Source organism: Biomphalaria glabrata, chromosome 3, assembly GCF_947242115.1.
Source record: "Biomphalaria glabrata chromosome 3, xgBioGlab47.1, whole genome shotgun sequence".
Taxonomy (NCBI): domain Eukaryota; kingdom Metazoa; phylum Mollusca; class Gastropoda; family Planorbidae; genus Biomphalaria; species Biomphalaria glabrata.
Window position 1 is genome coordinate 50,725,275 of NC_074713.1, and position 228,825 is coordinate 50,954,099.

Here is a 228,825-nt window from a genome sequence, read left to right on the forward strand (position 1 = left end):
ATCTAAGAAAAAGAAATAAAATGTATGAAATTAAAACTACTTGATAGTGGCAAGATTTGAATAACAAATTGTATGATCACATCTTTGTAAACAAAAACATCCTGGAAAATATGTGATATGGGGTGCATTGTAGAGTAATGGATTCTATACTTTATAGTAGACATGTCTAGAGAGTCAAAGTATTTTACATGTGGGGACTGGCCTGTCTGAATATCCTGATATTATTTGCTTGGAAATATTTGTTCCTAAATAAAGTAAATCAGTCATAAAAATTATAATATAGTTCAATGTCAGAAGATATCAACATCATATTTTATTGATTCTTGTAGATTTACAGCCCTTAGAGCTGGGTGGAGATCAGTCAAGAAAGCTGCTCCTGCCTAGAGGTGACACCCTCATAAATCATAGGCCACAGAAACAGATGACATTTACATCATTTGCCCTATAGTTAAAAAGGTCTGAAAGGGGAACTTTACTTTTACTACGAGAATAAAAAAAAAAGCATGCTGCTCTGTAAATTATATTCTTAGCTACAATATATAATGAATGTTACTATGTGGTATTTTTCCATGAAAAAGTCTTCTTAAAAGTTTTACTTAACCAATAACACAGTGCACAATGTATGATCGTTTTTTAATCGAGTTAAAATAATTTGACCTGATTCATTTGTACCAGCAAACATAGTACAAAATTAGCTTGTCCTACTTCATTGATTCACTCAGATAAAAAAATAATTGATTCACTCACACCAGAGTCAAGTATATAAATATGTTAGACTCAATAAATTATGTGAATTTTGAGCTCCTAATTATTGCAGTTTTGATACAAATATATATATAAATAAATGGTTGTGAGCAGGGTTCAAACCTGGGACCATTGAAATGACAGCCCAGAGCACTTGCTACACAATAAAGTAGCCCATCAGAAGGCTTAAAATGCTTTTACAATGAAGCTCTTTCTTTCTGCAGATTGCTATTAAAAAAAAACAAAATAATGCATATGATATTGTAAAATAAGTCTGAAAGGTAAAGCTGATATTTTTTGTTTAGCTTGCTTATATAAAAAGTAAATTTGAATTACAATTTGCCTATCATTTGAAACATTTTGGTCAATTAGTTTAAGAAATGATGATTCTAAAGAGGTAATCTATATATATAATTCTCTTCGTGGCTCAAGGCTTTGGACACCCAGTAATGGAAAGATCACTCTTATATTTCTGCAAGTCGGACGGACTAGAGTTATCCCACATAATTTTAGAGGCGAAAAAAAAAAGAGGGGGGGGGGACAAGTAGTATTCACCCGTCACTAAATAGCAGGGCCGGACTTAACCATTGTGTGCCCAATGCGAAACGGAATTCGCAGGGCCTAGTTTGGGTAGGGATACGGATAATAAGTGAAAAGTAAGAGTTTGTATTAGAAAATATATTCGTCTTTGAATTTTATTCATTTTATTCATTCTTTATTACGCACAGAATTACTACACGAGCCTTGTGTGTAGTGAATTCATACAGTATATCATAAGAATTTATTTAAATTATTTTTGGGATATATAGATCTAAATCCAGAAGTAGATCTAAAATATATTTAATATATATATATATTTTTAAATAACTAGATCCAATTAGCTACATTTCCGTAAAAAAAATATTTTGGCTTCTACATTTAAAAAAACTGCATTTTCTTGACTACACTTCCGGTTTTTATAAACCTGGATATAAACGCAGAATTCGTCTATTAGTGTAGTGTGTAGATCTATAGAATCTAGATCGCTTAGACTCTAATACAAGTTTATTTTGTTTAATATTAGTTTATAATTATATCAAGCTGTGATCTATATCTAGAGTCTAATTAGAATCTAGATCTAGTGAAAATGGCACCCAATATTATTATCTGCTCATCTCATAAAAATGATAAACTTCGATTTACTTCAACTTCTGTGGATATTCTGGATTTACGTTGTGTGGATGATTTGATGCTCTGTGTAGTTACAGAGTTGATCCAACGATCAAGATCTGAAACCGTTACCCAACAAGAAATTGTAAGTTTATTTATTATTTATTAAGTAAGTTTGAAATGACTTTAAATCTAGAATTTATCTTGAGCCCACTATAAACTGTAATAAATAGAATCACTTGATTTGACTTGATTGACACTGTGAGTGACTGTGACTATCATGACTACCACTTGTCACTAGACTTGACTAGACGTAGGACTTGGATTGTCATTGATCTAGATCTTCTTACTTCTTAAGAATTAACTTTAGTTATTATAATTTTTTAGATCCATCATTCTATGTCTTATTACAGCTAAATCATAAAATAATTTAATAAATTAGAAATCCTAGTCTTTAGAATCTAGAAGAGTTGACTAGATTCCTAGATCTTGATCTTATTAAATAAGTATAGATGTAATATATTATATATATTTTAGATCTAGATATCATTTATCTATAGATAAGGATAAGGTAAAATGAAATTTACAAAATTCGTTTTTCTTTATATTAGCCTAAATTCCTAAATTTCTAGTATAGAAATCTATAACTATAATAATATATAAACCTAAAATCTAAACTTAGAATCTACTAGATCTAGAATCATATAATGTAAGCAGAATGAACACTTCAACCGCACAGCCAGTTCTCAGTATTATTATCCAAAACTACTTTAAATATATTTGTTTTTATTTTTAGGGGGGAAAAAAATCTTTTTTCCCATGGTCCTAGGTGACCCCTGGAGAATCGTCAGTCGAACTGTTTATTTCTAACAGTCGCATATGTCATCAATGAAACTGTTCTTGCACTTCCCAATTTGTCTGTAAGCTTTGTTTGCGAACATTAGGATAACCATAGCGATGCCCTTTCCATTGTTCTTACTCACGGAAGCAAAGTCATACACTCTGTTTGAAAATACATTACCTACATAAAAACTTTCAGCATTTATGGTGGCGAGACTGATATTGTGGCGATGTCTTTAATACTTTCTGCTACTATCACTATTCACTTCTGAGAACATCTGCATTTCCCTCCTTGAGTTTACAATCTAAGTCAATGTCCCTACATATACCTGCTATTTAGTGGTTGCATTCACTGCAATACAAAGGAGTGTAAAACTATCACAGCTGCTACCTCACAAACTATCCTTATTCCCTGGATTTCCCTGATTCCATCAGATTCAAATGTGCTTTTAACCTTTACACACAGTCAATTTTCTGTTAGATTAGCCTTTGACATGACAGTGCACAGGCACAAAGTCAAAACATTCAAAAGAAATGCCTGTATCTTACAAAACCTGTTTTCATTCATGGACAGAAGTATTGCTCTCTCCAGAATTTCTTCTTTTCATTCACTCACAGTCGTTTCCCAAACCCACCCCATTTGGACAACTGCGTCTTTCAGCAACAGTGTTTACCCATCACTAAATAGCGGTGTTTGCTATGACGTGGGTCGACTAGTTATAAATATAGAAAAAAATAAATATATTCACTCAAACACTTATATGTTTGTTGGCTCTTTGTGTTTTCACTTACATACCAGGCCATGATAAGAAATAAGACTTTTGCAAAGATATGGTTTTGTGGCACATTTTATCCAAATTTAGTTGAAGAATGTCCTTTTATCTCCCACATTTCATTTATAATATAATATGTTCCTAATTTGATTTACATATAATAAAGATATTAACACTCAATTTGTGTTCGTTTCTTCTCCTAAGGACTATGTGAAATCATGTTTTTATGTTTTAAATAATGGACATATAATGACAAAGACAGATCCTGTGAAGGATGGGAACACATACCACATTGTACCACGTCTGCTGGGTGGTAAAGGAGGTAGGTGCCAAATGTTTAGACTATGATCAATAAACTTGATTATTGATTTTTAGCTTCATTATTTAACTACTTAACAATAATCATAAATCATTCACTATGCTATTGAGCTTAAGATTTTATTTAATCACTTTTTTTTCTTTGAACAAATCTAAAAAAAAAACAAAAAAACTTTTATATAGCGCTACTTTCATTGAATAGCATGCTTAAAGCGTTATGGTCCAATATTATTTATGGGCAAGTGTGTGTGTGGGGGGGGGGGGGGAATCTAGGAAATGGTTTTCTGTGCTGCTTTTAGGCACCCAGTAAACACAACTCGAGTCGGGTGTCAAACCTCGAGCCCCCTTCATGGGCAGCCAAGTGTACTTACCTAAGAAATTGTTTGATAATTTATTTATTATTACGTACACTTTTGTATTCTATGTGTAAAAGAAAATTACAAGTGCATATTTCATCCAGGTTTTGGATCCATGTTGCGAGCTATTGGGGCTCAGATTGAGAAAACAACTAGCAGAGAAGCCTGTCGAGATTTAAGTGGTCGGAGAATGAGAGATATCAATAATGAGAAGAAGTAAGTTTCTTGTTTTGTAAAACTATTAGTGCATTATTCTTAGCAGCTCTTAACCTACCTATCTTGTTTTGAGCACAAAAGATGACAGCATAGCTGAAGTGTGCCCCCTGAAAACAATTTAGAGACCACTGTCATTCTTTGACTGACATTATGTAAGCAATGGCCATTTATGTTACTACATTGCCAACCAAAAAGAAAAATCTTTAATCACTTATTTCTGTTTTCCTGGAAGTGCATTCAACAATGAAATTTTTTTTGTTGTTAGTTCTCATCTCACCCTTGTTCTGGTTATGAGGCTTGGGTTTGGGTCATTGAATGGATGGTTGAAGTAGAGATATAACACGAAAGCACCTGAAACTTTTAAAGCTAAGCAACTTAACTAGGGCTTCTCAAAAGTTATTATAAGCTTCATTGTTTATAAAAAGTGTTCAAGTGTTCCTGTGAATTTCAATTCATAATGAGTTTAGGCTTACATAATTCAATTGGTCACTGGTGGGTGCTAAGCACACAAAAAATGGTTGTGCTAAATTCTCTTATTAGCTTATCTCATATAATCTAATGGATGTCTTCTCTTTCTAGGTTAAAGGAATGGCTGGCCAAAGAAGCAGAAAGAGAACAAGAGAGAGAAGCTCGCAGACAAGAGCGTTTGGCAAAGCGTTTAGCTCCACATCGTCACAAGTTTGATGATAAAGAATACCAGGAGCAGAAGCAGAAAATTCAGGAAGACCTGGAGGAAGCTCTCAGCACAGGTAGGCTGTGTTTGAGTTAATACTATATACAGGGAAATAAGTCCAACTCATATGGTGCTCACGTCTAATCACAGTGGCGGCCTCCTCCTCCCCCCCCCCCTCCCAAATTAAGTTCAATAAAATTATTACCAGTATTAAGGTTTCTGCATTTATTGAATTTCCTTGGAATTCAATTTTGTTAACTTAATATTTTACAATAGTAACAAGCAAATTCATTTCAGGATTAAAAAGAAAACTGAAAGAAACTGCAGGAGGTGCCAGTTGTTCAAAGAAATCAAAGGAGACTGTCTCCTGTAAAGCTGAATGGTAAGAAACCCTAGGGGTGTTGTTGTTTTTTTCTTCTTCTTAAACAAGATTTTGAGTGTTTTTACTTCATTTCTTTTTTTTTTTTATTTCATTTTTTCTTTTTTTATGTTCAAGTTTTTTTTTTTATGTTCAAGTTTACTTTTTTTTTATGTTCAAAATTTTTTTTTAATAGTGCTAATAGAGAATACTTATTCGAAATTAATGTTAAGCAAATATTGTTCATTTTGTAACATTGAAACAATTGTTCCCACAGGCTTGGTGCTGACTTGGACTCTGATATAGACAGCACTGATGGTGAGGCTCATCCAGGAAATGATGAAGAAGATGAACGACACACATCTCACAGTTCTAGCAACAGAGACTCAGAGGAAAGCAAAACACTCATACTGTCTGTTTTAAACTAAATTTACTAATAAATTAATGTATATACATTTAACAAGCATTGATTGCTTCTGCTATTAGTTTTTCTGTTTTAATTAGCTGATAGTGGAATTTTAGACATAAAATTTAAAGGAACATAATTTTAGACACATTAGAGAGAAAAAAAACACAGCATACACTTAAGAACAAAACATTGCTTTTATTCATCAAAAGAAAAAAAAAATGTATGAAATTAAAACTACTTGATAGTGGCAAGATTTGAATAACAAATTGTATGATCACAGCTTTGTAAACAAAAACATCCTGGAAAATATGTGATTAGGGGTACATTGTAGAGTAATGGATTCTATACATATTTACATGTCTAGACAGTCAAGCATTTAACATGTGGGGGGTGGGCCTGTCTGAATATCTTGATATTATTTGCTTGGAAATATTTGTTTCTAAATAAAGTAAATCAGGCATAAAAATTATAATATAGTTCAATGTCAGAAGATTTCAACATCATATTTTATTGATTCTTGTAGATTTACAGCCCTTAGAGCTGGGTGGGGAGATCAGTCAAGAAAGCTGATCTCCTGCCTAGAGGTGACACCCTCATAAATCATAGGCCACAGAAACAGATGACCTTTACATCATTTGCTCTATTGACCACAAGGTCTGAAAGGGGAACTTTACTTTTACTTTGAGAAATAAAAAAAAAAGCATGCTGCTCTGTAAATGATATTCTTAGCTACTATATATAATGAATGTTACTATGTGGTATTTTTCCATGAAAAAGTCTTCTTAAAAGTTTTACTTAACCAATAAAACTGCAAAATATATGATTCGTTTTTTAATAAAGAATCAAAATTTTTTGTACCAGCAAACATAGTACAAAATTAGCTTGGCCTACTTCATTGATTCACTCACAACAGAGTCAAGTATAGAAATATGTTAGACTCGATAAATAATAAAATAAATAATGTGAATTTTGAGCTCCTAATTATTGCACTTCAGTTTCGATACAAATATATATAAATACATTTACATCCTAGTAAATGGTTGCGAGCAGGGTTCAAACCTGGGAACATTGAAATGACAGTCCAGTAAATTTTTTTTTACTGTGAAGCTCTTTCTTTTTACAGATTGCTATTTTAAAAAACAAAATAATGCATATGATATTGTAAAATAAGTCTGAAAGGTAAAGCTGATATTTTTTTGTTTAGCTTGCTTATATAAAAAGTAAATTGGAATTACAATTTGCCTATCATTTGAAAAATTTTGGTCAATTAGTTTCAGAGGTGATGATTCGGTCGAGGTAACAGTATATATTATACCAGATATACCAGAGATTCATTATTGATTAAACCCAGAATTTGTTCAGTTTGTTGAGAATCCGAGCTACTGTTGGTCTAACTGCTCAATAGAAAAGCCATTTGAATATTATAGGACATATTTCAAAGTCACTTCTGCATGAAACAGTTCAATGAGAAACAAAGAATCAACAAAGTAAAAATATACTGCATCTTGCTATCTTTTTTAACAATTACACAAACACAAAATCACTGGTCTATATACAAAATGAATGTTGTTTTTTTTTACCCAGGTTTACACTAACAGGCATTAGAACAACAAAGAAACCAATAATGCATAACAACCTTAACTCAAGGTTTATAAATGCTTGTCTTTCCAAGGGACACAAAATGTTCACACTCACACACAACCAGTGTGACAGATAATTCGATGACAAGTGATATATAAAAAATTTTTTTTTAATCCATTCCTACTTAAGGTTCAACTGGACATTCATATTTTGTCATTTGAAAAAAAAATTGGTCGTTTGGGATCAAACCCAACACATTCCCCCATAGTGATGCTAAATCAACTAGCTGACTAATAACTAAACCTATTGCATGACAAGGTTTATATATGGGCAGGCTACGAAACTGGAACTATCAAGATGACAAACCAGGGAGCACAAAACATGACTGACAGCCATCCACAGGCTTTTTTTTTTAAGCTAAGGTAAATAAATGAACTTAACTACATTTGGACAAAATGTTTATTATACATAGAAGAGAATCTCCTAAGGGTTGCTCAAGCATTTAATTGAAAGCACTCTCTGAAGAAGGATAAAAGAGTTGCTGGTAACACTAGCTTGTTAATTTAGTCTTTTGTTATTTATAAACTAGTGACAACTAATTATTGTAACAATTGAAACAAGCTATTCAAACTGTAAGAACTTAGAAGAAGCAAAACTTCCTGCTCAACTCTGTTGTTTACCTTGACTCCATGTTTCAACCATTCAACACTGCATTATACTGAATGCTTGGCAAATGAATGAAGGTATTCCATGTTAGGAAAGATTTCTAGACTTCATACCACTGTCTCTCACAAATGATATGATTTTAGAGTATATATATTAATCACAGCACAATCCATAATTGTCAATATTTATTGGATGAATGTCTTGGGAAATGAGTGTAAGATTTCTTTTTCTGACTTTTCTCTGGAAGAGCTACAACGCTCGGAATCTTCAAGTCATCCAATGAAAAACGTTCCCTTTGTCCAGTTTTGTCACTATCATTATCACAACCAATTATTGGATTTCTTACATCATTGTTCAGTTCCGCTGAGAGTCTGATTCCATTTTTTTCTAAGGGTGGCTCTTCAGTCTCAAACTGCAAGAGAGATTCTGAAGCGGCAGCGTCACTAAAAGGCTGGTAACTAGAACCGGTCTTATAGAATACTCTCGGAGTCCGTGTTTTTATCATTGCTTTGTTCTGCTCTGCTCGACCCCCTCCAGAGTCTCGAGTCAAAGTAGGAGTCTTTTTTTGCGCACTTTTGGCTTGAGTGTTTTCAGAAGTTTGATAGAGCCCCTCGTTAAAAACACTTCTGGTGTTGAAGGATAAAAGGGGTTCGAGGTAGCCATCACTTGCTATGTGAGGACCAATGTTGGTTTCACTCGGGTGAATGACACCCCTGGAAGTGACGCTCCTGGGATGAGGTGAGCTCGGTGGACGCTCTTGCAGCCTGGGGCTTCGTGTGTTGACAATGGGAGCCACATAAAAGACCGGAAGACCTCTGGTGGCCAAATCATCATCCTGGGGTGTTAAAAAAAAAAGATTGTTTGAAAATGTTAACAAAGCCACTGAACCCAGCAACATTAACACATAAAAAGGGAAGTCAACACAACTTGTATATAAAAGTAAGCACTCATTATCTACATGCATACATAAACAACATATGCTCATACATTCAATACAAGCATACATAAACAACATATGCTCATACATTCAATACATGCATACATACATAGATGCTTTACAATAAAAATTATATAGGAAAACATTTTCTAATTGCCTTTTTGTAGGTTTACAAATGAATTGTTCAATCTCACCTGAAGCCGTCGCTCCAAACTGGCAATAATAAGAGAAAAATTTGGTCTGTCTTCTGGTAGAACATTCCAGCAGGATACCATAATGTCAAAGCTGCAATTTTAAAAAAGAAACAATTTATGGAACATTGAAATAAAAAAAAAGATTTAAACAAAAAAAAACAACATATTTCAACCTTCTTTCAGTCAGTAGTCAGAAATATAAAAAAATGAAAAAAAAAAGACAAAAAAAGTGAACTGTTCCAAATACTATAGGAATAAATTCCTTAACACTAAAGGAATAAATTTCTTGACACTATAGGAATAAACTTGTTTTAGTTGCACTAGTCTACAGTTATACTCACACAGCTGATGGACATCCTCCTGGTGATTCAAGACGACCACCTTGGGCAACCAGGTTCATGACCTCTTCGTTGGAGCAGCCAGGGTAGGGCATGTGACCAAGGGAGAAAACCTCCCACATCAAAATACCAAATGACCTACAAGAATGAAGTAGTTTAAGAGAAGTCACTATAGTGTTTAAAATAAAATATGGACAAAATGAAAATCTATGAATTTTTAAGTTCACCATTGAAAAACTCTAAATTTACCAAACGTCAGTCTTGACGGAAAACACACCATCAAGAAAGGCTTCAGGAGGCATCCATTTTACTGGAAGTAAAGCTTTGCCAGATTTCTTGTAATAGTCCGACCTATGTCAGTATAAATATAGTATATTTTACTAAAGTATCGTAACAGTGTTTGTTTTATTACAGAAACATCATTGACTTATAACTTTGAGCGTTTTGATATTTGAATCTTAACATGGAACTGAAAAGGACAATCACTGTAGCAAAGCAAAATGTGTGACCAGTCCAAGACATTTCATTTAAATTGAATGTAAAAAAAAGCAAACAATTTATAAGATAGCACACAAAATATACATTTAAACATAACTTGTGAAATTTACATCAGAAAATTGAGATTTATTCGAAGAAGAGAGTTCTTGTATTTGTTTTTCTGGTCAGTGTCTTGTGAGAGTAAATTGTTAAACCCTAAATTTTTATGCTTAAAGTATTTTTTTATAAATATTTTTCTTGAATAGGAGTTGCGGCATGCATGCTGAACTGTCATTTGGACTTCTCAATGGTCCTGGGTTCATACCCTGCCCAATACCAACCCCTACATATTCAGGAGATTTGGACTAGGAAGTAAATTATCTTCAACTTGAAGGAACATCTGAAACATGTAAAACATTTTACAAACAAACAAGTGAGATTGGTTTCTTGCTAATGATCTTACTAGAAGAATTAGGATTTATTCATACCTGTAAATATCTCTAGCCATACCAAAGTCAGCAATTTTGGCTATTCTGTGAGGTCCTTTAGTCGACAGTAGACAGTTCCTGGCTGCAATATCTCTATAAAAAAGACAAAAATAAAGGCAATTTGTAAAATGACTGTTAGGTGGACTCAAACTTTGAAGAGGAATAAAAAAAAAATCATTGGTGCTGCAGAGTTCAGAGTTCATTGGATATTTTCCACTGTTAAAAGCATTTTGTAAGTTTGTACTGAATGTCTGAGACTCTGACTTCACAGTCTCTGTTCAGATTGTGACTTCTGAAAGTAGCTTGATCAAATTTAGTGATGTCATTCAGATTTAAAATTCTTCTTTTTGATATCCTGTGAGAATGGAGAGTGATGATAAGCAAATTACATTAGCATCAATAAGGAGCAACAACAACAAAACAAAAAAAAAACCTGAGAGATGTTGCATTGCAAAATGAGAAAGGTGAGGAAAAGACACAAAAAAAAAAGAGACATGGGGGGGGGGGGGTTGTACTAGTCTTAACATTAAGAATTCTCTCTTATATTTTTTTAAATTAGTGTATTCGCTTTTTGTGTGACCAACTATTATACACACCACATACCTGTGAATAAAATGTTTTTCCTCTAAATGTTGACACCCTCTGGCTATATCCAGAGATAACCGAAGTAGGTCAAGGACTGTCAGCTGTGAAGGTTGTTCCTGGAATAAATTTTATTTATTCTATTGAAATTTTTCCTTTTTAATGATGTATTATTATTTGTATTTAAGATTTTTACAATCACCATCTAGATTAAAATATGAGATAGTTCAAAGATGCTTTTAGATTCATTGGTTAAGATTATCCTCCAATGTACATTGCAAAGAATATGAAAATGGTCACAAGAAAAAAAAAAGATTGGATTACATGTGAGAAAATGGACCTGTTTATATAATGATACTCTGAAATCTATGGTGTCTGGAAAATAGGTTATAGGCATCTTCAAGATATGAGCCCTACAAAAAGTACTTACCCATTTTGGTCTGGCTTGTAACAGAAAACTTTTGAGGTCTCCCCCTTCTAACAGTTCCAGTACCAAATAATGTGGTCTCTCATTAAAGCATACTCCAATAAACTTTACAATATTTGGATGATTGAATTTACTGCAGAAGACAGAAATTGAAAACTTAAAACTTGTAGATGAAAAACAATTACTTAAATATATTTCTTTTTTGTTATGTATATGTATACAATCTTTGACATATTATTTTTTTCAAAGTATATAAAACTGAAATGTCAGGGCGATGTATATAATAACATCAATCAATAATTATATTTTACTGAATGTTTAACCATATATCTAGTATTGACTGTTCAACCACATCTTGTACTAAATGTTTAACAAGGCTTGTACTGAATGTTCAACCACGTCTTGTATTGAATGTTTAACTACATGTCTGATGGTAACTATACAAATGCTAAATTAGTTTCAAATTTTCACCTGACAATCACAGCTTCCATTAAGAAATCCATCTCCATTTGTTCAGTACATACTTGAGGCAAGGTCTTCACCGCAACGGGAAGGTCGCCATCTACCATGGGCACGTTAGACAAAAGGCCATAATAGACTTCACCAAAGGCACCCTGGCCTAGTTCACTGTGGACAGACAAACACTGTCTACATTAAACCAAATGACAGAAAGACCTCACATTTCAACGCAATCGCAGATACATGTGTAGGCTATGTTTTCCTTGGGTCGAATCTATCAGGATTTATACTGGTTTCCATGCCAACTGCTCTAGCTGCTCTAGCTGCAGCATTCAGTTTTGAAGTAAGATCTTGTACCTGGTCTGCATTTTCTCCATTGAGGTCTATATCATCTGCAAACATGAGATTGGATTTAGGCCGTCCATTTTTGATAAAGCTAGGCGTACAAATAATATGCTCTGGAAATAAGTTAAAAAGAGCTGGAGAGAGAATGCTACACTTCTATGGATGTCCTAAAACTTTTTCTCATTTGGTTGTTCAGAAGTACTGAGCTATTCTCATTTTAATACAGGGCTTTGAGAACATCAATAGTGTTTTTATCTATGTTGAACTCCCTCATCATTTGCCACATTTCAGCAAGTCAAACCTGGTCATAAGTTTTTACTTCCATAGGTTCCAATAGATTTGAAGTTGTTGATTTGTTTGCAGTTTTGGATAAAGAAAAAAATAAGTCAAAACTGGTAAAAAAAAATAAATAAATCGATTGCAGTTAATTCAAATAAAACAAAGCAAGCATAAAAAAAAGCCAATGTGACACACAAACTAAATTTCATATCTCTTGTGTGATCAACTTTTGCCAGGACTTTGGAAATCCTAAAATATTGTATTTATTTATTGGGAATCCTAATTAGTAAATAAAGAATTTAAAAAATTTCCCCTTGGATATCACACTCTTACCCCACCCCAACCACCACTGGACAATGGACAAAGCTGTAATTTGACCACCAAAAGCAGCCTGACCTAGTTCACTGTAAAAAACTCCTGTATCCACATTTCAAAACTATGTTTGTGTTTACTTGTAAGCTGTACACATCAATCAAGTAAGTAAATAGCCATTTCAGACGTTGGAATCAGCAGCTTTCCCTTTTCAAATCAGATTAAAGTAATCATTAGTAATGGTAACATATTCACACCTTTTAAGTTTTTATTTCAACTGGAGAAAAAGACTTATTTTATCAACATCAAATATAGTAAATGGAAATAACTTCATTTTAATAATAATAATCTTTATTATCCATAACGAAATTTGTCTTACAATTTGTGCATTACACCAAACAAAACATTATAACTATAGAAGACCAAAATATACATTCACACCAGACTCAATCATAATTTCCAAGTTTATATTAGATAGTTGAATTTTATTAAATGATTTGATTGCCAGGGGAACAAAAGAGTTTTTGTGTCTGTCTTTGTTATCAGTGTCTTGTATCTCTTTTGTGATGGTAACATCACAAAATCTTGACCCAAAGGGTGATTTCTTTATTTCTAAAATCTTTTAAGTTTTCTTATGATGATGCTTTGAAGAGCACACACTGAATGGATTAGTTTGATCTTTAAACCACAAATAATGATTTTGTAAGTACAACTAAATGGTGCAAATACTTTTTATTGTTTTATTTATTAAAAACATTTTGCGTCATTCTAACTTTAGCTTACATGTGTTTTATCATGCGTACAAGAATCCTGCTGGCAACCTACCTCATTAGTTTCAAGTGTTTTCTGGGAATCTCCTTCAGTGCTTGCTCAGAATTATTCAAATCGATTCTGTCATAGTTAGGGTTGGCATGCATGACTGTGGGTGGACGCTGGATCTGGGGCAAGGTATGCCCTCCGATGCTGACCGGAGGATTGTAAAAGTGAACACAAGGACAGAAGAAAGAGGCAATCTTTTTTATGCTAGTTGGGTGCCTCGCTTTGACTGCTTGCCGCCTTAAGTCTAATGTAAAGATAAATAAAAACATTTCTTTTATTTTAATCATATTTTTATCTGTTCATGGAAATAATTTAAAAGGAAAAAAATTCATCAGAAATGTGTATGCATGCTTAACAGTTTATGTCTATGTCTCTGTGATTCATTAGTAAATGAGTGATTCATTAGTAGACCTAAATGAGTAATTTATAGGTAAATGAGACTGTAATATGGCTGGTCTATAATAAAGCAATATGAAGTAATGATGGGATGTAAGCACACACAATAAAATTGGTGAATGCTTATTTCAATATACCGGTATTGTGAATAACTGTTAGAACAATAACAAGGCAACAATAAAAATAAGTTATTAAATACTCTATCTTTCAATACGAACATAATTAATTAGAACACATACTGAATATAATATTTATCTTTAGCAATGATCAATGTAAATCTACTCTTAGTGTTGTATAATTTTAATAAATTCTTAAACATTTGTACAATTGTAGGACTATATAAAATAGCATGTTACATTGGTCATCAAAATAGAAGCTGCACTTGTTAATGTCTGACCTAATACTTACAGAGCCCAACACAACACAGGCTGAAAACCACACTGACCAATCCACTGATGAGAATCATAAGAACAAAGTTACTGGTCAAATCTAAGCCCTCCCTGCTAGTTTCCAAAACATCTGCAATAAATAAGAAAGAAGTTTTGCTGGTCACAGTGAGATCCATTAGAAACTTTTATTTACAATATAGATATTTTCTTAAAGATTCCACAAATAATACAAATAGAAGTTATGAAATGTGTTATTTAAAAATATATAATGGAAGTAAACAATGGATTTGTCAGAAATTTTTCATTGCATTTACAAATTTCTTTGAATAACATTTTGATCTGGTCTATTCTAATTAAACATTTTAAAAGTGTTGGTTATAGAGATCAAATACATGTTGGATTTAATTCAACCAACACTATCATGCTTACTTTCCTTTATATTTTTGTTACAGAAACATGTTTTCAGATTTTACTTTAGAAATACTGATTATTTAGAATTAGCCAGAATCTCCTGCAAGATGACAGGGGATGAAGGTGGCCTGGCTCAAATTCCGAACTATGAGATAAAAATCTGAACCACATACCAAAAAAAAACAACCAGCTATCATCTTATCTTATCTTATCTTATATAATACAGACGTTACTTAAAAAAAGAAGATGATTACATCCTACGCGTCATGCATTCAGTCATGCATATTAACTAATGACTTAAATTCTGCCAAGTCACTGGTTTTCCTGGCTAGCTCAGGCAACCCATTCCATGCTCTAATAGCACTAGGGAAGAAGGAGCATTTGTACAAATTTGTCCTAGCATATCTTTATGTCTTTCTGAGTATTTTATTAAATTTTGTTTTTGTATTTGAAGATTATGGTTCAGTGTTTTATGTATATCGTGAAAGCTTTCTAAATTTAGTGATTTTACTAAAGGTGTTACTCTAGTCAAATGTGAATATTCGTTTGTTTTGAATCTCATTACTCTATTTTGTGTCTGTGTTTGTATCTTACCTCTGATCTACATGTTAAATTAAAAAACAACAACCTGAAACTAACTTGTTGGTAGAGATATTAAAAAAAGTAAAAAAAAAGTTAAAAACTATAACCAAAGTCTCTCACCCTTACACTGCTGCCGGGACGTCTTGTTGCTAGGACACAGACAGGTAGGTTTGTAAACATCATCATTGTCCAGCCACATACAATGATACGGACAGGAGCAGGTGTCCACAAATATTTCTAGGAGACCTTCACCATTGTGAAAGCCTGGCAACAAGCAAGTGAAACCTTGGTTTTAATAGACCTATATTGCAATGTCTTGTTACATGCATTTATAACAACAATAAGCCCTTTTAAAAGGTAATGTCATATAAAAACTGCTATTTAACAGTTTTTTTTTTACGAAGCTTATATTAACTCACTCTGTCTGTCTGGTCAAAAGCTTGTAAACATTATTTGTCCAACACCCAATCTCATATCAAGCTGAAATTTTGCACAATTATTTCTTTTACCTGACAAAACAAGAATCAATTAAAAAAAAAATGAATTAACCAATTATTTTTTTGGGGTATCTCAAACAAAGGAATGAAATAGAACTTGATTGAAGTGGTGGTATAAGCTGAATTAGTCCCCTTTTATGCTACCGTCTCAGGCTTAGTGAACCCAAACATGAAATAGAAACAATAGAAACAATCTTCCATGTTCATAGACTCTACACCAGTAGAGTGGTTACCACGTTGGCTTGAGAAGCCTGAAAAGACTTTAGCTCACAAGTTCAAATTCAGATCATTCCCTTTTTAAAAAAAATATTTTTATAAATGTTTTTTTTATTTGTAAGTCTAGATCTATAACAAATTTAATTGCATGAATGATCCAAACTAATTGATACACGTACACTTAATAGGCCTATAAGCTTAAGTAATTAATTTTTTTTTAATACCATTTCCACCAATTCATTCAAACTAAAACATTCAGCCTTTGTTTCTTTTTCTCCTTCTATCTGCATATGTAGCATCTATATGACTACCCATTAGTATCTAAATGTTATGCCAACTCAAAATTACCTGAATGCATATCACTGAACAAAGATGAGGGATGAATGTAGGATTTGCCAGATGTAGCCAAACCAGCTAGTTTGTGGGAAAGAGTAAAAAGAAATATTACAACCCCTGGAAAACATTATGCTAAAAAGTAAAATAGTAAGCAATATCATATTATAGATCTATACCCATGTAGCTCTATGGTAAATTTTTAACCTAAAAAATTATGAAACTTTTAGCATGTTTTTTAGATCGAAAGAAAATAAATTGAATAAATTCTGTAGATTATAAAAATCATTCTACCTATCAATGGGCCTCCAAGTCCTCTATCTCCACATGAGCCACCCCCAAGTCCATAGCCTCCACTAGCCATCCAATACTTGTGACCGTTGGTCATCTGACTGCAAGGAGGCAGACCATTCAAAGATCTGCTCAACAGTATATCTGTCTCTAAACCAGACATCAGCAAATCTTTATCTATAACAGATAGAGTAAAACATAATTTAAAGAAACAAAGATCTGCACTGTTAATTAAAAAGAACAGGGACCTAAAAATAACATTAGAAGCTTAGTAATAGATTGCTATTTCACTAAAGGCGCAAATTTAGAGTCATTTTTTAAAAAATCTGTTTTAATAAACATTTACATTTTTTATCTTAAAGTTTATTTATTTTATTCTACAATTCAATTAAAAGTATGCTTGAAGCTTCTTCTTCAATGGAATCAGCTGGACATGCTTACATTATTCAAAAGTTTGTTACTTGTATTTGAAGGTGGCTGACAATGCCAATTTTAGCATTGAAAATGTATTAAGATTTTAGACACTGTAGCAATAATAGGAAACTTCTCAAAGCTTCATTGCCTGCCTTTTTCTGCAATCATAGCTACATATTGCAAATCAGACATTTCTACATGGACAATTAAATGCCAAATGTCAGTCTGTAGCATGTTGAGATTTACATGACACTTTATGTCATCTTGTTATAACGACAAAGAATATGAGTTGCTAAACACTACATTTTTTGATGATGCTTCCCCCCAAAAAAATGTCTTACATAGGTAAAACTTAGTTTCTCTGGGAGACTTAATGCTTATAGGGCAGCAATATGTTAAGCTTGTCTGTCTCTTCAACCTACACTATAAAACAAGTGAGATGATCAAAACACCTATACAACAGCACATCAACTACCTATTAGAACAAAGTCAACTAAAAGTTGCATTCTTATCGCAAGTAAACCACGGGATCAGAATCACTCACCTAGTATACTAAGCCCCTGATGAATACAAATAGGCCTACAATTTCACTAACTTTAATTAAAATGAGATTCAAACATTTTATAAATAAATCCCAGCTCACAGTCTGCTGTTATAAAATGTAATATGTGTGTGTGTGTGTGTACACTACAACCTTATTTTTAAACATTCTATGCTTTTAAGAGAGACACCAATTTGTGACACACATTACCTGTTTGTTCTAGGACTGTGTCTGACACATTTCTAAATTTCTGACCACTTCCTCCTCCAGCTATTAAAAGTGCAACAGGTTTAGTGTCATTTACAATCTGCCAGAGGAAACATACAAATTCCATTAATATTTTAATTAGGAGCACAGGTTAATATTCATATGGAAGGCTGTTGACAAAGTGTACCATTTTTGGAATCCATGGTTTGGTCATTAGAATTTATTTATTTTTAAAACTGAAAGTACCTTGTATTTTTTTTTTAACAAAAAAAAAATATAGATGATCCTTATTGAGTGGGATAAAAATACATTTTAATAAAAGTAAAGTTCCCCTTTTAGACCTTGTGATCTATTAAGCTCATCTGTTTCTTTGGCCTACAGTTAACAAGCAGAGTGTTATGTGGCCAGCACAATGACCAACCTCCTTTACTATCCCCAACTAAAGTTAGGTACCCATTAGAGCTGGGTGGACTCGGGGGCGCCCTAAAAATCTCAAAATTCAAAACTCAGTCGTGACAGAGAGTCGAACCAGGTTTGGAAGCCAAGCACTTAACCATTCAGCCACCACGCCCCCATTTAAATATTCAAGACTAAATGAAATTCTTGATCCACAAGCTTTTCATCTGATAAAGTTTAACAAATTGCGAATAAAACAAAAACAAAACAAATATAAATCAACAGTGAAAACCTGAAATTTTGACATGCATATAGAATTTACCTTAAACACAATAGTGGCGCCACCTCCTCCAGGACCTCCCTTGCGCCAGTTGTCAGAGGCATCGGAACTGATGGTGCAGTAAGGTGGAAACATGAGTCCATCATCATTATTGTCAGTCTAAAAAAAACAAGAAACAATTCAGCATAAAACAAAAACAAAAACAAAAAACAACAGAAAAACTATAAACATGACATACATTATCGACTGGAACAAATAAAAACTAGATCTTGAAAGGTTGTCCATATTTAGCGTTTTTTCTGCTACTTCATCATGGTATCTGTTAGGACGTGGCTACTTCATTATGGTATCAGTTAGGATGTGGTTACTTCATCATGGTATCAGTTAGTATGTGGTTACTTCATCATGGTATCAGTTAGGATGTGGCTACTTTATCATTTTATCAGTTAGGATGTGGTTACTTCATCATGGTATCAGTTAGTATGTGGTTACTTCATTATGGTATCTGTTAGGATGTGGCTACTTTATCATGGTATCAGGATGTGGCTACTTCATCATGGTATCAGTTAGGATGTGGCTACTTCATCATGGTATCAGTTAGGATGTAGCTACTTCATCATGGTATCAGTTAGGATGTGACAACTTCATCATGGTATCAGTTAGCACGTGGCTACTTCATCATGGTATCAGGATGTGGCTACTTCATCAAGGTATCAGTTAGGACGTGGCTACTTCATCAAGGTATCAGTTAGGACGTGGCTACTTCATCATGGCATTAGTTGCCATGTGGATACTTCATCATGGTATCAGTTACCAAGTGGCTACTTCATCATAGTATTAGTTATGATTTGGCTACTTTAACTATCAGTTAGCATGTGGCAACTTTATAACAATATCCTGTTTACGACTATACTGTACTGGGAAAATGTCATCTGAATCATATATAATGTAAGTAATTAAGTCAAAGGTATATCTATAGGCTATAGTTCTTACCTAAATACATTACATTATTAGATTATGATCCTATCAGTAAGTCATGCATTAGGACTATATGCACCTACCGGACACTCGTCTTCTCCTGCTTGACCAATGACAAAATAAATGGCCTCTCCTTTTTCAAAGTAAAACTTTGTTTCCACCCGAGCACCAAGGGATTCTCTCTGTAGCCCGTGGTCATCATTCAGACGCCCACCTCTTGAGCCGAACGCTTCAATTCTGAAACATATCAAACAAAAGCTTCACAGACTCCCATCTGCTCGAATGAAATGGGTTAAAAAAAATAGTTAAGGCCTAAGAAACAGCGTTTACAATGGCTTGAAGTGATTGGAAATAGTTTGAGTTGTCTGAAACTAAGGAGCCGTCCTTTGTGCTGTCTGAAGATTGTAGATCTGGAATCTAGAGTCTAGTAGGGATCTGGAGCAAAACGAAGACTGTTGTTGGTCTGTATTTTCTGTATTGACTCTATATTAAGATTTAATGGGGAAATGACTAGATCTAGGATCTAGTAGAACTAAAACTATAGGCAAGTCTCTTTGTGTATTGAAGTAACTGTCTGTACATATAGAGAGAAGTAAAGTTCCCTTTCAGACCTTGTGGTCTATAGGGCAAATGATGTAAAGGTCATCTGATTCTGTGGCCTACGGTTAACGAGGGTGTCATGTGGCCAGCACAACGACCAACCTTTACTTTTCCCCAACTAATGTCAGAGGCGCCGCCCAAAATATCCCGAAATTAAAAATCCCAGTCTTCACCAGGATTTGAACCCGGGACCGCCGGTTCAGAAGCCAAGCGCTTTACCGCTTAGCTTCAGCGCCTCATTGTTAAATCATTTAATGAACACATATTGTCTTCTACGAGATGCCTTCCTTATATCTATTATCTATTACATTGAAGGTCGCTCTCTTGTTTAGGCTGAAAAACAACAACAAACAAACTAGATAAAAGCCCTATTGAAAATCCAATGTTATCACAACGATGTGATTTAAATAGTTGCAACCGATACTTTTGGTCTTCTGAAATCTATTGACTCAAAATTCGAAACTCTTTTATTGGAGATTTTCACTCAGAACCAAACAATGTCAATAATAACATTAAATGGTTAAAACAAAATAGCTTCAATGTTACTAACTAAAGAGAACCTAAAAACGGCAGAACTTGGATAATTTGATTCTCCAGTGCTAAATAGTACACAAAACTGTCTTTTAACTTTTATAAAAAATACTGGAAGAACTCCACATTTAAAGCGCTATTATCTCGATGCTGCAAAATTTATTTCCCTTTTCCATTTCAAACAAAATTCATTAATTACCACTAATTAATTAATTAATTGATTAAATTTTTTATTAATTCATGCTTCGTTAGGGACAATTAAATGAATTAATAATTGTGTAAAGTTTCAACTTGATCCAAGAATGGGAAGTGAGAGATATAACATGTTCAAAATTTGTACCAGACAGACAGAGAGAGTTGATTATTTGTCAACACATTTTCCAAACTCACAATTCAACTCTGCACTCTATCCAGAAGAAATGAAGAAACTAATAGTAAATAAAATAAATGAGAAATGGACAAGCTCTCATCCGAATCACAAGAAAGATGATGCTTTTTATAAGCTATCCCGACAAGATCAACGTCTAATCTTTCGACTCAGGACCGGACACAACAGAATGTGACAACACATGTACCGGAAGCTCAAAATTGGAACCAGTGAAATCTACCTTTGTGGAGTGTCACCAGAGAATGCCGACCACGTCCTCCAAAACTGCTCTCTCTACCAAGAGGCCTGTACAAGACACTGGTCCCAAAACATCCCAAATAGAAACAAAACTATATGGAGAGCTCCCTGATTTGGAAACCACTGCGCAGTTCATCTCATATATTGGTCTAGTCATCTGAACACTCTAACATAATGAATGAGAACAAAGAAGAAGAAAAACACATCTTCTATTCTGTACACCAGATACACCCTAAAGCTTGCTATTTATAAACTGGCCTCCATGTGTGAACACCTCCAATAATGTAAGCCGGCTGTTGTATACACATTACACTCTTGAAACAAAATGTATTAGGCAGTTTGTATCTCTACTAGAATAGTAGTTCTATGGGAGAATTTGTTCGTAGACATACTGCATGATCTGTTTGGACAAGCCAAGCTATTGGACTAGAGAGAGAAAATCCACCTACTTAACACAGTCGTCAATTCGTCATCCCAATAGCAACGCATGAATGTGAGACATGGAAGTCATCTGCCAAAATTGAGAAAAGACTAAATGTGTCTCAACAAAAATGCAAGACGGATTTAAGCAGTCAGTTACAAAGATGGGGTCTCAAACAAAGAAATCTTATGCCAAACTGGGACTCCACCACTTAATCAGGTTGTGAACATACGTCGCATGAGGCTTGCGGGTTTGCGGGGAATGTCGTCTGACAGAGTGAAGTACGCAAAAAACGCAAACAGTGCTGTCACATATACCTTGGCGCCACTTATATTTAACTTGAGAACCCCAGAGCAGTGGTCACCAGGTGGGAGGAGGCTTCAGACATTGCCAGTTACAGACTTTTATGGAAACAGCTTTCCGACCAATGCGTCGAACGGCGTGGGAGGATCTAAGTAATTAGGTTCTAATGTGTGAGTGTGAGCACGACTGTCCATCAGCGGCTGCCTACAGCCTTATTTGTGATGCAAACTTTCTTTATTATCTAGCTGCATACCTGTAAAACATGGATTCCGGAACGGTCCACATTTGAGCTCCACTGAAGTGACCATCTTCCACTACACGTACAAGATCTTCATGATCATACTCACGGTCACACATGTCTTGTGTTGGTCCTGTACTTCCAGTTTGACCACATGAACTTAGAGACAGCACTGACCAGTGGCAGAAAAAAATAAAACAAGCAAGACATAAGCAAGCAAAAAAAAAAACAACAACTTAATTACCACTAATTAATTAACTAATGGGTTAATTTTTTTTGGATTGATTCATATTTTACTAGAAACAATAAACAATTGTGCAAAGTTTCAACTTGATACGAGAATTGGAAGTGGGAGAAATGACAGACAGACAAATAACTGTATACAAATACTTAAAACAAATAAACCTTTTAAGGGAGAGGACTGCATATTTACAGTCATATATCTCATATACTTTAAGATTAATCTCCATTTTCTACATAAAAAATTTAATAATTACCACTAATTAATTAATTGATTAATGTTTTGATTGATTCCTGTTTTGTTAGGGACAATTACACATTCTGCAAAGTTTCATTTTGATACGAGAATGGGAAGTGGGAGAAAGAACGAGTACAGAATTAATACCAGACAGACAGACAGACAGACAGACAGACGGAGTGAGTTGATGTAAGATTTTAAAAGGATGATACACCAAAAGATAAGATGATTTATGAATAAGATGATAAAATCACGTAACCATTTCTAGGCTAAATTTTGTACTACAATGCCAATTAAATATTATTTTAAATATATGCCTTTCTATACGAATAAAACTATTAAAATTGTGACTTATCTTCGTATCTTATCTTATATAATACAGACGTTACTTCAAAAAAGAAGATGATTACGTCCTACGCGTGATGCATTTATTCCGGCTGGCGTGTGTGTGTGCGTGTGTGTGTATGTATGTGGGTGGGTGGGTGAGGCTTGGAAAGGGGGTGAGAAACAAGGATTAACACATTCCAGGCATAGAGTCTTATCTTATCTTATCTTATCTTACATAATACAGACGTTACTTCAAAAAAAGAAGATGATTTCGTACTAAGCGTATCCCTAGGTCAATCTAGCTATGCATGTTAATCAACGACTGAAACTCTGCCAAGTCATTGGTTTTCCTGGCTGACTCAGGCAACCCATTCCATGCTCTAATAGCACTAGGGAAGAAGGAGTACTTGTACAGATTTTTACTGCAAATACTGATTACATCAGCAAAAAAGGGCAGCAAAGATTACGATTACTAAGAAAACTGTCCTCGTTTAATGTTAGCGCAAAGGCCTTGGCTATGTTTTATCACGCTCATATCTGCAATATTTTAAGTTTCAATATCACTGCCTGGTATGGCAATTTGAGCATTAAAAATAAAAATAAACTTTATAGAATCCTAAATGCTGCTGGTAAAATCATTGGCAAAAAACAAACCCCATTTGGGCAGTTGTTTGATACAAACATCTATAAAAAAGCTAACAAGATCCTCGAAATAAAGAATCACCCTTTGTGTCAGGATTTTGTGATTTTGCCATCACAAAAGAGATACAAGACACCGATAGCAAAGACAAACAAACACAAACACTCTTTTGTTCCGCTGGCAATCAAATCATTAAATAAGAACAATCTGGTATAAACTTTGTCACATGTAAATTATGAGTGAGTCTGGTGTGAATGTACACTTTGGTTTCTTATACTTATGATGTTTTTTTGTTTGGTGTAATGCACAAATTGTAAGACAAATTTCCATACGGACAATAAAGATTTTTATTATTATTATTATTATTTGAATGGAAGGTAAGAGATGTGTTTAGTTAATACAAGAAAAAATTTAGGAGGAAAACGTAAAATGTAATGAAATAAAAACGCTGTTATGAAAATCTCAAAGCGATGAAAGGGACAGCACCCACCGTGTGAGACCTCCTTAAAGAGGAAACAGATCAGAGAGAAGTGGATTATAAGAAAACTTATGGAACACAAGAAGACGAGAGAAGTTAATTTACGTAGGTATATTTGGTCCCAGCGTAAAAAGTAGAAGGCCAATCTCTTTTAGAATAAATCAAACAAAGGGAAATGTTGCCCATGTCTTAAAGAGGCTATGTTATGCTCACTACAATGAATATGCTCTTATTTTTCTAAATGTTGACAAGTGCCAATTTTGATTTTCTGACCAAGTAAGCAGAAAACCTGATCACTTATCAGATTCGAACCCAAGTAGTTACTTGATCACTTCGATACATAAAATTAAAGCTAATCTATCTTGTTCTAAATTACAGATGTTCATTCAAAACAGAAGAGAGCTATGTCCACCAAGTGCACCAAGTATTCATGCATTAATCTAGTAGTGAATGTTAATTAGAGACTTAACCTCAACTAAGACATTGCTATTCCTGGCTGATTCAGGCAACTCGTTCAGGCAATCCTCTAATGGCTCTAGGGAAGAATGAGCCTTTGTACTGTTCACATTCTCCCTAACTTATGGAAAAGGAAATGTGCCTTTATTATTGTGTATTTCTGAGTATTTTATTAGGTTAGTTCAGTGTTTTATTTACTATTGCAAGGTGCTATTTCATGTCTTTTCTAGTTTATTTATGTTTTCTAGAGTTCATGGGACCCAAAAAGAGGACGCATATCCTATTATTGGCCTAACCAAAGTGAAATAGTATTTTAGTTTTATGTTCTTGTTTGATTTGTAAATAATTATTTTCAGATGAATGTATAGATATAGATTATTACTTGATTGTGAATGTAGGACATTTTATAGTTCACATATGATTCAATTTGGACGGGATTTATATCCTAGTAAATTAAACTAAAATCATATAGCATATAAGATCCCGTGGTTCCCACTTTTGAGTTAATCCCAGACTGGTAGATGTAGAGACCTACCTGTATGAAAACAATCTGGACTCATCGCTACCTGGTAGAGAGCAACCTGACCGTAGTCATTAGCGTTTGTGAAGTAGGTCTTAAACTGGAGCATAAAACTGTCATCCCAGAATTAAAATAAATATTTAAAATTAAATTCAAGAAAACAATTAGAAAAAAAAACAAACACATTTTTAAAAGTAAAAAAAAAATAAATCACAAAGTAAATTTTCAAAATCAAACACAGACAAATATAACACACGTTCTGTCACGCTTGACTTCTAATTGTGTCTTTAAGCAAAGGCCTAAATAGACAACACTAACTATTTGGTTAATTTTTGATTGATTCGTGTGTTGTATTCGATAATAAAAACTTGTTCAAGTTTCAACCATATCCGAGACTAGAAAGTGTGAGAAGTAACGTGTTCAAAATTTGAATGAGACAGACAGACAGACAGACGGACAGACAGACAGAATAGAGAGTTTAATTACACCACTAAACAAAATAAACACACACGTAAAGACGAACCTGATATTGGTCAACTTTAAAGGTAGGCTGACCACTACTTTTTGAAAGATGTTTCCAGAAGCAGCCAATGGATTATCAGGACTCTTCCACAAGAGAACAGGTTTAGTTTTGACTCCGTTCTTTAATTGAATTAGTTCCAGTTTGAGAACCGCGCTTTTGAGATCATCATCGATAAGGTACCAGAACCCGATCTGAGGGTATTTAGAAGTATGTTTACCAAAAGTGAAACTAAAAATTTATGATAACAGTACTCTAAAAAACAGTAGTCGGGCATTTGCGCAATGTGTAATACATAAGAAAGCTATACATTACTGTACTATAAACATTAAGTGTCCCAAAGAAACTAAGTTATAGGCCTACAAGTATAAGACATTTTTTTGGAAGCGTCATAAAAAATTGTCGTGTTTTGCCACTCTTATTCTTTGTCGTAATGACAAGATGACATAAAGCTTCATGTAAATCTCAACATACTAAAGATAGACATTTGGCATTTAATTGTCCGAGTAGAAATGTCTGATTTGCGATCAAACAGAAGTGTAGCTATAATTGCGTAAAAAGGCAGACAATGAGACTTTGAGAAGTTTCCCATTATGTTAACTTAGGAACACAGTGTCTAGAATGTAGATACATTTTCAATTCTAAAATTGCCATTATCAGCCACTTTTAGATAGATAACAAAGACGTTTCAAATATTTTAAATGTTAAGAGAAAAAACTTTTTTTAAATTTTATATTTTTATATTACTTCTTTCAATTTGTTAGATTTAAAAAATAAAGAAGTAAACACCATAGTTAACATTTATTTTTGGTTTCTTTTTATTTTTTTTTTAATGTAAAGTCAATTGTTTTAAATCTCCCTAATAAGTAACATCTGTATTATATAAGATAAGATAAGATATAAATTGGAGAAGATGAAATCTAAACAATAAACACTTTTACCGCCTTTACTTTCAAAGGCTAAATTTGAAAGAGACAATTAATTATCCGAAATATTAATCTCACTACACATTCGTAAACAGAAGAAGATTAATTATAAGTAACTAATTATTTTAACAATTAAGGCGTGAATAAACAACAATATTTATCGAAAAAAAAGAGTTGAATGTTGTTCCTCTTTGACCCCTATCCGTATGTGGGGCGTAGATGATCTTAAAGAAAAGTTCATAAAACCACTTCATAGTTCATTGGTTTGGGATACGACTAAACAATCTTCATTTCGGTACGAAAACTGACACTCATACTCTTTATTGACTTTTTTCACGATTACCAACCTGGCAATGTCGACTTATGTAATTTGGCTCAAAACTGACACTCCTTAATATGGCTTCACTTAGCCGCCATTTTCGGCGCAGTTGTACTTGGAGATAACTTTTGCTGTCCCAAGTTTCTGTTTTAAAGAAAGAGACAGTTGATAGTGTGAACTTTATTGTGGAATACACACGAAAGCACACGAAATATACACCGAAACAACAACGAATATCTCAAGTATAAAATAAGCATAAGCACATATTTTTTTAAATTTTGATTACAAGGAAGAATAAGACTAGACTGCACTGACTGAGACGTCTAGAGGTTAAAACATCAATTGTCGAAATTCACAAAAGTATCAAAGGCAGTATTTTAGACAAATTACTATGGTCAGTTTTCTAGCTAGGTTGCCTCCCTTGTTAGCTGTGATATTGACTTACAAAATGCACTTCAGCGCATAGTTTTGACCACCCAGTATTACATGATGGAATGCTTATTTAAGAAACTTAGAGCATGGAATGTGTTGTCTGAGCTAGCCAGGAAAACCAATGACTTGGCAGAATTAAAGTCATTGGTCATCATGCATGACTAGATGCATGACGCGTAGGACGTAATCATCTTCTTTTTTGAAGTAACGTCTGTATTTTATATATTTTATAAAATAAGAATCCTTAAGAAATTTTGTGACTTTTCGGGCTATCGTTTTAATTTCTTCGGATATCCTTGGACGTCTTTCGATGTGTTTAGAGTATAGACTTCTTGGGGTGTTCCTGGACTCATTGGAGTTTCTTTAATTTTTATTCGGATTTCTCCTCCGTATATTTTTGACTCCTACGGATGTCTTTTGATTATTATTATTATAGCTTTTACATAGCGCTACTTTCATGCATATAGCATGCTCAGAGCGCTTTTGGTCCAATCTCATTTGTGGACCAGTGGGGGGGGGGGGGGGGGGAGGCGTATCTAGGAGTTGGTTTTCCGTGCCGCCTTTAGGCGCTCAGTAAACACAACTCTGCCCGAGTCGGGTGTCGAACTTCGAGCCCCCTTCTAGGGCGCACTTGGCCTCTCGACCACGCTTCCCAAAGATTACTTGGAATACCATTAGACTTTACTTAAAGTTAGTCTGCCAAGTACTTACCAATAGTTGTCAAGGACTTATTACTCTGAATGACGTGCAACCTGTTGAAGACCTCCATTTGGATATCGCCCTTGGTCTTTTCCCACAGAAAGTCACTGTCTTGCTTTGATTGGACGTTATACCACAGGCAGCGGCCCGACGGGAAGTCGCACTCATCCAGATCTTTCATCGCGCCCTCTGGCGGGACGTTGTCTATAGAGACAAAGAAGCAGACGTCTTAATGTCAAACACACAGAAATCAAAAATAATGTTCTAATGCAACACGATAAGAACTCAGAATATTCCAAGGGCCAGCAATTATTTTAAACAATAACCAAAGTAAGTACGTAAGATGGCTGCGGCGTTCTTAGCAAATATAAGTTTTTGGAAGCCGGGACATTGTATTACACTTAGGCTACTCCGGCTGCGGCGTTCTTAGCAAATAGAAAGGTGGAGTTTTTGGAATCTGGGACATTGAATTCAACTTTAGGCTACTCCGGCTGCGGCGTTCTTAGCAAATAGAAAGGTGGAGTTTTTGGAAGCCGGGACATTGTAATACACTTAGGCTACTCCGGCTGCGGCGTTCTTAGCAAATAGAAAGGTGGAGCTTTTGGAAGCCGGGACATTGTATTACACTTAGGCTACTCCGGCTGCGGCGTTCTTAGCAAATAGAAAGGTGGAGTTTTTGGAAGCCGGGACATTGTATTACACTTAGGCAACTCCATAAGGTATGAATCCCATTTGACGCCCCTGCATGTGTCCCCCCCCCCCCCCCACTAGCACAAGTTATATACTAAATAAAACAATCATTAAATGATTTTCGAATTATTGTGAAATTTCTTTTACTCTTTGAGGTGTCGTGTGAGGTGTCGTGTGAGGTGTCGTGTGAGGTGTCGTGTGAGGTGTCGTGTGAGGTGTCGTGTGAGGTGTCGTGTGAGGTGTCGTGTGAGGTGTCGTGTGAGGTGTCGTGTGAGGTGTCGTGTGAGGTGTCGTGTGAGGTGTCGTGTGAGGTGTCGTGTGACCAAGAGAAAGAAATGGAATAGCTCAATATTTCCCAGTTTGAAACAGAAATTACAGTTTGTTTCGTTATTTTATTCTGCAAGGCAAACTGCTAATAAAAGGAAGTGAGACTTTTTATAAAGTCACGTGCTATATGTGTGCTAGACATTTGAGACGAGTTAAAAAAAACATCCTGGTCAGTTTAGACTTAGTCTTACATTCACATTTAATCGTGGAACTAGAAAAGTGAAGAAAGAAATTCTCTTAGGACTTATATGTTGTTTTTTTTTAATCTTGTGGCGGTCGTAAGGGGAGAAAATTTAATTAACTGAGTTACATAAATTATACTAGTGGTTTACGTCCCCTGGTCGAAGACTACATTTTACCAACACATGAATGAAAGAAAAGACATTCAGAAAAAAGGGTTACTACAGCGACTGGACACCATGATGACTTGCTAACTAATGTAAAAACACTCTATGGCCATATTACAAGGTCTTCGGGGTTCGCAAAAACCTCCCTTCAGGGAACAGTACCAGGAAAAAAAAAAGGAGAGGAAGACAGAGAAAGCGATGGGAAGACAACATAAAAGAATGGATGGACCTATTCAACGTTCCATGATTCAACCATCAATTTCAGATGTGACCACATTTCAACAATTACAGAATCAACAATTAATGGTATTGATATCATAAGAAACAAGAGTCTGTTTTCTATTTGAGGCACACAATCAAATTCAAGCAAATTCAGGAGGCAGAGGGAGGGAAACTGTACTTTAAAAACGAAAGACAGCAGACGATAAATGGGGCTCATGGGATAGCGTCACGTGTCCTGGTGTTTGCTGGGATTTTGAATTTTGTGATTTTTGATTAGCAAATGCCAATCTAAGTTAGTAAGTTTTCTTGCTTTTGTAAAATGACTTTTAACCTCAAATAAACATTTGATGATTACCAATTTACAAGTGAATAGTGCAATTATGAATAAAAAGGTTTGCCAGCTTGTAAGCATGCCAGTGAACTGTATAGTTCTAACATCATAGCCAATTTCTAGAGATGCTTGGAAAACAAAACAAAAAGAAAATCTGGCCATAAACACTTTTAGAGAATCTCCAATAGACTAAGCGTAAATTTTATAGACTATGCTTAATGACATACAACATGAGACTCAGGGCCGGCCATAACCATAGCGAAGCCCTATTCACTTTAAAGAAAGAAAGAAAAGATTCGCAATAAAGATCAAACAGCGAACAACCGACTGAGCCCAGCATAGTTATCATATTTCTATTTGCTTCTAAGATCTTTAATTCAAGAGAGATAACCCTCTTACCCTTTCCACTTCATTTATTGTAGCGTTGATCAAGAGTCACGAGTTACATCCCCGTCTGCCAGAGCTCTTTCATTTTGTGACACTTAATTCGTTTACCAGACGTGAGCATTGAGTGTGACACTCGAGAGATCCACAAATTACAGATGGCCGAACAGATTGATCAAGACCAAATTGAGCGTAAATAATTGAAAAAAAAAGTATTTTTAAATGTGAATTTTTTTTTTTTTTTTTTTTTTTTTTTTTTTTGTAAATTGCGTTAAGCAGATTAAAATAACGCAACGTGATTGTGTACCGAAAGGAAATAAAATAAGAAATATCGATAATCGAATTTTGTTCCTTTCATCTGTTGCCTTGTCTTGAGGTCTGCAATAATGTGTAATGACGTGTTTTGTATTGTAAGTTGTAGATAAGAGGCTAAATCTGGACAATGCGATAAGCAGGGCAAATAACTCAATACATTTTAATACTGGTTACTTCCCCTGTGCTAAATGTTTGCCAGATTTTTAAAGATTATATTGGTATAGGCTTATTAATACAATTAATTATAAGTTTTGGATGTTCCATCAGAAATGGGGACTATTAAATCCAAGGCTCCTAGACAAGACTTTCAGCAGGACAGCAGGGGATGGTTGTGGTAGAAATTTGGGCATTTCGAAGCCCCAACTACACAACCAGGCAGCCATCTTTAAAAAAAATATATGTTGTTCTTTGTTATTGACAATTAACATTGAAAGTTTGTAAACGTTTTCAAAAACAATACCGAAAGAATTAAAACGTTTCAAATTTGATACATGTAGTAAGGAGTTATGATAAATCAGTTTATAGTAAAGAGATAAATGAAATCAAAGTTTTTAGTAAAGAGATAAATGGAATCAAAGTTTATAGTAAAGATATAAATGGAATCAAAGTTTATAGTAAAAAGATAAATGGAATCAAAGCTTACAATATAGAGATAAATGGAATCAAAGTTTATAGTTAAGAGATACATGGAATCAAAGTTTATAGTTAAGAGATAAATGGAATCAAAGTTAACAGTAAAGAGATAAATGGAATAAAAGTTTATAGTAAAGACATGGAATCAAAGTTTATAGTTAAGAGATAAATGGAATCAAAGTTAACAGTAAAGAGATAAATGGAATAAAAGTTTATAGTAAAGACATGGAATCAAAGTTTATAGTAAAGAGATAAACGGAATCAAAGTTTATAGTAATGACATAAATGGAATCAAAGTTTACAGTAATGAGATAAATGGAATCAAAGTTTATAGTAAAGAGATAAGGGGAATCCAAATTTACAGTAAAGAGATAAATTGATATAAAGTTTATAGTAAAGCTTTGGCTGTGTGTGTGCGTATATGTGTGCGTGAATGTTGTTCATGTTTGCATTTATATTGTTACGAATCTCACTATCCAGGCTCTCTGCAAACTGCACGATACACCACCAACTTAAAGAACTTGACAACTCAGGGCTCCAAAGTAACGTAACAGTTTAATAGTGGAATAAATAACAGCCAATACTGCACAATTGGCAGCACGTAACACAAGACTGTACAAATATCTCTCCGATAACACCTTTCCGCCGTATCAACTCTTGCACTGGCCTCTCCATCTCGTTCCGGGCTTGCACTGGATTCAACAGTTCAGGACTGACTTCACACACTAGGCTCGTTGTGTCGGACTCGATCACAGACCAAGATCAAGACGCCGTTCGTCTCAACTGTACTTGATAGTACTCCGCACTGAACCGTCGTAATGCTCCGTACAGAACCACACCGCTGAACTGTGCTGTAGTCGACCGGACTGTAGTGAACCGGGCTCTGAACCCCTGCCGTGAACCTCCTTTCTGAACCGTCTTGACTGCGACACCTCCGCTCTTATATAGGGTCCCTACTGGCCTTCTCGAACCGGACAGAACGCCGCTCGACGTTTCTAGGTGGTCAGATGACTACAACTCTCGTGACGCTCCTGAGCTCTGTTCACGACGGCGATCCTTCCCGAACTGTCCTGTTGACACTCGACTCGTCTGACCGTCGTAGCTCGTCACGGTTGACCGCTCGTCTAGCGCTGGCCTGGGGCGATTTGCGTCGGCTGACTACAATCACACCACTACCCCCATCTGTGCCACCACCAGGTTTATAACAATATTGTAATTGTTATATTTGTAACGCTGAGGTAAATAATTGTAGCTAAACTGAATGTCCATATGTTGGGACCAGTAAAATTATCTTATCTTATCTGATCTTATCTTATGATACAGAGATGAAGTAAATTAAAGTTTCTACTAAAGGGGAGGCGCGTTGGCTGAGTGGTAAAGCGCTTGGCTTCCGAACGATGGTTCAAATCCTGGTGAGGACTGGGATTTTTTTAATATCGGGATCTTTACGGCGCCTCTGAGTCCACCCAGCTCTAATGGGTACCTGACATTAGTTGAGGAAAAGTAAAATCGTGTTGGCCACATGACACCCTCGTTAGCTGTGGACCTTGAAAACATATGACCTTTACATCATTTGCCCTATAGATCTTAAGGCCTGAATGGAAACTTTCTAGTTTATGGTGAGGAGCTATGATAAATCAAATAGTTATTGTAAGGAGTTAAAAAATATGCAAACTAAACATTGACCCCCCCCTCCCATTTACCATTCTATTGAAGAAAAGAAAGAGTTAATTATTTCAGATTATATAGACCGAAACGTCCGGCAACTCCCTTATCTACTTCATTATTCCACTCTGCTCACCGATGAATTGATTGGGTTCCCTCCCTTGGTATTGGATTGTCTCCAGACCAAAAAAAAATGTTTTTCTCCTCTCCAAGTGACACTTCCGACCCCCACACACTTCCACACACTTTCACACACTCCCACACACATTCACATTAAGACACTTTTTGGCTAAAAAAAAAAGAACAAATTTCTCACCCCCCCCCCCCAACCAGAACAACAGAAGATTAAATTTTAGATTCGATTTTTAGAGGCCCACGAAAGGGGAAAATTTAGATTCTAGTTGTGTGGTCTGTCCGTCCGTCCCGTTTAAATCATAGAAACTAGAAAATGAGAATGAAAATTTGATTTCATGATATTTTAGATGCTGCAAAAAAATGTGATGCAATGGATATTTTGTGTTCATCCAATGCGAACAGTTTAATTTTTTTAATTAAATATGCAAGTAGATTTTATTTCATACAAATACCAACATGTTTATATATATATATATATATACAGGGCCGGTCTTAGGCCACTGCAACCTATGCGATCACAGTGCGCCCCGCGCTAATTCTGTGTGTAATTATTAATTGCAAATTATATACGAAAAATTTGCTGCACTAATTAAAATCTCCTGAAAAATCATCAAAATCTCATGAAAAATAGACAAAATTATCATTTGTGTGTGCCATTCATTATTGAAAACGCCATTCCTACGCGCGTTAAAAAAAAAAGGCAATGTCAGCTTTCATGTCATAAAATGTAATGATTGGACAAATTTTCCCCATAACCGTATTTGCTTTTATAGTCATTGGCATAAAAATTTGCCATAGGTAGCAAGATTCGTAAAGTAAAGTTAACTTGATCGCAATTTTGTACTTAGAAAAGAATGAATAAAATTCAAAGCCGAATTTATTTTCTAATACAAAATCTTAATTTTCACTTACTATCCTTATTCTCACCCAGACTAGACCCCGCGCAATCAGTTTCGCATAGGGCCCCGCAATTGCTAGGACCGGCCCTATATATATATATATATATATATATATATATATATATATATATATATATATATATTTATATATATATATATATATATATATATATATATATATATATATATATATATATATATATATATATATATATATAGATAGATAGATAGATAGATAGATAGTCAGTTTGGAGAATCAAAGAGACATGGGGAAAAGAAAGAGAGAAAGACAAGTGACCACTTGACACGTGACAACTAACAGGAAGTCATTCTAAGATGTGTGTATGTGTATCGAGGTCTGGTTCTAATTCCAACAGATATTTTTTTCCCTTCATCCCAAACACATGGAATTGAAAGGGACCGTGGCGCCTCGTCAAGGAAGCCTCTAGGGAGGTCGCGGCCAAGAGGGTCAGAAAAACAAAAGGGATGTCAAGATGTCAAGGCGAAGACATTTACTAATGGCTACCAAGTCAGAGCAGTGACGTAATGTGTTTGGGGAGGGGAAGAATGTGTGTGTGGGGGGGGGGGAGAGGGGCGGTGTCTTTTTGTGCAGTGACTTTATATGTTTGGGGGGGGGCGGTGTCGCCTTTTGCAGTGACTTTGTGTGGTGGGGGACAGTTTGGAGAGGTGGTGGTGTCTTGTTCAGCAGTGGGTTATGATAAACCGATTCCTCTATGTACAAGAACGGAGATTGAAACAACAATTGATGATTTTGTTTTCGAATTCCAAACAAATGGATGAATTAACTCTCTAAAACTCAAATACCGTTTTGATTGGCGGTGCTCGTACCTGAACAGTTCCGCCGGACTCAAAATCTGAGCCACACGTGAAGGTCAGGAGTTCGACTGATTATCAGAGGCTATTTGAGACGCATGCCATTAGGAAGCATTTTATAGGTAGTGGAGTGCTTACATCCATTACCACTTCCGGCAATGACAACCTCACTAACAGGAGAAGGGGCAAGTAACTGGGCCTTAACCAGCCATGGCTGGCTACCCGCCTAGGAGAAAGAAAACCTCTGTTGCCTCGCAGCTATACCCGATCATGGGAAAGGCTTCGGGAGTCAACCCTGGGGAAAAATCAGGATACTGGCGACCCTAAGGCATTTTGCAGCACCCAGTGCTACACCCTGGCAGAACCAGCGACGCCGTTGACCCCAAACTGTATCGGCACTGCAGTTCCTTTGGATACATCAGCTGCGTGGAGAGGGGGAACTGATGTGTGGGCGACATCGTTCCGACCACAGCTTATGCCCAGGCATTCATCTCATGTCTATGAGATGATCCATAGTCGCTTCGCAACCATAGATAGATAGATAGCTCGCACCTAGTTGTTGAGCTCGTGTGCTTTATTAAATTTTTCTAAATCTAATATCGTTTACAAAAAAACGAATCACGCAAAAGGCAGATTACATGTGAACATGAATAGACTTGAACAGTGATGTCCAACCTACAACCCTTGGGCCATATCTGGCCCGTGAAGCGGTGCTATCCAGTACCCACAAGCTTCTGCCTGCTGTATTTACCGAAGCGGCAGAGACACAGGTCTATCGAGACCAACAGTTATGGTAGGCCTCAACACTGATCTGTGACGTCGCAACCTGTAGTCAGTGGAGACCTATAGCTGGTTGCCACATCGTCTCCACTTGCCCACGTTACAGGTCAGTGTTCAGGCCTTCTTTGAAGATAGGTATTTGGTCCTATTAGACTGGTCTATTTTTAGCGTGGACTGGCTGCACTAGAAAACTTTCTTTTGTTATGCATGTGTATGTGTGAGTTGGTGTTTGATGGGAGGTGGAGGTGAGCTTGCATAAATTTTGCATCTGTTCAACAGATTCTTCTCAAAAACCTATTTACTTCCTTTCTCTGAACTTTCTTTTCTCCCAATTACTCACCCACCTCCCCCCCCCCGCCCTTCACTCACTCAGAGACGAGGAATCTATATCTTGCATCGTAGACCAGTCCGGCCACATGTTGGAAATTAAAAATCCTCGGACTCTATAATCTGGTTTGGGCTGGCATCAAGTGGGTGACGTCACAGAGTGGTCTCAGAAAGTAAACCTTTTTTTTTTCTTCTTTTAAGAATAATTTTGTTTCATGTTGATTGCGACAGCACAAAGGGAATCTGGAGGGCAGTGAGTGAGTGTGTGTGTGTGTGTGTGTGTGTGTGTGAGAGAGAGAGAACGAGTGATAAGAGAGTGAATGAAATAAAGAAAGAAAAAGTGTGAGTGTGATAGAGGAATTTTACAGATAGAAGAGTGAAAGAGTGAACAAGCAAGAAAGAGAGAGTAAAGAGAGGGAGGAAGCAAGAGAATGAATATAGATCTAGGATAAATATAAGAGAGAGAGAGAGAGAGAGAGAGCTAGTAAACAAGAGAAGGAGATAAGAGAGAGAGAGAGAGAGAGTGAAGGAGGAAGCATTAGAAAGAGGAAGCTAGACGGAGACAGTTTTTGTTTTGGGGGTTTTCTCCCACAAAACATGACTTCATTTTGCCAAAAACATTAAAAAAAACTACCTAAGAACTTGTCTCTGGCGGATTCAACGCCTCTGCCGAAATCGTCCAGACCAGCCAGCCCCCAAACGTCTGTCACGACTTTCATTTTCTTTCCCAAAATAACCTCACAGGCTTGACCGACTAGCATTCCCGGCCATAAGTTTTATCTAGAAGCAATTATCATGCCTGGCTTGCTAGGTCCATCTTCCATGTAACTTCATTTCCCGAAATGACTTCTCTCCCTTATCTCGGTCCCCGGGAAAACTTTTTTTTTATATCTCATTGCTGTATTTACCAGTCTACTGCGCATGCCCTGCTGCGCATACCCCGTTGCGCATGCTCATTTTATTGCCGGATGTTAACTCAGAAGTTACAGTTTTCACAAACACGCGATTGTACACACAGATGACGTAGAGCACACAAATCGTTTAAATCAACACATTTGTGACTTTTGTCATTACTGATGTTCAAACGTTTCCCGCCAAATAAGAAAAAAAAATACTCGTACCAACTTCCCTAGTTTAAACATTATTAGATTTGATATTTTTAAAAACCACGGAGTTCCGAAATTAGAATTCTGCCCAAATGAGGCAACAATACTGAATACTAAAGTAAATTATCACACAAGTGTTCTCAACCAAAGAAAACATTTCCAAAATATATAAAAATAATAATCTGTATTATCCATAATGATATTTGTCTTACAATTTGTGCATTATACCAAACAAAACATTACAATTATAGAAAACCAAAATATACATTGACACCAGACTCAGTCATAATTAACATGCGAAAAGTTCACATCAGATGGTTTCTATTTAATGATTTGATTGCCAGGGGAACAAAAGAGTGTTTGTGTCAATTGTCTTTGCTATCGGTGTCTTGTATCTCTTTTGTGATGGTAAAATCATAAGAGAAGAAGACGCAGAGATAAAGCCTAGTTCTCACACAATTAAGTTGTAAAGTTTCCCATTCAGACCTTGCGATCTATGTGGAAGATGATGTTAAGGTCATCTGTTTCTATGGCCAACGGTTAACGAGCAGGGTGTCATTTGACCAGTACAACGATCAACCGCCTTTACTTTCACCAACTAGAGTCAGGTACCCATTAGAGTTAGGTGGACTCAGGGGCGCCCTAAAAATCCCGAAATTTAAAATCCCAGTCTTCATCGAGATTCGAACCCAGGACCCCAGGTTCAGAAGCTGAGCGCTTAACCACTCAGCCACCGCGCCCCCAGTTGCGACACAAGCTCATTCTAAAGTTGGAAATGTTTTTGTTTGCGCAGTAACTGGAACAATCTCCCCACTATTCATGGTCCATTAACAATTCCGAATTTTTTATTTTTTTTGCACGATCTTTCATGGTTCTCAGCAATGTTTGTTAGCTGCGAACTTTACATTGAAGCAAATGTTAATGACAAATGGACGTGGCAGGAACGCACCTTTTTGTTATCTGAACTTGAACCAGAGATGCAAGAAAGAATAAGCCACTAAGGGGCTGCACAAAACCTTTGGCACTATCACTCTGACGTTCTGTGACTGTAACGACTTGTGTTGATTAACATGAACGAATAATAACAAAACTCTAGGAATAAGCCATAGACACCAAAATCAGCTGGTAAACCTTACGCCATCTTGGTTGACAACAACAGTTACAAGGGATGTTACTCGTGGTGCAACCTATATAAAACACACTTCCACGACCTGTACTAACATGGAGGACATCTCAGACGTAGAAGAGTGGACTCGATCGGACTCCCATTTAGGAAACATTGCTTTAAAAAAACAACTAGCATTTCATTGTCCTAAAAATTGAATGATTCAACTAAAAGAATGACAGAAATGGTACATACTTTTTTTTTCTCCAATTAGACATATAAATTGTGCTTATGTACAGGGGCGTAGCTAGGAATTTTGCATCGTTTGGGGGCTAGGGAGGTCTTTACCTCTTTGGGGGGCATCCTGCATTTTGCGTAATATTTAATTTTTAATGTAAAAAACTCTCATTAGGGTGTCCCACTCAAGTGGGGGCCGTGGGGATTCTCAAATTCTCATCCCTCCTCCCCCACCCAAGCTAAGGCACTGCTTATGTATTTACATACACAATGTGCGTATAAGCTTTACATATGAATTGTAGTCAGCAAAGTTTCAAACAAAACATTTCGAAACAAAAATATGAAAGATGCTGAGAGAAATTTAATGGAACAAATATTTATTAGAGAAAAAATGATCATGCTTTAGAATAATAGAACTATAACATGATAGAACTATGACATGATAGAACTATGACATGATAGAATTATGACATGATAGAATTATGACATGATAGAACTATAACATGATAGAACTATGACATGATAGAACTATAACATGATAGAAATATGACACATAATAGAACTATGACATGATAGAATTATGACATGATAGAATTATGACATGATAGAATTATAACATGATAGAATTATGACATGATAGAACTATAACATGATAGAACTATGGCATGATAGAACTATGACATGATAGAACTATGACATGATAGAACTATGACATGATAGAACTATGACATGATAGAACTATAACATGATAGAACTATAAATGATAGAACTATGACATGATAGAACTATGACATGATAGAACTATGACATGATAGAACTATGACACATAATAGAACTATGACATGATAGAACTATGACATGATAGAACTATGACATGATAGAACTATGGCATGATAGAACTATGGCATGATAGAACTATGACACATGATAGAACTATGACATGATAGAACTATGACATGATAGAACTATGAATTGATAGAACTATAACATGAGAGAACTATGGCATGATAGAACTATAACATGAGAGAACTATGACATGATAGAACTATGACACATGATAGAACTATGACATGATAGAACTATGACATGATAGAACTATAACATGATAGAACTATGACACGATAGAACTATGACATGATAGAACAATAACATGATAGAATTACGGCATGATAGAACTATGACACATGATAGAACTATGGCACATGATAGAACTATGACATGATAGAACTATGACATGATAGAACTATGACATGATAGAACTATGACATGATAGAACTATGACATGATAGAACTATGACATGATAGAACTATAACATGATAGAACTATAAATGATAGAACTATGACATGATAGAACTATGACATGATAGAACTATGACATGATAGAACTATGACATGATAGAACTATGACACATAATAGAACTATGACATGATAGAACTATGACATGATAGAACTATGACATGATAGAACTATGAATTGATAGAACTATAACATGAGAGAACTATGGCATGATAGAACTATAACATGAGAGAACTATGTCATGATAGAACTATGACACATGATAGAACTATGACATGATAGAACTATGACATGATAGAACTATAACATGATAGAACTATGACACGATAGAACTATGACATGATAGAACTATAACATGATAGAATTACGGCATGATAGAACTATGACACATGATAGAACTATGACACATGATAGAACTATGACATGATAGAACTATGACATGATAGAACTATGACATGATAGAACTATGACATGATAGAACTATGACATGATAGAACTATAACATGATAAACTATAAATGATAGAACTATGACATGATAGAACTATGACATGATAGAACTATGACATGATAGAACTATGACACATAATAGAACTATGACACATAATAGAACTATGACATGATAGAACTATGACATGATAGAACTATGACATGATAGAACTATGGCATGATAGAACTATGGCATGATAGAACTATGACACATGATAGAACTATGACATGATAGAACTATGACATGATAGAACTATGACATGATAGAACTATGAATTGATAGAACTATAACATGAGAGAACTATGGCATGATAGAACTATGACATGATAGAACTATGACATGATAGAACTATGACATGATAGAACTATGACATGATAGAACTATGACATGATAGAACTATAACATGATAAACTATAAATGATAGAACTATGACATGATAGAACTATGACATGATAGAACTATGACATGATAGAACTATGACATGATAGAACTATGACACATAATAGAACTATGACACATAATAGAACTATGACATGATAGAACTATGACATGATAGAACTATGACATGATAGAACTATGGCATGATAGAACTATGGCATGATAGAACTATGACACATGATAGAACTATGACATGATAGAACTATGACATGATAGAACTATGACATGATAGAACTATGAATTGATAGAACTATAACATGAGAGAACTATGGCATGATAGAACTATAACATGATAGAACTATGACATGATAGAACTATGACACATGATAGAACTATGACATGATAGAACTATGACATGATAGAACTATGACATGATAGAACTATAACATGATAGAACTATGACACGATAGAACTATGACATGATAGAACTATAACATGATAGAATTACGGCATGATAGAACTATGACACATGATAGAACTATGACACATGATAGAACTATGACATGATAGAACTATGACATGATAGAACTATGACATGATAAAACTATAACATGATAGAACTATGGCATGATAGAACTATGACATAATAGAACTATGAATTGATAGAACTATGACACGATAGAACTATGACATGATAGAACTATAACATGATAGAATTACGGCATGATAGAACTATGACACATGATAGAACTATGACACATGATAGAACTATGACATGATAGAACTATGACATGATAGAACTATGACATGATAGAACTATAACATGATAGAACTATGGCATGATAGAACTATGACATAATAGAACTATGAATTGATAGAACTATAACATGAGAGAACTATGACATGATAGAACTATAACATGAGAGAACTATGACATGATAGAACTATGACACATGATAGAACTATGACATGATAGAACTATGACATGACAGAACTATGGCATGATAGAACTATAACATAATAGAACTATGACACGATAGAACTATGACATGATAGAACTATAACATGATAGAATTACGGCATGATAGAACTATGACACATGATAGAACTATGACACATGATAGAACTATGACATGATAGAACTATGACATGATAGAACTATGACATGATAGAACTATGACATGATAGAACTATAACATGATAGAACTATAACATGATAGAACTATGACACGATAGAACTATGACATGATAGAACTATGACATGATAGAACTATGGCATGATAGAACTATGACACATGATAGAACTATGACACGTGATAGAACTATGACATGATAGAACTATGACACATGATCTATGACATGATAGAACTATGACACATGATAGAACTATAACATGATAGAACTATGACATGATAGAACTATGGCATGATAGAACTATGACACATGATAGAACTATGACACATGATAGAACTATGACATGATAGAACTATGACATGATAGAACTATGACATGATAGAACTATAACTTGATAAATAAATAAGTTATATAAATTCTAAAACAATAGAACTACAAATTCTTAGCTCTATAACAATGACAGAACAAATACCCGAGGACACTTTCAAACTATAGAATTATATCATATGAGAACTGCTGTTTATTGACATTGATTAATTTTCATATTAATTGGTCAAACATTTGGATCTGAACTAAATAGTTCAACCAGAGATGAATACGTCGTTGAAGATTAGTAAAGATTCATCTCTAGGCTTATCTAATGGCTATTACTACTAGCTGGACTAGGTCCATCAGGATCTAATGTTTTCTGCAGGATTAGAGCGCTAAATCTTCATCTCCGATTCCACACATACAATCAGACTTAGCCACCACCAATGGTCAAGCCTCGATGTCCGTGTTAAAACGTGCCATACAGCACGAGCGGTTCGATCAGCTGATCTCTGTTAAACTGGACAGACTTGTCCAAAATAAATCTCATATCCCCCCTCCCCCTCCACTACTTGGTCAGTTAAGTCTGATTCATGCGTGGGGGTGGGAGGTATTACATGCTGAGATAATTGACGTCAGTACTAACCTCCACGTGATGTACTAGGCACGACGTAGCCTCGTTCTAAACCCAGTGATAATATTCACTTAACAGCGTTTAGGGGAAGATGATCTTAATCTTACATAGCAGAGCACACAACGAATGAGACGATTCATTGTTCATTCCGAAAAGGCTTACATTAAAAAAAAAACGACAACTATACTTAGAGTAATATTGGGATTGGAGAAAGCTTTGTTGGAGGCATTTGTGGAGTCATTGATGGACACGTATATGGAGGCTTCGTTGGAGGCTTTGATGGAGGCATTGTGGAGTCATTGATGGACACATTTATGGAGGCTTTGATTTAAGCATTTGATGAAGTCATTAATGGACACATTTATGGAGGCTTTGATTAAAGCATTTGATGAAGTCATTAACGGACACATTTATGGAGGCTTTGATTTAAGCATTTGAAGTCATTAATGGACACATTTATGGAGGCTTTGATTTAAGCATTTGATGAAGTCATTAATGGACACATTTATGGAGGCTTTGATTTAAGCATTTGAAGTCATTAATGGACACATTTATGGAGGCTTTGATTTAAGCATTTGATGAAGTCATTAATGGACACATTTATGGAGGCTTTGATTTAAGCATTTGAAGTCATTAATGGACACATTTATGGAGGCTTTGATTTAAGCATTTGATGAAGTCATTAATTGACACATTTATGGAGGCTTTGCAGGAAGCTGTGATGAAGTCACTAATGGACACATTTATGGAAGCATTTCTGGAGACATTGTTAAATGTAGATGTTGGTGTGCTAAATCTGATTAAAACTCCTTTTATTTACTTTTTGCTCTCTATACTTTATTTCTGCATCACTTAAAAAACAAAGTCACAAAAGTTGAAGTAAAACCTTTTTATTTTGTTTATTTGCCCACCTACTGTGGTTCCAAGTGTATCATAACCAATCTCTTCACCAAATTTTCAAAATTGGTCAAACATTGCTGATTCCCTGATATTAATACAGACAGAAAGATAGACATACACCTTACAGTGTGATTTATATGTATAGATTGGCAATGACTAAGTCTGAACATTGTTGGAATATGCTCTATTTATGAACAGGACACATTCATAAAAAAAAACATCAACTTGTCTTTTTTTTCAACACTCTTATATAACTCATCATATGACAGCATACATATAAAAGGTATAAACATAGACCGATATATAGTATACCTAGACTGGACATGGAGAGCTCTAGCAATATACAAAAAATGTCGTGAAAAAACTTTTTTAAAAAAGCTAAGACAAGGCGTTGTTTTGTAAAGTAATTATAAGAAGTAAAGTTTTTTTTTCAGCCCTAACCTATGTAATTGAACATCGAAAATAAGAGGACTCTTGTCTCATCATTATTAATATGCAAATGTTTTAGATACATAATCTAAATCTAGAACGGTGTAGGTAATCAATTTATTTAAATGTACAATCTAAAATCATAAGATGATTAAAATTAACATACTTGAATTATTTCAATCTAAGATTTTCGAAACATTATTTCATTGGAAACTAACAGAAAATGGCGTAATATCATAGATTTGCGTAAATATATAGTTTTGTGATTAATATCAATAATAGCTCATTGTCAAAGCTTTCCTATTGTATTTATAATTATAACTCGATAGAATCTACCTTAGGTCTCGATACGTCTAGGTGTCCCTGGTTCAGTTCTAGTTAACGAAATAAAACAATGAAACCACTAGATCGAACACATAAACTTTAATCAGCTTTACTGCATATCATACACGCTGGTCTCTGTCTCTGATCAACCTCTGACAACAAAACACACTTCCGGTCATTCGCGCAGAATGTAAAAATAGATTATACATACATACACACATTTATCCGTGACACTCATTCTATTTAAAATACGCAAACTGGGATGGCATTATTTCTAAACTTTGAAAACTAAAGATCATTACTTTTCTAAGACAGGAAAGATCGGTTTACCTAGATTCGGGCCATTTCGGGGCGACATCCCTCACAGCTTGAAAAAGAGTTACGTACATAAAAATCTATACATATAGGTCTGTGATCTGATCATCATCAAATAAGAATTTGTTTCCGTTTTCCAGTATAAGTATAATATATATATATATATATATAGGTCTGTGGATATACCACATACTAAGCTGACAACAACAGTTGAAACAAGTTGCCAGTAAAAAAAATAATCTAAATTGTTCTATAAACTTAAGTTAGTGAATCCTCGAATCACGGATACTAGGGCCACTGGCCCCCATCAGCTTTTAGAAACGTAACGTAGTCAGCTCCAGTCCACTTTAAGTCCTACAGTCTGTCTGTCAAGGCGAATGTTATCTATTGCCAATCGGGGTCCCTCACACCTGTGGCGGGAAAGACAAGCATCACACATTGAAACAATCATGCAAACGAAAGTCCAGACCGGCCATTGGTTACAGTCTTCCTACAGCACCACCTGGCGGCAAATATCAACTGAAGTATCGTAAGTACACGGTAAGTGACTTCACACACAGCAGACACGATCTCAAGTACACACGTTTTTTTTTTTTTAAATGATGACACGTTGTGACATAGAGGCACTTCGTCTAAATTATATAGTTCAGGCACAACAACAAAAGACTGTGATGCCAACTTTATTTCGGTCTAGGAGCAATCTAAGTTTCCGACACAAGTTTAGAAGTCTTGCATCATCTCTAAAACCCTTCGAGCTCATATGGAACCAAGCCTCAGAGGCTTTAAAAAAGATGTTTCATGGGTCTGCATAGCACGGACTCACGAGCCGGATATGGCCCGCATGCCGTGGTTTGAACATCACATCACAATGTTATTAAAGTTTTATATTTTGTACGAAGGAGAGACGAAGAGTCTAAAAGTGCATACTTCTCTAATAACAAATTAAGAAGAAAAAGAGAAAGAGTGAAATGGAACAAGGAATACAGTAACATATAATAAATGAACACAATTGCTATCAAGTAGTATGAACATACAAATGTACACAGGTCAGCATGGAGGTGTTGCCAACTTTATTTGAAGGATTATTTGGGAACGAAAAAATATCATATATTAAAGTGAATGACAAATAAATGATTGATGACGAATAAAAGAATAATAGAGATAAGATAAGATAATTTTTATTGGTCCAATCAAATGGAAATTCAGTTTGACTACAATTGACCACCTCAGAGTAACTACTGTAACAATAACAATATAGATGCTAATAAGAACAGCTTTCACACACGAACACTCATACACACTCATGACCAGCGCTTTAAGAATTTGACTTCTATGTACTTCTCGATGACGACAGCTGATCTTGTAACACTCTGTCCGAAAGTGGGATAAAGGAGTTTTTAAATCTTTCTGTTTTAGTCCTAATGGAAAGGAAACGACCATTTTGTTCAGATCTTATGAAACAGTGGTTTAATGGGTACAGGTTGTCTTTAAGAATCGAGAGTGTTTTGGAAAGGCATCTTTCATGAAATAGCTCTTCAAGAGATGGTAATATTAAATGTGACTAGAGGCCAGACAGGAAAAGCAGAAAAAAATCTCTACGTCTTTAATTATACCCTCCCCCGCCATCTTACGCATTGAATATTGAAAAAAAAAATTCCACGTTACGTGGTAATGAGAGACTTGTGAAAATTGTATTTCTAGAAACAGGAAGCTGCTAGATCTCAAAACGCAATGAAGCATGTCTAGATAGAAGTTTCCTTTGAATTTTATTTATTGGGAGAGTTTTAACAAAGAGCACGTCACGAAGCATTTCATGTGCATCAACAGATGCTACAAAATTTAAAACAAAATGCAGAAAAACAAGGCTACAAAGATAGTTTGTGTGGAAACACAAAACTCAAAATCGACCCCTGAAGTGGTCCACTACGGCCGGTAAAAGGTTTGATTTAATCTCAGCACGAATATCAGAGGCTGTGAACTGCAAACTATAAACAATCACAACACTATCTCCGCCCTATCACCGCCCTATCTCCGCCGCCCTATCACCGCCCTATCTCCGCCATTCAGCCCTATCTCCGCCATTACAAAAAGAAGTGACGTGTCGGCAGTGAAAGTATTTGAAAGTGTTACCATTATTATTGTATTGTTAGGCTGGCCGAAAACATGATACCACAGGATACGGAGATTTATTGATGTTATTATTATTACATTGTGAATATTCATATGTATTTCATCCTTAGATTTGTATGAAACTATGGTTCAATGTGAACCTGGCCTGACAGATGTTATTGGGTGATTATCTAATTGATGGTTTTGTAAAAGGGTTAATCTCTCATTCAAGGTCTCAAGAAAAAAACTTTTCCTTTGGTGTCTATACGTACTGTCGTACAGATGTGTGAGGTTAAACATGGATCTACGTGTGGTACAGATGTGTGAGGTTAAACATGGATCTACATGTACAGCTGTGTGAGGTTAAACATGGGAATACATGTCGTACAGGTGTGTGAGGTTAAACATGGATCTACATGTCGTACAGATGTGTGAGGTTAAACATGGATCTACATGTCGTACAGATGTGTGAGGTTAAACATGGATCTACATGTACAGCTGTGTGAGGTTAAACATGGGAATACATGTCGTACAGGTGTGTGAGGTTAAACATGGATCTACATGTCGTACAGGTGTGTGAGGTTAAACATGGATCTACATGTGGTACAGATGTGTGAGGTTAAACATGGATCTACATGTCGTACAGATGTGTGAGGTTAAACATGGATCTACATGTACAGCTGTGTGAGGTTAAACATGGATCTACATGTCGTACAGATGTGTGAGGTTAAACATGGATCTACATGCCGTACAGATGTGTGAGGTTAAACATGGATCTACATGTGGTACAGATGTGTGAGGTTAAACATGGATCTACATGTACAGCTGTGTGAGGTTAAACATGGATCTACATGTCGTACAGATGTGTGAGGTTAAACATGGATCTACATGTCGTACAGATGTGTGAGGTTAAACATGGATCTACATGCCGTACAGATGTGTGAGGTTAAACATGGATCTACATGTCGTACAGATGTGTGAGGTTAAACATGGATCTACATGTGGTACAGATGTGTGAGGTTAAACATGGATCTACATGTCGTACAGATGTGTGAGGTTAAACATGGATCTACATGTACAGCTGTGTGAGGTTAAACATGGATCTACATGTCGTACAGATGTGTGAGGTTAAACATGGATCTACATGTACAGATGTGTGAGGTTAAACATGGATCTACATGTACAGATGTGTGAGGTTAAACATGGATCTACATGTCGTACAGGTGTGTGAGGTTAAACATGGATCTACATGTACAGATGTGTGAGGTTAAACATGGATCTACATGTACAGCTGTGTGAGGTTAAACATGGATCTACATGTCGTACAGATGTGTGAGGTTAAACATGGATCTACATGTCGTACAGATGTGTGAGGTTAAACATGGATCTACATGTCGTACAGATGTGTGAGGTTAAACATGGATCTACATGCCGTACAGATGTGTGAGGTTAAACATGGATCTACAAGTCGTACAGATGTGTGAGGTTAAACATGGATCTACATGCCGTACAGATGTGTGAGGTTAAACATGGATCTACATGTCGTACAGATGTGTGAGGTTAAACATGGATCTACATGTCGTACAGGTGTGTGAGGTTAAACATGGATCTACATGTGGTACAGATGTGTGAGAGTTAAACATGGATCTACATGTCGTACAGATGTGTGAGGTTAAACATGGATCTACATGCCGTACAGATGTGTGAGGTTAAACATGGATCTACATGTCGTACAGATGTGTGAGGTTAAACATGGATCTACATGTCGTACAGATGTGTGAGGTTAAACATGGATCTACATGCCGTACAGATGTGTGAGGTTAAACATGGATCTACATGTCGTACAGATGTGTGAGGTTAAACATGGATCTACATGCCGTACAGATGTGTGAGGTTAAACATTGATCTACATGTCGTACAGCTGTGTGAGGTTAAACATTGATCTACATGTCGTGCGCACAGCTGTGTGAGAGTTAAACATGGATCTACATGTCGTGCGCACAGCTGTGTGAGAGTTAAACACACAGTGAGTACATCTTTTAGACAAGTAAATCTACTCCTGAAATAACTAAGTGTTTGATCGACGCCAACAGGATTTAACAAACTCTTACAATCCTTCCAACACAAGCTCAGTGTTTAGTTCAAAGATGAGTTGAAGTCAAACATAGAGAGCAATATTAAGTTTGTGAACTCTGCAACGACTCTTCTAATTATCTGCTCTTGAAGTTGGAGAAAATAAGTTTCAGTGTTTTCGTTACGCTGTCGGGTGTTATGATTATTTTATGTCTGTCATCTCAGAACATTGCTTTAAGTAACATGCGTGTGTGTTTGTGTGTGGGTGTGTGTGTATTTTGAGTTCGAACTTGAGACGTCAGGCAGCTGTTTGTAAAGTCTGCCATCTGTTGTTAATTTTTTTTTTTAAAGTAGGCCTACTTACTTTACTCAATAACCGCTCTACCCCCCCCCCCTCTCTCTCTCTCTCACTCTCACATATCGCCCTCAATCTTACTCAAGTTTTCGCTCTCTTCCTACTTTTTTATCGCTCTTTCTCCTCCAGTCTCTCCTCCTGTCTCTCCGCCGGTCTCTCCTCCTGTCTCTCCTCCTGTCTCTCCTCCAGTCTCTCCTCCTGTCTCTCCGCCGGTCTCTCCTACATTCTCTCCTCCTGTCTCTCCTCCTGTCTCTCCTCCAGTCTCTCCTCCTGTCTCTCCGCCGGTCTCTCCTACATTCTCTCCTCCTGTTTCTCCGCCGGTCTCTCCTCTAGTCTCTCCTCCTGTCTCTCCGCCGGTCTCTCCTACATTCTCTCCTCTAGTCTCTCCTCCTGTCTCTCCGCCGGTCTCTCCTACATTCTCTCCTCTAGTCTCTCCTCCTGTCTCTCCGCCGGTCTCTCCTACATTCTCTCCTCCTGTCTCTCCTCCTGTTTCTCCGCCGGTCTCTCCTCTAGTCTCTCCTCCTGTCTCTCCGCCGGTCTCTCCTACATTCTCTCCTCCTGTCTCTCCTCCTGTTTCTCCGCCGGTCTCTCCTCTAGTCTCTCCTCCTGTCTCTCCGCCGGTCTCTCCTACATTCTCTCCTCCTGTTTCTCCGCCGGTCTCTCCTCTAGTCTCTCCTCCTGTCTCTCCGCCGGTCTCTCCTACATTCTCTCCTCCAGTCTCTCCTCCTGTCTCTCCGCCGGTCTCTCCTCCTGTCTCTCCCCTGTCTCTCCTCCTGTCTCAAAAAAGCTCCAAATAAAATAAAGTACAATAAAATAATAAATAATTGAAATGGCATTTAAGGGTCAGACTTTGGGAAGTTAAGTTTCAAACTATTCTGGCAAGTCAGAGGCTTCATTTATTATAAACTCGTAGGTTGCAGGTTTATCTGCTGAGAATTTCTCTCTCCTGTCCCTTCATCTAGTTGTTTTGCTGGGTTGGTATCTACCTGGTGTTCCAATATTGAGGAGTATAGGCCTGTGGTCACTACCTATGTCTTCAAGTACTGTTATTTTAGAAGAGTCGGTAATGTCTGTAGAGATAAAAGTTAGGTCAGGTCTGCTAGTTGTGTTGTGTACTCTGTGGAGAAATGTTGGAGGTGAGGTTTTGTTTTGCAGAAGTTGTAGGTTAGAGGCATTTGTTACATCCGCTTGTTGTAGTATGGGTAGCCTAGGGAGGGTGCGTGTGCATTAAAGTCACCAACTATTATTGTCCTTGTGTAGTGTGGTACTTGTAGTTCTATTTCTGCTGTTGATGATGGTGGGCAATAGTAGTTTTTGATGGTGTACTTAGTTCTATTCAAGCCAAAATTTTATGGAGTCTGGAACCAGTCAGGAACCTGCATGGACAGCTGATCTCAAAAATGGCTCTAACGATTTTCGAGAAATATAATAGTTAATGTATATCGCTCAGAAAAGAACTACTAGCTCGTTGTTTGCATGGGTAAAACTCTGGTTTTACCTTTATCATTTTTCAAGTAAAAAATTAAATAAATTTAAATTTGGCTAGCGATTTAGATATAGGTCTAGGTCCGACATCGGTTTTGAAAGGACTATCGCGTTCTTGAAAGGACTATTGCTTTTGGAAATTTCCGAATGTAAAACTTTATTGATTCAAGAGTTAAATAAATTAATATTAATGTTAGGAAAATTGTGCTCATCGTCTTCTAAGTCTAGAATTAGATCTATATCATAGAATAAAATTATATATATATATATATTATATAAGTCTTTGATCTATACATTCGTATAACCAGGAGAATTTATCGAAGAGAAGGAAGGATGGGCTTGGTAAAAAAAAATGTTAAATTGTTTTTTTAATCAAACATTCATTAATTTTTTTTTTTAGAGAAAAACGATCGCTCAATAAGTTGTATAAAGAAGGTATTATCTTTTTCAAAATGTATTTTTAACGTTTTTTTTTTTTGATCTATTAAACACAACAACATTCTACAAACGGAGAAGTTCGATGAGTGAGTCTTGAGTCTTGACCTTTCATGTTCCCTAGTGAACGAGTTGCTCTGATAGAGTACGACACAGTAAGGAAACGAGTTTTTGTACCGTTCGGTTCTTGCCTTAAATTGTAAAAAGAAGTCGCCCACTTCACGACGACTTGACGTTGTTAAGATGGAACAGGTGGAGGTTGTCTTTCACATTTTTTTCTTCTGATTTTGCTGAGAAATTTGTTGAAAAACTTCATTCAAATTTTAGGGGTTGTGAGTGTGGTTTTGACACACTATTTTCAAAGACTGTCCAAGCGGCATGACAGCCTGGATGACACGTTACCTTGCCAACAAGTTTATTGCACACGTCAGAACATTTTGTACCATCGCGCGGTAAACATTTGGCAAGATATTCTTGTAGTTCTGCATCGTCTCTAAGTTTGAATGTGGCTTAGGACGTGGGTTTGGAGACCCAGAAGTGACCTACATTGCATCCATATTACCTGAGTTGAATTCCAATTGGGAACAGAGCAGAAAGGACTAGTCCTCCCGTAGTGCTCTGACCAGAAACTGGGCCGTCCGGAGTAATGTCTCGTAGCCAGCATACAGATCGAGCGACTGTCCAGACACTGCTTCCAGGCTCTCTCCACAGTGAAGGCATCGTTGGTCATAGTTCTGACGGAACAGGGCAAAATGTGCCTCACTAGGACAATGTTCGGCCTGAACTGCGCAATGATTGACTATTCTAAACTTTTCTAGCCGCCATCATGGAATGTCGCGATGACGTATGTGTGCCATACGACACGGCCATGTCGGATTCTTCCCGGAAATGATCTCATATTACCAACTACTTCATATAGATGATTGTATTCATGCAACGATTCATCTTCTGACCATCTAGCAGCGCCCGGAGACAAAAAGCTCTATGCCAGACGTCACAAAGATTATGGGCCTTGCAACTTGTGGGAGTTGAGATTATGTGCTAGCCCCCCACATGAGACGCACTTTGTACCGCTGTTACCTAGATCTAAATTCTTAACGTAAACATCACGTGACCGTAGCATTGTGATCGTACCAAGTATTAGTTATCTGGTTGTTTAGTGCTTCAACTGATTCCTAGCAGCTGGTGGGGGGTGCGGTGGAAAACAGGAAAAAAAAATGTTGTCTGGGTGAGGTGAAAGAAGATTCAATGTGATCCAGCGGGGAGGGGGGGATATGGAGTTTACTATTGAAAAGAAAAAAAGGGGGTTGTTAGAAGTGAGCATACCCTTCCAGCCATGCTTTCGGTACAATACCAAACAAAGGGAGGTAATCAGGCTGTACTATAGACTAAAAGTTATATTATTGATACTTCGAATTGAGGCAAGAATTACGACTCACTAGGATCAAGACATTTATGATGTCCTATTTAGTTGTAAGTCCTATTTAGCTATAAGTCCTATTTAGCTGTAAGTCCTATTTAGCTGTAAGTCCTATACAACTATTTAGTTGTAAGTCCTATTTAGTTGTAAGTCCTATTTAGCTGTAAGTCCTATTTAGTTGTAAGTCCTATTTAGCTGTAAGTCCTATTTAGCTGTAAGTCCTATTTAGTTGTAAGTCCTATTTAGCTGTAAGTCCTATTTAGTTGTAAGTCCTATTTAGTTGTAAGTCCTATTTAGCTGTAAGTCCTATTTAGCTGTAAGTCCTATCTAGTTGTAGGTCCGAGGCAATGCTTTACAAGTACAAAGGAAAAATAAAATTACTCAGGACTCAGACTCCGAGGTACACAGACATGTTATAAGGCTGAGATAACCTGGTTTCAACACATTCCATGACGGCAACTGAGGTGGTCTCCCTTCCCCCTTCTCAGACTCAATGCAAATATAAAACACACACAAAAAAAGTTTATAGCTTGTTGCCTCCCCTTCAATCAGAGTTTAGCATCACCAGACGTCAGTCATAAACTTTGGCGACAACAAAAGATTTGAAGCTTCAGACTTGAGGCTACATCAAATGAAATGTTTTGTCGTCTGGTAAACTGAATAATCCAGGACGCACGTGTGTCCTTCACCTTGAGTTCAGTTTGAATAAATTAAGTCTCTCTCTCTTTCAACAGGTCTCTCTCTCTCTCATTGAAAGTCAGATAAGATCTACTTAAAAGAGACATTCTTATGCGCGCTGGCCGAGTGGTAACGCGATGATCTCGGGTTCGAATCTCTCTGAAGACTGGAATTTTGAATTTCAGGGAATTTCAGGGGCGTCCCTGAGTCCACCCAACTCTAGTTGGTGCCTGACATTTGTAGGGAAAAGTAAAGACGGTTGAACGTTGCGCTGGCCACATGACACCCTCGTTAACTGAGAGCCACAGAAACAGAGGACTTTCAGAACATCAACTGCCCTATAGATGGCAAGGTCTGAGAGGGTGTTATAGTACTTTTACTTTATACATGTAAGCCCTTAAAAAATTTGGTGGTATAACTAAAAAAAACAAACAACTTACTTCTTAACTGTCAATAATGATCTTATAATCAGTAATGCCATTCATTACTAGACGTGTCTTGTCAACAAAGTCTCTAGTGATGCCCCACTGTATAGTGTGAGAAACAGAGTTTCGGCCACCTTTACACCACAGAAGGGCCGAATTTACACTTGATAAGGCTTTAAGCTACTTGAGATCTGGGGCCCTATAATTCTTTTTAGAATAGCTCTTTGTGATAAATGAAAAACATCTAAGTATCCCCCCCCCCCCAAAAGAAAAAAAAAATTTGGCTCCATTTTAAAGATGAGATGGCAGGATGGCTCAACAATTATGTTCTGGTGACTACAGTGTCAGGACAGTTTAGTGGCAATGCTTAGTGTTTAAAAGCTGCTCTGAATGGGGCAACTATCCCAAACATAGGATGACCTTATGCAGTATGGGGCAACTATCCCAAACATAGGATGACCTTATGCTGAATGCATTCAATATTTTTTTCTATGAGCTTAATCGAAGCAAGCAGGACGTTTTGGCGCATTTCGGCGCCGGGACATTTAGGCGCTATATGTTTTAGATATATATACTACATACATATTTTTGTATTTTGCTTGTTGAAATATCGTAACAGGACTGTGAGACAAGATGCTAATACATTGTAGTTGAAACTAAATCCTTATAGTTTTAATCATTATGTGTTCGCCAAGTTATGAAATCGTATGCTTTTTAATGACATAAAAGCTGTTTTTTTTTTCTTTATCATTATCAGCCTTGTTTTATTGAAGACATACCGCAAGTCCTGGTTTTTCTTTGCCCTGATTTTAAAGCATATCTCATTGTATGGCGCCTAGATGTTTTGAGATTTTTTTTTTTACCGTGACATTGTGCTGTGAGCACACTACCCTGATAGACTTTGTCATCACATAATTTTGTTTATGCCGCAGCAAGACGAGCGTAATCAGGTTCTGTCAGTTCCATCTGGAAAACAGTGTTCCGGCAATCACGGGGCTGATGCTAGTAATTATCTCTAGAATATCTGTGTGTGGCACCCGGCTGTGAGGGTGTCTGTGTGGCGCCCGGCTGTGAAGTTGGTTTAGTATAGTCGCAAGCTGTTTTAGATGTTTTCTAAAAATGCAAACACTGGTGTACAAGATAGTGTCTTACTGACTGGAATCTCGAAAGTAATGGACTGTATATATATATATATATATATATATGTATATACATGTAATATAATGTAATGTGAGCCTCTAAATTAACAGCCTGTAGGTTTAGTGATGGGCTTTATCCTAATTTCTCAAACTATGTGGCTTCCCCCTCCCCTTACGAGGCTCGGCTTTCTTACGAAGTGGAGCGAAGGGAGTCTGTTAACAAAATATAATTTGTTGTCTTTGTTTTGTAGTTATATATCCAACTCTAAATCAAATCTAAATCGATCCCCTGTTATTATGCCTGCCCTGGATATGGCAAAATATGTACGTCACGGTGACCCGTCAAAATAGCGCCGACAAAATAGCTCGTACAAAATAGCGCCGACAAAATAGCGCGGACAAAATAGCGCAAGACAAAATAGCGCGGACTTACGTACAATGCTGTAGAACGAAGTCAAGCTGCAAGCAAGACAAAGTTTTTACCTTACCTTTACCTATCCCTTAGTCTGTTGGACCGTTGGGGCACCAGGCAAGATTTGTCGACCGTCTTTCTCCATTCCTCCCTTTTTTTTGCCTTGTTCAGAACCTCTCTCAATGGCAGGCCTGTCCATTCTTTAATGTTGTCCTCCCATCGCTTTTTCTGTCTGTCTCTTCTTCTTTTACCTGGCACTGTTCCCTGAAGAAAGGTCTTTGCGAGCCCCGTAGATCTTGTAGTGTGGCCAAAGGTTTTAAGCTTTCGTTTTTTCACAATAGTAAGCAGGTCGTCATGAGCTCCGATCGCTACAGTAACCCTGTCTCTGATTTCTTGGTTTGTGATGCGGTCTTTGAATGTGATGCCTAGGATCCTTCTGTAGCATCTCAATTCCATTGCTAGGATCCTCCTCTCAAGCTCTGCATTCAACGTCCACGACTCACAAGCATATAAAAATGTGGCCATGACCAGAGAGCGCATCAGTCTAATTTTGGTGCCGAGGGCTAAGCCCTTATCTTTCCATATTATTTTAAATTTTGAAAGGGCTGCTGTGGACTGTGCTATTCGGGCCAATAATTCGGGTTTTGTTCCCTCATCTGAGACAATAGCTCCGAGGTATTTGAAGCTGTTAACACTAGTTAGCTTTTCACCTCCAATACTGATGCATCTTTTAAAGCCCTGATGGCTATTGGTCATAATTTGAGTTTTTTCGGCATTTATTTGCATGCCATATGCTGCGGAAGTCTTGTCAATGCGCATCACCAGGTCAGCTAGTTCTTCTTCTGTCCCTGCTAGGCCGTCAATGTCATCTGCGAAGCGCAAGTTAGTAATTCTTCTTCCTCCAATGCTAACAGTACCTTCATAGCCCTCGAGGGCATCTTCCATTATCCTTTCAAGGAAGATATTGAAGAGTGTTGGTGACAGTAGGCAGCCTTGTCTTACTCCAACTGTGGTTTTGAACCAGTCCCCAATATTATTGTTGAAGTACACCGCACTGGTGGCCTCCTTGTAGAGGTTCTGGATAACTTTGATTATGTTTTATTAATGTTGTACTTTTCCATTGTCGCCCAGAGTGCTCCGTGCCATACTCGATCGAAAGCTTTCTTGAAATCAATAAAGACATGGAAAAGATTCTCTTGGTGTTGGAGATATTTCTCACAGAGTATTCTGAGGTTTAGGATTTTCTCTGTTGTGCTGCGACCTTGTCTAAAACCTGCTTGTTCTTCTGATATGATGTTGTCTGCTATCCGTTTTAGTCGATTTAATATAATTTTCAACAGTAGGCCTACTTTGCTGGGATGACTTATGAGGCTGATGGTGCGATAGTTTTGACAGAGTTGTAAGTTGCCTTTCTTTGGAAGGGTTATTATGAGTGATTGGGTCCAGGGTTTGGGCCAATCTCCTGATTGCCAGATCTTGTTGCAAATCATATAGAGTGTACCTCCAACTTAACAGACGTCTTGCAGCCATATTGCCAATGTACAGAAACAAGCCAGTGATGGAGTTTCTACGTGACATTTTCTACAATTTAACTTTGTGAAAGTTTGTGTGTGTGTATGTAAATTTGACAAGTACCTTTGCGTTTTTCGAAGTACACTTTTATAATGTAAATAAATGCTGTATTTTGAAATTATTCATTTTACCTTATTATGATTTTTGCTTATTTGTGTTTGAAGATATCTAAATTGTTTCCCGCAAAATGACTGAAAAATTATGATTACATCAAAACAAAAAAAAAATATTGGCTCTATTCATATTTCACGATATCTAAAGTATTTCTTTCAAAATGACTAAAATATATTTTTTCTGCGCTATTTTGTCGGCGCTATTTTGTCGGCGCTATTTTGTTCGCGCTATTTTGTTCGCGCTATTTTGTCCGCGCTATTTTGACGGGGTACCGTAGGTCACAGCTGGGACTGCGCAGCCACGGGAAATACTGCATTCCTCACTGAAATTCGGACTCGAAGCCTAGCCTTATTATTATTATTATTATATATCCAACTAAAAACGATATATGGCACGAATGTATTTAAAAAACAAGTCATTCAATTTAGTGTCTACGTGAAAACATCTTATTAGGATTGTAACATATTGTAGTAAATCTAAGGTGAGCTCTCAACGAAAGGAGTTAGTAATAGACGATGTATTTATTTACAGTTATAAAATACACAGTGAGACGCGGACTTCAGCTATCAAGTCACAGGGAGTCTCAAGTTCTACATGTCCTTTTCTACCTTAACATTAGTAGAGCCTACAGATCACCGACACACTTCCCAGTGTCGCTCCAGGTCCTCAATACAGTTCACTGGAAGCAGGAAGGACGGCTCTTAGTCCCAGACAGCTCAGACTTCCATAACCTGCAGATCACTTCAGCCGGATCTAATGCAGTCCTTCTAACCTGCAGATCACTTCAGCCGGATCTAATGCAGTCCTTCTTCTAACCTGCAGATCACTTGAGCCGGATCTAATGCAGTCCTTCTTCTAACCTGCAGATCACTTCAGCCGGATCTAATGCAGTCCTTCTCGAATCCATGTCATCTATTCCTCGAGTTGAACGGTGTGCTGTTGGACATTATCAGTGTCGGCGCTGGAGCAGGGTTAGAACTATATAGTTATTGTGTAGTTAATACAGGTTCCGTAAGATGAAAAAGGTAATGGACATAAGCATGTCACAACCTCTCAAATTGATTCCGATGGCATGCGTCTAAAATAGCCTCTGGCAACAGGTCCAAGTCCTGGCCTTCACGATATTGGGTCCGGCGAGTTACTGTCGCCTAAACCAGTAAGTTTCGGGCAGGAGGGTCTCGTTAGCATTGGCTGGCTGCTCACCTAGAAGAAGGAAAACTCTGAATTCAGACCTCCGCAGCCTTGCAACTATACCCAAATATGGGAAAGGCTTCGGGAATCAACCACTAGGAAAAATCAGAGGCCGCAATTCTTAGGCAGCTTGCAGCACAATGTGCTACACCCTGGCAGAGACTTCGATGACGCTGATCCCAAACTTCACAGGTACTTTCAGTTTCTTCGGATACATCAGCAGCGTGGAGATGGGCGCAGTGTGGTGTGGGAAAATCGTTCCCACCAAAGCTAATGCCAAGGCAATTATCTCGTTTCCATGAGATGACCCATAGAGGCCATCAATAGTTTATATATATGGTTATGACTTTTAGAAATAGATTTATAGGTCAAGGCCGAAATATATGTTAATTAGGATCAAAAGGATGTTACGAAAGGCATGATGGGAACAAGATATTTATAGTTATCGTCTGCTAATTAGTAGTAGGGAAGCGGAAGTTGTTTTGCTTTTGAAGAAGCTACGCTGTGTTAGGAAAACAAAGTGTTAATGTAGTGTAAATGTTAATGTCATGTGAATAAAACTATATTTGTAAACATATGTGATGATATTTCAAGGATTACTAGTTTACGGAAGAATTGATTACAGGTGTGCAGGACATATGTCTCGTCTTTGATATGAGAGCAGACGTGAATGTAAGCTGACCAATCAAAAGAATTAGATTTGAGCAGATCTACAACTGAAGTGTAGCAGCCGAAATAATAACTCAGGTTGTAACAAGGAACTTTCCTAATGCTATCGAGATCAAGGGAGGTGTCTCCTACAAGATGGAGTCAAAACTTGATTCTGAAGAAGACATTGTAATACGACTTCGCCGATGCGTTTCTATCTAGAATCAGAAATATAAGATAAGATAAGATAAGATAAGGTCTTCTCAATGACGTACTGTCATTCAGTTGGCGTCTTTTGTGTGAAGGAAATAGGCCCGCTAAGCTACAAGTCTACTTGCAACACATAAGGATGTTTTAAAGGCTTCATACTCTACTGCTTAAAGTGTCTCTCATACTTAAGTATCAGCTCGTCCGAGACCAATCGTCATATGAATACTGACCTGAGACGTGAGTACCTGTAGTCAGTGGAGACCAATCGTCATATGAATACTGACCTGAGACGTGAGTACCTGTAGTCAGTGGAGACCAATCTTCATATGAATACTGACCATAGACGTGAGTACCTGTAGTCAGTGGAGACCAATCGTCATATGAATACTGACCTGAGACGTGAGTACCTGTAGTCAGTGGAGACCATTAGCCCGACTCGTTATAACCCTCCCTACAGTGTGTTCTCCTAACCCTGAAAACGTGTGCCTTATGTTGGGGGGGGGATGACAAGTGACTTGCGCTGGAATTTGGATTAAAGTGAGGAGGATTCGCGCAACACGTCAACCTCACTCTCTCGCCCTAAAGCCCGTCCTTTTCCGGAAGCAAGATTTGGTCAAGACGTCCGGGGACAAGTTTGGGTGCAGTGGATGACCAGAGACTTTCTGTGTGTCTTGTCCTGCTCTTGAGTACTCCACAGCACTGTGCTGGTACTTGCCATTCTGTCCGATTAGTCTAGTTTTGTGACGTTACGCACAGGCCGCCAAGTCCAGACTTCACATGCTAGGTTTTGTAGACACCAGGAGAAAGCATTTCTGAAACTCTGAGTGGGGGCTTAAACTAGCACCTAGCTAAAATGGGGTTTGGCACGAACTCACTTTTTTTTTGGGATTGGGGTGTCAGAAGTAATAGTTTGAGAAACACTGGGCAAGAATAATCTTATTACAAAAAAACAAAACACTACTTTTTAATCCAGTGATGTAAGCCCCTAGTATAAGAAAAGTGTTAAGAACAGCGTAGCTTGTCAATCTAAACATTAACTTTATGAATTCTGTGACATCCACTGATTTGTTCTTTCAAGCCAACCGCATGTACTAAACATAATCCATAAAAAAGGGCGGGCTTTTGCAGACTCGTAGCGATATGGCTAGCAAAATTTGTGTATAGATTTAAAATAGCGCGAGATGTGCACGTGCTTCATATTTCACAGAGATGCAGATCTGAATTTATCATCCCCCCCAAAAAAATGTCTGGTATGTATATATAGTCCGTTCTTACTTCTTACAATAGGGCTTTATGGATAGTTCATTTTAATTGCTTTTAATGTTTATTTGTACAAATCATTAGTTGACAACTCTCCACCTTTAATTTTTTCTTCAATTCGCTTACCACTACAAAAGTACTTCTGCTGACGCAATGGAAAGATCCTCGCGCTACCAAAGTCCATTTCTACTTTACAACCCAGATGAAATGTACACCTACGCCGTAAGCAATAAGTTCCAGTAGCAGGAAGATTCGGCGGAGCAAGCAGGATGTGATTGGGCTGTAACATCTCTTTCCTCTTCCCTTTGCTGAGTTTCTCTCATACACGCGAACACACCCACCCACACAGTATCAGATACACCGGTGTACTTGTAATGTAACTCAAGCAGACGATATAGCACCCAATGAGTTACACATGAACAACATTGTCCCGCCATGCCCATGCCAGAGTTGTTTACATGTCCTCCGTTAGTGCAAGTCTTGTTTCGTTCATTTGTCCTAAATCGATTAAAGATTTTCATTTTTATCGTCGTAATTTGATTAAAATGTTTCATATTTTATTGTTGTAAATTGGTTAAAATTTTTCATATTTTATTGTCGTAAGTTGATTATAATATTTTCTATTTTATTGTTGTAAATTGGTTAAAATTTTTCATATTTTATTGTCGTAAGTTGATTATAATATTTTCTATTTTATTGTTGTAAATTGGTTAAAATTTTTCATATTTTATTGTCGTAAGTTGATTATAATATTTTCTATTTTATTGTTGTAAATTGGTTAAAATTTTTCATATTTTATTGTCGTAAGTTGATTATAATATTTTCTATTTTATTGTTGTAAATTGGTTAAAATTTTTCAGATTTTATTGTCGTAAGTTGATTATAATATTTTCTATTTTATTGTCGTAAGTTGATAACAATTGTTCCTATTGTTGTAAATCCAAGGCAGACAACTCAACGAAAGGTAGTAGGTAATACTAAAAGATGTATTTATTATAAGCTATCAACAAATAGTTCGACTTCCGCTATAAAGTCACAGGGAGTAATGTCTTAATTTCTAAGAGTCCTACTTAATACCAGAACAGCAGAACAGACCACCGACACACTTCCCAGTGTCGCTCCACGTCTTCCGAACAGTTCACTAGTATCACACAAGACAGAACTTAGCCCCAGACTGTTCAGACTCCCATAACTCCAGCCGGATCTACAACAGCCCTTCCCTGCTGTGGAATAAACGTCTTCTCCACTACTTGTGTTTAATAGTGCTCTGATGGGCACCATCAGTGTGGCGCGGGAGCAGAGTTACAACAGTATTTTATTGTCGTAAATTGATAAAAGATTTCTCTTTTGGCTTCAATCAAAAGTGGCCAATAGAATTTTTTAGCAGCATTTCAAAATTTGCTTCTTCGACATAGAAAAAAAATTGATTCAACAAATTAACAAATTTCGACTATGTTTTCACTTTATTTTTTAGACCAGACTTAAGAGAATAGCAGCAGCTGTATTTGTGTTATTTGTCAGTCTCGTCATGTCACAAAAATATAACAAAACTTGGTTTCAACGACGCTAATATATATATATATATATATTTATCATCGGAGGGACGGAAAGATAGAGGGACAGAAAGATAGAGGGACAGAAAGATAGACGGACGGAAAGATGGAGGGACAGAAAGATAGAGGGACAGAAAGATGGAGGGACAGAAAGATAGAGGGACAGAAAGATAGAGGGACGGAAAGATAGAGGGACGGAAAGATGGAGGGACAGAAAGATAGAGGGACGGAAAGATGGAGGGACAGAAAGATGGAGGGACAGAAAGATAGAGGGACAGAAAGATAGAGGGACAGAAAGATAGAGGGACAGAAAGGGAGAAAATGAGAAAAAGGGATATCGAAAGACGGAGAGATGGAGGGAATAAGAGAGAAGGATGGAGGGAGCGCGGGAGAAAAAGAGTGAAGGAGAAAGGGCAGAAGAACGTGCAAAACAAGAGAGAGAGAGAGAGAGAAAGAAAGAGCAAGTGAGGCAAGGAGAGGGAGAAAAAGAGAAAAAGAAAGGGAGGATGGATCGGAAAGATAGCAAGAGGGAGGGAAGAAGAGTGAGAGCGACTGTAGGGGGGGAATACAGAGGGAGGAACGCTGGAGTAAGGGAGGAAAGGAAGGAGAAATATAAAGGGAGAGGGGTGAGAGATGGAGGGAAAGAGAGAGAGAGAGAGGAGGAGAAGGAGAAAGAGAAGTGGGAGAAATAGAACGAGAGAGACGGAGGGAGGGAGAGATGGTTGAAAGAGAGAGACAGGGGCGGAGAGAAGAAGAGATGGAGGAGGGGGGGGGAGGCAAAATTTAATGTTCGACCTACTGTGTTACTTTATATTCAACTAATCTAACCACACAATCTACATCGATGTAAGAAACTCAAAACTTCTGATACTTCGACCCTCCAGGGACTCGATACAAGGAGACCCGTTCAATTGATCATTGATCCAACATTTCTGTATTCCATTTAGTTTTTATTAGCCATTTACTCAGATATATTTTTTTTTACATAGAATTAATGGATAGAGCACAAATCTATAACAATCTTCTCCTAAAAAAAAATCAACTTAATTCTTCCAAGTTTTTATGTCTAAACAAAACATTCCAACGAATGAAAACACAACATTTTCTTTCGGCCAAATCTCAAATGGCTGACAATTGGGGCATTCTGGGATGCTATTTCCAATTCCATTTCCTGCTTGCTTATTCTAAAACTCAAATCAGTCTAAAAATGATTGAAATCTATTGAACAAAACAAAATTGAGTTTATTTTTTCTCAGGTTTGTTTTGTTTGTCTTTTAATTCCCTTAAGGATGGAATATTTACCTTTCGATTGTCTTCTTCATAATATTATTGTTTCACCTTTTACATTTTTAATGAAGCGAATAAAACTGTCGTTTAAAAAGAAAGAGAGAGTAACAGAGAGAGAGAGAGAAAAAGAGAGAGAATGAAAGAGAGAAAAAAATAGTGAGAGGGAGAGAATGAGAGAGAGAGAAAAAATAGTGAGAGGGAGAGAATGAGAGAGAGAAAGAAAAAAAATAGAGAGAGGGAGAGAATGAGAGAAAGAGAATAAAAAATAGAGAGAGGGAGAGAATGAGAGAGAGAGAAAAAAAAATAGAGAGAGGGAGAAAGTGATAGAGAAAGAAAAAAATAGAGAGGGAGAGAATGAGAGAGAAAGAGAAAAAATAGAGAGAGGGAGAGAATGAGAGAGAAAGAAAAAAAAATAGAGACGGAGAGAATGAGAGAGAAAGAGAAAAAATAGAGAGAGAGAGGGAGAGAATGAGAGAGAGAGAGAAAAAAAATAGAGAGAGGGAGAGAATGTGAGAGAGAGAGAAACAGAGAGAGAGAATGAGAGTAAGAGAGAGAAAGAGAGAGAGTCTGTAAGCTGATTAAAATTATGTTGAACAGTATTGCGAACTACAAGAGGAAAAAAAGAGGTTCGAAGATCAGTTGTTTGAGGAACAGTACCTAGCTACGACTCTGACACATTAATCCAGTAACATACCATGGAATCCAAAAAATGTACACAAACAAGAATAAGATGTCACAGCACCCAGTCAATAAATGAACAAGTTAAAAGACGTAGCTATGGGTTTTATTGCGAGTCAAACTTCAAGGTTATTTTTCCTGAACAAAAAACTGAACATAGGCTTTTAGGATTACAAATGTCTATTTAATCTAGATGAGCTTATTGTTTAGGTCCGTAGAGTAGACCATATTATAGCCCTGATTGTAACTTTAAGTTCATCAGATAGACTGTTCCCAATAGCATGGACATTGCTTAGCATCTACCGTTTCGATGTGATCTGGGTGAATGTTCAGATGAATGCTGTGAGAGAGGGGGGCTGCAGGGGAGATGAACTCGTTACAATGACGCATGGCAGTTGTTTGTTTGGGTACCAAGTCAGTGGGGAGCCAGGTCCAAATGGAAGTCATTTGATACAAGTTCATAAAACGAATCAAACAAGTTCGTATCACAGTTTCTTGAGCCAGGGTCTGAGGTCTGTTAGCAGTGCTACCTTGTAGTCTGAGGTCTGTTAGCAGTGCTACCTTGTAGTCTGAGGTCTGTTAGCAGTGCTACCTTGTAGTCTGGGTGTCAAAGTATTAAACGACTTGCCATGGAGAAACCCAAATACCTTCACCTACACACACACATACCTTCAGACTTCTACATAAACACACCGGCGCGCGAGCGCGCACACACACACACACACACACACACACACACACACACACACACACACTTGTGTAGCAATTACTCCGGACGATATTTGAAAGATATAACAGATCTGTACATTATATACTAGCATTACTGACCGCCCCCGTGTTGCCAGGCTACATATTGTTTATTTAGCCACGAAACCCCTCTCTGTTTTCTTATTTATAATAATAATGGAAAGGAACACAAATAAACGCTCCCCCAAATATTCTTTTGACCCTCGAATTATAATAATTATAACGTTGAGCTCAAGTATTTAAAAAAAACAACATGGAATCTATCCTAGTTGTAACGGTCAAAAGAGATTGTTTTTAATACCATGTCTACAAAAGCAAGTTACGCACCAAGGAGTGCTATTGAAAGTTACACGCTAAAAGAGTTGAAATAGTGCTTAAAGTATAATCCTTTAGGCCTACTTTTTAATACGCCGGTTTCGAAAAACATATTGGGTTGAAATTACGAATAAAAAAATCGATTTTGGTAAATTAATTGCAGCGGTTTCGATTTTACCACGGAAAATTGCTTTGTTGTTACATGTTCACGGTAAATAAAACCAGGTCAAATTTTCCCATTTTTTTTTCGTCAATCTCCAGTGGGAGAATTAGTGATGAATGAATCAGCAAGTCATCCAGGGCTCTTAGAAATTTAGGATGTGACGTGGAGATTTTTACGCTAAACTAAACAATGTCTAGAATGATAAGTGAACTTCACTGGTCTATATAAACAACATTGAGCTACAGACGGAAAGACTAAAAGACTATTTCATTCAATACTGTTAAAAAGTACTAAAATATTGATATTGATATTAAGCAACTACGGAAGTTATCTAAAATAACAATATTCTACATTGTTAGGTCTTCGTAAGCCTCCATCCTCTACGGCTCTGAGATTATTCCCTATACCACGGTCCAGGGAGCCCGGGTATCTGGCAGAGTTCTGAAGAGTTTGCCTGTCTCCATAAAGGGCAAGACCCCCGCATGCACCATCGATTACCAGACCATCTTCGAAAATGCTTCTGAGAATCCTACAGTCATTGAGGATGTATTCTACTGTCTCGACTTCCGCGTGACATCTGGGATTGTGGTTCTCTTGAATCCTAGCGAAATGGTTTCGTATCGGGCAGTGTCCCATTGTTTTATCAACATTTAGAGTCGTATCGGGCAGTGTCCCATTGTTTTATCAACATTTAGAGTCGTATCGGGCAGTGTCCCATTGTTTTATCAACATTTAGAGTCGTATCGGGCAGTGTCCCATTGTTTTATCAACATTTAGATTCGTATCGGGCAGTGTCCCATTGTTTTATCAACATTTAGAGTCGTATCGGGCAGTGTCCCATTGTTTTATCAACATTTAGAATAGTATCGGGCAGTGTCCCATTGTTTTATCAACCTTTAGAGTTGTTTCGGGCAGTGTCTCATTGTTTTATCAATCTTTAGAGTAGTAAAAACTGACTTCGCAGACACCTTCGAGGTATTAAACATCCCTAATAAGATTCTCTCTGCCTGTCTTAGGGCGGTACTGTTGCAGACCTGCCACAGCACCAGAAAAATACTCAGTGGACACTAGAATGAAGTTTTTTTTCTCTCTTTTTAATGAATTTCAAGCCTGGCAATGTCAGAGAGTGAACATCAATAAATAAATAATACAACTAATAATAATAATAAAAGTATGCAACCAGGAGTTTTTAAAACAGTGTGTGTGTGTGTGTGTGTGTGCAGTGTTTGCTGTCACCATAATTATATTATAATAATATGGCAATGTCTTCGATTCTAAAGGTCAAGGATGTGTGGAGTATTTCACACGACCACGCGAACCCAGTGGCGACCGTCTTATTTAGCCACATCTGATGCAGACAAAGCCATTGACCACGTGGAGTCTGTTTAGAAAAAAAAAGTTGTCTTTTCGTTGTCTGCGGATGTATTCAGCAAGCGCCCGTCACCATGGTCAATATTGCTATGCGCGTGGTTACGTGTGGTTGTAATGTGGTTGAACTTACCACACAATTTATCCAACTCATCCTCGCCACACAAGCAGTCCTGGTGTAGGTCGCACCTCTGGTCAAGAGAAAGACACACGCTGGTACCGTAGCAGTGAAACGGACGATCCGCTGGACAGACCACTTCGTCTACAGCCTCTGAAATAGTTTCAAGAGCAGTGTTATTTCAAATGCCCTTTAACCCTTCCGCACCTAATCTAGACCATAATTAGAAACTTATATAGTATATCAATATGACTTGTGTAATTGCCAAATTACAAAAGGGTTAACCTTGTATTAATTCATTCCTAAAAGAATACTGTACTTCCCTCTGCCTCGGGGTATTTAAATTAATCCAAATTTTATTTTGAAATATTGCCCATTCAATAGTTAAACTACTACAGGATAAATTGCCCCTACTAAAGGCTAAGATGCCATTTTACAAATTAATTTAGCAATAACTGTAAACTAAAGTTGTTCCCCTTACAAGCAAAAGTTGCAAATCCCAAGTTACAAGTCTAAGTCGTTGTCACCACACGCTAAAATAGCAACAATTGTTATTTCTATTTGATACAACCTAATTACTTGTACAGTGTGAGAAAAAAAAAAGTTCCAAAAATATTTAACTTGAGTATTGACTGCATTGGTCTAAACAATTTGACTAACAGAGAACTTTTAAAGACAAATAAGATTTTATTTATGGTAACAGAGTCAGAGGTCATCTTACTTGTCTCACAGTCCACCAACTCCAGGTCGTCGATGGCCACAAAACTTCCCTCCTTCTGATTGATGGCGAATAAGTTCACTTCAAACGTCAAGACGTGTTCGCCAATGGGGATGTTATAGTTGACCCACCTGACAGGAAATAAGAGAGAAATGTAACTGCTAGCAAAAACCATATAGTAGAACGTAGATCAGGGGTTCTCAACCTGTGGGTCGCGACCCCCTTGAGGGTCGATTGACGATTTGCCAGGGGTCGCCTAAGACCATCAAAAATAAGGATTGTTATTGTCTATTCTTCTATTGCTGTGGGTGTCTGGGGGGGGGGGGGAGGTCGCGGCAGAGTGGGAGATTGTAAAAAGGGGCCGCCGAGCTTAAAAGGTTGAGAACCGCTGACGCAGATAATTGCCAGTCAACACTTAACGTAGTTACGCCGCTCTATGGTGTTATGACACGATTTGATAATTGGTTATTTGTTCTTTGAATGAGGAAAGCCTTGACCATTGACTTATATATACTATATCTAGACTGGACTTTTTAACACTACAAAAAATGTCGTAAAAATTTTGTAGAAAGTTGGATCAAGGCGTTGTTTTGTAAAGTAGTTTAAAGAGGTAAAGATATTTTTTTTCAGCCCTATCCTATGTAAGATATAATTTAATTTTTAGATCTAGATCTAGTAAATGAACATCAAAAGTAAGACTACTCTCGTCTCATAATTATTATTTTGCAATTTTTAGATACATAATCTTCTTTATCAGGAAACTGAATGCAAAACTAAATTGTGATTTTTGTGTGTGTATTTTTGATAATCAATAAATTTATATGTTACATAGGTTAGGATTGAAAAAAAAACTTTACTTCTTTTAACTACTTTACAAAACAACGCCTTGATCCAACTTTCTACAAAATTTTCAGTTCCATGGTTCATGATCGATTAGATGGATGTAAGAATTTATTTCCGGTTTCCAGTCTAGTAGTATATATTAGTTATGATATTAGTCTATGGTTTTGACTTTGAGACAATGATACGACTTGTAAAAATCTAGAACAGGTTTTGAGAAAGAAAAACGAAATATAAACAGATGTAAACAGACTACTTTTGAAGGCTTTAGAGAAAGAGGAGCTTTTTTTTAAACCTAAGTATTTAGCTGGAAGAGATTCGACTTTTCCTTTACTTATTATTAAACTCCTTGTTCGACATTCACTATCAGCGTTGGATAACATATATAGTTGCTTTTCGCCTGTGTTGAGTTTGTTATTTGAGGTTTACCTCCTTTGTACACGTAATCGCATAACACACGGCGCGGAAGCTCCTTAACAATGAAAATGAAACCAAGGTAGAGAAACACTTGAGCAATATGCAAATGATCAATAATAATAGATTGTTAAAAATGGATTTTTTAAAAAGGAGAGTAAAAAAAAACCAATCGTTTTAAAACAAAACAAAAAAAAAAAACAACTCAATAGTATTCTGAATTCTGATACTTCAGAAAAATACATATTATAATTAATAGATTTCTTTCAGATACGAAATTATCTCCCCTGTTCAAACTATTATGTATATTAGGTGTGTGTGTGTGTGTGTGTGTGGATGGATGGGGGTGGTGGAAGAGATTGTTAAACGTTAAAGAGGAAGAAGATTTATGGTTCAAAAGGTCTCGATTTCTTTTTTTCCTTAAAGTAAATGAAAACCTTTTTTCTTTCTCTCAATGCTTGATCCAGACTCAGTTGAAACTAAAAAGAATGGAAATAACGGAACAAATATAAAGTGAAAATGTCGTCTGAGTCGTCTTAATTTTTTTAAATTTTCACCCAGTTTATTCATGGATGAAAATTATAGGTTGGAAAATGGTTTTAAAAAAACCCCCAGAAAAAAACACGTCTACAATCTAAACACAAACAATAAATAAATTTAAAAAAATAATTTTAAAAAAGCTTTTTGAGGGGTATAACTCTACATTTACAGTCATATATCTAAAACTGTAAAATTTATTTCCCTTTATCGACATCGAAACGAAATTAACTGTTTATACTGAAACAGTGTTTTTCTTGAATCAGGAAGGTGGAAGCTAGAAATTGTTATATTTGACTTAAACCTTCAGTACAATTCCTGTGTTGAAAATACTAGCGGCACTCGAATACTAGCGGCGCTCGTAAGCCTTGTATTGAATACTAGCAGCATTGGTGTTGAATACTAGCGGCACTCGTATAGAGTACTGTCGGCGCTGGTATTGAATACTAGCGGCACTCGTATAGAGTACTGTCGGCGCTGGTATTGAATACTAGCGGCACTCGTATTGAGTACTGTCGGCACTAGTATTGAATACTAGCGGCACTCGTATTGAGTACTGTCGGCACTAGTATTGAATACTAGCGGCACTCGTATTGAGTATTGAATACTAACATCCTCTTCAGATACCCAGATGAGATCTCAATACAGAAGAAAAAAAAATCTTTCAAACTTTTTAAACCCGAACCTTAGAACGCACTTATTTTCATTTTCCAATTTAATTTATTAACACAGCGTGGACGAACTGGGAACTAATACTGTATAAAAGCCAGGAGAGGCCACGCCATTTTCCTCTTGGGCTATACTTAAACGCTAGTTCTGTTCTGACGGAGTAAAATGTAACAAAATATTTTAATATTCCACTTATATTTAGACACATCCATAAAAGGTCTAAAAATTTCTATTGGAACTCAATTCATGTCAGTGTTGGAACATTGTCTTTACCAAGTCTTCAAAATTATTTCCCTTGAATAAATAAGCCGTTAACCGCAACAATTGCCTCCCCCTTTCGTGCACCCATGACTACACTCTCTAATTGAAGTAATGTCAAGGCCCACAATCAAACAAACATTTCCATCCATGGGATAACTCTTTGTAGATTACAGGGAGTCTCGTGTTTTGTTTCCTTTGTATCTTAATCAGAAGTAAAGTAGCTAATACACAAAACACTAAACAATAACTTACAAATACAAAAAGAAAGCCTATTAAAATACTCAGAAAGACACAAAGATAGAGGCACATTTCTTATTCCATACGCTAGAACATAGTCGTGACATCATTGCTCCATAGTGCCATAAGAAAATTGAATGGGTTGCCTTAATCAGCCAGAAAAAGCAACAGTTAAGCAGGATTTAAGTCATTGGTTAACATGCATGACTAGATTGACACATGAAATGCGTAAGACGTAATTAGCTTCTATTTTGAAGTAGCGTCTGTGAAATATAAGATAAGAAAGGATAAGAACGTCCATACAATTCTATCGTATCCCATTTTATGTAGAATCATATTCACTTTCGTCGAATCATATTCACTTTCGTCGAATCATATTCACTTTCGTCGAATCATATTCACTTTCGTCGAATCATATTCACTTTCGTCGAATCATATTCACTGTCGTCGAATCGTATTCATTTTCGTCGAATCATATTCACTGTCGTCTGTCTCCAAAGATGTCAGACCACTGAGACAGCACAAGTGACCTACTGACCAAGTTTCTTTATTTCTTTTCTTTTATTTTTAGACAACATTTGACGGTCATTTGAGTCTCATCCTGATTGAGACCTGTCCATCTTTAGAAGCAGGTTTTTATAAAAAATAGTTTCTTGCTTCTTCTTGTCCCTTTGTTTGAACTGTACCTAGCAGGAATCTCCTGTAGCCTGCTCCTTTAATTGGTGTCGGAAGTGGATGCCTAGTTCCTTCTTAAAATGTTGGAGATGCTCACATAATGAGGCTAATCCGTGAAAATACCAAACATTTTTGGGTGTATCCGGTGTACAGAATACAGGAGGCGTTAATAAGCAATGTTATTTTTTTTAAAAGTTCTATGATAATATGTGTTCACTGCTTAGCATTGCAGAATGACATTGTCTACACGCTTCAGTTTGAAGCTTGTATTTAGTTGGCTGCATTGAACGTGCCTGTTGGCGTCCTGTGTAACCATTACAAAAGTGAGTATATCTATCCCCCAACCATATGCAGCTATGCAAACTCCTAATCATGAAAAATGCATTTGCAATATAATTCAGGTCTGAGAAGCTATTCTCGCATTGAAATTAGCAGTGTTTCTCAAACTTAATCCTTGACGCCCCCTCTCCCTTTTTAATATTACGGTTCTGGAAAAGCGCCGAAATCTCTCCCAGTGAGTTCCATTCTGAAACAGTAAAGAACAGTCTGAAACAATCTGAAACAGTAAAGAACAGTCTGAAACATTCTGAATCAGTAAAGAACAGTCTGAAACATTCTGAAACAGTATAGAACAGTCTGAAACATTCTGAAACAGTAAAGAACAGTCTGAAACATTCTGAAACAGTAAAGAACAGTCTGAAACATTCTGAAACAGTATAGAACAGTCTGAAACATTCTGAAACAGTATAGAACAGTCTGAAACATTCTGAAACAGTAAAGAACAGTCTGAAACATTCTGAAACAGTAAAGAACAGTCTGAAACAATCTGAAACAGTATAGAACAGTCTGAAACAATCTGAAACAGTGTAGAACAGTCTGAAACAATCTGAAACAGTGTAGAACAGTCTGAAACAATCTGAAACAGTATAGAACAGTCTGAAACAATCTGAAACAGTATAGAACAGTCTGAAACAATCTGAAACAGTATAGAACAGTCTGAAACATTCTGAAACAGTAAAGAACAGTCTGAAACATTCTGAAACAGTAAAGAACAGTCTGAAACATTCTGAAACAGTATAGAACAGTCTGAAACATTCTGAAACAGTATAGAACAGTCTGAAACATTCTGAAACAGTAAAGAACAGTCTGAAACATTCTGAAACAGTAAAGAACAGTCTGAAACAATCTGAAACAGTATAGAACAGTCTGAAACAATCTGAAACAGTGTAGAACAGTCTGAAACAATCTGAAACAGTGTAGAACAGTCTGAAACAATCTGAAACAGTATAGAACAGTCTGAAACAATCTGAAACAGTATAGAACAGTCTGAAACGGCATTCTACTTGGAGAAAGAAGACTTTTTAATACTTTGATTTTTTTTTTCAACATTTGTATTAATAGCGATTTTAATTGAGCAATACTCAAAATGGCTTATAACTATAATGCAATAGTGTGACTACAAATTGAATTCGGAAAATAAAAAGATAAACTTCTCTCTTATTCCCATTGAGACGCTTGTCACAGTTTTAGAAACACTGACTCATAGTACAGCTACCATTTCGACTTAAAGCCCTTCTTTTTGTTTCAGATATTTCAAACAGCACATATCTATTTTTAACTTAATGGCCATCCAACTTTTTCAATTCATTGAATCTATAGGCCCAGAGTCCTTGAAGGGTAAGCAGTTTTAAAGAAATAAAAGTAAACCAAAACATCTTGTGGCCAAATGGCAATACATTATTCTTTAGACATTTCCAAATTTATTTGGCTCTCCCGATGATAAAAGTCTGGCCAAGTAATGACTGGAGAGAGAGAAGAGATTAACGAAGAGAAAGGTACCAGGTAGGCTAAATACAGCTAGATCATTTGATCCTTAGCGTACATGTATACTGTTTGGTAAACATAGATCTGATTTATTTGTGAACTGAATCAACACAAGTGTAAAGTAGATGAAGAAATAAGGCTCATTACAGAATAATAATAATACTTAAGACAACAAATCTAATATCATACAAAACCAAATCATTTGTAAAAAATTATATCTACTTTTATCTATGCTGATTTAATAACAATAATCAGTACTACTGCAGACCTGCTACATCACCAGAAAATTCCTCAGAGGGCACTGTTAAGTGGACTGATATACATTGTGTTTTTAAGCGAATCTCGACCCTGGTAGTGCCATGGAATGAAATGTAATTTATTTATTTTTCTATGACCGACGGGTAACGAGGATGTAACGAGGATGTAACGAGGACGATATTTAGTAATAATAATAATAATAATAATAATCTTTATTGTCCGTATGGAAATTTGCCTTACAATTTGTGCATTACACCAAACAAAACATTATAACTATAAGAAACCAAAGTGTACATTCACACCAGACTCACTCATAATTTACATGTGACAAAGTTTATACCAGATTGTTCTTATTTAATGATTTGATTGCCAGGGGAACAAAAGAGTGTTTGTGGTTGTTTGTCTTTGCTATCGATGTCTTGTATCTCTTTTGTGATGGTAAAATCATAAAATCCTGACACAAAGGGTGATTCTTTATTTCGAGGATCTTGTTAGCTTTTTTTTATAGATGTTTGTCTCAAACAACTGCCCAAATGGGGTTTGTACCTTAGTAAACTGATCACTTCATATGGACTTAACGCTTCCAGTGGTGCCACCTTTCTTCTTCAAAAGTTACGGTCTGCGGGCTTTTTCAGCACACGGACCAACGATTTGGAACTCACTCCCCATTGATCTCATGCAGACAACATGCTTCACTACACTCAAGAAGAACATTAAGACCTATCTGTTCAAAACTTTTTTAGATCATTTTGTCACTTAAGCTGAAGTCTTAATGTGTGTAATGTTAGAGCCCTGAGCCTACATCATGTTTGTTAACAGCGCTTTATAAATTAAATTATTATTATTATTATGTCCTGTGGCCAGAACAGTTTAAGTCAGGTACCCATTGGAGTTAAGTAGACTCATGAGCGTCCTTAAAATCACGTGAATTCAAAATCCTAGTCTTCACACAGACTCGAACCCGAGACCTCTCGGTGCGGAAGCCACGCGCTTTACAACTCAGCAACCACGACTCTCCAATAACAGTACGGTACTTGTTAAAATGTCAGCATCATTATTCTGTCAAAATGTCAGTGACAGTATATTGTTAAAATGTCAGTGACTGCATTTTGTCAAAATATCAATGTCAATATTTTGTCGAATTTTGTCAGTCTAAGTATAATGTCAAATAACATTGACGGTTTGCCTATTTGATAAGTTATCAGTGTCTTTATTTTTTTGTCAAATTTTCAGCGAAAGTCCGTCTCCAAAAGTATAGGTCACATGACACAGAACACATTTTAGTTCATTCCTTAAAGAGAGGGGAGCGGGGAAGGTTGTCTTCCCACGTGTTGGTCCTCGTGACTAGACTTATTTTCTTACCAAAAAATGACCTAACTAATGACTTCTTTAATTGTAACACAAGAAATGTCCTCTACACAATCGAGTTCCTGGAGTCCCAGACCTCGTTACCATCTTGTCAATAAACTGTCTTAAGTCACGATAACCTTAAAAGAAACAACTTCTGGGACGGAAGTAAGAAAGACGTTACATTTAGTCAAACGGCGGGAGAATGTACAATGAATTCAATAGCGCTTTTTTTAAAACTCCGTTCAACGGAAGGAATGTACACTGATTTCAAAAGCTCCTTTTAAATATGTTTAAAACAAGTGTATTCACCATACAGGCAGATGGACCAGAGTGGACATCATTCACCAATCGTAAACAAACAACATTTAGCCACGTGATAATATTGATAACGCAGTGAAAAAAAAACGTATCACGTGACAGCCTCTATGGATTACGTACTTTGTATAGAAGAGACAGAGCATCACGTGGCTAAATGTTGTTTGTTTACGATGGGTGAATGAGGTCCATTCTCATGAACTTTTATTGTGACACGTGACTTAAACGGTGAGAGGTGTACCAAAAATGTGACTCAACTAAATACTCTTCTAAAATTCTACGGTACAAAAACAATGAATTCGGGCTAGTCATATAAAACATTTTTTTGTTTCATGATGGCTTGATATTTGGGATACTGCACGAGAAGAGGCCTCACAACGAGGCTACAATGACAGTGGCTACACTGCAAAATAGTTGTATCGTGACCTGATGAAAGTCGTCACGGTGGATAAAGCCTCGGCTCGTGGAGTTGCCTTTTACTTTGATCAGTAGTTTTTTGTAAGCGCTAAAGAACGCGGAGGTCTGGAGTTCAAACCTCGCTAGCAGTCATTCAATGCTGCGTGTTCGTAACCATCTTAGTTGAAAAGCGAACAAGACACAGTTCTAGCGAATAACAGATGATATGAAACAACAGTCTTATGAAATAAACAACCAGCTTATAAAATAAACAACCAGCTTATAAGATGAACAACAGGCTAATAAAATAAAAAACCAGCTGGCTTATGAAAACTGGCTTATGAAACAAACAACAGCTGGCTTATAAAAAGACAACCGTTTTTTAAATAAACAACCGGTTCATAAAATAAACAACCGGCTTATGAAATATACAGCCGGCATATGGAATAAACAACCGGCCTATGAAGAAATAACCCACTTATGAATAAGTAACTAGCTTTTGAAAGAAATCACAGACTTATTATTCAGCATTGAATTTTGACTTGATGTCTTAATGTCGTGCTGCAGACAAGTTGACAACAGTTGTGGCCCTATTGTCCCTAAACGGTGGACATGATCAAAGATAAGGTCAAGATTTATTCTTATTTTCTTTTAATGAAAAAAAATTCAAAATTGAATCGATTCTCATTCGAACTATCGACCTAGGCTAGAATAGAGGGAGAGATTATCTCGGAATTTTTCTAACCATTTATCTGTAAAAATCAAATCACTTTTTTTCTCATTTCGCCTCTGAAATAACAATAAAAGATATTTTTTAAAAGCAAAATATAATCCCCCCACACCAAAAAAAAAAAAATGTGTTCCAATATAATACAAGTTAAATGTTTGTTCATTTCTTTGAAGTTCTTGAAAATGATCTTATCACGCAATTTTCATTTCTTTTTTATTTGTTCCTTCGTAATATAAGCACAAATAGATCAATTACCATTTGCAAAAGATCAGATAATCATTGACATATTTATAGTTTTTATTTTAAAATGTGATGGAAATAGGAAAGTAATTCGTTTTCAATGTCTGGGATGGTACTTTAATGCATAAGTGCAGAACATTGTGCCACTACTTTTACTGAAACTTTGTACTGCACATTATTGAATCAAGTGGAAACTTAATTTGTGTAAGACTTTTGAGTCCCTAAAGTTCATACCTCACAGAAACATCAACTGAGAGTGTGTATTCCAGTTATAACCATGTCTCCTCGCCAGTTAACATACAAAATGATGTCGATCAGATGAAGTAGAAGATTATATGGATTATATCGTCGTGTAAAATAAAAGAATGTAGAAAGACGTGGATTACATCATTTATAGAACAGAATGATTTGGATTATATAATCATGTAGACAACAGAATGATGTGGATTATATAATCATGTAGACAACAGAATGATGTGGATTATATAATCATGTAGACAACAGAATGATGTGGATTATATAATCATGTAGACAACAGAATGATGTGGATTATATAATCATGTAGACAACAGAATGATGTGGATTATATAATCATGTAGACAACAGAATGATGTGGATTATATAATCATGTAGACAACAGAATGATGTGGATTATATAATCATGTAGACAACAGATGATGTGGATTATATAATCATGTAGACAACAGAATGATGTGGATTATATAATCATGTAGACAACAGAATGATGTGGATTATATAATCATGTAGACAACAGATGATGTGGATTATATAATCATGTAGACAACAGAATCTTGTGGATTATATAATCATGTAGACAACAGAGTCATGCGAATTATATAACTATGTAGACAACAGAATCTTGTGGATTTTATAATCATATAATCATCTGGACAACAGAATCATTTGAATTATATATTCATGTAGATGAGAGAATGATTCAGTTTATATAATCATGTCACGGTGATAACAAAATATGCAGATCATATAATCATATAGATAATGAAAGGATGTTGATAATATAGTCAACTACAGAATGGAATGGCGTACGTAACGTTAAAACTAAAAAACAAAAAATGTCAACGTAATACAATGTCAAAATAAAATGTCCTCCTTTTCTAAAACTCCTTCTCTGTTTATCTATTCTTGTGTGTTCCAGCCTGTGGTCACCAGAGAACTGATGCATGTCCAGATAGATCAGTGGGAAGGTAACACTGTCCTGACATCCCCCCCCCCCCTCATTATCTCAAGTCAGTAAAGGGAAGATCAACACAGCCGCATTGTGACTAAGGAGTCATTGTGTGATTTGGAAGATACGACCGCGAGTCATTGTCCATTCTTATCTTTGTAGGCGTCAGTAAACGAAATTAATGACGTGGTGAGTGTTGAATGTCGAGTGGTGAGTGGTGAATGTCTAGTGGTGAGTGTCGAGTGGTGAGTCTAATGACTCAGTTATCAACGAGAAGTTACATTTAACTGTACTCCCAACACGCAGGGGCGCAAGATAGGAGGCGAGGTGTTGTTTTTTTTGGTATATAGTACGTGTCAGTAGATAAGTAGCTTGCATTCTTATCCTGTTTCAATTTTTTTGATATTTGGGGGCGAGGGGGGATATCTTAAAGAAGATTTTCAAGCAGCCTTCTCCGTGCAAAATAATTCTGAAGTAATATTTATTCATCCTTCCTCGGGATGGCAGCTTTGGGACCGTCATTTCGGCTGCCAAACAGTTTATGGGTGGCGGCCTGGTCATGTTGTATGCACTTTGGGCTGTTGTCGGAATGGTCCCGGGATCGAACCATGCCCGCCGTCCTTGGGAAGGTTTGATTAGGAGGTAATAACCTGCAATTCAGAAGGAACATCCTAAAATTGTTAAACAATGCCTCTCAACAGTCACTTGCCTCGTTAGTAAAGAAGGAAAAAAAAATTCTCACTAGAGAATAACTTCCCCCTAGAGTTTGTTCAGTTATACTCTTGGTGAGGAAAGAGTAACTTTGAGAAAGAGTAACTTAGAGAAAGAGTAACTATCACAAATAGTAACTTACAGACAGTGATAGTATCTTGAGAATAATGAATCTTTTCAATTTGACTTTGTAAAAAATTTCTAAACGTATTGGGTTTCCATGGCCTGAGTAAATTTCAATGCAAATGCTTCAGATGGACTATATTCTTGCAATTAAGTATAAAAAAAATCACGTGCTCTTCCCCCCACGCCCCCCCCCCCCCACATCATCACATACACTGTACACACACACACCCTTCATAAGCGAAAGACAAGCGACGGAATCACAAAGCAGTATTAACCAAAAAGAATTAAAAAAAAAAGGTTTGGGCTTTAATTAATTCCCCTTTCTTCTTTCTATTTATATTTACATATAAAACAGAGTTGTCTGTCTTGGACAGCCAGTCAATGGAATTACCGATGTGGGTCTAAATACTTGGTGGGCGTTGATAAAGGGAACTAGTTCTACGCAGAGGCGTGGATGACAGCTCCTTAATTAGAGTAGGGACGGTAATGAGATGTCAACACATAGGCTTACCCTTTTCTTACTTATGGCATCAAACAAAATGAACATTTGCTAATGAGAAAAAAAGTCGTGAGGATAGATCTAGATATACAAAAATAAAATGTGTTAAGAGAGGCTTGCGTAAGTAGGTCAACATACACACATTAATTGTAATATTGCTTTAATATTCAGGGGACACAAGTTCACTAGAGAAAGGGGAGACGACCTGTCCTATTTTGACAGTACAGCCATGCCACTAACTAAAATGTCACGTGATCAAACACACACACAAACACACACACACAGCAACATTTAGAAGAAAAAAAAATATGCGCTTTAATGGACAGAAATAATGAAAAAGCTTACATGTTATCCTTAAAAGACGCTACGTATCATCATTTGTTTTCCTTACATGATAACACATCCTTTATTATCCCTACATGATGGCACTTATCATTTATTATTATTCCATGATGGTACTTATCGAATATGGTCTTTTCATAATGACACTTATCATTTATCTCCCTTACATGGTGACACTTATCATTTGTTATCCTCTATTGATAAGACTCGAGTTTTCCTGGCACATGATGGCATATTTCGTTTGTTATCCATACACTATGACACTTATCATTTGTTATTCTTGGATGATGACACTTATCATTTGTTATTCTTGGATGATGACACTTATCATTTGTAATTCTTGCATGATGACACTTATCATTTGTTATTCTTGGATGATGACACTTATCATTTGTTATTCTTGGATGATGACACTTATCATTTGTTATTCTTGGATGATGATACTTATCATGTGTTATCCTTGTATGATGACACTTATCATTTGTTATTCTTGGATGATGGCACTTATCATTTGTTATTCTTGGATGATGACACTTATCATTTGTTATTCTTGGATGATGACACTTATCATTTGTTATTCTTGGATGATGACACTTACCATTGTTATTCTTGCTTGATTGGCACTCATCTCGCGTTTCCCTTACATGATAACAATTATCATTTCCTATCCTCTTGCTTCTACAAATCTCTTAATTTATCCTTACTCGAAGGGATTAATCATTTGTTATCCTTGTGAAGACTTCTGCTTTTCTAGTGCCAATATTTGTAATGATTTTATATTTATGATTGTGTTTCAATACATTGCTTATCTTTCCTTTGTTGTCTATCTATCTATCTATCTATCTATATATATATCTATCTATCTATCTTTCTATCTATCTATCTATACCAGGGGTTCTCAACCTGTGGGTCTTGATCCCTTTGGGGGTCGATTGACGATTTTCCAGGGGTCGCCTAAGACCATCGAAAATATGGATGGTTATTGTCTATTCTTCTTTTGCTGTATGTGTGTGTGTGTGTGGGGGGGGGGGGGGTCGCGGCAGAGTGGAGGATTGTAAAAAGGGGTCGCCGAGCATAAAAGGTTGAGAACCGCAGATCTATACATATATACATTCGCACCATTCTACGCTGCGCAGCCACGGGAAATACTGCATTCGTCATTAATCTTCGGACTCAAAGATGAATTCAATGAATTCAACAGCGCACATTACAGCACTTTCTTTAAATACATTCTTACAAAACCAATGAGGTGATCAAGTCACAAAGTACTAACACTTCAATAAACTGGTACAACTGAGCTCTTCAATCTTACTCACTTCAACTTCACTTTCACTAGTATTTAACTTCAAATACATAAAAGTAACAAAAGGCTAATAACAACGTATGGACCCGCTACAACTTAATGACTTCAGAAGCACCAAGGACACACTACATCACTACAGCTACAGCATCCCTCCCCCTCCCAGCCTAACTCACTCCCCCCCCCCCCAATTTATATCTTTTTAAATCGTCTTTTCTAGAATCCTAGAAACCTGTCTCAAATATTTCTCTTGTCTATCACCGTCCAGAAACAGACAAATGCAAATCTTTTCTTGAACTCTTTCTCTGGTTAATTATAATCAATACTACGACTTCTTTGACCTTCTTTTGACCTAACCCTCGTTTCTAGAAAGAAGTAGAATGAGGTCACAAGATGAAATAGTGTCAATCCTTACACGTAGACCAGAACACTGATAGACGAATTCTACAGGCTTATCTGTAATGGTTTCATTCTAAATCCTAATTGTGTCTTTTTATGCTGGGAGGCCTGCATTCTAAAGTCAATCTTTCTGTGAGCTAAGAAGATGGCCGGCGTTGTAGATTATCTCCCTGGATTTTGAGACAAACTCAAGATTGTTCTTACTACACGGAGGACAGCACATGACAGCAAGTGGAAAGCAATGATGACAGCAGCGAAACTCTTAGCGCAGAATGGTGCGAATGTAAAAGGTGTGAATGTAGAATGGTGAGAATGTAAAAGGTGTGAATGTAGAATGGTGCGAATGTAAAAGGTGTGAATGTAGAATGGTGCGAATGTAAAAGGTGTGAATGTAGAATGGTGCGAATGTAAAAGGTGTGAATGTAGAATGGTGCGAATTTAGAATGGTGAGAATGTAAAAGGTGTGAATGTAGAATGGTGCGAATGTAAAAGGTGTGAATGTAGAAAGGTGCGAATTTAGAATGGTGAGAATGTAAAAGGTGTGAATTTAGAAATGTGCGAATTTAGAATGGTGCGAATGTAAAAGGTGTGAATTTAGAATGGTGCGAATGTAAAAGGTGTGAATTTAGAAAGGTGTGAATGTAGAATGGTGCGAATGTAAAAGGTGTGAATTTAGAATGGTGCGAATGTAAAAGGTGTGAATGTAGAAAGGTGCGAATTTAGAATGGTGAGAATGTAAAAGGTGTGAATTTAGAAAGGTGCGAATTTAGAATGGTGCGAATGTAAAAGGTGTGAATGTAGAATGGTGCGAATGTAAAAGGTGTGAATGTAGAATGGTGCGAATTTAGAATGGTGCGAATGTAAAAGGTGTGAATGTAGAATGGTGCGAATTTAGAATGGTGCGAATGTAAAAGGTGTGAATGTAGAATGGTGCGAATGTAAAAGGTGTGAATGTAGAATGGTGCGAATGTAAAAGGTGTAAATGTAGAATGGTGCGAATTTAGAATGGTGCGAATGTAAAAGGTGTGAATGTAGAAAGGTGCGAATTTAGAATGGTGCGAATGTAAAAGGTGTGAATGTAGAATGGTGCGAATTTAGAATGGTGCGAATGTAAAAGGTGTGAATGTAGAATGGTGCGAATGTAAAAGGTGTGAATGTAGAATGGTGCGAATGTAAAAGGTGTGAATGTAGAATGGTGCGAATTTAGAATGGTGCGAATGTAAAAGGTGTGAATGTAGAATGGTGCGAATGTAAAAGGTGTGAATGTAGAATGGTGCGAATGTAAAAGGTGTGAATGTAGAATGGTGCGAATTTAGAATGGTGCGAATGTAAAAGGTGTGAATGTAGAATGGTGCGAATTTAGAATGGTGCGAATGTAAAAGGTGTGAATGTAGAATGGTGCGAATGTAAAAGGTGTGAATGTAGAATGGTGTGAATTTAGAATGGTGCGAATGTAAAAGGTGTGAATGTAGAATGGTGCGAATTTAAAAGGTGTGAATGTAGAATGGTGCGAATGTAAAAGGTGTGAATGTAGAATGGTGCGAATTTAGAATGGTGCGAATGTAAAAGGTGTGAATGTAGAATGGTGCGAATGTAAAAGATGTGAATGTAGAATGGTGCGAATGTAAAAGGTGTGAATGTAGAATGGTGTGAATGCACGAATGTAAAATTGTGTGAATGCACGTATGTAGAATGGCGCGAATGTAGAATGATGTGAATGTAGAATGGTGTGAATGTAGAATGGTGTGAATGTACGAATGTAGAATGGCGCGAATGTAGAATGATGTGAATGTAGAATGGTGTGAATGTAGAATGGTGTGAATGTACGAATGTAGAATGGCGCGAATGTAGAATGATGTGAATGTAGAATGGTGTGAATGTAGAATGGTGTGAATGTAGAATGGTGTGAATGTAGAATGGAATGGTGTGAATGCACGAATGTAGAATGGTGTGAATGTAGAATGGTGTGAATGTAGAATGGTGTGAATGTAGGATGGTGTGAATGTAGGATGGTGTGAATGTAGAATGGTGTTGAATGTAGAATGGTGTGAATGTAGAATGGTGTGAATGTAGAGTGGTGTGAATGTAGAATGGCGCGAATGTAGGATGGTGCGAATGTAGAATGGTGTGAATGTAGAATGGCGCAAATGTAGAATGGTGCGAATGTAGGATGGTGCGAATGTAGGATGGTGCGAATGTCCGTCATAGAAAAACGGCACTTTGATGAACGGTGTGTGGATAGTGACATGTTTGTTGGGACTTTCTTCCATCCCCGCCATTGCAATGATCTCGGTCCTTAGGCATTTCAATGACGATAAGGGTGCTCTATGACAGTGTCCTGTATTTCACTTTCATTTTGCTGCTCTAATGTCTGTTCTAAGCTTTCTCTCTGTCCAAAAAATGCTTGTCAATCAAAGCGTGCATTCTGGGATTGATATCCTCCTTTCTTTTTCCCGCTTCAATCCGGTTTCATTTCAACGGAGTTGTCATCCATGTCATGTGACACGGGAAATTCCCTTTAAGTTTTAAATGCTGAACGTTTAAAATATTCCTGTTCTCTCCCTTTGATATTTGCATTTATTAATAAAACCAGTTAGCTCAGATCTTCATTTCCAATTTAGTAAACCCCCCAACAATATTCAAGTAATCAATAACCAGTTATATGTATGACATTCTTCGACGTCGTCATCTATGGTGGATAGCTGGTTTTATGATGCAATATACATAAAACATGTAGGAAGAGCTGATTTTTAAAAGTTTATGAAAATTGTCTTGCACCTTTTTTTAAACAGAAGTAGGGGATACTAAGCCAAGGGAACATATGCATTGTGTACTGTGTACAGTCGCAGAACAAGATGTAAGGCGTACGAATGTGCCGAATAGAAATCAAAACCGTTTGACCAATCTTGATAAAACTTCGCAGAAATGTTCCTTGTGTAGTAACTTAGACCGTAGTGTATGCATTGTAGCCATAAAACTAAGTTAAGACTTTAAAAAAAAAAAGTTGACCAACTCTATGAAAGCATTATAAATTTATCGATCTAGGCTATGCTTACCAATGTTTACATGAAAAGATCGAAAGGATCTAGATCTAGATCTAATTTTAAGAACTACACTTTGCACATAAAGTTGTTTACTTCGACAAGTGAAATTTCAAAATATAGTCTATTGATTTCATTATTTAATAAAAATAAAGCTGCAAATTTGTGTTTCAAAAGCATTTTTACATAACTTCCGTCCTTATATCTGCGAATTTAGACGTCCTGACGTGCATTCTTTCATTAGACATTACCGGAAGCGTTACACATCTCTCTATTCCCATAATCCTAGGTCTAAAACACTTATTCAAGTCTAAGATGATAGAACTTCTCTTCGCAAGGGATAGTTTTATACTTTGACTAACGAACATACTAATTATAGTCCATTCATTTCATATTTTAATCAAATTAACATTCAAATGTGTTTTTCTAAAGCATTTTTACATGAGGGCAACTCTATTCTTAATGTGGCGTGAATTCAGGTCAATTAGCTATTTTTAGCTCCATTCATAATATTTTTTATTCATGAATTCATGCATTCGCCTTACTTATAACATTAGTATTTTCTTTAACTGTTTCTAATGCGCTACATCAGCAATATGCAAGTTAATAGCTCAGTGGCTAACAAGTCGGCCTTCCATCGTGGAGGCTCCAGTTCAAATTCCGACTTGAGCAACTTTTTTTTATGTCTATAAATTGTTTTTGAAAAGGCCGCACAAAAACCTTCACCAGGTAGTCTAAAGATACTAAAAAAAATAATTAATTACATAATTGATTAAAACTCTATATAAGCACATTTTTTTAAAAAACGTATTTTGTATATTTTACTTGTGTGACCTCTGTCTACTATACCAATCGTTACCAAACATTTCCACACATAGAAAGTATTCTAGAATAAAAAGTCTTCATGTAACCATCTGGAAATACATTGGCTGAATTACCCCACCCCCAACCCGGCACCCCGCTTGACCTCTTTACCATGTACGTTTCCCAAGATACATCAAATTTCTTTTAAGACACCACTCGCGCCCCAATATTCTCTACTCTGATGGCACCCCGTGATCCTCTCTCTCGTCCCTATCCCATAATTTTAACGTTTCTCATCTCCCCTTCTTCTGCCACTCACTCTCTCACCCCCCACCTCTTCCCCTGCCCTAATAATTGCCCTCACGTCTGAGAAACCCAGTGTGACTGGCCGCTGATGAGAGGTCCGGAGCTTCTTGGCCTCCCGGTCATCAGCGACGTCAAATAAGGTTTCTCTCGTCTGCAGCGCGGCGCGTTCTGATTGCGGTATTTTCAGTAGGGGGAAAAGTTCCCGTTGGTTCCATGCGGCAGTCTATTCACTTGGTCGGAGTGGGAATAGACGCTCAAGTCCATTGACTTAGTCAGAGTGGGAATAGACGCTCAGTCCATTGACTTAGTCAGAGTGGGAATAGACGCTCAGTCCATTGACTTAGTCAGAGTGGGAATAGACGCTCAGTCCATTGACTTAGTCAGAGTGAGAATAGACGCTCAGTCCATTGACTTAGTCAGAGTGGGAATAGACGCTCAGTCCATTGACTTAGTCAGAGTGGGAATAGACGCTCAGTCCATTGACTTAGTCAGAGTGGGAATAGACGCTCAGTCCATTGACTTAGTCAAAGTGGGAATAGACGCTCAGTCCATTGACTTAGTCAGAGTGGGAATAGACGCTCAGTCCATTGACTTAGTCAGAGTGGGAATAGACGCTCAGTCCATTGTCTTGGTCAGAGTGGGAATAGACGCTCAGTCCATTGTCTTGGTCAGAGTGAGAATAGACGCTAAGAGAGATGTCAGGAGACACTTAGCAAAAAGACTCGAATGGCGAGTTAATGAGTGATTTTCTACGACCTCAAACTATCTTTTTAACCCATCGCCCCCACACACACACAATTTTCACACTTTTGCAGAGGTGTATCGATTGCTTGACCACGGTGGGCATCTAAACCATTATAATTATGTTTCTGATGTTCCTTTAGAATTGAAGATGAGTACATCCTACCTAACCCAAACCTCTCGCTAGACGGCGTTGAGAAGTGTTCGAACCCGCGACCATCGAGACGACAGTCCAGACCGCATACCACACGACCAGGGAGCCATTGTGTAAAAAAAAAATGTCCTATTTTAAAAAAGCTTTTATCTGCTCACTAAGTCTGTCTGTCTGTTTGTCTGTCAGGTAGATAAATTTTAAAAGCGTTATTTCTCCCACTTCCCAGTCTCGGGTCAACTTGAAACTTTGCACGATTATTCATTGTTCCTAAAAAAAATCCCCAACATGAATCAATTAAACAAATCATTAACCAATTAAAATAAATAGTGGTGATGGATCAATTTTGTTTGAAATCGAAAAAGAGAAATACATCTTACATTATTGAGAGATATTTCTGTACATGTGGGGTTTTCCATTATATAAGCATGTTGTTATTTCATTTTTAGTATCTTTTTTTTTTCAAATACGTTTGATTATTTTTCGACAAGTCGATGCATAAATATTAAAATGAGCACATTTGTAAACAAAAGCTTATCGAATAATCTTTAGATGTCTAGATCTATATTGAATTTGTTTACCATCAAATACTGGGAAATACACTTTTTATATTAATTATTATTATTATAGCTTTTATATAGCGCTAATTTCATGCTTATAGCATGCTCAGAGCGCTTTGGTCCAATCTCATTTGTGGACCAGTTCGGGGGGGGGGGGTATCTAGGAGTTAGGGTTACGGTTTCCCGTGCTCAGTAAACACAACTCTGCCCGAGTCGGGTGTCGAACCTCGAGCCCCCTTCTAGGTAGCCAAGACAAGCCAAGTTCAAGCGCACTTGGCCTCTCGACCACGCTTCCTTCAGTAGACAATGCCGAAGTTACAAGTCCTCCTTCACATCATAGTCTGCGGTTCACATCCAATCTATTTCTCTTACACTATCAGATTAAAATCACACCAGTCAAGGAAATAAATGTATACAAAATGTATTCGAAATCATAAAAAGCGTTATTTTGTTGGAAAGTCTCTGCAAGTGAAACTTAGACAATCTAATTGACCAGAAATGATGAATAATTAATGAATAACGTTTGCTTGGCTCTATCTGTGGACCAAAACAGTTTCGGTGTTTGCCTTGTGTTCTATGACACTGTAATACTTTGCAGATACAAGAAAAAAAAGGGTAACCAATTTTATGGAAAATAATAGCAGTTGGACTTTACATTATTCGCTCTATTATATAAGTCAAAACTTTTGTTTCCGGTGAGGCAGATGCTGTGAAACATTCAAGTATGACGACTGCGCTTTGATAAGTCTTCGTCATATTGTCTTTTGTGTTGTGTATAAGATATTGATGTAACTACAATAACACATCTAAACAGTAAACACTTAAGCCACCTTTACTTTTAAAGGCTTTCAAAAATCTATCATTACATGTCACCGTACAAAAGAAAGAATGTAATAGATTGAAATGTGGAGAAAAAAAATATGTGAATAGACAATTACACATTTTAATGATCTGCGAAAGGGGAATGGAGACAAGTAATGGGGCAGGAGAAGGAAGTTCTTCAATCTGGAAAAGAAATCTTTCGTTAAAAAAAATAAATTGAAGATTACAAAATAGATGACAATTGTTTTGGGAGGTAACTCTGAGAAAAGCTTTCATCTTCAGCAGATGTCTGCAAACGAAGGTCAAGGTGAATTCTCAATGACAGAAACCTCCTCTCTTGAGAAGACATTATTTAGAAACACGTGGCGCAGACAAGGGCGTTCACTGTGTCTATCATAAATAAAGGGGAGGTAAGCGAAATGAGTGCAGTACTCTTTTTAACTTCAAAATATGGTACTGCACTTGTCTTCCAAACCAAGGGGTCTCAGATTCGAATCCTGTTGAAGACTGAGATTTTTTAATTTCGAGAATTTTAGGGCGTCTATGATTCTAGACAGTGGCACATAATTGAACGATTCGGTACATGAAGTGGTCGCCAATGTTAAGGAAAGGACCATTCACAGCAGGCACTACAGAGAACAACTTCTCTATATCTCTCGATCTCCTACCAAAACAGCTGCTGACCGGGAAAAATGGAGGAATTTGGTTACGACCCATACGCGAACTGTCACAGCACCCTTACGACAGAAGTCAAGGGTCAGATGAATGCCTTTTTCTTAAAAGATGAACATTCAAAACTAAGTGTGAAGTAAGTGCATTAGAATTTAGCCAAAGAAAATAAATCTTCACAAATCTAGTAAACGACTTCTATCAGTGGAGCAAAACTCACGCCCGCGGGTTATATCCGACCTGTGGCCCGGAGCTATGAGGCCTTTGAAACTTCTGCCTAAAGAGTATAATGAAGCCTCAGAGGCTTTGTTCCATTGGAATAGTCCATTTTTATTTTGTGATACGTAATAAACCTAATAATTTACTCAGAAAGACACAAAGATAGAAGCATATTCCTTTTTCAATAAGCTAGGACAAATTTGTACAAGTGCCCCTTCTTTCCTAGTGCTGTTGGGGCATGTTTGCCTGAATTCTGTTGAATTCTACGTCTCGAAAGAAGATTTTTTTCCCTTTGCAACTTCTTGTGTGACTAAAGAGGCCAATCCTTGATACACAGCTGCGGTCGCAGGTTGGGCATATATAATCACCAGGCGCCGTTGCATTTTCACCCTTCTTTCTGCTTCTGTAGTGTATGACATCTGCAATCCGAGACCCTTCCTTTATGCTCTTTATGTTTGCCTGAATAAGCCAGTAAAACCAACAACTTGGCAGAGTTTAAGTCATTGATTAACATGCATGACTAGATTGACTTAGCGATGTAGGCATATAATCATCTTTTTTTTTTGAAGTAGCATCTGTGTTTTATTTTTGTAACATAAGATACGCGTGGCAGAAATTTATATGGCACGAAAGCCGGAAAAAGTTGACCACCTCTGACTTATAATAAAAAAAAAAACATTAGTGAAGTGCAGTGTTTCCCAAACTTTTTCTAAACGGAACATTTCGTACATTCTGAGTATTTAGTGGAACACTTAGCTTTTTTTTTTAGAGAGGTAAATTCACTTAAAGACCTACAAGTTAATTATTGCAGTTCTTCGTTGAACTCCTATTCATACTTTGCGGAACACTAAACTTACGCGGAACACCTATTCATGCTTTGCAGAACACTAGGGTTACGCGGAACACAGTATAGGAAACACTGGTGTAGTGGCTCTCGGAGTTCCAGTACCACCTCATCATGGTCGCCGAGTGAACACCCCTGGACACCAACTCGAGGGTTGGTCGGGTTCTCCTGGAACTCGGGTGATTCGCGGGTCTCTCTAACGGGCAAAATTGGACTGCTGACACGGCCTTTGCGGGCTGAGTCGGGCGGATCATTTGCGCCCATGAGCTAGGCTCTATCTAGCCCGTCCCCCGACGTCTGTAGTAGAGGAACGCGTCAAACCCAGTGGTAGTTCTGATACTAGGGATGTCAACTAACCTTCGCCAAACCACTCCCCATTGTGGGAAACTCTCAGGTGTTACTAAGTCAATTCATAACCTTAGAAACAAGGCTTTATTTCAATAAAACACGACTGATACACACAATAACACAGTACAGACTGGTCACGATTCACAGACTACGATAATGCGAACACGATTACAAATACTAGCACGATTACAAGCACGGGTAACACACAAGTTCATTTAACGATCACTCCATTCACCCCTCCTTTATTTCTTTCTGGGTCTTAGGTTATAACCATGGGTATGAAGGGAAGGATCCGGAGGTATCTCTGGCGTAGACTTTCCTCCTTGCAAGTCGTAACTGTCCTGTACGGGACTCGAGTCAATATTGGCCTCTGGCATTGGGTGGCTCCCCTGTGAGTCACTGATGACTTCTGGCTGGTTGTACATCATTGGGGTGGGACTCTGTGAATTACTGATAGTTTCAGGCCCGTAGCGACTCCCTGGTGAGAGATCCAAAGAGTCACCGACCTCTTGAGGCAGAATACCGTTCTCTGGTTCGAAATAGTCGTTCGTGGAACTTTCCTTTGGCGCCAGGTGCCTAAGCGACACTGTCTCCTCCCGGCCGTTTGGAAATCGTATATGGGCGTACTGTGGGTTGCAGCTAATAAGTTCAACCTCTTGTACCAATGGGTCAAATTTTGAAGATCTTACAGGGGATTTTAGTAATACTTTGCCTGGGTTCTGTAGCCAAGTAGGCAAGGATGTTCCCGTTGGCGATCTTCTGTTGAATTTGAAGATCCGTTCGTGTGGAGTTTCATTAGTAGAAGTACACAGTAATGATCGAATTGAGTGAAGTGCCTGGGGCAACACAGATTCCCACTGTGATAGTTCCAACTTCCCTGAGTCCAATGCTAATAAAATAGCCTGCCACAATGTTTTATTCAGCTTTTCTATTTGCCCATTTCCTTTGGCATTATAGGGCGTTGTCCTGCTAGTGGCTATGCCCTTAGAATGTAGATATTCTGTAGTTTCTGTGGACATAAATGATGTGCCACGATCAGAGTGGATGTAACTGGGTGTTCCAAAGAGGAAAAATAACTGGTCGAAGCACTTTATTACTGTCTTAGATGTCATATCAGGACAGGGAAAAGCGAATGGAAACCGCGAATATTCGTCAATCATTGTTAACAAATACTTGTTGCGAGTAGCTGATGGCAAAGGACCTTTAAAGTCAACACTTATTCTTTCAAACGGCTGTGTGGCCTTGATGAGCGTACCTGCAAATTCCTTATAGAATTGCGGTTTAATTCTATTGCAGGTTCTGCATTGTTGAATGATCTGTCTGACCTCTTCAACCGAGAAGGGTAAGTTCTTTGACCTGACATAATGTAGAAGTCTAGTGACACCTGGATGACACAGGTAGTCATGGTACGTCTTCAGGCTACTTTGTTTCGTCATGGTTGCACAGTGCCCTCTAGACAAGGTGTCTGCTGCTGTGTTGGCGTTCCCAGGTCTATACTGTATATCAAACTTGAAGCTTGCTAGTTCCAATTTCCACCTTTGTATCTTATCGTTTTTAATTTTCTTGTCATGAGTGTCTTTAAATATGTATGAAATAGACCGCTGGTCCGTAATAAGGGTAAAATAATTGCCACACAAATAATGCTTCCATTTGCGTATGGCTTCAATTATTGCAGTGGCTTCTTTCTCTATGGCAGATTGATGCCTTTCAGTAGGTGAAAGAGTTCTAGAGAAGAATGCAATAGGTCTTCCCTCCTGATTTAAAGTGGCAGCTACTGCGATGTCAGAAGCGTCAGTTTCCACAATTAGAGGATGGTCATACTTTATGGTGAAAATTGCTGCTTTCTGCAATTCTTCTTTCAAGTCTTCCAACGCTGTTTTCAAGTCAAGGGATCTTTTCTCAAGTAGCCTCTGTCTAATTACACTCGAACGCATGCCGCTAACAAAGGCATCGCGAATGGCGTCCTCTTCATTTTTGTCAGCACTGACAGCTCGGAACTGACAATCTCTGGCCATCACTCTCAGCTTGTGTACAAATTGATCAAGACTTTGATCGACTTCTTGTTTGCAAGTTGCAAGCAAATGTCTGGCCAATGTTTCATTAGGGGCCTTCACAAATAAATTCTCAAGAATAGATTTTGCTTCTGAGTATTTAGAACAGGTAGAAATATACTGATATAAGGATGGAGACACAAAGTTGCATAGCAGGTCAAACTGTTCGCTTTCACTAGCCCCTACCTTCGTTGAGAATCTGTCAAAACAAGAAATCCAATGTTTCCATGTAACTGAAGCATTAGTTGAACTAGGATCAGCATCCAGTCTATTGGGACGCAAAAACTTGTCCATTTAAGAATGGTTGTATTGAAATAAATTGTAATATACTAAGTCAATTCATAACCTTAGAAACAAGGCTTTATTTCAATAAAACACGACTGATACACACAATAACACAGTACAGACTGGTCACGATTCACAGACTACGATAATGCGAACACGATTACAAATACTAGCACGATTACAAGCACGGGTAACACACAAGTTCATTTAACGATCACTCCAGCTACATAGTACCTTTTAATATTATGCCTTTGCTTATATCGTGGTTTTGTTGATAACTTTAATTGCCATGGCAAGTGGTTCTTCAGCTACATATTTGTTTTATCTTAATTAATGACACCCTGATCTCCTAGAAGGCATAGGCGTTATCGTGATTAGCTGGCTTTAACGCTAGGGGACGCTAGTGATGCGTCATGGTGACGTGACTTGCAGACAGAGTCAGTGAGCATGAGACGGGTGGGCGGAGAGGCGGAGCCGCGTGTAACGTCAACTGGACATGCCATTCGGCTAATGGAGTCAGGAGGTATACATAATTAACCACTCTGGGATGGTGGGGTTGTGGCTGGTTGGCCTCCTGAACAACCCAATTATCCCCCTCTCATCAGTATCACAATTCCAGTGTTTCAAGATGGCAGGTCATGTCCCCTATCTAATCGGGGGGTCATCAAGAGGAAGTGCCGTGCGCGCATGCGCAAGTCTACTCGTGCATGGATCAGGGCGTCATGATGGCGATTTGAAATTACGTACTCGTAATAATTTATGGCTCTCTGCAGACGTGAGTGTACATTAAGCATTATTGCAAGGATTTCATTTGGTTGAATTGCGTCAATAGAGTAGGTCTGGCCGTGCTAAGTTTTAGTCTAGGCCAGCGGTTCTCAACCTTTTATGCTCGGCGACCCCTTTTTACAATCCCCCACTCTGCCGCGACACCAACCCCCCGGCACACATACAGCAATAGAAGAGTAGATAATAACAATCCCTATTTTCGATGGTCTTAGGCGACCCCTGGCAAATCGTCAATCGACCCCAAGGGGGTCGCGATCCACAGGTTGAGAACCCCTGGTCTAGGCGTTAATTTTCAGAACTAAAGCTTCAGAATCTGGTTCTAGAAGAGGGGGGTGGGGGATATTTGATGACTTTTTGGTCGTTTTCAAAATGTAGAACTATTTTTTCTTTTTGGTGGTGATGTCGGAAAAAAAGGGGGGGGGATTTTTCAGTGGGTGTATGCAATATATACATATATATGGTTTTACTAATACTCCGTTGCCCTTTTTTGGATTGTCTTTACAGTCTGAGATCTAGTTAAATAGTTGTTTCCTGGTTTGAACATTACAGACCTATATATATACACAGAGTGGACCAACTTAAAAGTTTTGTCAAGCGCACTGGTGTCTTAACTTCCTGTCTCTATGTCTTGACGTCTACTTCCAGGAGATCTACCAAATGCAACAAAATTACGAAGCCAGTATGTATACAAAGTGTAAGACTAGAAATGGATACATTTATATGTCAGTGTATTGATGTATGCATGGTCTTGAATACCAATAGAACGACTATTGATTAAAGGGATTTAATGGAATGAGACAAGTAAAACGTAATGTGGCACCTGTATAAAAATGTAATGACATCTAAAAATACATTTCACTTCTCTAATATTATCTCTCTTAACCTTTTCGCTTCTAGTTTTTGAAAATGTAATTAAAACGTAACAAACTATTAAAGTACAATGCATACAAATGGGAAGACAACTGTGCTCAACTTGATTTTTGGAACATTACCATTTAGCTGATTCACCTTCAGCTTTCTCTTTGTCGGTTGAACAGTTTTAGTTTTGCGTTGTTCAAGAGTGGTCAGCAGGTTCTCGTAAGGACGTTGTCATTCTGTTTCTAATTGAGCTGATTACATTTTTATAGATAATGAGTCCATATCGTCAGCAGATTATAACAATTTCAATTGCTCATAACACACCAAGCTTAGCATGTTACATCTAATATAGTCCAAACACAGTACAAGGGGCGTAACAATGGCTAGCAGTAATTACGTTATAGAGAATGGTCTTAGATGCTCGTCTGCTTCTATTAGGGCCATAAGTTTCGCATTTTAGGTCAATGGTTCTTACCATAAATGTTTAAATAAGGATTCTAAACCTAAATGTTCAATAGACAGCGAGCAGAGGTTTTTCGCTTCTTTGAACTATTTCGTCAAATATATATAAACTAGCGACCCGTGGCGTAGCATACGCCGCTATTTAGTGACGGGTGAACACTTCCTGAACGACCCAGTTGTCTAATTGGGGTGGGCTTGGGGCTGTGTGCTCATGCGTGGAGTGCGAGTAAGGCGAGGGTACGGGCGGGAGGGCGCTGGAGGAGAATTAGAGAGTTGGCGTGCGTGCGTGGTGTCCCGCATGGTTGGGCGACGTAGAGATTTTTTTTATTTTAGCACTTAAAACGTTTAATGTATTCAGGAAGCGTTTTAATTCTAGAACATCTTTCTATAACATTCTTATCACATACTCTTCGCTGACAGTGCCGGAGTATAGTAAGTGGAGGCCCCTGCCCTCTGTTAGCTTCAGTTTAAAGGGATTTGATAATGTTCAGAAATCTTAAAGCATGGCATATTTGTGAAAGAAATTAATAGAGAATTTCAATTTCATTTCCATTTTTTTTATTATATTTAGAATACATCACTAAGTCCCGGTACCTATTTTTCGATTACAAAAAAGCACTGTCTATATCTATATCTATATCCATACCCATATCCACATCCACATCCAAATCCACATCCACATCCAAATCCACATCCAAATCCACATCCGTCCGTCCGTCCGTCCGTCCGTCCGTCCGTCCGTCCATCCATCCATCCATCCATCCATCCATCCATCCATCCATCCATCCATCCATCCATCTATCTATCTATCTATCTATCTATCTATCTATCTATCTATCTATCTATCTATCTATCTATCTATCTATCTATCTATCTATCTATCTTTCTTTCTATATTTGAAATGCAGAGATCCTTTTAAGGGCTCTGGACGGGCGAACATTATTTGAAAAGTCGTAAACTTAGACCTGATTCTAATGAGATCAAAGACACGACTAGTTTGATATACTAGTGCCCTGGAATAATCTTTCTAGACTAGTTTGAAGTTTGCCAGAACAGGTAGTGTATAATAAATCAGGATCATTATTTCTACTTTTGGAAACACAGACGTCTGCTGCACACATGACATAAAATATGTCTGCGTATTACGTGACAGATACAGACGTGTATGGTTATTTAAAAACTCGAATCTGTCTAGATAAAACAAGACAATAAATCTTTTTTTGTTTTATTTTGACAAAATGTTCATAATAAAATAAGACAACTATTGAGAAAGGTTATTTTTCTTTTCATGGAATATCCTAGTTATAGTAAAACATCACAATTTCTCTTTCAGACCTTGCAATCTATAGGCAGGTGTTGTAAAGGTCGTCCGTCTCTAAGGCCCAGAGTTTACGAGGGTATCGTGTGGCCAGCAAAATTACCAACCGTATATATTTTCTCTTAATTAATGTCGTAGCCGGTGAGTAATCCTAGTCTGATATATATATATATATATATATATATTTATTTATTTATTTATTTATGTACCAAATGCCACTGATTTTTTAATGTACCTATCAAGAGATCTCTTAAACTGGCAAACGGATTCGCGTGAAATTTGAAATTCGTGTACACGTTCGTTTTACCACTTAGGTTGACACTGAGAAGTGTTTTTGACACTTTTCTATTTGCAGCTATTTGTGTGTGTGTGTGTGTGTGTGTTTCTGTATATAGGTGTGCGCGAGGGGAGGTTGTGATGAAGAAAGGTTTTTGTTTAAGTTCTTATCTGAATATGAAGTATGTTCGAGTGTTATTAAATTAGGCCTTCTATTTCTTAGTGCTAGCAAAATGGCATAGTTTTGTTAAAGCTGGTCAAGGACAAGATTAAAAACAAAACTTTACAAAATGAAAAAAAAAAGTCTATTGTTGTAGCCATTACAAAGGACTGTTCTTTACAACCGAGCTAAAAGTAGTTAAAAATATAAGATTTTTTTTTCACACGAATACTGCCAGATGGTTTCCTTTAATACATTATAGTACGACAAAGCTTTTGATTAAAACAAAATTGGATGAGCTAGGTATAAGTCTCAAAGAAGTTTAATATAACGTAGATATATAACATTTTGGCGAAACAAAGTTAATGTCATCGAAAGAAAATAGATGCCGAGCTAATTATACGGGTCAGTGGGGGAGTTTACGAATGACAGGAAATGATCACACGAGTCCGCTCTTCTTATAAAGAAGGTTTGTTAAGTCCATTCTTCGAGAGAATACTAACCCTAAATGTGATTATGCTCGTGACAAAGCCTGGACATCGACTGAATGCAATAGAGTTAGTTTCTCCATTAGCTGGTAGAACGGTACGCTGATAGATCTTGATCTAGTATCTCATTCATCTAGATATTCACAATAATAGATGTGGATCTAGTATCTCATTCATCTAGATATTCACAATAATAGATGTGGATCTAGTATCTCATTCATCTAGATATTCACAATAATAGATGTGAATCTAGTATCTCATTCATCTAGATATTCACAATAATAGATGTGGATCTAGTATCTCATTCATCTAGATATTCACAATAATAGATGTGGATCTAGTATAGGTTCACATTTCAAGTAGATTTTTTTTCATTGTGAAGAATGGCTTCGAATGCTTGTCCTTCCAAAATACGAACTTTATGGCGCATTGCAAATCTAAACAAGTAAATCTAAACAGTATCCTGGTAGAATATGACCTTAACGAACTCGTGTCCGGAGGTGGCTTAGTGGTAAAACCCTTGGACTTGGAACTGAAGATTTCTGGTTCGAAAACCTGGTTATTACCTCTGTATTTTTAAACTGCACACAGCTCTTACGGGTATGGTGGTCAGTGCAGAATGTCAGTACAGGAGGACAGTACATGTGGTCAGTAGATGTGGTCAGTACAGAAGGTCAGTCGTTTCGCCTATGTAAACCGTTGGTAAAAAAAAAAAGTAAAGTTCTCTTTTCAGACCTTGTGGTCTATAGGGCAGATGATGTAAAGGTTATCTATTTCTGTGACCTACGGTTAACGACGGTGTCATGTGGCCAGCACAACAACCAACCGCTTTTACTTTCCCCAACTAATGTCAGGTACCCATTAGAGCTGGGTGGACTCAGAAGCGCCCTAAAGAGTCCAAAATTGAAAAATCCAAGTCTTCACCAGGATTCGAACCCGTAACCCACTGTTTGGAAGCCAAGCGCTTTACCGCTCAGCCACCGCGCCTCCTAAACTATTAGTAACAGAAGAAAATGAACTTAACATCATATGCCAAATTAACACCTAGGTTCTTAACTTTAAGCTTATTTATCAAACTGGCAGAGTTTAATATACCATATGATTTTAAAAAAAACAACAACAACGAGCCGTAGATCTAGAAATGTTTAAAGTTAATTATAGAGATGATACGCGCATAACATTCTGAAGAAAAAAACGATACAGATTTTCCACGGATGTTCCAAAATAAATTTTAAATTAGCAAAAGAGGAAATTAAAACAGCAAATGAAAACCTCAACTCTAGCCTAGATTTACGTCCAAGCGTAAGATTCAGGCTGTTTCCTGTGTCGTCATTGATCACGTGAGGCCATGACACAGCATTTCCCACAACCAACAGAGCTCTTCCTAACATGGCTGCCCATGATGGACAACTCTTGTAAGGAGCATTCAGAGTAACCTCCCCCTCTTCCTTGTTATATTTAGACCTCTGCTTGCTATAGCGTTCAAAACATTTTATTTTATTTTTTTTCTAAAAAGAAATACCCCGCACCCAAAAAGAAAAAATCAAAACAACAAAAACCTTTGAGATGAAATCTCTAGAGAAGTTGAATTTCAAAACGAGTCCGAATAAATATTTATAGATGTACGCAGAGCTTAATCGAAGGGATAAATATTTATTCCCTGGTAGACTGTAGAATCGCTACCGATATTCCAACCCAACGGCTACATCTCCATCAAACAGTTTTCCTTATAACCTATCACTGCCCCTTTCTTCCACCCCCCCCCCCATCTTCACGCAAATCTTATCTTATAAATTACAGACGTTCCTTGAAAATAATGTGTTTTTATAGTTAGTGTTATCCGCCTCTTGTTTCTTTTTACACCTACACATAAGTTCAGTTTAAACCCAGACTTCTTTTAGAAGCTCTTTAAAGTTATAAGTTCACAAAATGATATTAAAATGTCAAAGGTGATTGTAGACTCCTATACTTTATGTGTAACATAAACATCGACCTTTTGTCACCTTGTTATTTTTTCAGTGGCAAAATATATAGGTCACAGCTGGGGCTGCGCAGCCACGGGAAATACTGCACTCCTCACTAATCTTGGGACTCGAAGACAAGGCTTATTATTATTATTATTATTATTTTTAAGTTGTGTTTTTGTGTTTGTTGTTTTTTTCCTAATCACACGTGATTTGTTCAGTGGAAGATTTCGATGTGGTGTCACGGAGTGCTTCATCACATCTTACACGCGCGTCGTGGTGCGGTTTTAACTGCGACACCTCCGTCCCATGTTCCACTCAAATGTTGACACTTCCAAGAATGTTGGGAAGAAATGTCGTTAATAATCGATACAATCTAGTGCATGGATACTCTGGGGGATACGCTAATGTTCACAAAAAGTTACTTTGACTTTTATTAGACTAGAGAACTCTTACACTGTCAAAGGGTCAACTCTTACAATGTCAAAGGGTCAACTCTTACAATGTCAAAGGGTCAACTCTTACAATGTCAAAGGGTCAACTCTTAGAAAGACAAATGGTCAACTCTTACAATGTCAAAGGGTCAACTCTTACAAAGACAAAGGGTCAACTCTTACAATGACAAAGGGTCAACTCTTACAATGAGACAAAGGGTCAACTCTTAAAAAGACAAAGGGTCAACTCTTACAAAGACAAAAGGTCAACTCTTACAATGACAAAGGGTCAACTCTTACAATGACAAAGGGTCAACTCTTACAATGACAAAAGGTCAACTCTTACAATGACAAAGGGTCAACTCTTACAATGACAAAGGGTCAACTCTTACAATGACAAAGGGTCAACAGCTATCGTAATGAGAAATAACAACATCTATTCCATATAAAGAAAAACAAACAGCCACTGCAAGGTGCGACAATTAGCTATCTCAAGGGGCAACCACAGGATATGTTTACGAAAAATGGCAAAAATAGCTGCTACAAAGGGCTACATTTAGCTATCACAAGAGGGAACAGCTAGATCTAGTTAACATAATATGCAAAAATCAGCTACCACAAGAAGCAACAGCCAATTACCACAAGGGTAACTACTTCAATCAAGCTTCCGCCAAAGTCAGGCAAACATTATCAGAATAGAGCGTAAGTACACCCCAAGTATACAATGACGCAATATTATGGCAAAATACAGCCATCTTGATGACTGGGGTTAAGTTGACATCAGGATCACGATGACCCCCTACAGTTGCGATGTAGTTGATAGGTCACAGGTGTATATACTCAGAATAAACTGGTTGTATTTATACCTGGGATAGTGTGTGAGTGTGTATTGATTATGGCCGTGTATAGTGAGTATATGTGGCTGGTTGTGTGTGTGTGTCTGTCTGTCTGCTGCTTCTCACATTGTTGATATGAAACCACTAGCTCTTTCTGTAACTGACATTGATTAGAACAGCTGCCAAGAAATAGAGTATAGATCTAGCTACTGCAAGTAACGAAGAGCAGCTACCAGACGGGGCAGCAGCTACCACAAAGGGCAATAGCTACTACAAGGGGCAAAAGCTACTACAAGGGTCAACAGGGGTAGCAGATACCATAAGGAGCAATAGCTACATTAAGGGAAAACAGCTACCACAAGAAGCAGTAGCTACTAAAAGAGACAACAGCTACCTCAAAGGGCAACAGCTACCACAAGAGCCAGTAGCTACTAAAAGACACAACTACGGGAAAACAGCTACCACATGCGGCAGTAACTACTACAGGAGACAACATCTACCTCAAGGGGCGACAGCTACCAAAAGAGGCAGTAGCTACTAAAAGAGACAACAGCTACTTCAAGGGAAAACCGATACCACAACTAATACAAGCTACTACGAAGAGCAAGAGATGGATCTAGTTACCGTAAGGGGCAAAATCAATAACCAGAAAGGACAACAATCTAGATCTAGTTTACCTCAAGGTGTAAACATCAAGAGGCGACAATTACATATCAGAAGCGGTGAGAACAAGACCTAGTTATCATAAATGGCAAAAACCCAAACCCGAAGTCACAAGTGGGAAAAATGTAGCTTATACAAGAGTCAACTGCTGAGTACTTCAACCTAATAACAGAACATAAACTTACCCATCTGCGCTGGACCCGTTGACCAGCTGACTAAAGAAGAATGTATCCTGGACAGACTCGGAACAGTTGCACTTGAGTTTGGTGCCTACGAAGACGTTGGCGTCGTGTCCCATTATGGCGTTGAATCGGAGCTGGCACTGGGCGCCGGTGGGTTCCAGGCAGCGTTTCAGAAAAAAATGTTCCTCGCTCCCGTCATAAGAGGCGTATCCGTAGTGTCCTGTGGGGGGGGGGGGAAGTGGACAAATTATTAGTGAATAAATATTAGTATTATAAAACACTTGTCAAAAAGCATATAGTTATTACAATGAATGCACCGATAATTCATAACATGAAAAACAATTGAAAACATAACATGTAATATGACTTCATTCATCTTAAAGGGAAGCTCCGATGGTTTTGACAATTTTTGATATTATATGTGTTTTGATTTACAGATAATGAATATATTATTATTTTGTTTTTATTTGCAATAATAACTTAGTAATTGATATTTTTCTGACGTAATTTTCCTGCGCATTCGAAACAGTCAGACTTTCGCCGGGTTTCTATGTGACGTCACACATGCCTATTAATTTAATCTATTGACTTACTGTATAACGCAAAACCATTACAGTTATGTTTACATTCTCGTAAAAGAAATATATCTTGGTCTATGCAGTTAGATCTAGGATCTTGTAAGCAAAGACAAAAAATGCGTGTTAAAGGAGATTTACATGCTTGACTAACCACGGCAGTGTGTATCTTCTCGCCTGACCACTCAATACACAACAAACACTATCGCTTGGTTGTCTTGTCATGACCGACTACACGTATTCTAGACTAGCCTTACACTGACCAGCTTATTCGAATCAGTCAGACCTGCGATCTATTTACTTCTTGGGACAGGGAGGGGCTTAGATGAAAATATTACTTTTTTTCTCGAGTTGGTTGTCCTATTGCTTTTAAATCTATCTATATATAACTGTACCATAGCGCTTGACTAGGCCGTCACTAAGCCTAACAGCTACTGTAAGAATGGAGCGATACGATAGGAATCTGGGTGATCGCTTTTTTAATGTATTTATAAAAATATAAAAGTGAGCGACCTGCATTCGAACTCAATGGCTAAGGTCTCCTCAGCCTCGCCATGCTAACACGATAACCACTGTGCCATGGATCTGCTTATGAAAATAGGCTTTATAGTTACTTACAAACTTTTCTTTGTACAAACAATAAAGGGGACTAATTCAATTTATACAACCTTATCAGTCATGTAAAATGTCTTCCCCTTGTACGAGTTACCAAACAAAATAATTAATTGCCAATAGTTAATTAACTGATTGACATTTATATCTATCCATGTGTTGGCATGTAAAAAAAATAATTGTGCGAAATTTCAGCTTGATCCGAGACTAGGTGTGGGAGAAAAACCGTGTACAAACTTTTTACCAGACAGACAGACAGACAGAGTGGATTGATACAAATCATAAATCTCTACTTTAGATGAACACTAGTACACAAGATAGAATGTCATCATTCAATCAAAGTTTAGAGCGTAGAAAATTGTGCTGATAAATAGTGACCACTATGATCTAAGGCCAAAGAGTGACCACTATGAAGAAAATACAAAAAGGGACCAAGTTTTAAAATTTATTTATGGTCAAGCGTGGACCTTTCGTTTTCTTTGTTAGAAAGAGAAAAAATGTGGGTAAGATTGCCCTAATAAAAAAAGAAGTTTCTTATCACTTCCGGTGTCCGTCTCATCTAAGGATACTTCCGATCACATGACGGATGTGACGATCTAAATATAGGGACAATTTCGACGACTGGCGTGTAAAGAACCAGGCCATTCCATTCAAAGTTTGTGTCTACGTTACATCAGCAAGCCGTCACTACTAGTTCTTCATAACTTCAGTTACGAATAGATCTACAAACTTGGTGTCAGAAGGAAGTTAATTCGCGCTCTTGCTTAAAATATGACATATCCTTTTCCCAACTTCTTTTACCTTAGTTTTATCTATAGGATAATAAAGAAATTATTTAGAGTGTATTTTCTTATATGATATTGAACTAAAAACATACAGATGAAAATATCAGGCCTAGTTTATCTTTCAGACCTTGTGGTCTATAGTGCAGATAATGTAAAGGTTATCTGTTAATTTGGCCTACGGTTAACGAGGTGTCATGTGGCCATAGCCTAAGGATAACATACACGTTAACATTTTAAAACTACTTTCAAAATTAAGGTCGCTAATTAAAGAGTGCCTAATTATCCAGTGCCTAATTTTCCGCCTTGTCAAAAAGTGCCTAATTATCCGGTGCCTAAATTTCCGGGTGCCTAATTATCCGGGTGCCTAAATATCCGGGTGCCTAAATTTCCGGGTGCCTAAATATCCGGTGCCTAAATATCCGTAAATACGCGGTGCCTAAATATTCGGTGCCTAAATTTCCTAAATTCGTGGCAGCACAACTACGAACCAACCGCCTTTTACTTTTTCCTAACTCATGTCGGATACTCAATAGAGCTGGGTAGACTCAGAGGCGTCCAAAGATCCCACTCATCACCAGGATTCGAACCCGGAACCCCCGGTTTGGAAGCCAAGCGCTTTACCGCTCAGCCACCGCGCATCCTGGGGACACATTAGGAATAAATAAACACTAAACACAGCCCATAAAATCTTGTGTTAAAAAATGTGTACAATTATGTGTATGCAGAAAGCATACTTAACTTTTTAAACACAAAGCTAAACATATTCGGTAAATAATCAGTAACTTATTATAACAGAAAACACTAAATCTACTATTCCCGGGCATTGCTTCTCAACCATATCGTGGCGCTCGGGTGGAAATGGTCGTTAGAGAAGACTATTAGGCCAATAGAGAAGCAAAAAAGAACCCCCGTTAGGGTGCCTAAGGACCGAGTCCATTGCACTGGCGGGGATGGAAGAAGGTTTAATTGTATGAAAAAAGATACACATTTCATTTTATAAACAAAATGGTTCGTTTTCAAAAGAAAAAAAGGTAGCTGTTGCATTAGAGCTTTGCAAGATTTAAGATATTATGATCTAAAATTTCCAGTATTTTTTTTTCTAGTTTTTTTTATATGTAAGCCTGACAGACGGGCGGACAGACTGACCAAAAAAAAAAAAAGCGGCTTTTCTCTATTGGGGTTCGCTAACAATTATACGCTTCATTGATAAATGAAATACAATTCAGACAACAGGTGTTCAGTGTGTTATTATGTAACAATAACATTATTAAAAAAAAAGAGGTATGTTCTTGCGCATATCAAAATAAATGTATTTGTATGACTGTATGACTTTATGACAGTACGACATTATGACTGTATGACTTTATGGCTGTATACCTTTTTGACTTTCTGACAGTATGACTTTATGATTGTATGATTGTATGACTGCATGACTATGACTTTACAACTTTACGACAATGAATGACTTTATGGCTGTATACCTTTTTGACTTTCTGACAGTATGACTTTATGATTGTATGATTGTATGACTGCATGACTATGACTTTACAACTTTACGACAATGAATGACTTTATGGCTGTATACCTTTTTGACTTTCTGACAGTATGACTTTATGATTGTATGATTGTATGACTGCATGACTATGACTTTACAACTTTACGACAATGAATGACTTTATGGCTGTATACCTTTTTGACTTTCTGACAGTATGACTTTATGATTGTATGATTGTATGACTGCATGACTATGACTTTACAACTTTACGACAATGAATGACTTTATGGCTGTATACCTTTTTGACTTTCTGACAGTATGACTTTATGATTGTATGATTGTATGACTGCATGACTATGACTTTACAACTTTACGACAATGAATGACTTTATGGCTGTATACCTTTTTGACTTTCTGACAGTATGACTTTATGATTGTATGATTGCATGACTGCATGACTATGACTTTACAACTTTACGACAATGAATGACTTTATGGCTGTATACCTTTTTGACTTTCTGACAGTATGACTTTATGATTGTATGACTGCATGACTGCATGACTATGACTTTACAACTTTACGACAATGAATGACTTTATGGCTGTATACCTTTTTGACTTTCTGACAGTATGATTTTATGATTGTATGACTGCATGACTGCATGACTATGACTTTACAACTTTACGACAATGAATGACTTTATGGCTGTATACCTTTTTGACTTTCTGACAGTATGACTTTATGATTGTATGACTGCATGACTATGACTTTACAACTTTACGACAATGACTGTTTGGCTGTATGACTGTAAGACTTTACGACATTATGACTATGACTTTACCACTTTATGACTGTATGACTTTTGACAAGTTTAAACGTTATTCGACTATAACCATAGAGCCTTAGAGAGCCAATGAGAGAATTAACGTGTGCATGTCTTTGCTCCCAATTGAACGCGACTGGCGTTCTTATCTCATCTTATCTTATATATTACAGACGTTACATCAAAAAAAAAAAAGATCTTAAGGATACACTGCAGCAGAGGCTGAGTTACTGCCCGTTCAGAAGCGGAAGTACAATAACAGAGCAGACCGTGGAGTTACACTAATATCAAGACTTATATAAATATGCACATTCATTTGTATCTAAAAACTAAACGAAGACATCTTATGTTGCTATTGAAAGATTTACTTGAGTTTAAATACTTTAAGGTTTAATGAAAGTTTTTTTTTTTGTTTTTTTTTTTTGCAAGTTCACTAATGTTTACTTACCTTCAGACGTGTTAAGAGTCGTGTCTTTGGATGGGCGACCTGGTTCGAATCTCGCTTCCGATGCCTTGACCAACTTAAAACCTCTGTCTTGGTCTTCATTGGTTGTCCATTTTTCGTGCTCCCCCTCAAAGTCATATTTATCTGAAGCCCTGGCCACGCCCAGAAGTAGGCCGATGACCACTGACCAAGGTCCGACTGGCCTCATTCTATAATCGTACTCCACCTGACAGTGGTTCACAGGGCCGGTAATCTCCGTTTGTTGAAAGAGTAGCGGCCCATGCTTAGAATGTTTTGTTAAGGAAAATGATAGTTTTGAATTTGTCTTTTTTACCCCTTATTTCTTTCTGCTACACATATTTATTTCGTACGTCCGAATTTCATGTTTACAGTTTCGTGTCTACATAGCAGCCTTGAATGGAGACGTACTGTAGACACCTTTATAGTTGATATCAGAATCTGAAAAATATAAAAGAAAAATCAACTCAATGTATAATAGATGTGTAGGCATACTTTCAATGTCATTTTTACTAATGTTTGTAGCTTTGGTTTTTATGTGTCGTACAGACATGGGACGTGGAAAGGAGCTATTCGTCTAAACTGCCCACAGGTTGTGACGTTGCAGGTCAGTGTTCAGGCCTTCTACAACGATGGGAGAAGTCTGAACCAACTAAAGAAGTCTGAACCGCCTAAGTAAGTCTGAACCAGCTAAAAAAGTCTGAACCGCCTAAGTAAGTCTGAACCAGCTAAAGAAGTCTGAACCGCCTAAGTAAGTCTGAACCAGCTAAAGAAGTCTGAACCGCCTAAGTAAGTCTGAACCAGCTAAAGAAGTCTGAACCGCCTAAGTAAGTCTGAACCAGCTAAAGAAGTCTGAACCGCCTAAGTAAGTCTGAACCAGCTAAAGAAGTCTGAACCGCCTAAGTAAGTCTGAACCAGCTAAAGAAGTTTGAACCGCCTAAGTAAGTCTGAACCAGCTAAAGAAGTCTGAACCGCCTAAGTAAGTCTGAACCAGCTAAAGAAGTCTGAACCGCCTAAGTAAGTCTGAACCAGCTAAAGAAGTCTGAACCGCCTAAGTAAGTCTGAACCAGCTAAAGAAGTCTGAACCGCCTAAGTAAGTCTGAACCAGCTAAAGAAGTCTGAACCGCCTAAGTAAGTCTGAACCAGCTAAAGAAGTCTGAACCGCCTAAGTAAGTCTGAACCAGCTAAAGAAGTCTGAACCGCCTAAGTAAGTCTGAACCAGCTAAAGAAGTCTGAACCGCCTAAGTAAGTCTGAACCACCTAAGTAAGTCTGAACCGCCTAAGTAAGTCTGAACCAGCTAAAGAAGTCGGAACCACACAAAGAAATCAGAGCCACACGAAGAAGGTTGAACCAGACGAAGAAGTCTGAACCACAGGAAGAAGTCTAAACCACCTAAAGAAGCCTAAACCACACAAGGAAGTCTGAACCACCCAATCTGAATTTAACTTAGAATTATCGCTTATTACTAATATATCTTCACTTATTGCCCTATTTCATATCATATATATATATGTTTGTGCGTAATATCAGAGTATATAAGATTAGATATATTCTATAAAATCATGTCCTTTTTAGTTTAAATCACTACAATGCAGCATTTTTTACACTAATTTAACGTTATAAGTGTGAGAACCAGCAATAATTAGCAAGTCCTTCGAACTAAGAGAGGTAAATCTAGGACCTACACTTACTTCTCATAAGTTCATAGTATAGGCACGCCAGTGTTCTCCCTTTACCTCTATCGTCTGCTAATCAATGCAGACAACTCCGGTAGTAAACACGGCTAATTTCTTAACTTGGCGAGATTCTCTCCCCTAGACAAACAATAACAAATCGCTAAGCACGTCATAGAGATTTCTCCTCGAGATTGACTGTAGTCGTGGCTCTAGAGTTAGAGAGACTCCTGATGCTTTCTATTAATTGTGAATGGTCTAACACCTGACGGAATTGAAATCAAGCTTAACCTTATACAAAGCTTGGTCGAACAGTGTTAGATAGAATGGTACTTAAACGAATATGTTTATACCGAACAGCGCTAGATCAAATAGTGCTAGATCAAAAAGTGCTAGATCAAAAAAGTGCTAGATCAAAAAAGTGCTAGATCAAAAAAGTGCTACATCATAAAGTGCTAGATCAAAACGTGCTAGATCAAAAAGTGTTAGATCAAAAAAGTGCTAGATCAAAAAGTGCTAGATCAAAAAGTGCTAGATCAAAAAAGTGCTAGATCAAAAAGTGCTAGATCAAAAAGTGCTAGATCATAAAGTGCTAGATCGGGTGATGTAATTCAGTTGAAGCGGCACCTTCGACATAGCGTCACGGAGGTCACGGTTGAAGTCGTAGATGGGAAACAAACGGAAGTGCTTTTATTGCAGTTATGAAGTGACTTCAAATATTTTGCTTTAATTGCTCTAAATCTTATTTTATTATGTTTCTACATAGATCTACTACTGAAGGGTTGAGATTCAAAGCTGTGTGTGTTGCATACAAACGTTTCGTTCACTTTTGTTTCAGAAGGAAGTTGGCTCAAGTTTTATTCAAGCTCTATATGAACAAGGTCATACAAAGGTTTAGCTGGACAAGATATCTGGCGCTAACCACGACCTTGCGGAGAATGGACCTGTATCAACACCCCATCAGTGAGACTAAGGTCGTGCAGAGAATGGACCTGTATCAACACCGCAGTAGTGAGACTAAGGTCGTGCAGAGAATGGACCTGTATCAACACCCCATCAGTGAGACTAAGGTCGTGCAGAGAATGGACCTGTATCAACACCCCATCAGTGAGACTAAGGTCGTGCAGAGAATGGACCTGTATCAACACCCCATCAGTGAGACTAAGGTCGTGCAGAGAATGGACCTGTATCAACACCCCATCAGTGAGACTAAGGTCGTGCAGAGAATGGACCTGTATCAACACCCCATCAGTGAGACTAAGGTCGTGCAGAGAATGGACCTGTATCAACACCCCATCAGTGAGACTAAGGTCGTGCAGAGAATGGACCTGTATCAACACCCCATCAGTGAGACTAAGGTCGTGCAGAGAATGGACCTGTATCAACACCCCATCAGTGAGACTAAGGTCGTGCAGAGAATGGACCTGTATCAACACCCCATCAGTGAGACTAAGGTCGTGCAGAGAATGGACCTGTATCAACACCCCATCAGTGAGACTAAGGTCGTGCAGAGAATGGACCTGTATCAACACCCCATCAGTGAGACTAAGGTCGTGCAGAGAATGGACCTGTATCAACACCCCATCAGTGAGACTAAGGTCGTGCAGAGAATGGACCTGTATCAACACCCCATCAGTGAGACTAAGGTCGTGCAGAGAATGGACCTGTATCAACACCCCATCAGTGAGACTAAGGTCGTGCAGAGAATGGACCTGTATCAACACCCCATCAGTGAGACTAAGGTCGTGCAGAGAATGGACCTGTATCAACACCCCATTTTAGTGATACTAAGGTCTTGAAGAGAATGGACCTGTATCAACACCCCATTTTAGTGATACTAAGGTCGTGAAGAGAATGGACCTGTATCAACACCCCATTTTAGTGATACTAAGGTCTTGCAGAGAATGGACCTGTATCAACACCCCATTTTAGTGATACTAAGGTCGTGAAGAGAATGGACCTGTATCAACACCCCATTTTAGTGATACTAAGGTCTTGCAGAGAATAGACCTGTATCAACACCCCATTTTAGTGATACTAAGGTCTTGCAGAGAATGGACCTGTATCAACACCCCATTAGTGAGAGTAAGGTCTTGCAGAGAATGGACCTGTATCAACACCCCATTAGTGAGACTAAGGTCTTGCAGAGAAGGGACCTGTATCAACACCCCATTAGTGAGACTAAGGTCTTGCAGAGAAGGGACCTGTATCAACACCCCATCAGTGAGACTAAGGTCTTGCAGAGAAGGAACCTGTATCAACACCCCATTAGTGAGACTAAGGTCGTGAAGAGAATGGACCTGTATCAACACCCCATTTTAGTGATACTAATGTCGTGCAATGAATGGACCTGTATCACCACCCCATTAGTGAGACTAAGGTCTTGCAGAGAAGGGACCTGTACCAATACCCCATTAGTGAGACTAAAGTCTTGCAGAGAAGGGACCTGTATCAACACCCCATTAGTGAAACTAAGGTCTTGCGGAGAGGTACCTGTATCAACACTCCAATAGTGAGACTAAGGTCGTGCAGAGAAGGGACCTGTATTAACACCCCATTAGTGAGACTAAGGCCTTGCAGAGAAGGGACCTGTATCAATACCCCATTAGTGAGTCTAAGGTCTTGCAGAGAAGGGACCTGTATCACCACCCCATTAGTGAGACTAAGGTCTTGCAGAGAAGGGACCTGTATCAATGCCCCATTAGTGAGACTAAAGTCTTGCAGAGAAGTGACCTGTATCAACACCCCATTAGTGAGACTAAGGTCTCAGCAGATCAGAACTCCCGCCCCTTCCTTGAGCTATAAATCATTGATTTTAAATGCTCCGAAAATACTTCAGTCAGGGCCTGCTCTAAACTCTGTCGTTTTTATCATTATATCATACACCATGTTATGTAATTTGTTTATTTAGGTATCTAGTCGTAAACTGTCAATAGGTGGATCTATTCACTGTATGTAGCAGTTCGCTTGATGTCGTAGACATGTCAGATTTGGTGGTATTAAATGGCTACACTTTGTCAAACTATATGGTAACATTAGAACTACACAAAAACCAGAGACCAGCCTTAATCCTGACTGACAGGTTGGTGTTAAATATTGACGATCTCTGAGCCCAATCTATGACCTACTTAGTCAGGCCTGGAGAACAATAAATTGTCAACCAAAAAACTCGGGAAAGAGTTTCTTTCTTTTAAGTAATAAATACTTTCTTCTTCTTCTTCTTCTTCTCTCTCTCTCTCTCTCTCTCTTTTTAAATATATAACATATAAAATGGTTTTATCATATGTTTTGAGGAAGTGTACCTTAAAATAGAGCATTATGTCATCTCTGTCTAAATGCTATTAAAATGTTATTCTAATACCCCCAAAGGAAATCAAGGCTTAAGAAAGTGTTACCATATCCACAAGCTTTTCTTCCTAAACTGAGAACGGATTATTGAAATGTGATTACTAAAACGAGAAACTGGGTAAATAGAACGTCACGATGGAAAGATATAAATATTATTTGATGATAAATCTTACAGGCTCAAAGATAAATCTTTGACAATAAATCTTGCAGTCTTAAAAAACAAAAAAATATCAAAGTTTAGATAACGTTTTGTGTGCCTAAAACAATTCTTTGTAGAATGCCCCCCTCTCTCTATCTCTCTCCTTCTCTCTCTCTCGCTCTGTCTTTCTCTTTTTGATTAAGCACCTTTGGATCTAGCACTATTCGAATACTGAGAGAGAAATAGATCTATATTAATATGCCTCATATTCAATGTGAGAATTCGATGGATTTTTAGTTTTAAATCTCTAATACATGTCCATCTAGATCAGCGGTTCTCAACCTTTTAAGCTCGGCGACCCCTTTTTAAATCCCCCACTCTGCTGCGACACCCCCCCCCAAACAAATACAGAATTGTAGGGTAGACAATAACAATTCATATTTTCGATGGTCTTAGGCGACCCCTGGCAAATGGTCAATCGACCCCCAAAGGGGTCGCGACCCACAGGTTGAGAACCCCTGCTCTAGATCTAATCTTTTATAATGTAGTCTCGACATTGCTTTTAACAAAAGATAGTCGTCATAAAATAGTACTTCAGATGCTAAAGACTGGTCTAGATCTACATGATTAAACAAGAGTTAAATTCCATTGGTCCATTGATCCTAGTATCTATTACGTTGAATTGGATATTTTTTTTACCTGGGCCCTTTCTCTTTTTATATCCTACAAATGCTGACGTAATACTTCAGACCCTCAAAACAAATGTTCATGTCAGTGACATCTAGTTGTCACGGCCCATTTTTTAACGCTAAACACTATTTTTTTTTTTTTGACAATGAATTGAATTACTACTATCACCTATTACCTCTCCTACGCCATAGTAAATAGTTCCACTTGCAATTATTATTTTTATTATTATGTTAGAAAAGAACGAGTATTCATTCTCTGACGAAGCCAGGGTCGAGTTTCGTTAAAGGGAAACAAAATTCATCGTAGTCCCTTTATCAGTTTCCATTGAGAAATTTTCTGGTGATATGGCAGGTCTGCAGCAGTACCGCCCTCTGACAGACAACGAGGATGTTCCCAGGAATGTTAAGGGTCTTGAAGGTGTCTGTGAGGTCAGTTGTTATTATCCCCTCGGTTGATATAACAATGTGGCATGGGCGTAGCCAGGGGGGGGGGGTTCTTGGGGTTCAAACCCCCCCCCCGAAATGAAATCCCCCCTGCGGGGGGGGGGGGGGACGGAATTAAGGGACTGATTTTTGCTTTCATTTTGTTTATTTTAGGTGAGATTTTAATACTAAATCATCACTTACCACAGCACAGCCGAGGCAGTTTTTAGTTAAAAACCCTCTACTAGGGGTTTTTGAGTTTAAATCCCCCTACCAGGGGGTTTTGAGATTTAAAAAACACCTATCAGGGGGTTTTGAGATACAAATCCCTCTACCAGGGGGCTTTGAGTTTAAAACCCCCTACAGGGGGTTTTGAATTTTAAACCCCCTACCTGCGGTTTTTTGCAGTTAAATCCCCCTCTTCTATAAAACAAAACAAAAAAATGCAAACAACAATCCCCAAATTCCAACAGCACAGTTGAGGAAGATTTTGATTTTAAAACCCCCTCCAAAATTTACGAAAAACCCCATCTTCAATATAAAAAAAGCAAATTACACACTCAAAATTCTATGAGCGTAGCCAAAGGGGTTTTGAGTTTAAACCCCCTCCCCTCCAGTTAGGGTTTGAAGCTAAAAAGTACCTCTTCAATATAAAAAAAAAGCAAATTACACACTATAAAATCTATGAGCGTAGCCAAAGGGGTTTTGAGTTTAAGTCCCCCTTCTCCAGATGGCTTTTTCTTTAAAGTTTAAAACCCCTCCAGATGGTTTTGAGCTTAAAATTCCCCTACAGAGCGTTTAGAGTTGAAAACCTCTCTCTTCAATATTATTTTAAAGCAAACTACAGTCACCAAATTCTATGATCGTAGCTAAATGGGGTTTTGAATTAAAAACAAAACAAAAAAACTCCAGAGATTTCTTAGTTTAAAACCCCTCAACAGATGATTTGACGAAAAAACTTTCCTTTTTCGATATAAAATCTAAATCTACAGGCATGTAATTCCAAGAGCGTAGTCAAGAAAGGTTACAAATTTCTACCAGTGGCTTGGGCTCCATTAATAAAGTGTGAATAGTCTTCTGCCGAAATGGAAAATCATTAGATGTGTCTCAACAAAGATGGCTAAGACAGATTTTAGGAGTCAGTCATAGAGATCGGGTCTAAATCAAAGAAATCATATGCCGAACTGTGAGTCGAATTTTTAGTAAGGTTGTGACAGAGTGTCGCATGAGGTTTTGCGGGACATGTTCTCACACAAAATGAATTACGCAAAATAAGAGTTGCGGAAACAGCTTGCCGGAAAAAGCGCCGAACGGCTCGAGAGGGTCTAAGTCAGTAAGAATAGCACATTAGGTTTTTAAATAAAACTTTTTAATAGCAAGATAATGCACTGTAGATACCTCAGAATATGCATTTTGTTGGCTTTCAATACCAGAAATAGTGCTCGGCGGCGGGGCTTCGCCCCGAGCTGGGGGAGCGCTGCGAACTCCCCCAGACCCCCTTGCTAGCAGGGAGTCTACAATAAACAATAAACGTCTTCCGAAAGGGTCAGAATGTAATAAAGATTAATTATGTACACACACACACACACACACACACACATATATATATATATAATTTTTTTCCGGGGGGGGCAGGGGGGGGATCCCCCCCCCCCCCCAAAACCCTCCCCGAAAAAAAATCCTGGCTACGTCCATGGTATATGGTTATTTTGGATAATTTCCATTAACGCTTAATCTCTAAGCCAAGGTTCCCATATTTTCTTTGTTTTTCTATCTCAGTTTTTCTTAAATTATGAGATAATGGTACGGCGATGTCGATAATGGTAGCGTTTTTTATTTTTTATCAATGAACAATAGATTAGGGTGATTAAAATCTACCATTTTGTCGGTCAAAATAGGCCTATCCCAGTACAGCAGATGTTTAGTAGACTTGAGAACCTCTTGTGGTATTTATAATAAGGAGGACTTGATTATGGCGACCTAGGTAGGCAGATTCTGATAGGACTGAGAATTCTGACATAATGTGTTCAATCGACTCACCCACATTTCCACATTTTCGGCATTGTGTTTCAGGATATGCTTCTCGTAATTTTTTGTCCTGATTACTCTGTCCTGTATTGCTGTAACAAAGCCTTCTGTTTCAGGGTAGAAATGACCTGCTTTGGGCCATGTTAAGGAAGCAGCCTTGTCAATGTTGTCCCCATGTAATAAAGCCGGGAATTTCACGTGGAGTGTTTTTCCTGGTGAATCTCGTGCCCCACGTCGTCCAAACCGACATTAACATCAGCATTGTGTAGGTTCAGAGGGGTTGCTTCATAGTCGTATTTGCGTAAGAAGGAAACTAGTTCATTGCTGGAGGCTTGCAGTTTTGATCGTATTTTTAATACTTGCATCTTTGACAATTTAAAAGGCTATCTGATGCTTTAAATGCTATTGTTTTAAAAAAAAATAAAGTGTAAAAAAACATCTTAGAATCGATGTGATTAAAATCCGTTTCAACTTTTATGCAAATTTAATTATTGAAAAAATTAAATTGTACAATAACGCTATTTAAAAAAAACAATGTTTAAAAAAAAAAGTTTTTGACTGATTAGGGACTTACACATCAGACCCTTAGTCTGGTACTCTACCGACTAAGCTATATGAGCTATATAAATGCTTAAAAGGAGAGTACAATCCTGCACTTTTCAAAATGTCACCTTAAAAAAAAATTCCCTTATATAATTATACACGTTAATTCTACCACAAAATTTTAAACAATTATTTATTGTATCTAACAAAATATGAATTAATTAAAGATTAACCAATTAGTCAATTAATTTTTTTGTTTGATATCGAAGAAGGGAAATTAACTTCTCCATTATTGAGATATATAGTTGTAGATGGGGATTTACTCCCCTTAGATAAACTTTATTGTTTTTTAATAAAAGTATTTTTTTTGTTCTCTTTTTCTTTCTCACACCTACTGACCACTATACTGTTATGCGACAAATTTGTTTTCCAGCTCTTGCCCATAATTTCTCTATATCATAACTTTCTTTATTTATAACAACTGATGCACAGTACAACTCAGTGTATTTATGACTACGTGCCCGGAAGTAATGAATTCATCAAAATCTGGAACCATAGCTTTTTTGTAATGTTATAAAATAGGTGGAAATGAAAACAAATACAATACAACAAAAACTTAAAAACACACAAAAAGCATGGTTTAAAAAAAGACATATAAAAACATACCTTGAAGATAACAACGAACCGAGAATGTTAAAAACTTTACTCTAAAATATACGGAACAAAAGAACCTTTCAAATGTTGACATGAAAGACATTCTGCTAGTATTACTGCTGGATAATACAGTAAAAATCCGAATGTTCAATAATATTAACATATTTCGTTTTAATCCAATCCATGTTTTTCCCCCTCATTCAGAACTATTTGGTTTGTCGCTGGTATTTCCCGCTCAAGAAATATAATAAAAATAAAACTAAACAAAACAGCAATAAGCTTAGAGCATAAACAAATGAATGCCTGATGTTGGCTAATGGAAAGAAACAAAACGTCCATTAATCTCGTGTAATCTCGTGTAATCTCGGGAATAAAAGAAACTACGGGAAATCGTTGAGCTTTTAAGGGGACTTGGTGCTCACTTTGGCGGAGTAGTTTTAATGGCGGTCATGCTAAGAATGAGAGGAACTACTTTCGAAAGTGGCAGAAGTGGGTGTTTACAACGTGACAGAGTAAAAAGAAATGGTTGCTTTACGGTACTTTAAGATGACTTACCATTAAAAAAAATAATTTAGCTTCTCTATCGAAAGATACCTTAAAGTGTCTACTATGTTAATTTGTGTTTTATTTTAATAGAAAATGCAAAACTTTGTCTTAGTTTATAAAGACTTATTCTCGTCAAAGTCAGAAGTTTGCTTTGAAGTGAATTACCCCTTTCAAACATTGTGGTCTATAAGGCAGATGGTTTTAAGGTCATCTGTATCTTTGGCTAACGGTTAACGAGCAGGGTGTCATGTGGCCAGCACAACGACTAATCGCCTTTACTTTACCCAACTAAAGTCAGGTACCCATTGTAGTTAGGTGTACTCGGGAGCGTCCCGAAAATCCCGAAATTCAAAATCCTAGTCTTCACCGAGATTCGAACTTAGGACTCTGGGTTCGGAAGTCAAGCGGTTGATTACTCAGCCACCGCTTTGAAGGCTGTGCACAAAATAAGATAATTGCATAGGTAGAAACAAATGGAAGTCTCGTGTGACTACAGTAGTCCAGCTCAGCATTACTACTAAGATATTAACGGTGTGGATACAAACACAAGCAATAGGCACATCGCCCTCCCAACCAATGGACCTCATTCACCAATCGTAAACAAATAACATTTAGCCACGTGGTGCTCTATCTCTTCTATATAATTTACGATCTCATGTTTAATTCATGATGGTTGTCACATGTTTAATTCATGATGGTTGTCACGTGACAGTTTTTTTTTGTTGTTTTATCAATAAGATCACGTGGCTAAATGTTGTTTGTTTACGATTGGTGAATGAGGTCCATTGTTATTGACGGACTTTGACTTAAGCACCAGATTGCTAGTAAAGCACTAAACCGAAGTAGGCGTATTGTATTTGTATTTAATGAGCTTTGAATAACTTGAACTAACTTCTCTTGTGAACAAAAACTCAATATAACTTTATTACTGTATAGTCGAATATACTGCTTTCCTCATTAATATTCAGACTCAAAGACAAGCCTCATTATTATTATATTGACATTTTTAGCTTGAGGTGAGAAGTGGATCTAACAGTAATACAATTAACTGACATTTAAGCCAAAAACAAACTCACAACAAATACAATTTTGCTTTTTTGAAGATTTTTAATGTGTTATGTCCGGTGTACTTTCTACCTATTGTTACGAGCTGTGCTTATGTACTTATATTTGTGTACCCACTCTATGGTTTACTTGTCTTATCAGAGTCTTGCAAGATGGTCTTTGTTTTCTAAAATCCACAATCAATTCAATAGTTTTCTGAACATTCCAATTTAAACAGTTGTCAATGCGCCATTGTCTTAAGTTAGATGATGGGCATAACATCGAGAGTATCATGTGGCCAGCCCAATGACAAACCACCTTTACTTTTTCCCCAACTAATGTCAGATACCAATTAGAGCTGGGTGGGCTCAGAGGCGCACAATTTAATATCCCAGTCTTCACCAGGATTCGAACCCGGGACCTCTCGGTTCGGAAGCCAAGCGCTTTACCACTCAACTACCGCGCCTGCATGTCAGTAATGTACATGGTTTAAAGGAAAGATTCGTGCGGTACTCCAGTGAAAATCTCTCTAGTACCCCACACATTGTAAGGTTTTATATATTTAGGGCGTTTATCAGAAAGCTACGTTATTAAGAAATCTTCACTGTGCAACACAAAATAACGACGGCCATCTTACAATTGACTCTCTCAGTCTTAGATTAGTCTTACTTACATTATGGCCGTCATAGCGTCGTCATGTCATAAGCATAGTTCATGAGCCTAACCGTACAGTACTTTGCGACTTTGCCCAAAATATTTTTTATCAAAGTAAAAAAAAAAAATCGTTAAAATAAGCGCCTAGGTCTCTAGCTAAAGTTATACACTGAAAAAATCTTTTCGTTAAGATAAAAAAAAGAGTCACAGAAAAAAAAGGGTAATAGGTGTCATGGCGGACGTAGAATGTTCCTTTTCTACTGATCGATAGGAACCATAACTCTCACTTTTTGGTGCAAGGGGAAAGGGAGACCAAGCACAAGAGCTAGGAAATGGCTTCACTGCCCTTGACTCCCAAGAAACATGTATTCCAACTTAGCCTTCGGAAAGTTGAAACAGGGAGAGAGGGAAGAACAGGAGAAAATGAAAGAAAGAAAATGAGAGAAAGAGACAGAGAGAGAGAGGGGGAGAGAGAGAGAGTAATAAAAGATTTGAATGTTGAGGTGAAGCAGAAGGAGAATACTTAGCATTTTATTTCTATTATTTAAATGTAAAGGCTAATATTTAAAAAGCAAGATTTTTTTTCTGATCTCCTTTAAAAAAAAAAAAGTCCTCCTATTAGCTCTTCATGGGTTCCAAAAGGTGACTGGCCCCTGGACGGGTAGGCCTATTTCTAAAACGGCTCTTACGATTTCCCTAAAAATCTGGCAAAATCATTGGCAAAAAACAAACCCCATTTGGGCAGTTGTTTGAGACAAACATCTATAAAAAAGCTAACAAGATCCTCGAAATAAAGAATCACCCTTTGTGTCAGGATTTTGTGATTTTACCATCACAAAAGAGATACAAGACACCGATAGCAAAGACAAGCAGACACAAACACTCTTTTGTTTCCCTGGCAATCAAATCATTCAAAGGGAATATTCTGGTATAAACTTTGTCACATGTAAATTATGAGTGAGTCTGGTGTGAATGTACACTTTGGTTTCTTATAGTTATAATGTTTTTTTGTTTGGTGTAATGCACAAATTGTAAGACAAATTTCCTTACGGATAATAAAGATTATTATTATTATTATTATTATTATATCTCCTGAGGGGAAAAATACTGTAACTGATTTAACCGAAATATTTTTTTGTCAAAATATAATCATCTTACAATTAAATGTGGCTTAGCTCACGTTTCGCAAGAATTCCCTCCCTTTACTCAAATGTTTTGTTTTATGCAGTCAAGATTTGAATAAATAAATAGAGATACAATTAACATTTTGCGCACCGTCTAATGTAGAAATCATTATCTGGACTGTTAAGAGAATTTTTACAGCAAAGATAAATTAAGCAGAGCTGAGTAGAAAGACCCTTGTATTAATGAAGCAGAACAAGAACTAAATAGATTAAGAAGTTAGGCTTAAGGAGAAATTCTATAAATGACAATTAAACAAAAAAAAAAAAAAAAGGTGAATTATATATAAACAAGTACGTTTCAGCCACTGGCCAGGGTATGGGCCATTGACCCTCCGATTCGACAACTCCGCCTAGCATCGTGTAAACCAGTGGTTCCCAAAGTGGGGTATGGGAAGACTTTGGATGGGGGTACGCGTTGCACCCCCATTAACTATGTTGATTTTTTTAAAAAATACTCATTTATTATGTTCCTTCTTCTCATAGACTTAAGGCGAGGGGGTACTCTACGTTTCAAAAAATATAAAAGGGTACACTTTAGACAAAAGTTTGGGAAACACTGGTGTAATTCAACCAAACCTCTGGACCATACCGATGCCCATTTATTGACTAAAATGTTTGTAACATTGTTTGACATGTTTCGGATGTTCCTTCAGAGCTGAAGATAATCTACTTCCTAGCCTCTAACCTCCCGCAGGACGACGGAGATGGCAGCGGGCAGGGTATGAACCTAGGACCATCGAGAAGTCCGAATGACAGTCCAGCGCGCATACCGCACGACCAGGCAGCTAGGAAAAGTAGTCGTTCCTGAAGTTTATCTCAGGTAGAATTGTAATCGTTTAAAATGTTCCACTTGCTGGCAATGTTCTGAAGAATGTTCCTTTACCCTTTTGTTTCATTTTGTTTTTACATTGCTTCTGTATAGAACTGGACTTTCAGGCATTAGGCATGCGCAGTGCGTTCTGGTCTTGTCTATTTTATGGACTTGTGTGTGTGTGTGTGTCGTCGGGGGGTTTAATGGGAGAAGGTTTCCGTGCTGCCCTTAGGTACTCAGCTAACTCAAGTCAGCTTAACTTGGTATGGCTGCATGGTCGTCTCAATCATCTTCTTCTTATCTTATAGATCACAGACGTTACTTCAAAAGATAAGGTGATTACGTCCTAAGCATTTCATGTGTCAATCTAGTCATGGATTAGAGACTTATACTCTGCTCAGTGTTTGGTTTTCCTGACTGACTCAGGCAACCCATTCCATTCTCTAATACCACTAGTGAAGAAACACGTGTACACATTTGTCCTAGCATATGGAATAAGAAATGAGCCTTTATATTAGTGTCTTTTTGAGCATTTTAGTAGGCTTTGTTTTTCAAAAAGTAAATTAGGGCAAAAGGTTTTATGTATTATTGCTACTTAACACGTGATGCTTGTTAATGATTGTCAACGGTTAAATGTGTGTAGGTATGTATAATCTATTTTTAGAAAGGAGCGAATCACCGGAAGTGAGTTAGTTGTCAAAAGTAGAGAGTGCAGTGTGTGGTATGCCGAGAAGTTGATTAAAAGTTTATGTGTTTAAAAAAAATGATAAGGGTCTTAAGTTTCACTGTGTGTCTCGGTCTGTCTCTGTCTTCTTGTCTTTGTCTCGTGTCTCTCAATCTCTATTTCTCTGTCTTTTTCTGTGTCCTTTTGCTCTCTCTCTCTCTCTCTCTCTCTCTCTCTTTCTCTCATTGCTCAATGCATTAGTTGATCACAACAAAGAATCAATACCAACACACAAACAATCAGAAAAAACTAACCAACCAGAACTAAACCATTTGCTTGTATTTTTTGTCCCCAGGCTTTCAAAAACTATCGCTCATTTCCGGCCAGTAATCTCGCTCATTAACAAAACTGTACACGAGATTGCCAGATTTCTTTCGGCTGTAAAGCCGAAAAACAAACAAACGATTTAAAGATTGGGCCGCGAAGCCTAAAACTGGCAATAAAACATTCTGTACAACAAACATTACATTGATAGTTTGTGAATCCAGTCGATCAATGCAGACGCGTGTTGAGCTGAAAGTTTAGTGCTTAGGGGCGCTACGCCTTAGAAAACTTGTATTGTTGAGACGAATAAAAAAACAAAGATACTGAGAAAACATATGGACATTGTTTGTGAGTGTTTCTAAGTGTACACTTATATAGGTCTTGATATCACCCTTAATCTTCGGAATTGAAGACATTACATTATGTATATAGGAAATAAAGTGTACAAACTTTTTACCAGACAGACAAACAGAATGAGTGGGTATAAGCTTTGTAAAATAGTTCTAGGGTATCTACGTCTAGATCTAGTTCAAGGTCAAGTTCATGGTCTAGTTCAAGGTCAAGTTCATGGTCTAGTTCATGGTCTAGTCTAAGGTCTAGTTCAAGATCTTTGTAGAGAGTCTAAACAGAGGCGAAGACCTTAAACGGATCTTAATCAAAGGGAAAGAAAGACCAGCTCATGACCGACGCTTCTATTCGGAGGTCCAACATCAATTAGATGATCATCTAATCATATCCATTTATTGAGGGGATATGACTACTCGAGTAAAACATGTTTCCCCCTTTTTTTCACGAAGAGGCCGGAGGCGGAGCCCCAAGAGGGATAACTCCGTATTCCTACATTGTACCACCACTTACGGCGAGAGTCTGATACAGCTGCGTGCGAACCACACGAGAATCGGCTTGGTGGATGGGACGGCTATTAGCGAGCCTTTCTTAGATCCCCGCCGCCATACTACTAAAACCCACTGAAGGACGTGTCCTTGACCCATGTTCTCCCGAGCACAGGAACCATATAAACCACATGATCAGCATAAATCACATGATTAACTAAAAAATTACCATTCTTAACTATGAGGATGGTGAAAAAAAAACATCTATAAATAGAAACATTTTAAAGTACACTAAACAAAAAAAAAAATCATTCACACGACCTTGACCGGAGACTTCAATGCTGAAAAATAACTAGCGTTACATAAAAGAATTATTAGTCTCCAGTGACTATATTAGAAGAACTTGACAAAGTGGTTTTTTTTGCTGGAAGCGTCTTCTAAATGGAGAAACAATCAGCATGGTCTTAAAAGTACCAATCACTTAATTAAATAAAATAAGACAATGGTATCCCAGAGTGCTTTTGATGACCGAAAAGCGTGATGCTCCTTAATACGGCTAAAAATAGAAAAGTAATTTACAAGGCCGGTAATCATAGAGTTTGGAAATATACTTAGTTCTTTCCCCTGTCTCCCTATGTGGGCAGAAAGAAATGGGCGCTGTCATTTGGTGTCTCGGGCAATTTGCATATATGAGTCTTTGATAAATTGTGGCACAGCCTGCTGGATGAAAAAGGGGGAAAAAAAGGGGGGTGGGATAAATCAATGTATTGACCAGGGCGCCGAAGTTACAAGAAAGTTATGGGGCCAATTTTTGTCATGAAAATAAAGATATAGAAACAGGCGATAGACAGACAGACAGACAGACAGACAAATAGATAGATAGATTAGATAGATAGGTAGATAGATACATGGGTAGATATAAAGATAGATAGATATAAAGATAGATAGATAGATAGAAAGATAGAAAGATAGATAGATAGATAGATAGACAGATAGATAGATAGATAGATAGATAGATAGATAGATAGATAGATAGATAGATAGAAAGATAGAGATAGATAGATAGATAGATAGATAGACAGACAGACAGACAGACAGACAGACAGACGGCCAGTCTGACAGACAGACAGACAGATAACCTACTTTTAACGTTGTATTGTGACCTCTACTAGTCTGGAAGTAACATCCTGTTGTAAAAGTAACGATGGAACACAAACAAAAAACGTCGATTTCCTGATAAGATTTTAAAATGGCCAGACAACAATGTTTTCCCTCAAGCCTTAAAAAAAAAAAAACGTAGAATATATTTGTCTGTCTCGGGCACCATTAGACACAAAAAAAAAAAGGCCGTTTGTATTTGGAATTTAGACGGATTTATTCTTGTAAGACGTAACGGTCCCCCTAAATGGTCGTTTACATAACAAGCTGGTCAAAGACTCATTAGCATATCTTTCCCTTGAAAAAAGGTCTTTCGGATACACCAGGATAAAAGAAGCGGTTAGGTAAAGCTGTGGTTGAGATGCTTACAAGTGAAAGAAGCGTCTATGTACAACAGTTGTTTAGATATTTCTCGATAAAAGAACTCTATAACAAGAGTGGCTCCTATATTTCTCGATAAAAGATCTCTATAACAAGAGTGGCTCCTATATTTCTCGATAAAAGAACTCTATAACAAGAGTGGTTCCTATATTTCTCGATAAAAGAGCTCTATAACAAGAGTGGCTCCTATATTTCTTGATAAAAGAACTCTATAACAAGAGTGGCTCCTATATTTCTTGATAAAAGAACTCTATAACAAGAGTGGCTCCTATATTTCTCGATAAAAGAACTCCATAACAAGAGTGGCTCCTATATTTCTCGATAAAAGAACTCTATAACAAGAGTGGCTCCTATATTTCTCGATAAAAGAACTCTATAACAAGAGTGGCTCCTATATTTCTCGATAAAAGAACTCTATAACAAGAGTGGCTCCTATATTTCTTGATAAAAGAACTCTATAACAAGAGTGGCTCCTATATTTCTTGATAAAAGAACTCTATAACATGAGTGGCTCCTATATTTCTCGATAAAAGAACTCTATACGAGTGGCTCCTATATTTCTCGATAAAAGAACTCTATAACAAGAGTGACTCCTATATTTCTCGATAAAAGAACTCCATAACAAGAGTGGCTCCTATATTTCTCGATAAAAGAACTCTATAACAAGAGTGGCTCCTATATTTCTCGATAAAAGAACTCTATAACAAGAGTGGCTCCTATATTTCTCGATAAAAGAACTCTATACGAGTGGCTCCTATATTTCTCGATAAAAGAAGTCTGTAACAAGAGTGACTCCTATATTTCTCGATAAAAGAACTCTATAACAAGAGTGGCTCCTATATTTCTCGATAAAAGAAGTCTATAACATGAGTGACTCCTATATTTCTCGATAAAAGAACTCTATAACAAGAGTGGCTCCTATATTTCTCGATAAAAAAACTCTTATAACAAGAGTGGCTCCTCTGTTTCCAAGGCTGATGGGTAACGAAGGTGTTGTGTGGCCAACCCAACGACCCACCGTCTTTACTTCCCCTAATTATGTCAGCTGCCCAGAGGAGTTGGGTGGACTCAAGGGTGTCCTGAAATACAAAAAGTTCAAAAGTCTACATCGGGAATCGAATTCGAGACCCCTGAATTCGGAAGCCTAGCACTTTATCACTCGGCCACTCACATTTATTCCACGAATTCTCAAAATTTTATCATTGAACTATTACAACGTATTTACGATTATCTGCCCCTATTATTGCAAATCTTATATCTACTCTGTCTGTCTTTCTGTCTGTCTGGTACACTATTTTGTACACGTTATTTCTTCCACACCCAATCTCGGATCAAGCTGAAATTGTGGACAATAATTATCTCTTACATGACAAAACAAGATAAATAGCCAATTAGTTAATTAATTATTGGTATTTTTTTTTTTTTGGGGGGGGGGGTATCGAACAAGAGAAAAGAGTTGTACTTGACAGTTGTGGCGGAATAAGTGAAATTATACTTTGTGTAGAGAACTAGGTCGTCGCTTTAAAGTTTGAAACTAACAATAGATATGTATAAAATCTTCTATTTTCATAAGCTTTTCGCTGGCACAGTGGTTAGTGTGTTGGCTTGAAGAGGCCTGAGCTCTCAAGTTCTAGTTCAAGTCGTAGAACTTTTTATATTTATTAAATTCATTTAAAAAGCGATCACGCTAACCTTCACATAAAAACCCTTTTCTTTCTCCCCACTCCCTCTTTTACCAACTGACCCAGACAAGTGATAGGATTATAGCGCGTTGAGAAAGCTAAAAGCATAAAATTGCGCAAAACAAAAAAAAAATTGGTAAAAATAGTTCTAATCGCATGGATTTATCTACATGATTGGTCCAAACTAATTGATACAATTAAACGTAATATAAGATTTTTTTTAAAACTATTTTTTTTTAAAACTATTTTGTCTGTTACCTAAAGTTGTTCTGGACGGACATTCTGAATGTCGCGCTTGATGAGAACATTCACGACAGACGTCTATTTCAACACCCGTCATTAAATAGAGAAATCTGTTGACTGGATCTAGCTGTCTCTTGGCAGGGAATACTTATAAAGATTTGGTCTTTGAGATTAAGGGAGAGAGAAGGACGAAGAGAGGCAGAGAAGGAGAGAGAAAGAGGGGAAGAGAGGCAGTAAGGGGTCGGAAAGTGGAAGAGAATGGAAAGAAGGGAGAGGGATTGAAAGAGAGGGATAGAGAGAGGAAAAGAAAAAGAGATTTATCAAGTACAAATAACGGAAACGGAAAAAGAAAATAGAAACTAGAGCAGAGGTAAGAGAAATAAGAGAGGTAAGAGAAATAAGAGAGGTAAGAGAAATAAGAGAAATAAGAGAGGTAAGAGAAATAAGAGAAATAAGAGAGGTAAGAGAAATAAGAGAGGTAAGAGAAATAAGAGAGGTAAGAGAAATAAGAGAGGTAAGGGAGATAAGAGAGGTAAGAGAGGCGCCCAAAGATCCCGAAAATATCCCAGGACTCGAACCCAGGACCCTCGGTTCAGAAGCCAAGCGCTTTACCGCTCAGCCAAAGCGCCTCGGTCAAAGACAAATGCACATCAACTGGTTGACATCAATATCAATACCTTTTTCTTGACGACCTGGCCTCTAAACCAGGTAGAGGGTATCTGACGTGTCCGTGACAGTACACTGAGGCTCTCAAACCAAGCCAAGTCTGCACTTGGCGGCCTGTGCGTAACGTCACAAAACTAGACAAATCGGACAGAAAGGCAACTACCAGCACAGTGCTGTGGAGCACTCTATACCAGGACAAGACACACAGAAAGTCTCTGGTCATCCACTGCACCAAAACTCGTCCCCGGACGTCTTGACCAAATCTTGCTTCCGGGAAAGGATGGGCTTTAATGCGAGAGAGTGAGGTCGACGTGTTGCGCGAACCCTCCTCACTTTAATCAACATTTTCAGCGCAAGTCACTAAGTCATCCAACCAACTTGAGGAGGCACAAAATCCCAATGCAAAGCCCTCAGCCCCCTGGATGACAAAAGTGGTCATCATCGAACCACGATGGACGAGCTATAATGTGTGTATGCAGGAGGGGGGGTGGGGTCTTACGGGCACTATCAGAGACCAGGAAACATAACTGCTAATGAGATCCGAAGAATACCGCCCACCATCCTCTAAAAAATGACCGACGCTATGGGGCGAACTCGGACTGACAATAGTCTTCTTGACCAGTGATTTATAATGCAGTACCAGTGTGCGCGCATGTGTGTGCGTGTGTATGTTGGTCTATGTGTAGAAACTCTCTTCATTTCAGTGACTTTTAGTGGAGCTCGGAGGTTAAAGGTCAACAATGACCAGAACGTACTATTTAAAAGTCCAAGTGTCCGAATCTCTTGTGCAATTTCATGTACTCCACTAACTGACCAACTTAATTTTAAATTCTTGTAGCGGTCTCTTACGACATAAGCCTTTCTATTCGTAAATCAACACGCAACTAGTGCAACTTTATAATTGCTACAAAGAATACACAAGGATTAATTAATTTTTATGTTCAAACTATTTAGCCCCCCATATGCCTCTGTTTATTTATTTATTTATAAAAAATGATTAAGTTTGCTTTAAAATAGTCTCTTCAAGCTTATTTATTTCAAATTTATTTAAGAAATTAATACGGCTTCAACCATCTAGTAAGTTGTACTAGCTGTTTGAAAGTATTAACCGACGATACATAGATTGTAAAGTATGGGCCTCATTTTGACAATAAGACTTCACATACAGATACAACAATGTATCCATCTAAACTACCACTTATGGAAAAATTAACATAATCATTCATAAGTCTATCTTTGGAAACAAAAAAAAAATATGCAAGCAATGACGTCAATGCACCATTTAAAAAACACAAAAACGCACTCAAAGGAGCACTGCTAATCTCAAACCCAAACCACTCATGAGTTCAGCACCTTATAAATCCTTCAATATCGCCCAGTTCCCATGGTACTTTGCAGCTGCGTCTCGTAAATTCAGTCAAATGGCCAATGTCAAGGTTAGTCTCCTTTAAAGCTTGAATAGGTCAAACTCAGTTATTGAACTGATTCAGTCGGCGCAACTCTCAATGTATATATCAAAATGACTCGACTCTAGATCTAAACTTTTTATTTGTTTGATAGGGTTTTTTTTTTATCATTATTTCGACGGGATTATTTATTATTTTCCACTAAACATTTGTTTAGAACATTGACTTATTTGTCATAGTTTTTTTCTTTAAATTTAATTTCATTAGCTGGCAGAAAAAAAAAAAACTTTTATGAAAGAGGCCAAAAACTCAGCAGGACATAGTCTGCATGTGAAACGCAAAGAAAAAACAGAGGCGGGCCTCGGAAAGAGGGTTTGTCTCTGTTTGCGTGAGTTATATCAAACTATGTAGGTCACAGCTTGGTTTGCGTAGCCAGGTACTGCCTTCTTTTTAAGCTTCAATATCTTAGAGATCCTAGGATCTTTAGTTAGTATGAAGCACTTAGAAATCTTAATTTCACAAGACCGCTAGTTCACTGTGTAGCAGGCTCTTATCTCCCTTTCACATCCAAGTCACGTGATATAGGGCATACTCTCCCCTAAGCCCTAAGGGATGTATTTAGTATTTAGAAATAGTAACATCACGGGTAGATGGTGTGGCGTAATATGACACCAAGCTCTGGACACCGGGTAGATGGTGTAGCGTAATATGACACCAAGCTCTGGACACCAAACTCTAGACACTAAGCTCTGAACACTAAGCTCTTGAAACTAAGCTCTGGACACCAGGCTTTTGACACTAAATTCTAGACACCATGCTCTAGGCACTAAGCTCTAAACACTTTAATTCAGTACATTATTCAATTACATTACAACTACACTTAAAAAAAAAACAACAACATGCATATGATACCACACAGACACTGCTGTCTCCATAATCCTCCCGTACTTATTGGCAAGATATGTTCAGTAAAACAAAGTTTCGCCGATATAAGACCTCGGTTAATCCCCAGCATTACACGAAGGTCAAGGATTTTATTTTGACAGCTGTTTACCTGGTGATTTTTTTTTCTAACCTGACATTTTTTGGTCCACTAAAATTTTGGTCCAATCAATGGCAGGGCAGTCAGACAGAGCAGTACGGAAAAGGTGTTGGGGGGGGGGGGCGGTAGTTAGGGGGTGAAGAGAGAGGGGAAGGGCGGAGTGCGCTGATTTTTATTGTAACGTTGGACGTTTCAAGAGATTGAAAAACAAAGAGTTACATTTCAGCAAAGATTTCGGTAGCAGTTTGTAATGTAGCCAAATGTAGCACAGTTACATTTGTTTATCACAGAATTAGCTACTAGTCTACATGGATAGTCCCTTGGTATAAGCCACAATCAAAAGATTTGTAAAAAGGACTTTTTTTTTCAAAATAAAATAAAATAAAATAAAAAGGAAATACAAACAAAATTTACATGTGAAACGAAACTCTATTGATAGTTCATCCAGCTAATCGCCAACTGTTTCGGGTTTGAATCCCTTATTTTAGCATACGGTAAACTTTTATGTTTCTTTGGAAGGTAATGAATCAATTTAAAGAAACATCTAATGACTCAATCTAATGACCCAATTTAATAAGTCGATTCTATCCCATGTATTGAATTGATCAAACGAGTTTATTTAATGACTCAATCTAATGACTCAAATCTAATGAATCAGTCTTGTGAATCAATCTAACAAAACAGTCTAGAGAGTTTATCTAATGATTCCGTCTAAAACAGTCCATCTATCTAATCCACAAATTAGATAACTGATTGTATGTCAGGATCTAAAGCGTCTCCCTTGTCAGACTCGATTCCGAAGATTGAGAATATGAGTGCATTATATCAAATGACTTCGCAAACCCAGTTGCGGCCTACATATTTTGCCACACTGATAAAAAGTCCTTCTTCGTCCGGGGTCTTAAGAGCCTTCTGCTTCTGTCTTCGGGAAGGTTTTTTTTTTGTGTGTGTGTCCCAAAGTAATTAAAACACACTGCGTGATAAATTATACTAAGAACATCTCCGTTGTCTCTTTGTGGAGATCACAAATTCATGTAATCGAAACTTTGATATATAGGTTAACTTAGAGATCAATACCTATATAAGAATAGCTCATTGAAAACCAAACTTTAATATCAAGCAAACTTCCTCCCTAAGTGTCTCACTAAATATTTAGTAAAAAAAATTCAATAACTATGACGTTGAGTATTTAGAAACAATGTAATTCGCTCGAAATTCTTTCACTGCGGACTATTTTTCTAAGGTATTAATGCGCCTACGCACACATCCCTAATTCCTCCGCTGATGAAAGCAGTGAAAACAAAAAGACAGGCATTGAATGATACCTGAGCAAATATTGGATTCGCCAGAGAATGTCTGCGGTAGCTGAGCTCCGAATGTTAACTAGGAGAGTGAAGGCGACGGTTCTCGAAATGTGTATAAAGATACATTATACAAATTCGATTGGAGTGGAAAATATCGTTTATAATTCACAGCTTTTTAAAGCAAAATAACGTAATAAATTCGCTGTGGAAGAATCTGAATAAATTCATTTCTAAAGACTAGTTAATATGCAGTGATCTAAATTACATATATAGCTCTACATTTATGTCTTACATGCTTAGTAATACGTTGTTTAAATCATCATGGTCCTAAATTACAAGCGTTAATAAAAAGGAGACCTAATCGACACAGTAGCCCTGAACACTGAGCTGTGACGTGGTAACACACGGGTGACGTACAGACATGTGACGTGGCAACGAGCTATTGGTCCCCACTGGTTGAGACGTGAAAAGTCAGTGTTGAGGCCTGCTTTAACGATTGGTCTTAGTCCAACTGAAGTCGGACACTTCTTGGTACTGCTTTTAAGCGTGCTAGGTTTGTTTGTCCTTAAAAAAAAAAAAAAACCCAGTAAATATTTTTTTCAAAGAGATTTTGCAAGTTTCTTGTCGTGATGGAACAATGTCGCCATGTCAACGTTGGAAACTGGTTTTCTCGACATGTAGGTTGACAGAAATCCCCCCCCTTTCCCCGATAGTACATGTCCAAGGTTAATATGATGTTTAATGGGGAGTGGAGGTCAGAATAAAGTAGAAAGGGGAGGGGTGCTAGTTTTTTTTTTTTTTTTTTTTTTAAGGTTGGTGTTCAGGGCCGGTCCTAACAATTGCGGGGCCCTATGCGAAACTAATTGCGCGGGGCCTAGTCTGGGGGGGGGGATAAGGATAATAACTGAAAATTAAGATTTTGTATTAGAAAATAAATTGGACTTTGCATTTTATTCATTCTTTACTAAGTACAAAATTGCGATAAAATCAACTTTACTTTACGAACCTTGCAACCTATGGCATATTTATATGCCAATGACTATAAAAGTAAATAAGCTATTGGAATTTAAGGTTTAGGTGAAAATTCGTCCGATTATTACATTTTATGACATGAAAGCTGACAATGGCTTTTGTATCGCGCGTAGGATTGGCGTTTTCCGTAATGAATGACACCCACAAACGACAATTTTGTCTATTTTTTAGGAGATTTTAATAAATGCAGGACATTTCCAGGATTTTTTCTTATATATTTTACAATTTAATAATTACACATAGAATTAGCGCGGGGCCTATGAAAACGCGGGGCCCAATGCAACCGCATAGGTTGCAGTGGCCTTAGACCGGCCCTGTTGGTGTTGCACAGTAGTCAAATGAAACCATGGCACAAGAGTAAAATCCGCAAGACGTCCTAGATCGTGTCAAACTTTGGTTTAAAAATTGTAAACAATACACAGCCACGTCTCACCAGATTTGTCTGGAAGAACACTTGACTTGTAGATTACAAAAAAAAAGGGGACACAGTTAGGGAGGTCAGTCAGTCAGTCAGTCAGTTGTCGTGGTTTCAATAAAAAAAAAAGACATCTATACAAAATATATTAATCGAATTATTGTTAAGCATGAATTGTAATGAAGATACTTGAAGTTAAGTGAACATTCCAGAATTTACTTTCAACCAACTTAGCATTCAACGGAAGTCACTCGCTCATGACGTTATCTCCCATTGTTTGTATCTGTTGGTTCTTAAAAAGATGGATTTCATTTTTAAAAAAAAATAAAGTCTCAATATTTTAACTGTATTCAGTTACTCTCAATCAATTTGTAAAGCTTCTTCACATAAATATTTATTATTTATACATTTTAATGTTTGTAATATGTAAAATGTTTTACATGTTTCGGATGTTCCTTCAGAGTTGAAGATAGTTTACTTCCTAGTCCAAACCTCCCGCAGGACGACGGGGGATGGGAGCGGGCAGGGTTTGAACCCTCGACCGTCGATAAATCCGAACGACAGCCCAGCGCGCAAACCGCACGACCAGGCAGCCATCCACGACCAGGCAGCCATCCATACTTTACTTAAGGACCTCTCAGCCTCAACGCCTTTTGTACATGACTCCTCACAAGATAAAATCTTTCTTTCTTTCTTTTAGTTGATCATTCTTTCTTTCATTTAGTCACTCTTTTTTTCTTCCTTTTACTCTTTCTTCCTTTCTTTTAGTTGATCATTCTTTCTTTCATTTAGTCACTCTTTCTTTCTTTTAATCATCCTTTCTTTCTTTCTTTTAGTTGATCATTCTTTCTTTCATTTAGTCACTCTTTCTTTCTTTCAATGATCCTTTCTTTCTTTCTTTTAGTTGATCATTCTTTCTCTCATTTAGTCACTATTTCTTTCTTTCAATGATCCTTTCTTTCTTTCTTTTAGTTGATCATTCTTTCTTTCATTTAGTCACTCTTTCTTTCTTCCTTTTATTCTTTCTTACTTTCTTAATTATTCTCTTTGTTGTTTTTTTTCTTACTTTCTTATATGCTTTCTTTAAATCATTCTTTCTAATTTTTCTAGTATTACTTCTTTCAGTTCGTCTTCTTTTTTTTTATTCGTTTATTTTTTTTTTTATTCTTTCTTACTTTTTCTATAAACCTCCCCTCCCCCCCCCCCCAATTCCGCCTCATTTTCCTTTTCGATTGTCTAATTAGTTCTTTCACAATCTGACAAGAACGTTTGGCGTTTCAAATTTGTGTACTGTTTTTTTTTCTGTTTTCCTTCCCCCCCCCCCCCCCCCCCCAAAAAAAAAAAAAAAGAAAAAAGAAAAAAAAAATAAATTAGATGTTATGTCAGGTGATGGCATTTCAAAAAGACTGAACAAAACACTGACCAGGGCGAGTCGGAGTGGACACATAGCAATGACTAATGGGCTTAAAAAATGTTGATGTTAGTCTGTGAACATGGTACGTGGTCATTGAGTTTTTTCCATCGGGTTGTCAGTTTCTTTGGTCTGTACCCAGTTGAGATGATATACTCATTACTTTCAAGAAGTGACCTTCTCAGGTCAGTTGTGTGTCAAGTAAGCTCATGCCTCTTTTTCTTTTTTCCTCCAGAGTGCTAATAAAGTTAAGCTGTTAGTTAACCCATTGATTGGTTTTGATTGTTCTACAGCCTCAGCCCCAACGCCTCTTATACACAAAATAAGGATTACCCAGAATCCAAAGTGTACAAAAAAATTGAGATTTCTAACATGTCTGTAATTTATAAGATAAGATTATGTCTCTCTCTCTACCCCTCTCATTTTCACTTCTCTCCCCCTTTGTCTCCCTTTGTCTCCCTTTCTCTCACTTTCCCTTCCTTTCTCTCCCTTTCTCTCACTTTCTCTCACTTTTTTCTCCCTTTCCCTCACTTCTCTCTCCCTTTCCCTCCATATCCCTTACTTTCTCTCCCTTTCTCTCCCTTTCTCTCATTTTCTCTCCCTTTCTCTCCCTTTATCTCACTTTCTCTCCCTTTCTCTCATCTTCTCTCCATTTCTCTCCCTTTCTCTCACTTTCTCTCCCTTTCTCTCACTTTCTCTCCATTTCTCTCACTTTCTCTCCATTTCTCTAACTTTCTCTCCCTTTCTCTCACTTTCTCTCCCTTTCTCTTTCTTTCTCTTTCTCTCCCTTTCTCTCCCTTTCTTTCCCTTTCTCTCCCTTTCTTTCTATTTCTCTTTCTCTCCCTTTCTATCCCTTTCTCTCATTTTCTCTCCCTTTCTCTCCATTTCTCTCATTTTCTCTCCCTTTCTCTCCCTTTCTCTCCCTTTCTCTCACTTTCTCTCCCTTTCTCTCATCTTCTCTCCATTTCTCTCCCTTTCTCTCACTTTCTCTCCCTTTCTCTCACTTTCTCTCCATTTCTCTCACTTTCTCTCCATTTCTCTCACTTTCTCTCGCTTTCTCTAACTTTCTCTCCCTTTCTCTCACTTTCTCTCCCTTTCTCTCACTTTCTCTTTCTTTCTCTTTCTCTCCCTTTCTCTCCCTTTCTTTCCCTTTCTCTCCCTTTCTTTCTATTTCTCTTTCTCTCCCTTTCTATCCCTTTCTCACACTTTCTCTCTCTTTCTCTTTCTCTCCCTTCTCTCCCTTTCTTTCTATTTCTCTTTCTCTCCCTTTCTCTCCCTTTCTCACACTTTCTCTCTCTTTCTCTTTCTCTCCCTTCTCTCACTTTTTCTCTCTTTCTCTTTCTCTCCCTTTCTCTTCCTTTCTCTCCCTTTCTCTCACTTTCTCTCCCTTTCTCTCACTTTCTCTCTCTTTCTCTCTTTTTCTCTCACTTTCTCTCCTTTTCTCTCTTTTTCTCTCACTTTCTCTCCTTTTCTCTCTCTTTCTCTTTCTCTCCCTTTCTCTCACTTTCTCTCTCTTTCTCTTTCTCTCCCTTTCTCTCTCTTTCTCTCACTTTCTCTTTCTCTCTCTTTCTCTCACTTTCTCTTTCTCTCAATTTCTCTCTCTTTCTCTCACGTTCTCTTTCTCTCTCTTTCTCTCACTTTCTCTTTCTCTCACTTTCTCTCTCTTTCTCTCCCCCTGTTAGTCTGAGTTTGACGTTCGCGTGTTTCGTCATCCATACCTTCACCACGCCACTGAGAACTCTCTCTTTTTCTCTCTCTTTCTCTCTCTCTCTCTTTCTCTCTCTCTTTCTCTCTCTCTCTTTCTCTCGCTCTCTCTTTCTCTCTCTCGCTCTCTCTTTCTCTCTCTCTCTCTCTCTCTCTTTCTCTCTCTCGCTTAAACTTTCTGAAAGAATGTTATCGTTGTCACTCGATATTTATTTGTACCCTAATTTCATGAATTCATAATTTGAATAGCGCGCGGCCTTCCTCGTGAATTGAATTAACCCGCCATTCCCTCCCTCCATCTGCATCCCCTCCCCCGTCGTTTCTGTCCTCAGTTTGTATCTCACAAAATAAATCATTGATCCGCACCACTCTTATATCCTTTCCAAAAGCCTTTATGACTACGCCCCTGTAACAACAGACTCCCCGGTCCCGAGACAATTTCAGCAATTTCACAACTCAAAAAGAAAACAAAAAGGAGAACGGATATGAAATATTTTAGCACTCCTGTGGAGATGTGCTTCACGCATGACTTGAGTCCAGATCTGATATGATTTATCATTTATTTTTTTAATTACAAATCGTTTCACGGATTTTGAAGAATAGATTGATCGACGTAGGTCAAGAATGAGAGACAGAATGAGAGAGAGAGAGAGTACGAGAGGAAGGGAGAGCTAGAGGGGGAAAAAGTAGAAAAAAAAAAAGAAGGCGATAGAAAGAAACACATGAAATAAAAGGGAGAAATCAATGACAAGGAAAACAGACAACTTCTCTATGTCACTGTTCTCTTTAGCCACTGCACGTTATGTGAATGTAATCAAACGGGACATGAAAACAGTGACCATTGATACTGACCATTGGGAAGACATAGCCTTAGACCGCACTACGTGGAGAGAGATGGGTGACCAAGTAGTATATGGGCAGCGAACGCCAATACCGCGAAAGCCACCTTAACCTGCGATATATGTGGACGGGAGTGTCTCTCCAAAATAGGGCTCCACAGTCACATGAAAAAAAAGTGTTCTACGAGATCAACATAGTCGTTACGACTGAAGGAGGCCAACACTTATTTGACTACGTATAACTATTCCATATGGGGCCAGTGTCATGTTAGGGCCTCTCGATGGTTGTACCAAGCTATTCGTGCAGGGCTCGCCATTAGTGTAACGGTTCATTGAGTAACGGCGCATGGATTATCGACATATGAAAATGGCGGAGCTTCCCGGTGTACTCGGCCTTCGGCCATGCATTCTAGTCCATGCGCCCAGAGTGACAGATATATCGGAAGTAGCAATGCTTTACATAGGCATTCACTTGGATCTCTTCCAGACAGAATTGTTGTTCAAGCAGGCTTACATGCCTAGATCTCGAAGAGCATTCGGCTCAGCTCTTTTGACAATCAAACTGGCCTCTCGATGGAGAATGCAGTTTTGAAGGCCATGTTCGGCATTATCTGGTGACACTCTACAAGGGGGAATTTCGCTAGACCCAATTTTCAGATTTCGATACATGTGTTATTTCATTCTGTTGTATTCGAGTCTAAGTAGCATCCACCCATAGAAGAATCGGGCCTACCCCTTCTAAGTATCTATATTACCTGTACAGTTTGAGAAGCACTGGTGATTAATAAAGCGTAGTGAGAAAATATCTTTTGGATTTTTTTCCCCCCTGGATCAATACTTTGACAAAATTTGTTTCAAGTAATAGTACCGAGCTGTCGGTTGAGGGCTTTAAGTAATTGACTTATTTTTTTAGTGTGAGGTGAGAAACTCGATTTCTGTTCCATTAGCTGTTTTTCCGATTTTAATGGTCACCGCATTTTTTAAGTCTGTTTTTTAAATTAATTTTTTTTTGTCTTTAGTTCATAAAACACCAGATCTGACCTGCTCTAACCAATGCTCTAACCAATGCCTCCAAAATCCGTACTGTCATGTTAAAAAAAAGTCCTTTTACCTCCTACATCAGCTCTGCCCTGACCAATGCCTCTTGCCTTCTTCATCAGCTCAGACTTAACCAATGCCTCTTGTCTCCTACATCAGCTCTGCCCTGACCAATGCCTCTTGTCTCCAACATCAGCTCTGCCCTAACCAATGCCTCTTGTCTCCTACATCAGCTCTGCCCTAACCAATGCCTCTTGCCTCCTACATCAGCTCTGCCCTAACCAATGCTTCTTGTCTCCTACATCAGCTCTGCCCTAACCAATGCCTCTTGCCTCCTACATCAGCTTTGCCCTAACCAATGCTTCTTGTCTCCTACATCAGCTCTGCCCTAACCAATGCCTCTTGCCTCCTACATCAGCTCTGCCCTAACCAATGCCTCTTGCCTCCTACATCAGCTCTGACCTAACCAATGCTTCTTGTCTCCTACATCAGCTCTGCCCTAACCAATGCCTCTTGCCTCCTACATCAGCTCTGACCTAACCAATGCCTCTTGCCTCCTACATCAGCTTTGCCCTAACCAATGCTTCTTGTCTCCTACATCAGCTCTGCCCTAACCAATGCCTCTTGCCTCCTACATCAGCTTTGCCCTAACCAATGCTTCTTGTCTCCTACATCAGCTCTGCCCTAACCAATGCCTCTTGCCTCCTACATCAGCTCTGCCCTAACCAATGCCTCTTGCCTCCTACATCAGCTCTGCCCTAACCAATGCCTCTTGCCTCCTACATCAGCTCTGCCCTAACCAATGCCTCTTGCCTCCTACATCAGCTCTGCCCTAACCAAATCCTCTTGTCTCCTACATCAGCTCTGCCCTAACCAATGCCTCTTGCCTCCTACATCAGCTCTGCCCTAACCAATGCCACTTGTCTCCTACATCAACTCTGCCTTAACCAATTCCTCTTGTCTCCTACATCAGATCTGCCATAACCAATGCCTCTTGCCTCCTACTCATTCACACACACACACACAAACTTCGTTATTTGAATTTGTGTGTTATTTTTTTTTTTTGGGGGGGGGGAAATGTTTGGAGTTTGATTAAATTTTGTGTAACTAACACTCGAACTAAAATAAAAAGCATTTTTTTCCACCATGGCAACAGCTAAGGGAGATAATACATTGAGGTTAAAGGAACTCTGAGAGTTACTGCCCCCATTCCTCCAGTAGCGAGACAACGTTCTCAGGGCACTACAGCAGTCAGGGGGGACAACACAATACATCAAGGACTATAAGAAGCAGCGTTTAGAATGGACGATTCTAGAAATTCTGGAATCGATTCAGGTTCAATTTTTCGCGATTCTTTTTTTTTTCTAAAGTAATATTTTAAACCATTTAAAATTACGGTTAATTTTTAAGTATAGATAAAACAACCTATATTTAAACAGCAGTAATACAGACATGTGGTGTATTTTTTTTTATTTAAATATAACACACAGGCATATATTTAGAATCTTGCATATAATGTTCATAAAGAATGATATAACCTATTTAACTTAGAATTAATTAAAAGCTATTTTAAAATCTCGAGGGGGGGGGGTTAGGTCAAACCTGAAAATTGAAATCGATTCTCATGCAATACAAAAGATAAAAGAGGTATCGGACTATATTCGATTACAGAGCTGGAGTCCGTCTCTAACATTACCAAGGGAAGAACTGCGTAAAGGGAGTGAACTCGTGAAGAAGACGCGAAGAGTTGATTACATCTTGCGCAGTGCCCTCCCCTTTCATCCCCCCTCACCCCCCCACATCCCCTTAGTTTCTCCTTCTCCAAAGGCTCGCGCGAGTTTTGTCTGATTGAGTTATCCATTCTCTCCCCCTTGTTCCTAAACGAATGGTAACATTAGATATTACTCCCCGGCTCCCCAATCACTCCTCACTGCACCCGTTACTGCCTCCCCGCCCCCCCCCCACCACCACCACCCCTATGACACGCCAGTCCGCCAAATATAACTTCATCTCGAAGAAAATACGTGATGAGACCATGAATTAGGAATCGAGTCTTCAAACCAAGAATCCGATGAGAACAGAACGCACCCCAAGTGTGGACACCAATAGATCGATACGTATGTTTGTTTCTTGAAAGACACTCGACAGGAAGTGTCTAGGGTTTCGATTACTCATTTAGTTAAATTCATCACTGGAAACTGATTCATAAAGTCTTTCTTTCTGATTGTCTTTTAGAAACCATCATCTGAGGATTTGAACAGCAATTCTTGGATCATCAACCAACCGCTCTAACATATGTACCTACTCTATTTCATGTTGTAAAGCAGCGGTGGTGAACCTTTTTCAGAAAGAGGGCGCCTAATATTGCCGACACCTCTGTCAAGAAACATCACCAAAAAAATTGTCACCACCAATGGAACCAAATCTCTGCCGCTTCGATATACACTGTGGACACGAGTTTTGAAGCGCTGGATGGCATCGCAACACGGGCAGGATGAGGTCCGCGGGTTGCAATTTAGGAATCACTGCACTTATCAATGCATCTTGCCTCTTTCCCATTTATAGAAACCTTCGTTATTTGCATTTGTATGTTTGTGTGTGTTTTTGTGTGTGTTTGGAGAAAGTTTGATTAAATTGCCCATTGCCTCCTAAATCAATTCTGCCCTAACCGAAGCCCACTGCCTCCTGCACCAGTTCTGGGTATACTATTAATCAGAAATGTTATATATTTCGTATTCGCCTTTAACAAAACAGTGTAGGAAACAACACTTTACGGTAAGTAGCCCAACCTGACATACAATGGTAAGTCTAATAATGGAAACATGTTATTGCTTTACTTCTTCATCCTAGTCTAGAGGTGTAGCTTAGGGCCCCTAAGAAATATTTAGCAATGACATACAATCTCTGGAATTATAAAGAGTCCCAAAAAGAGCCCCCAAATCTCAAATAGGGCCAATTCAGGTCTATAAGCGTTACTTGATGTTGTCAAGCTCAATAATAAAAGTTACATTTCCAATGAAAGAACTTTTGATAACGTCTATTATTAGTGATTTTCATTATTACATTTTAGTCGGAGTAATCTTCTCTTTATTTACACTTTAACTTGCAAGATCTTATTTACATTTGTTAAGCAATAAAATACAGTAACTCAGAAAAAAAAAAAGAAAAATCAATATTGAGAAATTCAGAGGCTATGTAATGGAACTAAAAATAAAGATTTTCAAACAAGTCAAATAAATAAACAATGTCAAGGCCGTCATATTGAAAGATCAAGTCAAGAATAAAAGTTATTTTCTACTACAAAAGAAAGAGCCTAAAAAATGTGACCTTTCAGTGCAAAGAGGTTTCACATAGTTTATGTTTACCTTTTTGAAATTCATAACTTATCAACACTAGTCTTTTTCTGTACACCAGATAAAAAAAAAACAAAAAAAAAAAAAAAACACTTTTCATAGTTATCTCCCATAAATGAAACTCTCCGATAGAGATTAGAACGAATTTCCTACAAGAAAAGATCTTTAGAAAATGTGTTTGGTATCTCTCTGGATACTATTGTGGTTGGATAATAACAATACAAGTCAAAGGATAGATTGAAAATAGACTAACTTTTATGGACTCGTGTTTCCCCATTAATCCAGTTTGTTACAAAAAAGTTATTCTTGCAACTTCAATGAGCGCATTGGAGTTTTTGTTCCACGCGTCTTAGAGTTACAGTTTATATTGAAATATCAAAATGTCCGAAGTTTTGGGTCAAGAAAGTTTTCTTTGGTTAGATTTGATTTGATTTGATTTTGATTTTAGTCACATCGGCACAATTTAGGCCATGTCATGCCTGCATTCCCTTAAGGACTACTCTTGAGAAGAATGTTTTGAAAGTAGTAGCAGAGCCACAGCAGACACAGCAGCCACAGCAGCCACAGCAGACACAGCAGACACAGCAGACACAGCAGACACAGCTGACACAGCAGACACAGCAGACACAGCAGACACAGCAGACACAGCAGACACAGCAGAGACACAGCAGAGCCACAGCAGAGCCACAGCAGACACAGCAGACACAGCAGACACAGCAGAGCCACAGCAGAGCCACAGCAGAGCCACAGCAGAGCCACAGCAGACACAGCAGACACAGCAGACTTCTTAAAATCCTTAATACGTCGATCCAGGTCTACGGGGGAATTATGGGTGTGTGCTAAGGGGCAGTAATTAATACCTTAGAACAAGAGTCCGCTCTGAAAGAATTTCGTGCTAATTACAGTTTCTACTCAACGTCATAGTTACTACATAGTTTTTACAACACGCTGTTATGATATTTTTTTTTATTAAAATGACACGTATTCTTAATTTAAAAATATAAATAAAGAATTCGTACCTAACTTATCTTATAAAATACAGACGTTACTTCACTAAAGGAGATGATTACGTCCTACGCGTGTTCCATGGTTAACCTAGTCATGCGTGTTAACCAATGACTTCATTCTTCCAAGTTATTGCTTTTATTGGCTGACTCAGGCAACCCATTTCATGCTCTAATAGCACTAGGGAAGAAGGAGTATTTGTAAACATTTGTCCTAGCATATGGGACGAGGAATGTGCCTTTATCTTTGTGTCTTTCAGAGTATTTTATTAAATTTTGTTTTTCTATTTGAAGATTATGGCTCATTGTTTTATGTATATATGCTACTTTACTTTGAAGTCTTCATATGACATGATTTTTAGATTTATGCGACACATATAGACAAATAGAATAATGACATATAGGATCATGAAATGTTGAACAGAGACATATAGAACAGTGACATATAGAACAGTGACATATAGAACAGTGACATATAGAACAGTGACATATAGAACAGAGACATATAGAACAGTGACATATAGAACAGTGACATATAGAACAGTGACAGATAGAACAGAGACATATAGAACAGAGACATATAGAACAGTGACATATAGAACAGTGACATGTAGAACAGAGACATGTAGAACAGTGACATATAGAACAGTGACATATAGAACAGTGACATATAGAACAGTGACATATAGAACAGTGACAGATAGAACAGAGACATATAGAACAGAGACATATAGAACAGTGACATATAGAACAGTGACATGTAGAACAGAGACATGTAGAACAGTGACATATAGAACAGTGACAGATAGAACAGAGACATATAGAACAGAGACATATAGAACAGTGACATATAGAACAGTGACATGTAGAACAGAGACATGTAGAACAGTGACATATAGAACAGTGACATATAGAACAGTGACATATAGAACAGTGACATATAGAACAGTGACATATAGAACAGTGTTCTATACACAGTGACATATAGAACAGTGACATATAGAACAGTGACATATAGAACAATGACATAGAACAGTGACATATAGAGTAATGACATGTAACTGTTTTAACATAGAATAGTACAACAAGGAGAAGCGAACACTGTCTATGCCAGAACTCAATAGCACCACGACCTATTTTCACTAACTAAGAGTGACAGCGATATAACGTCACCGGTCTGTACAAGCTATTGGTCTAAACTGCCCACAGGTTGTGACGTTTTTAATCCTAGAGTGAAACTCGAATCTCCAATTTGAAATTATTTAGTGCTACAAGCGGAAGAGATGAGAAAATCTGATCCTGCAATGATGAAAAAAATGCAAAACTAAATTATCTCCCTTATCAAACATGGCTTCGTACACCAGATGCACACAAAAAGCTAGCTATTTATACATTTCCCGCAATATTTAAAAATCTACAATTAAAACTAAAATTTGAGAATTTAAAAAAAAAAATCATATACAGAATGTAATAGATGTGGTCACGTGAACAAAGCCGACCAATGCTATTTCGTTTCGTATGGGGAAATAGAAGACGACGAAAAAGGATTTCTTTAGTAAAAGAGAAAAAACGGGAATTTTTTTTTTTTTAAAAAGCTCCACACTTGTGAGACCGACTGAACATTAAATTGACCCTCGAAAGACAACTAATTTGTACTCGTTAGATGTGACAAAATATGTAGGTCACAACTGGGTCTCAGCAGCAGTGTCAACTGTACCTAGGAGATTCGACCCACTAATTAGTATGTGGCATTGAGAAATATTAATTTCATATTACTGTTGTATCATTGTGCAGCTTACCATAGTTGTAACATCACACCAAAGACTCGATTAGCTCCAATTCTGACATACTGACATGACATACTGGCATACTGACATGATATACTGGCATACTGATATGACATACTGACATACTGACATGACATACTGACAAGAAGTGGAGACACTATACAAAACACTAATGATGTTAATAACTGACTTTCGCAACAACTTTTCAATAAGCTAAACAAGGTCAAGGATGTTAAGTGTGCTTCACTGTTGCGAACTGAATGAAAAATGAATAAGAATTATAAAAGTAATTTATAAAAAAATGAATGCTGTAGCGTTTAATTCTAAAATGAAACACTTTGTCAAATGGCTCCTTATTTAAAAAAAAAACAAACTACTTCAATGATGGTAAACAAATGTTTCTTTTGTTCTTATTAAGGTCGTTACAATCTACATACCTGAGTAATCGCCCTTTGTTTTCAAATTTAGAACTGGATTCTTTCCTAGACAGCAATATCCTAACAGAAGATTTGAATCTCTACTTCTACTACCTCTCTGTTACTGCTTGTGAACTGTGTATTGAAAGAAGTTTAAAATTGTGGCAGTGTCAGAGTGAACGTTTAATACTTCCTCCATCTTGAAATGTTTTCTACAAACTGAAGAGAGAAGAAAATTTCATTCTGTACCGGATGCACCAAAAAAAAACAACATATTTATATTTTTCTTTACGCCTTAGATAACATTCTTTAATTGTCTTCTATCAACGACAGATGCTCTGAGTGCCGCATTTAACCTCTATAAGCACTAGGGAAGAAGGAGCACTTCCATGGTTTTGTCCTAGCATACAGAATAAGAAATGTGCCTTTAGCTATTTCTCTTTCTGAGTATTTTATTAGGTTTTGCTTTTGTACATGTAAATTAGGGTTTAGTGTTTTATGTATTATTGCTACTTTACAACAAAGGTGAACCCCCAAAAGCGTCTCTAAGCCTAGTTCAAAGGTCACTTTACTTCTGCTGTCAAGGCTGGTCTAAAATGTAACGAGAGAGACAGAGACTGGGAGTGAGAGAGAGCGTGAGTGACAGAGACAAAGAGAGAGAGGGGGAGAGAGAAAGAGGGGAGAGAGAGAGAGAGGGAGAGAGAGAGGGAGGGAGAGAGAGAGGGGGAAAGAGAGAGAGAGGGAGGGAGAGAGAGAGGGGGAAAGAGAGAGAGAGGGAGGGAGAGAGAGAGGGGGAAAGAGAGAGAGAGGGAGGGAGAGAGAGAGGGGGAAAGAGAGAGAGAGGGAGGGAGAGAGAGAGGGGGAAAGAGAGAGAGAGGGAGGGAGAGAGAGAGGGGAGAAAAAGAAAGAGAGTGGGATTGAGACAGTGAGTGACAGAGAGAGAATGAGAGAGAGAGTGAGAGAGCGGGAGTGTGTGTGAGAAAGAGAGAGAGAGAGACAGAACATACAGACAGCTGGTTAGAAAAGAAAGAGATACAAATGTGATCAAACATCACTGCTGGTTATCTGATATCGATCTGTATTGTGAATCTAATTATCTGGTAATACCAGGTTTGGTTGACCTAATGAGTATATCAACTTGAACTGGGTCAGAAAGAAGTTTTTTCAAGCGTAAGAGTTTTCTTCTATCTTCGCTTCCTTGGAGCAGTGATACCCAAACCACGAGAGAGAGGGAAAGAAAATGAAATAGAGAGAGTGCGTGAAAGTTTGAAGGGTTAGATGAAGAAATGTGTGTGTGTGTATGTGTGTGTGTGTGTGGTAGAGAGAGAAAAGAGACAAAAGAGAGGGAGATCATAAAAGTAAAAAAAGAAAGGGAAAAAAAAGAGATAATGAAATTAGAAAGTTGTGGAAAAAAATGACTGGGTCAGAAAAAGAAGTGTCTGTCTGTCTTTAAGTGAGAAAGAGAGGGAGAGAGAGAGAGAGAGGGAGAGAGAAAGAGAGGGAGAGAGAGAGAGAGGGACGGAGGGAGAGACATGAAAAGAGAGAGAAAAAAAGAGAAAGAGAAAGAATGAGACAGAAAAACAGAAAGATAGAAAGAGAGAGAGAGAGAGAAATGAAAAGAGAGAGAAAAAAGAGAAAGAGAGAGAAAGAGAGAGAGAGAAAGAGAGAAAAAAGAAAAAGAGAGAAAAAAAGAAAGAGAGAGAGAGAAAGAGAGAGGAAAAAAACAAAGTGAGAGAGATAGAGGAAAAGGGAAAGAGAGAAAAGAGAAAGAGAGACAGAAAAAGAGAGAAAGAGAAATAAAGAATATAAAAGAATGAGAGAGGGGGGAAGAGAGAGGGAGGAAGAGAGAAAGTGAAAGAGAGAGAAATATTTAGACAGTTAAATAGAAAGATAAAACTAAAAAAAAAAAAAGTACCTATACTCCAATATTTAATTGATACAAACTATTCATACATATTGGATGCACAAAGAAACACGCAATCAATAAACCCAAAGTGTTTTTTTATTTATTTTTTTATTTTTGCTCTTGCAAGAGAACTTCTTGTAGGCCTGCTTGATTGCGTGGAGTACAGACCTCGTTCTGATTATAATCTCGCCTTCCACCCCCAAACACCAATCACATTACTCCAGGAAGTGTCGTCTTTAAAAATCAATGCTGGGTGAATCTTTTTTGTCACTTCTGCTGATCCCGTCTGAGAGTTATCACCCCTTCCATCAGACATTTTTCTTTCTCTTTTATATCTTTATAGAATTTGTCATCGTAGAAATTTCACACGAACATACAAAAAAAAAAAGCATGGCATCTTAGCTGACTCCAACATGTCATCATTTCTTTGAAGATTGGAGATTTATATCAAATGACAGGATGACTTTGACAGTTGTCATAAACAGGAAATGTACTTGACAAAAACACGGTCCATCAACATGTAAACATATTCAATGATGATGTTTGGTAATATAAAGATAAAAAAACATTTAAGTTTAAGTTTGCTGGGAAAAAGAAAAGCAGATCTAGGTCTGACAAACTGCTGACTTGTTTTAGAAAACGTAACAGAAAAGAGACTGGCAGTGAAACAGACACGTGACTCCGTCGTAACAGTGGAACAGAAATATAGCTTCATCTTATTAGTGAAACAGACATATATCATTATCCTAATATTGAAAAATACACATAGCATTATGACGATATTGAAACAGACACATATCTTTATCTTGATAGTGAAACAGTGAAACAGACACATATCTGTAGCTTGATAGTGAAACAGTGAAACAGACACATATCTGTAGCTTAATAGTGAAACAGACACATATCTTTATCTTGATAGTGAAACAGTGAAACAGACACATATCTGTAGCTTGATAGTGAAACAGTGAAACAGACACATATCTTTATCTTGATAGTGAAACAGTGAAACAGACACATATCTGTAGCTTGATAGTGAAACAGACACATATCTGTAGCTTAATAGTGAAACAGACACATATCTTTATCTTGATAGTGAAACAGTGAAACAGACACATATCTGTAGCTTGATAATGAAACAGTGAAACAGACACATATCTTTATCTTGATAGTGAAACAGTGAAACAGACACATATCTGTAGCTTGATAGTGAAACAGACACATATCTGTAGCTTAATAGTGAAACAGACACATATCTTTATCTTGATAGTGAAACAGTGAAACAGACACATATCTTTATCTTGATAGTGAAACAGTGAAACAGACACATATCTTTATCTTGATAGTGAAACAGTGAAACAGACACATATCTTTATCTTGATAGTGAAACAGTGAAACAGACACATATCTTTATCTTGATAGTGAAACAGTGAAACAGACACATATCTGTAGCTTGATAGTGAAACAGACACATATCTGTAGCTTAATAGTGAAACAGACACATATCTTTATCTTGATAGTGAAACAGTGAAACAGACACATATCTGTAGCTTGATAGTGAAACAGTGAAACAGACACATATCTTTATCTTGATAGTGAAACAGTGAAACAGACACATATCTGTAGCTTGATAGTGAAACAGACACATATCTGTAGCTTAATAGTGAAACAGACACATATCTTTATCTTGATAGTGAAACAGTGAAACAGACACATATCTTTATCTTGATAGTGAAACAGTGAAACAGACACATATCTTTATCTTGATAGTGAAACAGTGAAACAGACACATATCTTTATCTTGATAGTGAAACAGTGAAACAGACACATATCTTTATCTTGATAGTGAAACAGACACATATCTGTAGCTTAATAGTGAAACAGACACATCTTTATCTTGATAGTGAAACAGTGAAACAGACACATATCTTTATCTTGATAGTGAAATAGTGAAACAGACACATATCTTTATCTTGATAGTGAGACTTAATACTTCGACAGTAAATGTATTTAGATACTAATAGCACTATTAGAAATATAAAAGAGTATCATTATATCATATTAAATTACGTTTCTTTTCTAGGTCTTACATTTTTAATTTTTTTTTTTTCCTTTAGCTTAAGTTGTTTTCTGCTTTTAAATCCTACTTTTAAGTCTAACCCTAACTCCAACCATTATAGCCTTAACTTTATTTCTAACCTGGATAGTAAACATAAACCTAACCCAATCCCATTAAACTAGCTCCAGACGGCACCATAATCTTATAGTCCCATCTTAATCTCAGACGAATTGAACCCCTGATCACCACCCCTAACCCTTATAGCGCACACAAACGTATTCAACGGCCAGAGCCATAAATCGGATTTCATCGTTCCTTCTTAAACCTATAAACCTTTTTTTTTTAAACACCCAAAAACGAATTCATTTATATCAACATTTTAATACCTTATATGTGTGTGTGACGCTTATGCATAGGTGTGTGTGATTCGAGTGCGTGTGAAAAATGTGTGTGTGTGTGAACTGTGAAGAATGTAGGTTATTTAATATATGTGTGGGTTCGAAGACGTGTGTGTGTGTGTGTTTGAATGTGCGTGTATCTGATGGTGCATGTACGTTCCCTAGCGTAATGGCCACTCTGTTATCTGTCCCGACAATCAATTGGCCACATAGAATGCAAGAGGGACTAGATAAGAAAGTAAATCAGGCAGGGCTCCGGAGAGATATGTAAATACGGGACGTCCCTATATCGAGCCGCGGGTAAGTGTTCTTGTCACATCTTATCAGCCACCGTGTCTAATTGCGTCAGAGAGATCGCGGTGCCAGGCCAATGACATGTTTGTACAGTGGACAGACTTTTTGTTTTTTTTGACGGCGCGAGGATATTGTCACCTCAAGACAATCTTTTACTTAGAGCGAATCAATCGAAGAAGTTTGATTGGCGATTGAATAAATACAGTTGTAGTCTAAGCCTCAAAAAAAAAAAAAAAACTCCTCCAAGTAAATAAACAACAATGTTGAGAGCGATATGGTGTCTGTGGATTTTCTTCTTTATTTATTGGTCTATTTTTAGGATGTAGTTTCTTTTTGCTATTTTGTTGCTGGGGCTAAAGATTGAATAAACTGACAACCAATAAATAAAGAAGAAAATCCAACATATCTTGGTGTAAAATTAGACCAAAGACTGTCTCTAAAACACTTTATGGCAGATTTAAAAGAAAAGGCATCACAAAGATTAAACATAATAAAACACCTAGCAGGAACATCCTGGGGAGCTGAAAAGAAAACCTTAAGACAGTTACTGGACAGACTGGATACGTCAGATCTGTAATGGATAACTGTCTCTCAACATAAGTAGCTCCCAACAAAACCTATCAATCATCATTAGACATAATCCAAAACCAAGCCTTGCATCTAATCAGTGGAGGTATGAGAACTACTCCCACAGCAGCCTGTGAAATAGACTCCAATATTGAACCTCTTAAGTTAAGATCCTAGGCATCACAGAAGGATCCTAGGCATCACATTCAAAGACCGCATCACAAACCAAGAAATCAGAGACAGGGTTACTGTAGCGATCGGAGCCCATGACGACCTGCTAACTATTGTGAAAAGACGAAAACTTAAAACCTTTGGCCACATTACAAGATCTACGGGGCTCGCAAAGACCTTCCTTCAGGGAACAGTGCCAGGGAAAAGAAGAAGAGGCAGACAGAAAAAGCGATGGGAGGACAACATTAAAGAATGGACAGGCCTGCCATTGAGAGAGGTTCTAAACAAGGCAAAAAAAGGGAGGAATGGAGAAAGACGGTCGACAAATCTAGCCTGGTGCCCCAACGGTCCAACAGACTAAGGGATAGGTAAAGGTAAAGGTAAAAAGTTAAGACATAACAGAGCCGCATTAGAAGCTATTGAGAGATACAGAAGGTTGGAGGAAGATCATCCTAATAAATTACTAACACAGAGAAATAGGAAAAACTACCAAAAAAAAGCAAACGACTCTATTCCAACTTACTGACGAACTAGCCCTAAAACACCACCTACCCATTAACAGAGAAAACATTACCAGATTTTCACACATAACGCCCGGAATAAACTACAGACAACCAACCATTAAAACACATTTACTAAATGACACCTTAACAAAAGAATCAAATCCACTGGAGCTCACTACTTCCACTACAGCCCAACATAACCAACACCCTGTAAGGCAGTGCTGAACAACTGAAGAAAACAGCACACTTTGTTTCCTGGCAAACTTCGGCAAAAGAGCTCACAGCTCAGCAGCAATAAAGCTAGCTAGAAGAAGAAGAATGGCGTCTGTGGAGGAGAAATAATGTTGCTGCGTTTGTATGTTTACTGTTTTGTGTTTATAAGAATAGAGTTGCCTAAGGGTTGCCGTAGGGTTGCCGCAGGGTTGCCGCAGGGTTGCCTTATTTCTTTGTTGAACGTTTTGAGGCTCAACGATTCGGGTTGCTCCTTTTCTCCGTTTAATGTTTTGTGGTTGAAGGAATGAGGTTGAGTTGTGTCTCGATCTGTTAAAAGGAAAATACGCTTGACTACCAAACCAAAGGTTTAGAAGGATTTGAACTCTCAAAAAGCGTGCATGACCTGCTCTGTTGAAAGCAAGGCACTGTCACCTCTGCTGGCCACTCCCGACAGTCTAAAGTAATTTGCTCCAAGTAACCTAGCTTTAAATCTAGTTTCTGTACCAACAAGCTACGCTCATGTGTCTTTGACTTGAAGTGTAGTTATCTTTCTTACTAAGATCTGTGGCTGAGTGGTGTAAACCGCTTGGTCCTTAACTGAGGCGGATCGAGTTTGAATCCCAATGTTGACAAGGGAATTTTGTTTAAAATTAGAGATTGGACTCAAGTTGAGATGTGTTTGATGAACGCCTAAACGCAAGGAAGCTTTCTCCCATATTCTTCTCATCCCATGTTAGATTAGACCAGAACGCATGGTACAAGTTAACTCTTTCTCTCCTAACTGACGATACCAACGTTGATTCCACCAGAATGTGATAAATAATTACGGAGGGAAAGAGTTAAAGGAACTTTGAAGCTGCGATTTAAGAAAAAAACATTAAACTAATAAAAATATTGATATGATGTTCAGAGTCGTATGACACCACGTCACAAGAAAGTGATTTGTCCTGACAAACTCTAACATAGGCCTACTTAATTTGCACCGATGAGAATAATAAACTTGAATGGCTGGCTCCACAGTTAACCTAACTACATATTCTTTTTCACAATTTTATTTCAGACAAAAATTGTGTCATCATTTTGATAGATCTGACAGTTTCGATAGGCCCACGCCATCTTGCGTGCTTCCATGAGATGTTGTGGCTTCAAAGTAGAGCTCCTTCCTGTCATGCGCTGTATGGAGCAAGACTAACAAGCATTTCCGGCAGGATCTTCCTCGCCAATAAGAGTTGTTTTGATTAGCTGCAATATGTATGTAAGCACCAGGAGTGGTTCCCTTTCAAATGGTTTATCCTTTAAAATAAAAAATACGAAACCTAATAGAATATTTTCTGTGGTTATTGATTTTTTACCCCCACCAACTAAGATGCTTAACTCTTTCATGAATTCTATTTACTCTCGATGAAAGTTATGCGCTCTTTAGAATCCATTTTTAAGAGGTTCTTTTTACCACATTGCAAAACTCGGTTCGATAAAAAAAAAATGTGAGCTAGTCTTATAAAAAAAAAAATTGAATGAAAGATGCGATGTGAAAGAGTTGGAAATGTGCAGATCAATCTTTTGAGAAACACTGTGGATGATAGAAATCAACATACATGTAGATGAAGTGGTAAATGAAATATGAATAAGTTTTTATAATGTAGGCTCCATCAAGTTTTATCTATTTCTCAACTTAATAAAGTTAATGGAAAGTAAAGAATGTAAGAGAGAGAGATAGATAGAGAGAGAATCACTAACTACCAACAAGCTGGAAAACATGATTTATATAAGTAGATAGTCAATAGAAAAAGTACTATATTTGAGCTGGTAATGTGTGGTTGTTAAAAGAGCCTCGTTTTGAAATACAGTCTGTGGTAAAACTTGAAATGTAGCGTCTATTTTTCCACTGCTTGTAGAAAAAAATAGGCGAGTGTCGTGAATGGCTGGGCTATCTCAGGGAACAAGGGTTCAAATCTTTGAAATACTTTTTTTTTAAGTCGAGATTTAACCCGACGATCAAAAACGTCTTAAGGTCGCCATTTTTTGGTCGTTCTTTTTTTTGTGTTTTTTTTTTACATAATACCTCTATTCAACTCGTACCTTCGTGGAAACTTCTGGGAAAAACCTGGACACAGATCTCGAAAGCAGCTCTAACTATGTTCCTAGAAATTAGTCAGTGGATGTATACCGTTGGAAAAAGAATTACTACCTCGTATTCTAAATGTAGATCTGCAGCCCTATGATTGAAATATTATAAAGTGTGGTAGATCTATACATTCGCTTAGTTCCATTTTCCTAAATCTAACATTCATTTGTTACAAAATGTAAAATAATTACTAAGTTGTATAAAGAAGGTATTGTCTTTTTTTTTAATTGTTGCTAATTTGTTGTTACTTAAGAACCTGGCAGGGTTGCGTGCAACTTCTAATGTCAAGGTTGTTTTTCTGGTATATATTGACACTGTCTATGTCATTTTTGACGAGCATATTTGAGATTTGTTTTGTCCACACTATCCATAAGACTTTTTGTCTTTCTTTCTCTGTAAGCTAAAGCACTAGTCTGCAAAGTTAAGTCTGATAAAAACTCCAGCGTTAAAACTCAAGTCACTGGCATTGGACGCTAAAGGGCCCATCAGCCGCTTGATTTATGACATGAGTGGTTTAGAAAAAAAAAGGGCAAAAAAAAAAAAAAAAAATCCCGTCGCTTGCCTCCAGGCTTACAAAGAGTTGACTCCCTTGACCGCTCTCTTGGCGGGCTCATTAAACTAGACTCTATTCATACCTTGCGCTACTGAAAACGTTTGAAACAGAAAATGTTCAAGTGTGATAAGAAACTTAAAACTAAGTGGAACCAGAGGGGTAAAAGAAAAAAAACATAAGGGGGCTAGGGAGGGGGAGGGGCGGGGGAGAGAGAATTGGTTCTTCAAGAATATAGTCAGAGGAAGTGACGTCAGCCGACTTCCGCGGACAAATGTTTGGCGAATACTGTCTGGAATAATTGCTCGAGGGTCTTAGCTTTGGGGGTCGATGCGGGAAGAAAATGCCGACCTTAATAGCAAAAGTTATTTCATTGTCTGAGGATGTGGGGGGGGGTAGCTGGTAATAGTCGCCACTTTCAATGTCCAGTCGTTGTGCAGCTGTGATGGCGATCATGTTGTTTATATACAAGTGACCTACATATTTTGCCACATCCAAAGCAAGCATAACCATTGTCCACCGGTGCTCGATTGAGAAAAGGGGCCCCTTGTAATTAACATAAGGCAATTTATTCCTTTGCATTTTCATCTAAACAATATTTGAGAGGCCACCCAGGAATACGGCGGATCTAGGCTTTAGTTTATGTTGCCTATAGGTCAGTGAGTCCCAAACGTTTTCCTTAACGGAACACTTTGTTAATCACGTGATGACCTACTAGTTAATTATTCCAGTAGTTTATGGAACACCTATTCAGACCTCGTGGAACATAAGGGTTCTGCGAAACACAGTTTGAGAAACACTGCTATAACTGCATCTAGCACTGACTTCAGTATGTGCTATCTCGCATACAAAAGAAACACAATAAGAACGAGGCTATCTTCGATTCCAAAGATTAAGGATGAGTGCAGTGTTTCTCAAGACGATACAAGCCCATTTGCGACTTGCATATTTTCCCACACCTGATACAGACAGAGTCGTTGTCTATTAAAGTTGTTTTTTTTAAAGTATTCTGCGTTTGTCTTCTACTAGGGCTTTCCTTTGGGCCTCAAATGTGTCTCCAACAGCCTGTTTCAGAGGCCATCTGCTGCCAGCTACTTTCTTCTACGCCAGTGAAGGCGAAATTGCGCATAAGTTGGTCATTATAGAGCTAACGGAGACCGTCTTCATTTAAGCTCGCAAAAAAAAAACGCCTAACAAACAAGATCCAGTTTTAGCCACGTTTGTTTAATAGTTATAGCAGGAGTCTATAGGTTTAATGGAACTAATAACGTTAAAACAGATGCGGCCTTACGGGTGGCGAGTGGGACAACTACACCATGTCAAGACGGGTTTACGGGTTTATCTAAGGGTTGACTTCATTCCTCGGGTTCCCCACCTCAACAGGATAAAGCAAAACCCAAAGAGTAACAGGAAATCAAGTTGCAATATAACGAATATTGAATAAATGGTCACTCGAACGGAAAAGTTAATGAAAAATCAACAATTTTTCAACAATAACAATATTTAATAGTAATGTAATTACAAATTAAACAAGATATTTCAACTTGTTCACGACTCCAAGGGCGAGAAGACGACACTCTTCCTCATTTCCCCAAGCTTAACACCTGTTAAAACGGGGAAACAGAGAACTGTAACGTAACCAGCTAGAAAGCTCTCTCCGCTGCAAAGACAATACAGGAACTAAGCGTGACGAAAACACACACACACTATTCTCGACAACAAAACGCGCCCAATACAAACTACTTCCTAGACATTAAAACACAAACTAGTCAACACGAAAAGAAAACATCACGGGCGCACGACACTTCAGCCCCCGCGCCTTAGATGGTGGGCACCTCGATAATAAGAATCTTTTTCTTTTTTTTTTTAAACCTTTAGCCCAGGGGTTCTCAACTTGTGGGTCGAGACCCCTTGAGGGGTCGATTGACGATTTGTAAGGGGTCGCCTAAGACCATCGAAAATATGGATTGTATTTTATGTATCCTTGTATTGCTGTGTATGTTATGAGGGGGGTGGGGGTCGCGGCAGAGTGGGGGATAGTAAAAGGGGGTCACCGAGCTTAAAAGGTTGAGAACCGCTGCTTTAGCCCATTATACGAGTGTACATATATCCGTCGTCCTGATATAACATTTGCCCGGCGCACTGCACTGAACCGCCTCTGGTAAGAACTTAAGAATTTTTTAGGTATAAAGCATATCGCTGTTATATGTTATAGTATTTTTTTTTTTACCTTTAACTACAAAGACCACCGTTCCTGCTTCCTTTAATCTAGAATTTTTGTACCGATAAACATTTGTAAAGACGTTTCGTTATGTTTTTTTTAAGCGCTATCCACCAGCAGAGAGAATTGGTGATGTTATCTTCTTATCTTATCTTATAAATTACAGACGTTACTTCAAAAGAGAAGATGATTAAGTCCTACGCGTGTCCCTGAAGTCATGCATTATGATCAGTGACTTAAGCTCTACAAGGTCGTTGGTTTTCCCTGGATGATTCAGGTAACCCTTTCCGTGCTCTAAAAGCACTAGGGAAGAAGGAGCATTTGTACAAACATGTCTTAACATATAACGCTATAATCTCCTTTGCCGTGTCTAGTTTATATTTGTGTCTCTCAGAGTATTTAATTAGATTTTGTGTGTCTAGATTGTGGTTTAGTATTTTATGCATATTATTGAAATCAGTGATTGACCAAGGGATTGTCAGACAAAGACAGTGTTCAATCATCTTGGCTCTTACTTTGGCTCTACAACCAAGTAGTACAACGGTAGACAGGGTAGTATTGTAAATATCTTTCAATTTACTGAACCGCGTGTGCCACAATCTGATCTGAGCCATACTGTGCACACCTCCCTACCTTTATAGGCCTCATTCAGTTATGAAACGAGTAAGTCTCATTACGTGGAGGACTTTTTTCCTGTGTCTGTAGAGCCCATCATATGCATTGCATTTGATTTAGTGGTAAAGGAATCGTGGAAATAACTTATAATTTTATCAATTGGTTTGGATCAGTCATGTAATTAAATTTGCAATAGATCTAGGGCTAGGCTAACAATAAGAAGCGTTTATAAAAATTAAAAAAAAGGGGGAATAACCTGAATTCGAACTGATGGCTTAAGCCTTCTCAAGCCAGTGGAAAGCCTACCTACATGGAAGATTGCATAGCTATCTATTGTTTCTATTGTCTCGTCCATGACTCAAGGGGACTAATTCAGCTTATACCACTGTTTCACACAAGTACATCTTCTTCCCTTGTTTGAGATACCAAACAAAATAATTAATTACCAATAATTACTTAACTGATTGGTTAATTATTTTATTGATTCATGTGTTGTCAGGTAAAAGAAATAATTGTGCGAAATTTCAGCTTGATCCGAGATTGGGCGTCGGAGAAATAACGTGTACAATCTTTTGACCAGAGAAAAAGACAGACAGACGAACAACAACAAAAAAATTAAAATTAAAAACTCAAAATAGCAACAACAACAACAAAAAAAAACTAAAACAAAAAAAGCACGCGAATTTCTCTTTTTAATCAAGAAAAAAAAGGGGAATGTTTTTATAGTGTATTGTATACCATAGACTTATATATTATATCTAGGCTGGACACTTATTCGTGAGTGATCGATTCACAGACCTATATATATAGATTTTTATGTACGTAATTCTTTTTCAAGCTCTAAGGGAAGTCGCCCCAATCAATCTTTTCTGTCTTAGAAAAGTAATGATCTTTAGTTTTCAAAGTTTAGAAATAATGCAAAATCATTTCTCGGATTTTCTTTAGAATGGGCTATAAATCACATAATCACTATATATTCTCGCTTATATATGAAACAAAGCCATTTCCTGTTAGTTTCCATTGGGATAATGTTTCGAAAATCCTAGATCGAAATAATTCATATCTGTTGATTTTAATCATCTAATGTAGCCTACATTTAAATTGATTGATTACCTAGATCTTTCTAGATTATATATCTAAATATTGCAACATAATAATTATGAGATGAGAGTACTCTTATTTTTGATGTTCAATTACTAGATCTAGATCTAAAAATTAAATTATTTGTTACGTAGGTAAGGGTTGAAAAAAAAAAAAACTTTACTTCTTTTAACTACTTTACAAAACAACGCCTTGTTTCAACTTTCTAAAAAAATTTCACGACATTTATTGTAGTGTTAAAAAATCTTCATGTCCAGTCTAGTTATAGTGTATATCCATGGTGTATACATAAGACTCATGTGTTTGTTCTCCTTATAATACAACGTTACAGTTTCACGTTACACGGTGTTACATTTTTTAGACATAAGTTAGGTTTTTTTTTTACGATCGACGCAAAATAGTTTAAAGCTAATCTTATTTTTTTTTTATTACCGGAAATGAGAAAAGCAATATTTGAATTTCGAAATATTTCAGAAATTGAGTTTAGAAAGTTTATCTATGCAAGCGTCTTCTGTGCAACGTTCGACATTTTAAAATAGCATTATATAGAAGTTGGAGGCGAGGAGGTTGAGTGGTAATGCGCTTGGCTTACGAATGGAAGGGCTCTTAGTTCGAATCTTGGTGAGAACTGAGATTTTTAATTTCGGGATCATTAGGGCCCCTCTGAGTCCACCCAGCTCTAAATGGGCCCCTCTGAGTCCACCCATCTCTAAATGGGCCCCTCTGAGTCCACCCATTTCTAAAATGGACCCCTCTGAGTCCACCCAGCTCTAAATGGGCCCCTCTGAGTCCACCCATCTCTAAATGGGCCCCTCTGAGTCCACCCATTTCTAAATGGACCCCTCTGAGTCCACCCATCTCTAAATGGACCCCTCTGAGTCCACCCAGCTCTAAATGGGCCCCTCTGAGTCCACCCATCTCTAAATGGGCCCCTCTGAGTCCACCCATTTCTAAATGGACCACTCTGAGTCCACCCATCTCTAAATAGGCCCTTCTGAGTCCACCCATCTCTAAATGGGCCCCCTCTAAGTCCACCCAGCTCTAAATGGGCCCCTCTGAGTCCACCCTTCTCTAAATGGGCCCCTCTGAGTCCACCCATCTCTTAATGGGCATCAAGCGTTTGGGAAAGTAAACGCGGTTGTTGCTTGTGTCGTTATGGCACCCCCGTTAAACGTAGTGGGCCAAAGGAACAGATGACCTTTATATCTTCTGACTTATACATCATAATAATAATAGACAGAAGCTGGAGACGCAGTATTAAATATATACAAACATATCATTTATATACAAATATATTGACATAAATAGGGAGATAAAGGACAAAGTAGGTATACTATTTTATTTTTGGCCTAACCAGGATTGAATATAACATTTTTATTTTATATTCTTATTTGATTTAATAAACCCTCTTATCTTATCAAATACAGACGTTACTTCAAGAAAAGAGATGATTACGTCCTATGCGTGGACACATACAACATGGACACACTCACAACATAGACACAACATGGACACACTCACAACATAGACACAACATGGACACACTCACAGCATGGAAACACAAAGTAGACACACAAACATAGACACACATAACATACACACACAAAACATGGACTCATAACATAGAGGCACACAACATAGACGCACACAACATGGACACATTACATAGACGCACGCACAAGTAGGCATACTATAAATAGAGATAAAAGACAAAGTACGATACGATACACTAGAGAGATAAAGGACAAAGTAGACATACTATGAGAGATAAAGGAACAAGTAGGCATACTATAGAGATATAAATGACCAAGTAGGCATACTTTAGAGAGATAAATGACCAATTAGGCATACTATAGAGAGATAAAGGACCAAATAGACATACTAAAGAGTATAGAGAGATAAAGGAACTAGTAGGCATACTTTAGAGAGATAAAGGAACTAGTAGGCATACTTTAGAGAGATAAATGATCAAGTAGACATACTATAGAGAGATAAAGACCAAGTAGGCATACTATAAATAGAGATAAAGACCAAGTAGGCATACTATAAATAGAGATAAAAGACAAAGTACGATACGATACACTAGAGAGATAAAAGAAACAAGTAGGCACACTATAGAGAGATAAATGATCAAGTAGGCATACTATACTTTACTATAGAGAGATAAATGATCAAGTAGGCATACTATAGAGATATAAAGAAACAAATAGGCATACTATAGAGAGTTAAAGGACCAAGTAGGCATGCTTTAGAGATAAAGGAACAAGTACTTATTATATAGAGAAATGCCGGCCTATGTCCTAATACAAGAAAAAACTTGAATCTGTTACACGTGACTTATAACTGTCAATCAAGACAACACGTGACATCCATCATAACGTTACTTCAGTACAAGAGAGTTATACACTTAAACCAAATCCACCTGCTTTCTCAGAACTGGTTCAAACCGGAAGTCTCGTCATTTAGCATACATTTTCCAATCAAAACAACCCCCCCCCCCCCCCAAGGACACTAGAAAACCACTTATCAATAATAACACAATAATGTCTAGACATAAGAGAGTTCAGCGACAAGAACATTTTGACACGCTGTCATACACTTTTGAAAAACTTTAATGGACACTCCACTTGGAAGAAACAAATAACGTTTTTAGTTCCAGAAGAGCTCACTCCCATACTTGAACCTTTGCACACAGTAACCTTGTGAGCAACGAAAACAAAACAAAAATTGAATTCCCATTTTGTTCTAACAACATAATTGTCTATGATTAGAAGCCCAAACATATATAATATATAATAAGAAGCCAACATATATACATATTTATAATAAAATTATATATATATATATATATATATATTAACATTTATTATAAGGAGCACACAAAAATAAAATATTTATAGTAAGCCCTGATATATAAATATTTATTATTAAAGCACAAACATTAAATGTTTAAGATTTATTTATGTAAGGAAGCCGATGAGTCTTGAGTATGTTTGTAGCTTGTGTGTTTATGGCTTAAAGCCAATGCTATATGTCTGTTTTGTGGATGTTTGTCGCTTGAGTGTGTGTCTATATTATGAGTTCATTTTTTAGTCTCTGTTTTTGCGTCAATGTTGGGTGTTGATGTTGCTTGCCAATGTTACTTGTCAATGTTGTGAGTCCATTTTGTGTGTGTGTCTGTGTTGTGTGTGTTTATGTTGTTTGTGTCTATGTTATGTGTGTGTCTATATTGTGTGTTCATAGTATGTGTTCATGCTGTGTGCGTCTATGTTGTGTTTGTCTATGTTATGTGTCTATGTTGTGTTTGTCTATATTGTGTGTTCATAGTATGTGTTCATGCTGTGTGCGTCTATGTTATGTGTCCATGTTGTGCTTGTGCCTATGTTATGAAACAATGTTTTGAGTGTCTAAGCTATGTGTGTTGCTATGTTGTGTGTGTTGCTATGTTTTGTGTGTTGCTATGTTGTGTGTGTTGCTATGTTGTGTGTGTTGCTATGTTTTGTGTGTTGCTATGTTTTGTGTGTTGCTATGTTGTGTGTGTTGCTATGTTTTGTGTGTTGCTATGTTGTGTGTTGCTATGTTGTGTGTGTTGCTATGTTGTGTGTTGCTATGTTGTTCGTGTTGTTTGTGTCTAAGTTGTGTGTCCATGGCTTGTGTGTCTTTATTGTGTGTTTCAATACTCTGTGTGTCCATGTTGTGTGTCTATGTTGTGTCTCAACGTAGGGCATCTGTCAATGTTATGTGTCCATGTTGTGTGTGTCGATGTTGTTTATGTCTATTGTGAGTTTGTCTATGTTGTGTGTCTATTTTGTGTGTGTCCATGGTATGTTTCCTTATTGTGTGTCTATGTTGTGTTTCCCTATTGTGTGTCTATGTTGTGTTTCCCTATTGTGTGTCTATGTTGTGTTTCCCTATTGTGTGTCTATGTTGTGTTTCCCTATTGTGTGTCTATGTTGTGTTTCCCTATTGTGTGTCTATGTTGTGTTTCCCTATTGTGTGTCTATGTTGTGTTTCCCTATTGTGTGTCTATGTTGTGTTTCCCTATTGTGTGTCTATGTTGTGTTTCCCTGTTGTATGTCTATTATCTACGTAATCATAAGAAACTACATAACAACATATAACAACTCTGTTTAATAGTTTTAAGAAATGTCATTTTTACAGTCTCTCACGCCGCGACTATTGAAGCAATAACTTCCATTGACCAATCTAAACACGAAACAAGATTTTCATCTTTAATACACATTTATTTTATCTTTGGCAGCGAAATGGAGAAATAATTGGCCACACAAACGGACGACCGGGAGAACTAAAAAAAACAAAAAACAATAGAAATCTCCTATCACTGACCATCAGTGAACGTCGGTACTGAGGGACCCCTCAGACTACGTCAACCACTGTTAGGTTATTTGAGTAGAAATCGATAAGTCTTTGGTATATTACAGTGGACATAATGGCACCTTTAAAGCCTGATAACTTGGCCAGGAGGTTTGATGGTTGACTCGACGGGAAGTAATTATCGCAGTGTTGCCAGTTTGACTGAAAATAGCATTATATTTTCAGCTCATTTATATTTGGCTGTAGTTTTTGAAAAAAATTGCGATAACGTGACTCGTGTTCTCTCCCGATAACTATATTAAAATAGATTATTCATGTTTATAAAACATTTTATAAAACATTTTAATCTTTTTGTTTTAGTTTGAATATTGCCTTCTATTTGCCTTCTTATTTGTTTGTTACTAGAAATGTTTCAGTCGACTGAATTATTTAAAAAAAAAAGACAATTGTTTTAAACAAGGAAGCAACTGGGGAATGTTTACTGTAAAAAAAAAAATAGAACTGTAAAAACAATAATAGACAGCCGGGTCAATAGTAGTGCTAGTCAAATTGACCCAAACATCTGTGGCATTGATCGAACTAAGAGCGAATATTGCGACAAAAGAACTTCTCTTGAGACAAACATAAAAAGGTCATCCAACTGTGTCTCGATTTTTCTATATCTCACTTGTGACAATAAAGTTTAGCGAATGTCCGGCCCTCCTTGGACACTATTATACTTCTAAATAATTAAACCACGAAAAAAATTTCAAGAATAAAAACTCATTAATTAATTAAGAAATCCAACAAGAATAATCACACAATTACAACGTTAGAATCACATGTACATATTTTTTTTAAGCCAAACTAGTAATATAAATTAAATAAGATTAAATCAGTTAACTGACCTATTCCTAGTAAGTTGTCTCCCTTTTGAAAGATTAACCAAACCATAATACCAAAGAAATAAATCATGAAAAGAACCTTTCGGTCAAGACTCTTCATCGAGTGCTCATTTTGGAGTGAGCGCGTCTTTCATCTTGTAGAGCGCCATCAATTTTTCTGAGAATTTTTACTTTCCCCAAGTTTTTAACAAGTTGTTTTGTTAGTATCCAGTTTTCACTTGCAGACATGGCCTCTGGTCTTATAACTAGTCTCAAAATAATTTTCTTTGTTTTGCTTCCTTAATATCTAAAGGTTTCTACGTTTTGAAACTTGTGGTTATTAATTTGAATATTTTGTTCTTCAGCCTACTTTTCTCTTGTCATTGTCACATATATTGTTTTGTTGCCATTTATTTCAAGTCCTGTTGGTTTTTCTTTCTGTTGTGCGAAAACTCTATCAATTTGAGAAGTTTCTTTACCCAATAAGGCAACGTCATTTACTGTTCTTTAAAAGCATTGAATTAGAAGGCAATGAAAAAGAAGACATACTGGCCGTAGAATGAAGAAAGAAGACAAGATGAAAATGATAGCGTGTAGAATAAATGAGAATTGGACCAGTTCACATCCCAATTAAAAGAAAATTGGACTCCAATTATAAGCTATCTCGACATGACCAACGCATAATCTTTCGACTCAGAACCGGACACAACAGAAAGAGATATTGTACAGAATGAGACAGCATATGTTCTGGAAGCTAAAAGTCGGGTCTAACGAAACCTGCCCTTGTGGAGCATCATCTAAGAATGCTGACCATGTCATTCAAAGCTGCATACTATATCAAGAGGCCCGAACAAGAGTCTGGCCCCAAAGCCCTCCCATAGAACCAAAAACTATACGGAGAACTGCCTGATCTGGAAACCACTGCGGGGTTCATCCGAGACCAACCGTCATAGAAGGCCTCAACACTGACATGCGACGTCACAACATGTGGGCAGTGGAGAATAATAGTTCGCTGCCGCGACACAGGTTTGTCTCCGCTGCCCACAGATTGTGACGTTGCAGGTCAGTGATCAGGCCTTCTATGCCGATTGGACTAGTTTCACATCCCAAATCGGATTACAGATCTGAACCCTCTGATAGAACGAAGAAGAATAAATATACATATGCAATTATATTGTATAGATTGACTGTATATCCTTCCTGTTGTTTGTGGATTTATGTTTTCTCTTTTGAAATATTTTGTCATTTGTAGTTTTCTCCCTTAAGACTAGAGATGGGAATCGAACCCAACTTTTAAAGTTCGGGTTCGGTTCGGTTCGGTCAGATTTAAGTTCGAGTTCGATTCGGTTCGATGACGAGTATAGTTCGGGTTCGGTTCGGTTCGGTCAGGTCTAAAGTTCAGGTTCGGCTCGGTTCGATGTTATGGTATTATGGTTTAATGCAATTTATTAGTTAAAACACTTTATTTTGAATTTTTACATAAAACAAATAAAACAAATACTTTGCAATATATAATAGGCCTATAGGCAATACTTTTTCCAAAATAATGTTGCCTACATACATTTTAAGCGTTAAAAAAATTTCTTAATGGAGATGGAATTGAAGATGCTGCAGGTTTTCGCTCAAGTCGGCAAGTGGTTTAATTCCGGGAGTGACTCGGCGCTAAGCGTATTCTAACCTTTTTCTCTTAGTAAGAAGAGAGAACTTTTTAAAAAGGCTAATATCGATGTGCTTTCTTTCAGAACGCACTATTCATCATAATAAAAAAATAAAGTCGAGGGCTATATTAAATCTAATAATAAAGAGGCAGACCTGGCCAATAGAATTATGTAAGGGACATTCTAGATAGGCCTACATATTGCGCACGTACTTCTATAAAGGGCGTGATCTTTTTAAACAAATATTCTTCGTGTAAAGACGTCTCCATCGAGGTTGTTTTTTTTTCACACATAAGTCGTCACTATAATAAATTGCAATATAGGGAAGAAATTCGACTATTCTGAGACAAAAAAATGCAGAAGAATCACACTAGCGGAGATGTTTTAAAATGTTTTCTTTAAAATGTTTTGTCCCATATTGTGCATACGCGCCTCGCAAAAAGCAGTCTACAGTTGACAAGGTCTTACTAGAAGATAAAATGACATCTCCTACTTAATATATTTTAATTTTAAACATGTAATTATACTAATATTCAGATAAGTTACACTGAAAATAAATCATTTTTTTCGACGCCCCCTTTCCTTGTTAGTTGGTCGTTGGTTTGTCACTTACAAACAGCTAGCACAATTGAACCAATAAAGGCGTTTTATATTTTTACCGGTAAGGATAGTATAGACAGTATAGAGGGACTTCTTACGCTGGGTAGGGCACGTATCCCGTATGGGAGAGAAACGTATGCCAAAGGCAGTCTTTTTTTGGTGAGCTAAAAGGTGGTCGACGTAACAGAGGCTCCCAAGGAAACGCTTCAAAGACCAGCTTGGGCGTCAACTTTCCTTGGCTGACATAGAAGAGAGCACCTGGTTGCATGCAGTCTCAGAACGAGTCAGTTGGAGTTCACTCCCGAAGGCCGCAGGATACACATTTGAGACCAAAAGAAAATCCGCTGCCGAGAACAGACGCAGACGCGAAAAGAAAAAACTAAATCGACCACCTGCGGACAGTCGTTTTGCTTGTCCTGGCGTGACAAAATATGTAGGTCACAGCTGGGACTACGCAGCCATGGGAAAAACTGCATTCCTCACTAATCTTCGGACTCGAAGACAAGCTTTATTATTATATTTTTAATTAATAAACTTTAAAATAAATTTCTTATGTGAACAACTCAATATAGCCTAACTGTTATTACAATATTCACATATTGAACTTGAGATAGAGATGTAATATTAATGAAATATACTGATATTTAAACAAAATCTAGGTCACCACAAAACAACGTCTTTACTCTTTCTTGTCTCAAGATTGTCTGTCGTTTCACATTTGCATTACGCTAATTTCATCATCTTCAATGCATAAACACAAATCAGTCGCTTAACCTCTTCTTATCGCCACCAGACACCACACACACACTCTATGACACCCCTTTTTGTGAGGAAGTTGCGTCTCCCCATCCCCCAATTCAAGGTACTCGCCATCCCCACCCACGGTGGAAGACCCAAAGTTTGAGAAACGCTGCATTAAAATTACTGATGATCATTAATGCAAAACAGAATAATGGTAAAGATATTCAGAGGCGTAGCTAGGAATTTTTCATCCTTTTGGGGCCCGGGAGGGGCTTGACCTCTTTGGGGGCCCCTGCATTTCGCTTAATATTGAATATTTATTGTAAAATCCACTCATTTTGGGCCCCGCTCAAGTGAGGCCCAGGGGGATTTTCATTTCTCCCCCTTGTGACAGGTGGGGAAATGTGACGTGTGTTTGGCGCGTTTTATGTCTAGGGGATGATTATTTTTGAAAGCAATCACACCCCCACTTATCAGCATGTGAATCGGGAGCAGGCACGCAACGAGACAAAGCAATGAAAGATAGATACAAAAGTTAAAATAAAGGATATTTATTTACATAAATATACATATAATAATAAAAAGGGGGAGGGTTTGCATCTATCTCTAGTATATTCTATGTTTAATCATCACTCTTGCACATGATAAGAGAGTATGTCACTTTGTCCTCTGACTTAGCTGGTTGTCCTGTTGATGTCGCAGCTGGCTGTGTCCTGGCTTGAGGTTCTGCAGCTGGAGGTGGCGCTCTAGCGGATAGAGGAACGCCGGCGATATAGTTCTTGTGGAGTCTCAGTCCCAAGTTCTAGTATCTGTAGTGGGCACAGTATGGCGGGTGGCCGGATACCGTGGGCACAAGGTTACTGCGGGCAGAGCTGATCTGCCGTGGGCAGCGTGGTTGACAGGATATGTCCAGTGAGTTGCAGAGGGTTGGCGTAGCTATGACGTCTCACACAGATCTGGTCTATAGGGACGTCGCACCTAATAGCTTGACAGGTGGGCTGTCGAATAGGCGGGCAATGCCGATAGCGCCAAGTAGTAGAGTTGAGTAGATCTCAGTAGGCAAATGCAGCGCTGAATAGCACTAAGCACAACTGCAGGTAAATAGATCGTTGATCCAATAACTAGGCAATAGGTGATAGGCAAATAGGCAGACACCTGAGGGAGGCTGCGGATAAATAAAGACAAGTTAGGACATGTCTCTCATACATCTTATCGATGCCCTCGACTGAGGTGCATTCGTCAGATTGGTAAAATTGCTTTAGAGCAGAAGGGGGAGGTGATGACAAATGGGATTTGGAAAATAGATGGATGATAGTAGCAATATCAAAATGTACATAAAAGGGGAAATAATAATCTCAAATGAACAACACAGGTGGATAGAGAAAGAAAAGGGGGGGGGGTTGAATTGGGCGGTGGTCAGCGACCCAGATGATTGTTTACATATGACCGTGGGTCGAGAACAATGGAGCGCGCTTGAATGGTGTGTCCGTTCAAGCGGCGCAACTCTCATTAGGGTAAAATGAGTAAAGGGGAGATAATTCAATACAGGGGAGATAACTCGTATCTCTTTTCTAGACGCAGTATCAGTGCGCTAGTAAAATTATCAAGGCGACCAGCCGAGATAAAGGAAATAAAATAAGATGTACAAATATATACATGGTTGCATCAACGATCAATTGAGCAACGTAGCATTAATAGATTAATGCAATCCATAAATAAATATATAGGACATGTTTATGTTTCTACTTACGCCAGTGAGAAATACACAATGCACTAATTAAATATAAATGAACTAAGCAAAATACACATGATAAACTCCAATGGAAATATACACAGAGTAACTAAGATGGAACTTGTGATTAAGTTCGGCTTACCACCAGGTATTCCTCTAGGAGAAAGAATGTGTGAAGTAGTCCAGACTCGATAGCTCAGCTCGTATGAGAATGAAAGAGGGTCCGACTCGATTTAATTCACTTTATATATGCCTGGGAAATGTGGGCGGACACAGGGAATGTCCTAGGCTAAGAATTAGCTTACACGTGGGTGAAGTCCGACAAGAGCCGCACCTTGGAGTATCACGCGGTGTGTTGACCCGTGTAATCTCTTAGATCAAAGAGAGACGTGGGGGGGGGGGGGAAGAGTGACCTACCTTCCACCCAAGAGGGGGGGGGGGAGTCAATTGCGGCGTCAGACATCCTGCCGATGAGATCAAAGAGTCTGAGCGTATCTTTGCCCCGGTCAAGGGAAGATAAATGAAAGGACTGGCCTAATTTTCTCCAAGGTGGTGGACTAAGTCTAGCCTGGTAGAGAGGAAAAGGTGTGGCGGGTGAATAATTTAGGGGTAGGATGGGGAAATAATTAAAATAAAATAAGTAAATAATGAAAAATAATAATTAATGCTGTGATAAAATTGAGTGACTCTGACAGCGAGTTTTTGACTTGTCACACCCCTCCTCCCACACCCTTGCTACGCCACTGATAATATTCCTAAATGAAATACTTCACAATTTTGTAGAAATAAATCACTAAATAGAAGATAATTAAAATTTATTTTAAACTTGAAAACAAATGAAATTTTTGTAGACTTATACCTACACTCTCTAATCGGCCACAAATATTCTACTCTCAACCATGCCATCTCAAATAAAAGTGACAATATTTTAATGTTGACTTTTTACTTACTAGGAACTAGAGTCTAGATCTAGATCTAATTAGAGGGCGCCTATTCAAAACAAATATTGCAAACAGCCCGCGAAAATTCAAGGCCAGAGGGGAGTCGGCACGTAGGGAAAAACCCATGGGAATCTTAGCGCGACGCTTTTTTGTTCTTTTTAAAGTTTTCAAAATACCCCCCCCCCCCTCCCACGTTTTCAAAGTATAATGGAATCATTAGAATTTAAATAAAATAAGTAAAAAAATTTATTATTAATAATCCAAAAATATAAAAAAAAAGGATGTACAAATTGCAAAATTAGTTCGGTTAAGAAAAGGAGGGTTCGTTCGGTTCGGTTCGTACCGAGCAGTTTTAAAGTTCGGGTTCGGTTCGGTTCGGTCATAAGTGAGGTTCGAGTTTGGTTCGTTCGGTTCGGGTTCGGTTCGTTTCCCATCTCTACTTAAGACTCTTGTATAACCAAACATGTAACTAGTGGAAAAAATACAGTAGAGGAACCATAACTGCAGACAGTTGTGTCTCTCAGTTATCGTCCCTGATCTTGGTTATTATATCGTGTGTCCTAAATGTATTCGAAGTCAGAATAAAAAGGATCGCGTTGACGTGAATTATGTATATCGCATATTAAGTTATTATTAATAATATTGCAGATGTAATGCCATGACCTCATTAGTTTTATTGGCGTCAATCTGCAAGAGTTTGTTATTATTTTAACAGCCTTTGGTTTGCTTGGTAACAAACACTGCGACTTTTATACAGAGAGAGAGAGAGACAGACAGACAGACAGAGAAAGAGAGAGAGGGTGAGAGAGATGAAGAGAGAGACAAAAGGATTTAGAGAAAATAGAGGAAAAGACAGAGCGAGAGAAAGACAGAGAGATTAAAAAATAGAGATGGGAAAGACAGAGACAGACAGAGACAGAGAAAGAGAGAGATGAAGAGAGAGACAAAAGGATTTAGAGAAATAAATAAATGTTTTTCTTTAAATGACTGTCTGATGTGTCATATAGTCAGACTGATTTCCTCCTTGGTCATGGTGACCTTCTTTTATTCTTACCAATCCTGGACGCTAATTACAGAATTAGGAGAACCCTTGTTATAACATCGAGATGCTATAAATGGATCCTAGGTATCACCTACAAAGACCGCACCACAAAAGAGATTTAAAACAAGATCAGAAAGACGTTTGGGCCCCAGGATCATCTGCTGATTACCGCCAAAGAAACGCGATACTTAAACTGTATGGTCATATCACAATGTCAGCAGAGCTCAAAATGACTATCTTGCAGGGATCAGTACCAGGAAAAAACAAGGCAGGCAGAATAGGACCATGGGAAGACAACAACAAACAATGAACGGGTATGTCATTGAAAGAGATTCTGTTTAAGATTCTATTTAAAACAGAGAAGGGTAGAGAAAGACTGTCGACAGATCATGTGTGGTGCCTTAATGGTCCAACAGAAAGGAATAGATGAAGGTGAAGGTGATGTTCGATTGTTCAGTCAAGGTCAGGTCAAGGTCAAGTTTTCTTTAGGTTTAGGCCAGTGAAGAGGTCTCTTCCTTTCCCCCAAATCGTGAAATGACCTTAAATAAAGGAATGGCTCATTAGCCTCTTCACTCTTATTGATACCGGCAGAAGACCGAGACAGATTCATTCTCCAGTAGTCAGAGAGTCAACAATGGTGCCCTAATGACCCTACCACCAGGTTAAAGGAGAGAGACGAAGAAGAAATAAATGGTGGAACCAAAATGATGATGAGATGATGAGATGATGAGATGATGAGATGATGGATTCCAAAAGTTTGTCCAATAAATTCAGAAAAACAACCCGCAGGCCTTTCATCAACATTGGCTGGAGTTGTAACTATAGGCCAAATTGAAATCTCGTCAATTCACGTCCAACGTTGGAGAGCAGCAGAAGAGTTACTTTCTCATGGTATCGTTGAACCTGAGAAATCAGCCCTAAGTATCGCCCAAGTCCCCAAGTATCGCCCGAGTTTGTTTATCGTGTCTGCAAGTAGATAAAGCAAAACGGGCTGACGGAAGATCGATTCTAAATGGGGGAGGTAACATCTGCGGGGACCAAAGAATCACAACAATGCACCAACCCTCCCCTCCCCCCACACTCATACAATTTCCAAAACTTATCACAACACCCCCCCCCCTCAAGCACCCTTTTATTTATTTTTTTTCAACTGACTTTGCTCCCACATTTCTTGAAAGAGTTGTACTAAAAAGTCAACCCTAGAGATAACCACGAAACAAAACCCACTGTTTGTCAGGAGTGGGTCGTCGAACACAAGATCGAGTGGAATCGATCCCGGGTAAAGCTGCCGATACTCGTCCAGGGCTGGACTGTCAGTAAAAGCTGTAACACTATCTTCAGCAAATATTCACATATGTACAGAGATCTACACTCGTATGCAATATCAATACACGAAACATACCGTGAGTGAGTTACTTGGACTATAAAGGGTGATTGATGACAAAGTTCGGTATTTAGTTTTATGGAAATATTTAAAAGTGTCTTTGAAAGTAACTCTTTGGTGAATTTACTTGTAAGATTAACAAAATAACAGGATAATAACAGTTTATGATAATGTTATATAAAAACCAAAAAAAATATACTTAATAAAAAAACAAAGTACAAAGCTTATATAAGGGAAATAACTCAACATTTTCAATGTTGGAGATGATCTACTTCCTATTCCAACCTCCCGCAGGACGACGAGGAATGGCAGCGAACAAGGCTCAAACCCGGGACTATAGAGAACGAACAGTGAAAAAACTGCACGACCAAGCAGCCCTAAAAAAATGTACATACATATATTCATTAATGGAAATGTTTCGCTAAACCAATACTACCATAAAGCATATGAATAAGTAATATATACCATCGTTATATATTTTATAGCACTGTTGAAACTGATATAAATATTTATGAATAAAGGATACTGATAGGTCTTAAGTCAGTGCCAGTGGCAGTACTTATGTCATTGATAGTGACAATTAGTAATATATGTTGCATCAGTTAGCTATTGAATAACAGCCATGACATTTTCAATAATATGGTCTTATAACTACAACTAACTAAGACATTTAAATGTTTCTTTCTCTGTCACAATAAAACAAAACAAAAAAAAAATAAGATGAGAAATTATAACTCAGTGCTATAAGTTGAGAGATGAAAAAAAAGTTCCTACTCAGAAGTTAAGATTGTAAGAATAAAAACTTATCTTTAGTATTTAATCTTATCTTTACAGTTTTCTTTAATCGTACTCATTTTTTTTTTGTATTATCTTACATATTTTCTTATCTCCAATCTTATCTTACAGTTGGTATAATCTTATTAATCATAATGTTTTTTTTTACTGTTGTAACCTATCTTTAATCGTAAGTAATGTTATCCTACAGTTGATTATGAGAGGTACAGACCTCCACAGCAGGTGAGAGAGTGCTGTTATTGTCCCGGTACATTAATTAATCTGAGCCCTTAGGAATATATAGATATATAGATTTGATTTTATAGTTTTAAATATTTTTAAAAAATTATCAATTATTTTATATGATTTCGTACTTTAATCTTTTTTTCAATCTTAATTTTTAATCTCTCTATTTTGTGTCTGTTCCAGTTTCTTAATGTTTTCTGGAGTTGACGGGTCCCAAAGGAGGATGCATATTCTATTATTGGCCTTACCAAGGTTAAATAACATTTTAGTTTTATATTCTTATTTGATTTGTAGAAATTTCTTCTAATAAACCCTAATGCTTTGTTTGATATTTTTGATAGTTTCATCAATATGGGGATTCCATGACAGTTTCTCATTTATTATAACACCTAGGTATTTTGCGTTTTTAGTCTGTGTTATTGGTTTACCAAGAATAAGATAAGTGGAATTAATTAGTTTTAGTTATTTTGTTATTCTAAATAACTGACATTTTTCTGGGTGGAAAGACATGCTCCAATTGGATTCCCATTTGTGTAATTAATTTAATTATCTTTGTAAAATTTCTGTGTCTTTTGTTGTTTTTATTGCTCTATTTATTATGCAATCGTCTGCAAATAATCTGATTTTGTTCCTGAACTAATACGATTTGGAAAATCGTTTATGTAAATTAAGAATAGTAGTGGACCCAAAACTGTTCCTTGAGGTACACCTGAGTTTACTGTTATTGGTGTTGATTTAGAGCTATTTGTTATTACAGTTTGTTCTCTCCCTATCAGAAAATCTTTCATCCACTGATGCAGTGGACCATTAATGCCAAAATATTTTAATTTTTTAAGCAAAACCTGTGCCAAAGGTTTCCAAACCGAAGGAAATGAATGACTATAGACCTGTTTCACTTACTTCCATTGTGTCTAAATGTTTAGAAAAATTGGTTAAAATGTTTCTTCTGAATGATCTTTGTAATAAGTTAGACCCTTTACAATTTGCTTACCAAAAGGGTAAAGGTGTAGACGATGCCATCCTAAATATTTTAAACTGTGTCTACAAACATCTGGACTTACCAAACACTTATGTAAGATTGTTCTTTATTGATTTCTCATCAGCTTTTACACTATACAACTTCATTTACTCATTGAAAAGATGAAAGCGTTGCAGATTAGTCCATACATAATACTATGGGCTAATGAATTTTTGACCCAGAGAGCTCAGAGGGTTAGGGTAAACAATGTTATATCTAATGAACGCATAGTTAACACAGGGGCGCCCCAGGGGGCTGTGACATCGCCATTGTGGTTCATTTTGTACACCAATGATTTTCAATCCGATAGTTCTTGTTGCTCCTTCACAAAATTCGCTGATGATGCGGCTCTTTTTGCCCTGCTCCCAGAGAGCTCAGACGTAAATGAGTATTTCAAAGAAATAGAACACATTGAAAAATACTGTAGAGATAATTTTGTAAATTCTAATATATGCTCATCGTAAAATGACGTTAGATATGTATGCAGTTATTAATAGTTTGTTTATGGTTTCTGATATTTACATATGAAAGTTTCCTATGCCTTTTTTTGTTCACCCAACCATAGGTTACTAACATATATATTAACATATTAACGATAACAACTATTAAAGGTCACTAATGATATTTTAGTAATTAGTTCACTAATAAATTAGGAGGGAGGGGGTAGTGGTGAAGAAAGAAAGTTATATCTGGTTGAATTTGATCTTAATTAGTTTTTAAAAGCAATTACAAAATTTAAAAAAAAAACTGATTTTGAACCTACGCCTCCTAGAGCTGAAATGGCAACCACTCTGCTAGTGAGGTGACTATAGAAAATTGTATAGTTATGTAATGTTTGTTTCAAACACTCTTTAAAGCAGCAACCTATAAAGGGGACTAATTCAGCCTGTACTACTATTTTGGTCAAATACAATTTCTTTCCCTCGTTCGAGATACCAAACAAAAAAATAATTACCAATAGTTAATTAACTAATTCGTAATTTTTTTTATTGATTCTGGTGTTGTCTGGTAAAAAAAAAATGTGCAAAATGTATCTTATCTTGTCTTATATAATACAGACGTTACTTCAGATAAGAAGATGATTACGTCCTACGCGTCATTTGTACAAATTTGTCCTAGCATATGTGACCAAGAGTGTGCCTTTGTGTCTTTCTGAGTATTTTATTAAATTTTGTTTTTGTATTTGAAGATTATGGTTCAGTGTTTATGTATAATTACTGGAGACATAAGAAAAGACAAATTGAAAGTTCTAGTCCCCAATTTTTTTTTCTTCTTCTTTAAAAGGAAACCTCAGAATTTTCGCTATTCAATTTTAGCTTTATCAACATAGGAATCCTTGGGCCTCTTTTCTTTGCCTCTTTTGTGGGTTTTTTTTTTTTTTTAAAAAGGATTTTATTTATTAGTTCTAGTCTCAAAACGCTAAGACAGTTAAAATCATTTCGCTTACGGATTAAATGATTTTAAAATAAAAAACATTAAGACCAAAAAAAAAATGTAATAGGTTTGGTTGTTTATTTTATCATAAAATATTTTTCTATCTCGTACTTTCCCGAGTTGACGTTTCTCTTCTGCTAGCTGTCTTAATTTCTTCTGCCTATCAGTCTCTATATCTTTATATCTCTATATCTTTCTGACTCTCTCTCTCTCTATATATATATTTTACGCTCTCTCTTTTTTCTGTCTGTTTGTATGTCTGTCTCTTTTTGACTGTCCCTGTCTGCCTCTCTCTCTCTCTCTCTCTTTTCTCTTGTTACTGTTATCTTTTCATGTCTTCTGATCCTATCTCTCTTTCTGTGCATTATTGTTCATTTTTATTTGACTTCAGTAAAGTTCATTTGTTGTTATTACAAGAACAAAAAAAAAGTTGTGTAGTTGGTAATTCTATTTGACGACTAGTTGCAACCACCACTGTTAATCAAAATGGGGGGAAAAAAAAGCTCAAGAGTTAACCCCCTTGTAATCTACAGTCTTGAATCAGTCTGGTTTAAATCGGCTTAGTGGTCGAGGCTGAAGATTACAGAAGATCTAACATGGCTGGCCACAGACAGCTGAGACATAGTTTTGTTTAAACAAGCGATAGAAAGTCTGCATAGCAAGGTCTAGACCTACTTTTGTTACAAGCAGTAGAAAGTCTGCATACCAAGGTCTAGACCTACTTATGATACATCAAGCAGTAGAAAGTCTGCATAACAATGTCAGACCTACTTTTGTTACACCAAGCATTAGAAAGTCTTCGTTCCAATGTCTAGACCTACTTATGATACAGCAAGCAGTCTGCATACCAAGGTCAACTCTAGACCTACTTTTGTTACAAGCATTAGACATCAACATAAGAAGCTATGACATCAACACAAGAAGCAGATGACATCAACACAAGAAGCAGATGACATCAACATAAGAAGCTGATGACATCAACACAACAAGCTGATGACATCAACACAAGAAGCGATGACATCAACACAAGAAGCTGATGACATCAACACAAGAAGCTGATGACATCAACACAATAAGCTGATGACATCAACACAATAAGCTTATGACATCAACACAAGAAGCTGATGACAACACAAGAAGCTGATGACATCGACACAAGAAGCAGATGACATCAACACAAGAAGCTGATGACATCGACACAAGAAGCTGATGACATCGACACAAGAAGCTAATGACATCAACACAAGAAGCTAATGACATCAACACAAGAAGCTGATGACATCAACACAAGAAGCTGATGACATCAACACAAGAAGCTGATGACATCAACACAAGAAGCTGGCGTTGGACATTGGGTGATACAATTTAAGTTCTGAAAATACCAGGTCGTCTTCACTACCCAATTCAATGGTAACATTTTTTTTTTTTATTGCATTTGCACAGCGCAATCTTTATGCTAGTAGCATACTCAGCGCTCTATGGTCCTATCTCTTTTGTGGACCAGAGGTGGGGGGGCAGGGAATAACTTGGAAAAAGTATCTGTGCTGCCTTTAATCGCTCAGCATACACTATTCAGCTCGAGGCCGGGTTTCCGAACTCAAGCCCAGTGATTAGTAGCCAAACGGTTTTAGCCACTCAACCACTGAACCTACTGTTGACATCAGTAACATTTCAAAATGGCATTTTTGACAAAATTTTTTTTTTATTTGAAACTTTCTCCCAATCTTCCTCTTTTCAGTTTCTTATCTTTTACATTAGGTTCCATTAAATTGCACCAACATACACCATATCGCTTTTTCTTTTTTTACTTTTTACTGTTTCCGGTATGCAAACCTAAATGTAAATGATACAAAAATTATCTTGCTTATTTAAGCTTAAGAGCTCTGTATTTACAATTGTATCTCTAAAAATGTATAATTTACTTCCTTTTTTCGATATCAAACAAAATAATTAATTACAAATAATTAATCAACAAATTGGTAAAATTTTAAATTTATTCATGTTTTGTTAGGTACAATAAATAATTGTGCAAAGTTTCAAATTGATCCGATAATAGGTGTGAGAGAAATAACATGTACAATTACCCAAGGGGATAAACCCCACATATTAAGCCGTATCTCTTAATACTGAAGGATTAATTTCCCTTTTTGTCATCGAAGTAACAAAGACCAGATTACTCTGATGAAAACTAAAGGAATAATATCATTGAAAACATTTGCAATGTGACGTCACTGTCATCTGCTGCATTTGTTCCTCCACTCCTGCTATTGGTTAGACCCTACGATTGACTATTTCAGACTTAAATGCTAGAAGGGGATAGGCGCGTGCCAGCCGCGCGTGCTGTTTCTGTCGTCAGATGTTTGTAAGCTATGCAATGTGATCTATACTGGCCTGAAACACTGGTCGGTCCTGATTGAACTTTTGGAAGGCAGTGGGTTGGGTCCGTGCGAGCAATAAAATAGTTCGGGCATTCAAGCTCGTAAACATATGTCATAGGTCATATGTCATAGGTCATAAATACGTAGTCATAAAAGTAGGTAGCCTACAAATTAATATAGTCTGATTTTTATGTCTGTGTGTGTGTGTGTGTGTGGTTCGTCGATGCTCACTCTCTCACGCGCGTACGTATACCTACCGTTGAGCGCCATCTGGCGACACGTGCGTTTCCGATTCAGATATAGAGTTACCTACGCTTAATTGAAATGCACGTAGGTCAGAGTGTGTACGAAAGTACTTTGGAAGTTTTAGGTTACCATGCGCACACACACCAAGACAAAACATTAGCAAACTATTCACACAAACACAAACTTACAAACTATTGATATAAAGACAACAATCTGTACAAACCGCAACTCCACCTTCAAATATCCCTTAGCACTGCCGGCTTTAGGCATAAGCTAACAAGGTCGCTGCCTAGGGCCTCCGATGGGTGGGGGCCTCACACAGAACTCAAAAAATATATGTTTTAGAGAGGACAAATCTAATCTTGTGTCCAACGTTTATTGTTGGAGTATTTTATCCTGACTAGGTTTGAAACAAATTGCGTAATTTTATTTTTCATTGTTTATTTTTTATTTTTCTATTACATTTGGGGCCACCCCATTCATTTCGCCCAGGCCCTCCAATTATCTAAGGCCAGCCCTGCCCTTAGTCTGCTAAACCGTTGGGGCACCGCACATGATTTGAGGACCGTCTTTCTCAATTCCTCTTGTGTCTATCGCCTTGATAGAATCCTGTTAATGGCAGGCCCCGTTCATTGTTTTACTTTGTCTTCCCACCAATATGCCTCTTCTGTTGTTTCCTGGTTGTGTTCCTTGAAGGAAAGTCATTGCGAGACCTTGTATTGTTCCCTTTTCAGACATTGTGGTCTATACGGCAGATGATGTAAAGGTCATCTGTTTCTGTGGCCTACCGTTAACGAGGGTGTCATGTTGCCAGCAAAACGACCAACCGCCTTTACTTTTCCCCAGCTGGTGTCAGGTAACCAATAGAGCTAGTGGACTCATAGTCGTCTGTAAATCCCGAAATTAAAAATCCCAGTCTTCACCAGGATTCGAACCCCGGACCTACCTTGTGGTAGGGCCAAAAAAGTTTTAGTTTGCGTTTTTATGACAGTGGTCAGCAGGTCATCATTGTGACCCTGTTTCTAATCTCTTCATTTGGGATGCGGTCTTTGCAGGTGCTTCCTAGTATCCTTAAACAGCATCACAATTCCATTGCTAGGATCCTCTAGTTAGTCAGTTATATTTGACTTGTTTTAAAGAGAGCCTCCATCAAGTTCAGACAGTTTGGAAACAGAGGTGTTGATGATTTTAGGGAGTTCATATTTGGTCCTTGGATAGAACGGCGTATAGAAAATCTTCATCGACCACTGGTGGACAATGGTTAGGCTTGCACTGGATATGACAAAATATGTAGGTCACAGCTGGGGCTGCGTAGCCACGGGAAATACTGCAGTCCTCATTAATCTTCGGAGTCGAAGACAAGCCTTATTGAACAGAAACTGTTGATATTGATAATAGATGGCCATAGTGTATTTGATATTGTTGTACTGAGATTTAAACCCTGGATCCTATTGTATGCAGTAAATGAACTATCGTAGTGGCTCCCATTCCAGAACTTTATGGAGCAGATAATGTAAAGGTCATCTGTTTCCGTGGCACACAGCTAACGAAGGTGTCATGTGGCCAGCACATAACTACCAACCATCTTTAATTTTCCTAAACTAATATCAGAGGTGCCCTAAAGATCCCGAAATAAAAAAAAATCCCAGTCTGCACCAGAAATTCGAGCCGGGTTCCCTCGGTTTTGGAGCCAAGCGCGTTACCACTCTGCCACAGCAGAAGTTTTAGGTTACCATGCACACACACACCAAGACAAAACATTAGCAAACTATTCACACAAACACAATCTTACAGCGCCTCCAGTATATAATGGTGAACAAAAATTCATTATTTGTTTTAAGCTGTTAACCCTTAAAGTGCTGACCTATTTTACAAGAGTAAAAAACAGAAAAGAGACTGTCAAAAAGGAGAGCTAGTGAAAGACAGAAAATGAGGGAGCGAGTGAAAGAGAAAGTGAGAGAGATAGTTATAGACTAAATGAAGAGAAAGAGACTGAGAGAGAGAGAGAGAGAGAGAGAGATACAGATAAAGACAGAGAGATACAGAAATACACTCTGAGAGACTCAGTACGAAAGAGTATCTATAAGGTCGATAGCTTGAAGTCAACTTTATTTAATGTGGTATCTTAGAACTATTATCAACAAGCTCAGTCGTGTTTTGCTAATAATTTAGTGTCCCTTCTAATTGTAATTATATTATTAACATAAGTTATTTTTTTTTTTTTAAGTTAAAATAAAATACTCCTTCAGTGGTTTAGTTGTCTACCAGCAGTTTTGGTGCTACAATTCAACGACCGCCAATAACACCCAGCTGAGGGGAATTGCCCAGAACAGGGTCCCATGGCGAAGTGCAGTTGCGCCCTACGCTTCACTTGGAGTCATAAGGAATAAGTCAAGTAGGTCACATCGAGAAATTAACACATTCGATTCATCAAAATCGTCTCCAGTTAGCCAAGCGGTCAATGTCACATATCTACACATCCCACAAAATCATGCTGGTGGAAGATTTTGGCATACACCAACCCTATAATGTCGGCTGCTAAGTGTATAGTATTATAGGACAGATATGTACGAGGTGAGCACACTGGCCAGTAAGAGATGTGTGTGAATATGTGTGTGTAAGCAAGCATGCATGAGTTTTGGTCCATACATCAAGATGTAGACCTGCATGTGTGTTGGTCCATACATCAAGATGTAGATCTGCATGTGTTATTGCGTGAATGAACAGTAGAAGGTGTGTTATAACAAAAAAAAAGGAGTCAGACATTTAATGACAGACATAAATCTCGTGTTCCCCCCTGAGGAGATGTTATGTTCTAGTGGGTGAGGTCCCCTGAGTCTCGGAAGTTTTTGGAATGTAGAGACAGACTTGTACACTTTTGGAATGTAGAGACAGACTTGTACACTTTTGGAATGTAGAGACAGACTTGTACACTTTTGGAATGTAGAGACAGACTTGTACACTTCTGGAATGTAGAGACAGACTTGTACACTTTTGGAATGTAGAGACAGACTTGTACACTTTTGGAATGTAGAGACAGACTTGTACACTTTTGCCTTTAGGTTTTGGAATGTTCTGGATATCTATCTCGCCATCATTCCGAGATCGCAGTGGTCAGGATTGTCCAGTAATCATCCTGAGATCACAGCGGTCAAGACTGTCCTGTAACACTGCAGTCACTAGTTCAAAAAGTTTTAGAACTTGATATGAACAAGATTTGTTGATGTTCAGTGCTATTTAGCAAACTAGTTTCTTATATATATATATACATAATTGTTGTATTTAAGTTTAGTTCGTACTTGTGAATGGGAAAGAGAAAGGGGGGGGGGTCTGATTTGTTTTTTATGTTATCCAAAGAGAGGTAAGCCAAACGAAAACACAACAAAATCTTTAAAAAAACAAACAAACAACAAAGTTTATACGAAGTGTCATTGTATCAATTAGTTTAATGTCTTTACATTTGGAAATAGATCTAGACCAGTGATGCTCAAAATACGGCCCGCGGGCCAGATCGCGACGTGTTTCCATCCGGTCCGCCGAAACGTCGCCACAAAATTTTGAAAAATCTCCCCCCCCCCCTTTTTAAAAAAAAAAAATCAAAATATATCTTTACCTACTTTAGGACCTTTTACAATTTTCTAATGGGTTACTACCAAGGCATTTAACATTTGAGCGTTCATGAAATAGGACTATAGAATCTACTAGGAAAAGTGAACGGATCTTTACTTTTTTAGTAGACCATGATACCATTGCTAGCCAACATGTTTGTTTTTATAAAGAAAGTCTGAGGCTGTTTGAAAAATAACAAGAATAACAAACTATAAACAGAACTTTCGTCATTGTTTGAAGTGTAAAGAGACACTTCAACTCTCCCACTACTTCAATGTCAGTACTAGATCATCGGGTTTGAAATAAAATAGTTTCATGTCAATTTCATTCAGTTTTTGTATCTTTTCCAACATGTGGCCCGTGACACTAGTGTTGGAAATTAAAATGGTCCACAGATTGAATTAGGTTGGGCATCACTGATCTAGACCAATAAAAATTAATCTGTGCGATTATAAATATTTTTTTCCAACAGTTTCTGTTTAGCGCCATATCATGCTTTTAGCTTTCTCAATGTGCTTTCACTTATCTGGATAAGTTGGGATAATGGGGCAGGGGGGAAAGAGAGAAAGGGATATTGTCCTTTGTATCATGCACTGTCCTACTGTATTATCATTGTCCCAGAGTACTGTCCTAGAGTTATATGTAATGTCCTACAGCACTTCATAGTTGTGCTAATTTCCTTGCTTTAAAAACAGCTCCCATAAAAACGAGATCTAGACTCTAGTAGACCATCTTTTGGCTGCATAATTGAACTGCATAACTTTCAAGATTTAGATCGCAAGATTCAAAGCGATAAAAAGAATCATGTGCGTTTCATACACTATGGTGACGGGTGGAGGCTCTCACTCCTTACACCAAGAGATGGGTTCCATACCTTCGCTAATTCATCATCTTTGGACACCCTGACTATAAAGACATCAATACAAACTCTGTGTTCAATGCAGCTTGTGTAGACACACACTATTCTCAATGGAAGAAAGTTTAAATAAGATACCATCGCAACTACCCCTACTGACAACCCCTTGAGGCAATGGAACAGACTCAAAATGTATGGGCATCACGTGATCAACAATGGTGATTCGAAAAGTACAATCTCTAGTGATACTAATCTACTGACGTGGGTTCAATCCTTGCCTACACATTAGTTCTGTTATTTCAAATATGCATCTAGGTCTGTAAGTGCCTGGGGTCTTTCTAGATCCTGGAGATGGAGGGACTACTTTTTGTTTAGCCTCACGAGCTTGCGTGGCTACCAACACTTGGCGTGCGAGTTGAAATGACACTCTCAACGTATTAGCGGACCTAAAACTATCCAAAAAAAAAGCAGACAAGTCGTTGTGATGGTAGAGTGACTACGAGAGTGGGGAATGTGGCGAACACTTTGATGGATCCTTTTTTACTTTGCCCATAGTTAATATCGGAGGCATGGTGGATGAGTGGTAACGAGGTTGGCTTACAAACTGAGAGGTCCTGGGTTCGAATCTCGATAAAGACTGGGCGTTTTAATTTCGGGATATTCAGGACGCCCCTGAGTCCAACCAACTCTAATGGGATACCTGGGAAAGTAAAAGCAATTGGTAATTGTGCTGGCCACATGACACCCTCATTGACCGTCGGCCATAGAAATAGATGACCTTTACGTCATCTGTACTATAGATTGCAAGGTCTGAAAGGGTCCTCATAGTTATCTTATCTTATCTTATATGATACAGACGTTACTTAAAAAAAGAAGATGATTACGTCCTACGCGTCATATACATTACTAAAAAACTAAATTTAGAACTTTCGATTTTTATTTTTAAAATTTCTTTTCCGTATATTTTGCAATTTTAGGAGATTTCCAGGAACTCCAGGTAAATCAGGAGGCCACAGAAAACCAGTTATAAGTTATAAAATGGTTTAACGTAATAATTTATACACCTAGAATTAGCGCGGGTCCTATGAAAATGCGGGGCCCAATTGCAGTCGCATGGGTTGCAGTGGCCTAAGGCCTTCGTGACAATTAAAATGTTGGTGGGTGGGCTAAAAAATCTGGACACGGAACTCAAAAAGGCATGAAACGATTTTCCTAGAAATTTAACAGCTGATGTACATCTTTGGGAAAGAAAAACAAGTTCGTTGGCCAGATTGGAACTGAATTAAACGTTAAAATGTATAAAGTCTAGTAGATTTATACATTCATGTAACAAGGATTTTGTTTTCTCAAAAAAAAAGGGGGGGGGGGGAATCGGACGGTGTAAAAAATGGTTCGATTTTTTTCAATGAAACATTCATTAGTTATTAAGAGCAAATAATACCTCTATAAGTTGTATAAAGGAAGGTATTGTCTTTGGTATCAATGTATTTTGTAAGTTGTTGTTTTTTAATATAAGGTTTATTAAATAAATCTAAATATTAAATAAGAACAACATTAAAAATACGTTTGTATTTGCTTGTGTTGTAGTACTGATGAAGTGGAAACAGAATTTCCACTGGTTTGGACTAATAAAATGATCTCTTACTTAAAAGGATTAACGGACACCTTAAAAATATATATTGAAACACTCGGGTTCTGAGAAAGGAATACCCTAACACTACATTGTATATTGAAGTTTCACATCATAAAATGCTTCACTTGGGTCTAAATCTCGGACGCTACCGGTGGGAATTACGTTAATTAAAATGATAAAAAAGATGACAACGTCAATAACTAAAATGTAACATTTGAAAACGACAACGGACAATGAAATATATTACTTTTATATTTTGTGACAAAGAAAAGGAACAAACTTCACTTTTCAGTGATGGCACTGTGGTGTTTAAGTGATGGCACTGTGGTGTTTAAGTGATGGCACTGTGGTGTTTGATGTGATGGCACTGTGGTGTTTGATGTGATGACACTGTGGTGTTTGATGTGATGGCTCTTTGGTGTTTGATGTGTCACTGATGTTTCAGTAAGAGGTGGCTTCAGGGGAGGCGAGTGAGCTCCCCATCCCAGACCCTGCGCCATTTGGGGGCTCAGCGATAAAAATAATCTTTTGTTTTTGTCAGCCCATTATGGCCCAAAATCACAATCACCCAAACAAAAACACTGAAACACATTTTTTGGTATAACCTCCTGTACTGTGTTTAGATTTATGCAACATAATACACATACATACAACAAATATATAAAATAAATACATAACACATGAACAACACACACGAACAAGACAAACACACAGAGAAAATGACAGGCAGACAAACAGGAAGATAAATAGAGACAAAAAGACAGAACAAAAATATTTCTAAAACAAATGAGTTGCTGAAAGTAGAGTCAAAACATTTGTCAGACCAAACACACATTTGTTCAAAGACTTACCCACAAATGAAGATCTTAAATCCAATCTTAAGAGAACATACACTTCATTTCTGTCTCACTGTAAACAACACAATAAAAACATGGCATTACGTAAACCTTGTTTTGGTTTCTTGGTTTTTTCTTTCCTTCCAACTTTTTAAACTAGAATAGAAGCATAAAAAATATACCCAGAAAAGACACAACGCGTTTGTCTTTTTTACAAAGACGTTGCGAGTGTCGAGTGTCTCTGACTTTTGTTTCAAACATTAACTCCTTGCAGCAGACGTGACATACGGCCATATGTAATGACAGACTAATCAAACATAGTTGGGTTTTTTAAAAACGTACTCTCTAAGCCAATCTGTTTGTAAACGTCATAAAACGAAATAAATTTAGCCTTTCCTTTGAGAGCGAGTGTGAGAGAGAGAGAGAGGTAGTGAGAAAGTGTGTGTGTATACACTTATTTTTTAATTGGACCGATTTTTTTATTTTACGTGAGACAGGCCTAAGGGGGATAATTTTTTTTTAAAAATGCTATTAGGCAGACGTTAAAAACTTGAAATCAATGGACTGAGACTAAGTTGAGATTATCGTCTGCTGATATGAACAGGTAAAACAATTTGCGTTCGCGAGTTACACATCTAATTTTAAGATGCTGTGATTGAATTCACTGATCCTTCTCCAGGAGTTTAAGCATTTCTAGCCAGTCTTAAAATTTAATACTGATCTGTTGAACTTCAGGATCACCCCCCCCCCCCTCTCTCCCCCCTCCCCTTTATTTTTTCACGTAAAAAAATAATTACATAAATTCATTTCCCAGCTCCTTTAAAAATGTAACTATTGTTAGCTTTTTTTTATCCCAAGAGATCTTTAAATTTTAAAAGAGGCTAAATCAAAGAAATCTCTCTCTCTCTCTCTCTCTCTCTCTCTCTCTCTCTCTCTCTCTCTCTGTGTGTGTGTGTGTGGTGCAACTTTCTTAAAATAACAGGATGCGGGAAGGGTTGGTGAAATTGTAAAATCTAAAATATGGAGCAATGTTGTTTGTGTTAAACCTCAGTGCTACCACACCACACCACACACCACATGCCACATCTTTTCCCTGTCCACTTTCTCTTGTTCTTCTCCCCCCGCCCCCCACTTGTTTTCAATATTTTTTTTTTTTTTGAAGATCAAAATTTGAGAGAACTGCGTGTGAAGCAGAAATGAAATATCAATTTAATCATCAGAATTCTTTTTTGTTCACGTCTAGCGTTTAGGTCAAAGTTCATAGTTCATATTGGCAGCGTGTGAATTGCTGCTCTGTTCAATGTACATGTGTCTTTCGATAATAGTGTCTTCCTAAACTCTGTAGAGGCCTACTGACTACAATATCCAAGATTTGAGAACTGTACTAGACCCACTAAAACAACATGAGCTTCAATAAACACAATGCTTATATTAGTCTCTATTTCTGTTCTTTATTCCAGCCGCTTGTTCTCTAAACTGACCTCCTTGTACACACAGTCCTGACACACTGCTGTTCACTCAACCATGTGCACTAAAGGTCCACTGGTCATTTCATACACAGGCACACACACTGCACTACCAACCACACAAAACACATACACTTACTATCACAAGATCTATCCTTCTTAAAAGAACAGTAGGCATGTTTCTCAGGAAGAAAATCACGGGAAGGAGCTCAGGCCAGGGAAGACATGTTTCAGAACAGGCACTTTCAAAGCACACAATAGGACAACTCTAAAAATATTTTTGAGCTAGGGTAATGGAGTCTATTAGTACGGATTTGTTGAGGCCCGTTCGTACGGTGTTGTAGAGTCCCGTTGGTAGGGATTTTGTTGAGTACCATGTTAAGGCGTTGTGGCGCCCCATTGGAAGGGAGTGGAAATATTCTACCAGAAAACTACTTCTTCTACACACACACATTTACAGATCCACATAAAAGAATGAGATCAGGGCGTGCTTAACATGTCATATTAGCCTGGACACCAGAGAATACTCAACATATTATTGGTGCCTGATATTTGAGCCTAGAGACATTCTATACAAAATGACAAATAATAATAATATAAAATAATTTTCTTACCTGACTTGTATTTTCTGATTGCTTGAGAATATTTTTTTTCTTTATTAAATTATATTTATATATAGTCCAGTGTAGAATTACTATTTCGATTTGAATTTCCCACCCCCTTTTTGTTTTTTAGTGTATACAAGTTATATGATTACCTTTTAATAGTCTCAGTTATAGCGAATAAAATAAAGATAATGCGTCTCGGGACTACAGATGTTAGATATGCCACGTCCTGTAACCCAGACAGAATTCAAGACATTGAATTGATAGACCTGCACTTAATTGGACACTAAAATTTGATCTGTGAAGATTTTAAAGATACAAAGAATAATGTCTCTAAGACTATAAACACTAAGAAAAATAAATCAATTGCTATCGATTTCAAACCCAAGAAAGGAGTCACGTATTTATAAGGGAAATAAGTAAACAGCTAACCACTGGTTAAGAATGCAAACTAAAAAAATCTATGGCCACATCTTAAGATCCGCAGTGCTCGTAAATGTGCTCCTGCAGGGAAATTGACCAGGAAAAAGAAGAAGAGGCAGACAGGGAAAGCGTTGGGAAGACAACACAAAAGAGTGGATAGGCCTGTTATTGAATGAAATTCTATCCTAGGCAAAAGGTAGAGGAATGGAGAAAGACGGCCAACAGATCTTGTGTGGTGCCCCTGCGGTTTAACAGACTAAAGGATAGGTGAAGGTGAAGAACTGAAAGAGCGTGACATTGAAAACTGTTCTTAAAAGAGATGGTCCCTTAGATACACCTACGCAGTTAGCTGGGTGAAGCTGAGAACTCTGGTTGCACAAGGAATCACATCAAAACTCCATAGAGAATGATAGGAGCCTAATGATGAAAAAGATAGTTTATAACAGACACATTTTTTGTCCTTTAAAAGACAGGTCTGAAGATATCTGTATTTTACTTAAAGAGTGTATTGATCAATTCGCATATCTAGAAAAGGTCAGGGGTGGGGTAAGGTCAGGGGTAAGGTCACTCTGTCTTGACTTTGTCATAAATCTTATATTGAAAGAACTACAATAAATCTATAAAGTCAAAATCAATAATCAATCTACGACTCTGTATCTCTATAAACACATACGAATGTCTGTTAAGTGCAGATAGTAGGGTGACGGTGCTGAACACACCAAGAGGAACTGAGTCTAAATGTCTTTTTGTTGGCTCGTGACCCAGGAACGAACTGCCTGTGTTAGTATAGACAATGCCTGTTACAATAGACCCAAGATCCTTGACCTGCTTCTGTAAACAAAGTCAGTGAATTGTGGCAATATAGTAATGAGATACTGACTCGAAGAGCGATTCAATTGATTGTAAAGTCAGAACTTACACAGAATCGTTTGTCTGTAGAGTCTAAAAGTATTTGAAGTACTTAGAAGTATTGGAAGTACATAGAAGCAATGGAAGTACTTAGAAATCAAATTTTAAATTAACTAGATCTTCAATGTGTAAGAACCAGTGGCGTAGCTAGAGTATATGATGCCTGGTGCGGTACCTCATCTTGATGCCCCCCCCCCCAAAAAAAAAAAAAACACAAAACAACTAACTAATTAATAACATTGCAAAACCTTACTTTTTTTTCAAAACTAGCCTGGCATTACCCGCGGCCTGCGGGTCTAAGTTTGTGTTTACTAATGTAGTGGATTGGATTTAGATGTATGTTAAACTTAACTAATGATCCTTTCACGTTATTTCTCTTTCGCTACGAAAATAAAATTAGTTTTGCGAAAATGGGTTTACCCGAAAAGAGCGATAGCTTTGTTAAATGAATGGAATTATAAAGTGAACAATTAAACGAAATAATTTTTAGTACACGATTCATGAATGAATATAGATCTAGGCCTATCTCAACTCGGCTTCGCAGCTTTTGTAAACGAATGTAGTCTCTTAAAAATAATACTTTAGAAAACCAAATTTGAATGTTTATTTGATCAATATATGAAGTTAATGGACTATAATTAGTATGTTCATGTGTTAAAGTATAAAACTATCTGTGCGAACAGAAGTTTTATCCTCTTAGAGTTGAATTAGTGTTTTAGATCTAGGGATGGGATTATAAAGTAAACAATTAAACGAATTAGTTTTTAGTACGCGATTCATTACGGTATTGTCTAATGAAAGAATGTTCGTCAGGAAATCTGTAGTTACATATATAAGGAACTAATTAATGTAAAAATGCTTTTGAAACACAAAATTGAAGGTTAATTTTATTATATAATGAAATCAAAGGATCTTCTTTTGTATTTTCATGTGTCAAAGTAAAAAACTATATGCACAAAGTGTATTTCTTAAAATTAGATCTAGGTCTAAATCCTTTCGATCTTTTCTATGTCAACATTGTAGACATGGCCTAGATCCATAAAATACTACAGCTTTGATAGAGTCGGACAACTTTATTTTTTTTTAGGTTCTTAAGTTTGTTTTAGGGCTACAATACATACACTACGGTCTAAGGTGGTACCCAAGAAACATTCCTGCCAAGTTTTATCAAGATTGGTGTAGCGGTTTTGATGTCTATAAGTAACATACATACACCTCACATTCTACTTTATAGTATAGATAATATGTAGGCCTATTCATTAATCAAATATTGTTAATTCTTTCATGACCTTAATGACCTTTCATGACCGCAGCATTATCATAGCCTTTGTGTCGATGAAGTCAACAAAAGACTCACGAACCTGCACCCTGTCATTCTCCATGACAACATACCGTAAAATTTGGGAAATTTGATCCAGCTTTGAGATGTCAGGTGTACTGTCAAAAATAATAGAGAAATATTTGGCTTGTTTTACTTGCAGTATGATTTGTTTTTTTTAGCGTGATCCCCCAATATTGTAATAAATTCATTTTGTATTTGTGGAGACATGTATATATTCGATATGGAACAAAGCTCAGTTCGAAGCACATGCTCCCTCAAGAGTGGATCGTACTTTGATAGTAATTTTACTAACTCTCCAGGTATTCGTCTCTTGTATAATCAAATCTCGGGCCTTGTTGTCAATATTGTTCCCTACTCTCAGACAAACTTCAAGTTCCCTCCAAGCAAGCGATGACTGAATGTGAGCTCTGCTGGTCTCAAGTTTTTCTATTTTCGGGGATAACCTCCACCACTCATTGAATCCATCTTTGGATTTAAATGAAGATTTGGTACTTGATCTTGTTGAGAAGAGCATGCAGGGGAAGCAAAATAATAATTATTTTTTTTTTGGCGAATAACACATCCACTTTCTAAGAACTTTCTCGCCGTTTGACATTTGCCGGAAAAACCAAGCCTTAGAAAGCTGTCTAGCCTTTCCTTTTGCTGATTCTTGATGTCTATACGCCTCTCTGAATTGACTGTCCATACGCTGAACTGTTTCAGATCCTTGAGTGAAAAGGTGTATGCGAATATTATCTGTGATGACATCAGGCCAATCTCCAATGTCGTTCAGTCTAGAGTTTATTATCCTGCTTTCTGTATTGTTTACACTGTCTGATGGTTCAGCTTCTTCAGTATGAATTTTTGAGGACATGCTTGTGTGCTGTCCTTTAGTCTCTAGAACCTGCGGTATTGAAGTATTTTCTTCTTTTCACGATGTCGGCCTCATCCTTTTTTTCTGAATTCAATGATAACCGTCTCATCTTGCTTTGTTGCTTTTAATTGTTCAGTTAATTCATACCCATTAACAGCTCGCCTATAGTCGGTGGACTCTGGCAATGATGTGACTTGAAATTGTCTCGATGCTTCTTTAGACTTAAGAAATTTAAGAAACGCACCTCACTGCGGTCAAAGAAACTGCTTTATGCGGATGACATTGTCCTCTGGTCAACCGGCAAGAAAGCCGACCAAATACAGGCGGCATTACAAGCAGACCTCCAAACCATCTCCTCGTATTGCGACAAATGACAGATTCAGATAAACATTGCCAAAACGACCTGGTCCCTGTTCAGCCTATGGATCGACATTCTTAAGGCTCCATTCGAGCTTCAACTTAGTGGGCTGCGACTCCAACGTGAAAACACGCCAAAATATCTAGGGGTGACCCTGGATAGAAAGTTGTCAATGCTCCAGCACGTCCAGGAAGTTGAAAGAAAAGCCTCGGAGAAGTTAGTGTTACTAAGAAAGCTGGCCAGCACAAAGTGGGGTGCCAGAGCTTACATGCTACGCACATTGTACTTAGGGGCAGTCAGATCACAAATTGAGTACAGCTCAAGTATATGCTAGTAAAACTGCCCTCGAATCACTCGACCGAGTACAATCACAGGCACTAAGGTTCATTTGTGGCACTTTTCGGACAAGCCCAACAAACGCTGCTGAAATCTTAACAAACGAGGCCCCTTTACATTTAAAGAGGGAGAGGGCGGTACTTACAGCCTATGAGCGCTATAAAAGGGGCGACAACATGTACCGTGTGTCCGAAATAAATCTAGTAAATTAGAGTCAAACTGTTCTATAGCTTACATTGTATGGAAGAAATAGTCAGGGAGATGAAACAAAATAGCGACATGACTAGTTTATAAATCGTTAGTTCATGTTTAAAATACAGTAGTTTAAGTTTGTTCGTGTCCATACAATTAGTCGTTTTTACTGAAAAGCTCACGGAAATAGGAAATTAATACACACTGGGGGAATCTTGGTGCCCCTCTCCACTTGGTGCCCTGTGCGGCCCGCACCACCCGCACATTGGTAGCTACGCCACTGGTAAGAACTAACTTTAATGTCGTAAACCAACCAAGATTATTTATTTATTTATTATTGTCACAGTTTTTACAGTGAAGACTTTAGATTTTAACTTAAGACTCCTTGACAAACAATAGAAGTTATCTAGTTATTCTTAATGTTTTCAATTTGAATGTCTTGTTACTTGTTCAGTCTTATTGTTCATTTGTTCAATCAAATTGTTCATTATTAAATAATTAACTTGTTCAATCAAATTGATTATTGATAAATAATTAACTTGTTCAATCAAATTGATTATTGATAAATAATTAACTTGTTCAATCAAATTGATTATTGATAAATAATTAACTTGTTCAATCAAATTGTTCATTTGTTAAATAATGAACTTGTTCAATCAAGGTGTTCATTTGTTACATAATTAGCTTGTTCCATCAAATTGTTCATTTGTTACATAATTAGCTTGTTCCATCAAATTGTTCATTTGTTACATAATTAGCTTGTTCCATCAAATTGTTCATTTGTTACATAATTAGCTTGTTCCATCAAATTGTTCATTTGTTACATAATTAGCTTGTTCCATCAAATTGTTCATTTGTTACATAATTAGCTTGTTCCATCAAATTGTTCATTTGTTACATAATTAGCTTGTTCCATCAAATTGTTCATTTCTTCATTCTTATTACACCAGAACCAGAACCAGGTATCAAGATTTGATCACGTGACACAACTCAGACGAGACACCAGGGACAAGCAGAGACAGTAAGAGGTCAAGGAAAACAACGCCCTCATGGGATTAGTTTAGGGCACCTGGACATTGTACAACAACCTTTTCTTTTTATAAGGGAGAAGGCGAAGTGACCTTAATGCTAGCCTCCCTTGTTTCAAATGTCTAGAACACATTTACTGCCCACATGCCAACACCAGAAAAGTGTAAAGTTAAGATGACGTAAGACCCCGCACTCAAGACACCCGCACAAGACCAGACGCATCAGAATATACGCACTTTAAAAATAATTCTAATAATGCAACAACTGATTAACCGTTCCCAAACCATTCGCCCACACTAGAAGTGCTGTCTTAGTAAAAATTATCACCCCTACCTCACAGATTACATCACAACAAAACACAAAATTACCAAAGTGAAATAAAAATTAGTACAGGCTATAGATCGGAATGTAAAAGATAATGTTAAAAGTAAGTCTTCTTAAACAACGAAACAAAAATACAGTGTTCTGTAAAAATTGTTGAATAATGTTACAACCTATGAATGTGGTCATTTTTTTAGTATCCATTCTGTGGGTCATAAATGATCTATACATATAATTATCTTCATGGCTCAAGAGTTTGGACATCAAGTAATGGAAAGATCACTCTTTTATTTCTGCAAATTGGACGGAATAGAGTTACCCCACGTAATTTTAGAAGCGAAAAAAAAAAAAGTAGTATTCAACCTTCACTAAATAGCAGGGCCGGACTTAACCATTGTGACCCAAAAGTCATGGAAAGAGAACAAGTAATCTACTCTGTATTCAACTGTCACTAAATAGCAGGGCCGGACTTAACCATTTTGTGGCCCTATGCGAAACGTATTTCGCGGGGCCACATTTGGGTAGGGATACGGATAATAAGTGAAAATTAAGAGTTTGTATTAGAAAATAAATTCGTCTTTGCATTTTATTCATTTTTACTCCTGGTAAATCAAGAAGCCGCGGGAAATCTGTTATAAGTTATAAAATGGTTTAATTTAATAATTTATACACCTAGAATAACGCGGGTCTTATGAAAGTGCGGAGTCCACTGCAGTTGCATAGGTTGCAGTGGCCTAAGCCGTCCCTGCAAAATAGCGTCGTATGCTACGCCGCCGGTCGACTGGTTACTTATAATCTGTAATAAAAAAAAGGGGGGGGCTATTACTTAACGTAGAACTAGAATGCACAAGAAAAGAAAAAAAAATTATGAGGGCTTCTTTTTCTTTGACGTCTATGGTCTTGGTAACAGAGTGGCAGAGGATCATCGAAGTTCTTCCTACAACGAACATGACCAGGACAAAGAGATACCAACAATAGAAATGATGGGAAGACAAAGGTAAAAAATTGATGGGTCCTACATTAGATAAAACAGGAAACTGTCCGCATTTTATGTTTGGTAACTAAAACAGTCCACCAGACGCTATTATTGGGGGAAAAAATCACAGTACAGGAGTACTTAAAACAACTCCCGCCTAATTAGCTTCAAGCGTGCCACGTTCAAACAATGCAGGCTGCGATATTTTGTTTAAAATTGATGCCAGAAAGTCTTCTCTAAGATTGAACCTAGCTAGGGTGGGGGGGGGGGGAGGAGGAGGGGAGGAGAGTTTGAAGATCTCCCGGGCTCACACTTGAGGGGGGGCCCCCAAAAGAGTGTGCGAAATTTGTTTTCAAATAAATTTTAAAATACGCCACTACCATGTAATCCTGCTTTTCACGTTGTTATATAAGTTAGTGACCCTGTTGTATGTCTTCCAAACAGATTATTAACACTTATCTGGAATTCTGGTCAAATCTACTGTGCCAAATCAACTTAGTTCAGAAGAAACTACAAAAAGTCTGGACTGCACATACGGGAAGCTGCTGAAGAAATAAAAACTCTTTCATGCTTTCTGCAAAATGATGAGAAACTGAGAAAATTGATCACCCAATCCATTGAAAGAACAATAGAAGGTAGTGAATGCTATGGATTTCTTGTATTAAAAAAAAAAGAAGAAAGAAAAGACTTGATGGGGAGTTGAGCTCTGATCTAGTACTGTCAATAGAACTGCAATTCAAACGTGTTGCGACAGAAGTGCTGGACAGACTTCATATAAAGATGAAGGCAGATTCCAAAGGCTGGAAAACCATGTGGACACCTTTGGGTTTCTTCTTGAACCAAGACAACTCTTGAAGTCTATGGATGATGACACGCTGATGAAAAACTGTAACTTTTTCCTGTTTGATGAAACACAGGCTAATCGCTTGTTCAATGATGTCATTGATGCACGAGCACTTTTCTTCAACAAACCTGTGCCACAATCACCAATTGACATATTGAGGCTTCATATGGTAATGATGTGTGCTCAAACTTTGCAACATTCATTCGAATACTTCAAACTCAGGCCACTTCCATTACGTCATGTGAGAGACCATTCCCAAAGCTCAAGTTCATCAAAAAGTATCTCAGGAACACAAAGACGCAAGAAAGGCTTATCATAGTTTTAATGTCAATGGAATCACAAATACTAGACAGTATCGATGTAGATGTCTTTGCTTCACAGAAAGCACGACTTGAAGCGATATGAACTAAGCTTTGCCTCTTGTGCATTATTTCGCCAATAAACAACGGTATTATTCATTAAAAGAGTCTTAATGATTATTTCTTGTTAATTTACTGAAATAATGTACCAATTTCAATGAAGGGTTATATATTTAGTAAGTACATTATCTCAAGTCATGATGTCTAATGTCGAAATGCAAGGGGCCCCCAAAGAGGTCAATCTCCCTGGGCCCACAAGCCCCCTGGTTGCACAGACCTAAATAAGACAACCAACAAAAACATCACCAACTTTACGTTGAGCGCTGCGACTAATCCTGCAATTCTATTGGCCGGCCTGACGTGATTTGAGTGGGATTATGGGATATATCCGGGTATAAATTGTCCGCCACGCCGTCTGATCCGTCGCAGACGTCTAGTGAATGCGGGAAGGACTAATTACAATTAGCAAGTGGGTCGAGTTCAAGTCTGCTAGGATGCTGGGTCTAGTTTCCTTGAAAGTCTGAGTAAATGAGTTGCTTTTAACTTGATTAGACATAGTGTCCGTCGTTTTATCTGTAGGAATGTCTTGTATTTGAATTACGTCTTTCCATGGAGATGTCGCGGCAAGATGCAGACGGTGAACTGTTACAAGGTGTGAGTCTTGAAATAACTTTTAAAGAAAATTCTTGTATCTTGATTTCATTTCAAAATTCTTTGGGTCTGCTTTTAGCACTAAAGTTTGCATGCTTCCCAGCTTATGCTCTAAGAGTGTCTGTTTAACTTAATTAAACTATTTAACTTAATTTAACTGTTTAACTTCCCAGCTTACGCTCTGAGATTGTCTGTTTAACCTAATTTAGCTGTTTAACTTAACTGTTTAACTTAATTTAACTGTTTAACTTAATTTAGCTGTTTAACTTAATTTAACTGTTTAACCTAATTTAACTGTTTAACTTAACTGTTTAACTTAATTTAACTGTTTAACTTAATTTAGCTGTTTAACTTAATTTAACTGTTTAACCTAATTTAACTGTTTAACTTTCCTTCTTACTGAAAAGCAAAGACGAGTCTATTTAAAGCTCTCTTGTGTTAACACTAGTCAATGCTATCAGAAGCCCTCATCACGTCATTACTGCTCACATGTATACTTGCGTGTATAATTTGTCCACTATAGTGTAGCGATGCTAGACGTGGGAATAGTTGTCTCAGTTAACTTTGGGTTTTAATTGAGTAATGTATCGCGCAGGTTCTTAGAGATGTATAATTCAATTACAATCAGACGGGACACTACATTATTTAGTTGAACAAGACTGGACTTGTTGATAATCGTTCTAAGATAACACATTTAACAAAGTTGTCTTCAAGTTATCGACATTACAAATACTCTTTCTTACTGAGTCTCTCAGAGTCCATGTATGTATCTCTCTATCTGTATCTTTCTCTCTCTGTCTCTCTGTCTCTCTCATTCTCTCTTTCCTTTTACCCTACATCTCTCTCTCTCTCTCTCTATCACTTTCTGTCTTTCTCCAGTTCTCTTTTTTCACTTTTTGACAGTCTCATTTTCTGTTTTTTTTTTAAGGCTATACTACTCTGCCTCTTTCTCTCCCTCTCTAATTTCTCTCTCTGTGTCATCCTCAGTCTATCACTCTCTCGATCATCTTAGCATGTTTCTCATAAATATTTGATTCTCCAGACGATTTATAGCCACAATAACACAAAACTTAATTTAAAATCGGCGCCTAAAAAACAACAGCAGCAGAACGTCAAGAATCACACACATGCACATATATTCACACACATACATACTCGAATCATTCCACTGAACCAGATCATCTTCTCACCTCCAGGCCAAATTATCGTTCGCCATGCAGCTAGAGCTTCGTGACCAATTTTTTTTAAAAGAACCGTCATTAAGAAGATTGTTTTGATCGACCCGAGACTTATTGACAGGTGATAATGATCTTAAGTTCGGTGAGTAGGCACCCAAGTGACGCACGCGGTAATTAATCAGGATGTAATTAATTAAGTCCACGAGTCACCTCGCGGGATGGAAGCTATCCGAGGCTCTAAATAAACAAGCATTTAGCTAAATGGGTAGTGCTTACTGGAATCTTGCAGAGTATCATTATCGAAATATTATCTAGCCAGAATTATTTATTTATTTATTTATTCATTTCATAAATATTAATGCCTCTAGAAATTTGCAGAAGAACCCCCTAAGGGAAGTTGTTTATTGTCAGTCTGTTACGTATATATTTTTAAAAAATAATAATTATTAGACGTATATATTTTAAAAAATAATTATTATTAGATATCCGATTTCGCTATACTGCTAATCGTGATTGCTTTAGGTACAATTGTCGTTATAAATCTTATGAAGATGTAAGTTTTTTTTAAAATTAATTATGAATATTTATGCAAATAAGCATGAACCAATTGTAAAACAAGAAGATAGGAGTTGCTATCAACTGTCAAAATGTAATATTACCCAACAAATACCCACTACCACTACAAAGACAGTGCACAAACTGCGCCTGAACGTCAATTTGTTTATTCAACGCCTTACTGAATACAAAGAAACATTAGAGTCGAGTTCGGGAATTCCCGTTGAAAGCGTGTTCAAAATAGAAAGACGTTTACGAGCCAAATTTACTTTTAAGATAATTATATTTTGAAAAATTAGAACGGTCAATCCTTAGTTATAGCTGTGTTGTCATTTCCTAAAGATATTACTTAACGGTCATATTTCTTGGAAAATCGTTTGAGCTTTCTCGACATCCGTGTCCACCCAGCGTCCGTCAACCCAGCGTCCGTCAACCCAGCATCCGTCAACCCAGCGTCCGTCAACCCAGCGTCCGTCAACCCAGCATCCGTCAACCCAGCATCCGTCAACCCAGCATCCGTCAACCCAGCGTCCGTCAACCCAGCATCCGTCAACCCAGCGTCCGTCAACCCAGCATCCGTCAACCCAGCGTCCGTCAACCCAGCGTCCGTCAACCCAGCATCCGTCAACCCAGCGTCCGTCAACCCAGCGTCCGTCAACCCAGCGTCCGTCAACCCAGCATCCGTCAACCCAGCATCCGTCAACCCAGCGTCCGTCAACCCAGCATCCGTCAACCCAGCATCCGTCAACCCAGCGTCCGTCAACCCAGCATCCGTCAACCCAGCATCCGTCAACCCAGCGTCCGTCAACCCAGCGTCCGTCAACCCAGCATCCGTCAACCCAGCATCCGTCAACCCAGCATCCGTCAACCCAGCATCCGTCAACCCAGCGTCTGTCCACACAGCGTCTTCACTGAACCAATGAGGAGTTTGCAAGCTAATAATGGGAATTGTAAAAGAAAAAAAACAAACAAACAACATTTCACTGTAAAACATAAGTTTAAAGATTACACAACAAAAGGAAAGGGAAACTCTCCTTTCAGATCTGCGGTCTAAGGGGGAGTATTCTGTAAAGCTCATCTGTTTCCATGTTCGATGGTGTCACGTGGCCAGAACAACGACCAACCGCCTTCATTTTCCCAGAGCTAGATACCTATTATTGTTAGTTGGACTCTGAGACGTCCAGAAAATCTCACTTTTCAATCGGATTCGAACCCCTCAGTTAAAGCCAAGCGCTCTACCATTAGGCCACCAGAAAGAAAACAATCCATAATCTGTATCTTTAATTTGGTGTGTGTGTTGTACTGGCCACGTATTTTCAGGTGCATTAATGTGTTAGATTTGCTAAAACTACACCAGAATCGTACGCCCACCCACTCTTGATACGCCTCTGCGCCATGCTCCTGATGAATAAAACATTGCGCTAGTGAATACCTCCTCCGGGCAGCTCTAAATCAACCCAATTCTATGTCCGTCTCAGGACGACTGTATTGTTTATTCAATAGCCTGACATCTATCTCTGGGAATCTTATGCACTCCGGTCTGGTCAATGTTGCCAGACATGGACACGGTGCCATTTCGAGATGCTAGATCGGTCCAGGTCTAAGTGGGTTACAAGACTTTGTTACCAAGACACGTGAAACGCGTAGGACGTAATTATTTTCTCCTTTGAAGTAACGTCTGTAAGTTATAAGAAGAAGACGCTACTCAAGACTACAGTTCTTATTCAATTTGCATTGCTCCATATAGACAACTTGTCACATTGAAACAGGACACTAGCCATCTGGTTTATAGATTATGGCTAGTAGATCTGAGACATTTTTGTTCAGAGAGTACAACTAAAAGACTGACTTTTAATTGAAATCTCCTGACGGAAAGAGGAAATCGGAAGGAAAAAAATTGGGAAAGCAAAGAAGGGGGAAAGGGGACATAACTTTCTTCTTACTAAAGAAAGGGAAGTAAGCTTGACCGAATCTGGAACGCAGATCACATTAAAGCTGGCCTCTAAAAGTGATGGTTGGTCCGATCTTCAATTCTGTATAGTCTGCTATTTTTCAACTACCAAGAGGTCCTATCAGTGATATGTTAACCGATATTTGGGGATTTTCACGATCAATATTTTCTAAAAAAGACTCTAAACAATGTCAAGGGCTAAGATTATTGTTGCCAACTTTTAGATAATAAAAATTACTTCGTTCTACCAGACTGAGTAACTTAATTTTCCAGTGATTAATTAATGCACAAGATTTATAGTACACTTTCTAAATTTCATATGTAATCAACTGTTACTATTTTCTGTACACCGGATATATCGGATTATTTTTACCCTGCTAATTTACCATGTATGAATGAAAAACTTTAATAGACTTATTGTTATGATGTAAAACAGGTTTAAGACTCTTGACATAATATAGATTTTATAATACATAGATGATAGACAACTGTAGTTCTTCTTGGTCAAATAGCTTGTAAGGGAGTTAATAAACAAAAAATATTTTAAAACATTTTCCGTTCTTATATCTTGTAACTAACGCAACCATAAAGTATTGTTGAGAACAAGGTGCCCCTTTAGGACCTTGCGATCTTTAGGGCAGATGACGTAAAGATTTCTTTGTCCATGGCTGGCGGGAAACAAGGAGTGTCATATAGCAAGCACACAACAACATTTACTCAACAAATCCAGGTTGGGTGGACTTAGAGGCGTCATAAAAATTCCGAAATTCAAAATCCCAGTCTTCACCGTAATACGAACCCGGGACCCTTCAGTTCGGAAGGCAAGCGCTCTATCGCTCACCACCACGCCCCCAACGTCACCTCGCGGGATGGCAGCTATCCGAGGCTCTAAATTGAGAACTAATTAAAAATAAATCTACTCTTTTGATATTTGTGCACTAATTATTGTACACAAACATGAGGGTACACTGCGTTCAGTGTTTGCTTTTATGAGATGAATAGGAAGAGATTAAGAGTTGAACTGATTATCAACCACAATAAAATAGTTTAAGCAGCAAACGTCGAGTGAGATAGATCGTACTAGCTTTATGCAATACAACATTATATCATTATGGAACTAGCCTTTGCTGAGTGGTAGATAACACACTTCTTTTAAATAACTAACTGTATGTAAAATTGATTCAACTCAAAACCGCTGCGCAAATCTGACTCTCTAACCCCTCCCCCCCCCCCAATGTCGTAATGAGAAGAAAGACGAAGAAGATTCAAACTGAATGAGTTATATTATTCTACAAACTTGACATAGGGAGAAATACGTTTAACTATATCTAGATATAACTAGTTTACATTCTAACATTTGACACGAAGTAGATAAGCAACAGGACTGACTGACTGACTGACTCAAAGCATGATTTAGAATTTTGGACAACTAGAAATAATTATCAAAGACTAACTACATATTTAACTACATACATGTTAAAACATCATTCAGATCTAATGATAATATATATATATATATATCTATCTATATCTATAACTATAACTATATATATATATATATATATATATATATATATATATATATATATATATATATATTATTCTAGCTCTTCTATATCAGAAGATTACAAATCTATGTGTCCTACAAAAATATAAACCAAACAGATTCTTACGTTCTAAGACTCCAGTGGTTTCAGTCTACTAATTTCACACGGGCAGATAATCCCTGCAGTGAAAGACAAAAAGAGTTACCTATTTAAAAAAAAAAAAATCCCACTATACGTTTGAACTCGACGGGCACCGGGCTATTACAATACCGCCTGGCGGATCGAATACCACATTTTATAAGGTTCAAGTACTCGCTCAAAGCGTGGTGCGCGGTGATCGTCAGTTTATCTTCATTGGGGGGGGGGGGGGCCGTTTTCGATTGGGGGGTAGCGCGGCGATTGGTGGGAGCCAGAGGCAAAAGTGCTAGAAGGTGGGCGAGGGGAGGTGGGGGGGGGGGGGAGTCAGCTCGCGCGCGTGCTGCCGAAAGCGAAGGGGCGCTGAGTATAAGAACCAGTTAACAGAGGTGTCCATGTTTTGTAGTTAAAATGTGATGAAACTTGTTTGTGTTTGTATTGAGACTTCTGAAATGAAAAAAAAAAATTAAAGCAGCTTAGAAACTATGTTAATAGTTTTTATTCTTCTTACAATACCTCTATTCAACTCAAAACGTCATAAAACCTGGAACCTTCTGTATGAGTGGGTGGAACCTGGACTCGGATCTTGTAAACGCTCTAAAGATTTTTCCTAGAAAATTTGACAGTTTCTGTATATCGTTGAGAAAAGAATTACCAGCTCGTTGGCCACGCTGGGAAAACCCTGGTTTGACCGATATAATTGTTCAAAGTAGAACAAGATATAAAAGTTCAATTCGGCTAGACAACGTGAACATATTTATTTTGAACGGACAATATGTCTTCGGGTATTTCCGCATTAGGTTAATCAGACCAAGAGGTCCAAACCAAAACCAAGCAAATACAAAAACAATGGCGTTTCGATTTCCTCCGATCAACCAGACTCGACTGTGTTTCATTAATTCGTTTTAGAGATTTTAAATATATATATATATATATATATATATATATATATATATTATAAAGAACAACATGGCCGATTGTAGTCGGGGGCTACCCTCCCTATAGTAGTGCTGTCAAATATTTTCCGACATGGTGTCAAATAAATTTAGTTTACATTTTCCTCAAAGGAACTCAGAATTACAGCATCCTTAGAATATAGATGCAGACGTGAATAATACAAATACATCTTTCTTCCACATTACAACAACATTTTAAACATATACGATTACAATTAATTTGGCTGTTTTGTATTAATTGATGAGACATTTAACTAGTTATTTATTTATTTCGATTTTAAGTTTTGATGATTTCTCTGTAACTGTTTTTTTTTTTTTTTTTTTTTTGCATTGTCACCTATTATAAAACATTGATCCGATATTTAAATTGATTAGAATTTCAATACCTAGTGTTATAGGAAGGGCGTATTTGTAGATCAAAGTCATATTCATAAGTAAATAAATTATCAGTAACTAAAATTTGATTTTCTCCATTTACCTTTAAAGGTATTTAAAATTATCTAATTTACAAGTACGAACTACACACCTTAAGGGGCCTACACAGCCGATGCGGTGCAGAGAAGGAAAACGGGCTTTTCCTGGGTTCCCAGCCTTCTACTTCGGCTCTTTGCCCCGATCGCCTTAGGACTCGAGCCCCCGGAAATCATACAAAAACACAAACATGTTTATGTTTTAGGTAGTTGCTACAAATAATGTGTTACGGTATTTGACACGTGAAGCTAATAAATGGCGGCAGAGTCCATTTTAAGTGGGGAAAATTTCAAATTTTTCCATTTAAAAGGTCTAAAATATTTATTCATTTTCGTTATAGTGTCCCGTAACATTGACAGATAACATAGCTTTAGAGTGACATACCATCATAGCTTTAGAGTGACATACCATCATAGCTTTAGAGTGATATACCATCATAACTTTAGAGTGACATACCATCATAGCTTTCAAGTGACATACCATCATAGCTTTAGAGTGACATACCATCATATCTTTAGAGTGACATACCATCATAGCTTTCAAGTGACGTACCATCATAGCTTTCAAGTGACATACCATCATAGCTTTCAAGTGGCATACCATCATAGCTTTAGATTGACATACCATCATAGCTTTAGAGTGAAATACCATCATGGCTTTCAAGTGACATACCATCATAGCTTTAGAGTGACATACCATCATAGCTTTAGAGTGACATACCATCATAGCTTTAGAGTGACATACCATCATAGCTTTAGAGTGACATACCATCATAGCTTTAGAGTGACATACCATCATAGCTTTAGAGTGACATACCATCATAGCTTTAGATTGACATACCATCATAGCTTTAGATTGACATACCATCATAGCTTTAGAGTGACATACCATCATAGCTTTAGAGTGACATACCATCATAGCTTTAGAGTGACATACCATCATAGCTTTAGGGTGACATACCATCATAGCTTTCAAGTGACATACCATCATAGCTTTAGATTGACATACCATCATAGCTTTAGAGTGACAAACCATCATAGCTTTAGAGTGACAAACCATCATAGCTTTAGAGTGACAAACCATCATAGCTTTAGAGTGACAATCCATCATAGCTTTAGAGTGACATACCATCATAGCTTTAGAGTGACAAACCATCATAGCTTTAGAGTGACATACCATCATAGCTTTAGAGTGAAAAACCATCATAGCTTTAGTGTGACATACCATCATAGCTTTAGAGTGACATACCATCATAGCTTTAGAGTGACAATCCATCATAGCTTTAGAGTGACGTACCATCATAGCTTTAGAGTGACATACCATCATTTAAATGTGAATGTGAAGTGGCGTAATAGAACTAAACAAAATATGTTGTTTGATTTGTTTATTTCAGTTGGATAAATAATATGAACTGGATGGCTGCCTGGTCATGTGGTATGTGCTTCGGTCTGTTGTCCCAAAGTTCTTAAGTTCGAAACATGCCTACAGAATGTTTTAACTTGGATATAATCGTCTTCGTTTCTGAAGGATTGACGAATCTTATAAAACAATTGAAAAAAAACAAACTTTTTAAAACCAAACCTCATCAAATAGGAAATAACTTAATTACAACCACTTATCTGAAAATTAGATCCCCTTCTGCCATATAAAACAAAATTAATTAATTAATACTGAATGATTATCTAATTGGTTAATTTTTGGATTGATTCGTGTATTGTCGTCGACTGTGAATAATTATGCAAAATTTCAACTTGATCCGAGAATGAGAAGTGGGATTGGTAAAAAAAATACTTCTAATCGCGCAGATTTATTCTGTCTCGATCAATGCTACATACAACGACATGACTGATCAAAACTAATTGATACAATTAGAATTAATATAAGTTCCTGTTTTTTTTTTAAAGAGCATTTTTATGATTACTAGACCTAGATCTAAAAAGCTTCTTTACTGAGACAGTAGATGAAAATAAACTAGTCAACGCACGTTCATTTTCTTTATCTTCATTTTTGAATTTTGAGGAAATAGAACGGACCCATTGCTTCTTCCAGGACAGCGATGAATATGAAATAAATTAGGCGGTAACTATTATTCACCAATGAGTCGAGTGTTTACTGAGGGCAATTCACAACCTCATGACCAAACACAAGAGGTCGGTCTACTCCCTGACTCGCACCCCACACAATTGAGAGGTGCTGTTGGTGGTAGAACAAGAGGAGCCAAAAGGATCAAATGGACGAGAGAAATGAATATAGACATTATCAAATCGTTCTTCCGTGTAAACATTTGTGATGATAAACCTCTCCCAGGTTATAGGCAAAAACTCTCCCTGGAATTTAACAAATTATACCCTAATCTAAACCTTACAGAGCAGAATGTTGTAGACAGAAGATCTGTAATAATTAAAAAATGTTATTTGACCCCTGCAGAAATTGACGTGATAAGAAGGGAAATAGGTCATGAGCTTCATATACAAGAGCTCATCTCAGATATAAACGACACGCCCACACAGCCGACCAACGAAGACATTAGTAGAACACCCAACCAACAAGAGAATGACCCAACATCGGCAATAAGCAATGAGCTACACTCAAAATTTTCTAATCTTATAGACCGTTATAAAAACACCAATCTTAACTCTAGGCCTCGTATCCCCAAGCTAAACGTCAAGAAAGAGACAAACACATATATTAATGAAATAAATAAAGTCTTAGCCAACCATTTTGAAACACCAAGAAACTTGTTTGAGACACACCTCGCTATATACTGCGCTGCTGTGGCTGTCACGGAGTTCTCTGGACAAAAGACCTTCGAGCTAGGCCCAATTAATCAAAGACCAAAACAACATGTGCCAGCATGGAAAAGGCGCCTTGAAGACAATATAAATCAACTGAGGAGCCAAATGGATACAATTGGACAATATCTGGGAAACAATCATTCCGCGAAAATACTTAACAAAATGAAGACAATACTAAGAACAACTGGAATCAAATTGACGGACTGTGATAGCCACGAACGAATCTTATGTTTGAAAGATACCCTGAGACAGAAAGCTAAACTAAAGGGAGCTAGGTTAAAGCGCTACAACGAAACCACCAAAAGAAAGGAGCATAACGCTTTATTTCAGCACACGAGAAAACAGTTCTTCCGAAAACTAGCTGATAAGGGTGCTGACAAAATTCAAACCATTGATAGCACTAAACACGGCTCCTTTACCGACTACTGGGCGGCGCTTTGGTCCGACCCGCTACATTACAATGTGCAGGCTGACTGGATCGAGGAAATCCAAACTAAAAACAACCTAATACCAGAAATGTCTGATGAGGATTTCACAGCTGAGGAAGTCTCCGCAGCTATTTCAAAAACCCACAACTGGACTGCTCCTGGACCGGACAATATACACAACTTTTGGCTGAAAAAACTTACAGCCGTACATGCACCACTAACATCAAGTTTTAACGAGCTAATATCAGAACCGTCTTCAATGCTGTTAGAACTCACTGAAGGGAGAACATCTCTCCTCCCCAAAAAAGGGGATCCGAACCAACCATCAAACTATCGCCCTATCACTTGTCTGTCAGTGGTGTATAAACTATTAACTTCACTTTTAAAAAGTAAAATGTATAAATTTTGTTCTGCCCATAAGCTACTAGCAGATGAACAACAAGGTTGCATTGAAGAGTCGATGGGCTGTAAAGTACAGCTAACTATAGATGGTATTATATTGCATCAAGCTAATAGAAGAAAGAGAAATTTACACATGTGTTACATCGACTACAAAAAAGCTTTCGATTCAGTTCCGCATGATTGGCTATTAAAAACCCTGGACATCCATAGAATCAACCCAAGAATAAAACAACTATTGAAAGTCTGTATGAATAATTGGAAGATAAACCTGCACCTAAATCGTGATAAACTAGGTTCTGTGCACATAAGAAGAGGTATATACCAGGGTGACTCACTATCTCCACTCTGGTTCTGCCTAGCGATTAATCCTCTATCTACATTACTCCAAGACTCTACAAACGGTTTTAGGGTTGACACTAAATGTACAAAATGTGTGTCCCACTTATTATACATGGATGATCTAAAGCTATATGCAGAAACCGAGCAAAAATTACACACCTTAATCAAAACGGTAAAATGCTTTAGTGACGATATCTGTATGTCTTTTGGCCTAGATAAGTGTGGCATCATAAGCATTAAAAAGGGCAAGGCAACGAACACCAACATTGAATTTGAAGGCATCGAGGAATTGAACTCCGCCTCTATTTATAAATATCTTGGAATAAACCAGAATGCCAAGATAAACCATAAGAAATTAAAAGAGGACTTTCTTGGCAAATATAGGCAAAGAGTTAATAAAATCCTCAACACCAAACTGTCTGGCAGTAATCTCATCACTGCAATAAACAGCTGGGCCGTCCCTGTGCTCCTTTACACGTTCGGTGTGATCAAATGGACTGACACCGACCTACATGACATTGACAGACTCACTAGAAAATTACTAACCAAGTTTCGATGCCTACACCCCAAGTCCTCCACCATAAGGTTATACCTGCCCAGGAAGGATGGGGGTCGTGGATTGCAGAACATCTTCAAATTGTGTAAGATGCAAGTTTTAAAAATAAGATCAAAACTGCTCGCCTCCAGCAACAAATTAGTTTCCTTCCTACGGAAATACGACTCCGATGCAACCCCTCTGAACCTACACAATGCTGATGTCAATATCGGTTTGGACGACGTAGGGCATGAGATTCGCCAATGGGAAGAAAAAACACTCCACGGTAAATTTCCGGCTTCATTACATGGGGACAACATCGACAAGGCTGCTTCCTTAACATGGCTCAAAGCAGGTCATCTCTACCCTGAAACAGAAGGCTTTGTTACAGCAATACAGGACAGAGTAATCAGGACAAAAAATTACGAGAAGCATATCCTGAAACTCAATGTTGTCGACAAATGCCGAAAATGTGGAAATGTGGGCGAGTCGATTGAACACATTATGGCAGGATGTCCAGCCCTATCAGAATCAGCCTACCTAGGTCGCCATAACCAAGTTGCAAAGTTAATACACCAACACTTGGCTTTGACGTACAAATTGATCGGTAAGGACACTCCCCCTTATTATAAATACTCTCCGCAAGAGGTTCTCGAGTCTACTGATCATCTGCTGTACTGGGATAGGCCTATTCTGACCGACAAAACGGTAGATTTCAATCGCCCGGATCTGCTGTTCATCGATAAAAAAGAAAAAACCGCTACCATTATCGATATCGCCGTACCACTGTCTCATAATTTAAGAAAAACTGAGATAGAAAAACAAAGAAAATATGGGAACCTAGGCTTGGAGATTAAGCGTCTATGGAAATTGTCCAAAATAACAATATACCCCATTGTTATATCAACCGAGGGGATAATAACAACTGACCTCACAGACACCTTCAAGGCCCTTAACATTCCTAGGAACATCTTCCATCTTCGTTGCCTGTCAGAGGGCGGTACTGCTGCAGACCTGCCACATCACCAGAAAATTCCTCAGTGGAAACTGTTAAAGGGACTACGATGAATTTTGTTTCTCTTTAGCGAAACTCGACCCTGGCAGCGCCAGAGAATGACTACTCGTTCATTTCTAACATAATAATAAAACAAGAAATAATTACGTCATGCTCAAGCAGTTGATTTGTTACACAATCCATCTTTTAGCTTTTTTTTTTCTGCAGATGTTTCGTAAGAACCAATAAGATCCCAGGTCACATTTGTGACATTATATAGTCTATAAATAGTTCCGTCTTGTCCAATGCCCTACCCAATTAGGTATGACGTAGTGTAGAGACGCCTTGAGAATAGTTTTTTACGTCGCTTAGTAACAGCGGCAGGAAACTCTTAGAGCTTAAATGACTCGGTTGTATCCCTTAGCTGAATAAATAAACATGGCCTCTATACTGAGCCATCGAGGATCGGCGCCGTTATACCGAGTTGTCTATTCATTGGTTATAAGCACTTAGGACTACACGAGAATAAACATATAGCTAGATCCAAAGTACGGCATCGACCTGATAGAGGGAATTTCAACAATCTCTGGTTGTAAATTGTAAATATGACACATTTAAAAACAAGGTTACAAAAGACAGTTTGTGTGGAAACACAAACTCAAAATCGGCCCCCGAAGTAAAATGTTTTACATAATTCGGATAATCCTTCAGAGTTGAAGATAGTTTACTTCCTAGTCCAAACCTCCCGCAGGACGACGAGGGAAGGGAGCAGGCAGGGTTTGAACCTTCGATCGTCGATAAATCCAAACGACAGTCCAGCGCGCAAACCGCACGACCAGTGGTCCACCCAGGTAGGCTTCAATATTTTCAGAAAGAACATCCGAATGAAATTATATCAAAGACAAATGAGAGATAAGAATGGAGAAAGAAGGTTAACAGATCTTGTGTAGTGCCCCAACCGTCCCGCAGATCAAAGGATACGTGAAAGTGAATGTAAAGTTAGATGTGAACCTGGCCTAACTAGTTTGTGGTCTATAGGGCAGATGATGTAAAGTTCATCTGTCGTTGTGGGCTACGGTTAACGAGGGTGTCATGTAGCCAGCACAACGACCAACCGCCTTTGCTTTTCCCCAACTAATGTCAGGTACCCATTAGAGCTGGGTAGACTCAGAAGTTGAAAATCCCAGTCTTCACCAGGATTCGAACCCGGGACCCTCGGTTCGAACTAAATAGGTTAATTTCTTTGAAAAGACTCAATCTCATTTTCGAATTCTCATAAAAAAAAATAAAAAATTCCGATCTATAAAATTTGTTCACGAAAATGATGTTTATAAGATTACTATTTGTCTTAAATTAGGTGTAACATATAATGCATACTAATTAGCTTTTTCTTATAAAAAACTGCTTGCATAATTGATTTTTTAAAAATTAGAATTTTCGCTTTCAGGAAAAAAAAAGTAGCCGTTGCATCAGAACTTTGAATGGTCTAAAATATTGTGAAGTCGGATTTTCAATATCTCTTCTAGTTTACGAGATCTAAACGGGACGGACGGACAGACGGACAGACGGACAGACATTTCGCACAAAACTAATAGCGTCTTTTCCCCTTTCGGGGGCCGCTAAAAAAAGTTTACATTTATTTGGACTAATAAAAAATTCTCACAGAAGCAACTTGTCTAGTTAGCAGAAGTAATATATTTATAAAAAAGTGTTGTTTTTTTTTTAATCAATTCCAATTCTCCTTTTAGACCTTTCCATCTATAGGCAGATGCAAAGGTCATCTTTTTCTGTGGCCCACGGTTAACGAAGATGTCATGTAGCCAGCACAACGACCAACCGCCGTTAACTTTTCCCCAACTGATGTCAGGTACCCATTAGAGCTGGGTGGACTCAGAGGCACCCAAAGATCCCGAAATTGAAAAGCCCAGTTTTCTCCAGGATTTGAACCCGGGACCCCCGGTTCGGATGCCAAGCACTTTACCGCTCAGCCACAGCACCTCCCAAATTTCTACTGAATACAAAGAAACTTTTATAGTCCAGTTTGGTCACTCACGCTAAAGCCGTTTTAAAATAAAAAGGATCTAAGTTAATTTAAATTCTGTTAAGAGATTATCATATTTTCAAATAGGCCTATTATGACGGTAGTTAGTTTTCCCAAAGATACAAAAAAAAAAGCTGTCAAAATTATAGAAAAATTGCTGTGTTTAAAAGTCCTGTCGACCCAGTTTCAACCCATGAAAAAATGCAAGTTAATGGTCAGAATTGTAAAAAAAAAATAATAATAATTTAAAAATCCAGAAAACTTCAAGCAAACTCATCAAGAAAAGACGTGCCTCTACAGATCAACTTTGTTGGAACATTAACATATCTCTGTAAAGTGGTTAACGTCTTGGTCAGTCATTACCAGGTTGGCTCCCTTTGTGTCCGCTGGTGTTTATTTCTGGACATTCGTGTAATGACCCGAGCACCACATAGCGCCATCGATCGAGTGACTAACCTAGTTTGAATGTTGGACTATTAGTCGGCCTAAACCTGCATCCAAACCACGTTTCTTTGGGAATCTCTTTCATTTTCTTTCTGCGACATTCTCTTCCTTCTCTCTTTCTACATTCTTCTCTTTTAATTCCTCCTTCCCTCTCTCTTTATTTATCTCTCTTTCTCTTGTCTCTTTGTTCTTATCTTTTATCACCACCCACGCAGACATCAACCTCCCTCGCCTTAAGAAAGAAAATACGTTTCCAAGTGTGACTCTGCCAGTATGGCTGTGTGACTTTGCCCGTATGGCTGTGTGACTTTGCCTGTGTGGCTCTGTTAAGGCTGTGTAAGCTTTGCCTGTATGGCTGTGTGACTTTGCCTGTGTGGCTCTGTTAAGGCTGTGTAGGCTTTGTCGTTATGGCTGTGCGGAAGTGTTACTTTGTCGTTATGGCTGTGTGTCTGTGTAACTTTGTCGTTATGGCTGTGTAACTTTGTCATTATGGCTGTGTGGCTGTGTTACTTTGCCGTTATGGCTGTGTGGCTTTGTCGTTATGGCTGTGTGACTGTGTAACTTTGTCGTTATGGCTGTGTGACTTTGCCGTTATGGCTGTGTGACTGTGTAACTTTGTCGTTATGGCTGTGTGGCTGTGTTACTTTGCCGTTATGGCTGTGTGGCTTTGCCGTTATGGCTGTGTGACTGTGTAACTTTGTCGTTATGGCTGTGTGGCTGTGTTACTTTGCCGTTATGGCTGTGTGACTGTGTAACTTTGTCGTTATGGCTGTGTGGCTGTGTTACTTTGCCGTTATGGCTGTGTGACTTTGCCGTTATGGCTGTGTGACTGTGTAACTTTGTCGTTATGGCTGTGTGGATGAGTAACTTTGCCGTTATGGCCGTGTGGCTTTGCCGTTATGGCTGTGTGGCTGTGTGACTTTGCCGTTATGGCTGTGTGGCTTTGCCGTTATGACTTTGTGGCTGTGTGGCTGTGTGACTTTGCCGTTATGGCTGTGTGGCTTTGCCGTTATGACTTTGTGGCTGTGTGGCTTTGCCGTTATGACTGTGTGGCTTTGCCGTTATGGCTGTGTGGCTTTGCCGTTATGGCTGTGTGGCTGTGTGGCTTTGCCGTTATGACTGTGTGGCTATGTGACCGAGTGGTTTAGACAGGCTGGCCTAGAAAACCACTTATAGCTCATTTGGGATGTACTATCTGTTTGAATAATTAACTATCGGTCATGTAATGGTGGATTTGAAAAACTATTGACTTTTTTACATGAACAAGGAACGACAACTAAGCACAAGCAATGTGAAATGTAAAATGTAAACAATTCGAATCCAATGTAAATGAAACAAAATAAAAATAAATATTAAAACGCTGAAACAAAAAATCTACTACAACAATAACAACAAGGTATAAACAATGAGTAATTAAATACGCTTAGATTGCTACAATCAGTGCCTACGTCCAATTTTAAAATGATATTTCAAAGAAAATCCTCTACAACTATCTTGATAATTGGGTGGACTCGGGCGTCTTAAAAATCCCAAAATTCGAAATCTCAGTCTTCACCGAGATTCGAATCCGAGACCTCTCGGTTTGGAATCCAAGCGCTTTAACTCCCGGGAGTTGTATTAATGACAGCGCGAATGGGATTCTTGACAACATGCGATGCAACCCGTAAAGAATATTTGTTTGATAAACCTTTAAATAAGGTGTCTGTCTCACCCATTCGTGAATTTACAATCAATCAACCCTTCAATCCTATGTGCAATCATTCCTTCAATCCTTAAATTTCGTGTCCACAACTAAAAAAGCCAATTACCCAGAATCCTCTAATCCAGTTTCCTATTAGTGATTTTTTTAAAAAACAAATTTTAATTAATGTTTTGTTTCTTTAAACGAAAGCCTGTGATCCAAGTTTTGTTTTTGTATCTTCCGCCATTATCCGTTAGCTTCACGTTTCATTATCTCTGACCGGTGCTGAACAAAATTTAACCTCCATGAAAATTTAACGCCAAGCTTTGAATAAATTACAGCTTCCATTACGCAAGTGTGAAAATATTTTGTATTTTTAACTTTGTAATAAAATGAATTTATTATAATGGGCTATTACGTTTTTTAGAAGCCGAGTTTGCTAGTTTAATAGCTGGATGTTTGTTATACGCGTTTTAAAAAAGGACAACGTGTTTAGATGTCTAGAAGTGAAATTTGTTAAATATATAAAAATATTTTTTAAATACTTAAAAAAAAAAACAACAAAGCTTATGTTAAGCGTACTTGTATCAATTGGTTTAGATCAGCCATTTAATTTTGTAATTAAATTTGTAATAGATCTAGACTAACAATAAAAAAGCATTTATAAAAAATTTAAAAAAAAGGGGGGAACGACCTAAGTTCGAACTCATGGCTCAAGCCAACACGGTAACCACTCTGCTAGTGGAGAGCTTATGATCATGGAAGATTGTATAAGCTATCTATTGTTTCTATAGTCTCCTCCTATTTTTCATGTTTGTGCTCACTAAGACTCAGACGACGATCTATAAAGGGGACTAATTCAGCTTATATCACCACTTCAGGCAATTACAATTTCTTTCCCTTGTTCGAGATACCAAACAAAAATGATTTATTATAAATAGCTGATTGACAAAATGTTTTTTTTATTGATTCTTGTGTTGTCAAGAAAAGAAATAATTGTGCAAAATTTCAGCTTGATCTGAGTTTAGGTGTCGGAGAATCACGTGTAGAAACTTTTTTACTGACAGACAGACAGAGACAGACAGAGACAGAGTTGATATAAGTTTTGTAAAAATACTTTAAACAATGAAACTAATATAAACTGATTGAAATTGCATAATCTATTTTGAATCAATCTTAACTTGACACAATTACATAAGTTCCTCTCCAAGTCTTGCGACTTTGATGCTTCTGATTTCTTGCATGTTGAAAAGAATTTTATTCGCGCAATGGGGGAGGGCAGCGTTCAAACGCTCCCATATATCTCAATATTGCAAGGTTTATTTCCTGTGCGTTGAAGTGCTTGGATGTCGGAACCAAGGGGTAGGATGGTTCGAATCCCAGAGAAGACTGGGATTTTGAATTTTGGGAGTCCTGCCAACTTTATTGGTTACCTGACATTGGTTACCTGACATTGGTTACCTGACATTGGTTACCTGACATTGGTTACCTGACATTAGTTACCTGGCAATGGTTACCTGACAATGGTTACCTGATATTGGTTACCTGACATTGGTTACCTGACATTGGTTACCGGACATTGGTTACCGGACATTGGTTACCAGACATTGGTTACCTGACAATGGTTACCTGACATTGGTTACCTGACAATGGTTACCTGACATTGGTTACCTGACATTGGTTACCTGACATTAGTTACCTGACAATGGTTACCTGACAATGGTTACCTGACATTGGTTACCTGACATTGGTTACCTGACATTGGTTGGGGAAGGTAAAGGCGGTCGTTGTGCTGGCCACTTGACACCTTTGTTAATCGTCAGCCATAGAAACAGGTGAGCTTTAAATTAGCTGCTTTATAGATCTCGTTGTATATTTTTTTAAAAAATCTCCAATGGAGTTTTAAGTTTTCGTCCATAATCTTTATCCCTTAATTTTCTTTCTTTCTCTTCCTAATTTTCTTTCCTTGTCTGACACCGTTTTATTCCTCTTTCTACATCTTTGTCTTTGTCTTCTCTTTGTTTTCTCTTTGTTTTCTCTGTTTTCTCTTTTGTTTTCTGTGTTTTCTCTTTGTTTTCTTTTTGTTTTCTCTAAGTCTTTGTATTTCTCTGTATTTTCATCAAAACTCTTTTTTTTTTCTCTCGTTTTATCTGTTATCACTTTTTAAGTCTCTCTCTTTCTCTCATTCACATTCTCTGTATCTCCCACTCCCACTCATATTCTCTTTCTCTCTCTCTTATTCACATTCTCTCTCTCTCTCTCTGTCCCTTTCATTCACATTCTTTGACAAAAAAAATATTTGAAAATGTGTCTAATATAATGTGTAGAAATGACACAAGTAAGCCCCATTCTTTAACTCATTAGACACACAGAGGTTAAGCTCATACAGTTGTCCAGCTAAAAACCATTCTCCAACACAAAGTCTCCTCAGTATGACACCAGAAAAGCGGTTTGGAACCAATAATAACGAGGATATGATGCGGACAGCACAAAATCTTCCAACGGCCCCAGCAATCGAGAAATCATCAGTAACGATGGGGGTATTGAAGAATTCGTTCAAAGTGGGACCCAATCATGATTCGAACTCACTTCTCTTGGCTAAGCAGTTTAAGCTCTTGTCACTCAGCCACAACATCCCTATTAGATCCAGCACATTTCATAAACCTCCATTTTAGTCGAAGCAGTTTCTATACTCTGGACAACAGAATAGACGTGGAAATTTCACGGGGCGCCGTCCTGTAAAGCTTATCACTATCCACGCCCCATAGCACAGTCTGACGAGTAGGCACCCGGGGCGCCCTCTTGAGGAAATAGATGAGGTAGACAGATCTCAGATAGCCCAGTGAATACACTGGACGGTGACCGCTATGGTGTCGATGGTACTCAATTAAATGTGACAAAAGATGGAGGGAACTGGGCGTTTAGGACAAAGTAAATGTCACATTAGATAAAATCAATAAAGACCAAAAAAAAAATCTCATTTACGAACTAATTGCGTCACGTCAGCACGTGCCAAAGAAATGTATTTTCAAAATGGAGAGTTTCAAGATTTATGGCGGAAAAAAAAAATAGATGGCTTGTTACTTGAAATGTGACTCTATGTGTAACGTCGGGGCGGGCTGGGTTAGAGAGTAGAGCTCATTTTGTTATACTGGCGTTGAAGAGAGGTGGGGGAAGGGGATACTTTGTTAGACTAGAGTCACTGGGTTAAAAACTAGAACATTCCCTTTCCTCTTTCATTGTCAGTGACATTAGCTTAGATCATAGAACTTTCACTGTCAGTGACATTGGCTTCGATCTTTGAACTTTCACTGTCAGTGACATTTGCTTCGATCTTTGAACTTTCACTGTCAATAACATTCGCTTCAATCTTTGAACTTTCACTGTCAATAACATTCGCTTCAATCTTTGAACTTTCAATGTCAATAACATTCGCTTCAATCTTTGAACTTTCACTGTCAATAACATTCGCTTCAATCTTTGAACTTTCACTGTCAATAACATTCGCTTCAATCTTTGAACTTTCAATGTCAATAACATTCGCTTCAATCTTTGAACTTTCAATGTCAATAACATTCGCTTCAATCTTTGAACTTTCAATGTCCATAACATTCGCTTCAATCATTGAACTTTCAATGTCAATAACATTCGCTTCAATCTTTGAACTTTCAATGTCAATAACATTCGCTTCAATCTTTGAACTTTCACTGTCAATAACATTCGCTTCAATCTTTGTTTTTGTGGTTAATTCGATCTATTGTCTCAGATGCTGTTCTACTTCGAATGTATTCTGACAGGCTAGAGTGCAGAACTTTTGGTGGCACAATCACATCAGCAACAGCACCATCACATCAGCAACAGCACCATCGCATCAGCAACAGCACCATCACATCAGCAACAGCACCATCACATCAGCAACAGCACCATCACATCAGCAACAGCACCATCACATCAGCAACAGCACCATCACATCAGCAACAGCACCATCACATCAGCAACAGCACCATCACATCAGCAACAGCACCATCACATCAGCAACAGCACCATCACATCAGCAACAGCACCATCACATCAGCAACAGCACCATCACATCAGCAACACCACCATCACATCAGCAACAGCACCATCGCATCAGCAACAGCACCATCACATCAGCAACAGCACCATCGCATCAGCAACAGCACCATCACATCAGCAACAGCACCATCACATCAGCAACAGCACCATCACATCAGCAACAGCACCATCACATCAGCAACAGCACCATCGCATCAGCAACAGCACCATCACATCAGCAACAGCACCATCACATCAGCAACAGCACCATCACATCAGCAACAGCACCATCACATCAGCAACAGCACCATCACATCAGCAACAGCACCATCGCTTCAGCAACAGCACCATCACATCAGCAACAGCACCATCACATCAGCAACAGCACCATCGCTTCAGCAACAGCACCATCACATCAGCAACAGCACCATCACATCAGCAACAGCACCATCACATCAGCAACAGCACCATCACATCAGCAACAGCACCATCGCATCAGCAACAGCACCATCACATCAGCAACAGCACCATCGCATCAGCAACAGCACCATCACATCAGCAACAGCACCATCACATCAGCAACAGCACCATCACATCAGCAACAGCACCATCACATCAGCAACAGCACCATCACATCAGCAACAGCACCATCACATCAGCAACAGCACCATCACATCAGCAACAGCACCATCGCATCAGCAACAGCACCATCGCATCAGCAACAGCACCATCACATCAGCAACAGCACCATCGCATCAGCAACAGCACCATCACATCAGCAACAGCACCATCGCATCAGCAACAGCACCATGGCATCAGCAACAGCACCATCACATCAGCAACAGCACCATCACATCAGCAACAGCACCATCACATCAGCAACAGCACCATCACATCAGCAACAGCACCATCGCATCAGCAACAGCACCATCACATCAGCAACAGCACCATCGCATCAGCAACAGCACCATCGCATCAGCAACAGCACCATCGCATCAGCAACAGCACCATCGCATCAGCAACAGCACCATCACATCAGCAACAGCACCATCACATCAGCAACAGCACCATCACATCAGCAACAGCACCATCACATCAGCAACAGCACCATCACATCAGCAACAGCACCATCACATCAGCAACAGCACCATCACATCAGCAACAGCACCATCACATCAGCAACAGCACCATCACATCAGCAACAGCACCATCACATCAGCAACAGCACCATCACATCAGCAACAGCACCATCACATCAGCAACAGCACCATCACATCAGCAACAGCACCATCACATTTCAAAAGTCGAGTCATACGATTTCACAATATGCGATGAGAAGTAATGGAACACTAACAGCAACAGCAACATCCACAACATCATCAACAATTACAACAGCAGTGACAACAACAACAACAAGAACACAACAACCTTATCATTAGGTCAACAATAACAAAAACATTAACAGATATATCATTTGTATGAAGACCCACCAATAGTGACTAAAATAAACAGGCAAAAAAACAAAACAAAAGGCGACCCAAAGGCAGACCCCGAATGCGATGGATCGATGATGTGGAGGCAGATCTACAACAACTTGAGGTTATGGCGTGGAGACGAAAGGCTCAGGAGAGATCTGAATGGAGGGATGTGTTGAGGCAGGCCAGAACCCTCCATGGGCTGTAGCGCCACTGGGATGGATGGATTGTCACGTTAAAAACATTCGAACGATCCTGCACTGCCCCTTCCTGGGAAAGACAGCGAAGTAAACAAAAAGACGTTGCGTGGATAGCATTGTGGTCTAACGGTCGTTGGGTTGTAGCTTCATAACGAAAGACTGACGTAATGCTGAATTATTTTCTTACTACAGAACTTGAAATGGTTTGAATAAAACTTCTTTTTTTTTCGTCAAAACGAAAGTCACTTTTATTGACAAAACATACAGGTTTCAATGATAATGGAAATATATGTAGAAACATTGGTGTAATGATAACATGTTGAACAATATTAAAGAAAATACAACTCACAACTACAATAAACAACATGTCGGTTGGTCGGTTGTCTCTGAGTTCAACGGACTTTTATCAGACGTTCACACCCAATTATAACCTTTATCTACCTTGGACTTAGGCCCTACTCGTGATTACATCTGAATACACATGACACATAATTACTCGTGATTACATCAGAATACACCTGACACAGACTTACTCGTGATTAAATCAGAATACACCTGACACATAATTACTCGTAATTATATCTGAATACACCTGACACAGACTTACTCATGATTACATCAGAATACATCTGCTATAGACTTACTCGTGATTACCTCAGAATACATCTGCTATAGACTTACTCGTGATTACATCAGAATACATCTGCTATAGACTTACTCGTGATTACATCAGAATACATCTGCTATAGACTTACTCGTGATTACATCAGAATACATCTGCTATAGACTTACTATTTCTTCCAATATAATCTGACAATCACAAGCATAGAGACGTGGGTTAGTTGACTAATTGAAAACAATTAGGACCCACGTGTATTTAGCTGTAAAAGAGTCAGCAGTGATACCCAAACCACCTCCCCAATATATGTAACACACTTGTGGTTATGAGCTAGTTTTATTTTTCTTTCTTTGTGAATTACTTCCCCTGCGTTCTACTTCTCTCAGCTATTTGTCAATATCTCTTGATTATTTATTTTCATTAAGCGCCGCCTCTGTTTAATTTTTTCTCCATTTCTCACCGTCCTTTCCCTCCCGCACGCGCACATCCTTCAAATCGTCTGCTCAGTAAATGGAGGTGTGGGCCCCGGTGGATCCAAATATTTGTGGGCCCAAATGTTTGAGACATCCGCGTCTATATCCATCAAATTAAGCTACTTAACCAGACAACTGACACGTCACGTCTGGTGATCGATACCCTCTCAGAGTGATGTCCCTTCCGTCATCTTTCATTGGCTCTTACACTCAAGAGAGGTCTAAATGGGAACAACAAATATATTCCTTATCCCTTATTAACTGGGTCCAAGTATTAATAAATGTTCGCTTATATAAGTACGCAATTCAAACAAGACGTTATTACAGTACACTTTAAAACTTAAGTTTAGGAGCTGTCATGTAATGTCATGTAATGTCATGTAATGTCATGTAATGTCATGTAATGGCATGTAATGTCATGTAATGTCATGTAATGTTAAAAGTGGACAGTGGACAGAAAACATGCAAAGAAACTGAACCACTTCCACAAAACATGTCTAAGAAAAATACTGAATGTCAAATGGCAAGAAATAATACCAGATACTGAAGAGCGGGTCTGCAAAGCATCCACATAATCCTGATGCAGTCCCAACTCTGATGGGCAGGACACGACTGCAGAATGGAAGAACGCCGCATCCCTAAACGACTCTTGTATGGCCAATTAAGGGAAGGAAAGCGCTCACAAGGCGGACAAAGAAAACGCTTCAGGGACACCCTCAAAGCTTCTCTGAAAGCCTTCAGCATAAACCCAGCCACCTGGGAGACAGAGGCACATGACAGAGGATCATGGCGTCGCACTGTGAAAACTGGTGCAAAAATTGCTGAAGAAAAGAGAACAGCGCTGCAGAAGAAAAGCGCTAGAGAAGAAAAGCAAGGCCAATGACACTAGCTCCAGCTGGAATAACCTGCCGTGTGTAGCCGAACATTCCGGGCTCACATAGGTCTCACCAGCCACACGAGGAGGCTTACAACCCCAGCGCAAGGCCCTCAGCCCCCCTGGATGACAAAAGTGGTCATTATCGAACCACGATGGACAAAGAAATAATGTTAAACGTAAACGTCGCTCGGTGAGATTTTCGCGCTGGTCCGTCTTCACAGTCACACGGTGTCAGCCAAATACAGCCGATAAATGTAGATAAACTTTTAGACCTTCTCGGGCGAGTCCGCAATGAAGTTATTGACTCTGCCTCTTTTACCTCCTTTTTTATGCAAACATAGGCCCCCCCTCCCCTCTCCCACTAACACACACACACACACATTAAAAGAGCAAGGCTAAATGAAAGTCAAGCGATAATTATTTTTGCCTTTCTAGAACATTTTGCTTGCTAAAAAAAAAGTCACGTGTCATCTTCAGGCTTGAGGCTCTGTGTTTCAGCTTCGATGTTATGTTGTTTACAATTAAAGCTTCAAGCCAATACGTTATTTTGATCATAATAGACATTTGTAAGCCCCCATGAACTAAAGCTTCGAGTTGGGATTAATCCCTTATAGAACGGTCCAGTGTTCAGTAGGGTTCGCTTGTCTCCGTACAAGGCGAGACACCCCGCAATGCCCCGCATGCACCAGTTCTATCTGTGTCAAGACTAGTCCTATCTTCGATTGTGTTTCTGAGCACCCAGCAGCCGTTGAGGATGTGTTCTACTGCATAATAGACATTCACATTTTCATAGAATTAAAAATACAGTTCGTGTTATTTCCGAGGAGATGTAAATACAGACAAGGGCAGATAACATACGGGAGTCATTTAATTCTTCAAATAAGTTTATTGCTTCAGTTATATGTTTGCCACTAGTGAAATTAAATGGTATTGTGTATTTGTTAAGTCTGTATTTAACAATTGCATGATTCCTAGTTGAGGAATAAAAGCATTTTATTTCGTTAAAAGGATTTCTGTTTCTTAACTAAGATAAGTATCACAGGTTTAACAGTAGAGTTTGAATGATCGGACTTATTTATGAATATCATATTATGAAATACCAATGACCATAATAGTATTATCTAAATGCTGTGTCTCAGCCTCGATTCAATGTGTTTTAACCTTAATGCCCATGTTTTAGCCTCAATGGACTGTATTTTAGCCTCAATGCCCCGTATTTTAGCCTCAATGGCCTTTGTTTTAGCCTCAATGGCCTTTAGCCTCAATGGCCTTTGTTTTAGCCTCAATGGCCTTTGTTTTAGCCTCAATGGCCTTTGTTTTAGCCTCAATGCCCCGTGTTTTAGCCTCAATGGCCTTTGTTTTAACCTCAATGGCCTTTGTTTTAGCCTCAATGGCCTTTGTTTTAGCCTCAATGGCCTTTGTTTTAGCCTCAATGGCCTTTGTTTTAGCCTCAATGGCCTTTGTTTTAGCCTCAATGCCCCGTGTTTCAGCCTCAATGGCCTTTGTTTTAGCCTTAATGGCCTTTGTTTTAGCCTCAATGCCCTTTGTTTTAGCCTCAATGGCCTTTGTTTTAGCCTCAATGCCCCGTGTTTTAGCCTCAATGGCCTTTGTTTTAGCCTCAATGGCCGCCTCAATGGCCTTTGTTTTAGCCTCAATGGCCTTTGTTTTAGCCTCAATGGCCTTTGTTTTAGCCTCAGTGCCCCGTGTTTTAGCCTCAATGGGCTTTCTTTTAGCCTCAATGGCCTTTGTTTTAGCCTCAATGCCCTTTGTTTTAGCCTCAATGGCCTTTGTTTTAGCCTCAATGGCCTTTGTTTTAGCCTCAATGGCCTTTGTTTTAGCCTCAATGGCCTTTGTTTTAGTCTCAATGACCTTTGTTTTAGCCTCAATGGCCTTTGTTTTACCCTCAATGGCCTTTGTTTTAGCCTCAATGCCCCGTGTTTTAGCCTCAATGGCCTTTGTTTTAGCCTCAAAGGCCTTTGTTTTAGCCTCAAAGGCCTTTGTTTTAGCCTCAATGGCCTTTGTTTTAGCCTCAATGGCCTTTGTTTTAGCCTCAATGGCCTTTGTTTTAGCCTCAATGACCTTTGTTTTAGCCTCAAAGCCCCGTGTTTTAGCCTCAATGGCCTTTGTTTTAGCCTCAATGGCCTTTCTTTTAGCCTCAATGCCCTTTGTTTTAGCCTCAATGCCCCGTGTTTTAGCCTCAATGGCCTTTGTTTTAGCCTCAATGGCCTTTGTTTTAGCCTCAATGGCCTTTGTTTTAGCCTCAATGGCATTTGTTTTAGTCTCAATGCCCTTTGTTTTAGCCTCAATGCCCTTTGTTTTAGCCTCAATGGCCTTTGTTTTAGTCTCAATGCCCTTTGTTTTAGCCTCAATGCCCTTTTATTTTAGCCTCAATGGCCTTTGTTTTAGCCTCAATGCCCAGTGTTTTAGCCTCAATGCCCCGTGTTTTAGCCTCAATGACCTTTGTTTTAGCCTCAATGCCCTTTGTTTTAGCCTCAATGCCCCGTGTTTTAGCCTCAATGGCCTTTGTTTTAGTCTCAATGCCCTTTGTTTTAGCCTCAATGGCCTTTGTTTTAGCCTCAATGGCCTTTGTTTTAGCCTCAATGTCCCGTGTTTTAGCCTCAATGCCCCGTGTTTTAGCCTCAATGGCCTTTGTTTTAGCCTCAATGGCCTTTGTTTTTGCCTCAACGGCCTTTGTTTTAGCCTCAATGGCCTTTGTTTTAGCCTCAATTTCCTTTGTTTTAGCCTCAATGGCCTTTGTTTTAGTCTCAATGCCCTTTGTTTTATTACCTCAATGGCCTTTGTTTTAGCCTCAATGGCCTTTGTTTTAGCCTCAGTGCCCCGTTTTTTAACCTCAATGCCCTTTGTTTTAGCCTCAATGCCCTTTGTTTTAGCCTCAATGGCCTTTGTTTTAGCCTCAATGACCTTTGTTTTAGCCTCAATGACCTTTGTTTTAGCCTCAATGCCCCGTGTTTTAGCCTCAATGGCCTTTGTTTTAGTCTCAATGCCCTTTGTTTTAGCCTCAATGGCCTTTGTTTTAGCCTCAATGGCCTTTGTTTTAGCCTCAATGTCCCGTGTTTTAGCCTCAATGCCCCGTGTTTTAGCCTCAATGGCCTTTGTTTTAGCCTCAATGGCCTTTGTTTTTGCCTCAACGGCCTTTGTTTTAGCCTCAATGGCCTTTGTTTTAGCCTCAATTTCCTTTGTTTTAGCCTCAATGGCCTTTGTTTTAGTCTCAATGCCCTTTGTTTTATTACCTCAATGGCCTTTGTTTTAGCCTCAATGGCCTTTGTTTTAGCCTCAGTGCCCCGTTTTTTAACCTCAATGCCCTTTGTTTTAGCCTCAATGCCCTTTGTTTTAGCCTCAATGGCCTTTGTTTTAGCCTCAATGGCCTTTGTTTTAGCCTCAATGGCCTTTGTTTTAGCCTCAATTGCCTTTGTTTTAGCCTCAATGGCCTTTGTTTTAGCCTCAATGCCCTTTGTTTTAGCCTCAATGCCCTTTGTTTTAGCCTCAATGCCTCGTGTTTTAGCCTCAATGCCAAGTGTTTTAGCCTCAATGGCCTTTGTTTTAGCCTCAATGCCCTTTGTTTTAGCCTCAATGCCCCGTGTTTTAGCCTTAATGGCCTGTATTTTAGCCTTGTGTCTCATTATTGATGCTCTGTGTTTCAGCCACGATGAATTGTGTTTCAGCCACATTCACATCACTAGTATAGGCCATTCTCATGACATTGCCACAAAGAAATAAAGAGTTTAATACTGTCATCCGTTGTATTGTCTTTAGAATGAAAATAAAGGTTTTAATTATATGTTTATTTAAAAAAATAAAGAAGGGGTCTATCATATTACAGACGCGTATAAAATAAAATAACTAGAGGTTCTAATTTCTTTGAAAACATATTCTTAGATTGAAAATAGCTTTGTTCACGTCTACACTACTGTTAACACTATCGTGTTCGTCATTTCCCGCCTAGCAGATTGCAAGACACCCCTTTCCAAGCAGTTTGTGATTTTTACCAAGTTCTCATGTTCTCGGTACAATGAAGAGGTCATTGACAGACAACTCCGGCCAAACGACTAGCGCCAGCGGGAAACTCCGATCTTTGCAATCAATTTCCGGTGGTGTAGAAGTTGAGTGACGTAGGCAACCAAAGAGCTCAACAAGTTAGGTCAGGCCCAAGCAGAAGGCACGTGTCTCACTACAAATTCACACCACACGAAGGAGGGTCTTAATAGTCTGCCATATTGTTTGACCAGAGAATCTATGCGTGCGGGACAAGACCTAACTACTTATTTTCTCTGAAGACTAAATTCTCGGACTAAATGTTAAGACCTTATTGTAGAATGGTATTATTGGACTGCATTTTTGGACTAAATTATTAGACTCAATCTTATTCCATATGCTATGGAAAATTCGTCCAAGTGTGCCCCTTCTTTCCTAGTGTCATTATCTTATCTTATATATTACAGACGTTACTTAAAAAAAAAAAAAAAAAAAAGAAGATAATTACATCCCACACATTTTATGAGTCAATCAAGTCATGCATGTTAATCAATGATTTAAACTCTGCTAAGTCGTTGGTTTTCCCGGATGATTCAAGCAACCTATTCTATTCTCTAATGGCACTAGGGAAGAAGGAGCACTTGTATGAATTTGTTCTAGCGTATGGAATAAGAAATGTGCCTCTAGCTTTGTGTGACTAGATTATTGGTTTAAATCTTCTGACTGTTGTGGACTGAATCTTTTTTTCAACAAGTTATAACACTAACGTTTTGGATTATATTTGTGGACTAAAATTTTTGACTAAATTATTGGTCTAAATTTTCAAACATTTAAGACCGCATCACAAACCAAGAGATTGGAGCCAAGGTTACTGCTGCGATTGGTTCCCTTGACGGCCTGCTAACTATCGTAAAAAAAAACACGCAATCTAAAAATCTATGGTCATATTACAAGGTCTTCGGGAACAGTACCAGGATAAAGAAGAAGAGGCAGACAGAGAAAGCGATGGGAAGACAACATAAAAGAATGGACGGGCCTGCGATTGAAAGAGGTTCTAACTAAGGCTTAAGACAGAGAGGAATGGAGAAAGACGGTCGACAGATTTTACCTAGAGCCCCAACGGTCTACAGACTAAGGGATAGGTAAAGGTAAAAAAAAAAGGTAAATTACACATGTAGTTTTAATTAGCATATTATAAAACAAATAGTATTATCATGACTATTATTATAACTTTCTATAGTCTACACAATTATTCTCGTCGCACTGTGGTCTAGCTTTTTTTGTTTGGACATTTTTTTACGGGGTAGGGAGTATCCGGTAGAAGATTCTCGTGCTAGTCTTGACTTTTATTTTCTGGACTTTTTTTTGGGGGGGGGCGGATTTATCTGGAACAGAGGCGGCCTTAGCATTGCGCGGAGCCCCTGGGCAAGTGTCACATCAGGGCCACGAATAATTCTACGATGAGCACTCAGTGACAAAAGATTCTCTTTATCGCGGGACCTCTAATTCGTGGGGCCATGGCAGAGTTGTCCCATTCACCACCCCCCTAAGGCCGCCTCTGTCCGGAAGGAGGTTACCATGCTGCCTTTAGACGACCAGCAAACACAAGTGAGCTCGAGTCAAATGTCTTATTTAAAAACAAACAACTCCTAGTCTACATTGAGAGTTAAACTCAAGCCAAGCAATTGAAGCAGCCAAGTCAGTTACGACACCTACCCTCATTTAAACAGTTTTAATTCATGAATATCGCCAGATATGCAGTTTCTACCTTTTTTTCTGGGGGGGGGGGGGTTACATACTGAGTGATAGTGAACTTGGTTGTTACACTGCAGGTTCAGGCTCAAAACCCCCCACTCCCCCCCCCCAAAAAAAAAAAAAAAACGTACCAAGCGCCCAACTAACCAAAGTTAACTAAAAGCGACAGTCGGCTTTGATGTCAGAAGATGCTAGAAGCTACCATTGCTGTACAGCCTGCATTGCCCCTACACCCAACTTCCAGGATAAGTCTATAGCATTTAAGACTAAGACTAAGATTGCTTTATTGATCCTTATGGAAATTTGTTGTGATTACAAGGACTCTTTTCTCATGCATAGACAACATTGCAACAGAAACATACAGATAAATAGACACAACATAAAGAGCTCATTCAGCGACAACACACAGACATCTTGGTCCTTTTCATGTTTCCAGATCGTAGGGTGGCGTTGATAAAGTCTGACCGAGTTAAGTATTTCTCCCCTCAGACCATTCTTTAAAAAAAACAACTGAATTTTGTAACCCCTTTTAAAAAAAAAAACAATTACAAATTGGATGGAGAGTTTGAACTTAACTTGACAACTTTTAGAGCTGAACTTCCGGAAGTGATTGGGAACAGAGTTTACAATAGAAGCCACGTGACCAGTTCAATAATAAACAAATAGAGAAGTAGGCGTATACACTAAATTCATCTTAATAGGGGTTACCGAAGGGAAAGTTGGACAGCAGGAAAAAATGTTTATGCGATAAATTTGTTTTTAGGTGAGAAATAGCACTGAATCTTTATTTGTAATTTAAAATAAATGATAGATAGATAGATAGATAGATAGATAGATAGATAGATAGATAGATAGATAGACAGACAGACAGACAGATAGATAGACAGACAGACAGACAGACAGACTGACAGATAGATAGATAGACAGACATACAGACATACAGACAGACAGATAGATAGATAGATAGATAGATAGATAGATAGATAGATAGATAGACAGACAGACAGACAGACAGATAGACAGATAGATAGATAGATAGATAGATAGATAGATAGACAGACAGACAGACAGATAGATAGATAGACAGACAGACAGACAGACAGACAGACAGACAGACAGACAGACAGATAGACAGACAGACAGACAGACAGACAGACAGATAGATAGATAGATAGATAGATAGATAGATAGATAGATAGATAGATAGATAGATAGATAGATAGATATTCTCTGCTTATCTCTGTGTTAACCTGCTGGCCGATACAGTGTGGGCAGCTCTGAGCTTAACAGAAGGTGACGAGAAAGAATCGGGGGCAGAGAGAGAGACACAAATATTACATTACCATGTGGGCACTGCCTACAATATTTATTTATTCATTGAGAGAAAATGGGGAATTAAATATGGCGAAATAATGGACCGGTGTGACCAGGCCACGAACTGCGACTCGACACCTCCGCCTAACAGAAACATGGACGTGATCAGCCCAGCACGTAGACACAATATTACAAAGAAAAGTTTATGTAGAAACACAAACTCAAAATCGGCCCCCACTCAGACAGGGTTTTTTATCTTTTTAATGGGAAGCGTGGTCGAGAGGCCAAGTGCGCTTGAACTTGGTTTGGTTTGACTACCTAGAAGGGGGCTGGAGGTTCGACACCCGACTCGGGCTGAGTTGCGTTTACTGAGCTCCTAGAGGCAGTACGGAAAACCAACTCCTAAATACCCCCTCCCCCCCCCCACTGGTCCACATAATAATAATAATAATAAATATAATAATAATAAAAAATAATGAATATCAAAAGCTACGAACTATAAATGATGAAGTTAACAACAACCACATCTCCCCCAATACAAAAAAGAAAATGGTACGTATCGAAAGTGTTGCCATTGCTATTATATTGTTATGAACCTACATTGCGCACTGTCATTAGGTGCGAGACTGTGTACCATGAGGCACAGGACAGAGACACGGAAGGAGAGAGGAAGTCAAAGATGGCCGATGATTAGAGAATAGATGAAAACAAGGACGCTTGTGATGTGATTAGTGTGGCTCTAGATCTAGTTTCTTATTGTTGATTAAATGTTCTATTTAATAATCCTTTCGTTGAGGTTATTTGGCTAAGTTACAGCAATATTATTAGTGGTATAATACTAGGGGCGGACTGGATATATGGGCATTCGGGCAAATGCCCGGTGGGCCGGTACCCAAATGGGCCAGTGGTAGGACCACAGAAAGGGCCGCATGGATGGACTGTTACAGGTTTTATAATATTCTTTTACAAACGGGGCCCTCTTAAATCTCTCTACAGTGTAATTGTAATTTAATTTAATAAATTATTCGAAATAATGTAATAGTACTAGATCTAATAGGCTACATCCGTAGACAGTGCTACTAGTTTGCTTTTAGGGCCTACACCCTGAGCGATTAAAAAGCAACGTAAGGGCTATGTTTTTTTTAATAGAAATATAGATCTCATTGTATGCATGTGAACAGTTATCGATGCTCAAAGTAATATAATGATTTTGAGGACCTATAATTGGATGTCCATCAAAAGATATGTAATTTACGGGCCTGATTGTATAGAAATGCCTGGGCCGATTTTGACACCCAGTCCACCCCTGATAATACCACATTATACTAAGATTTCTTAATGGTATTATATTATCAAATTAGACAATATCTGATGCTATTGAATGATTCCATAAGCGACGGTTTTGTAGATTACCAATCTCTATATCAAGGCATCAAGGAAGCAACGTTTCCTTAGTGAAACTCTATTGTGGTTATTGTAAGTGACACTCCAATTATTTTACAAGAAAACACTGGTTATTAATTGTTGTTTTAAATTATATACTAACTATATACATACTAAATTCATTCTTTCTTTTATAAAGCAAAGGTGAAATTTATTTAAATGTAAGTAGCTTGTATTACCTTGTATAACAGAAACAAAAATATTTAGAAAATAATTTTATAACATTATTTTAGAAAAAAAAAACAGTTTTCGGACAATCACCTCCATTATCAATTTAATATCGTCTCGTGTTTTGTATTTGTTTTGTTTTGTTTTTTTACTATTAATACTGATTAGTTCTAAAAATGAAGAATTTTTACGAATAACTGCTTGCATATTTAATTTTAACAATTAAATGTTTCGCTTTCAGAGGGAAAAAAGCCGTTACATCAGAACGTTAAAAAGATCTAAAATATCACGATGTTGGATTTTTAATATCTTTTCTAGTTTTTGCAATCGAAACCGGACTGACAGACAGAGAGACCACACAAAACTATTAGCGGCTATTTCCTTTTCGGGGGCCGCTTAAAACACTTTCTGTTGGACACCTATCCCGCATGGGGAATGACTGCATGCCAGAGGTGATTTTTTTGCGAGCTTAGAGGACGGTTTAACAGAGGTGCTGCAGGAAGCGCTATAAAGAACAAGCTTTTGCGCCATTTTTGCCTAGCTGGCATAAAAAGCAGCTGAATGCAGATGTTCTTTGAAAGAGTCAGCTGGAGAGCTCTCTCGAAGGTCGAGGGACACAGATTTGAGGTCCACCATAAAAAATATTTGCCTTCTGTTTTCTTATTTGGACTAGGTTTAATTATAGTTCGTCCTTCTTGATTCGATGATGACCACTTTTGTCATCCAGGGAGCTGAGGGCTTTGCACTGGGGTTTTGTGCCTCATCATCTGGCTGGTGAAACCTATGTGAGCCAGATATGTTATTCCAGCTGGAGCTAGTGTTATTGGCCTTGCTTTTCTTCTCTGGAGTTTTTCTTCTGCCAACGTTGTTCTCTTTTCCTCAGCAACTTGTGCGCCAGTTTTCACAGCGCGACGCCGTGATGCTCTGTCATGTGCCTCTGTTTCCCAGGTGGCTGGGTTTATGCTGAACGCTTTCAGAGAAACTTTGAGAGTGTTCCTGAAGCGTTTTCTTTGTCCAGCTTGTGAGCGCTTACCTTCCCTAAATTGGCCATACAGGAGTCGTTTAGGGATGCGGCGTTCTTCTATTCTGCAGACGTGTCCTGCCCATCGCAGCTGAGACTGCATCAGGGTTGTATGGATGCTTTGAAGACCCGCTGTTAGGAGGACTTCAGTATCTGGTATTTTCTCTTGCCATTTGCCATTCAGTATTTTTCTCAGACATGTCATGTGGAAGTGGTTCAGTTTCTTTGCATTATACTGTACACTGTCCACGTTTCTGAGGCATAGAGCAATGTAGGGAGGATGACAGCTCGATAGATCCCTAGCTTTGTATTTGTGGTGATACCTCGTCTGTTCCAGACATTTTTAGACACTCTTGTCATAGGATGCACTGGCCTTGACGATACGCAGGTCGATTTCATTATCAATCTTTCCGTTTCTAGAGAGTGTGCGGCCAAGATACTGTTTTCTTATTTGGACTACGTTTAATAAAGTACTAGCTATTTACAGCTTCCCATGTCTGATTGATTTTGATGTATGCAGTTGGATAGCAAAATAGTTCTAGTTCTAGGAACCGTCGCTTTGTCCTAGTGGAGTCTCTTGTTTTCCTGCTGTGGCTGTGGCTGTGGCTGTGGCGAGTGGATCCAGTTAGCTTCACACCATTTATTTCAAAGATAAACATTTCATGACTTCAAGTGGGGGGGGGGGGATCACAATAGTCGCAACGTTCTTTTTTTCCCTAACGTTAAATTTAGAAATCTTAGTTGTACAATGTAATTTTATATGTAATTTTATATGTAATTTTATATGTAATTGTAATTTTATATGTAAAATTGACATGCGTTGACATGCGTTTTTAACTTAAATTCATTAAAAGGCACATTTTCTAAACCGAGTACTCTACTATAACCAGGGTTTACACCGCTTGGTGTTTCGCTTAATGTTTACTCAGCGTGACCAGTGGCGTCACAAGGGGGTGCGCGAAGTGGGACGGGGAGCAGTTCGAATCCTAGTGAAGACTGGGTTTTAAAATTTCGGGATCTTTGGGCGCCTCCGACATTAGTTGGGGAAAAGTAAAGGCGGTTGGTCGTTGTGCTGGCCACAGAAACAGATGACCTTTACTATAGAATGCAAAGTCTGATAGGAGAACTTTACTAGGTATGGATGCAATGTGTCGATGGGGGGCATTTTTATTCAAATCAATTAATTATTAAAGTTTTAGTGTCGTTAGGTGTACAGGTATCTAACAACACCATAGACCTGCGTGCATTATAGGCTGGGGAAACAGGACGCACAGGAAGCGTACAATTTAAAGCAAAAGATTACTTTAAATTCTTTAATTGAAAGGACGAAATTAGTTCATTTAACAGAAGGTAAAAAGGGATAACCATGGTTATCGCACATAGTGCTACTTTCTGTCAGAACCTGCGACGCTGTTGAGCCCCAACGGTGTATGCCCATGCCGTTCTCTTAGGATACATCAGCTGGAGGGAAAGGGGGGAAATAGCTGTGTGGGCGACATCGTCCCGACCTTAGCTAGTGCCCAGGCTCATAGTGTTCATCTCGCTCGTTTCGATGAGATAATCCATTAGTTACTTCGTGACTGAAGGAGGCAATCTATCTATCTATCTATCTATCTATCTATCTATCTATCTATCTATCTATCTATCTATCTATCTATCTATCTCTATCTATCTATCTATCTCTATCTATCTATCTATCTATCTATCTATCTATCTATCTATCTATCTATCGATCTATCGATCTATCTGTCTGTCTGTCTGTCTGTCTATCTATCTACCTTCAAGCATAAAGTAATGCTATAACTAAACACACATAATATTGAACTAACTATGTCTCAATACAATATAACTACAGAAAAGAAGCAATTTTAAGAATAGTCTGAGAAATAGGCTTCCTTCTTTCTTTTTTTTCTAATCGCTACGGCCTTCTGCTGTGGTGAGGTATGTTTTTCCAATGGTTGGATGTGTTGCTGTTCCTTAGTCTAAACATCAGCCGGTGGGTGGGGGTGGCATGGTGGCACGGAAAAATCGGTGACGTCATGGCGCGCGCTTCAAAGAACACAAATTAGCACGTAAACATTCAGACGATTATGTATTTGTTGTTCCTCGTGCGGGCAGGCGCGTGCAGAGCGTATTTCCTTACGCGTGGTGTCTTTTAAGTTCGCTTAACTCTTTCTCTCCGTAATTATTTACCACATTCTGGTGGAATCAACGCTGGTATCGTCAGTTAGGAGAGAAAGAGTTAAGAGATTTTTGCGCAGAATAAAAACATTATAGAGTGCAACTATAATTAAAAAAGTGAAGCTAGTTGCGTTGTAAACGAAATAATTAAAACCAGAGTCGAAAGTTTTGAGAGGAGATATCGGATGCAGATCCTGTTTGAACAATACTGATCACCAGTGAGCACCAGTCCCCATAAGGTACACCATCAGTGGTCGAGGCAGGCAGCTGACACCCTGGCTTGGAAAAAAACACACACTGATAAGTGTGAGTGTGTGTGGGTGTGTGTGCTTATAAACAGAAAAGTTCTATTTTTAGAAATGCAACAGAAATAGAAATGCTAAGCTGCAAATTTTCCACAGCGATCAGAGTTTTATTTTCACCTTTGTTACCTCCCTGCTAATTAACCCCCCTTCACAAACACACACAAAACTCCTTCCAGTGTTACGTCACCTGTAAAAAATAAATAAATAAAATGAGGTCAGTGACCTAGCGCAATGTCGACACATTATATTTTAAAAATAGAATCCCGTCATAATTGCCAACCATATTTCTCTTCGACGGGATTACAATAAATCAACCCCCAACGGTCGTATTCCGCTGATAATGAGTTTTGAACGTGATACTGACGCCAGGTAGAACCTTTCATTCCATGACGCTACCGGTTCATGTGTTCTGGTGTGTTTTGTTGTTCTATTAATCTACATACTTTGATCAAACAGTTTAGAAAAAATATCAAACTGACAAAATTCTAATTATACATCTCAAATTTGTATTGAAAAAAAAATCTTCTATAAACTTAAGAAAGACACAAAGATTGAGGCACATTCCTCGCTCCATATGCTAGGACAAATTTGTACAAATACTCCTTCATCCCTAGCGCTGTTAGAGCATGGAATGGGTTGTCTTAGCAAGCCAGGAAAACCATTTACTTTGCAAAATTTAGGCCATTGTTCAACATGCATGACTGAATGCATGACGCGTAAGACGTAGTCATTTTCTTTTTTTGAAGTAACGTCTGTATTTTATAAGATAAGATTGTAAGCGCCTTATGGCTGCAGTATGACTGTAGTATTGTATTATTTAAAGATTAGAAGCTTGTATTCAAACTAATTAAAGGATATTGGAAGAATGCCTCTGAACCTACATGACATGTAGTGTGTAGACCTAAATAGTTCCTCTGCCTATGAAAAATGTGTCATCCATTGCGTTTTGATTATTTAGAGTAATATGAAATGAAAAATTACTTACATGAGAATAATTATCTACAGAAATAGATACGGAGCCATGTTTTTTTTTTTATACAAAGTTTATATCAACTCACTCTGTCTGTCTGTCTGTCTGTCTGGTAAAAAAAAGTGTACACGTTATTTATCCAACATCCATACTCGAATCAAGCTGAACTGTAGCACAATTATTTCTTTTACCTGACAAAGCAAGGATCAATAAGAAAGATTAGTTGGATTAGTCCCCTTTATACTTTGTGTAGAGAATTAGGTCGTGGCAATAGATAACTTTTTTTAAAACTTTAGATAACTATAAAACCTTCTATTTTTATAAGCTGGTACGGGGTTTAAAGTGTCGGCTTGAGAAAGCCTGCGACTCAAGTTCGAATTCAAGTCATTCCTGTTTTTTTTAAATGTATTTAAAAAGCGATAACGCTAACATTTACACCTGATTCTTTCTCCCTCTTTCCTTTTTTAACTGGTCCAGACAAGTGATAGAATTAAAGCACATTGAGAAAGTTAAAATCACGAAATTATTATTATGTTAGAAATGAACGAATAGTCATTCTCTGGCGCTGCCAGGGTCGAGTTTCGCTAAAGAGAAACAAAATTCATCGTAGTCCCTTTAACAGTTTCCACTGAGGAATTTTCTGGTGATGTGGCAGGTCTGCAGCAGTACCGCCCTCTGACAGGCAACGAAGATGTTCCTAGGAATGTTAAGGGCCTTGAAGGTGTCTGTGAGGTCAGTTGTTATTATCCCCTCGGTTGATATAACAATAGGGTATATTGTTATTTTGGACAATTTCCATAGACGCTTAATCTCCAAGCC

General features: G+C 37.8%; 4 protein-coding genes across 6 annotated transcripts; 2 read left to right on the forward strand and 2 right to left on the reverse strand.

Moving 5' to 3' along the window:
- Window positions 1-1,705: 1,705 nt before the first annotated feature.
- Window positions 1,706-5,887, forward strand: LOC106060199 (splicing regulator SDE2-like). The gene is made up of 6 exons (XM_013217998.2): window positions 1,706-2,038; window positions 3,711-3,828; window positions 4,285-4,396; window positions 4,976-5,145; window positions 5,367-5,451; window positions 5,705-5,887. Exons 1-6 carry the CDS (start codon window positions 1,871-1,873, stop codon window positions 5,853-5,855), a joined length of 804 nt encoding a protein of 267 aa, XP_013073452.2. The 5' UTR covers window positions 1,706-1,870; the 3' UTR covers window positions 5,856-5,887.
- A 121-nt stretch (window positions 5,888-6,008) lies between these two features.
- On the reverse strand, window positions 6,009-196,204 carry LOC106060200 (leukocyte tyrosine kinase receptor-like). 3 transcript variants are annotated; one of them, XM_056022527.1, is made up of 28 exons: window positions 196,062-196,197; window positions 180,056-180,113; window positions 141,016-141,213; window positions 104,541-104,996; window positions 99,805-100,021; window positions 67,207-67,334; window positions 66,501-66,638; window positions 28,197-28,388; window positions 27,082-27,197; window positions 25,812-26,002; window positions 25,304-25,401; window positions 22,405-22,561; window positions 19,755-19,908; window positions 18,736-18,852; window positions 18,021-18,117; window positions 16,859-17,032; window positions 16,580-16,645; window positions 15,639-15,782; window positions 14,545-14,655; window positions 13,747-13,984; window positions 11,998-12,153; window positions 11,530-11,659; window positions 11,121-11,218; window positions 10,518-10,610; window positions 9,802-9,903; window positions 9,556-9,690; window positions 9,215-9,305; window positions 6,009-8,918 (listed from the first exon to the last, which is right to left on the reverse strand). In XM_056022527.1, exons 4-28 carry the CDS (start codon window positions 104,743-104,745, stop codon window positions 8,262-8,264), a joined length of 4,005 nt encoding a protein of 1,334 aa, XP_055878502.1. In that variant the 5' UTR covers window positions 104,746-104,996; window positions 141,016-141,213; window positions 180,056-180,113; window positions 196,062-196,197; the 3' UTR covers window positions 6,009-8,261. The 3 variants fall into 3 exon arrangements, with proteins under 3 accessions (XP_055878502.1, XP_055878504.1, XP_055878503.1); XM_056022529.1 differs by lacking the exon at window positions 180,056-180,113 and having other exon boundaries at window positions 196,062-196,204; XM_056022528.1 differs by lacking the exon at window positions 141,016-141,213.
- Window positions 196,205-210,939: 14,735 nt separating this feature from the next.
- On the forward strand, window positions 210,940-212,547 carry LOC129925122 (mucin-1-like). The gene has a single exon (XM_056023494.1). It carries the CDS (start codon window positions 210,940-210,942, stop codon window positions 212,545-212,547), a length of 1,608 nt encoding a protein of 535 aa, XP_055879469.1.
- A 3,554-nt stretch (window positions 212,548-216,101) lies between these two features.
- On the reverse strand, window positions 216,102-218,497 carry LOC129925123 (uncharacterized). The gene is made up of 4 exons (XM_056023495.1): window positions 218,108-218,497; window positions 217,644-218,051; window positions 217,315-217,587; window positions 216,102-217,229 (listed from the first exon to the last, which is right to left on the reverse strand). Exons 1-4 carry the CDS (start codon window positions 218,495-218,497, stop codon window positions 216,102-216,104), a joined length of 2,199 nt encoding a protein of 732 aa, XP_055879470.1.
- Window positions 218,498-228,825: the final 10,328 nt, after the last annotated feature.

Coding starts and splice junctions, on each gene's coding strand:
- LOC106060199 (XM_013217998.2), top strand. CDS start 1,871: ATGGCACCCAATATTATTATCTGCTCATCTCATAAAAATGATAAACTT. Junction 2,039..3,710: donor CCGTTACCCAACAAGAAATT/GTAAGTTTATTT, acceptor TCTTCTCCTAAG/GACTATGTGAAATCATGTTT. Junction 5,452..5,704: donor GTCTCCTGTAAAGCTGAATG/GTAAGAAACCCT, acceptor TTGTTCCCACAG/GCTTGGTGCTGACTTGGACT.
- LOC106060200 (XM_056022529.1), bottom strand. CDS start 104,745: ATGAGGCCAGTCGGACCTTGGTCAGTGGTCATCGGCCTACTTCTGGGC. Junction 9,904..10,517: donor ATGGCTAGAGATATTTACAG/GTATGAATAAAT, acceptor ATACTGACATAG/GTCGGACTATTACAAGAAAT. Junction 9,306..9,555: donor GGAGGATGTCCATCAGCTGT/GTGAGTATAACT, acceptor TTAAAATTGCAG/CTTTGACATTATGGTATCCT.
- LOC129925122 (XM_056023494.1), top strand. CDS start 210,940: ATGTATTCTGACAGGCTAGAGTGCAGAACTTTTGGTGGCACAATCACA.
- LOC129925123 (XM_056023495.1), bottom strand. CDS start 218,497: ATGAGACACAAGGCTAAAATACAGGCCATTAAGGCTAAAACACGGGGC. Junction 218,052..218,107: donor CTAAAACAAAGGCCATTGAG/GTAATAAAACAA, acceptor GCTAAAACAAAG/GAAATTGAGGCTAAAACAAA. Junction 217,230..217,314: donor GCATTGAGGCTAAAACAAAG/GTCATTGAGGCT, acceptor CTAAAATAAAAG/GGCATTGAGGCTAAAACAAA.